The sequence below is a fragment of the Hemiscyllium ocellatum genome, chromosome 31, assembly GCF_020745735.1.
Source record: "Hemiscyllium ocellatum isolate sHemOce1 chromosome 31, sHemOce1.pat.X.cur, whole genome shotgun sequence".
Classification (NCBI taxonomy): domain Eukaryota; kingdom Metazoa; phylum Chordata; class Chondrichthyes; order Orectolobiformes; family Hemiscylliidae; genus Hemiscyllium; species Hemiscyllium ocellatum.
Window position 1 is genome coordinate 34,004,790 of NC_083431.1, and position 253,438 is coordinate 34,258,227.

A 253,438-nucleotide genomic window follows, 5' to 3' on the forward strand; every position below is an offset into this window, starting at 1 on the left:
TGTTCCTCTGGAAGTAAGCCTGAAACCAAAAAAAATGCAAAGAATAGTTCATAACTGGCTCTGGTAAATATGTGTTTATGCTGGCAGTAAATTCATACGTTGCAGCGCTGTAAAACTAACTATATGGCTGCTGCTTAAATTTGCATATTAACAAGGCTCAAAGGATCTAACTCTGTTAAATCTTCCTATCTATAAATGCTCAGTATTTCAAATTCTCTTTAAATTCATATTCCTAGTATTTGCAATAGCCCTTTCTGACACTTGCAGATAACACAAGTAAATAGCCATTGTATTACAATGCATACAAAGAATACCAAGTTCAAACATTTCTAAAAATGTTATACTTTGTGCTAAATGTTATGAAAATGGAATTTTGTTTTCTCCAATGCGGGTACCATTCTGGGACTATTTTGTGAAAAAGCTATTGCCTGGTGAAATTGGATCCAAAACAAAAAAACCCCATAAGTACCTGTCAGATGATCATTGAATGTCTTCAATGGTCTCAGCGACAATGCTTATAAGTATTTTAAGGGAGGCAGACACAAATTTACAGACTGTTATGCACTGCTTGGCAATTAACTGAGGATGAACTACAATAAGGCAATTGAACATACATGTAACGAGGAAATAATTGCAGGAGAAAGAGCAAGAGAATGAGATTAACTGGATAGCCCTTAGGAAGTGCCAGCAGACAATGCATAACTGTCTGATTATAATTTCATCAATAAATTACCACCATCACCAATATGAAAAAAATAGAAATTAAAACAGAATTTATTATCACATTCTGTATCCAAGTTATTACAACCATAAAGTTTAAAAATTAACTAGAAAAAGAAACAGGTCATTTCAGACAATAGTAACAACTCAAATTCTTACTGAAGCTAACTGTGAAGAGAAAATTCCCGACAGTAAAGGTGAATGTTATAAGGGGCACAATTAAAAATCAGATTTAAGCGTTGGGAATACTTTTCAGAACGTCAGTTTGTTCTGGTCTGGGCCGTGACCTTCACACGGTGGAGACACACTGGCCATGAAAAATATTGTGGGTCAGACTTGGCCATTTGGCTGGCTGAGATAGGGAAAGGCAGGAAGTCAAACAACATACTGCACAAGAAGAAGATAAATATTCCACAGACTCGGATTTCAGCACTGCCTGACATACAAACATATTACCATCAAATGAGTGAAATGCGAGGCTGGACTCAGCTCTGCATCACATCAATATCGAGGAAAGTCAAATACTCTTGTTTCAATCCTGACCCCTACCAACACTCAAGTTAGGTTCACTAGCTGCGTTGGAGGTGAATATTACAAAAAGAAAATGGCACAGGCAACTAATTCAGATGAAGGTAGGTTTGTGGGGATCTGTCAACAAATGGGAAAACTGAATATAACAATAAAATGAAAACAATGACAGTGACATATACAGGCTTTAGACAGTTATACAGATTATGCTGCCATTTACGTTTGTCAGTTGACAGCTTGTGGGGCATGGACACAATATACCATTTTCCTGGGATGCATGTCAGTACCTATTCTGCACATGTATCTTTGGTAAATTTTTCAATTTACATGAGTTAAATCACTAATAAACAGCTATTCTAAGGAACAATACAAATGATGCATAATATTCAAATAGTCTTAACAACCAGAGATGTCCTTCTTTCTTTTCCTTAAGAAACGAGTATCAACAGGATCAAACCCCCTCTGCTTAGCTCCAAAGAGTGCCCAAGCTGGTGTCTTTGCAATGTAATCTTCTGCACAGAACATCTTGTTGCCATTGTTCTCCTGATATTCTTTGACAAGGTGATGAAAGTGGTCATAGTCTATCCAAGTCCACCATTCTCCATTTACTTTAAACTAAAATAAGGAACAGAAACTTCTATTAATATAACTTCTCAAGTAAAAAAGAGACTGTATGAATTTTCAGTGAATCTCCAGTTCAGTGTTGAAGAATGAGTTAATGGATGCAGATGTGTTATTGGAATCAACTGTGTGTCATCAGGTCAAAAAATGACAATTGTCTAAAACTTTCAACTTAAATAAGGAAACTAATGAGAATTGACCAGCATTATTAAAGGAAATTTTTCAACTTAGCAACAATAATTTAAATAATACGTGAGTAAACATGATAAATGAATCAATCAGACTGTGCATATCTATAAAGTTTAATAATTCTGACCAATCTGTATGTTTTGAGAAAACAAAAACTCTGTTAAAATCAGGGAGAGCCCAATGAATGTTGTTTATTTTGATTGTATCAAACAAATTACTGAAATCTGTAGTAAACTAATCCACAAGGTTGATTAGTAGGCACAGAATATGCATTCTGATTCTGGAATATAACATATTGAATAAAGGAGCACTTCAGGGTTACTGCTGTTTGTCAAGTACATTTCCTCCATTTAAGTAATGTGAAACCATTGGTTTGGTCTCCATTTCAAACTCCATTCCCTAGTTACTAACTTCTTCATTTTCCGTGGGAACAATGTCAGATTAAGCCCATTTCAAATTTACGTTGCAATTGATCCCAAGGCAATTCCCTGATCCCTGTTTGTGCCATTACTAAGACTGCCTGTTGGCCAACTTCACTCTGTCTCAGCTTATTTACTATTTAAATCTGTTGCAAGTACATGTCTTTGTTACTGTTGGATTCAACCATTCCAGTGCAATCCTGGCTGGTCTCCAACATGACAAATGAATCCAAGATGGATGGTGAAGCAAGCAAGACACAGATATTAATATATCCTTATTAACAGGTTTGTTGACAGGATGTGAGCTTTGTTCCCTGACTATAAACCCGCTGGCACAGCTGACTTGTTATATATGTTTCTTCAGTCCATAAATCAGTGGTGACTTGTGTTTCTTCAGCAACATAATTAGGCAACCACTAACACCATATTCTATCCTTCATAAACTTGAGATAATTTAAAACCGACTCCTTTGTCTTGTAGCAAATCCTCTTCCACTTTAATCTCTGTGCACATTGACATATATTTATTTCAGTCAGGCAACATCTTGATTTTAAAATGCTTATCCTTGCTTTTAAATTCATTAAAGCCACACCTCCTGCGTGTCTTTGGATTCACCCCCAATTTAACAACCCTTTGACAATCTGGTAAACCTGGCCTTTTGTGCACTGCCCAATTTTAATTAGTCTATTATTGGCGTCCATTCCATCAACTGCCCAAGCCCTAAGCCCTGGAAATTTCTTCCCCGACCTTTCAATGTATCATTTGAAACAAGTAGATGATTTAATCATCAAGTACTTATCCACAGCGTAAGCAGATAGAGGTGAGTTTATGCAAATGTGAACAAGTGAGAACAGACATGAAAAATTGCCACACTTAGTAACGTGTGGAACAGGCTCCCACTAAATCCACTGATTAACTTCTCGAAAAAAAATGACATTTTAAAAAAATATTAGAGTTGGGTTAAAACTCAAGGCCATATAAAGCAAGTACTTAATGAATGGCAGGAGTGTAGGAAGCTCAGAGGAACAGAGGGATTTTGGAGTGATTGTCCACAAATCTCTGAAGGTGACAGGACAGATTAATATAGCAGCTAAAGTGGCATACGGGGCACTAGCTTTTTTTTTATTTGCAGCACAGATTGAAAGAGCAGGGAGGTATCCAAAACTTTGAGTAGGCCACAGCTGGAGTACTGTGTGCAGTTCTAGCTACCACATTAAGAGAAGGATATGACTGCATTGAAGGGAATGCACAAACGATTCACCAGAATGTTGCCCGAGTTGGGGCATTTAAGCTATGAAGAGACTGAGTAAGCTTGGGTTATGTTCTTTACAGCAGAGGAAGTTGAAGGGGACCTGATTGAGGTGGATATGACTATGAGGATCATGGATGAAGTGGATGGGAAGCAACTATTTCCCTTAGTTGGAGGGTCAATAAGAAGGGGGCATGGTTTCATGGCAATGGACAGGAGGGTTAGAGGGGATTTATGGAAATCATTTTTCACCCAAAGGATGATAGAAATCTGGAATGCACTGCCTGGGAGGGCAGTAAAGGTGGGAAACCTCAACTTTTTCAAAAATATTTGTATGAGTACTTGAAATGTCACAACATTTACGGCTATGAGCCAAGTGGTAGGAAGTGCGATGTGTCAGTAGGTTCATGCAGACTTGGTGGACCAAAGGACCTCTTCTGTGCCGTACGTCTATGGTTCTATAGAGGACAGCAGAACGAATGCTGTACAACTGGAAATGGAAGAATAATAATGATTTCAAATGGTTGGGCTGAGGAGAGAGAAACAACTTGATGACGATTCTACAATAAATGCACTTCCTTTAATTATTAATCAGATAATCAAAATGTCTTTGTTCAACAATAAATTTGCATTCAATAAGTTTCATAACATTGGTACTCAGTGACTGTTTTGCTGTCAACACATTTTAAAAATGAATCTTTTACAAATGACCAATAAAGACAGAGCTACCAAGTGACAAATCACTTCCATTTTTGGAAAATTATCCTTGGATTTTCTGTCTTCAAACTTACACAGCAGACATATTTATTTAATTTTGATCCAACCTAAATAAAGATCAACTAGAAACAGAGACAGTAATTTAGGAAGACCATGCTGCACTTCAATTTATTTTCATTTAATTTGCTCCTCTGAATTATTCTCAGGGAGCGAGTCAACTTTTCACAATTACAAAAATATGGATCTCATTTGTTTTGTATGCGTTAACCCATTATGAATTCTGTATCCAACTACCTTTCCATCTAGCAGTATCATCTCAAGATAACAATTATCAATGCTGCACTGCCAAGCCTGATCAGAATGAGATCCAATGGTTCATGACATCAACTAGTCTTTTTTGCAGTTTGCCACACTTGCCAATAAACATGAACATTCTTTCAAGTAGGTCACTGCTATTTATATTTTATCTTGCAGCATTGTATATTCCACAGATCATAAGCTCTATGGCTTATAATAGACATTTCTCATGTTTTTTCTTCACTTCAATAAATGTCATCCGTCAGCATTTATCATGAGAGCAACTCATTAAATGAGGATTTCAATTTTATTGTCTTTGAAAAATGGCAATCTGATGAGAAGTAGTCAGCATAATTAAATCTTTTTGACTATCAAAAATTATCAACATCATTACATCTATCCATAAAGGAATTTGTTAACTACATTAAACATTGCCACCTCCAAGCCTCCACGCAGAGAGCTGTGAAATGACTACCTCAAACATGTCATGATTTCAAAATCACTTCAGTTCTTTGATTGCAGCACAATCTGATGGATCAAACTACTTCAAACATATGATTTCAAAATTACTTCATTTCTTTGATTGCAGCAGGACTTTAGATACCAAGTGTGTTTTTTAAAAATTAGTTGATGACCTCCAGTCCTGCAAATATAACACAAGGGGTTTTCTGACTTTAGGCAATGGTGTAAAAAGGACAATATTGAATATTGTTGCGAATCAAAATCTAGAGAGCTATAAAACCAGCAGCTGACCTATCTTACATTATTGTCCAAGATTAAAACTACTTCTAATAAACCAAGTGGAGCATGGTTCTCCAGGTAAATAAGCTTAAGAGGAGGAAAAGTTGGACTAGACTGCACAAGTATGTTCCAATCCCAATTTTAACAGTTAGATACTGCCTCTATTTTCAGCAATAAACACAATTTGGCTCTTTTTATTAAAAATGTCTACCCACATGTGTAAGAGTTTTTATTAAAAATGTCTACTCACGTGTGTAAGAGAAACTGCAGATAAAGTTTACACATTGTAATCGCAATATTAGTGATGCAAAGTTTAAAATCACACAGGGCACCTCACACCTTCAATGCATTATCTGGGCCGACATGGCACCTATTGTTAAAGTTTACTTGAGAATATAACTTTAAAAATGTTCTGGGATTTACATATGAATGAACTGAAACCAACATGGTCATTCTAAAAGATGAGAAACTTAAACAATCCAGGTCTTTTTCAATATATGATTTCAGTTACATCATACTGTAAACTTCTGTTATAAATTCTGTGTCTTACGATCTTATACTCCACAGCCATCTGCTGAAGGAGCAGCACTCTGAAAGCTAGTGCTTCTAAATAAACCTGTACGTCTATAACCTGGTGTTGTGTGATTTGGAGATGCCAGTGTTGGACTGGGGCGTACAAAGTTAAAAATCACACAACCACATGATGAAGGAGTGGCGTTCCGAAAGCTAGTGCTTCCAATTAAACCTGTTGCACTATAACCTGGTGTTGTGTGATTTTTAACTTTGTACACCCCAGTCCAACACCGGTACCTCCAAATCATGACTAGTAGTGATGCAAAATTGAGATGATGTTATTAAAAGAATAGGAATAGATACCTGCTGTTATAAATGTTAACACAGGAATCTATAATGGAACTATTCATCTAAAGCCATTATTGCAGCACTGTCAACAGATTGACTTCAGCAGTTAAGGAAGAATACCCTGTTATTGCAAGGACAACTAAGAATGGCGAACAGCTTTGCTAGTTATGACAATACTCTGAAAAATGACTAAAAAAAAACTCACCCAAGATGAGGTGGGTTTATTAAGGACAGCCGGCTGGATTTATTAGAATAAATAGTTCTTGGTTAAAAAGTCAGAGTATCCTGACAAAGTAAACACAATGGATGTACTGTTTTTAAACTTTCCAAAGCATTTCAAAACGGTTCTGAACGGGACACTTAGGTGTCATACACTCACACGGCTCGAATCTGGAATTGGAGAATTGATGACCCAAATACTTTCAGGTCCTAACCCAACATCACAACTCTAAAATGCAAAGTGCCTGAACGGGCGAGACACAGCCTAAATATGGGATCTAAAAATACTGAGGTGTTTGAAAAGGCAAGAGCAGCTGCAGCTGCTTGCTGAGGAGATTGAACCTGAGGAGGTTCAGAAAAGGCCAGTACTGGCACAAATGGGTGCTGATGGTTGCCTCTTTTGAGGAATTAACTGAGGAAGTTGCTGAAAGGAGGGGAAAGACTTTTTTTTTCCCCCAGGGCCAGTGAAAATTCTGCCCAGAAGTACTCGGGCACACCACCAGTAGACCAGAATGACATGAGTCCAGTGCCAAAAATATTGGTGAAAAAGTGCATGGTAATCAACAGCAGGTAACAGGCCTCAAAATCTGCGTGCAGCAGAATCAAGCTGAGCAGATTGAAAGCATACACAGCACTCCCCGTTGTTAAAGCAAGTAGCCAGTTATATCACTAAACCATGATGGACCCAACTGAGAAGGAGATCCACAATAGGTCTCAATGGGTTAGGGAGGTAAGGCTGTCACATAACGTGCTTCTCATACTTCAGGAAAGGCGTGTGCAGAACAACGGGAAAATATTCTGTGGTGTGCTTGCACAAATCTGACACCAACTGAGGCAGTGATGCTGGACAATGTGACAGTATTATGAGACTGTGAGAAATAGCAGGATGGCAAAGCAGGGACATTTGATCATTCTATCCTTCACTGATGACCATGGAGGATATGCCGGTTCAGTGGCAGATGTAGATCTTCAACTGCCATCGTTGATGGGGCTGGCTGTAATGATGCACTTGCGAATAGCTCGAATTCTCATCATCACAATTTTGTGCTTCCTGTACACAGCAGGAAGGGAACTGAATGACCCTGCACAGACATAACAAGTCCCCTCCACAGGGAAGTTGGCAGGATACGGTAGCAATGTCAGAGATTGTATTATCACATCATACCTCCACACTATCCACCAGTGCAAGTACACTCACCTCAGTCAGGGGAACACTGGGTGATCAGGCAGAAGAGACTGAGGCAGAGTTAGGTGTTTACACAAATATGCTTCACTGAGCGAAGGTTCTGGGCGTTTGGTATCAGAAAAAAGGGCAGTCTTTCTGGAACATGGTCCGAGTTTTTGAATATTGGAAATTCTAGAAGCACTGCACTCAGAGAGGGATTCCAATTCAGCGAGTGGTCAACCTCTTGGAAAACCATATACAGTGCCACTCAGTGCTGAAATGCACAGGAATACGACAACTTTGTAGCATGGACTACTCAGTGTCGCTAATGGTAGAGAAATGCTTGGAGTGGACGTCAGATGTGTCCCAACTAGTGGCTCCTTCTGTACACAGTAGAACCATGAAAAGACTGAAGCAATCAAACAGGCTGATGGGGAACAACCCCTCAAGGCACACTGAGGACATCTTTCATCTATCTGACCCCTCATCCATGTTTAAGTACTTATGACAGAGGATGTTCCTGCAACATCTAGGTCAGCAGCCAATAGAGAAATTTGACAGCTTAGCTACAAGTACAGACAGTGAAGCTGTCTCCACCTCTTCCTCAGGCATTGGGGATCACCTTGGAGAAGTGAGCACAAACACAAGGCACCATGCATCAAGGTAACCTGCTTAATGGCACTATATCAGCACAAGCATCCACTTCCTGCATCATCTATGCTCAGTAGCAGCAGTGTGTGCTATTTAAAAGGTGCACTGCAGAAATTTACCAAAGATCCTCAGACAGCACCTTCCAAACCCACAAACTTGGATCTAGAAGGACAAGGGCAGCTGATATATTGGAACAGCACCACCTTCAAGTTCCTCTCCAAGCCACTCACCATCCTGACTTGGAAATTTATTGTCATTCCTTCACTGTCGCTGGGTGAAAATGATGGAATTTCATCCCTAATGCCATTGTGGGCCACCCATACCAGGTGGACTACAGCAGTTGAAGGTGGCAGCTCACCACCACCTTCTCAAGGACAACTAGGGATGGGCAATAAATGCTGGCCAGCTAGTGATACCCATATCTCACACAGATAAATAAATAATTACAATTTTTAATGCTGACTGAAATTTTCTCAAATTATTTTGTCATTTACTTTTCCTTTAATATAGACTCAAAATAGACACAGCAGGGAAACATTCAGGAATCAATGAACTATCTAACACATGACACAAGATGTAAAAGTGAGAATAGAACTGAATATGCAACTTCAACTTTGAAACAATTTCAGAGACAGATGCAACAGACTCATACAAATGGCACTTGATTGCTAAACTCATGATTTCTCATTTTGCTTGTTGCATGCTCAACTCCAAATCTGAAAATATAAATCAATCTGATCCCAACATGAAGGACAATTACTCACAGAAAATGCACAAGGTCATCAATATAGTGATCTGATATTGCTGCCTTGACGTCATTGCTGTACACTACACTGGAATCCAAAGTAACCATCATTAATATTTTTCATAAACATTTAACTTTACAACCTATGCTGGCTTTGCAGGGTATTTCTCTTATCTGCTTTCAATTTACACAATTTATCATTGCTGTTTTGTGTCAGGTAAAATAGAAGATTGATTTCTGCACTACAGTACACTCTGATAATATAATTTTAGTGCAGAAACCAGTCATAACAATTATTCATGAACTTTAAATATAGCATTAAAGTAATTAGTAAATGAGCTACTGTGAAGGGATGTACTTAGATTCATAGAATCTAAATTGTAGATCCTAAATTGTAGACAGCGTCATTCAATGCATGCCATGAATCGACAAGTGCATACTAATGTTTCATCACATATCCAAGCTCAAATTTAGGGGCTAAGTATGTAGAAAAAATTGTCAGTTTGAGTTTGAGGAACATCAAAAAAACTCAACTGAGAATATAAAATATTTGTTTGTTTTTAAGCCAAGTACAATATTCAGTGTTTCTCATAATTTTGTATGTAGGAATTATACAGAATAATAGCTCTTCATGAGCTAAGGGGTAAGGTACCTGACTGACATATAGGGAAGGCATTTTACTATGAGTTTGGCTAATGTCAGATGCCAAAATTGAGTCCCAATTCCTAAAGTTACTAACAATATTCTGTAATTTCTTTCGGGCTGACTTTAAAATTATGCTCTGTGGTTGCTGACGCATTGATTAGTGGAAATAGCTTTCCCAAATGTGCAGATATTAAATTTCTTCACAACTTTGAATGCAGCTTTCACATCTTGTAACCTTCTCAGATCTAGTTTCCTCAGTCCCTTCTCATACTGAAGTGTCTCATCCCTAATATCCCCTCAGCAAATTTTCTGTGAACCCTCTTTTAAGCCTCTGTAGAATATGGTACATTACATTAGATAATTCCAGGGAGGCTAATCTAAATAAATAACAAGAAACACACAGCTAACCTCATACCCCCTGCCATTTTCCACAAGGCTTTCTTTTATGCAGAAAGTGCACCTATGAAGAACAGGAATAAGTATTTAATGGAATTTTAAAAACTAACATATAATTAGTACCTTAATGCCATTTTGGTGCAGTTAACTGCGTCACCTGATGAGTGCTACATCTGTTCGTAACAGACTGTCGCTCCCTAATAACAATCACTGTAAATAGTTCTGAAAATAACTGAAACAATAAACTTCAAAGTACTGTTGTCAACAGGATGAGCACTCATGTTCCCACTGCATCCTGAAGTTAATCTTTACCCTATCACTATTACTAGCTGAATTCTGTCTTCTCACCCATTTACTGTAGCTCTACTGTACAAGATACCAGGAATGCAATACCTCTCCACCACTGCCACTATCTAAATTGTAATCTGATCAGCGTTCAGAATATGCCCTTCTCATAACATTTGGAATTCAATTTTCTCAGATGGGTTTAAAAAGCTAATCAGATTTAAATGCAATCAATTGCAAAAGTTTAAATTATACCTTCCACCTGATCATTTGTAACAAACCACCTGCTGAGTATTGTTGAATGGCTTAGATTCAGAGTCACACAGCCCAGTAACAGACCCTTCAGTCCAACTCATTCATGTTGATCAGGTTTCCTAAAATAAACTAGTTCTACTTGTAGGCATTTGGCTCATTTCTTTTTTTAGATTACTTACAGTGGGGAAACAGGCCCTTTAGCCCAACAAGTCCACACCAACCCTCCGAAGAACAAAACACCCAGACACATTCCCCTATACCTAACACAACAGACAATTTAGCATGGCCAATTCACCTAACCTGCACATCTTTTGGACTGTGGGAGGAAACCACAGCACCCAGAGGAAACCCACATAGACACTGGGAGAATGTGCAAACACCACACAAGCAGTCACCCAAGGTGGAAATTGAACCCAGGTCTCTGGCGCTGCGAGGCAGCAGTGCTAACCACTGTGCCATCATGTATTCATGTACTGGTCCAAATGTTTTAATCGTACTGCATCTATCACTTTCTCTGGTAATTCATTCCACATTGGAACAATCCTCTTTGTGAAAACTTTGCCCCTCAAGTCCCTTTTAAATCTTTCCCCTCTCAACTTAAAATTATGTCCTCTAGTTTTGAACTCCACTACCCTGGGAAGAGACTATTTGCTACTTGCCTTATCTATGTCAGAGTCATGATTTTATAAACCTCAATAAGGTCACCCCTCAACCTTTGATGATCGAGGGAAAGTAGCCCCAATGTCTCTGCATAACTCAAACCCTCCAGTCCCAGCATATCCTTGCAAATCTTTTCCATACCCTTTTCAGTTTAATAATATCCTTACTGTGGCAGGATGACCAGAACTGTAGACAGTACTCCAAATGTGGGCTCACCAATATGCTGTACAACTGTAACATAATGTCCCAAAACTCCTCTACTCAATGGACTGTGCAATGAAGGAATGTGTGCCAAATGCCTTTGTCACCACCCTGTCTATCTTCTGAATCTTTATTGAGACCAACTGCATTGACTTTTTCTATTCAATCAATAAGTTCTTCAAAACACACTGTGCATGTTGATAAGCATGACTCCTTTTAAATAACCTTACGTTAGTTGTTTTTGAAGGCCATATTTGGAGGCATAATCACTTCCAGGTAAAGTGGTTTACAGCTTACGTGCACTTCAGGACTTCATTTCCTTTCATTTTTCAGTCTCCTTCTGCCTTCACTTTCAGCTAAGGATTTACATCCCATTAAGCCTGTCCAAAAACTTTAAGATATTTTGAGTTCTGAAACTCCCGCCCCCTTCAATTGCCCTTGCCCTTTTAACTTCACATATGGACAATTCTCAATTCCCACCCTCCAGCGAACATCCAAATATGCACCTGAGTTACGACATAAATTAGTTACAAGCTAACCTCTGAAAACTGCATACAAAACCTCTATTGGCATCTGAACAGAAGCTGTTGCTGTAAACTGTTGGAAATCTTGACTATTTCATTCATCCTTTTTTTTTGTTGAGTATGAAAAGCCTAACCATCCCTTGTGCTGCAAATCCTTTGATTTTCTTACGAAGAATGAGAACACTTCTTTTGTAGTGTTGTGGATTTGTTGGATCACATTGCTGCAGCATATGTTGCAGACAGGTGTACCAGTGTTGAAAGCCTTTAGGAGAAGGAACAGAAAATGTACAACAATAACGCCGGTCTGAATTATAAATAGAACACTTTGGAGTTTTCAATATATTATGTATCCTGAATATGTTAAGAGTTCTAGATAAAGTTCACAGAATCCCCAAAGTGAGGGAGCATGCCATTCGGCCCATCAGGTCCACGCCAACACTCCAAAGAGCATCCCACTCAGACCCACCCTGTAATCCTATTCCTGTAACCCTGCATTTCCCATGGCTAATCAAGGTAGCCTACACATCCCTGGAGACTATGGCAATTTAGGGTGGCCAATCCACCTAACCTGTGCATCTTTGGACCGTGGGAGAAAACCAAAACACCCAGAGCAAACCCACGCAGACACAGGAGAATGTGCAAACTCCACACAGACAGGTATCCGAGGGTGGAATCGAACCCGGGTTCTTGGCACTGTGATGCAGCAGTACTAGGCACTGAGCCACCGTGCAGGAAATAAAATATTCTATTACATTTACAAGCAGCAAGAGGTAATGTTAAACATACACCAATCATTGGGTAGGCCGCAGTTGACGTATTGGGTTTGATTTTAAAGGCATATGGAAAAAAAGTCTGAGGGAGGGTTAAATTAAGTGGGTAGCTCGACTGAATCATGATCTGCATTGTATTATCCTATGACTTTATTATTCAATTAATCCCCACAAATCTGTTTACGGGGGTGGCACACCCTTTTCTGTAATTAAAAAATGTACTAATCCAGAATCCAAATGCTGAGTGAATAAGTAAACACATTAGTTATTGGGACAGGAAGCCTTCAGGCAGATCGTTCTGAAATTCAGGGAGGCTGGTGATTCACACAATCAGATCCACATGCAAACAAAGGCAGGAATAAAATCAAAAATTTTAAAATAGGAAATAAGTCAAGAAAATAACTGGGCACATCAAGAGATTTTCCTGCAAATGTAAGATGACAAAAGGTTTAGAAAAACACAAGCAAATATGTGATGTCAATTCATAAATTTCAAATTAAGCAATAGTTCAGTGGCCATGTCAAAAAACTTAAAAGAAAATCATTTTCTGCTCCATTTCCTGCCCAATTATATCTGATTTTCCCCTCCAGAATTCAGAAATAGAAATTCAAATGGATAATAAGTCAAGCACAGATAAGCGCATTTCTTGATATCTGGGATACAAATTATTTAAATTAACATATGAGAATTCTTAAATGTGTTTGAAAATAAAGAAACAGATACTAAGAAACATAAGCTGGACTAGGCCGTCCTATCACTGCAGTCTATTCCACCATTCCAAACAGTTGATAGAGGATCTGAGTTTAATGCACTTAGTGTTTTATATTAGTTCATTTTCAAAATTACCTTACCACTATGAAACATTTGAATTCATGATAAGTTGTACTTAAAATATAACTGATACCATAATGATATTGTACTAAGTAGGGATGATTATAGGCTTTATCTATATGCCTAAAAGAAAATCTGACAGATAGCGGCAGGAACATGCTGCATGGTACTTTTTAATTATCTCTGATACTTGTTACAAATGTTTACTTTTGGTGATTATTCCATTCTTAACTGTATTAAAATATTCGTGAAAGTGTACCAGGTAACCACTCTTAAATATATGAAGCCAGTTTTTTTTTGTGAAGTAAGCAAAAATAAAATATTGCACTCACTTCTATTGATTATTTTTGCATTTTTATTTGTTATGGACCAGACCAAACCCCCTCAAAATATATTAAGATAGCCTAGATTCTAACTTTTTCTTATTTTAAAGGTAAGTGTAAGGTGTTATGCTCCAGATGTAATCCGATTGGTCAAACTACTCAACTTGAAGCATAATACACTTTATTTTTACAACACATTTAAATATATAAAGTAAAATTAAAAGAATTGGCTTTACTGCAACTCTATTGAAATGCTTACTAAAATAATTCTTATATTAACTACTCCTACTTAACTGTTCCAATATAGTAGCATTGCATAAACATACTCTTGGCAAAGGAAATTTAATAAAATAGAATGTCTCACATACAATTCTAGTAGAAGGACGAGAACTCCAGCTTTTAGTTACAATAGAGAGATGAATAAGAGCTTCCTCATCCAGCTTCAAGACCCCAGCCACTGCAGAAAACTACAACTAAAATTGGGTTCTGTGGGAGTTTGACCCCACTTATTCAAGCTGCTTGTATTGTTCCAACTATTCAAAATAAACCCAAGGCTTCACAAGCTGTTTACTTTATTGGCTTTGAACAGACTGCTTTTTACCTCTGTCTCAACCTTCCTTCAAAAAAAAGAAAAACACCTCTTAAAGCCATAGTATCATCATAGATTATTCAAATACATTTTAATTGCAATCTAAATTGTACTCTAATTTGTACAATTTTGAGCTTACTGCAACATCAATTCCTTATTATATTCAATGCAGCTGAGCTGTTTCGCCTTGTCCAAAGTTAACCTGACAGAGTTTGTGAAAGGAATAGGTCCAGTCAAGGATAGTAGTGGGAAGTTGTGCGTGGAGGCTGAAGAGATTGGAGAGACACTAAATGAATACTTTTCGTCAGTATTCACTCAGGAACAGGACATTGTTACCGATGTGAATATTGAGTCACAATTAATTAGAATGGATGGCTTTGAGGTATGTAGGGAAGAGGTGTTGGAAATTCTGGAAAGGGTGAAAATAGATAAGCCCCCTGAGCCTGATGGCATTTATCCTAGGATTCTCTGGGAAGCAAGGGAGGAGATTGCAGAGCCATTGGCCTTGATTTTTATGTCCTCGTTGTCTACAGGAATAGTGCCCGAAGACTGGAGGATAGCAAATGTGGTTCCCTTGCTCAAAAAGGAAAGTAGGGATAATCCTAGTAACTATAGGCCAATGAGTCTCACTTCTGTTGTGGGCAAAGTCTTAGAGAGAATTGTAAGGGATAGGATTTATGAACATTTGGATAGGAATAATATGATCAAGGATAGTCAGCATGGTTTTGTGAAGGGCAGATCGTGCCTCACAAACCTTATTGAGTTCTTTGAGAAGGTGACTAAGGAGGTGGACGAGGGTAAAGCGGTAGATGTGGTGTATATGGATTTTAGTAAGGCGTTTGATAAGGTTCCCCGTGGTAGGCTACTGCAAAAATTATGGAGGTATGGCATTGAGGGTGTGTTAGAGGTTTGGATTAGGAATTGGCTGGCTGGAAGAAGACAGAGGGTAGTAGTTGATGGTAAAGGTTCATCTTGGAGTGCAGTTACTAGCGGTGTTCCGCAAGGATTTGTTTTGGGACCATTGCTGTTTGTCATTTTTATAAATGACCTGGAGGAGGGGCTAGAAGGTTGGGTGAGCAAGTTTGCGGATGATACGAAAGTCGGTGGAGTTGTTGACAGTGAGGAAGAATGTGGCAGGTTACAGCGGGATATAGATAAGCTGCAGAGCTGGGCAGAAAGGTGGCAAATGGAGTTCAATGTAGCTAAGTGTAAAGTGATTCACTTTGGTAAGAGTAACAAGAAGATGGAGTACTGGGCTAATGGTCGGATACTTGGTAGTGTGGATGAGCAGAGGGATCTTGGTGTCCATGTACACAGATCTCTGAAAGTTGCCACCCAGGTAAATAGTGCTGTGAAGAAGGCATATGGCGTACTGGCTTTTATTGGTAGAGGAATTGAGTTCTGAGGTCATGTTGCAGTTGTATAAGACTCTGGTGCGGCTGCATCTGGAGTATTGTGTGCAGTTTTAGTCACCATACTATAGGAAGGATGTGGAGGCACTGGAACGGGTGCAGAGGAGTTTACCAGGATGTTGCCTGGTATGGTAGAAAGATCGTATGAGGAAAGGCTGAGGCACCTGAGGCTGTTTTCATTGGAGAAAAGAAGGTTTAGGGGTGACTTGATAGAGGTGTACAAGATGATTAGGGGTTTAGATAGGGTTGACAATGAGAACATTTTTCCACGTATGGAGTCAGCTATTACGAGGGGGCATAGCTTTAAGTTAAGGGGAGGTAGGTATAGGACAGATGTTAGGGATAGATTCTTTACTCAGCGAGTCGTGAGTTTATGGAATGCCCTGCCAGTAGCAGTGGTGGACTCTCCCTCTTTATGGGCATTTAAACCGGCATTGGATAGACATATGGAGGATAGTGGGCTAGTATAGGTTAGGTGGGCTTGGGTCGGCGCAACATCGAGGACCAAAGGGCCTGTACTGCGCTGTATTTTTCTATGTTCTATGACACTAGAAGTGTTCTATTTAGGTGCGATTTGTGCAAAATTCAATAAAAAGCTACACTGGATTAATTTCTTACAAAAATTACAAGCCAAAAAATTCAAACACAAACCTGATTAGCTGTTGAACTGATCATAATGTCACACCAGTGCATTATCAATTTAAGGTAAATAGCAGAAGAACCAAAAAAGTGAATGGAGAAGCAGCTTGCCTGAGAATGTGATGGAAGCAGATTTAATTTCACCTTTTATAAGGGAATTGAATAAGCTTCTGAAGCAATGAAAAATAACAGATAATGAGTGAAAGGTTGGGCAGCAGATTAATTGAGGCGCCCTTGCAGAGATTCAACCTGTTTATGGCAAGTCAAGTGGCTTCTTTTTTCTAATATTGGGTGTTTTATGATTCAGTGGGTCTCTTTTTCTCCCAAACTTTGCTATATCTTTAGCACATTATCAGTGAAAAATTAATTTAAATCAGTACATTATTATAACAGCAAATACTTACATATTACTGAATATTTTAATTTTCATTCCAACCAACATCGCACAATAAGTTGGCTCAAGAAGTGTACATTAGCAAACTACGTTGTATATCAAGGCTCAAGACAAATTGAAAAAGCTCCCAGAAAATGCTGGACATTAGAATGTAATAGTCATATAAAATCACTCAATTTATTAGTTTTTGCATAATTTTGTATTATACAAGTATTTAAAATAGATTTACAGCTACACTCAAAACTTTAGATTTAAGGTAACCAAATGATGCACAGTTCCAGGTTATATACTGGAACTTAAATGTCACTCACCTTTTTGTGTGCTATAAGAAGGCAGTTCGAATGCTCATGTTCACAAGCAATTTCATAATCTATGAGAAGATCAGCCAGCTGCTGGACAAAATATACAACCTCATCGTGCCATGGAACATTAGCCATAGTCAGATTACTTGCTGAGCTTTCACCACAATATGTCACTCCCTAAAAATTGAAAATATTATCAATACAATATTCTTCTTAGTGAACTTGATACTGCACATCAGAGACATCAAGTTAAACCAATGTGTAATTTAAACTTCAATATTATCCCACAGTTCTCCAAGGGATGGGAGGGGAGACAAGAAAACACCAAGAATGTCCCTGCAGGACAGAGGGGCGGAGTTGAAAGAACAAAATTCAATGATTCTTTGGTAAATCTTCTGAGTAGTTACAACACATTTGCTGTCAAGTTTCAAACTGTCTTTTGCCCAGAGTTTTGGTTAATAACCCAATGTACAATGTATTTCAAGGAAGGAAAGGATCAGAGATATCAAAGATGAACTTGAAACAAACCACAGGAAGGTCTTTGTGGGAATGCTGTAGGCAAAATTTAATCACAGAAACTACAAGGTGTAGAGTAATCAAGAGACGAATATGCCTCAAAATGATTAAGTAGATGCGAAGTATCCAGTCTTCTTTATTCATTTTTCTCCTAGCCTTAAATAATAACTTTGAAATCAAAAGTTGAGCCAAAAGGGATGCATGTCCAGGAGCCTTCCTGATCAGGATATGAACAAGCATCAAGGGTCAACACTTTATCATCACTGCATCCTGGCATTAAAGAAGATTTCTCACGATAAGAATTTAGGTTCCTCAAATTCAGGGATTCTAGGTCAGTTACTGTTTGAGCTCCAGAGGGACTTCAAATCGAGTTGGAAGTCTGCTTGGGACCTTCCATCTGTCTCCTAAAGAAGGCTATACTTTACCCACACAAAGGAAAACCTATAAAACTCAGTTAATTGTGGAAAATATTATTGGACACTAACCTCCATGAACTCATCAGTCATGTCAACAGATTTTTTAATACCTCTGGATTTACCAAACCTATCATTTGTAATGAAAACCGTCTTCTGTCCTGCCTGTTTTATTTTCAGGCATATGTACTCATGTGCGAGTGTGTGTGAATGGACAGGAAAACTGGTGAAGCAATTCCTCTTAGTTTTGACTCTTCTGATAACAAACCTGATCTTTGACTTCACATTGAAGGTTTCTTTGAAAAGGTTCAGTTCAAAGACTGGAATCCAAAAACCAGCACCTGGGGTTATCCTTAAGCCGATTTCAGTAAGGGATGGGTGTGGGATGGGAAATGATTAAGTCAAACAAACAATCAACCTCACTACCTTGGGCTAAAGACAAGAAAAGTGACCATAACATAATTTAAACCCGTTTCACTCTTTGTGACAGAGAACACATGGAAATGCCATACTGTGATCTGATTTTCAGCTCAATCCAAGTACATTACAAGTGTTTAACAAACCTGTGTCACATGTCTTTATTACTTCTCTGTGGACATTACTTATTTTCAGTTGGCTACAACTTGTATCAAAGTAAATCACAAAGGACCTATCAGCCTCGAGCATCTGGAGGTAGACATTATCAAGGCAAGTTTATATTCTGATATACATCTAAATTTTCAAATTATTCAACAGAAACATGTAAAATTTGATTTATTTGGTACTGAAAGCAGCACATTAAGTCACTAAGAATTCAAAACCTGCATCAGTGAAGGAAATATAGTTATACAAGAAATTTTCATAGTGACAAACTTGCCAAGATAACATCATGGACAGCCTGAATGAGAACTGCTCACAGCAATTTTAAGAAACATAATAAACAACATATGAATAAATCCAGTAATGAAAAAAGAAATGCCTTCACTGAATAGTTAGAATGTGGAACTCGCTACCACAGGAAATAAATTAGGTGACTGGTTTAGATGCTTTGAAAGGAAGCTTGATGAGTACATGACTAAAAAGGGAATAGAAAGATATACTGAAAGACTAAGATTTGACAGAGGAAATGGGAGAACCTCTTGGTGGAACGTGAACATCAAAAAAGACTAGTTTATTTCTAAGCTCTCTGTTCTACAAAATTCTACACAATGTACACAAATAATTTGTCAGGACTGTTCTTCAAATTGCAGGTAACAATGCTTAATCAGAATATTTTATCATTGGAACTTTTTATTCATTCATGGGACTTGGGCATCGCTGGCATTTGTTTCCCATCGCTAGTTGCCCTTGAGAAGGTGGGGGTGAGCTGCCTTCTTGAATCCCTGTAGTCTATTTGATGTAGGTAGACTCACAATTCCCTTAAGGAAAGAATTCCAGGATTGTGACTCAGAGACACAAGTCCAGACAGTGAGTGGCTCGGAGGGTAACTTGCAGGTGGTGGTGTCTCCCTCAATCAATGATGCCCAAGTCGCATGAATGAATAAACAAAATCTTCATTGAGAGGTATTGACTTGGAAGCCTTCAAATTTTTCTATTATCCTACATTTAATGAATTTACATACCATGACAAGTAAAATGAAAATGACAAATTGGCTAGCATGCAGAGGGACAATGTCTAGACAATATTAACTGCAAGCTCTGTAAACACGTATTTTAAATAAATCACAAAGAATTAATTCATTTCCCAGAGCATTACTAATGCAAAGGCAGAGACACATGGCTTTATAACAAAAGAACTGTTGTCAGCACAATATGAGATAAGAATTGAATTAAGAAAACATTTGCTGATCTCTGAACATTTGTAGCATTTGCTATTTGTGAATCATATTCCTATTTTGTGCTTTTTTTTGTCTTTTAAATATTGTGGCTTTTTAAACATGTATTTGAGTTAAAATAAGAAAACTTATGCTTGGTAGCATTTCTTTCCGAACTGGAAATGAACCCTTAAATAGAAGCTGGAGCAGTGAGAAGACATTCCTCTGTACTTGGATGGAACATATTACTAAAACCACTATATTAAACCTAATGCTGATAAAGGATTGGGGAAGAAGCTAACTATTTTTTCCAAGAGCATAAATATGCCTTTCCAATTTTGTAATTTAAATATATGACATACAAGGAACAACAGCATATGATAGCACTTTTCTACAACATACTAATACTCTGGCTTACTTTAACTTCAATGAAGTCAGGCTTCCCAATCTCAATCAGGTCAGCATAAGATCGAAGTTCATCCACATTCCAGGCTTTTACCAGAGTTAGTCTATATACAGTGCGTTGTTTCTGCAAACATAAGAAGAGAAGCATAATTTAAGGTATAATTTATCTACCAGCTTCTTTTGACAAAAATATCTTTACTCTATATTTCAAGAAAGAAAATCGGTTATTGTCATGCTCCACAACATCAACTGAATCTGCGCCTCAGCTTTTATGCAGATCTTGGTAAAAGATTCATCAGTGGATGCATTGAACTGATGCAGTGTAATAACCAATTTGTTCCGACACCAATTTTCTAAGACAGAACTCTTCACCTTATAAGATATATCATCTGGCAAACCAACCAACATACAAGCTTTACTGGAGGAAGCTTACATCTGTGTAGACAATTCAAACAAAATATTAGTATTGCCTTAAGAGTTGATCACACTCATCCAACAGCTAATACTTATAAATTAACAACTGCAAAAACAGCAATAATCACAGGCAACTATATGAATTACCTTTGTCACATGAGTACAGTTAAAAATTTACAAATTATCATTTATGCCGCCATCTTATGTACAAAGTTACCTGGTACAGATTCCGAAGTACAAGTTCATAGGAAAAAATAATTGGAAAATAAAGAAATTACAAGTCCAGCATTACACATCTTCAAAAGTATCAAAACAGCAATAAATTAGAAAATTAAAGATACACAAAGTTCAGACTAACAGTCCTTCAGACAATAAAGGAAAAAAATAAAAATTGGAATATTAAAATAATTGATATTTAAAGAACTTTTCAAATGGCAAGTGTTGCTGAAAAATGACAAAAGAGATAGATGAAGGTAAGAAGATGGTAGAGTTTGGTGCAACAGCTCATATTAAGTAAATAAAGGCTTTTGCTACCATTTACCAGAAACTAAACCAGTCTAGCCACTTAACAACTGCGGCTGCAAGAGCAGATAAGAGATTAGGAACTTTGCTGTGAGTTACTCACCCCCTGACCCCCCACAAAGTATGTCCACCATCTACAAGGCACATAATGGGGTCTGATAGAATACTACTGAAAATGTGTTGCTGGAAAAGCGCAGCAGGTCAGGCAGCATCCAAGGAGCAAGAGAATCAATGCTTCGGGCATGAGCCATTCCTGAAGAAGGGCTCAAGCCCGAAACGTCGATTCTCCTGCTCCTTGGATGCTGCCTGACCTGCTATGCATTTCCAGCAACACATTTTCAGCTCTGATCTCCAGCATCTGCAGTCCTCACTTTCTGATAGAATACTCCTCACTTACCTGGACGAATCCAACTCTGACATTACTTAAGACAAGAAGGGTAGCTTAGTTTTGTCACAGTCACTTAGGATGTAACTGTGTTTTTGATAAGAGCCATTTCAGTACTGTGACAGTGGTAGAAAGCTGATTGAAGAGATTCCAAGACAACATTAAGGAAAAGATAGACACAAATTGGGGAGGCAACATTACATTCAAGGACTCTGAAGAGAAAAGAAAATTGGAAGAATTGTTGTTTTGCAAGAACGTTGCGATGAATTGTTAATTTTATTGAGAATTGGGCTGAAGATGGCAGATTTAAAGGCCAGAAAGAACAAGACCTAAAGCCAGGGAGTTGTTTCCTTTGTTTTCTGACAGGGGACCAGGAGGGGATGTTGGGTGGCCAGCAGTTTAGTAGGAAGACGTTTGAGGGAACGCAAGCTGAGTCTCAAGTACAAGAATGAGTTCAGGAGGGTATGAGAGGAGATCGGACAATATACAGAAATTTCAGTTAAGGCAGTGGAGAACTTCAAGGAACTTCAACTTGACAGGATAGTGGAAGGAAGGGATGCAGTGTGGTAGGCAGCTATCTGATCACATCTTTCATTATTTTGTGTTTTTAATTTTGAACAGTCTTAAAGGCTCTTTTAAAAACTAAGGATTGTGGAAAGAAAGGCTTTTTAAAATTTTAAAATTAAAAAAAACTTTTTAAAATCAAGTTATCCCCCCACTCACTGTAATTCTATGTACACTGTTGTTTGTTCGAGCAGCTGCCAAGGTTTAGATGCAGACAAGCTGGGTTTCATACTAAATGAAATTTGGCCAGTGGCAAATAGCAGGATATCTGTGAAATGGTGACCAGTTGTCGATGGCAAAGACCTTCTAACTTCCAAATGTGCAACTGGCTCCCAGATGGCTGAACAGCTTGTAGTGAGAGTGCTTAGTTAGTTTCTCTGCAACAAACCTCACCCCAAGCCTGAAAAAAAGTCAGTTTTATTTTCTCTCACCAGTTGCTGTAAGTTGTTGCGTTCAATCAATAAGTCAGTAACTTTAGAAGTGTGAAACTGTCATTCTGTTCCTCCTGCAAGCAAGTGAAAGTACCCGAAAGAGGGGAGATCAGCAAGTATCATCACATGGACCTTTAAATTGCCAGTTTTTTCCCCTCCAAACATACCACCCACGTTCTTTATGTGTTTGCCTGTATTGAAAGGGGAAATTAATTAGAGAGTTACATGTCAATGGTTTACCTGTAGTTGGAATCTATTTATTTGTAATAAATAGTCATTCTAGTTAAGTGCAGAAATCTGACCATGCTGTCTGTCAACATGGATTTAAAATATATGTACATTAGGAAATTTTATATACTTCTGCAAAATCTTGTAACACTTCATTTCCAATGCACTATTCCAGTGAGACAAAAGTTAGGGTTGCAAAGTACCTTGGTGACAAAGAAGTTCCTCAGATATTGTTAGAGGTGAAAATAAAGGAAATATAGAAAAGAGATTTAACAAGGCAGAAAAGAGAAGATAATGGGATCCCTTTTGCATTTCTAGGACAGCAAGCAGTTCTAGTAGACGAGAACCAGCTTCAAGAATGCTTTGTAGCCCAAGCAGATTTGGCAGTGGATAGCTAAACGAGTTTTCTGCCAGATCCTTGTAAGTTTGTACCCCTTGGACCTGAGGAACTAGAGATGACAAAGACATCAGAAAATGATCTGGTCAGAGAGAGCAAGCTGTGCAGTTTGGGTCTCCAAAAGGAAGGACGTATTTATGTTGGAGGCAGTACTGGATAGGGGATTCACAGAATCCCTACACTGTGGAAGGTTCACCACTTGAGTCCCTCGAACCACACTGGTGTTCTAAGGTGAGAAGTGGAGTAAACCGAACCCATATTCTCCAGGATTTAGAAGAATGAGGTGCAATCTCAAAAACATACAGGATTCTGAAGAGCTTGACACAAAGACTACTTCTGCTGGTGAGGGAACCTAGAAAAGAGGACACAGTCTCAGGATTAAGAGTTTTATCAGACAGCATCTTCCAAACCCACAAATTTCCATCTAAAAAGACAAGGACAGCGGATAATTGGGAACCCTTCAAATCGCCCTACAAGCCACTCATCATCCTGACTTGGAAATATATCGCTGTTCCTTCACTGCTACTGGGTCAAACTCTTGGAATTCCCTCCCTAATGATATTATGCAGCAGTTCAACAAAGCAGCTCACCACCACCACCTCAAAGGCAACAAGGGAGGTGCAATAAATGCTGGTCCAGAGAAGAGCAGAATTTTGTTTTGAAAGATTGTGATCTTTAGAATTTCCTACCCCAGAGGATTGTGAATTTCCAATTGTTGATTATATTTAACGCAATGATTAACTTTTTTTTAGCTTCTCAGGCAGAATGTGAATGTGAGAGCAGCCTTGAAAGTGGAGTTGAAGCCCAAGATGAATGATAGTCATACTGAATGATGCAGCAGGCTGTTGGGTCATATAGTTGCCTCATGTCCCTATCTCTTCATCTTATGTACTCCCTTATTGGGAACTAGGGCATCAAAGTAGAGGTGAAGGTGCAGTTGAGCAAAACAGCAAATGTGTCAAATGAATGACCAAAGGTGACATTGTGAAAGTGTTTTTGTAAATGAAGTGTTTAGAGATTGTCACTCATAATTTTGTCAGTCAATGGGATTTTTAAGATTTATTTGTGGGATGTGGGTGTCGCTGGCTGGGCCAGCATTTATTGCATGTCCCTTGTTGCCCTTGAGGTGTGGTGGTGAGCTGCTTTCTCGAACTGCTGCAGTCTACCTGTTGTGGGTTGACACACAACATCATTAGGGAGGGAATTCCAAGAGTTTGACCCAGTGGCAGTGAAGGAACAGCGATATACTTCCATGTCAGGATGATGAGTGGCTTGTAGAGGGATTTGAAGGTGATGGTGTTCCCAATTATCCGCTGTCCTTGTCCTTTTAGATGGAAGTTTTTGGGTTTGGAAGGTGCTGTCTTTGGCGAATTTGTGCAGTATATCTTGTACATAGTACACACTGCTGCTATTGAGCATTGGTATTGGAGGGTGTGGATGCTTGTGGATGTGGATGCTTGTGGATGTGGTGCCAATCAAGCGGGCTGCTTTGTTCTGGATGGTGTCAGGCTTTCAGGCTTTTTGGGGCTGCATTCATCCAGGCAATGAGGACTATTCCATCACACACCTGACTTGTGCCTTGTAGATGATGGACTGGCTTTGGGGATTCATGAGATGTGCTACTCGCCGCAGTATTCCTAGTGTCTGACCTGCACTTATAGCCACTGTGTTTATGTGGTGAGTCCAGTTGAATTTCTGGGCAATAATAACCACTAGGATGTTGCTTGTGAAGGATTGGCTGATAGTAACACCACTCAATGTTATGGGGCTGTGGTTAGATTGTCTCTTATTGGTGATGGTGATAGCTTGGCATGTGCGGGGCGCAAATGTTATTTGCTACTCGTCAGACCAAGCCTGGATGTTGTCCAGATCTTGTTGCATTTGAACCTGGACTGCTTCAGTATCTGACAAGTCACAAATGGTGAACATGTGCAATTGTTGGCAAACTTCCCCACTTCTGACCTTATGCTAAAGTAGCTGAAGATAGCTGGACCAGGACACTACCGTGAGGAACTCCTGTAGAGATGTCCTGGAGCTGAGCTGACTGACCTCCAATAACCATGAGTGTCTTCCTGTGTGTCAGGTATAACTCCAACCACCATATAGTTTTCCCCTGATACCAAACAATTTGAGTTTTGCAGTTTTAATTTGGGATAAAATATGGACAGAGCTTTGAATGTGTTTTGTGTCTGGGAATTGCTTAAGAGGACAGTTGGATGAACATTGGAAAATAAAAATTACACTTTGGCAATAAAAATATGGATGAAGGTTTTTACAGGTGATGATATTAAGTATAAAAAAAGGGATGCTGCAGTAGTACAAACAGATGTTCTAGATGGCAGATAGGACATAAACTCAAAGAATTAGCACTTTCTTTAGATTTATAGCCGTCAGTGAGTGAGATTGAATCAGGAACTAAAGCACAGAGCTACTGGCAACAACCAGATGGGATGGCTTCTGCCTTACTGATATTGTGTTGAAAAAGGATCTGATTTATCCATAATTTAATGTTGGACAAGCTGTTAGACAGCTTGTCAAAGGTTGTGCTGAAAAGATAGAGCTCAGTACTGTCAGAACAAAAATGGAAACATTCCCATTCTTACAGATAATGTTACAGAAGCAACAAGCAGAAAAGGAAAAGAAAAGAAAGAGACAAGTCTAAAATTTTGGTATATTCTCAAAGTCAGTTGGTAGGGGAAAGATGAATTTTGGGGGAATTATAATAGAGGAGGGAATGTAAGAACTAACAGCTCATGTTAGAATTGCACACAAAAAAAAGAGGTACCTGACATCTGGGAAAAGAACTCCAAATTGGAGATGATGGGAGTTTTGAATTAGACCTAGTTGTAGGATCTACATGCAGTAAAACTTGAGGTAAAGATCAGAGGTGGGTATTGGATCCTACAATGAAACAAGGGGCTGAAGCTCATATTAGAATTGGAGCCATCCAGTGGTTTCAAAAATTACTTCAGTGTGGGTGTGCTAGTAAAGCCAAGGTTGGAACTGGTAATGAGCAAGAAGGAGATCAGATCCCACAATGGTGGAAGAGAGCTGAAACTCTCAGTGGCGGGCAAGGGAAATGGGGTGCAACTGTATTTCATCTCAATAGAGGGGAAAACGAGGTGAGTTGGTGGACCTCATTGTGGATAAGGCAGGCACACTTCGTCAGGGAAGACTTGAATGTCATGAACTCTGTGTGGTAGCTTGAATCTGACATTGTTGGGTCAGGAGAGGAGGGAGACAGTCCAATGAAGGGACTCTGTTTATACCCAGGTACACTTGTTGGTTCTGCGGAAAATGTTCATGCTTACTTTGGCCCATAAGGTGGGATTTAACCTCTTTATCAATTGCTTACCCAAAATGTAAATACAACTAAAAGGGGTGTTTGTTATCCCAGCTTGTTGTAATACAGAACAATTCAGATCCCAGACTGAAGCCTGTCTCAATAGATTATCTGTTTTACTTTTGCAAATTGGTTACGATAGTACATCAGTCACTGAATCTCACCTCATGAAACAGCCAACGTACTTTTAACAAAAACATAAATGTATTACACAAAAGTAAAATGACTAAGCTATGTAGTGGTTCTGTTCACCGAGCTGGAAGTTTTTGTAGCAAACGTTTCGTCCCCTGGCTAGGAGACATCATCAGTGCTCTGGAGCCTCCTGCGAAGCGCTTCTTTGATGTTTCTTCCGGTATTTATAGTGGTCTGTCCTTGCCGCTTCCGGGTGTCAGTTTCAGCTGTCCGCTGTAGTGGTTGGTATATTGGGTCCAGGTCGATGTGTTTGTTGATGGAGTTTGTGGATGAATGCCATGCCTCTAGGAATTCCCTGGCTGTTCTCTGTCTGGCTTGCCCTATGATAGTAGCAACATGAATTCAACTGGGAAAACACTACTACATAGGGCAAGCACCCGAGCTACAAATCTTCGCACAACCTTTGAATAATTAAGCTATATTGGACAATTTCAAAAGATCTTAACATAAACAGTAAAAATAAATACCCTGTTTTCGGTAACAACCCTTACTCCACTTATTAGATATTACTCATATCTTTACTTTAAAATTTCTTTTTTGTTACGATACAGGGATAGCAAGCTAAACCAACCCCACTCTCACTGCATTCACAATGTAACAAAATTAAAACATTTAATGGGCCAATTGTTCCTAACCAGTCTTTATGAATAACAGACCTTGACATCAAGTTTATAATTTACACCAAAATTAACAATTTGTTATTTAGTAGAACACAGTTAAATACAAGGAACATAATTATTTTCTACAATCTAAAGCCCAATCTTTTGATTCATAATCCCCACTCTCTCAGACAGACAAGCAGAATTAAGGGAAAAATTAAACCAAGGAAATAACAACTGTAATTTGCCAGTTCAATAAGCCACTTCAAAGGCAATTATGGAACCCTTGAACAATGATTTGTTCACAGGCAAGTAGAATACATATTTTGTTGAATTCCAAAGTCACCAGTCGATGCAAACAGCTTCAGCAGACTTTGAGAAATATTCACTTATTTCTCACAGACTGGACAAAACTAAATGCTACCACTCTGTGGGCTTGACTTCTCTTCTAAACTCAGCTTATTAGTGGCCTTTGACTATTTCATCAAACTTAAATCTGTAAACATTCAGCAACTCAGGTTGTTGATCAAGAAATTAGTTTAAATCTTCATGGAAAGACTGCCTTTAGTTCATGCTTCCAAATAACACTGACATTTTCTTAAAAAGTAATATTTACAGGGCTAAAAACTAGAGTCCATTTTTCATCCACTTTAGAATTCAATTTCCAAAATATAAACCTTCATGATGATGGAGAGGATCTAAAATTTAATAGAATGACTTTCACAATTAGAGATCCACATTTCCAATAAAATGTGTTAAAAAGCATTGGCAGAGGAGATTAGAGTCTCCTGGGAACTGAAGTTAAAGTGGGACTTCAGGATGTTCAAAATGTTAAAAGAATAAACAAGGTAAAACTAAATAAATAATTACTTGACAGTTCAAAACACAATGTCAAAAAGAAAAAAAGTAACGTTTTTCAAGTTGCGCACATTAGGACTAGAACATAAGGCAGACTTGAAAAACAGACAGCATCTAATACAACATGAGAACATGATGTTGATTGGCATTTTGCTGACTACACAAATGATTAATATACAAAGAGTTTTAGTGACAGTGTGATGCAACTTACGCAGATTGTATGTCCTAATGTCTGGCAGAGCAGATCAAAGAACATGCTGCTTTGACCATTTACAGCAGGCAACATCCTGATCATGTTTGTAGGGCATCGGAACGCATCAGATGTTACTTTGCTGTTATGTAACATTTATTAAATAATCCAAATGAGCTCAGATTGTATCAATTTAATAACATCAGGTTCACAGAAAAATGGTAGAACCTACATATATTTATATCTAGGACTTTGTTTTATATAGACAAATAGAATTTGTACATACGTTTCAATTTTTTCATTGGGAAAATGCCAATCTCTTATGCATTGCCTTCTCAACCTCCTGACCTAGCAGAGTTAACATGCCAGCACAGTTAATGTGCCTGGTCTGAGAACTAAGAGTGACAGTTAACTAAAAGCAAAAAAATCTTGGATGCTTGAAACTTGTAATAAAAACAAAAAGCTCTTGTGAAATTCAGCATCTGCGGAGATAGTACCAGAGCTAACATCTTGAGTCTGATATGCCTCCTCTTCAGGTCTGCAACATAGTTCTCAACAAGTCATGTCAAACTTGAAACTTTATATGTTTGTGCAAGGTTTGTAGCTCAGGTTGAGGTTTAAGGTGTAGGTTTGCTCGCTGAGCTGTAGGTTTGATATCCAGATGTTTCATTACCTGGCTAGGTAACATCATCAGTGGCGACCTTTAAGTGAAGCGAAGCTGTTGTCTCCTGCTTTCTATTTATATGTCTGTCCTGGATGGAGTTCCTGGGGTTTGTGGCAATGTCATTTCCTGTTCGTTTTCGGAGGGATTGATTGATGGTATCTCGATCTGTGTGCTTGTTTATGGCATTGTGGTTGGATTGCTAGGCCTCTAGGAATTCTCTGGCATGTCTTTGCTTAGCCTGTCCCAAGATAGATGTGTTATCTCAGTTGAATTGTGGCACTCCAACCACAATGCCATAAACAAACACATAGATCCAGATACCATCGATCAACCCCTCAGAAAACAAACAGGAAATGACATCACCACAAACCCCAGGAACCCCAGACACTTTGGACCTGCTTAAAACAACAAGCAAAGTTAGGGTGTGGGATACCTTCTTGAAATGTTTTGAGGGGGTCTGGTTTGGTTCATAACAGAGAATGTCTAAATTCAGTGAAAGCAAGAGTTAAACAATCTCCTCCTACAGTGAAATCTGTTTCTAAGTTACATACATTCAGTACATGTCTTAAGTTTAAAATGGAACAATCAATACTTGGTTATGATGACTACATCACTCATTCAAAAGACTGAAAATCTTGGCAAGAGCTGAGATGGGCTTTTATTTTTCCTTGCAGCTAATCAAATTAGCTAAACAAAAAGCATTTTTACATATGGGCTTTTCAGTTATGTTATAACTCACACCTGAAATTTCTATATTAAGCGGTTGTAAATTTCTCAGTGGCCAGAATATTCCATGAGACATTCCATTGATAACTTTAGGTCCAACTTTCTCAATTTTCTATATGAACTCCCCACCCACCCCTCCACTCCAAATATGTCATATCCATAGTACTTGATCTATTCTATTCCACATTAAGTGACCTTCATATAGTTAATGTACCTTTGTACCCTGTTCTCCATCACATTGCATTCAAAATTCTACTCATTTTCAAGCCTGTCTTCAACCTTATGGCATCCTCCTCTGCAATACTTTACAGCCATACAGTTGACAGTATTAAAGGAACTGTGGCAGCAAGAGTAGGTTGGTTGAATATGGACTAGAATACTGGACTTAGACTTGCAGGACAATGGGTTGGGAGGTTCTGCCACTCGCCTTAGGTAGTCACAATTTGTTTTGCTTCCAAGTGGTATGCCAATCTTGTTGTTCTTCCTTAATTGTACTTTGCTGGATCCTCTTTGGCTTCCCCCATCATCTTCTCCAGGCTGATGGTAAATCCTCTCCTACCATTTTTGCAGGGCATCAAGCCAGGCTTGAACAATCTGCCCTCCAGTATCAGTTGTCTGTCTTAAAATTCTATAGGCAACCTTTGACAAATCGTCTGTAGTTAATTAGCTCATCAGTAATGCTACTACTCCATGTGAAGCCCAGGATCTGATGTAGGCAGTACTGGTAAACACATCCAAGTTACACCTGACACCACCAGAAAAATAGTTTCTCACAAAATGAATGAAATACAAATGAAATTACAGAGGATATAAGGAAGAGATATAAGGATATATTAATCCAATCAGTCTATGATGACATTTATGTCCTTGTCTTTCTTTAACAAAATCTACCACTGTAGCCCTCCTGTCACCACTCCCCCATATGCTTATCGTTTTTTCTTCTTCATCTATACTAACCCCTTCAACCAGTCCCTGTAGCAGCAAGCTTCACATACTCAAGACTCTGACTAAAACAAAATTTCTTCTGAATCCTCTAATGGATTTCTTGGTGACTTACCACAAACTGATGGCTTCCTTTTCTGCTCTTCCCCAAGTGTGCAAACATTTCTGGGCGGCATGGTGGCACAGTGGTTAGCACTGCTGCCTCACAGAGCCAGAGACCGGGGTTCAATTCCCGCCTCAGGCGATCGAATGTGTGGAGTTTGCACGTTCTCCCCGTGTCTGCGTGGGTTTCCTCCGGGTGCTCCGGTTTCCTCCCACAATCCAAAGATGTGCGGGTCAGGTGAATTGGCCATGCTAAATTGCCCGTAGTGTTAGGTAAGGGTTAAATGTAGGGGTACGGGTGGGTTGCGTTTCGGCGGGTCGGTGTGGACTTGTTGGGCCGAAGGGCCTGTTTCCACACTGTAAGTAATCTAATCTAATTTCCTCTTAATTCTCTCAATCAAAGTTTTGTAATTTTTAATATTCTATTAGGTCAACTCTCAATCGTCTTATTTCTTAAAGGGAAAAAGAGACCCAGCCTGTACATTCTTTCCTAATATACACACTCATCTCTGGTATTATCTTTATAAGTCTTGATGGAATGATTGACAAAAGGTTTTGGCTTACTACCCAAACAACAACTTGTGGTAGGGTAAACAGATTATCTAGCCAGAAAAAAAATGATCCAAATGACTTTGCTTAAGGAGTATCTTCCAACCACCAACCAACAGAAACGGGACTATAAATGCCATGATACTCAGGAGGAATTTGTTAATTGTTCCAACATGTTAAGATTTTCAAAGTTTCAAAACAGGTTCAAATTCACTGATTTCATGAATAATAATTTCATCCAAAGCCATGTTGCATAGAAATTAAGTATTTGTGGAGAAGATAAAACACAAGCACATAAATTCAATTAAGTCAATCTTATAGCAAATTGGACAAAGTTCTGTTGCTGAAGGTGGTTCTAGAAAGCAGTTCCATAGCTTCCTTGGAGAAAGCATATTGCATTTATGCCATCTGAATAACTTTGTATCTAAAATTCCTCTACATACCATACAAAGTTTCCTAATTTGTGCACATTAAAAACATGGTGTACAAAAATACATATTTTTCAAAAAAATTATACATAGGCAGAACTGAAATCACATTTTGTTCCTGTGGTTTGCCCATACATTTAAAAGGAGAAAGTCACTACAAAGACTGAAAAGCAGCTAAGATTCAGCTTCAAAGCAAAACCAAAACTGTGATCTTCTTTGTTTCAATGCAGTACTTAGTTCTATTTTCATTTAATTACCGTGCTGCTTCCTACGTTGCATTAACCAAGCTCAGGTCTCTATATACTTAAACTGTCATTCTTTTTAACCTTGCTTAGAATTATGCACACTCAATGCAACAAGACAGATCCACTTTATGTGGCATTCTGCAGACACCTTTTCCAGGTATAGCTTTACTACTTAAGCAGAAATGATGAGCAAAGACACAAAATGAAAAACTTAAGCACTCGAGCAAAATGTATTCTTGGCCAAAACTTTAATCGGGTAATTGAATTTGTCAAACAAATGATAAGAGTGCAAATGAAACTTATCAACTTTAAAACTAAGTAGACCCTGTAATGTATTTTATTTTAAAAAAGGTTACCCCTCAATAACATCAATGCTCAAATAAGAAGAACCAGTCAGGAGCATTTACTGGTGAATGTGAAATACTTTTCCTACATCTTGTCATCCAATTGACTATTTCAATAAATAGTTCGACTCCAATCCTGCTGAAGTAGCACGATTTCTTTCAATAGCCCTTTCCTTTCACCATATGATCCAGTGCACTGCATGGAAACAGACATTTTCCAATACAATAATCCCTTTCAATCAATTACTGCTCACAGGTGTAGGTATCTTTACAGCCAGCAATTATCTCAATCAATATTTGATTTTTGAATTGAATGATTTTTCATTAAGTAGGCAATTTTAATCAAGAATTTGATCATGGTATAAATACCTCGCTGCTCAGTCAGACTGCAAAAAAACACTCCTGGACATTAAGTGCATCAATACGGTTCTTAACTTTGTTTACGATCAAGCTAGTAAATTGCTGGGGTCAAACAGGTAGACTCATCAAGTATAATGGACATAAAACATGCCAAATTTTCAGTAAAATAATATTCAATCATAGCATTGCCCTCTAAGAATGATGTGGCTCATCTCTTAATTCACAGTAATATTCTCTTGTTCTAATTCATGGAAGAGTGCGAGAAAATGTTGGCCAGTATTAAATGTAGGAAAGCAGGAGATGGGCTAATGATCTTTATATCTCAAATTCAGACCAGACAAATTAACAACTGACATCAACATTTGAAGTGGTACAGCCCCTCACAATAATTATGAATTGTAAAATGTTGAAAGAGTATTGTTCAGAATAATGTATAACCAAGTTAAATTTCAATTTTGTATTTAGTGTTCAAAAGAGGAAGATATGGATAGTCATTTCTAGAGTTTCATTTGTGAGTTTAAAGCTGTGACAGGAAGTCGGTTTAATTCTTGCATTTTAGTGAATGTGTTTTCACTCAGAACGTGGTAGAGATTTAGAAATGACTGTCTAAAAGGGTGGTAGGGGCAGAAGGTTTCAATGCATTTAAAAGATAGTTGGACATGCATCTGGAATAACCCAACCTAAAAGGCTATGAACTTCTCCAAGGATGACAGAGATTCTGGATTGTTCTCTCTTGGCTGGCACAGGCACAATGTGCTTCGATTTTCTGTTCCTTACTCCTGTTACAATGTCTTGAGGCCGAAGATGATTCGCATCAAACAACCACAACCACTTTTCTTTGTGCTAGGAAAGACCCCAGAGTTTTCCCCACTTCCTACCAACTTCAATTTTAGTCAAAAGAGAAAATGCTGGAAAATGTCAGCAGGTCTGGCAGCATCTGTAAGGAGAGAAAAGAGCTGACGTTTCGAGTCTAACTGACCAGCTTTGACAAAGGGTCAGTTAGACTCGAAACATCAGCTCTTTTCTCTCCTTACAGATGCTGCCAGACCTGCTGACATTTTCCAGCATTTTCTCTTTTGGTTTCAGATTCCAGCATCCGCAGTAATTTGCTTTTATTCAATTTTAGTCAAACTTCTTGTTGCCACTCATTTAAGTCTACCTTGAATATAACAGGCAATCTCTCATGCCTTACTTTGCCTTCAGAATCTAGCTACATTTTCCCCCATGCTTGGACCAAAGCTGTAATCAGGTGTGATGCTGAGTGGCACCTGTTTCTACCATCCTACGGTACCAGGAGACCAAGATTATATCCAATTGGCATTTCTGGCTGAAAATGGCTTCTCCAGTTAGCAATAATGCGGATATTCGTTGATCCTCTTCCTCCTGTTACTTACTTATCTGGCTGCCATTATTTGTGACTTGATGTAGCAGAATTGCAGAGCTTAAATTTGATCGATTGTTCATTTCTCTCGAAAGTATGAAACTTCTGTTGTTTAGTACACCAGCACTGCTGTTTAGTGGCTTCACCTGACCAGAATATTTTTGTCGCAATCCACAGTATCACAGTCCCCAATATTAATATCAGCCTCTTATTAGGTTTATTTAGCTTGCATAGACTTACTTAGCAAATATAATTTAAATTCCTCAATTTAAATGTTGGGATTCAAACTCGTGTACTAGCCCACTAACATTACCAGTATATTATTGTACCTTACAGTCTTGTTTACAGGATAACACCTGGAGCGATTAATTCTGTTTTATTCAATCATAGTGTGACCATCACTGGCAGGAATCAAACCCAGGTCTCTAGAACATCTCCTGAGTCTCTGGATTAATAGTCCAGCAATAACACCACACAGTTATCATCTACCTATCGATTTTATCTAAATCAGAGTGTTTTACTTCCCAAGACCTGCAGATTTTCAGAAATCCATCATATTTGAATAATGCTACAAAGGTTTAGGACTGCCTCAAGTAAAATGATAGAATGAAGGATGTCAAAATACCGACTCCGAATTCTGCCCAACAGCAAACCTGGGTGGCTTGGTTGTTCAAGATGAACTGGAGGCCCAGATTGTCTCGCTGCAATGGTGTTGACAGATTATTGTGCCTGTGGACTATACAAGGGCATTGCTGATAACTGTAAGAAGTAGTAGTTTGCAGATGACACCAAAACTGGAGGTGTAGTGGACAGCGAAGAAGGTCACCTCAGATTACAACGGGATCTTGATCAGATGGGCCAATGGACTGAGACGTGGCAGATGGAGTTTAATTTAGATAAATGTAAGGTGCTGCATTTTGGGAAAGCAAATCTTTGTAGGACTTATATATATAATGGTATGGGGAGTGTTGTTGAACAAAAAGACCTTGGAGTGGAGGTTCATAGCTCGTTGAAAATGGAGTCACAGGTAGATAGGATAGTGAAGAAGGCATTTAGTATGCTTTCCTTTATTGGTCAGAGTATTGAGTACAGGAGTTGGGACGTCATGTTACGCCCATACAGGATATTGGTTAGGCCACTGTTGGAATATTGCGTGCAATAGTGGTCTCCTTCCTATTGGAAAGATGTGAAAGTTGAAAGGGTTCAGAAAAGATTTACAAGGATGTTGTCAGGGTTGGAGGATGAGCTATAGGGAGAGGTTGAATAGGCTGGGGCTGTTTTCCCTGGAGTGGAGGCTGAGGGGTGACCTTAAAGAGATCTATAAAATCATGAGGGGCATAAATAGGATAAATAGACAAAGTCTTTTCCCTGGGGTCAGGGAGTCCAGAACTAGAGGGCATAGGTTTAGGGTGAGTGGGGAAAGATATAAAAGAGACCTAAGGGGCAACTTTTCCACACAGAGGGTGGTACGTGTATGGAATGAGCTGCCAGAGGAAGTGGTGGAGGCTGGTACAATTACAACATTTAAAAGGCATCAGGATGGGTATATGAATAGGAAGGGTTTGGAGAGATACGGGTCGGGTGCTGACAGGTGGGACTAGATTGGGTTGGGATATCTGGTCAGCATGGATGAATTGGACAGACGTGTCCGCTTCCGTGCTATACAGTGCTATGACTCAGACTGCTCATCTTCAAGTCTCTTAGGGAACTGTTAGGAATGTCAAGCATTGTAAACATTAATACTTTGAATTGTCTGACGAGAATGCAATTGGAAGTGATGCAGAATAGCAAATGAGCATTCTGTCTAGACACAAGGCCCACACAGAATCATAGAGATGTACAGCACGGAAACAGACCTTTCGGTCCAACTCATCCATGTCAACCAAATATCCAAACCCAATCTAGTCCCATTTTCCTGCCCTTGGCCCATGTCCCTCTAAACCCTTCCTATTCATATACACATCCAGATGCCTTTTAAATGCTGTAATTGTACTAGCCTCCAGCACTTCCTCTGGCAGCGCATTCAAACATGCACCACCCCAATGTGAAAGAGTTGCCCCTTGGGTCCTTTTATATCTTTCCTGTCTCACCCTAAACCTATGCCCTCTAGTTCTGAACTTCTCCACCCCAGCGAAAATACCTTGTCTATTTACCCTAACCATGCCCTTCATTATTTTATAAACCTCTATAAGATCTCCCCTCAGGCCTCCGACACTCCAGGGAAAACAGCTCTAGCCTATTCAGCCTCTCCCTGTAGCACAAATCCTTTAACCCTGGCAACTTCCTTGTAAATCTTTTCTGAACCCTTTCAACTTTCACAAAGTCCATCCTTGGTCTGACCAATAAAAGCAAGCATACCAAACACCTCCTTCATTAGCCTATCAACATCCGAATCTACTTTCAAGAAACTATGAACCTGAACTCCAAGGTCTCTTTGCTCAGCAACACCACTCAGGACCTTACCATTAAGTGTATAAGTCCTGCTAAGATTTGCTTTTCCAAAATGCAGCACCTCACATTTATCTAAATTAAACTCCATCAGCCACTCCTCAGCCCATTGGCACATCTGGTAAAGATCCCGTTGTCATCTGAGATAACCTTCTTTGCTGTCCACTACACAGTCAATTTTGGCGCCATCTGCAAACTTACTAACTATACCTCCTATGTTCACATCCAAATCATTTATGTAAATGATGAAAAGCAGTGGACCCAGCACCGATCCTTTTGGCACACCACTGTTCACAGGCCTCCAGTCTGAAAAGCAATCCTCCACCACCACCCTCCATCTTCTCCCTTCGAGCCAATTCTGTACCCAAATGGCTAGTTCTCACTGTATTCCATGAGATCTAACCTGGCTAACCAGTCTCCCATGAGGAACCTTGACAAATGCCTTCTCAAGTCCATACAGATCATGTTCACCGTTCTGCCCTCATCATTTCTCTTTGTTAACTCTTCAAAGAACTCAATAAAGTTTATGAGACATGATTTCCCAAGCACAAAGCTGTGTTGACTATCCGTAATCAGTCCTTGCCTTTCCAAATACATGTAAATCCTGTCCCTCAGGATTCCCTCCGACAACTTGCCCACCACCGATGTCAGGCTCACTGGTCTATATGATTCATCTTTCTTTGGAGATAGGCTTTGGAAAATGAAGAGTCCAAAATTAAGTGCCTGTAGTTTAGTAGTCAGGGTTTCTATGAATTCTCAGACACACAAGGCAGCTTTTTACACTAATCTGAGAGATAGAAAAGCAGCGAATAGAGGAAGCCAATCCTGAAACTGAAACCAGTTAAATATGGACTCTGTTGGTCACTGCATAAGATGTAAGTGGAAACTCTTACTCAAATTTATGAGGTTTTGCTCATATTTGAAGATGGCTGGAAGGTTTATTTAACTTTGGTTAGAGGGTGGGAGGGTAGGAGGTAAAAGTCAAGATTAGAATGGTGCTGGAAAAGCACAGCAGGTCAGACAGCATCTGAAGGAGGAAAGGAAAATGAAAGCTAGTCGTCAGGAAATCAGAATAATCTTGGACTGGCTCCTGGGAGACTAAAATGTGCACTGAAAGGACAGTATAAAATCTAATCTTGGTGGGCAATTTAGAGGACAAATTGCGTGAGAAATAGCATTTAGTCAATGTCATTTTTAGTTTTATAGAAAAAAATCTTAAAACTTTAAATTTTGTTATGCAATCATTTTAGACCACAAGATATGGGAGCAAACTAGGCATTCGGCCAATTGAGTCTGCTCAACCCCATTCTCCCACTTTCTCTCCATAACCCTTTATCCTCTTGACAATCAAGTATCAAATATACTCAATCGTCTGGCCTCCACAGCCTTCTGAGGCAATGAATTCCATAGATTCGCCACTCCCTTGCTAATGAAGTTTCTTCTGATCTCCATTCTTGTGGAAGGAAATTTAACACAAGACTTGACACAAAATTGTGTGGAAGCCATTTTCTCACAAAGCAATCCTTGTTTTGCAATGATTTGGAGACGTCGGTGTTGGACTGGGGTGTACAAAGTTAAAAATCACACAACACCAGGTTATAGTCCAACATGTTTAATTGGAAGCACTAGCTTTCGGAGCGACGCTCCTTCATCAGGTGATAGTGGGGGGCTCAATCATAACACACAGAATTTGTAGCAAAAATTTACAGTGTGATGTAACTGAAATTATACATTGAAAAATTGATTGTCTGTTAAGCCTTTCATCTGTAGAGCACCGTGATAGTTTCACTTCTTTCATGTGTAAATCACAAAACCTTTTTATAAAAAAGTTGCATTCTCGGGTTAGCTGTTAACAATCATGACTACTATCGACACTACTAACCGTCAGCCTAAAGTGGAGAGGATCTCCAAGAAGAACCCACATATCGACACGGACGTCAAGTTTCTACAGGAATGCAGGCAAGCAGGAAAGATCCCGAAAGGATTACGGATCACGAACCCACTTAAGTTGACCTACAACACAGACTACGCAGAGAGACTTTGAGTAGTTTACGAGTGGTGTGGTGGCAATCATCTCGTGCACCAACTCTACAGCAGGCACCATTCAGATGGAGTCCACACTCTCAGCCTGCACTCAGGATACATCAGTACAATTACACGACATTGCCAAACAGACAAGGCGACAAAACTACACCACTACATGCACACCAAGAACAAAAAACTGGAGAAATTTGGCATTTTCACCAGTAATAGCAAAGCCCACCCTGGAACCACAGTAGACAAATTATCACTGTGGGGAAGTCTATTATCAACTTATCGGACCACACCCTTCAACCGGAAGAGATTGAAGGCCTGAGTAGGGGTCTTAACTTCTGCCCCACCACCAAAATGGACCAGTTGGTTCTGGCAGCAGACACGGAGGAGTTCATCAGACAAATGAGACTCCAGGAATTCTTTCAAGGTGCCAGCAGTGATCCCAATGAACCCACTGATGAACTAGAACAGTCATCACAGGGATCTATAGAGGAGCGACCAAAGAAGGTGTCAACTTTGACCCCACCGGAGGGCCGCTGCCCTGGTCTTGACATGAATGCTCAAACCGTCAGGAAATATATAAATGCCAGATTCATCAGCCATACCTTCAAGGTTGAGCAAAACATCATCTGTTCACAATGCAATGCCATCCAGGCTCTCAAAGCCAATCATAAGATTGTCATTAAACCAGCAGATAAAGGAGGAGCCATTGTCATTCAGAATAGAAAAGATTACAGCAAGGAAGTGTACTGACAACTAAACAACCAGAAACACTACAGGCAACTACCAGCTGATCCAACCAAAGAACACACCCTTGAATTAAACACACTGATCAGAACTTGGATCCAGTCCTTCAGAGTTCCCTACATGCCCTCATCCCATGTACTTCTCGTGTAGCTGACTTCTATTACCTTCCAAAGGTACACAAAACCAACACACCAGGACGTCCCATCGTGTCGGGCAATGGGACCCTATGTGGGAATCTCTCCGACTATGTGGAAGGCAACTTGAAACCTATTGTACAGGGGATCCAGCTTCTGTCGCCACACTATGGATTTCTTACAGAAACTCAGCACCGACGGACCAGTCAAACAGGGAACATTCCTTGTCACAATGGACGTTTCCGCACTCTACACCAGCATCCCCCACAATGATGGCATCGCAGCAACAGCCTCAGTACTCAACATCAACAACTGCCAGTCTCCAAACACCATCCTACAACTCATCCACTTTATCTTTGATCACAACTTCTTAAGCTTTGACAACCAGTTCTTCATTCAGACACAGCCATGGGGACCAAATTTGCACCCCAATATGCCAACATTTTTATGCACAGGTTCAAACAAGACTTCTTCTCTATGCAGGATCTCCAACCAACATTATACGCCAGGTCCACTGACGACATATTGTTTCTCTGGACCCATGGCGAGGAGTCACTGATAAAACTACGCAGTGACATCAACAAGTTTCATCCCACCATCAAACTCACCATGGACTACTCTCTACTATCTGTCTCACTCTTGGACACATGCATCTCCATCAAGGATAGACACCTCAGCACCACATTCTACCGCAAACCCACAGACAACCTCACAATGCTACACTTCTCTAGCTTCCACCCAAAACATATTAAAACAGCCATCCCCTATGGACAAGAGCTGAAAATGTGTTGCTGGTTAAAGCACAGCAGGTCAGGCAGCATCCAATGAACAGGAAATTCGATGTTTCAGGCCAGAGCCCTTCATCAGGAATGGCTCTAGCCCGAAACGTCGAATTTCCTGTTCCTTGGATGCTGCCTGACCTGCTATGCTTTAACCAGCAACACATTTTCAGCTCTGATCTCCAGCATCTGCAGACCTCATTTTTTACTTATCCCCTATGGACAAGCCCTACACGTACACCGGATCTGCTCAGATGAGGAGGAACGTGACGGACACCTGGAAGTACTCAGGGATGCCCTCACAAGAACGGGGTACAATACCCAACTGATCGACCGCCAGTTCCGACATGTCATAGCAAGGAACCATAATGACCTCCTCAGGAGACAGACACGTGCTGCAACCGATAGGAAATCCTTCGTTGTTCAGTATTTCCCAGGAGCTGAAACATTACGCCATGTTCTTCATGACCTGCAACACATTATCAATGAGGATGAGCACCTCACCAAGACCTTCCCCACACGTCCACTACTTGCCTTTAAACAATCTCAAACAGATTGTTGTTCGTAGCAAGCTGCCTGGCTCTCAGGACAACTCCAAACAACCCTGTCACGGTAGACGCTGCAAGACGTGTCAGAGTGTGGACATCGATACCACCATTATGCGTGGGGACACCTCCCACCTTGTATATGGCAGGTACTCATGTGACTCAGCCAACATTGTCTATCTTATACGTTGCAGGCAAGGATGCCCGGAAGCATGGTACATTGGGGAAACCGAGCAAAGGCTACGACAACAGATGAATGGGCACCTCACAACAATCAACAGACAGGAGTGTTCCCTCCAGTTGGGGAACACTTCAGCAGTCCAGAACATTCAGCCTCGGACCTTCGGGTGACCATCCTCCAAGGCAGACTTAGGGACTGGCAGCAGAGAAAAGTGGCCGAGCAGAGGCTGATAGCTAAGGCTGATAGGGAGGGACCTTGGGGTCATGTCACATTACAGGTGACCACCATTGCATTACACACACACACAGGCACTCCTATACATTTACACACGGACACACATATATACAGTCGTGCACACAGACACCCATACATACCCACTCCCACACTCTCACATGCAACCCCTCACAGACTTAAGACACTCTGCACTCACTACACACACACACACACACACACACACACACACACACACATTCTCACACTCACAACCCCCAACCCAGACAGACAGACACACACACACACAGACAACGACCCACATACATTTTATGGGGTGAATTTGTACTTGCAGGGTTACATTTTACTTTGCTCAAAAACTGCATGCATTCATGTAAAACTCCGTTATCTCACTTTTTAGATTAGAATCAATCTAAACATCATGGCATAGACAGAGAACACAGGGGGCCAATACCTTCAACATATTGTCTAGCTATCACCATTGTTAACAGCTAACCCGAGAATGCAATTTTTTTTAAAAAAAGTTTTGCGATTTACATATGAAAGAAGTGAAACTATCACGGTATTCTAACAGATGAAAAGCTTAACAGACAATCAATTTTTCAATGTATAATTTCAGTTACATCACACTGTAAATTTTTGCTATAAATTCTGTGTGTTAGGATCGAGCCCTCCACTATCACCTGATGAAGGAGCGACGCTCCGAAAACTAGTGTGCTTCCAATTAAACATGTTGAACTATAATCTGGTGTTGTGTGATTTTTAACCTTGTTTTGCAAGAAATGACTTTGCAGCTTATTCTAAAAGCTTTGTGTCAACAGTCTAAGCTGTGCTGTGAGGATTGCTTTGTGACAAAATGGCTTCCACACAATTTTGTGGCAAGTCTTGTGTCAAATTTTCTTCCACAATTCTGAAAGGTCTTTCAATTATTCTAAGACTCTGCCCTCAGGTCTTTTTCTCTCCTACCAAAGCAAACATATTCTCAACAGCCACTTTGTCCAAGCCATTCAGTATCCTGTAAGTTTCAATTAGATTCTCCCCTCATTCTTCTAAACTCGGAGTATAGACCGAGTCCTCAAATGTTCCTCCTCTGTTAAGCCTTTTATTCCTGGAATCATTCTAGTGAACCTCCTCTGGACACACTCCAGAGCTTTATAAAGTCTCAAAGTTCATCACCACTTTTACATTCTCGTCTTCTCGAAATAAAAGGCAACATTGTATTTGCCTTCCTAACTACCAACTCAAACTGCAAATTTACTTCATGAGAAACCTGAACTAAAATACCCAAGTCACTTTGCACTTCAGATTTCTGAATTTTCTCCACAGTTGGAAAATAGTCTTTCTACCAAAGTGCCCTCACACTTTTCCACGTTGTATTCCATCTGCCACTTCCTTGCCCAATCTCCTAACCTAAGTCCTTCTGCAGCCTCCCAGCCTCCTCAATGCTACCTAACCCTCTATTTATCTTTGTATCATCTGCAATCTTAGCCAGAATGCCCACAGTTCCTTCATCAAGATCATTAATGCATAGATTGAAAACTTGTGGTCCCAAAACTGCCTCTTGTGAAAAACCATTATTCACTGGCTACCATCCTGAGAAGGACCCTTTCATCCCCACTCCCTGCTTTCTGCCAGATAGTTAAGCTTCGATCCATCCTTGGCTCTAACACCAAGGCCTTATTCAGTAGCCTCCTGTGTGGCACCTTGTCAAAGGCCTTCTGGAAGTCCAGATGGATAATATCCATTGGCTTTCTTTAATCTAGCCTGCTCATTACTTCCTCAAAAGAATTCTAACAGATTAGTCAAGAATAGCCTCCCCTTGATGAAACCATGCTGACTTCGCCCTACTTTACCATACACTTCTAAGTATTCAGAAATCTCTTCTTCACAATGGATTCCAAAAACTTAGCAATGACTGAGGTCAGGCTAATCAGCCTGTAATTTCCCATCTTTTGCCTTACTTCTTCCTTAAACAGGGAGGTTACATGAGCAATTTTCCAGTCCTCTGGAACCCTCCCAGACTCCAGTGATTCCTGAAAGATCACCATTAACGCTTCCACTTTCTCTTCAGCTATCTCCTTCAGAACTCTGGGGCGTAGTCCATCTGGTACAGGTGATTTATCCACCTTCAGACCTTTCAGTTTTTCAAGCACCTTCTTCTTGGTCACCATTCTCCCCTCAGACTCTTAAATTTTTGGGATATTCATTCATGTCTTCCACCGTGAAGAGTGTCACAAAGTACTTATTGAGTTCATCAGCCATTTTTGTTCCCTAATACTACCTCTCCAGCATCATTTTCCAGCGGTACAAAGTCCACTTTTGCCACTCTTTTGTCTTTTATATATTTAAAGAAATTCCTGCAATCTTCTTTTACATTACTGGCTAGCTTATCCTCACATTTAATCTTCTCCCTCCTTATTACTTTTCGTGGTGTCCTCAGTTGGTCTTCATAGGCTTCCCAATTTTATTTAGTCATTGGAAATGTAAATAACTTGTTAAAAATGAATGGTTGCCATGCAGATCATGAGGTTAAGAAACACTAACAAGGATGCGACTTATGACAATTAAAAAAAGATCTCATTAAGCTATGCACTCAATTTTTCTCCCAAATGACTACAGACAAAAATTTAACTATAGTGGCACACTCATCTAATTGACAGTTACCACGGTAACACAATGATACAGGGTATGTTCAAACTCCTAAAGCCAAACTAAACTGTGGAGCCCGGATTACTTCCAACCTCAAAGGGTCAAATTCATTTATTCCTTTTCTGTATTTGTATGTGGCTACATTTTCAATGCTTGCACAAAGTTACCATAAATATAAAATGAAACAATGTTCGATCATATGCAAGTGAAGAATTTGGTGTCTGCATAAATGGACCAAAACTCCACTGCTACAACATACAACAGACTTTCCAATCAACTCCAATTTGGACTGTCACTGATTTGGAGATTCTGAAATTGGCCCAGCATGCTGAATCTTAGCTTAGATTTAACCTCAAAAATAGACTTCGTAAGAGTCAATGACCTAACAAAATGACTAAGATGTTTGACAGAAACAGTAATGCTCAATACAACTGTAAGGGTCGACATTTGGCCCAGCCATTGGAGCTAAAAGTGGTAGTATTAGGTTATTTGCCCGTTATATGTAGCATTGATATTCAGATCCACTGCCTAAAACAACCTCCCATCCCCAATGTTTACTGTGATTCAAATTCATGAATAAGATGAGATCATTTGTTTTTAACTAATAATTATGAGATCAAAACAGAAAATGCTGGAGTAATTCTGCAGGTCTGGCAGCAACTATGGAGACCAAAACAAAGTTAACATTTCAACTTCAGACATTTTGAGATAGCACCAGTTCTAAACAAGTCACAGATTCAAAAGATTAACTCTGTTTCTCTCTCAGATGCAGCCAGACCCGAGATTCTTAAGGATTTTCTGTTTTTATTTCAGATCTCCAGCATTTGCAATATTTTGTTTTCACTTCTGTTGCATGATGAAGTTGTTGGAGCCCTTTGATCACTTCATGAAGCAAATAAAATTCATAATTTCCAAATCAAAAGGAGAGACTTCAGTTTCTAAATCTGGTTGACGTTTGCAGAGGAACAGGGAGGTGCAACCTTTAACCTGCTCATTGGATCCCTAATCATTTACTTATATCTGGTGGAGGAGTCGGGAGGAGAGCTTTTGCCAATTTTGGCACCTGCCACACTCCATGTTAAGGGGGTGAGCACAGAGTTGGATGGGAAGATGGTAGCCTGGGCACCCACCCTATCTTACATGTGCCCTAACCTAAAACACATTTGGTATGGACATGTTATATTTAGCCCCCTCCTTCTGTGTCCTTTGGGCCTTTACCTCAATAGCTTCTTTGAAGATACATCAGAAAGAGATTTCCAAGTTTTGCAATGATGACCTTGCTAGAGAACAAACTTATGTAATGCTATACTTTCAGTATTGTAATATTTATTACATTTATCAATAATCTATTTAAAGTTATACACAACATTTATTTGCATGAATGACTCTTGCTTTTCAAGTCATGAATATAAAATATTGCTTTTATCAATAATTATGATAAAGAGAAAGACAGATAGACACAATTGAAAACAAAAAAGGTTAGATATTTTTAATCAGCCTGTTCAGGTATGTCACAACACACATCTGAAGCAGGTGGGACTTAAAGCCAGGCCTTCTGACGCAGACATGCATGGCACGTGGCAGTGTCTGTAAGAACCCTAAATACTTGCGACTGCTGAAGGTTAGTCATTCAGCTCCAGGACATCTTTACAGGAATTCTTTCATATAAGTATGTTGTGATCTTGTAATGCTGCACCTTAGATTTCTGAAATCTCTCTACATTTAAATCATACTTCTCTACGCTCGCTTTCAAAGGCGGCAAGCTCACATTTTCCCATATTATATTTCATAGAAACATAGAAGATAGGAGCAGGTGGTGGCCATTCAGCTCTTTGAGCCTGCTCCTCCATTTATCACGATCATGGCTGATCATTCAACTCAATACTCTAATCCTGCTCATAACCTTTGATCCCATTCGCCCCAAGTGCTATATCCAACTTCCTGTTGAATACATTCAAGGTTTTGACATCAACTACTTCACCATAATGAATTCCACAGGCCCACCACTTTTTGGGTGACGAAATGTCTCCTCATCTCCGTTCTAAATACTCCAACTCGAATCCTCAGATTGTGACACCAATTCTTGAATGCACCCACCATCGGACACATCCTGTCTAGTCCTGTTAGTACTGAATAAATCTCTATGAGATTTCCCCCCCCCGACTCACCTAAACCCCAGCGAAAACAATCCTAACCTAGACAATCTCTCCTCATACTCCAGTCTTGCCAACCCCAGAATCAGTCTGGTAAACCTTCGCTGCACTGAGAGAGCAAGAGCATCCCTTCTCAGAAAGAGACCAAAACTGCACACAATATTCTAGGTGCAACATCACTAAGGCTCTGTATAACTGCAACAACACATCCCTACTCCTCTAGCTCTCGCAATGAAGGCAAACCTACCATTTGCCTGTTTCACTGCCAGCTGCACCAATATTCTTACCTTCAGTGACTAATGCACAAGGACTCCCACACTCACTTCTCCCAATTTATAGCCATTTAGGTAGTAATCTGTCATTTGTTTGCCTATTCACTTAACACATTTATAGCTCTTCGCAGATCCTGTATTCTCTTCATAACTTTTTTTCCTACTTTTATCACATCAAATTTAACAACCACACATTCAGTCCCTTCATCCAAGTCATTAATATGGATTGCACATAATTGAAGTTCCAATACTAATCACTGTGGCATTGTGTTAATGTAAAATTGGCCTATCTATGCCTATCACCTGCTTCCACTAACCGATCCATGCTACATTACCCGATGTACCATGGGCTCTTAATTTGTACTAACCTTTGGTGTGGCACTTTGTCAAATGCCTTTGGAAATCTAAGTACAATAGATACACCAGTTCTCCTTTATTTACATACTAATTCCTTAAAGGATTCTCAAATTGGACAAACATTATTCCCTTTTCACAAAATCATGCTGACTCCACCTGATCGCATCAAGACTTTCTAAGTTCCTTGCCATAACTTACATCAATATGAACCTGCACTTTGAAGTCCACCTAGTTTTGTGAGGATCTGGAAGTGTTTGACTGGGGTGTACAAAGTTAAAAATCACACAACACCCCAGGTTATAGTCCAACAGGTTTACTTGGAAGCACACTAGCTTTCGGAGCGACGCTCCTTCATCAGGTGATGTTAGGATTGAGCCCTCCACTATCATCTGATGAAGGAGCGTCGCTCCGAAAGCTAGTGTGCTTCTAATTAAACCTGTTGTGAGATTTTTAACTTTGTTTTGTGAGGATGTGGATCTTGTTAGAGTGGGTGCTAATGTAAGTATAAGTTAGTTCACTGAGCTGATAGGTTTGTTTTCAGACATTTCATCACCATGACTAGGTAATATCATAAGTGAGAGTCTCAGGTGAAGTACTGGTGCTATGTCCCGCCTCTCTATTTATAGGTGTTGGTTTCTTAAGGTGGGTGATGCCATTTCTGGTTCTTTTTTGCCAAGGGAAAGTAGATAGGATCTAAATTAATGTGCTTATTGATGGAGCTCTGGTTAGAATGCCATGCCTCTAAGAATTGATGTGTGTGATGTTAAAGTCAAAGTGGTGTCCTTCTTTGTCTGTATGTATGGAAACGAGAGATAGTTTTGATTTAGATCCCATCTAAATCTAGATGTTACTTAGTCATGGTGACAAAACATTTGAAAACAAACCTTCCAGCTCAACAAGCTAACTGACATATTTATCATCAACCTGAGCAACAAATCTTCTCAAAAAAAATCGCTGGATGCTAATGTGTTACAACCAACTAATATTGGTTATTTTACCTTGGAGGGAGTTTTGGTTTATATTCGTTTCTGATATGACCCCAGAATAAAGATTTCTAAATGTTAAGCTCAGAGGTTCAGTTTGTCATCTTAAAAGGGATGTGTCTGTGATACATGGGCAGTGGTGCATTCATAACTTACCTAGGAATTAAAAGTAAAACATGGAAGTGCTATCTATTACAATCTAGAACTGTAGACCTTTCATTACTTTGATATGACAGAGGAAACTAATGTAGATGTACTCAGATACCACGCATGCAAGAAAAAAAAACTAGAGAATGGAAGCAATATCTAAAGTGCAAAAGCAACAGAAGTGCCTCAAGGTCATACCTTGGATCAGGATGGAGATGCAGTGGGGTTGATTGTGGATAAAACATGAAAAATATTTTAATCTAAGTTGTGTGGGGGAGACAAGGAAGGAACAACAGATTCTCAATTCATCAGCAGCCTAATAATAACACTACTGCAATCAAGTTTTGTTTGAATTGTTTTTTAACCAAATGAAAATATCACATAAGCAGTAACTTTGTTACAGTTAAACACAGGCACAATAAAAAGAGCTAAATGTAATTAAGAACATCTGCTGTCCCCCATATGATGTGCTGATTACGGTACTACTGAATAAGCTACTATAATAAGGCCTCAATACTCATTGCACTAACTGTGTTCTAGAAATATTAAATTTATTTTAACTAATTAGTTTTTAAATTATCCTCTTATAAAAAAAGAGTTCTAACTTGCTTCCAAATTACCACAGCCCTCCTGGTGATTAAGCTATGCAAGACAACATTCCACAACTGAATTTTTTGTAAAATATCTGCTTAATGCAATACATTACATCCCTTTTGAGTGCTTAATATGTCGCTGCATATTTGAAGATGGTGGACAGGTTGCCAGAAGGTGAGTTACTCACCATCGTATTCCTAGGCACTGAACTGTACTTGCAGCCACTTTTTGCAGAGATCTACATTGCCTGGCATTTGTCTGGCTGAATGTTACTTGCTACTTGTCAAAACAACCTGGAAATTTTCCAGAACTTGTTGGATTTGACCCTGGACTGCTTCAGTACCTGAGGAATAATGAATGGTGCTGAAGATGGTGCAACTGTACTCCACTATAAAGGTGGGCGGCACGGTGGCTCAGTGGTTAGCACTGCTGCCTCACAGCGCCAGGGACCTGGGTTCAATTCCCGCCTCAGGCGACTGACTGTGTGGAGTTTGCACGTTCTCCCTGTGTCTGCGTGGGTTTCCTCCGGGTGCTCCGGTTTCCTCCCACAGTCCAAAGATGTGCGGATCAGGTGAATTGGCCATGCTAAATTGCCCGTAGTGTTAGGTAAGGGGTATATGTAGGGGTATGGGTGGGTTGCGCTTCAGCGGGTCGGTGTGGACTTGTTGGGCCGAAGGGCCTGTTTCCACACTGTAAGTAATCTAATCTAATCTAAAAACATCTAAAAATCAGACACAAAAGAAAACAAAAAAAATTGTAACAGCACTGTTAATGATGCAAAGTTTAGGGAGAAAGAGAGATTGAAACAGTTATAGAACAAAAGATTACACTGGTTCATACAAATTCAACGGTAAAGTATTCAACAGGATAGCAAAGTTTTAGATCAGTTTTAATCAGAGGTTAAGAGTATTCAAAATTTCCAGCATGCTCCCCTTCAGTACTTTTCAAGCAAACTTAAATCATAATAGCTCATTACTAAAATAAAGCAAAGAACCACGGATGCTGAAAATCTGAAACTAAAACAGAAGTTGCTGCAGAAAATCAGGAAGTCTGGCAGAACGTGTGGACAGAAATGTTTCAATTCCAGTGACCCTTCTTCATAAGTTTCATAAATACTTCAGATCATTTTGTTTCACTTCTGATGTCAAGAGTGTTGCCCTCAGCCTAACCATATTCAGCTGTAGGTGTTCAAAGTTTGGGAGAAGATTTGTAGCTCGGGTGCTTGTTGTTGTGGTTCTGTTCGCCGAGCTGGGAGTTTGTGTTGCAAACGTTTCGTCCCCTGTCTAGGTGACATCCTCAGTGCTTGGGAGCCTCCTCTGAAGCGCTTCTGTGATGTTCCCTCCGGCATTTATAGTGGCTTGTCTCTGCCGCTTCCGGTTGTCAGTTCTTGCTGTCCGCTGCAGAGCCGGTATATTGAGTCCAGGTCAATGTGTTTGTTGATAGAATCTGTGGATGAGTGCCATGCCAAACAGAGAACAGCCAGGGAATTCCTAGAGGCATGGCACTCATCCACAGATTCTATCAACAAACACATTGACCTGGACTCAATATACCTGCCACTGCAGCGGACAGCAAGAACTGACAACCGGAAGCGGCAGAGACAAGCCACTATAAATGCCGGAGGAAACATCACAGAAGTGCTTCAAAGGAGGCTCCCAAGCACTGAGGATGTCACCTAGACAGGCGACAAAACGTTTGCAACACAAACTCCCAGCTCGGCGAACAGAACCACAACAATATTCAGCTGTCTCATCAATGACCTTCTTCCATCATAAGGTCAGAACTGGGGAGGCTTCTTGATGACTGCACCATGTTCAGCACCATTCATGACTCTCTCAGGTACTGAAGCAGTCCATACCCTCAAATCCAACAAGTTCTGAAAAATAATCAGGCTTGAGTTGACGAGTAGCAAGCAACATTTGACCAGACAATGTAGATCTCTGCATAAAGTGGCTACAAATGCAATTCAGAGCCGAGGAATACTGTGGTGAATAACTCAGCTCCTGACTTTCCAACGCTTGTTCACTATCAACAAGGCACAAGCCAGGAAGTATGATAGAATAGTCCCCACTTACTTGAGTAGGTGCAACTTCAACAACATTTAAGCAGCTTGACACCATCTAGCACAAAGCAGCCCTTTTGACTAGTACTACATCCACAAGCATCCAGTTCCTCCAGCACCAATGCTTGAAACCTGCAGTGCACTATTTACAAGATGTACTGTAGAAATTCACTAAAGATCCTCAAACAGCCACCTTCCAAATTAATGATCACTTCCACCTGAAAGGACAAGGGCAGCAGATACATGGAAAAACCATCACCTGCAAATCCTCTCCAAGTCACTCACTGTCCTAACTTGGAAATATATTGTTCTTTCTTCACTGTTGTTGGATCAAAATCCTGGAATTCCTTGCTGAAGGGCATTGTGGGTCAACTTACAGCACAGGGACTGCAGCAGTCCAAGTAGTCAGCTCACCACCACCTTCCCAAGGGCAACTAGGGACAGGCAATAAATGCTTACCAGCCAGCGATGACCACAGATGGGGAAATCCAGAACTAGAGGGCATAGGGTTAGGGTGAGAGGGGTAAGATTTAAAAGGCTCCTAAGGAGCAACTTTTTCACGCACAGGGTGGTGCATGTATGGAATGCACTGCCAGAGGAAGTGGTGGAGGCTGGTACAATTATAGCATTTAAAAGGCATCTGGATGAGTATATGAATAGGAAGGGTTTAGAGGAATATGGACCAGGTGCTGGCAAATGGGACTAGATTAATTTAGGAAAGTTGGTCTACATGGACTAGTTGGTCCAAAGGCTCTGTTTCCGTGCTGTACATCTCTATGACTATGAACGAATGAAAAAAACATACATTTTGGGCAACACACTAAACTCAAGGAAGCAAAACACTATAGATAAAACCAGAAAATTCTGAAAATATTCAGTAGGTCAAGTTGCATGTGAGGTGCAAGAAAGATTGATGACCTACCATCAGGACCTGACCTTATCAACTGTGTATGTATGTTCAGAGGAACCTCAATTATCCGAATATCGATTCTCCAAATTTTGGATTATTTGAAGATGATTTCAAGATCCTGCCAAAACGTTATGTCAACAAGATAAGTGTATTTGACTTAACTGTACTGAAGAACAAGCGAAAATGCTGGCAAAAAACATAGGAACACAAGCAGCTCAAGCATCAGCGACTGGATTTTTTTTATAGTAAGGGTTGTTACACAGCCCTTTGCAAAAGTAAGTGTTTTACATTACTGCACAGATATTCCCGTCACTTTACTAGGCCGTTCATTTAAAAAAAAGGCCAAGAACATAAATGCATGTGTAAGGCAGTCCTTCCATCATTCTATCGCAAGACTGTGTTCCGGTAAACTGACAAATGCAGTTGCAATCGTAGAAGCTGGTCGGGACCTTATTTAATGATGTCTTCACCACTCCTTGCCAAATGGTAGCTACCACTGCCTTTTTCTCATGTTATCATTGCTTTGTTTTGTTCATCACGCAAAATGTGTCCTCTTGCGCTCAATATATTAAAATTATAGATTTAAATAAATCTGCCAGCACAGCACAGCATTAGATCAGCATGGGCTCCCTTAAGGTAAAATCAATTATTAGAATAATAAATTATCCAAACAAAACAGTGCCTGCCCATCTTGTTCAGATAATTGAGGTTCCTCTGTACATATTTAGATATGTATATTGAAAACAGGATTGAATAAAATATAATTTATTTCTGCCCTTTTAGGATATGAAAACAAGAACCTAGTCCATGTTCACATTTCATATCTTTTCAGTTTTAAGTTATATGCACAAATAGACCAAGTGGCCCCTGGAAGAAAATGAGAAGGCATTAGATAGGGTGCAATCTGCCAACATATCCATCAAAAACCAAAGGTTTGAAACTTTTTAACTGATGACAAACATTAGTCAGACAGCTCTGTATCCACTAGATTTGTCATTCAAATTTGGAGAACTAAAAAGCTGTTATCTGACCTTTTCTGCAATTGCAAAACTGAATTTTTCAAAATGACATTTTGTCCCTCTACATTTTGGCAAACGTGATGAGCACCTTGTGAGCAACACATCAATATTGAGGGGAAAATAATGTTTGAACTACTGAAGACTTCTATTTCATTTTTAAAAAACCTGACATTTTTCACCATTTAAGACTGAAGTACATTTCTTTAATGCTGTGCTCAACATTTTTTTTAAAGAAGTCTATTGAATTGAAAATCCAAGATAAATTATCCACAAGTTATGAGTACAGTACAATGTTAACATTTTTCATTCGGCTCAGTATTGAACATAAAACCTGACTGACCACATTAACATCAGCAGAATTTGGAAGCAGGTGGTGGAAAGAGGTCTTAAATAATGACTTTGGAATCTGCAGTGGTGCTATCTATTTGCATTGGCAGATATGCAGAATTTATCCTCAATATTAACATAGGATATGAATTTATCAATGGAAGATATGATATCCTAAGAAAATGGTTTAGATTCTGTACATTTTTCAAGAAAAAATGACTCCATTTTCTCAACATTACTGCCATACCTATGCTTCCAAAACTGAAACAGATTACTGAACTACAAGGGAGTCAAGGGTTCTGATAAACAGACTGGAAAGTGCAGTCGAGGTCAAGATTAGATTTATCATGATCTCACTGAGTGGTGGCGAAGATTCAAGGGGCTATTTGCCCTACACTTCCACGGGATTTCTTAAAATCCTTTATTTTCTGTCCTCCAAATTGTCTGCCTTACTTTCCTGAAGGACTTGTTCATCCTGGTATCATATATAATCGGTTAATGTCATTCCTACCCCCAGACACCAAAAATCCAAGCTGATAGTCCAATGCAGCTCTGAGGGAGTGTTTCACTGGCAGAAGTGCTCTCTTTAAGATGAAACTGCATTTACCCTGTAAGCGGATGCAAGATTCGATGGCATCAAATCAAACAGCTGAGCAGTTAGCTCTGTTTCCTGATTAAAATTTATTTCTCAACATCTTTAAAATCGGCTATTTGATCATTTTTGTCAGAATAACGATAATGATCTAATAATTAATTTATAGGGATGGTCTAACTGTAAGTTAGTTAATTTAAAATAGTAAAATATTTTGGGCCAGATATGCTGGGAAGTCATTACCACTCCAGCCTTTTTGTTTAATGAAAGAAGGGAGTTTTACATTTCTCAGAGGACACTGCACCCAAGGATCCTCAGAAATGTGGACTCTTACTCCAATTCTGACAGTTCTTTCGCAGCACGGAATGATTGGAGGAAAGCAAACTATGGTCCTTTTTAACCCCAGTCAATTGCTGGATTCTGAAACTTAAAGGTCTTGACCAACACTGCAGCATTGACTGTCAAAGGCAAGGTTAGGTAAATGTGATGTTAGGGCACTGGGAAAGTCAGGTACCAGATGAGTAAGAGTGCCACCTGGATAGGGTTCAGATAAATGCAGTTCTGGTTGGGAAGCGAATATGGGCATGTTGGCAGAGGATAGGCATTCGGGTGCAAAGTTGAACTCCTGTTAGGGTGGGAAAGAGTGACAGCTTGGTATATGGAGGAAGGGAATAGAGTGGCAAGAGGGCAGGAAAATGATACAGTATTTAGGTTAGGCTGGAATAGAAGGAATCAGGTCCAGCAGAAAGTGGGGAGGAGTGGATATTGATCACAGGGGGTGGGGTGGCAGCCTGGCAGAAGACAGGACATGGATTGAGTCAGGTCAGGTAGGGAGAGAATGACTGCTCAGATACAGTAGATGAGGGTTTCATCAGTCAGGTCAGACCTGGGAGGTGGTAATGGTTTGTGAGCATTGGGAAGAGGAGGGCTGCATTTATTTCTAAAAGAAATGTCTTGGGTGATTTGCATCTCCTTGTCATGTGCACTGTGCAGCCCCACTTCTTTTTGCAGCAGCACTGCATGGAGTTCAAAATGACGTTTCTGAAGCTACTAAGTTCAGCTTGATGTGTTTTACATGCGAGATGTTGCTCCATATCTTCCTGTAATCCAGCAATCTTTTCAGCATCCCTCCACTTTATTTCTTGATTAATCTTTGAAAGCTAAGGAGAGATATCCCCTAAAGATTTCATCATCTGAGAGATGGTATTCTTGAGTAACCTCCTTGTTCAACCTTTCCTATGGAATTTCATTTTTCTTTCGACAGCAGAATGCAGCATTTAGCACTACCAATTGATTATGGGGGAATGAGGACTCAGTGGTTACAACATGTGGCACGGTGGCTCAGCAGTTAGCACTGTTGCCTCACTGCTTCAGGGACCTGGATTTAATTCCAATCTTAAGTGACTGTGAAACTCCACACAGACATTCGCCCCGTGTCTGCACGAGTTTCCTCTGGGCGCTCAATTTTCCTCCCACAGTCCAAAGACATGCAGGTTAGATGGATTGGTCATGCAAAATTGCGCAGTGTCCAGAGATGTGCAGGGTAGGTGGATTAGCCATGGGGAATGCAGGGTTACAGGGATAAAGGAGAGGGTTAGTACAGACTCAACAGGTTGAATGGCCTGCTTCCACACTGTAGGATTGCGAAGATTCTATGAATTCAGAAAACAGTGAAGCGTTCCAGTCTTCTTTCACATGTAGCTCAAGTGTTTCTTGAATGGTCTGTAATTTTTGTTGTTCTGACAGCTGACTGATTCCATGATTATGACTGGTGTAACGACATGGCATGCTGGTACACTTGCAATTGTTGGTCTAACAGTCTCTGCAATGTACAACATATGTGGCGTTCTGGCAGATTGACTGTGCTTGCACTCCAGCAATGTTGATTCTGCACATGAGATTGCTGAGCTGCTGTACGCTACAAGTTTTACATTTGCACATTTTGTCTTGGATTCCAAAGTCTGCACATGTTCGTTTGCAATTCATTGGGGTGGTAATTGGCATTTACCCCTCTATTTTAGCCAATAATGAACTCATCGATTTTGAGGACAGATAGTTTAACTTGTTGCAAACATTTTGGACAGTATCATGACAGAGGTTTATCTTGAGATTGACTGTGTGAAACACATATTCACCAGTCTGTCTCAACCTATACATCAGATTCTGATTTGTGGATTACTTCATTTATAAGCCTCTGGCAGGACTGCAGATGGAGTTACTGTCATTTGAAGGTATTTCTCCTGTGTGCTCTGTTTGTGTTGGAGCTCAGCTCTTTGTAGCCGCATCAGCCTTTGATCTACTGCCCTGTCAAAAGCTTTTTTTCTGCACATCCCCTGAAAAATGACTGAAAGCTGAATATTTTCTTGGTGCAGAAGACCACACCTTCCACATGTCTTGTCATGCCAGGATGGTCTCATAATTGCATCATCTGCTGAGTTTGTACGTAGGACTTGTAAGTTTCATCAGCCTGAGAGGATGGCTTCATAATTAGCCCCATAATTTAAAAGCTCTTCGATGCCATAGATTTGTCCAGCAAATCTTTCTGGAAAGTGTCCATGGGGGTGGATGTGATCGCAACTCTCCAAGTGAAATGTTACATAATAAACTTTTTCTCTACATCTACTCAAAGTGTTCTATGGATTCTATAGGCTTCTATCAAAATGACATGAATTCTTGTCATGAACATGGAAGTTTAATCAAACTGCAATTTGGTCATATCTTTTGGGAATACTTTATGTCTTCAGTTGTTAATACTGGCACAAAGTCTGTAATAGACCTTTGTGCCAAGTGTTAAGCAAATATTAATGGTTTGTTTTCCTGTATCTGGAAACTATAGGTCTGAACACTGTTTAAATACATTAAATTCTATTAAGAGATCTGCAGTGTCCCAATTTAGGATATCTGTGGACATTCTGACAACATGCCTTTGACTTTCCCTCCCTTGCTCTCGATCTGGCACAAATCTTGATCACGTGTCTTTCTCAAGTGAGTTGATCTAACCTCTTGATAGAGATTTCCCAGCAAGCTGTAGTTTCAACACACTCAGATGCTGAAATAAAGACAAAAATGTTTGTCTCATAGACTTTAGCATGATTTAAGACTGTTAATCACTGTTGCAGCTGTGGAATAACTTGCTTACTGACTGTTCAAGCATGATGAGTCTCCTCAGCATGAAGATTTCTACTGCAGTTCACCATGTTAATAATCTAATAATAAATTGCTCATCAGGATTTAAATTCCAATAGTTTATTTAAAACCAGAAAAGTTATTAATAAAGTTGTTAAGCATATATTAGAGCAAACTGACTGACGTTGTGTGTAGTTTGCAGACATATGCCAGGTTGTGCCATAACATTATACACACAGCACACCAACTCCCTAAAGACAATATTTCTTAAACACAAATGTAATTCTTAGGTATGTACCTTGAGTTTGCTGTATGCAATTTGGTTTCTACTTTTTTTGCATTATAGTGAATTAAGTAGCTTTGAAAATACATTGGGATGCCCTTAGGTTGTGAGCAGCATTATAAACTTCCAGAGTGTCTTTCCTTTTGTAGAATTTCATGTGTGTTTGTGGCAATCTCCATCCTAACATGGCTTATATTGCAATCCAATCCCAATGACATGTGGCAGCCCTCAGACGTGTCAGAAGAGAGTCACTGGATAGTAAACTTAAACAATCTTGGTTTATTTTTTGTTAAAATCCATCCACTCAAATTGACAATGAAGCCATGCTACTCCAGTTGACATGAGCTAACAATTCAAATGATGATCAAACTAAACCCTTCTGCCCTGAATTCTTGTTGCTATATAGAAATACTTCAAGATGTTGTTAATGCAATGAATGCTATTCATAAACTTATTTTACTAACATTTCCTTGACTTTGAAGTTATTTGATACTTAGGCAGGGTAAACAGAAGAAACGACTGATATAAGCAAATGTGAAACTAAATATACAGTTTCACATCCATTTCTTTAGGGATAAACATTCAGTTTCACTTAACAGAGGGTAAAGCAATAGATAGAAACTTCCAGGTGTGTAGATCATTGATCACTGTTCTCATACTTATAAAACAGTCTGAAATACCAGGGCAAAAATAAATCTTGTGACAGAGAGATTTCTGTATTTTGTCTGATACACCTCTAAAATAGCTCAGATCAAAAAATAAATTGTTTTGCTTATCCAGCTTCAAAATTAGCCTGGAGAGTATGGGATTCAGTCAAATTGATTGATTTGGACATTTTCTCAGGACAAAGGAGCTTTGTCTAACTGTGAATCGTATTATGTATGGTTACAGTATTAGCAGGCATGCAGCAGCAACATGATGTGTGAGCATCTGCTCATTAGTCCCTACCATTGTGCCATTAATCATGGATGACCGGCATGTTTAACTTTAGAGACTATCCAACACAAGTTTAGAGAACATATTCATCATTTTTCCTGCAGATATAAACTACATAACATCAAGTCATGAAATCTTCTTAAACAGTTAAAGTCTATGTGCTGTAAATATCCCCATAACATGAGATCAACCCTGAGTTTCCAAACAATAGGAATTATGTTATGTAATTCAATGAGGGCTGATCTTATTTTTATTGTACAGTATTTAAATCTTGAACTCTTATTATGGTTTACTATTGCTCTGTTAGCCTACTCATTTAGTCAATATGTTGATGCCATGCTTATTTCCACCTCTTGAAAGTGGTGGGAAAAAGTGCTGAACATCCCACACAATACAGCACTCAAAAGAGTAATTGCTAATCCTAGGCTTGCTGTCTCACTTGAGATTTGCTAGAAACTTGTGACTGCTGGGGAATTGCATTTTTAGAAAGAGCACAAGACCAAGGTGTTTAGTAACACATGTTGACAAAAACATGCTGAATTTTACCAACCCAAGATCACACTCCCAAACAAAAGGAGGAAAGGAATAGAAGAAAGTCACGTGAAAGTTTTTCTTTATAAATAGTTATAATAACTTGTGCTTATAACACTTTATCAGAATGCCTCGAAGCATCTTCGCAACAAAATATGATTATCATACCTTATTCTTAACCAGTAACCAGGCAAAATTTTCAAAATGAGAAGATTATGAAAGTGGTTACTTCCCAGTTTATTCTTTTTTCAATGACTACATTAATTCTCCAAAAATAATTGATAAAGGGGCATCATGAAAAAAAGCATCTACGCATGCATTGCACCAAGAACATCTCATGCATGACGGTCAAAAATATATATATTTAAAATATTAATGCAAGAAATGATACAATTGACTCAGAGACATGATGAAGCTGAGAAGTTGTAGCGATTAGGACCAGGTTGATCTCATTGACTAGAAGCTCATTGCCCTAGATTAACAATCCCAATCAATCAGGAAAGCCCTGGCTGACTAACATAACCAAGAGATGAGAATCTCCTCAGTTCTGTGTAGGACTCCAAGCTGGCTACTGTGCACAAGTAAATAAAGGGTGATTTAGAGACAGGGTACCAGTCTGTGTGCAGTTATTTCAGAAGTTTATAACAAAAATGGAGGAAATAAATGTGTGCAACTAAGTGGCACAGAAATATCTACAGATTTTCACAACAAGGTGTCAGCCTTGAGTTAATTGTGGCATTTGCCTTGCAGTCAGATGTTTGTGGATTTAAGTTCTACACAGTAAAGTAATTATTACTGGATGGCTTCATTTTAGTAAGAAGCGAGTGTTGCATTCGGAGATGTGGCCTTTCAGATGATACTTTAAGCATGATTCCATTTACTTTCTCACTTCGACATAATGAATCTCAAGACACTATTTAAGTTAAGAGATGTTTTGCTGTGTAAAAGCCAACACTTATCTGTTAAGCTTCACCACTAAAACACCATCTGGTCATTTCGTTCATTTCAATATTGCAATTCCATTCAGCACCATGCAATTCAAGACCATAATGTTAGAAGAAAATCTTCTTCAAACATCTTTGCTCTAATTTGAAGAAAAGCTCAACTACTCAAGTTTCCACTTTTCCATTATCCTCATCTGTGATAACATCCTAGTGAATTTTCTCAATTTTTCTGCTTTGTTTCCTCTTGTAAGTAAGAGCTTAAAATTGCAATTCATATCCAATTCTAATTTAACTATTGTCTTATACAATTTAAAAAAAACATTTGAAGCTAGCACTATGGCTCTTTAATATTCAGGTATGGTACTGAGAGTTGAACCTGAATGAAATGTTTCAGTGATAGGGGTTGGGTATTACTACTGAAGCTGTAAAAGAAAAGTGTTAAGTGGCAACTAGGAGATCAATTGACTAAACCCAGAAGTCAATAAGGAACAAGTTTCTTTCAGCAATGCCACGCCTTATTTCAAGAATGCTGTGATAGAGCTGAAAATTAGTACATCACAAAAATTGTGGAATCATAGTTAGCTGGGCAAGATGATCAAGGTTAAGGTGGTAGAATTACAGATGACTTGGAAGGAAGAAGAATCACTATTTGCTGGAAGACCATATTAATAGTAAATGATATTTTTGCTGGCACTGATAACAAGCAATTAAAGGTTAAATGGGTAATGGCATATTAATTGGTATCGAGGTACACAAAGGAGGAAACGTTGGACTTGGACAAGTGACTAATATAGTCAAAAAAATTGCTGCACAAGAAGAGTCTGGTCCTTCTGGTTTCTGTTTGACCAGCCTGGTTTGAATCTACAGCATTAACAACTTGGATGTATCTCTGACGCAGATTATAAATTTCTGAGGACCAAACACTGAAGTTTGTGTCACTTCAATGACAATCTGCCAACCTGAAAATGACCCATATATTACTTTGCTCAGTTTTCTGAATATTTTGAATAATAAACATCATTAATAACAGTCTTCATTATTCACAGCTTGGCAACAGGTGATATACTGCATGAAAACTAAATCAGTGTGAAGAATCAATTGCTTTAAACTGTTTTATAATCCTCTTTAAATACCACTCATTAAACCATGAAGATTTGTTCTATCTAATGCAGTAATAAAATGCACTAACACACAATGAAAAATAGGATTAACCATAAAACAGAATTCTGAATTTCAACTTGTGAATTTACAATGAAATATTACCAGGTTTAAACTCGACAATACAGATCAGCATGAAGTTCTTCCAAAGTCTGCTGTTTAGATTTGCTCACAGCAAGGCTAGGTTAAGCATGAAATTCTTCATCTCTTTACCATTTTCATAACTGCACTATCAATCATTAGTCATGCAAAATTCTTTAAAAGCAATTTGCCATGGTTCTTTTGCTTGGATAATCAACTATATAGCTGATTAACTGAATACTGAAGCATTAACATTATTGATCATATACAATTTCAAACAGTGCTAATATAAATGGCTTAGATAAAGAATTTATTGCCATTTTTGGTTAAAATATACCTTGATCCAGGTTGTCTAAGGTATACCATTGACTTTATACCCACATTGCAGACTGTGAAAACTGCAGAACAAGGTTAATTTCCTAGTATGATTTGTGTTCAAGACTCATTGTACAACCCTCAAGTTGAATTGAATTATTTTATGGGGTAGCTTAAGGTATTAGAGTCAAACATCAATCACAAGTTACAAACTGCAGTTAGTATGACAAAAGTTCAGAAGATTTCAAAAAGAGTTCATGTATTAATAGTAAAAAGTGAGATCTGCAGATGCTGGAGATCAGAGCTGAAAATGTGTTGCTGGTTAAAGCACAGCATGTTAGGCAGCATCCAAGGAACAGGAAATTCGACGTTTCGGGCCAGAGCCCTTCATCAGGAATCAGGATGAATTTCCTGTTCCTTGGATGCTGCCTAACCTGCTGTGCTTTAACCAGCAACACATTTTCAGCTCACTTCATGTATTAATAGTTCAGTTTCTAAAGGGACTTACAATAACAGTTTATATTTAATAACAGGAAAAGTACAGCATGGCAATTAACATAAAACCTGTGCAAAAATCAGTAAAACTTGAGGAGAACTGATGACAGCATCACACCAACAATATAACATGGACTACCCAGTGGAAGGGTGGCTGTACAAGCTCTTATTTTATCATGAGATTGCTATGAACGTTTCCACTTCAGCTGCACTCTTCAATCCTGCCTGTCGCTCATTCTTTGTTCTTGCCTCTGATCCCCACGCTATTGATTTCTCACTGTATATCCTTTAAAATATCCAATCAGCCCTTGAATTACTAGCTTCCACTTGCTTCACTGTCACTTATCACATTCTTAACTTCCATCCACTTGACCCTTATTTTCCTGAAGAGATAACCAGTCTCTCCTTCCTCAACCTTTATTTCTGATTTCTCTCTTCTCTCCACCTCCATTTTCTTCAAAGCTCAAAAATATCTAGTTTAGTAGAGAGTTGTCCCTCTGTTTCACTGGTTTCAGCGATTAAAATATTGACATTTGCTTTCAGAAAAAGTCACAACTAGTGCCTTTCTACATCTTAGTTCTAATAGGAAGATACAAGGTCATAAGAAATAGGTGCCAAGTAGGCCACGCAGCCCCTCAATATTCTGGAGTTTATGTTCATCTTTATTGTATATTGGACAGGCAGTGAAGAGCAACGGGAATAGCTGCCCAATATTGTCAGCAAAAGATGTAAATCATTCTCCTGTGGGTTTCATTTGAACGGAGCTAGAAAACTGTTCTCACAGTGACAATGCCAAAGAAGATTTACATTTGATTAAACATTCATTTGTAGGGAATTAGACCAAAGGTTTACCCTTTATTAGCACATTTCAAATTCCTGTTATCAATAAACTTGTATATTTATACCTTAAGCCTCTTAGGAAAGTTAGACCCTCTTAACCCACCAATTAGAAGTAATGGAGATGACCCTAGAATGGAAGTATATGATTCAGGATATAACGTTTGTGCTGTTTGAACAGACAACAGGTGTAACTCAAACATGTTTGTCTATATAGCACACAGGAAAATGTTTGCCCTCAACTTATTAAAAATAATGAAACTTAACTTTATGTTGAAAATAGTACAAGGATCCATGCTGTGAACGATGAATGAAGGATCATGAAGCCAAAATGTAGTAAGATTGTGCAAAACATTCAAGGGCATCTCTCATTTGTAAATTTGTAATTTCTCATATTAAAAGATATATTCACTGGGAAATTTATTTTTGGAGGACTGCAAAAGGGCAGGATTTTATTTTAAAATATTTGCCAACACCCTAATTTATGTGGCCGCAACAGATTCTCAACTAAAGTACAAGTTGTGATTTTTTTCCGAATGTTAATAAACAGATGGTAGGGATAAATTAGATGTGTCCAGGGGTTTGAATGGTTTTGATAAAAATTCAACGAGGGACTCCATACACATCCACATCCATAATTGATCCTGTACCACCTGTGCTATGTCCCTTTCTGTAAACAATTACTCTTCTTCAGGACGAAATTAATATTTATCAAGCCCATTATTTTTCATTCACTTTTTGTCAGATCTCAGTGCCTAAGCACCAACTTGATAATCTTTTAGTATGCTACTGCCACCACATTGTATTTCCAGAAAACCCCAATCAAAACAGAGTAAGCTAATTTATTGCTCATCTTTAGTTGAGAAGAGTATGATCTTGAACCTCCTCCTTTACACTGAAATCTGTGTTTATGATGCTCATGGAACGTTGATAAATAAGGAATTGCAGAATATGGAGATAACAGTGGCAGTGAGATACAGCAAAGTCAGTACATATTGCCTGAATGCCCAAACAGCCTGCCTCCACAATGTAGGGATTCTATGATGAATGAATCAGGCTCCCATGCCATTGCTGCTTGTATTACTAAAAGGCATGCATCACAGGTGGGGCAAAAATCATAAAATCACGATAGTACCCAAGAACTGAAGGGCTGCTTTCTCAGTAGTGATAAAGACATGATTGGTGTTGCGTTTCATCACAGAGTCATCACAGCTCAGGTGAGAGGCAATGTTGAGAAGGCAGCCACCTACAGTTCTCAATTGATACAGGAATTGAACCTGTGCTGTTGGCATCCTCTGCATCACAAACCAACTGCCCAGTCAACTGAGCTAACCAACACCCAGTGTTTCCTGCACATATGGCAGGGCCACCAATTAAACAAAGCCTGGATGATATGGGGCTTCTTGTATTTTATTACAGTTACATCCATCCACAAGGGGCGAGCATTCCATTCCATTCTTACTGGTACCTCGTGAATGTAGAACTGGTTCAAAGGTAGAAGACAGAGGATGGTGGTGGAGGGTTGTTTTTTCAGACTGGAGACCTGTGACCAGTGGAGTGCCACAAGGATCGGTGCTGGGTCCACTACTTTTTGTCATTTACATAAATGATTTGCATGTGAGCAAAAGAGGTACAGTTAGTCGGTTTGCAGATGACACCAAAGTTGGAGGTGTAGTGGACAGTGAAGAAGGTTACCTCCAATTACAGCAGGATCTTGACCAGATAGGCCAATGGGCTGAGAAGTTGCAGATGGAGTTTAATTCAGATAAATGAGAGGTGCTGTATTTTGGGAAAGCAAATCTTAGCAGGACTTATATACTTAATGGTAAGGTCCTAGGGAGTGTTGCTGAACAAAGAGACCTTGGAGTGCAGGTTCATAGCTCCTTGAAAGTGGAGTTGCAGGTAGATAGGATAGTGAAGGCGGCGTTTGGTATGCTTTCTTTTATTGGCCAGAGTATTGAGTACAGGAGTTGGGAAGTCATGTTGCGGCTGTACAGGAAATTGGTTAGGCCACTGCTGGAATATTGCATGCAATTCTGATCTTCTTCCGATGTGAAACTTGAAAGAAAACATTTACATGGATGTTGCCAGAGTTGGAGGATTTGAGCTTTAGGGAGAGGCTGAACAAGCTGGGGCTGTTTTCCCTAGAGCGCCAGAGGTTGAGGGGTGACCTTATAGATATTTACAAAATCATGAGGGGCATGGATAAGATAAATAGGCAAAGTCTTTTCCCTGGGGTCGGGGAGTCCAGAACTAGAGGGCATAGGTTTACGGTGAGAGGAGAAAGATATAAAAGAGACCTAAGGGGCAACGTTTTCACACAGAGGGTGGTACATATATGGAATGAACTGGCAGAGGAAATGGTGGAGGCTGGTACAATTGCAACATTTAAGAGGCTTTTGGATGGGTACATGAATAGGAAGGGTTTGGGCTTGGTGCTGGCAGGTGGGACTGGATTGGGTTGGGATATCTGGTTGGCATGGACGGGTTGGACCGAAGAGTCTGTTCCATGCTGTACTCTATGACTCTATGCTGGATAATCTTTGTGGCGTTAAAAAGAGAAATGACAGAGCAGACAGCATCTGCCCTGGTTTTGTAATTGTGGTACTGATTTAATTGATCCAGCTCAATCTCTGATCAATAGTGATCCTAAGACACTGATGGTGAAGGCTTCTCAATGTTGTTATGGGAAGACAATTGGCTTTCTGCTGTTCAACAAGACTATTACCTGGCACATGTCACTTATCCACATTGCACAGATTCCACACTGGAGAACACACAAGCATCAGATTCCAATTTTAATTTCTTGGTGAATTCTCTATTCTGGATAAACAATTTATACCATGTCATCCCCAAATAAAATGTTTCTTTTAAGCAACCAACTTTCACAAAACTGAAAGAAATTCAAAATCGCCAATTTCTCTCAGGACGCAAGGGCACAGGAGAACTAGTTTCAAATGAAGTGGAGCACAAAACATTTGTGTATCCAAACTTTGTTTAGCTAGTTGGTTTCCTAATGGTCAAAATAATGAGAATTATTGCAGGGGAAAGTATCAAGATTGAAATAGCTTGGTGGATATGATCAACTGCAAGCATATCTAGAGAATAATATTGTAGAAAAGAGGAATCCTGTGAAAGTGCTCAAAACGAATAGTCAAGAACATTTGGGAATCGATCTGCTCAGAACATCCCACAAACTGGACGCTAGTAAACAACAGACTAGCTATACGTTGAAAGTAAGATGAAATGGTGAGGTCACTAGACTAGTAATCCAGAGGTTCTGACTAATATGCTGTGCTAGGGACAGGGGTTCAACTGTCACAATGGTAGCAATGACACTTAAAGCCAATTAATAAATTTGGAATTTAAAGCTAGTCTTAATAATGGTGATCTCGAGGATTATCATTAAAAATCCATCTTGTAAACGGAAATCCTTACCCATGTGACTGCGGAAATCACATGGGTAACTGAAGTCCTTTCCCAGCCTACATGTAAATCCAGATCCACAAAATTGTGATTGACTCTTAACTGCTCTTTGCAAATGGCCTAACAAACCGCTCAGTTCAAAGGCTATTAGGAATGAGCAACAAATGCTGATCTTGCCAGAAACAAAAAGGAAAAACATCTGTACAGACTATTTGGACAATCCTAAAAACCAAGATTTCTCATCAATGAACTCTGAAATTTCAATTTCACAGCATACAAGGACACCAACCAGCTCATCATAAGTCCCAGTCACAAAATACGAAAAACATTTGTCAAATCTCAGCTCAGCTTTCCATAAAAATTCCACATTCCCTCTTACGCAATTTCTAGCTGTTCCTCAAATGATTCCAAGACTGAAGGAGGATATTCCTGGGAATACATCTAAGGAAGTTACTTGGGTGGAACTGAGGAATAGGAAAGAGATGTTCACTTTAATGGGATTGTATTATCAACCCCCTAATAGTCAGAGGGAGATTGAGAAACAAATTTGTAAGGAGATCTCAGTTAACTGCAAAAATAATACGGTTATTATGGTAGGGGATTTAAAGTTTTCCAAACATAGACTGGGCCTGTCATAATATTAAATGCTTAGATAGAGAGGAATTTGTCAAGTGTGTACAAGAAGATTTTCTGATTCAGCACGTGGATGTACCTACTAGAGAAGGTGCAAAACTTGACCTACTCTTGGGAAATAAGGCAAGGCAGGTGACTGAGGTGTCAGTGGGGGAGCACTTTGAGGCCAACGACCATAATTCTATTTACTTTAAAATAGTGATGGAAATGGATAGACCGGATCTAAAAGTTGAAATTGCAAATTGGAGAAGGCCAATTTTGACAGTATTAGGCAAGAACTTTTAAAAGCTGATCGAGGGTGGATGTTTGCAGGTAAATGGACGGCTGGAAAATGGGAAGCCTTCAAAAATGAGGTAACAAGAATCCAGAGACAATATGTTCCTGTTAGGGTGAAGGGCAAGGCTGGTAGGTGTAGGGAATGCTGGATGACTAGAGAAACTGAGGTTTCGGCTAAGAAAAAGAAGGAAGCATATGTTAGGTACAGACAGCAGAGATCAAGTGAATCCTTTGAAAAGTATACACGCAGTAGGATTATGCCTAAGAGGGAAATCAAGAGGGCAAAAAGGGGACATGAGAGAGCTTTGGCATATAGGGTTAAAGAGGAATCCAAAGGGTTTTTAAAAATACATTAAAGACAAAGGGTAACTAGGGAGAGAGTAGGGCCTCTCAAAGATCAGCAAGGCAGCCTATGTGTTGAACTGCAGGAGATGGGGGAAGATACTAAATAATATTTTGCATCAGTGTTTACTGTGGTGGAGGACAAGGAAGATATAGAATGTGGGGAAATTTATGGTGTCATCTTGAAAAATGTCCATGTTACAGAGAAAGTGCTGGATGACTTAAAAGGTATAAAAGTGGGCATATCTCCAGGACCTTCGGACTCTGTGGGAAGCTGGAGAAGAGTTGCTGGGCCCCTTGCTGAGATATCTGTATCATCAATAGTCACAGCTGAGGTGCTGGAAGACTGGAGGTTAGCTAACGTGGTGCTACTATTTAAAAAACATGGTAAGGAAAAGTCAGGGAACTATACACTGCTGAGCCTGACCTCAGTGGTGAGCAAGTTGTTGGAGGGAATTCTGAGGGACAGGATTTACATGTATTTGGAAAGGCAAGGATTGATTAGGGATAGTCAACATGGCTTTGCGCATGGGAAATCAGGTCTCACGAACTTGAGATTTTTGAAGAAGTCATAAAGAGGATGGATGAGGGCAGAGCGGTGGATGTGATCAATATGGATTTCAGTAAGGCGTTTATATTAGATTCCTTACAGTGTGGAAACAGGCCCTTCGGCCCAAACGGTTCACACTGACCCTCCGAAGAGTAACCCACCCAGAACCATTTCCCTCAGACTAATACACCTTAACACCAGGGGCAATTTAACATGGCCAATTCATCTAACCTGCACATCTTTGGAGCATGGGAGGAACCGGAGCACCTGGAGGAAACCCATGCAGACACGGGGAGAATGTGCAAACTCCACAGAGTCAGTCACCTAGGCTGGAACCGAACCTGGGACCCTTGTGCTGTCAGGCAGCAGTGCTAACCGCTGAGTCACCACGCCACCCACATTTGACAAGGTTCCTCATAGTAGACTGGTAAACAAGGTTAAATCTCAGAATACAGGGAAAATTGGCCATTTGGACACAGAACTGGCTCAAAAGTAGAAGAGAGGGTGGAGGTGGAGAGTTGCTTTTCAGACTGGAGGCCTGTGACCAGTAGTGTACCAGAGTCAAAAAGTGTGGTGCTGGAAAAGCACAGCCTGTCAGGCAGCATCCGAGAAGCAGGAGAATAGTTGTTTTGAGCGTAAGCTCTTCATCAGGAATGTGCCACACATGTGGTGGAGGGTTGTTTTTCAGACTGGAGGCCTGTGACCAGTGATGTGCCATGAGGATCAGTGCTGAGTCCACTGCTTTTTGTCATTTTGGTGCTGCATTTTGGAAAAACAAATCACGGCTGGACTTACATACTTGATGCTAAGGTCCTGGGGAGTGTTGCTGACCAAGGAGACCTTGGAGTGCATTCCTTGAAAGAGGAGTCACAGAGATAGGATAGTGAAGGTGGTGTTTGGTACGATTTCCTTTATTGGACTGAGCACTGAGTACAGCAGTTGGGAGGTTATGTTGCGACTGTACAGAACATCGGTTAAGCCACTTTTGGAATACTGCATTCAGTTCTGGTCTCCCTGCAATAGGAAAGATGTTGTGAAACTTGAAAAGGTTCAGAAAAGATTTAAGGGTTGGAGGATTTGAGCTACAGGACAGGCTGAGAGGTGACTTTATGGAGGTTTATAACATCATGAGAGGCACGGATAGGGTAAATAGACATGGCCTTTTCCCTGGGGTGGGGAAGTCCAGAACTGGAGGGCACAGGTTTAGGGCGAGGGGGGGGAAGATTTAAAAAAGGACTTAAGGGGCAACTTTTTCATGTAGAGGGTGGTGCTTGTATGAAATGAGCCATCAGAGTAAGTGGTTGAAGCTGGTACAATTACAACATTTAAAAGGCATCTAGATGAGGTATATGAATAGGAAGGGTTGAGAGAGATATAGGCTAAGTGCTGGCAAATGGGACCAGGTTAATTTAGGATATCTGGTTGGCTGAATGAGTTGGACCGAAGGGTCTGTTTCCATGCAGTACATCTAAATGACTATTTGCCTTTTAACTAGTGCACAAATATCTTCAAATCACAAGTGGGTATTATTCTTGCATCTCTAACATATGGCAATTATATAGCAGGACAATTAGAAAGTATGGCAGGTCAGGCAGTATCCAAGGAACAGGAAATTCGATGTTTCGGGCATAAGCCCTTCATCAGGAATGAGGAAAGTGTGATTCCTGATGAAGGGCTTATGCCCGAAACGTCGAATTTCCTGTTCCTTGGATGCTGCCTGACCTGCTGCGCTTTTCCAGCAACACATTTTCAGCTCTGATCTCCAGCATCTGCAGTCCTCACTTTCTCCCCAATTAAAAAGTATGGTCTCAGTTAAAATTGAGATTGGATTTCTAATAAAGTTTTTTTTTAAGAAAGGTTTGTGATTAAGTCAAGTATTAATTCTCAGAGTAATCAATCATAGAATCCTTCCAGTGTGGAAACAGGCCATTTGGCTCAACAAGTCTACACCAACTCTCCGAAGAGTATCCCACCCTGACCCACTTCCTCTACCCTACTACTCTACATTTCCTTGACTAATGCATCTAACCGACACAACCCTGATGGCTATGGTCAATTGACAATATTCAATTCACAAACCTGCACATGTAAGAGGTTGTGGGGGAAAACCGGAGCACCGGGAGGAAAGCCACACAAACACTGGGAGAACGTGCAAACTCCACACAGACAGTTGTCTGAGGCTGGAATCAAACCCAGGTGCCTGGTGCTGTGAGGTAGCAATGCTAACCACTGAGTCACCGTCCCACCCTGATAAAACTCAGAAAGAAATGGCATCTTCAAATCATGACTACTATCGACACCACTAACCGCTGGCTTCAAGTGGAGAGGATCTCCAAGAAGATCGCACATATCGACACAGACATCAAGTTTCTCCATCCACAATCACCTGATGAAGGAGCATCGCTCCGAAAGCTAGTGTGCTTCCAATTAAACCTGTTGGACTATAACCTGGTGTTGTGTGATTTTTAACTGTGTACACCACAGTCCAACAACGGCATCTCCAAATCAGAAAAAAAATGAAACTCTATAGCTGCATCTCCAAGTTAAAATTTAATATGAATTATACTTTGAAATGGTTAATTTCATACATTGGTATGTTAAATAATTTTATGTTGTTAATTTAAACTCTAAATGAAATGTTATGCAAAGCACATACGTTGACCACCCCCATCTAGTGACAGAAATCAGTCAGTGCAGCTGGATGCCCAGGACTACCTGCAGTGATTGACCTTTGCCACTAGGTGGAATTCAGGATCCAAGATCAAATTTAAGGAGGATGAAAGCAACCAGAAATGAAGCCAGAAGTGAAGGGAAGACCAACCTAGAGTCTAAAAGATAAGAATTATTGGGATTGGGTAGAATTAGGCTGTAGAGAGACGAGGCCCATGATAAATGAGGCAAGGATGGAGCAAGCTGGCCGATAGACTGGGGAGCAGATAAAGTTAGAAAGCAAAGCAAAGGACAGAGCCAAGCAATTCGCTGAGAGACGAAGTCAGAAAGCAAGGCAAATACGGAAATAAAATTCTTGCCTGTAAGTCAAAAGAGTGAAAGTGTCTGGTAGGCATACAATACAGTACTGGATTCTGATTTTGAGTAGAAGGCATCCACAACACTCAAATCGCTAACAAAAGGGTGACGCAAAACCAAAGAGCTCCTAAGAATAAATTACATAAAAACAAAATAAGCTGAAGTGGGGCAATGTTGCAAAGTGAAATGAGGACTACTTGGACTTTTAAATGTAACATGATAAGATTGGATCAGATCAGATTGGAGTGACCAATACCATTATTCTCAAGTGAATAGTTTATGCAATACTCAAAATGTGTAATAGCATGCATTCAGTGCATTTCTGAAAGCTGTATTCAGTAGTATAAGACCATAAGACATAGGAGCGGAAGTAAGGCCATTCGGCCCATCGAGTCCACTCCGCCATTCAATCATGGCTGATGGGCATTTCAACTCCACTTACCCACATTCTCCCCGTAGCCCTTAATTCCTCGAGACATCAATCTTTACCTTGAAGACATTTAGCGCCCCGGCCTCCACTGCACTCTGCAGCAATGAATTCCACAGGCCCACCACTCTCTGGCTGAAGAAATGTCTCCGCATTTCTGTTCTGAATTGACCCCCTCTAATTTTAAGGCCGTGTTCACGGGTCCTAGTCTCCTCGCCTAACGGAAAAAATTTCCTAGCGTCCACCCTTTCCAAGCCATATCAATGTTTTTACATCGGGGTAGAGCATTCAACAATCCTATATTTACAGAAGTGAAATCCTTTTTCCAATTTTTTCCCAAGCAATTCCAATAGGGATTTACTTGGCGTCAACCTGAATCACAATTAGCATGAACCCAATATTGCAATGTAAATTAACTCAAAATGCTGAAAATTTAATCCTACATCTTTTCTTCACATATTAGAAAATGAGTAGTGCTGGTTGAGCAGCATTAATTACTCATCCCAATTTGCCCTTAAAAGTGGTGGAGAGTTGCACTCAAACCACAGCAGTCCATGGTGTGCAGATACATTACAATGCTGTTAGGGAGGGAGTTTCAGGAATCGAACCTGCCGATAATGAACAAACAACAATATATATCCAAATCAGTATAGTGTATAGTTTAGAAGGGAATAGGCAGGTGGTGGTGTCACTGTGTATCTGGTGCCATTGTCCTTCTAGATGTTAAAGGTCCCGGGTTGGAAGGTAGTATCAAAGGAGCCTGGATGAGTTACTGCAGTACATCCTGCAGAAAGTTCACACTGCTGCCAAGTGTATAGAGTGCTACTTTATCCTGGATGGTGTAGGTAATCTTGAGGTGTTCTTGGAGCTGCACACATCAAGCTAAGTGGAGAGTATTCCTCAACTAATAAGCCTTGTGCTTTGTGGATGACGAATTCTCTGAAAACTGACATGTGTGCATCTGGGGACCTCAGGAAGAGGAAAACAGGGATCATCCATTCAGCATTTATGGCTAAGGATGGATGCAAATGCTTCAATCTTATTATCTCTGTCCCGATGTGCTGGACTTGCCCGATCATGGAGGATAAAAGATTTGTGGAGCCTCCTCTTCCAGTGAGCTGTTTAATTGTCCATCACCATTTACAACTGAATGTGGCAGGACTGCAAAGCTTACATCGGGTCTGTTGACTATGGGATCACTTAACCCCGTCTACCACATGCTGCTTACATTTTTGGAATGCAAGCAATCCTATTTTATAGTTTCACCAGGCTGGTACCCCATTTTTAGGTATGCCTGGTGCTGCTCGTGGCATACCCTCCTAAACTTTTAACTGAGCTAGTGTTGGTCTCCCAGCTTGATGCTTATGGTACAGTGGGAGATATATTGGGCCAGGAGGTTAGAATTTGAAATCTAAGGCAATTCTGCAACTATTGATGGCCCACACTGCCAAATGGTGCCCAGTTGGGTGTTACTGGAGCTGCTTGAAATCTCTCCTATTTAGCACCATGCTAACATCACACAAGGAGGATATCTTCAATATAAAGGAGGAGAAAGTGAGGTCTGCAGATGCTGGAGATCAGAGCTGAAAATGTGTTGCTGGAAAAGCGCAGCAGGTCAGGCAGCATCCAAGGAACAGGAGATTCAACGTTTCGGGCATAATATAAATACCAGGCTTGGTCCCTAAGGACTGTGCAGTGGTCACTCCAACTAATATTGTGTACAAATGCATCTGCAACGGGTGGATTGGTGGAAATGAGGTAAAGTAGGACTTTCCTTCTTGTTTCTCTCATCATTTACAACAGATCCAATCTAGTATCTATATCCTTTAGGACCCAGCCAGCACAATCAGTAGACCTGCTGCTGAGCCACTCTTGCTAATGAACCCTGAAGTTGACACCCAGAATACATCCTGGACCCATGCTGCCCTCAGCATTTCTTCTGAATGTTGTTTGACATGGAGAAGTCAATTCATCAACTGAGTAAAGTCTGAGCAATATGGAATAATCAAAAGGTTTCCTCACCCACAATTCACCTGATGCCATGAGATTGCCTCATGTCGAGAATCAATTTTGAAGACTCCCAGGGTTAGTCCCTCCTGGCTGTATATCACTGTTTTGCCACCTCTGGTGATACTGCCCTTTCAGCAGTATTCAGATGTTCATGGTGGAGTCTGAGAAATGGGCTGTAAAGTATGAGTTGGTAAGTGGGATATGTCAACCTGTTGCTTGACCAATCTGGAGGGAAGGCCTTGCAGTATATGCACAGCACAGAAATATTAGTACAGAGGATGCTGAAGGGTCAATCATTTGTCATTGTTGTTTCAGTGCCAATGCTGCTGATAGTTAGTTGGTCCAGTTTCATTCCTATTCTTAGACTTCATGAAGGTTTGATTGGTTCTCTATATCATTTCATGGGGCATTTAAGAATTACATCTATGAGCCTAGAAACACACATGGACTAAGGATGACAGATTTTTCACCCGAAAGAACGTTAGTTAACTTTTTGGGTTTTTATGACAATCAACAGTGGTTTCACTGCTGCCATTAGACCAGCTTTTTTTTTTAAACAAACCTAAATTTATTTACTGAATTAAATTTCACAATCTGCCGTGGTGGGATTCAAATCCCTATCTCCAGAGCATTAGCTGGGACTCTGGAATACTACTTCAGTGACATTATCACTGCTCCACTGGTACCCTGGTGGCCAATGTATTTTATTACATTATATCTAGTCTCAAATTTACAATCATTTAGGTTGAATGTTTCAACAGATACTCTTCAAGCCACACTCACCCATCAGTTTAGTTCTGAATTCTCACAAAATAATCAATTTATTTCTGAAGCTTAAAGGATAATCATTTTTACTTGGCTCATCAATTGCATCTAATTACAAAGTAATCAACTGCTGAAATACATTTTCGTTTAAATAATGTTGAAAATGTATTCCTCTCCCATCTTCAGCTGAATGATGGCATTCCTAATTACCTAACCAATAACTTCACAGCGTTTTGGATTGCACCCACTTATTTTGTAGATTAATATGGCAACCAACTTTGTGTATTGTTTGAACCAAATAATTGATGAGGAGCCATGTAACATAACCAATTGCCTTCTGAATGGAGACTTTGACGACTTTGTCTTGACTTCGCAGATGTTCATTAATGAAGCATATTCAGCCTTTCAGAGTGTTAAGCTCTGGATTCTCTATTTATAACATTTCTTTTTCCTTGTTCTGAGATTTAATACTGACATTATGTAAAAATGCACAAAAGGTCAACTTTACATTCGATTAGCATAACTTAACTTAAGCAGTGCCCTTTTTATTAATATTAAATCTCTTTCAAAATAACCTTCACCAATGTATTCTTCAGCTTTGTGACAAAATTCTTTTAGTACTTCCGAGCTTCCTAAAAGAGCGATTTCACAAACTACGGATAAGCAAGTTTGTGCTTGTATGGCACTTCCATTCAGACAACAGATAATCAGGAGAAGGGAATGAGCACCAAGCCAATGGAGCAACTTTAAGTTGAAAGTATGCACCCTCATGTGTTAGGAGGCATGGGAGAAATGCAGATCCATAAGGACAGTATATATACTGTCCTGTTGCACAGGCCACGGTGGCACAGTGGTTAGCACTGCTGCCTCACAGCGCCAGGGACCTGGGTTCGATTCCCGCCTCAGGCGACTGACTGTGTGGAGTTTGCACGTTCTCCCCGTGTCTGCGTGGGTTTCCTCCGGGTGCTCCGGTTTCCTCCCACGGTCCAAAGATGTGCGGGTCAGGTGAATTGGCCATGCTAAATTGCCCGTAGTGTTAGGTAAGGGGTATATGTAGGGGTATAGGTGGGTTGCGCTTCGGCGGGTCGGTGTGGACTTGTTGGGCCGAAGGGCCTGTTTCCACACTGTAAGTAATCTAGTAATCTAATATAATATAATACTGTTTTTCTGGGGGAACTTAAATTAGATTAGATTACTTACAGTGTGGAAACAGGCCCTTCAGTCCAACAAGTCCACACCGCCTCCGAAGAGCAACCCACTCAGACCCATTCATGTACACTTACCCCTTCACCTAACACTACGGGCAATTCAGCACGACCAATTCACCTAACCTGCACATCTTTGAGCTGTGGGAGGAAACTGGAGCACCCAGAGGAAACCCATGCAGACACGGGAGAATATACAATCTCCACAGACAGGTGTTCGATGTAGGAATTGAACCTGGGTCTCTGGCACTGTGAGGCAGAGGCTAACCACTGTGCCACCGTGCCACCCTTACTTTATGTAGGATAGACAAAGCAGCGGTATTTTATACATCTTGGAATATAGTGATGGATTTTTATTGACAAGAACTTTGGCATATTTTAGCATGGAGAAAGTGAGAACTGCAGATACTGGAGATCAAAGTTGAGAGTGTAATTCTGGTTCCTGATGAAGGCCTTATGCCCAAAACGTTGATTTTCCTTCTCCTCTGATTCTGCCTGACCTGCTGTGTTTTTCCAGCACCACCCTCTCGATATTTGAGTATGGCTAACAGTCTCAGTAATGGAGGAGTTAAGGTAGAAACAGAGATGAAAATCAGTAAAACAAAGTCAAGCAGTGCCTTATTAATGCAGAGAAACTAACTGGATTTTGAATAACTTCTCAGGTTTGAACATTTCAAAATCATCCACAATCTCTTTTGAAAGTGACTATATCCAAAGAGAGTTGAGAGTTTTTAAACGCCAGAGTTAGTGATAACCAACAAAAGTTCATAGCTTTTTGGATTTCACCTACTTATTTTGTAGACTAATATGGCAACTAACTTTGTGCTTCAAATTTCTCATCTTAACTTAAAAGGAGGATGTGATGCACTAAAATGGCTGTGCTAAGTACCAGAGTGGTTATCCACATTCACCTAAGATCCCATCTGCAGATAGGTGGGTGGAATATAAATAGGAGTGAAGAAGTAGTCACATGTATGAAATACTCAGCAGATCAAGCAGCACCTATAGAGAGAAACACAGTTAATGGTGCAGATGCATGATCTTTCGTCAGAATGCTGGAGCTCAAGTGTGGAACAAACAGCAAGGATCTTGAGAAAAGAGGAGACCCAGAGAACAGGATGAGGTGCACAGAGGACCAGGAGATGTTGCCAAAGTGTGATCTGAACAATTGACCATACTCCAGCCACTGAAATATAGACAGTGCTAATAATGGAAAATAATATCAGATGGGAAAGCTTCCACAGGGAGAAAAAGATCGACATTGTCAGTCATTAGTTAGTGCTCAGCTGCTGATCTAAACAGTTAGCAAAAATTCTAAGAGAGCACTGAAGTATAATTGTGAAATTAAGTACGTACAATGGTAAGATTATAAGATCTATCATTAAGAATTGAGCATGGATGTCAGAGTGAGGCAGTGGGGTATGTAAAGTATGCAATAGATGGCATCACAGAAAGATCCAAGATCAATAATGACCTTGCTCATGAGAAATTCAAACCTAGAAATCAGGGAAGAGACATTTGTCACCATTCCTCAGTCAAACAAGACAGTACATCAAAGGCTAGGTTAGAGTGGTGCTGGAAAAGCACAGCAGGTCAGGCAGCATCCGAGGAGCAGGAAAACCAACGTTTCAGGCAAAAGCCCTTCATCATGCCTAACCTGCTGTGCTTTTCCAGCACCACACTAATCTAGACTCTGGTTTCCAGCATCTGCAGTCCTTGTTTTTACCTAGTAAATCAAACGCGGCATGATAATGTACCAATGGAGAAGAACATGGCTAGAAGTGGAAAACTAAGGGCCAGATAAATTTGAAAAATAAAAAAAAGAGAGATAAGGACTCTGATCCAAACAACAGTCACAGTATGAAATTGAGATAACATGACAAAAACTAAGCGATTATATCCTTTCAGTTGTATCTCGACTCAGTTTTAGACTTCAAATGTGTTTTACTAGGTGCTTCCTGCCAGCTTAATAGCTGCCCATTTTATTCTTCCGCAACATACAGGGCAACCTCAATTATCCGAACAACGGGCGGGGATAATTGAACGTTTCAGACAAATCGAACGTTTCAGATAACAGTTTACCCAAGTATTGGGACCTTGAGATCTTGTTCAAATAGTCCAAAATTCAGATAATTTATGTTTGGATAACTGAGATTGTTCTGTATATAGTACAGTAAGTTGCCCACTAGGCGCTCTCTTTGATCAGTGGAAGCCAATACGGACAGTTAAAACAGTTCAAGCTACAAGTACATATTCACACATGGATTAAGCAACATTATACAATAGAGCATTCTTGGGTATTAGGACATTGGAGATAGCATTTTTGCTTTATATTAAACTGGTACCCTGTATGCAAATTTAGGACAAAATTATCGAAGAATTCTGTATTATTTGATTTTATAGCTGTATCTAAAAGATGATTTTACTACTGCTACAGAAGGGAAGTTATGTAAATAATTACTGGAGCTCTAAATATTTGAAGAGCTTAAGTGTGCAGTTTTCATATTACAAAGTTTTTTCAAAACTTTTATGTAATACAAAAAAATGGAAGGTAGAGGTAATGATTCAATCATAGTATTTAATTTCTGAATTGGCAGATTAAAACTATTCCTTTCGGGATACTTGAAAGAAAATTAATAAAAGCCATGGAACAAAATGAATGCAAGTTATAATATAAAACTATTTAAATTTCAGCACCACTTTCATTCGAACTGTCATCAGAACTCAAATTATTTAGATCAAAGTACTCATGAAGTAAGATGAAAACATAAACATGGGAGAATAAATAGAATTATTCGAAGAAATAATAACATTGTTTCAAATATCTATGCCCTAGACATTTTTTCATTATTTTACACTGGATTTATGGAAACATTAAACAACTTCCGCACACTGCTTTTTAATTATTTGACTAAAGATCAATTTTGCAGGAGTACTTGAAGTCAATAAAATCCAAACTCATTTATAAATCATTCACTATGAATTTGCAAAACTGCCATCTTCTGTTTTCCCTTAAGCATTGTAATCATACTGAGAAGAAACCACCATGAAGAGTTCAGATCACATATATAAATATTACTATTTACTCTGATTAATTATTTTATAGTTCTCCCTTAAAGATGACAGAACAATGAAGCTAGGTAATCGCTTCAGTGCACAACTACCAGAAGCCCCTCCAAAGACGTGTCAACTGATGAGGGGAGACCTTGCAGTCAGGAAAGGAATTCAATCTCACCAACAAACTGTCTAAACAGCATTCTTCAAATAATCCAGTCAGTAATGTTCTTACTGCCATATACGTAATGTGACAATGATCTCATAACGTAATCAGATTACTTTTAAAGGTTCACATTAGCCTGATGTCAAACAACTGCAGTGTCACCTGCCCTTAGAGTTGGAACCTCACTCATTCTTACAGTCAAAACCAAACACGTTAGAAGTACATTTACCCCCAATTGTGGTGGCAGAAGTTGTTAGAGCTGTTTGCACCCAAGAATGAAAGATTAGCTGGGAAAAATTTCATGTCAATTGCATTCCCAAAGGAATTACACACCGTTTTCGCCAGATTTCAGATAAGTAACAGGGAAGTTACCACGGTTAATAAAGGGCTAGACTTTATACATGTTGGTGGATGGTGTTGGAGGAGGGTCTTGCAAAATACCATGGGCACAATGTCTACGTTGAAAATGTGTTGCTGGTTAAAGCACAGCAGGTTAGGCAGCATCCAAGGAATAGGAAATTCGACGTTTCGGGCATAAGCCCTTCATCAGGAACGAGGAGAGTGTGCCAAGCAGGCTAAGATAAAAGGTAGGGAGGAGGGACTTGGGGGAGGGGCGATGGAGATGTGATAGGTGGAAGGAGGTCAAGGTGAGGGTGATAGGCCGGAGTGGGGTGGGGGCGGAGAGGTCAGGAAGAAGATTGCAGGTTAGGAGGGCGGTGCTGAGTTGAGGGAACCGACTGAGACAAGGTGGGGGGAGGGGAAATGAGGAAACTGGAGAAATCTGAGTTCATTCCTTGTGGTTGGAGGGTTCCCAGGCGGAAGATGAGGCACTCCTCCTCCAGCCATTGTGTTGTTATGTTCTGCCGGTGGAGGAGTCCAAGGACCTGCATGTCCTCGGTGGAGTGGGAGGGAGAGTTAAAGTGTTGAGCCACAGGGTGGTTCGGTTGGTTGGTCCGGGCGTCCCTGAGGTGTTCTCTGAAGCGTTCCGCAAGTAAGCAGCCCGTCTCCCCAATATAGAGGAGGCCACATCGGGTGCAGCGGATGCAATAGATGATGTGTGTGGAGGTACAGGTGAACTTGTGGCAGATATGGAAGGATCCCTTGGGGCCTTGGAGGGAAGTAAGGGAGGTGGTGTGGGCGCAAGTTTTACATTTCCTGCGGTTGCAGAGGAAGGTGCCGGGAGTGGATGTTGGGTTGGTGGGGGGTGTGGACGTGACGAGGGAGTCACAAAGGGAGTGGTCTTTGAGGAACGCTGATAGGGGAGGGAAGGGAAATATATCCCTGGTGGTGGGGTCCTTTTGGAGGTGGCGGAAATGACGGCGGATGATACGTTGTATACGGAGGTTGGTGGGGTGGTAGGTGAGAACCAGTGGGGTTCTGTCTTGGTGGCGGTTGGAGGAGCGGGTCCTACCCAGTCCCACCATAATTTTCCCAGAAGTAGGGGAGGTTTTGAGTTGTCCAACTAGCCCTGGGCCAACTGAAGTTTTTAAGTGGCTATTAATGACCACCTAGGGACCTCTCCCCAACACCATTGGGATTTAACCAGTAACAGGAAAAGCCAATCCTGACAATTTTCACTCTGTGGGCCAGTGGCAGATTTGGCATAGGGAAGATGCCACTTAGTGGATCCTCCTCCATATGTCATTCACTTTCTAACAGCTCCTCTCCTCCCTAAATTCTCCATCTTTGCAAAATTCAAGGTAAGTTCTCCCTCGTCAGGACTCTCTAGTCTTGCCCCAGCAATACTCAATCAGATCATCAAATACTGGACACCTTCCGTCTTTTCCAATGGGCTTACATCAACTGATTTGGAGCTGTGTATAATTAAAGTTTGCAGGTGGTCAGGGGTGGGCATTGGTAGTCTTTTGGAAAATGTAGTGGTTTGGATATTGGACACAATACACAGCAAACTACCAATAAAAAGCTAATACATCAAACTACGAAAACTGCAATTTAGCTCTAGGTAAGTCAGTTATGATCTTTATGAATATCTAAGTCAGAAATATTTTCTGAATTCTGCATTATTTATCAACATGGCACATTGAAGTAGCCATGAGTTGCAGTATGCAGGAAACAGGGTTATCTGGCACTGCATCATTAACAGCGTTCTAATAATCAGGATTTCTGATGTACAGCATGGAAGTAGACCCTTCAGTCCAACTAAACTGGTCCAATTTGCCTGCATATGGCCCAAATCCCTCTAGATATTTCCTACTCATGCACCTATCCAAATGTATTTTAAAATGTTTTAATTGTACCTGCATCTACCATTTCCTCAGGCAGTTCATTCTACACATGAATCAATTTGTCTTCTTATTTGTTGGCACTACCATCATGTTAACTTTCCGATATTTGTGTATAAGATCACTCTAACCCTGTGAACAAAAATATTCAAAAGTCTCTCACCATTTTTAAAACCAAACATTCTGTTCTTTGCTCTCTTTGACCTAAAAATGTGAATCACATTTCACATTATATTCCATTTGCCACTGTTTTAAATATAATTCACACAATACAGACAGCAAAGTAAATGATGTGATAGGATATAGCAAACTCTGTTACACTCAGTACCTTAATATTGCAATGTTATAAAATCCAGTCAGAAAACACCCTTCCTCAGGGACAAAACCTCACTGGATCTGCAAGAGCAGACTGGGCAGGCAAAGGGAATTTTAATGTCACTAAGTCAGTCTCTAAATCTCTGCCACAAATAGATATTTCTCCACATTATATTCCATCCGCCACTCGCTTTGCTCACTCAAGTGATGCTGTCCATATCAGTTTATAGCCTCTTTCATCACCCCCCACAGCCTTCTCTCCCACTCAACATGGTTTTGTTAGTGAATGTGGAGATATTACATAGAAACATAGTGGATAGGACCATGGCTGATCATCGTGCATCATTTCCTAGTCCCAGCCTCCTAAATATCCCTCCTTTATCTACAAGAGCAAAATCTAAATCATGCATGAGAAAGAGACAGGGTGAGACTGCACATGATGGGATGGCCACAGATTGCGCACGGGAGGTTGAGACTGCGCATGGGTGGGGGGAATAAGACTGTGCACAAGGGGGACTCCTCTCACTCTGACACGGAGAGGCTGGTGTATCACACACCATATTGAAACCAGATGCTATGTTTGGGAGCAGGACATGGCATATGGAATTAGGACGTTTGTTCACGTGGATGTTAAGAACCTGACCCTCAATTCACTCAATTCATTTTATTTTTAAAAAACACCAGCTGGAAACCAAGGATATCTAAAAGCAAGAAGCTGATTTTTTCATGCAAACCAACTGTCAGCTCACTTTATTAAACAGAAAAGCTGGTCTGTGTTTGGAAACAAACTGTTAAATGGCAGATTTCCGAACCTCAAAATGTCACTCAAAATGAAACTCAATGTCAGAAATCCACCCTTTGAAGGAAATTTCCCATCAGTGGGCACATGGCCATCAGAATGGATTTGTTCACAATGCTCTGAAATGTCAATTCATTGGGAAGGAGGATGAACACATTACACTCAGAGCTGTTTATCTAAACCAGTGAGTCTCTGTTCAGCTTGGTCTTCAGTTGTGATTATCTGCTGGGTTCTGGTTTTACTGTGATGCCATGCTGTACTGAGGCCTTTAACTGACCAGCTACTTCTCCTTAAAGACAGAGCAGCACCTTGTGCTAGGAGTAACACAACTCCTTGTTAAACAGCACCATCCATTCCCAGAACATGTAGTGCAACAAAAGCCTTACTGTACCTTCGTCAAGTTACATAAATAATCTCATTACCTTGTCTGCCAAGGCCTTCAGGGATTCAAGAAACCGTGGCCAAAAGTCCTTAAAAAGAGGGCGATCAATTTTCTTCAGACTATCCTTAGTACTTGCATCCACGCTGACATAAAGCTGAGTAACTGGTTCAAGTTTTCTGAAGGAAAGAATACAATTTTTGAGGAAATGTTTTAATTTATAACTTTCATTTATTCTGAACGAGAATTTTTCCACCTTAACTAAATTCCTAAAATCAATTACATAATTATCTTCCCTTTCTATACTTCCATTCTTACCAATAAAAAGTTGGTCATGATGACTAGACTTCAAGTCTATCAATAAACCAAAGTGAAATAGCTGGCAGCACTTGTTAAATACCACCATTCAATGTGATCATGGCCCAACCTCTAACTCATTTACCATTTTCTGGATTCCTCTCTTTACTCTTTAATATCTTTAATATGAAAACATGTATCAACTTCTTTCTTGACTATACTCAGTGACCTGGCCTCCACATGCTTCCATGGCAGTGAGTTCCACAGGTGAGTGAAGTAGTGTATCCCCATTTCAATTCCAAATGGCCTATTCCTTATCCTGGCACCGTGACCCCTGGTTCTAGATTCCCCACTGGTGGGGCATCTTCCCTGCAACTAGCCTGTCTAAGCCTGTTAGGATTTGATACATTTCAATCCTATTTCATCTCATTCTTCTAAGCACTCTTAAATAGAGACCCAGTCAAACCAATCACACCTCATACAACAGTGATGCCATCCCTGGTATCCATCTGAAAGATCACTTTAAGTCTCTAAGTCAAGGTCAATCCCTCCAACGACTGGAGACTCGTCGGCTATGTAGTTGGGTTTGCTGGGTGGATGCTAATCACCGCGATCTCGGGACCTTATTAGAAAGTTTGTCAAGGAAAACGCTCAAGGTAACCATTATTAATTATTTTTATTTAATGATTATCTGTCAAGAAATCTGGAGTGTGAATGTTGCCTGAAAATTGCAGTATTCAGCCACACTCTCAACCTGCAGGTGCTGGACAGTGCCTAGGTGTGGGCCAACAAGCATCAAGTAACATTCATCCCGTGCAAAGTCCCAAACAATGAGCATTTTGAACCGGATCAACTATACAACTTTAATGGTTACAAAAACGATTCCTGTTCCTCATCTCTCAGGAGCACTGGCTCATGCTTCACATTCCATTAGAATAGGAAAATAATCAGAAAGGTGCACGTCTGTCTGTCACTTAACCACAGCCTTTACCATTAACTTTATAACTGTCTCCAAAGCTGGTTACTAGCCATGATTATTTCACATTCACTCCTCTCAGAAAGTAGTCAGCTATTCTGAACTGATTTGAAAGTTAGTCCTCGGACACCAAATGGCTGGATTCTATTTCAGTATTCACTCTGCGACATGTTAATGACCCCCCAAAAAATTTTATTCTATTTTAACCTTGAAAAAAAGTGAAGAACAGTATGGTATTTGAACAGTTTTGAGTGAATGTTTATAATAAAAATTAAACAGCTCCCTTTGATGAAAATGTATTTCTTTTCCAGAATGCTGTTCTAAGTTGCATAAAATGCTAATCTGACATGAAAATCAATCTGCATGACTATCCTGCATACAGTAGAAAATTTACCTTTCACTTCCTGTATTTATATCAATGACCTTCCAGCCACTATTCAAAATATAAAACTTGGAGATCAATTTAACAACCTTTCGAGAGATCCAAGATGGCGGCGACTCAGCAAGTCTGAGTCTACAGAGCCCTTCCCAAAACCTGGGTAAAGTGGGTTTCCTGTCCCCACCACACTTGCCAAACCACCCAAAAAATTTCTTTAATCTTAATTAGCTGCTGAATATTATATTTAAATAGTCTAATACTGAGTGGATAATGAGTAAATCAAAGGGACCCCGCAGCTCTCAGAAAACAAAGACCCCTCCCCCACCCTCCTCTCCTCTGGCTGCAGCTGATGTAAAAACAGGCCTTATAGAGATGATTGCTAGACTGGAATCGACACTCGTCAATTTCATCGCAGAATCCAGACAGCGATGGAATGCATTCGAAGAAAAGCTGCAGAAACAGAATCAAACCATGGAAGAGCTGCAGGGCCGAGTGGAGGGGGTGGAACTAAAGGCCACGACCTCCGAGGCTGCAGCTCAAACAGCTGCAGAACAGGTGAGAGCTCTGGAGCAGAGAGTCAGGGCCTTTGAAATTTACATCGATGATATTGACAACAGAAATCGGAGAAAGAATATTCGGCTGCTGGGCCTTCAAGAGCAAGAAGGGAAAGAACAGTTAGTAGCATTTCTGGAGCGATGGCTGCCGCAGATTTTAAACCTGGGGGCTGAAACTGACCGGGTAAGGGTGGAGTGGGCCTACCGGGTCGCAGTACGCGGATCTGGCCCAAACCAGCGCCCACGCCCGGTCCTGTTCCGGCTGCAGAGTTATAGGGAGAGGCAGATACTCCTGGATGCCTCCAGAAAGCTTGGAAAGGATCCTAAAGCTATGATTCATGAAGGATCCAAGATTATGTTATTTCAGGACTTCTCCCCGGCTTTGGCACGAAGAAGGAAGGCGTTTGATGAGGTGAAGAAATGTTTAAGGGACTTAGATATTCAATACACCTTACGCTACCCAGCGACGTTATGCTTTACCCACGAAGGATCCGAGTATAATTTTAGATCATCGGAAGAGGCCAAGAAACTTTTAGACTCGGTTAAATAAATCGTAAGAGACAATTTATGTTGGCTTGCCTCTCCCACACTCCGTGGGGAGAAATGGTTACTTTATTCTACTTTACTTTTGCCTCTGGGAGCGGGGTTGTCTTCCTTGCTATGTTATTATACTTAACTGTAATCTGTTGGAGTTGTAATTTTATAGTTATGTGTGTTTGTACGTGGTATTGATGCTATTAGATATACTCAGGTATGGGTGGGGTGGGGTGGGGGTGCGGCGCTCACTGTTAACTCTAGCTCGGTATTATATCTAAATCCTATTAAGGAGCGCCCGGGTCGAGGGTGGGACACTGTTTGGGAGAGGATATGGTGGAACGTTGGAAAGGTAGTAAGGCCCCCTGAGAACAAGGGGGAAGATCTCCATTCAAACATGTTTAATTTTTTTTTGTTTGTTCTTATTGTTTGGAAATAGCTTCCTTTTAATCATACTGTTATGAGTGTATTAGAGAACATTTTCTCTTATTTGAAGGATGTAAGCGACTCAACTATACACTCTGGATGATTGTGGATTAGTTGAATTTTGATGATTATATATTTAAGATCTATTTTTATATTAATGTTTGTGCTTGAAAATTCTGCTTATTTTTGTAAATTTGTCAAAATGTTAAATTCCCAATAAAAATATCTATAATAACAACCTTTCATGTTTCTGATATATTGTTAGATTCTGCAAGTTCATAATTCTGCATCAGTTTAATTAACAGTAAAATTAGAAACAGCATTTCATCAGTGATGCAAATTAAAACACTAAAATATCGATCTATTAGTTCAGAGCTACTTCACAAGGTAACTTTCATGACATGCAAATAAAAACGTGTAAATCATCAATACTATAAATTAGATCTAAAATCACCTTAACCATCAATATCCAGCTGAAATCAAAAATCAAAATATATCTTACAATTATGCACAATATAAACTGTAAATTGCATCTGCATTTAAATTTTTTTTATCCCTTATTTTCAAATTCTTTCAAGGACTCACTCCTCCCATCTCAGTGCTATTCTGCATTCTCTTAACCTTTTGAGATATCAGCATTCATTTAATTCTGGCCCCTCAAGCAACCCAGTTTTAAACATGCCATATTGGCAGCCATGCTTCCAGCTGTCTCGGCCGTAAGCTCAAAATTTCCCTCCCACTCCTATCCATCAAACAAATCTTCCTTTCCTCCTGTAAGATATTACATAAATCTTTTGACCGTGCTTTTGGCCATCTGACTTTATATCTCCTTATATTCATGCCATATCTCATTTCATTACCTTTGAATGAAGAATATTTTATTACAGTCAAGTTCTGCTGTCCAACTTTTGTGAATTTACTTAATTGTGTAAAACATACTGCACACCCTTTTGCCTGCTGCACCTCCAATCTTGAACTCACAGGATTTTGAGGAAAACAAGATTGAAAGGAAAAAAAACTTTGTTCCTTAAGTAGAAAGTGTGTATTGCATATGCACAGCGTTTTTGTGATTTTTGAAAATCATTGAGGTTTACAACGAATGCAACCCCAACAAATGGTGGGACTCTACAGTACATTAAAGGTATAGTGAAAACCTAAGTTGCTGTTGAAAGTGGTGTTAGGTTATTTAAACATTCTAATTTACTGAATTAAAAACCAGTAGTTAAATATTTCTTTACCGAACACAGTGTTTAAGAGATAGTTTAACCAACAATCTTTTTCCATAAAACTCCTTAATTAATAATACACAATTTGATTTAAAGTTAATTTTCAAGAATGTATGACAACTTCTTCTATTAGTGGTTGCCTATTTAATTGATAATTCTCACCTGATTTCCTTTGGGAACTGTGCATTTGTTACAAGGAAGGTGGAGATTTCATTATGGTGTAACAGTTTCACTAATTCATTGATTTTGGGGTACATGATTGGTTCTCCTACCAATGACAATGCACAGTGTTTCACCTTCATTCCCGCTGCAAAACGGTCAGCCTTTACTCCAGGTACACCTGCAAAAATGACACATACATATGAAAGACTTTAATTTATAATATTTGTCATGTATTTGGACAGGTGGACCAGAATCCATTCACCCAAGATAACTTTCTTGACATTTAAACAAGTACAGGTCATCAGTATAAAAAATTACACTTTAGTCAATATTTTTTTAATATCTGGTGTCAAAATGTCTGAAGCCTGTTATACAGAATAAAATAATGTGAGAACTAGGTCTACACTTCAGAGGAAAGCAAAGTTGCAGTAAATCTAGCAAGATAAAACATTAAGTGCATGTGCGCAATGAGTTAAAAATGAGCTACCAGTAAAATGAAAAAGTTACTTATCAATTTTCCATTTGTTCTTATAGCAATTATTGAATTCTAATTTGTGTACCATAAACATGGAATTGGTTCATAATTTGCATGTCACATGTACTGTTTTGGACTAGAAATATGCATGACAGTATCACTTTCATTGCATCAAAATGCAAGGACACAAAGAAAAGGAATAAATTCTTGTACTTTGGATCCTACTATCATGTGGCCAAAGATCTGTGGATTCAGAAATGTCCTGCTCAGTCCAAGACAGACCTATGGCAGATCCACAGATCATTTATTTAATATAGCATATGAAAATTAACAGTATTTACATTTTCAATGCAGATACAACTTACAAACCTTATTGCCATTCATGATTTGCTTCCCTGAGATTGTCTTTTCATACAAGTTATCTATAAAATGTTTGGCCACTTTCTTCCACCAAATCAGAATATTCTGACTATGATCCATTTTCAAGCCTAAGATGATGGCATTCTCAAATCAAAGGGACAGCAAATATCAATAGACAGATAGTATAACTTATCATCCAAAATGACAAAATATGATTATTCCTATAATTCATCAACAGCACCGTATAAAAAGCATTGTGTAGATTTTGAGGTCTAAACCTCCAGATCTTAGAAGTACAAGGAAAGCAGGTGCATAACAACACTATCACCCATTTACGTCCAAATCAGACACCACCCTGGCATGAACATGCACTGCCTTATTTATATTGCTCCTGTAACAGAGTCCTTGAACACCAGTCTTAATAGCATACAAGAATCATATCATGAAGTTTATCATTCTGGTTCATGATCATTTCAGGACAGTAATCACCAGTCTTGCCCGGTGACACTTATTCCCCTTGAATGAGTTAAAGAAAATCAACAGGATGGATTTTGAAGTGACAAATTTACTAGAATCATGCCAAATAGGAGGCAAGACAAATTTGAAGTAAGACTTGAAAAACTGGGGCCATTTTTGCTGGAATAGAAAATACATTATTAAAATTATAAAAGGGGTGGGAGATAGCAGACCTTTTTTCCCAAAAATGGCCATTCCACTGGAGGAGGAAACGTAGATTTAAAACTAAATGCAGCACCTAGAGGACAGATGGTAGAAGAAACCTGTATATTTAAAGAGGACCATTGAGGTTCAATGCTGTAAAGTACAACCCAAATTTGTGACAGAACTATGTCAGTTAAAATGCACGAAATAAAAGAGAATGATGCACATGATAAACATTTGCCAAGCCCCTCCCCCAAGATCAAGATTATTGTTCTTAAGGAAAATAAATACTGATCGCCTGCTTGGGTTGGGTATTCTATGAAGCAAATCAAATGATGAATAGAAAGAGAGCACAAGGTGGGAATTGGAGGAGAAAGTTTCTATTTCTTTGCCAGCCTAACTTGCCAAGCAATGACACTGCCATTTGTGCAGTGAACAAAAACTCTTGCCTATAATTTGCAAACTTCTTTTGAAAAAGTTGATTGACAACTTTTTACCTTTGAACTGTTTTATCAGGTTCTGATGGTTCTCAATTGCTTCTTTTAAGATCATATCTGCTTCATCCATTTTCCAGCGCCATTCAGTTCCAACTGGATTCGTATGATGTCTACACAAAAAAAAACAATGTCAGTCATAGTTACTTATTTATAACATCTGTATTTTTACTTGTTGTTTAAAGTAGTGTGCTCTAGTTCAGTGACATTAACTTCACTACCTACATTAGTAGTCTCCCTACAATACAGAGTGTAATGTACTTATAGAAAACCTCATTAATGATACGCAGATCAATGTAAAAATGAACCAGTGTCAATACACATCACCAACCTTGAAACACTATCTGATTCTTTGCCTATTACAGTTGGACATATCACACAATCAATAATATGGCTGAGACCATAAATCCACAGATCATTTATTTAATATAGCGTATGAAAATTAACAGTATTTACATTTTCAATGCAGATACAACTTACAAACCTTATTGCCATTCATGATTTGCTTCCCTAAGATTGTCTTTTCATATAAGTTATCTATAAAATGTTTGGCCACTTTCTTCCACCAAATCATAATATTCTGACTATGAAGTTGGACATCAAATGGACAATTGTTGATCCCTCTCACAGGCCTTATACACAACGTCTTTTGCCAATGTCAGAGCTTCCCACAACATGTTTTGAGATACTGTGAGGCAATGTTACAGGAAACACTACTGTATTTTTAATTACACAGTCTGTTTTCAACTGTATTTACAGTCTGCCATTTCTCAATGGTCAATGCTTGTAGCAGTGTTTGATGAACTTCAATACCTTCCTTTTCCTCCGTGGTTTAGCCAAATAGTTAATTTATTCACCTCTCTACAATTGACAGGATCCATAATTTGTGTATATATTAGTTAATCTTTGTCTTGTCTGGCAACAGTGACAGTTCCAAAAATAAGCAGCTGAAAGCAAAATTCATTTCATGTACATTGTGGCCAACAATAAAGAAAACACATAATTTAACAGACAGAAAACAAGTCATTTCTGTTACACATCCTGTCCCTTATAATTCAATAGATGTTATAACAATGAACTGAACTGCAATCAAATAGTAGGGGCTCAGTTTGCTCAAATGGCTGGATGGCAGTATTGCAATGTAGAGTAACACCAACAGCATGGGTTCAATTTCTGCAGCAACTGAGGTTACCATGAAGAACTCTCCGACTCAACCTCGCCTGAAGTGTGGTGACCCTCAGGTTAAAACAATATGGAATATCGCTCTCTAATAAGAGAGCAACCCTATGGTCTGGAGGAGTATGGCGACTTTACCTTTACCTTCAAAAATAGAAACTAAGAGTAAAACTGAACAACTCATAACAATATAACATCTTAAAAACGTCTCAAAAAGTGTGTTACATACAATATATTACTCAAAAGAGCACTGAGAGTTGTCAAAGATGCAAATATGGTAAAAATTTACCTACAGCGTGATTACTAAAAGTATTTTTTTCAAAATGCTGGCAAAATATGAAAACGGATGATTCTGCTGAGCAACCCTTTCAAAAACAAAATTCCACTCCAACAAAATAATTCTTTAATCTATTTTAGGTCATTAATGCTATCATTGAATGGCTAAAGTTCTCCAATAAAATAACCTTTAGCTTGGATTTATAAGCTACTTCCTTATGTTTAGAAAATATAAAAATAATCAATTACAATATGTTCTAACCATATGATCTAATTATCTTTATTTTCTGAAATATTAGCTATTACTGATAGCTGCATCCAGTTTTGACCTAAACATACACATTTGCCTGTAAAACTAACGAAAGTAGGCCCATTGTTGTAAAGATGCTGACAATGCAATATTGTTTTGGATGAGTGAAATAAGTTGCTAAAAGAGCTCTGTAACTTAGGTGTAACATTTAACTTTTGCAGAACTAAGAATTTTAACAAACCATGTTCAGCTTTTAGAACCTTTGCAATGCAAAGCAGTTAGTTCTTCAAAGACCATCAAGGCCTACCAAATGAACTTCATGGCATAAATACAAGTACTGAACACAACAATGCAATGGAAAATCAGACTACTTAAAAGACATCCTAACAATTATATATTTCTGTGCCTCAAACACTAGATAAGATTACTTCTCATTTAGTTGGCAATCACTTGGTTTAATCCATGAAATCCATAAGCAAATAAAACCGAAAGAAATCAACAAAACTAATCATGTGCAACTTCAGTCGCTTACCGCCAGCAAAAGACACATTTATTGGCACAGGCTAGACTAGGAGTGGCCTCCATACAGCGATGGCTTTCAATGCCATAGAAAGTGTGTTTGTAACAACCGCCTCTGCCTCGGAGCATGGACTGTGGAAATAAGGAAAAAGATGCAACAAATCTCACACATCAATCAATATTATATACACACATTTAGAAATCAAGAGGAGCAAATACTAGATATCAATATGATCTAAATAGAAAAGATATAGAAGGCAAATAAAATGTCACACTACTAATGAAATGTGGACCACCAATTTTTTTTTATATCTTCCATCATCTGATTTCATTCGCAGTACTTTCATGGACTGAAAAGGTTTTTAAAACAAAAGACACTGACATAAAATGGCTGCAGTGATTATCTGACCACAGGTTGAGCAAAGATCGAAGAAAGCAATGTGGAATCAATGAAAATTTATTATATGCAGTAATAACTGAAATTTACACTTTCATTAGAAGATAATGAAAGTAGTCAGGTGAACAGAAACTTACAACTCTTACTTCATTAATTTCTAACCATGTGCTAAGTTTCACATCATAGAGATCTAAATTTGTATGGAACAATCCAACTTGAAAACACAAAAATGAGTAGCAGGGAAGTAAATTCAACCCACATTAACTGTTTGTAACAAAGTGAAGATAGTAAAATAGCAATTTAGGTGTGTGAAATATAAGGACAGGACCTGATGTGGAAATAACGAAATAAACAAACACAACAGGGAGTGAGCCCGAAGTTTTGAGGAATACCTCAAAATTCATACAAAATGGGAAGTCAGAAGGTGTATGCATAACAGGGAGGTACTAATAATCTTTTTTTTAAAAAAAGTCAAAATATCACAAATTAGGTAACCTACTGAACACCTTATACAAACGAAACCACAAACTAAGTAGTGTAGATTAGATTAGACTTACAGTGTGGAAACAGGCCCTTCGGCCCAACAAGTCCACACCGACCCACCGAAGCGCAACCCACCCATACCCCTACATTTACCCCTACCTAACACTACGGCCAATTTAGCATGGCCAATTCACCTAACCCGCACATCTTTGGACTGTGGGAGGAAACCGGAGCACCCGGAGGAAACCCACGCAGACACGGGGAGAACGTGCAAACTCCACACAGTCAGTCGCCTGAGTCGGGAATTGAACCCGGGTCTCAGGCGCTCTGAGGCAGCAGTGCTAACCACTGTGCCACCGTGCCGCCCAGAAGGGCTTTAATAAAGCTTGATTGCAATGCAAAAGGGTCTGTGTTATTAACACAGAAAGCTGGTGGGTCACAATGTCACCATGAGGAGATTAATACCATAAACTACAAACTTAGGGAGGAAATGGTCCAACAACCTTATAGTGAAATAGAAGGAAAAATAAAAGAACAAATTTTTGTGATCCACAAATCTAAGATTTATCACACTCCTCATCCACTAGTGCACATTCTTCTGCACTTGATATTTTAAAATGCATGCTATTAAACTATTTGCATACCATTTAATACATGAACTGAGATGTTCAATATCGAGTCAGTCAACATTTCCCCCATTTAAACATTTGTATTTACAGCTCCCACAATTAATGGTGTTCCCTCAACACCTTGATGATTATAACTGGAGAAATCTATTTCAGCCCATTCTGAGTTTCCGACCCCCAATCTCTTCATCAAAACTATTTACTTCGACCACCACAACATTGCCAGTCTTCACTCCATCTGTTGTTCACACTGTCTTCTCCATTCATCATCTCAAATTGCAATGTTCTAATGGCCAGACTCTCATCTTCCATTATTGCAAAGGTTACTCTTTTAAACACTTGGTGGTCCATGATTCATTCCAAAATCACTCACCATCCCATTGCTAGTTGACCTCTACTTGCTCTCAGCTCCTGATTCAGAAACGTTCTGAACTTAAATTTCTCATCCTTATTTTTAAACGTCTCAATTTTTTTTACGGTTGCTGTAAAATCCTCCACATCATCACAACCCTATGACAGCTCTCCAATTGTGGCTTCTTATGCATCAGCAATATTGTTCCATCAATCATACTTCAGCTTTTTACTTCCAAAGCACTCACTCCTTCAATCACAGCCACTTCTGTAAATGGCTCCTTAAAATTTGTCTTAATATATCCTGATGTAACTTGGCATCAAACTTTGACTGAAAACAGTCGGGGATGCTTTGGTAATTTACTACGTTTCAATACTCAGTGGCAATATTAGAAGAGGAGGCTTGATGTAATATGAAATGTAAGATGTCCAATTACTGTACATGCAATGCATGATACAAATATTAAATGATTTTTACTTTTAAATACAGTCATCTTGAGATTATCAAAGGTTTAGCTCCAATATTCATGAAACAATATACAAAAAAATTGCAGATCCTTTTGAATCATTAATTGTATCAAACTTTGTGGACTGTTCAAAGAACCTGGATATTTAATACAGTCAATGATCTGCTGCATTTACTTCTACACTTTTGATAAAAAAAAATCCCATGATTGAATGCAGTGTCTCAGGGTCATAAAAGTTATCCCTGTTGACCCATTTTAATAAAAATTTTAAAGAGGAGGAGATCAGATGAATATAAATTCTGAGATTCATAATTCATAAAATCAGTTACCTTGGTCCATCTGCACAGTTTCACACCTGAGTGACTTCCGATCAGACGGTATCCTGAAAAATAAACATAGTTCATACTCATTACTTTTTATTAACTGCTCCTGGCTCCAATAAACTATCCACAGATTCAATTTATTTTCTTGGCACTTTTAATTTTTTCACAGTTCAATTTAATCTCTAACATCATTTAAGGATGTGAGAGATTGATAATTTACTTGTGGAACCTTCTCATCACATGTACCTTCTCCATCCACAATAATTCCAGAAGTAACAATTTATGGAAATCATTCAATCATACGTCATTAAAAAAAAAGTAAAATCACGGACATTTTATAATTAGAGTAGTTTGCATTTCACTTGCAACACACTGTACAAGCAAATACTAACAAGGTATGTCAGCTACCTCATTCATCGTTATTTTTAAAACTGCATTAGGATAGTTAAGCATTGAATACTTTACAACTATATTGAAAAAAAACACACATCTCCAAATAACTTTAATTTAACACATGAAGAGTGGCAATTTTTGCCATTTTCACAGCTGACTCCTGGATTCAGCATGACCTTCAGCATTGCTGCAAATAAAGGCATATTTTGTCTAAACTTTGCATTTTGCACTCAACTCCAATTGGAAAGAAATAGCAAAGGATAAAGGAACACTTGAACTATATGAAATTATTTGGCACATTGACTGATTGGTAGAGACATCGTCATAGAGAATGTACCAGTTGATGATAATAGACAGCTAAGTACTAAGCTTTACTTAAACTTCAAACTCGGCAGTCTGAGTCTGGTTGGTCACGGTATTTGACTTGAGAATTGAATTATAAAATGATTATCATCTATTTGTTGACTTGAAACAGGCATAGTATGTACATGGTCTTCCAATCTGCAAACATGACCCTGTGCATAAACACATGTAGATTTCAGTACATGCAGGTGCACACATTGCAAGCCTGGCTGATAACCCTAAATTGGAATCAGCAATATTTTTAACACGCTCAGGGTTATTTACCACATGCTATCCAATCATGGAGTCACATCGAATGCTGGACCCTGCATTGAGAGTTTGGGCAATTGGTTATTACAGTAATTATTAATATAATTACAGTTGGTTATTGCAGCATCCTGTTTGTTGTGAACAGCCAAAGAGATAGACTGGTTAGATTGATCTGCCAGTCTTGATCTAGACATATTGCTTACAACCTAGCATCACACAGACATTTGTGTGACAAGCAAATCATCTTTTTGATTGATAGCAGCATCCTGTTAATGGTGAATACTAGTCTTCTGAGCTATCTTAGCCTTTTACAGTAATAAGAGGTAGACAGAGCACTTTTCAGGATCAGAAGAGACAGCCTTAGGCCTGTTCATGAGTTTTAAAGTAAGAACTGGGAGCAGGAATAGGCAAAATCAGTCCCTTGAACTTGCTATGCCATTCAATACAATCATGACTGATCTAATCTCTGTCTCAACTTCACTTTCCCACCTGCTCTCCATAATCACACAACTGCCAATGCTAATTAAAAATTCGTCTATCTCCTTAAATTAATTTCATGTCCCAGCACCCAATGTATTCTGGGATAGTGAATTTCACAGATTTATGACCCTTTAAAAGAAACAACTTCTCCTCAATTCTTTAAATCAGATATCTCTAATCATAAAACTAACGACCTCTCATTCTAGATTGTCCCAAAAGACTGGTAGACAGGGTACATGCAGGTGCACATGGGACCAAATGTCTGGTAAAGCCTTTGATAAGGCTCCACATGGGACCAAAAGTCCCATGTGGAACGTTATCAAAGGCTTTACCGTAGTAGTGTACTTTGTCAATCTCCATTAGCATCTAAAATATCTCAATTAGATCCCCTCTCATTCTTCTAAACTCCACGGAGCGCAGGCCTAAACTACTCAACCTCTCTTCAGAAGATAACCCCTTATCTCTGAAATCAATCTAGTGAACCTCTTCTGAATTAAATCCAATGCAACTATATTACTTAGAGTCATTGAGCTGTAAAGCACAGAAACAGACCCTTCAGTCCAACTCGTCCATGCCGACCAGATATCCTAAACTAATCTAGTCCTATTTGCCAGCACTTACCCCATACCCCTCTTCCTATGCATACACCCATCCAGATGCCTTTTAAATGTTGTAGTTGTGCCAGCCTCCACCACTCATTGTATGCACGCACCATCCTTTGTGAAGAAGTTGTTCTTTAGGTCCCTTATAAATTTTCCCACACCCCCCACCCCCACCTTAAACCTATCCCTACTAATTGTGGATTCCCCCATCCTGGGGAAAAGACCTTGGCTATTCACCTTAACTATGTCCATCATGATTTTACAAACCTCTGTAAGGTCACCCCTCCGCCTCCGCATTCTAGAAAAAAAAGCCCCAACCTATTCGGCCTCTTCTTTTGGCTCAAGTCCTCCAACCTTGGCAACATCCTTGTAAATCTTTTCTGAACTCTTTCAACTTTCACAACATTCTCCCTGCAACAGGGAGACCAGAAGTGAATGCAATATTCCAAAATGGGCTTCATCAATGTCCTGTACAGCTGCAACATCACCTCCCAAATTCTATACTCAATGCACTGACTAATAAAGATAAGCATACCAAAGACCGTCTTCAATATCCTGTCATCTGCAACTCAACTTTCAAGGAACTATGAATCTGCACTCTTTGTTCAGCAACACTCCCCAGGACCTTACCATTAAGTGTGTAAGTCCTGCCCTGATTGCCTTTCCAAAATGCAGCACTTCTCATTGATCAAAATTAAATTCCATCTGCCACTCCTCAGCCCACTGGCCCATCTGGTCAGGATCCTGTTGTAGTCTCAGGTAACCTTCTTCGCTATCCACTACATCTCCAATTTTGCTGTCATCTGCAAACTTTCTAACTATACCTCCTATATTCACATCCAAGTCATTAATATAACTGACAAAAAGCAGTGGACCCAGCATTGATCCGTGTGTCACACTACTGGTCACAGGCCTCCAGTCTGAAAAGCAACCTTCCATCACCATCCTCTATCTTCTACTTCCGAGCCAGTTCTGTATTCCAAATGGCAGGTTCTCCATGGATTCCATGGAATCTAACTTTGTTGAATGCCTCACTGAAGTCCATATAGATCATGTCCACTGCTCTGCCTTCTCAATCGGTCTTCATTACTTCTTCAAAGCCTCAAATTAAGTTTGTGAGACATGAGCAATTGCATAGGGCCTTTGAGAATCCATACCTGGCGCACTGTGCACAGTTTTGGATGTTCTGGCAATGGAGGGAGAGCAATGAAGGTTTACCAGGCTGATTCCTGGAATGGCAGGACTAAATGGATAAAAGAGTGTCTAGATTGGTTAAGACTATGTAAACTGGAGTTTGGAAGAATGAGAGGAATCTCACACAGTGTAAAATCTGACTAAGGTTAAACAAAGTAAATACCAGATGGATGTTCCCGATAAACAGGAAATCCATAATTAGGTAACTCATTCGAAGGACTCGGGATCGGATACTAAAGACTGAGAGGAGGAGAAATTTGTTCAACTAAGAGATGAGCCTACATAATTCTCTGTTACATAAAGTAGTTGAGGCCAATCCAGCTAATGTTTTCAAGAAGGAGTTAGATGTAGTTCTTTGGGCTAAAGGAATCAAACAGAATGAGGAGATCATGGAAACTGGGTACTAAGTTAGATGATCGGCCATGATCATATTGAATAGTGGATCAGGCTCAAAGGGTTGAATGGCCTATGCCTGCTCCTGGTTTCTATGAGTCTATTGACAGTCGGAATCACTTGCAATTCCATTGGTACTTCTGAAGTCAGTTTTAAAAGAGTTTTGTTTCTAAGTCACTGTCACCATCTTTTATAATTAGTACATGGTTTTAAATAAAATCAATGTTAGAAAAATGCATTACCATGGCAACCTTGGTAATGATAACATGGCTCCGAGCGTACATATTTATGCTTTAGGGTTAGCATCAGTGCTTTACAAAAAAAAAGACCTAATTTGAAATATTCCATCAAAATCAAATTAACACTAACCATGCTACTGACTACACCAAATTAATACATTTTTCATCATTAGGTTCTGAGCCCTCAACCATACATACAAACAGCATTTTGTATTTCTATTTCATTACAGCAGCAAAGGTAGATGACAGTAATGCATTATCTATAGCTTCTTACACGGATGGAGGAAATAGGCATGAAAGATTTATGACGGAGGATAAGGAGGATAGAGAGCATGAAATGTATAACATCTAGAAAGTAAGTTTGTCTTTAAGAGGAGGACATTACTGACAAAAATTGTTTCAAACATTGCAAAATAGAACAAAGAAGTTCAACAGATGAAAAGATCATTACTGAAACATCATCATTTGCTTCTCTTTACAAAATTGTTATGTAAACTTACCCAAGTTAGAGGGAAATGTGCAGTACTAAATTTGGTCATCATTTCCACTGTGCTCATTGTGTGGGTCTTGTTTAGATTTCAGTAGCACAAATAAGTTTTGAAAGGAAACAATACGGCCACTTAAGAGAAGATAACATTTTAGTTATTTAACCAGACATTTCTGCGACAACTGAAGGTTATCATTTGGGTTGTTTCTTTACAGAATTATTTATTCTGTATGAGATTTGGTGATTAATTTCTCTTTATAGCTAGTGATTTCTGATTAGAAGTTGTAAATCAATTATCATGGTTCATTTGGTAAAGACTGGCTTTTGACTGGCGGATCTTTAGTCAACATGACAATTCAGTTAATTGTCATGTTTGGCACACCCCAGACATTTCCCATGTCCTACAGCTATCTGGCACATGTAAAACTTTTAATTAGATAGATAAATGAGTGAATTTATTTTATAAACGGAAGGAAATCAGGAGCAAGCAGTGATGAAGGTTAGTGTTGGATAAAATCATGACAATTGCCTACATTTAGCAGCTTCTGATAGGTCGCTTTAGTAACAATGATTTGGAGATGCCAGTTTTGGACTGGAGTGTACAAAGTTAAAAATCACACAACACCAGGTTATAGTCCAACAGGTTTAATTAGAAGCACTAGCTTTTGGAGTGCTGCTCCTTCATCAGGTGGTAAACCTTTGCTATAAATTCTGTGTCTTACAATTATGTACTCCACAACTACCTGATGGAGGAGCAGTTGGACTATAACCTGGTGTTGTGTGATTTTTAGCTTTAGTAAAAAGGATGAGGTAGAAGGTGAAGAAACAAAGGAGGAAGGGAAAACCAGCACTCGGGTCAAAGAGAAACGGTGTGTTTTAAGTAGTAATAGTAATACTGGAAAGCACAGCAGCACCAAAGATCCTGTTTGGCCAGTTACAAAATGCCTTTTACCTACACACTGTTTTAAATATCTATCCATTTTCTCTTTGAACATTTCCACAAGAAGATTCAGCTCATGGGTGATGGCAATCAACATCAAAAACTGCTACATGATGTCCAACAGCAGAACCAACAGCTATGGAAAAATACACAAGGTAGCCATCCACACAAACTGCAAAGATAATTTGTTTCCAACAATCTTTCTTTCCAACAATATCACAATTGCATAAACTGCCACAGGAAACATTCACCATCCTATCACTTGAAATGTTCAACAGTCGTCTTTAGATAATTTTCAGAAAGATGTTTTTAATTACAAAGAATACCGTATCAACATGGTATGTCTCGTTCCACTGTGCTAATCATGTAAACATTGGCAGTATACATATGTTAGCCTGTAGCGCCATCACAACAAAAGCAGAAACAGAAACTTCTGCTACTTCCCGGAGTAGTCCACTTCACAGATTCACTATCTGCTGTATCAAGCAGTAAAGGTTATGCAGCTTAGATGCACAATTATTGTAGACATCTCCACACTTGTTCAAAGTAGATTGCACTAGACCATGAACGTTTTGGTTGACAATTACAACAGAAAATAACTTTTGATTTATATATTGGATCAATTACTTCTGTATTAGTCTATTCAAATTTCAGTGACATCAACCAAATATTTAGCCAGATCCTTTCCAAATATGTTGAATGGCAAGACTTCAGGAAAAAAAACTGATCCCAATCACCAATTGCTTTTACTATAAAATATCAATGTAAGGCTGTGAACTCAAATTCTACATTTACATCCCATCATACAGCTTGCACAGTTACACGTTTTCTACCTTTCAAATATCTCTCCTTAAACAAATTCATCTCTGCAAACCTCTCCTTATACCATGGAGTTCCATAACTCGACACCTTCCGGCTGTCCTTCTCCAAACCGCCTAAAAACAAATCAATAATTTTTTAAAGGCAAAGGCCTCAAAACAGTTTCAGTAATAACTTACCAAGATTCAAATAGTCTTGTCTTTTTTGATTATAGTCAAATGTTCTTGAAATCCAACCCAGTATTTGGTCAAATTTGTTCCTAACAGTTTCATATTAAATAGGAACACTTAGTGAAGGATGAAGGATAAATTAAGTGATTAGTGAACCGTAAGTCTTTAGAAGTTGGGAGCCTAAATGATCCTAACATAAAAAATACAAACAAAAATTAATCACTGCACCAGGCAAAAGACGAAAACAAAATCTTCTATTCTAAAGCCAGAATTGTCAGGTTTGAAAGGGATACATTGGATAACAACACTTAACAGCTGTTAGCTGTTTGCAGTATTTGAGTTGTTACAAAAACATACAAAACAGCAGCAAAAAAGAATTTCTCATCAGTAATCACAAGCTCCAGGTGCACTTTCAATCATGCAAATGACCATCAAAGCTCATTTGTTCTCTAATCAATCTCAGCTTATTCTAATTCATAGTTAGGGAAATAAACATCCCGCAAATGCTGCAATACTTATCACATTTGCAAGTGTCTAATGTTTTTCTTTAATTAAGGCGGCTAAGAGGTCAATATAAATACTTTCACCACAATGTACACTTTTCGTGATTTTTTGCTCTCAGCAGGAGGATTGTCAGTGTTAGAAAGTGGATACATTAATCACTATTTCAGATACAGCTTGTGTGCAGATAAAAAAAAATCTTTGCCCTACTGTTCCACAACCTCAATAATATCAATTTGATACCTACTGGTTAAGAATTGTTGATTATTTTAAAATCATTGAGAACATGATTAGAAGTGAAAATGAGCAATTTATCTAATAGCTGGTGAAAATTTCATTACTGTCGTGATGACAAGAGATGTTCACAATTCACTGTCTCAGGCTGCAACTGTTCTCTCAAGCAGTTCATCACCTTTGGACTCTCTGCATAAAGGCAGGTACAGCGGGATCTTACAACAAGCCCTGGAGTAGCATCGGATGGGGACAAAGTACCTCGAGGTTTTTCAAAATATATTTTCTGGCATCTCAGATGGTGCTCTTCCCCAACACAATTTGCAATCTATTTGGAATACCTAGTGGAGCTCCTCAGATGATGATTGATTCATGACAGTATTGATACATTTTGTATGATTTTCCTTAGTTAAATGTATCATTGAGAGATTATATTGTTTCAATTAAATAGGAACACTGTGCACCTTGTGGGAAGCAAAAAGGCAAGTGAGAATCAGAAGAATTTGTTTTCAGTAAAGGAGGGAGGAGCCACAAAAGACAGTAGAGACTATGTTCAATCCCCACTTGTTCTTGTGCAAGTTATTACTTATGCCTTCGATTATAACATTGCCTCTTTTCCATTATATAAAATGAAAACCTTTGATAACAACGCACACAAACTGCAAATCATGCATATGCAAGGTGTGATGGATGCTGTGTACATTATATATCTATATATTTTAGTATCATTTGGCTTATAGCTTGGAGCTTGATTAGTGACATATGGGTTTTGGTCTGTCTGTAAGAGGAAGTTCAACGATTAACACGTCAGAATGTCTGAAGCCGTGATTTTCTTTCTTAAATGAACAGTATGAAGGAGCTCCTGGAGTAGCATCATAATCCAGTAGGGATCATGTTAGCCCTGGGAGAGTTTAATCAGCACACAATAGTATTACTGAAAAGCATTAGCCTGTTTTCAGTTTGAAAGATCAGAGATGGGTTTAGCTCAAGAAGCTTTTGGTTTCAGTTTGCAGAAGTCTCAACTGAAGATGGATGTGTGAAAACATTTCTCCTAGTTATAAAATAATTATTCCAAGTTAAGGATTTAAGTTTGAAAGTTTCAGATCAAAAGAGTATTTGGTTAGAACCACGAAGGGGCTATTTGAAACCCCGAAAGACTAAGCTCAGTTGTGTAAAAAGTCAAGGAAGAAGTTCCCACACTCTCAAGACTGGGAATCGAAAACAACAGTCAAGTCACATTTACAAAAATGTGATAAAGAAGGAAATTCTCCCTGGTGTTGCAAAAGTACTACAAAATAACACTGTTCGGATTGCTGGATACTACAACAAACATCCAGAACCGGCAACCAGAAGCAGTAGGGACGGAACCAAATAAATTCCAGAAGACAGAGTACAGCAGTACTTCACAGGAAGTACTCCAAAGCACTGAAGAGTCACTTAGACACGGAACAAAATGTCTGCAAATCAACTTCCCAGCTCAGCGAACATACCTACAATCAGCAACTGGCACCCAAGCTATAAATCTTTACGCAAACCTGGAAGGTGGAATTTTTATTTGAAACCTTCCAAACTGTCATAAATAAATCGCTTGATTTGGCCAAATCTGCAGCATGTATGCTTGTGTTTCAGTGAAAGACCACCTCATTAACCTAAAATAACAAAGTATGATCTAGCAAGCCAAACGCCAGTGTGACTTGTCCCGTAATAATAGCAGCTGAAATCATAATCAATGGGTCAATTGACAATACTCTCCTTTATTCCACAAGTGTGCATGGGTCTTAGTATTTATAATGAATGGGCTAATTTGTTAGGAAAAACTGCCCCTGTCACAACAACTTACAATTACATCAGGCATAATAACTGTTTAAAATGGTAGACAGAAAGATAAGTGAAAATGAGTCAAATCATAGAGATGTACAGCACGGAAACAGACCCTTCATTTCAGCTCATCCTTGCTGACCAGATATCCTAACCTAATCTAGTCCCATTTTCCAGCACTTTGCCCATATCCCTCTAAACCTTTCTATCCATATACCCATCCAGGTGCCTTTTAAATGTTGTAATTATATCAGCCTCCAACACTTCCTCTGTCAGCTTATTCCATACACACACCACCCTCTGCGTGAAAACGTTGCCCCTTAGGTGCCTTTTAAATCTTGCCGCCCTCATCCTAAACCTATGCCCTCTAGTTCTGAACTCCTCTATTCCAGGGAAAAGACCTTGTCTATTTATCCTATCCATGCCCCTCATCATTTTATAAACCTCTATAAAGGTCACCCCTCAGCGTCTGACACTCCAGGGAAAACAGCCCTAGCCAATCAGCCTCTCCAATAGCTTCAATCCTCCAACCCTGGCAAAATCCTCGTAAATCTTTCCTGAACCCTTTCAAGTTTCACAACATCCTTCGATAGGCCTGGTGACCCTTCTTCAGAACTGAGACAAATCTGTGGTGCCACAGCTGGTTGAGCCGTATGGAGTGGCACAAAGATAACATGAAGGCCAATTGTAACAGGAGGAGATTAGATGGAACAGATAGCTATTTCTGCTGCTGCAGCTCGGAATCCATAATTATTCTGTTGTCCTGAGAATGCTTTCTTTCAAAAAAGAAAAGTGAAGTGGACTAATAGTAAGGATTCGGGAGGAAGACCCAAGCAGCAGAAAGGTCTGTCACCAACAGGTAAAGGAAGATGTAGAAAAAGCCGTCGTAAGAGCAACTTCAGGGTAATGTGGTAGAGAGTAGGGGATTAAAGGGCAGGAGGAAATTGCAGCAATGGGATGTGCACGAGACATGAAGAAGCAGGAGGGCTCAGTGTACTGTGAATGGAAGGGAAGATGATGTATATCAGTAAGAACAAGGTTGATAGGTGAATAACATGTGATGCAGAATAATTGCAATACTGTAAACAATGTGGATTTGAATCTTCCTTCTTCCTCATCTCCATCAAAACCTTCGCTGAGATCAGCAGAAACAGGAGTGAGATCTGAAGAAATATCCCTGTGTCTGCTTAGTCCACGAGGCAGTTGCCACAGCAGAACTTAGAGGTGACTTGAGAAATTTTAAGCAATTCAGAAGATGCACAACTTAAAGTAACACAAGCCCAATGTCAATTCTATTTCAAGAATTTGATAAGTGTGTAAGGAGGTTTATTTGAAAATAATGTTTTAAATTTCTGGGCACAGTAATTGAATTAATTTTGATTAATCCAGTAGTGTTGTCCTTCAAAAGATAATATTACTTGCTAAAACTCTACGTAACAAAACCAGAGACTGTATCATTTAACACTCTATCCCAATGATAGAGGAAAAGTAGTGCAACAAATAAATTTCAATTAGGAAGACAATGCATGTTGATCTGGCCAGGCTCAGTATCTAATATTCTATGTCAGCAATGATGTATTAAACATTCCAAGTCCATTTTCATTTCTACAAAGGGACAATCTATTTTATCCTGCCTTGTCATTTATTTCTGAAAGTTAGTAGAAAATGGACACAATCTCTCCTAGAAACTAAAATGTTGGCAGAGTATTCATTCCTGAAGAAGGGCTTAGGCCCGAAACATCAATTCTCCTGCTCTTCGGATGCTGCCTGGCCCGCTGTGTTTTTCCAGCATCACATTTTTCAACTCTGGCCTCCAGCATCTGCAGTCCTCACTTTCTCCTAGAGTATTCAATTATCAAGATTGTTGCATACTTGAAAGAGGTCATTTGAAAGCACCTTGGATCATTTTTTTTCCCTCTTCTTAGCTTAACAGGAGTTGGCAAATGCAAAACAGAAACCACCAAGGCAGAACAGGATTCAATCCTGCGAATTAGAAATACAGAGAAATGCAGGCACATTCAGAAAATTTAACCTGTCTGTAATCTGGTAGCAGAATTCAGTCAGTATTCGCTTACTTCATCTGGGGATGACAGACTCATCAGCTGAAGGAACCTGTAATTATCAGTTCAATGCATGCAAAGGCATTCATTCAGCTAGAGTTGCCAGAACCCATGATTACATGACACACAGTTAATTATCAATCTCTAAGCAACAAGAATTTTTAAAACCAATTTTCTGTCCATTTTCTCCGCTTCCTCTTCCACGGTGACTGTTGACTAGGTTATACAGTAAAGGAGGATAGGAACTATCAACAGGATATTCAACATTTCAGCCAAACCAAAACCTCACTCAGATGTCCAGATATGCAGACATCCAGCATCAGCTAGTAGCCATTTGAAGCCAGAACCCTGGCCACTTTCTTTCCATCTTACACCAAGGGCAACAAGATGAATTGTAACACCACATCACTACTCTATTTCAGATGAGCAACTTTATCGAAAGGAGAAAATCAAACCGAGGACTTTTCAGATTTTAATGATTTAGTAACTGATTGGGTCATTGTGCTCTGCAAACAGCAGCCTACAAATATTTCAACTTACAAATCCAATCCTACATACTCCAAAGGTAACTCAACCCACTCATACAAACACACATATCTACAAAGAACCACAAGTAGCCATAATGACGTAAGCACGATGCTGTAAACGAGATATCAAATTTAGACACTAAGAATTAACATGTTGTCCATGCACACATTTATTGTTCTTATTTTTCTTATTGTTAAGTATCACACAGCTTGCATCTGTGCATACACCACTTACTCTGAAGTAATTTGTTTGCAGCTCACAGTTCTGATAAGGAACTAAATGTTTAGCTCAAATAATTTTAATAAGTGTGCAGTTTCAAACTTGCGCTGGTTTGATCTTTGTAACATTAATGTGTACAGATGTTCCTCTGTAGACTCACTGTGTACAAATGATCTAGACTTATGAATTGGGTTCAAGAGATTTACCAAAATGTTGCCAGGTATGGAAGGTTTGAGTTATGAAGGAAGGCGGGATAGGCTGGGACATTTTCCACTGGAGCATAGGAGGCTGACTGTCGATCTGATAGAAATTTATAAAATAATGAGAAGTATAGATAGAGTTAATGCTCGTTGTCTTTTCCCTAGGATGTGGAATTTCAAGACTAGGGGGCACATTTTTAAAAGTGAGAGGAGAGAGATTTGAAAAAAACAATTTTTTTTTCAGAGGATAGTTCGTGGACTCAACTTCCTGAGAAAGCGGTGGATGCGGGCTTAATGACAAAGTTTAAAAGACCTTTGGATGGATATATGAACAAGAAAGGATTGGAGGTACATGGTCCAGGAGCAGGTAGGTGGGACCAGTTTAGTTTGGGATTATGTTTGGCATGTAATGTTTGGACTGAAGGGTCGGTTTAAATGCTGTATGATTCTACGAAGAGCTAATACTGATGACATCAAATGCTGACAAGAATTTTGGGAGTAAGGAGGAAGGAAGGTGCTGAAGTGTGAATAAACAGGGAGACCCAAGGTTGCCGATACATAATTCCTCAAAATATTATTACACAACAAAAGCTAACATCATGTTAAATTTTATAAAAAGCTATATATTAAAAGAGAACATAATGAGTTTAAAATATCAAACCTCAGATAGAGCACTGGAGAAACGCTAAAAAAAAATTGAGAAAGCTTTCTTTCTTACACTCATCAGGGCAGATGCAAGAACTTCAAAATATAAAGAGAGCGATAATTTATACTCCATGAGAAAAAGTGTGTTGACTGGTTGGCAAATGGACATTTAAACGTCAAGACATTGTTAAGAAGTATGTGCCAGGGAACTATTGTCTCCCATGCATTTGTCAAATTTTAAAAAGGTGCAATGTCTCAACTTGTCTTTTTCATTTTCATAGGGCAACTCTATTTTTATGAATAAATGTAGATACTCAAATTCTTTACCATCAAGTGACCAAATAAGTATTGAGAAGTTATTATAGAAAGGGCATTAAAGAGACAGAGTGAATTATCAGTACACAAAATTATACAGGGATGAGAAACTAAGGGAAGAAAAGCAGAGCAGGGGATATATGGACAATCAGAAATGTTCAGGAATGACAGGGAAAAACAATTAAAATATTTAATTTGAGTAAGAGAGTTGAAGGAGGAGAGGAATTTATACTGTGTCCCCTGATGTCTTCCAAATTAGCAAGCTTTTGATCTAACACTAAGACAGGTCGTTTGGTTCGAGGAAATTAAACAAGACAGTAAGTAATGTTAAGTGCAAGTAATGCTTACAGATACAGTAAGCATCTCGAAAACAGCAACCACAACACAATTAATTTTGATTTCAAAATTGAAAAGGAAAGTAGTCAATATAAAAGCATTTTACTCCAAAAAAGTCTAATTAGATAAAATGAAAATTAGTCCAAATAAATTGAAAAGATAGAACTTGGTTCATCCACCAGATGCTTACAGTTCTCACATAAGGAAAAGTAGTGCAGCTAAACCTAACGTTACTGAATAGCTAGAGATGTTAAAAGGAAATTTAGGAAGAGGCATACATAGAATCTATGCTCAATACAGCAACATGAAATAAAGCTTACAAAATTCAGAAATATATTTTAGAAGATAAGAGTGCATCAAAAAAACCGTAGTTAACAAATGGCAACATTCAAGGAATGTAACAACTTATAAAAAGTAGGATAGTTAAAGAAGAAGCATGGCCAATGATAGATATAGAATTACATGGAGGAGAAAGGAATGGTAGGTATACTAAAGACACACTTTCACCTCTGTTGTCACAGAATAGTGGTGCTTGGAATGAAAGAACAATAAAAGATCTGCAACAATTTAGTTAGGATAAGCAGACATTAGAACATTAGGGATTCAATGTGGAAAAAAAACTGTGCCCTGATGGAATGCTTTCACAAGCTAATCTCCCAATGCTGGAAGAGACTTGAAGCCAATTTTAATCAGGTTTAGATTTACTCACTAAATGAAAGATTAAAAATTTTACAATCTAACATCAGTGCTGTATGAAAAATATTTTTAAATCAACACATTATGAAACACCTCCAGTAGGATTTAAACCCAGAGTTTCTGGTTTAGAGACCAGGTAAACTACTACTGTGCCACAGGACCAGAGACAAAAGAAGCAGGATTCAAACCCATTTGTGGAGACCTCAATGGATTTCTAAATATTTTAAGTCAACTAGTTCAACGATGTTTTAAACACACCACTGGAGCAGGTGGGACTTGAATCCGGGCTTCCTAGCTCAGAGATACAGAAGCTACTACTATGCCACAAAAGTCTCTTCCAGTGGATTTCTAATCTATTACTTTAAGTGCTCATCTGTGACTTACACAGATGTACATAATGTACTTAACCTTAATGTGTATTAACATCAGCTGCAAGACCTAAGGAATCAGAATCTTATAAACACTTCTGGAGAAAGAATCCATGTCAGAGGCCAAAGCATTATCGATATATCTCTGATAAAATAGGAGATACATAAACCCAGGTAACGACTGATCATTAAAATAGCATTAGGTAGTACCACACACTTAAATACAAGCAGAATACAAATTAATGCAAGCTCAGATGCTAGAAACACCTACATTCAAATGAGATTTGTAATACTTAAAATCAACCACTGAATCATGAAGACCAAGTGTTCAAATTCTTATTAGCGCTGTGTAGTTTTTTTCTAATTACGTCCTTCGTTATAGATAGTTCTTGACAATTCCCCATGTGAGGGAACACTAACCTAAGAAATATACAATGAATAGTCTGTGACTACAATTTAGAGAGAGAAAAGAAAAAAGAAAGAAAAAAATAAAAAAAAGGAAAAAAGAAAGAGACACAGAGAGAGACAAAGACAGAGCGCAAGCGCGAGAGCACAATTGAGCACATGCGTGGGAGACAGCGTGTGTGGGTGGAAGCAGAGTGTGCACATAGGATTGAGTGACATCAGAGAATGCACAAGGGAGAAAACAAGAGAGAGAGCATGAACAACTGAGCGTACGAGAGAGAGGAACAGCAACAAAATGAGAGAGTCAGAATTGATGAGAACCCCTGTGGGTGATTTACTTTTTTTGTATAAAATGGTATTTCCTTTTGGGCTTTGAACAAAGAGGCTGCTGAAGCATTTCCAATGTGGAAAATCACATTGAGTTTCTGATCAAGCAATAAACATACCTTGCTTTGTAAGTGCGTTCTTTAGTGCTGGAGTAATCATTTCTCTTGGTTCTGCTCCTACATTTTTTCCAATGGCACGCTTTGATGTTTTTTGTTTTACTTTTTTGGCAGCTTCCCTCGCCTGCTGTAATTACACAGGAAATAGAAGTAAGGATCATTACAGCACAATGGTGCTAGCAAACAAACAAAGATAATGTGTCCTTTTTTCAAAGTTTTTTCATCTTGCATTCAACAGAACAAATGCAAGAACATCAAAACTTTACAATAACTCATAGCCACAGAAGGAAAGGTTGTTAGTTGATTGGCTGATGCATTGTCCTGAGGAAGCAAGGGACTATAGGTTCTGCAGGTTCACGAATTTTTAAAGTCAAAACTTTAATACCAAAGAACCAAGTAAGAATCTAACATACATGATAGCACAGAGCTGATAGAAAGCAGTTTTAATATACAAATTAAACAGAAATGCAACATTATTGTCATCTTTTCTAAAACTGGTAGATTTTCTGTGGCACTGATCACTAAGTAGCTGACATGCTCTGTTATGCAGAACTACAAAACAACAGAATAGTATCTGCTATATTAAAGAGAAACTCTCTCTCTTTTTGGACATAAAGTTCAGCTGTTATTAAACACTAAGTGATGTCAGAGTGCAGCACCTCGTCGGGTGACAGGTCTGAACCTCAGTTTTCATCCTCATCTTGCCGCACCAGGTGAAACTTAAGATCAGTGAAAGTAAAGACTTTCTGGATCTAGTGTCAATAAAAGGAAGACTCAATTGTTCAGGAACAAAGTACATTCCAAATACCTACGGTCCAGAGATACTGCTCTTCCAAATTGCAGATTTTAGTAACAAGCTATTAATCACCTTTGTTGCTGTCTCCTCAGACAACAAGTGTTTTATAAATGGGAGGAAAACCTATGGAAAGTTATCATCCAGTTTGTTTCTAAAATATTTTCAAAAGACACACTGACATACAAAAGAAAACTGTTCCACAGTAAATAAAATCAATGCATTGTCCTATCAAAGCTAAGTAAAGCTGACAGAGTATTGATAAGCAGTCATGTTAGAAGTGATGTTCCTGCTAGCATCAGAGATAACCTAGTTTTTTTTTAAAAAGCATACAATTTATCAAATAATGTGTGTCCTCTAACTTTTCTTAAAATAAGTAGCAATGAAAAGCTTGAAGATAATCATTTTTCTCATGGAGCTGACAAAACGCTGTTCATCTTCCATAGAAAATTGTGTATATCACACATGCTCAAAAACAAAATCCTATCTCGCACAAACACAGTCCAGACTTTTTCATACAGCATGGAACCCTCAAAAGAAAAGACTGATAATGTTAACTTCATTGCAAAATATACGTTTGTTACAAACTTTAAACACCTAAACACAGATGGAAAAATAGAGTAAAATTTCATCTGAAGTCTTCTGTGTGATCTGATTGATCAGATGTTATTTTTGAAAATTATTTGAATTGTCTCACTGGTATTTTTCTCAGCTTATTTGCAATGCTTTGTTCCTTTTTTCTCTAACTTCATTCTGATTTATTAAATGCAAATCAGTCATGAGCATGTCATAAGGAGAAAGTGAGGACTGCAGATGCTGGAGATCAGAGCTGAAAATGTGTTGCTGGAAAGGTGCAACAGGTCAGGCAGCATCCAAACAGCAGGAGAATCGACGTTTCGGGCATGAGCCCTTCTTCAGGAATGGGGAGCATGTCATAAGACAACATTAGTCATTCCAACTATCAATCTTGTTATCCTCTGCTAAAACTACCTCCAGTTTATTTACATCTTTCCTTAAATAAGGAGACCAGAGGTGCAGACAGCATTCAAGATGTGGTATCACCAATGAATTATAACATCTAGCTTTTATGTTCTGTTCCTCTTTCAAAATAAAATAGAATTCCATTAGCTTCAATTACTTCCTGTACTTGCATACTACCATTTTGTGACGAAGGGACCAAAATACCTAGATCTCTCTGCACCTCAGAATGTAGCAGTCATATCTCACTGTAAGTAACACTCCGAATTCTCATTCTATCAAAGTGAACAGCTTCATATTTTCCCACATTAAAATTCATCTGCCAGTTTTTTTGCCCAGTTACTCAATTGTGAATATCTGCATTCTCCTTATGTTCTCTTCATGACATTCTTTCCTACATATGTTGGTGTCATGCATGAGCAAAACTTTAGTCAAGGAGGCAGGTTTATGTGCACCTTGTCGAATACCTTCAAGAAATCCAAACATAAATTGAAGCTATTACAGTGCCGAGGGAGACCACCTGGCCCGGTGCCATTTGTCCACTGGCTCACTGCCTTTTTCCACAGGAAAATATTCCTTCTAAAACTGACACAAAAACCAACAACTAAAAACTCAAGATGTAGCAAGCATCCCCAGGAATTTTGTCCCTAATAGAGTATATATCCAATTTGCTAAGGTGTATAGTTGCTTTTTGTTTTGCAAGTTCTGACATGCAGAGTGCTTTCAGAGGAAGCAATGATGCAAGGTACAACAAATAGAAGGAGGGAAAACAATTAACACCAGAAACAAAGTAGTGCAGGGCCAAAAGAAGCAGTTGAGGTAAGAGCAGGGATGGGATAAGCATGAAATAAAAAAATTGCAAAACTTTTATCTCTTCCTCAATTTCTGTTTTAAAACTTCTAAAGGCTGCAAGATCAGAGAAAGGAGCAGCAGTGCCACCTAGTGTCAAGGGAAACTGAAGTGGAACACAGGACTTTTCAAGGGTAACATCACCTCTTAGTGTCTTGAGAGAGTATTGCTTTCACATTACGGTCTGTAAAAATACCTAAATCTCAACTGGTAATCCTTTCATCAGAACTGCATGGAAAACTTCACCGGTATTTAATACACTTGCAATTTATAACTGTAGAACCATTGAAGCACAGGCAAAAAAAATTAATTACAGCCCCCAGGCATTCAAAGTTCATAATGCAGTTTGATATGAACAGAAACCTAAAAATTGTTGAAAACAACATTAGATGAGTATTTTCTATCCTACATTCTTAATGAGTTCATCAGGAAGCAACTCAACAGTCACAGATTCACTACTGAACAATTCAAGTTTAGTTCCAAAAAAGACACTGCTGAGTAAGCTGACTACTGTTCATATTTGACATGAGGAGAAAGTGAGGTCTGCAGATGCTGGAGATCAGAGCTGAAAATCAGGATGTAGGGCTTATGCCCGAAATGTCGAATTTCCTGTTCCTTGGATGCCGCCTGACCTGTTGCGCTTTTCCAGCAACACATTTTCAGCTCATATTTGACATGAGACATTCTACCTCAGTGGCACAAATTCGGTTCTCTTACAATCTTTCGGTCAACACTGAATTAGATTTGATGCAGAGTTTTTCTGGTTGTCAAGTAATTCCACTCCTTTGCTTTACACATCTGCTATAAAATGTTCACAGAACTTTTTTAAAAACCCTCAAACGTTTACTCACTCAAACCAAAAACAAACCAGTGATTTAGTTCAATTCCTTGTTTTAACAACAGCATTAATCTTTATTCATTCACAGCATGTGACCATCTCTGACGAGGTCAGCATTTATAGCCCATCCCTATTGCCCTCAAAGGCAGTAGTGGTGAGCCATGGTTTTGACTCACAGAACCACATGTGCACATTATCCACGAGCAGTTAGGAAAGAAGTTCAAGGATTTTGACTCAGCAACAGTGACAGAACAGCTACATAACAGCTACATAGCTTTCAGTCAGGCTGAAAGCAGCTAGTGGAACTTTCAGATGCTCCATTCATAAAGGTGGTAAAGGTTGTGGATTCAGAAGATGCAGTTGAAGGATTGTTCTTGAGTTGCTGCAATACATCTTGTAGATGGTACACATTGCAGCTATTACACACATGTGGTGGAGAGGGACTGAATGTTGAAGGTGATGGATGTGATGCCAATCAAGCAGGCTGCTTTTGTCCTGGATTACATAAAGCTTGAGTGCTATAAACACTGCACTCATCCAGGCAAGTATTCCAACAAATCAATTTTTGTACAAGAATTTCAAGACATTTAGATTTTGTTTGGTTTCTGGAAAGATGTGAGGAGAAAAAAACTTATTCAAGACCTCAAAGTTTCCTTCAAGCCTAAAATGTTCAAGTATTTCTGTTGTCTTCAAAGCACTGATCAAATACGAATATTTTTCAGGTCAACACCAGCAGGCTTATTTTAACTTCTTTTCTAATGTACTTGGAAATACACAGTAAGGTTCTCTAAAAATAAAACAAAATGTAAGGAATAACCACCAGACGATATTAATAGGAGAAAAATCTAACATGAGAAGACAAATTGGATGAAGATATTATATAACAGGCAGATACAAAGTAGTCAAATAAATTATTCACACCAATTTTCACAAAGGACAACTATAGACACATTCCAGACATAGCAAATGAGGCTAGTGACCCATAACCTATGGAAGTGGATACAAATGATCACGCAAAACCTGAAAGGATTAAATATTCATAACATTCTTGTAGAGGATGACGTACATTCTGAAATCCTCAGGTAATTAAAGAATACTTTCTCCAGATTTCTACAAATCCTGGACAAATATCTGACATTTGAAAGATGGCAAACGTAGTATCAACATTTAAGCCTACATTTGATCCTAACAATCACAAGTCAGCCAATTTAAGAACCTGAACAAAAATGCTTAACTGTCTGCTATGAACCTGTAAAAGTGAATATTTGAACAGCATAGCTACCAAGAGCAATAGATCATTCGTGACAGATCTATAGGAACTCCTTAAGAGAATTACTAGGGAAATGGAGAATAATAACATAGTAAATCTAATTTATCTGGAATTTCTGACAAAAATATTTAAGATTTATAGAATGATCGATGAATTGTTTTGACAGATTTAGTGTAAACAGTACTAAGTATTCTGACTTGACGCAAGTGCTGCTTTACTAGTTCTGGGACTGCAAGTGCAATCTCATGGACTTTTCAGTAAAACTAATGGCTATCAGGGCTCAATACAATAATGGCTAAATTGGATACATTAGCAACATATGTTTCCAACAACACATTTTTCAGCTCTGATCTCCAGCATCTGCAGTCCTCACTTTCTCCTACATTAGCAACTGCCAATTACTGCAAATGCGAAAAAGAAAATTACAGTCCGAATTCCCTGCTCTTCAGAAGCTTCACTCAATTCCACAATCTAACACATGGAGTGGCTTATCATTGCAGTGATTACATGAAAGAAAGCCACAAAACATGCTTGTAAAGTCTGGGACTTATCTATTTGTGTAAGCAAATTGTTAATTACAAGACAAGCTTCAACTTCTGCAAACAGCTTCAATGACAATGAAAATTAACTTGCATAACCTCTCATTCCTTCAGAGTTTAGTTATTGTTGAAGGCTTTCAGAATTAAAAGAGACAATTTTTTTAAAAAAATTTTCTTTCTGTTCATTTTACCTTTCCCTGAATCCATGTTGTCCTTATTATTCAGCTTTCCAGACATATTTTGACATTAATTACCTATTTAACTTAAAGGTATTAGTTTAGATCTTGCATGTCTCAGCAAGAATTCGTAATTCTAATTTTGTTAAGATGATACAGTTATATGGTCTGATAACAAATTCCAAGTCCCCTTTAGAAGGAGCCAGGTCTTATTATTGTAAGTTCCAATGCAAAATTCGAAAGAAAATATCATGATGCCATTCAATTACTATTTACAACATATGGTAAATATGACTCTTTTAAATCAACTTTGCTTGCACTCTAACATGTCAAACTACCTTCATGTTTCAATTCCAAATTCCACATATTTCAGAATGTCCATTTTTATCCTGAGATAGAGTATTGCTTCAGTAATGTGCTCATGTATACAGCAAAGTATTTTATAATTGCTATAAAAACTGAACTACATTAAGCCTTGATAATTTCTTACTCTTTGGAACATCACATAAAATTTTTCAGCATAACAAGTATATTATTTGTTAAGTAGCAGCTGAAAAATAAAAGAAGACTGCTCCACATCAGCTGTTGGCCAGAGTTAGCAACAATACACAACAGTCTCCAAGCAGCTTTTCACGGTTTCTCTGCAAGAGATTCAGTATTATAATAAAATTTTAAAATAACACTGGGGAAATGTTCTTAAAGTGGTTGTGTCAAAAGCCAAGGTCACATGGAAGTTGAATAAGTAGCCACGCTGATATTTAAAATGAAAAGTACATAGTAGGATTTTTCTTTGGACTTTGAGTTACAAATCTCAAGTATGAAGTTATTGCAAAGCTCATCTTTCAAAATTTCCTTAACAGGGTTAAAATGTTTTTTTCTGGGCAACAATTTTGTCACTTAACTTATCCATTAACTAATCATACAGATCTCTGAACTTCAAAGAAGTATGAAAAGTTATGCCAGGGCACCTTTCTCCACTTGTGGAGAAAATAACTTCAAAATAAAAGCAGCCTCCAATTTCTGTTGGAAGTAATTCATTAAATCAAGTCTTCTTGAACCTTAGTTCAGCTTGGTGCAAGAACTCTGATTACGTGAGGACATCTTTGGTTAATTGCATTAGTACTTATCACAATAATAAATTGACCTATACCTTTGCTTCTTTCATATTGCTCATAACATTGCCCAGATCCTCTACATCAAGGACAGATGATTCAGTTTCATCTTCCACTCCAGATTCTTCTTCACTTGTTGTTTCAAACAGTTCTTCCTGGAGGAAAGAATAGGAATCAAAACAGATGAATCAGAAACAACTAAGGTTAACTGCAAATCATATATATATCACCAAATAAATCAGTAAATGACTGACATATATCCACATGTCACACCTTATCTTTAGTAACTTCTGGTAAAGTCTCACTTCAATCATTTCAGGCTATTCATCTATGATCCTGCGGATTTCTGTGTTAAAATTGGATTTCATTATACAATTTGCCAGTTACAACATTGATGTTAATTAAATAGACAAGTGTTTACTTATGAATACTATATCAGTTGAAGAACTAAATCTGCCCAATGGAGGGACCCAATGAAACATTATTCACAATGTCATAGACCTATTAGCATCTTCAAGGTTTGAAGATACATGTTCTCTTTATGAAATGGCAAAGGATTCTCAGTCTGTGGAGCAACCTGGGTAAACTCTAAAACTGGTACTTCTGTTGATTTCCAATCCTATTCAAATCGATTTCAACAGCACATACTCTGATTCACCAACATAGGAAGGTTGTTTCAAATTAAAGGCAAGATAATGGTGACTGCTATTGTCTAAGCATTACACATGCAGCACTTTCAGGCAAAGTGCAAATTAACTCATAACAATCCAAATTTACTATTCATATTGCACTGCTTTATCATTAGCTTTAAAATAAGAGCATTTGTTATCTGACTCCCTAGTGAATGGTGCAAGATTACAAAATTTGCAATGTTATGTACAAACTAAACTTGTGAAAAGAATGTTGCCTTGTCCATTCTGGTTCAATATTAATTTCATGACTGTTGTTAATCACAGCTATTTGACACTTCTGGCACTGAAAATTAATACAAATATTGATTTTTATTCCTTCCTATTTGAATTTACAAAATTGTTTAAATGTTTAAAATTAAAAAGGTTTCTCCTTTCATTTCTGTATTTGCATTTTTCCACGTTTTCAATCCAGCCATTCTTTCTTCATGTCTGATTTGACACGGAATTCCCTCTCCTCCCCCTCGTTCCCTTTAATTCACACTTTGTGCTCCTTGTCCTGGTCACTCTGATTCCAGATGCTCCATTTCCATTGCTGTGATGTTATCAACTTCAACTTTCAGAAAACTAACACACATAAAAATAATTAAAAACCTAAAAATACTGCAAACCTAACTATCAAAAGATTCCTTTTAAATGTCATGCCACTGCAAAGTTTGGCCCAGTGACTGTATACTTCAGTTGAAAAATGTCTGTTCGTTCTGCTGACTACGATTTTAAACATGATGGAAGTATTTTACAGAAATGTATTATTTATTCAATTTTTGTTTAAAGTTTAAGCGCACAATGTTTAAGGTGATACCTAAATGTTGGGAGAGCAACTCTTTTTTTGGGATAAACAGTACACCTGAAGCAAACAACTGCACAAAAAAAATCCAATGTGGGGTAAATCAAGCCAACGCACAAAGCCAGTGAGCTGCAAAATAACAAGGAGTTGAGTGGCAGAGACCAGTTAGATTGGCAGCACGATACAAGGTAACTTTGACAGGAGTCATTGGTGTGCATTGAAAGAAACAGATTTAATTTGGGTTAGCTAAAACTGACAATACTATATAAGCGCAAGAGTTATCACGTCATGCCTTAATGCGCACTACAAAATTAACACAGGCAACTTTAAATCTGATTGTATCCAACCAGAGCAATATGAGAAAAAAGGTTTAACAAACGCTCATCCTTAAATAAATTTGCATTCACATGAAACTGCTAGAGTGAGAAATCAAAATTATTTTTAAAAAATTAATTCTGTGTTGATAATGCTGACTAATGCCACATTCTTATCACATTATCAAAGGGAAAGTTTGAAAATGCTCACTAAATAGATCATTGTGGCGGCAACAGTCCTCAGAAGAACAAAATGCAACAACTCCGATATCTAAACAACTGCAAAATATCGTAAGCACAGCAGCCTTAGAAACAAATCACTTAGCAAAAGATAATGGTGATGAGAGAATTCGAAATGGATGAACTCTGCTTTGGAAATTGCACTTAATTAAGAGACTTCCTCAAAATGAGTTTCAATTTGAAATAAAGTAAGAACAATTTTTGCTGCATCTTACCCCCGGTGGACTGTTGCACTTCGCTCTGATCACAAATGTCAGTATCACATGGGGAGGCAAGTGGTGTAATGGTTGTGTCACTAGATTAGTAATTTAAGCCTCAAATTTATTGCTCTGTGAAAATGGCTTTGAATCCTACTGCAGTAAATGAAATTTGAATTAATAATGAAAAAAAAAGCTAGTATATTAGCAAATCATGTAACCACTATTGTTTGTCATAAAAACTCATCTGACCAAAACTTGAGCAAAGTCTGCATCTGGTCAATAGTTCATAACAGGGTCTGAGTATTTGATGACTAAGGCAACAAAGATTAAGAGTTACTTGGTACTGTTGATGGCTTGCAGGTGGTCTCAGTAATCTAATACTCTATTGGACAGAGGGCTGAGATCCAGGGACTGTCCTTAACTATAGTATCTATACTTTTTATCCAAGTGTCAACATCAAAAGAGGTCAGTATCTCAGGGTCATGGGTATGGGAAACAGAACTTTTGCAGTCCGTAGAGTTTCTCCGTCTCCAATGTTTTTCAAGGCCCATTTCCCACCTTAATTGTTGCAATCAGGCACTCTGTTAGGTAGGAAATAAGCATTTACTGACAAAACAGCTAACTTTAGAAGTATTTCCATTGACAGCTACTGCCAAGAAGAACCAAACGTGGTGAACAAGAAAGAAGAATGATAGAACAGCTCAGGTAACTGGATAGTACTGAAGATTAGATTAGATTACTTACAGTGTGGAAACAGGCCATTCGGCCCAACAAGTCCACACCGACCCGCCAAAGCGCAACCCACCCATACCCCTACATATACCCCTTATCTAAAACTACAGGCAATTTAGCATGGCCAATTTACCTGACCCGCACATCTTTGGACCGTAGGAGGAAACCGGAGCACCCGGAGGAAACCCACGCAGACACGGGGAGAACGTGCAAACTCCACACAGTCAGTCGCCTGAGGCGGGAATTGAACCCAGGTCCCTGGCGCTGTGAGGCAGCAGTGCTAACCACTGTGCCACCATGCCGCCCAACTTAACATCCAGATCAGACTCCCACTACCTTCTATCCACAAAACTATTTTAATAAAAGAATTTAACTGACAAATTAGGACTGGTAATGGGTTCAACAATTCTACATAAAATAGCTGTTAGAAAATGTATTTATATTCCTTTTTCCCAGTCTATACATATTAGAGTGAAAATCTAACTGCATGTGACCTATGCGACATTAAACACGCTACAGAGGTGGACTGAAGTGCGTGTGTTTGCATGGATATACTTGTGCACGCATTTGACTCTTGAAGAAAAGGTCTTAACCATTCTAAAGGTGCATTAAGGTAAGCTGGGTTTTAGAAGTCTAGTGACCAAAACTTGTGTTACCACTTATTAGTGAACAAAAGGAAGGGAAAGTCACTCTGAATACAGATGTAAGCTGAATCCCTCATGAATATGTTGCTGAGGGCAGAGTAGTGGTGGGGGGAGACGGGGGGACATTTGTTACACTGAGTCAGTTACCTTTGATGTGATTTAGTTTACCTCTTCACTACTGTGATCTTTCATTTTTTCTGGCACTTCTTCATTCTGACTGGATTCTTTGTTATGCTTCTGGTCGTGGGTCTTGCATTTCCCCTTTTGGCAGCTACCACTACACTCCTTGTTTTCCTCTTTGCAGAGTACTTGTACTCTGCTCAAGAACATGGCTTGCCAGTCATCAAAGTCAGCTTCAATACTGCCACGTTTGCTCTTCACTACATTGCAGTCACCTTCTCCTCGAGTCATAATACGACTGGCACTCAACATCCACAGCCACATGTCAATATTCTTGCCGACCTGAAACAGTATGTGCACTGCACAGTTAGTTACAATGGTTGATTTCACTGCTGACAGTAAATTATGAAGATGAAATGGGTATACAGAAAACTATCAGTAAAAAGAATTTCCAATCTTTGTATTAAGAACAAAAATCAATGATTAGCTGCACAGATAATCATGAAATAGACAAGCAGTTTAGGAAAACTATATGATTCTAAAGCAGTGTGCAAATATATTGGGCTTTTTAATCAATCCGACAACTTCACATTTATTTTTACAGGTCAAGATATACATTACCAGCTATGTTTTTAAAACCAGATTCAAATTCTCATTTTCATGGTGAGATTTCAACTCATTCCCACCAAAAAACATGAAATACATCACAACGGAATGTACACAAAAGCTATGAACAATACATAATGATAGAGCAAAAACATATTCAGGATGGCTGCAATCTTACTACTACATTGCTAACACCTTCAACCACACTTTGGAGGCAATAGCAATCTATCCTGTCCTGACGTGTTTTCACAAAGTTGAAATAACATTAAAAAGAAAACCCACACAGACAAAAGAATGAAAACTTGACCAGGCCTATGCAGCACAGAGCTATGTAGAATCTACAGCAAAGACATGGAATGATTTGCTCAACTGGTCTCTGCTTCCCACAATGCTTTATAGAGTCTCTTCCCACCCTCTACTGGTCACTGGCATTGGTCAAACTCTAATAAAATTACATAAGGCAGTTAATTCTTATCATATTCTAAATTGAAAATTCTGTAATGTATTTTTAAAGACTGCAGCCATATGGTAGAACGCTGAACAGGTGCAGAAGTCAATATACTGTACTTACAGTGTTGTAGTGATTCTCATAAAGAGAGTTGCCCAAGCCAAATACTGCATATCTCAAACCTTTCAGATAGGTTTTGCCATATCTGAAGTCATGTGTTGCATCTTCCAACCACTTACAAAACCAGGCAGCACTTTCATTTGGTTTTCCATCAGTATATGTAGAAATCATGAATACACAGATAGTTTTACTGTAGACCTGCACAAACAAAGCAGTTTTTTTTCTAAAATAAGCTAATTAATGCAGTAAATATATCTCTGTAATATCTCAGCCCATCTATCATCTTCCCAAATGATCATTTTGGGTCAAATGACAGTTTACATAAATTAAGATTTTTTAAATTCTCTCAGAATCAGAGTCTGAAAAGCATTTTTCTTAAACAATTCATGAAATGTGGGCATCACTGGCTAGGCCAGCGTTTATTGCCCATCCTTAAATGCCCTTTAGGTGGTAAGCTGACTTCAGGAACTGCTGCAGTCCATTTAGTATCAGTATAAACACAATGCCATTAGGGAGGGTGTTCCAAGAGTTTGACCTCGTGATACTAAGAAATTGTGAAGATCAGATTGTAGGATACTTTGCAAAATCATTTGTTTTTGGGACTTCTATTTCAAAACATCTCAAAATTAGAATTTTTAAAAAGTCATAAATTTTAGTCATTGATGGTTAAAGATTGCAATATTCTGTGTTATTGGAACAATACATTAAAGTATTAAAAGTGACCAATTTATTTCTGTCTGACAGGGTTATAAAGTTAGTTCAGCAGATCTTGAACTTAGATGTGATGTTAGTGAATAATAATCACCATAAACATTGTAAATATTATGAAGCTGAGATAATGAGTGGGGACAATCTCATTAAAATTCTTGCCGAGACACTAATTACCCATTCCCACTCAGGATAGCCAGAATTGGGAATGAAAAGATACAAATGGAAAATGGAATAGGCAACTTTTTAATGCTGAAACTTGCTGCTGAAACCCAGTCTGAAACTACATTTAGAAACTGATGACAATGACGACAAACACTCATCTGCATAAAATAGTAAATCATTCAACTTGTCCCTGCAACGTGGCAAGGTGCTAGTTACCCAATTTCATTTCATCAGGACTTTGATTAACAGCATACAAATTAACCAATGTTAAGTAACCAACCTCTTCCACCAGGTTTTCATCTGGATCGTATTCCTTCAGATCAATAACTTCTACAGGTAATCCAAGTTTTTGTACAGACTCTGCAAGAGTTGCGGCAAACCTCTGAAATACAAGATCTTTATTGAGGAAAAATCCTCAGGAAGTCAACATTTAGAAATTGTATGCTGCAAAAATTCTGTCTGGAACTAATTCTGGATTGTAGCAATAGCAGCCTCAGTTCAAATCCATGTCACAGCTTTGGGAAAAAGCAGTGTCTTCTAATATCTGGCCCATGCACCTTGAATAAGGATATCTAAACCAAAATTATTTACAAATCCATTTCTGTTTGCCAAACATGAAGTGAAATTCCTTCTCAATATTTCACCACACTGCAACAAAAGTACACAGCACATTTAACATACATGGCACTTCATCATGGGATGAAAAATTTGGAAGAGACTGAACAGAAAAATTTCAACAGACAAAGTTTCTGAAGATAGAGAGACTAAGAGAAAAGAAAATTTCATACAAGGTAAAATGAGTGATTGTTTTGCCAAAGATGACGGAGCAAAACAGGAGAGGGACATACAATAATCCGTTTTCACAAAAAGCAGGGTGGAAGCTGGGATATCTTTCCAAAATGTTGCAAAGGTCATTTACAGCCATACATTCAGAGATGGACAGCACGGACACAGACCTTTTGGTTCAACTTGTCCATGCCGACCAGATATCCCAACCCAATCTATTCCCACTTGCCAGCACCCAGCCCATATCCCTCCAAACCCTTCCAATGCATATGCACATCCAGATACCTTTTAAATGCTGCAATTGTACCAGCCTCCACCAATTCCTCTGGCAGCTCATTCCACACATGTACCACCCTCCATGTGAAAAGGTTGCCCCTTAGGTCTCTTTTATAATCTTTCCCCTCTCACCCTAAACCTATGCCGTCTAGTTCTGGACTCTTCCACCCCCCCCAGGGAAAAAACTTTGTCTACTGACCCTATCCCTGCCCCTCATGATTTTATAAACCTCTTTAAGGTCACCCCTCAGCCTCTGACACTCCAGGGAAAATAGCCCCAGCCTATTCAGCCTCTCCCTATAGCTCAAATCCTCCAACCCTGGTAACATCCTTGTAAATCTTTTCTGAACCTTTTCACGTTTCACATCATCCTTCAGATAGTCCAAAAGTGGCCTGACCAATGTCTCTTCAGCCACAACTCCTCCCAACTCCTGTACTCAATACTCTGATCAGTAAAGAAAAGCATACCAAATGCCTTCTTCACTATCCTATCTACGGGCGACTCAGATTTAGAACAAGACAACAAGCTTTAGCTGCAGATTTGCAATACACAAATCCCAGAAACCACCCCCCACCCAGGGTCTCCACGTTGCTCTCCTGCTGATGTCTCAGTCCTCCATCTTCTGTAGCGTTCCAATGATTCTCAATGCAAACTTTCAAAACAGCACCCTCATCCTTTGGCACTCTGCAACCTTCCAAACTCAACATTATGCTCAAAACTTTTAGACTGTAATCTGTGCCTCCTTTTTGCCTCCTTTGTTTTTGCAAGTTTTGGCCTTGTTCATTTTCTCTTTTCTTTGATTTCAGACAGCAGTCAGTTATCATTCAACCATTCACAATTTCTCTCAACACTTATTTTGTTTCTTAACTTGTCCCATCACCAACCTTGGTCTTGCACCACCAACAACAGATCATTTAACCTATCCTGCTTCCCATCCATTCACAGAACTATCCTTTTCCTTGCTTCCCTCTTTGACTTACTTGAAACCTTTCCAACTTTTATCCAGTTTTAATGAAAGCTCATTGATCTGAGCATTAACTGCTTTTCCCTCCACTGTGACTTCCACACCTGTGGTGTATTTCTTGTTTTCTTCCGTTTTTACTTCATTGTTTCAAATTTTTTACCAAGAGAGATCCCAGTTTTAAGCTTGAAAATTGTTCCCTGTTTGAGTAGGGATACAGCCATTTCAACTCTGTCAAAGTCCCATGGCAGCCATTGCTGACTCAGAGCTTGCAAATCCAAAGCTTCAGTTCATGATGCTATTCAAGATTCTAACCCCTACTTTGGGAATTCCTGTTTTATTTATTCGTAATATCTCAGACTTTCTTCATTCTAGCATATCTTATGTGTATATGCTGCTGGAATATAAACCAGCCAAAAACCATTCAGGTTACAAACTCATTCTAAACATCCTGATTTAGTTCAAGGGGATCTAGCCTTTCACCAAAGGCCTGACAATTCACTCTGTCAGATAAAATCAGCAAGTCCAATTTTTACTTGTAGCTCCTGTCTGAATTTTGGAAATTTGAAATAGATTACTTTTAGCATAGATTCCTCAGTGGAGCAAAAATGCAGAATAATCAAAGCTTGGACTTAAACAACTTTGAAATTTCATAATATAGATCTTTGAAGGTGACAAAAACATGACTAATTCTCTACAAAATGCCCTGCAAAGCAAAATTTCTACTTTCTGGAGGTGAGCAGAGGCAAGCTAACAGTCCAAAGACTTGCCTATCCTTGTAAATTACTCAATGAGCCAGAAAGGTTGAGTAATCAATAATAATTCCTTGGGAGAGCTATGGACTAGCTCAGACATCTGATAAACCACAAAATCAGATTCTGGAAATCTGAAATAAAAACAGAAAATTCTGGAAATGGTCAACAACCCAGCAACAGGTAAAAAGAAAAACTAAGCTAATGTTTCAGGTTGATGTTAACATATCAGAAAAAAGAAACATAGGATCTTGAATAAGATTCTGCCATTTTGTCCTTTGAGCCTCTTCTGCCATTCAGTTAGATCATAGGTGAGCTGTTGTGATCTCAGCCCCGCTTCCTGTCTGTCTCTCTTGAGTATTAAAAATCTAATTTTACTTGAAATAAATTCAATGACATAGCCTCCACCAGTTTCTGGGGAAGGGAATTCCACAGGCTAACAACATTCAAGAAATTCTTTTCTTTATTTTTGTACCAAAAGGGACACTTCATATTTCCAGACCATCCATTAGTTCTAGTTCCATTCCAGGCCCCCGAAAGCATTATGTGATTCAATAAAAGTGCCTCTCATTCTTCAAAACAAGAAGGTGTGAATCTTCAATTTGGATCAGAATCTTCAATCCAAATTGATTAAAAACCATCCTCTTGCCGATGATGCAGCCTTTTCAGCTGAATATATGGGAGGATTGCTAAGACAGATACCAAACGGTTGATGGTAAGAGTGGCAGGTGGGTGAGAAGGTCCAGTCAAGTCTTCCCAGTGTCAGATTGGGAGGTGATTGCAGTGCATCAATTCAGGTTAGGAAGTTGAAGGGAGGGTGGAAATCAGGTTTCAAAATCAGGGTTTGTGGTGAGTTTGGGGTGGAGAATTGGGGTTAGGATAGTCAGCTCCAGGGGTGTCAGGATAGGAGGATGATCCATTTAATTCTTAACTAGTCTTTACAGCACATTTTAGTTCTCTAATCTTTCCTGGGTAACAATAAAACTCAATGCAGTTGGAATCCTCTGCAGGGTCTGGGTGCGAGGTAATTACCTATAAGAAGTTTAAGCTTCTCTGCCAAATCCTGCTGAGTCAACTATGACAGGATCTCTGCATGCTCAACTCCTGTCTACACTGCTGCAACAACTGCCAAGATATGGGCCTATAGCTGATTACTGGTTGGATCAACCTAGGTCCAATCTCAGTATTCAGGTGTGTCACTTTGGAACAGGCTAGCAACCACATTAAAACAGAAATTTGATGAATGTTTCAACAATTCCTAATGTATATGCACGATAAACAGTAAAAAGCTAGAATACTAAATGTTATTTTCATGTTATGAGGGAATTCAAGCCTATGTAATTCATCACTACATCCAACTTTATGTGAAAAACTGTAATTTGAGTGTATTTTCAACATGTGAAGCGTTGTTAAAACTTTAAGATGGAGTGAGATCAAAGCTAAAAAGTGAGAAGGTGAACACTTGCTTACTAAAATTTGAAATGTGTATGTATTTTAAAAATCTTACCTCAGCAGTACCAGTCTGAGAGCCAAAGAAAATCTTCACCCCAGCAATGTGAACTTCCTTTACTTCTTGGACTAAGTGTCCATTTTGAATAACTTCATCAGCCTCGTTTGGTGCGATGTTGTCCTTATTTTTCTGCTGTTCAAATTTATGCAAATAGTCAACTTCTTTGGATTTTTTAAAAAAAACACCTTCAATGTTAAAACAGGCCCTTCGGCCCAACAAGTCCACACCTACTCTCTGAAGAGTAACCCATTCAAACCCATTTCCCTACCCAATTATTCTACATTTACCCCTGACGAATGCACCTAAGCTAAACATCCCTGAACACATTTGGACAACTTAGCAAGGCCAAATCACCTAACCTGCACATCTTTGGATTGTGGGAGGAAACCAGAGCACCCGGAGGAAACCCACGCACACCTGGGGAGAATATGCAAACTCCACATGGATAGTCGCCTAAGGCTGGAATCGAACTCTGCACTTTGGTGCTGTGAGGCAGCAGTGCTAACCACTGAGCCACCATGTCGCCCCTCATTAACAAAGTCTTTTCACAAGAAGCAGTATGCTTTCCATTATATAGTGTGTTCATAATATACAGGCAACCAAATACATTTATACAATCAAACTATTTTCACATTCTTGAGAAAATGGAAAACAGAAATAGCTGTACAAAGTATCAATTTTCAAACTAAAAAATTTAATCTTCAAAAAAGTTTTAAAGACTAAGCCAGGTAACAATAAAACATTTATATACTGATTGTCTTTTCTGTCCATTATTTGAGTCTCATAAATAAGTATCTAAGAAATGATCGTTACCGATATTCTTTTGACTCACACTGCTATTCACCACCTCATCAATGAGGAAATTTTAAATGCTCAAATCACAGACAGAAACTTACATTTCAATACCTTATTACCTCTGTCACAAATTATGTAGATTCAGAGTTTTGTAAATGTATTACCTTGTTGTGGCTTTTACTCAAATATTCAACAGTTGCCCAAACTCCTATGGCAACAATAATTGTCGAATAGATGTAATGTCTAACATGCCACAATGACAACGCACAGGTTTTCAAGGAGTTCCAGGTATCAAAGATGTAAACTAGAAAAGGGAATCAAAAAAGCCTCAGTAAACATCATGTGACTATAACACTATGGTGCTGGATCTGTTCTCCTCTACGATGCTCAATTATATTTTTAAATTCTGCCTTAGTCTCTCATCTATTTACTCTTATAATCCTCTCTCTGTTCACTGATGACAGTGCTGCATTGCTGAAGGTGCTGTCTTTCAGATTAAGACCATGTCTCTGCTGTCAAGGTAAAAACATCATTCTGTTACTCAATTATCAAAGACCACTCTAATGATCTATCCAACGTTGATCACTTCATCCGATTCCTGTGTTGTGAATGGCTGCAATTCAACATGTATTTCAAGAACCTGCAGACTGATCTACTGTACAAAAGCAACTTAATTCTTTATATATAATTCAGTCTGAACCCTCCAGTCCTCTGGCCTCATTTCTTGCATCATGTCCAAGCTGTCCCTTCAAAGTCTCTAAAAATCTCAATGAGTTGAGAAGATTTGTAGCTCTGGATGTAGGTTTGCTCACTGAGCTGGAAGGTCCATTTCCAGACGTTTCGTCATCCTACTACGTAACATCTTGAGTGGGCCTCTGGGCGAAGCACTGTTGATAATTCCTGCTTTGCATATATATGTTTAGGATTTTTTGGGTTGGTGATGTCATTTCCTGTTCTTTTTCTCAGGAGGGTGGTAGATGGGGTCTAACTCGATGTGTTTGTTAATAGGGTTCCGGTTGCAATGCCATGCTTCTAGGAATTCTCAAGCGTGTCTCTGTTTGGCTTGTCGTACAATGGATGTGTTGTCCCACTCGAAGTGGTGTCCTTCCTCATGTGTATGTAAGGATACAAATGAGAGAGGGTCACATCGTTTTGTGGCTAGTTGATGTTAGCGTATCCTGGCAGCTAGTTTTCTGCCCGTCTGTCCGATGTAGTGTTTGTTACAGTCCTTGCACAGTATTTTGCACAAAAATGACATTAGTTTTGCATGTTGTCTGTATAGAGTCTTCCAAGTTCATTAGCTGCTGTTTTAGTGTGTTGGTGGGTTTGTGGGCTACCATGATGCCAATGGGTCTGAGTTGTCTGGCAGTCATTTCCGAGATGTCTTTGATGTAGGGGAGAATGGCTAGGGTTTCTGGATGTCAACTAGCCACAAAACAACATGACCCTCTCTCATTAGTATCCTTACATACAGATGGGAAAGGACACCACTTCGACTGGGACAACACATCTATTCTAGGACAAGCCAAACAGAGACAAGCATTAGAATTCCTAGAAGCACGGCAATCCAACCAGAACTCTATTAACAAACACATCGAGTTAGATCCCATCTACCACCCTGAGAAAAGGAACAGGAAATGACATCACCAACCCAAAGATCCCAAATATATAAATACAAAGCAGGAACAATCAACAGTGCTTTGCCCGGAGGCCACTGAAGATGTTACCTCTTAGGGTGCTGAAATGTCTGGAAATGAACCTTCCAGCTCAGCAAACAAACTTACATCCAAATCTCTTTCTTTTAACCCTCAGTTTCTCTATTTGTCTCTCCTCTTTGAAGATTCTTATTAAAATCCATTGCTCAAACTATAGACTTGGACATTATTCCTAATCTTTCCTTTGGTCTGTCATCTATGGTCAGGTACTGAAGTGACTTAGGAAATGACAGAGACCAAGTAAACACCTCAACCTAAAGGATAAAAGCCAGCCAAAAGGATTTCATTTCATAGTAGTGCTGATGGGCCAGGCCTTATTTGGAGGAATAAAAATGTGGTTGCTGGACTTCTGAAACAAAAATAGAACCTGGAGGAACTCAACAGCTATTGCAGCATCTGTGGGGAGCAAACTAGAGTTAACGTCTCTGAAGGAGGGTCACTGGACTGAGCTGAATGTCTCCAGCAATTTCTGTTTGTGTTCCTAATTCAGAGGGATTTCTTTATCAAAATCGTAATCAACAATTGTAGTTTCAACTAGGTAGAGGGAGGAAAATCATGAACGATTGAATAATGAGATGGGGGATTATTTTGAACAGTTTAATCGAGAGAAAGTGAATTACATTGATGAAAACTTCTCTCCCTCCAGCAATATGTTAAACAGACAAGTTCAACAACAAAACTGACGGGCGAGATATTCAGGAACGAGGTGGAAGATTACCAAAGAAAGTGAAGAGTCTGACAGAAGACCCCTACTATATCGGGAATAGGGTGATGTTTTATGAATAATTGTAAACTTCAGGTTGTTTTTCCAGTGATCAGGGAAACTCCGTCAGTGGGAAGGGGCGGCAGTGGCCTTACTCACCATCATCCCGCTGCTCGCCACAGCCCGGCCGGCAAAGGCACAGCAAAACCAGGCTGAGGAGGTGGTGCATGGCCGCTATTCCGGCCAAGGAGCCGCTCCTCTCCGCTCGCCACTAACCCAGGAACATGGGAGAAAGCTGCAGGCTCCACACCGAGCTCCTCATCCCCACAGACTGAGCGCCGCCATTAACCCCGCCGAGCATGCCGGGAGAACTCCAATACAACAACAACTTACAGCAACCCAACTCTGAACCACATGGTCAAAGAAAATAATATTGTACTCTCAAACACTCAACTCCAACCACAGTGACACCTGTAGCACTCCCGCTTGACTCCAACCACATTGTCATCTAGAATACTCCTAAACATTACTTCAAAAATTACATCACCTATAATACTGGAATTGTAAACACTCAACTCCAACCACACTCCACCAAAATACTCCAATCACATTGGAATTTATAACATTCCCAGATACTCAAGTCCAACCACATTGTCATCTACAATACTCCTAAACACTTAACTTCAAACATTTCATCATCTAAAACACCCCCAGTCAACTTCAAAAGTTTCAACTGAAATACTCCCATCCCTTCAGCTCCAACTATTTCATCATCTCTAACACTGCCGAGTCCTCAACTTCAAAAAAGTGTAACCAAAATGAGCTCAAAAGAACATAGAAAGGTGAATGCATTGGACAGACAAATGGCAGATGTTGCATGGACTATTGCCAGGTCAGTCCTTTGTATGAACTTCTGCTCATGCTGAAGGTTGCTGCCACCACACTGATTAAGTGTAGAAAACCTCAAGACTTCTTGGTCTTGTGTGGGTGAGGAAAATCGCTTCCTTGTCATCAATAAGATACCATTTCATCACATGTCAACAGCCAGCTCTAATATTGATGTGATAGGCATTGTTAGAGATTTTTGAGGAAGATGTGATAAGAACTCAGCCCACTGAGATCCTCAACTATTCTCCCACAAGACTAAATCACAATATTATACTGAGAATGTCCTCAACATTAATCTTTTCAGACCCATGTACAACAGCAGGTGATACTTAAGACAGGGAAGTGGAAGTGATTCGTTCTAATGGATGAATACAAAGATACAATATAAAAATCGCAATTCTAAACAAGGTGCAGCAGAGGGACCGGGACATGCATTTACAAAAATAATTGAAATAACAGGACAAGTTGAAAGAGTGGCTAGGAAGTATATTGCACATCATTCATTATATTACAACATAAAGTATGATCATAATTACCTGATGAAGAAGCAGCGCTTCAAAGCTAGTGCCTCCAAATAAAGCTGTTGGACTATAACCTGTTGTTGTGCAATTTTTTAAACTTCGTCCACCCGAGTCAAATATTGGCTCCTCCAAATCAATCACAATTAAAGATATATTAAACTTGTGAAGAACATTGGTTCGGTCTCAACCAGGATATTGCATCTGTTTTGGGTACCAGATTAAGGAAGGATATGAAGGCATTGGAGAAATAGAACATTTTCAGCTTCAAACTCATCATCATGCCTGGAAGAACAAGACAGCAGATATAGGAGACACCATCACCTGTAAGGAAATCTGACGTGGAAATATATGACCATATATTTGTCATAGGGTTAAACATCTGGAACACCCTCCCTAATAGTATTGTGGGTCTCTCTACAACAAATGGATTACAACTGTTCAAGAAAGTAGCTAACTACCACCTTTTCAAGGGCAAGAAGGTATGGGTAATAAATGCAGGCCTAACCATCGTTGCACACAATGTTTAATTATTTTTTAAAATTGAAGAGGTTGGGACTGTTTTCATTAGAGAAGTAATAGATTAGTGCCATTTAAAATGAACAGGGGTCTGTATCAGTAAATGTGGAAAGTACTTCGTATTCGTGATTTGGAGATGCCAGTGTTAGAATGGACAAAGTTAAAAATCACAATGCCAGGTTCTAGTCCAAATAGTTTATTTAGAAGCAAGCGCTTCCAAATAAACCTGTTGGACCATAAACTGGTGTTGTGTGATTTTTAAGTTCTTGTTCATGCAGAGTTATTGAGTCATAGAGAGGTGCAGTATGGAAACAGACCCTTTAGCCCAACTTGTCTATGCCGACTAGATATCCCAACCTAATCTTAGTCCCATTTATCAGCACTTGGCCCATATCCCTCTAAATCCTTCCTATTCGTATACCCATTCAGATGCCTTTTAAATACTGCAATTTTACCAGCCTTCACCACTTCCTCTGGCAGCTCATTCCATTCAGTAACCACCCTCTGCACGAAAAATCTGCCCTTTAGGTCCCTTTTATATCTTTCCCCTCTCACCCTTGAGTCTGGACTCCCCCACCCCAGGGAAAAGATCTTGTCTATTTATGCTTTCCATGCCTCTCATGATTTTATGAACCTCTATGGAGGTCATCCCTCAGCCTCCGATGGTCCAGGAAAACAGCCCCAGCCTATTCATCCTCTCCTTATAGCTTGAATCTTCCAAGCCTGGCAACATCCTTGTAAATCTTTTCTGAATCCTTTCAAGTTTCACAACATCCTTCCAACAGAAAGGAGACCGAAATTGCACACAATATTTCATAAGTGGCTTAACCAATGTCCTGCACAGCCACAACATGACCTCCCAACTCCTATACTCAATGCTCTAACCAATAAAGGAAACATACCAAATGCCATCTTCATCATCCTATCTACCTGCAATTCTACTTTTAAGGAACTATGAACCTATACTCCAAGATCTCTTTGTTCAGCAACACTCCCATGACCTTACCATTGAGTGTATAAGTCCTGCTCTGATTTGTCTTTTCCAAAATGCAGCACCTCGCATTTATCGGAATTAAACTCCATCTGCTACTCCTCAGCCTGTTAGCCCATCTGATCAAGATCCTATTGCAGTCTCAGGTAATCTTCTTCACTGTCCACTATACCTCCAAACTTTGTGTCGTCTTACTAAGTGTACCTCCTATGTTCACATCCAAATCATTTATAAAAATGGTGAAAAGTAGTAGACCCAGCACCAACTCATGTGGCACACCACTGGTCACTAGCCTCCAGTCTGAAAAGCAGCCCTCCACCACCACCCTCTGTCTTCTACCTTCAAGCCAGTTCTGTATCCAAATGGCTAATAATAATTGAGAACAAGACAGCATAGTTTCAAGATAATTGGCAAAAGAAATGGCAATGCAAGGAAAAAACTTTTTTCATGTAGCAAATTCTGCCGGTAGTGTCCTAGCCCAGGACAGCTGCTTCATAAATGACCTCCCTTCCATCAGAGATGGGAGTATCCACTGATGTTTGCACAACTTTCAGCAACACTCTGACTCCTCAGATACTGAAGCTGTCCACAAATACTCAAGATGCTCAGCACCATCCAAGACAAGACATCTCACTTGATTGACACTTCATCCACTACCGCCTCCTGCATACACTAGATGGTGTCAGCAGAATAGACTCGTCCACTCAGTTCGCTTTTCCTTTTTCTTTTCTTGTTTTTAAAATGTTTTAGTTTTTTTCCTTACCTTCTGGAAAGAGCTCAGTTGTGGAGGCAGTAATGGCAACTGCATTGCATCTTCATCGGGTCTGGAGCATGGCAGTAGCTGAGTGTCTAGAGACGGGGCCGATGGCACTCAGCAGCATTGGGGCTCATTGCAGTCAGGTGTGCGACAGCAATTGGGGCCTAGATCAGGTCTTCAGTGGTCAGCTAGAGGTCTGGTGTGTGGCAGCAGCTCAGAAATCCAGATTGGGATTTTGATGGTGAGAGATTGAGCCCAATGCAGGAAGAGTGTGCCCAATGCGGCAATGAGAGAGGTTTCCCGGCATCTGTGGCAGTGTTGAGACCAGGTAGCCTGAGGTCTCCGAGGGAACAGAGCGGAGGAGTTCAAGATCTTGCAGGGAATGTGAGCCTAGTATGGCTAATCACCTAAGAAAGTCGACTGAAATTTTAGCTTCATTTCTTCATTTTTCAACTTAATACTAAGAAGGACATTAATGTTTAACTTCTAACAATTTCACTTTATTTTTCTACTTTGTACCCAAGATGGCACCGGGAATGGTGAAATTATACACTTTTCACTGTACTCATGTACTTCTGACAGTGTGTACCATACACAAGATGTGTTGCAGTAACTCATCAAGACTCCTTTGAAAGTGTTATCATCCTAGCTGATATTATTATTGGATAAGTCAGATCCTAGACTAAAATCTACTTCAATAGATCAAATTTTGTTTTTCTTCAGTTTTAACAAGGTGGTCTTTCAGTGAAACACAAACATGCATTGATGCAGTATTGGGTTTAACACTGAAACAGAAATTTATTATGCAAAAGAAATGAAGATAAAATACAAACCCAAACAATTTACATACAGCACATGTTTAAAGATTTCAACATACACGGTAAAGATACAATCACAGAACACAGACTGCAGAAAATGCCCTTTTGTAGCAACAAATGGTTTGACTTACCCGTTATTTCAATACCCAGTCATTACAATCTGAAAACCTTTTCCTCGATTCATCATATAATTGAGCATTACCTTCTCAGCCTCAAATGACCTCTCTGGGGTTCTAAGCAAACACTTCTGGTCTGGAACTTTTAAATAAATCTTTTATACTTATGTAAACAATTTTAACATCTCAAAACTATTTTTTCTCTTTCTTAGGAGCAATTACTGTATATATCCAGCCTCAGCTAAGAACTGTGCACAATTGGCCAAACTGAAGCTAAAGAAGAATTTTTTTCAAGCTGTGCACATTTCTCCTAAGCCCAAAACTTCCTAGAATATTTTATCTGAAAGCTTAATGCACTACTTTGTTTACATTGTTCATTTGTAAACCCTCCAAAATGTAAATAAATTCAGATTAGCCTCCGGAACTCTCTAAAACTGTTTAAAAAAAAAATCACCATTGCCACAAAAATACTTACAAGTTTATCATTAAGCCTTTCAGAAACATTTCAAAAATCCAAACTAAACAATAAATATAAATCAAATACCTGATATCACTGCAATATCTTCCAATCCACTCAAAAGGATAAGTGTGGCAGATGAATGGGTATCCCACCACTTGCAGCACTATGACTCTTCACTCAGTAGGTCCCTTTCTCACTGCCACAGCGCCGTGACCTCTTCAGCCCTCCAGCTCTTTGCACGTGCACTCAGTTCTCCTCCAAGCCACACACTGCTGTGGCTTGGAACTATCTAGCTGTTTTCTCACTGTCACAGGGTCAAAGTTCTGGAACTCCCTCACTAACAGCACCGTGGGTGTATCTAACCACCACTTTCTCCAGGGCAATTAGAGATGGACTACAGATGCTGATTTAGCCAGCAACACTTTCATCCCATATGAAAAGTTAGGACCTGTAATGCACTACTGAGAGAGTGGTAGAGACAGGAACAAGCAAGGCATTTACATGTGAAGTATTATCTGAAAAGGAAGAAAGATAGAGCAATGAGAAGGTGGGGGATTGGTACAAATTGCATTGTTCCACCAGAGAGTCAGCACAGATATGCAAAGCCTCTTTTGTTCTTCAACCACACTGAAATTCTGTGAACTCAAGAAATTCAAACAGTTAAAACAAATCATACTCCCCAACTTCAGTTTGCTCCAGCAACTTTAATAGTTCACAAATCTCACATGATTAAGTGAATTCAGATTAAAATTATACACAAAGAGTTCAGTGTTATACAATTCAAAAGTAAATGTGAATACAATATATCTGCATTTCAATAGCATCTTTGATGTAATAATTTTTTCTATCATGGTTATTATATGGAAAATATTCAAAGTTTGTGAGAAGATTTGTAGCTCGGATGCTCGTTGTTGTGGTTCTGTTCGCCGAGCTGGGAGTTTTTCTTGCAAATGTTTCGTCCCCTTTCTAGGTGACATCTTCAGTGCTTGGGAGCCTCCTGTGAAGCGCTACTGTGCTGATTCCTCCGGCATTTAGCTGAAAATGTGTTGCTGGTCAAAGCACAGCAGGCCAGGCAACATCTCAGGAATAGAGAATTCGACGTTTCGAGCATAAGCCCTTCATCATCAAGGGCTTATGCTCGAAACGTCGAATTCTCTATTCCTGAGATGCTGCCTGGCCTGCTGTGCTTTGACCAGCAACACATTTTCAGCTGTGATCTCCAGCATCTGCAGACCTCATTTTTTACTCCTCCGGCATTTATACTGGTTTGAATCTGCCGCTTCCGGTTGTCAGTACCTGTCTGCTGCAGTGGCCGGTATATAGGGTCTAGGTCGATGTGTGTGTTAATCGAATTCGTGGATGAGTGCCATGCTTCTAGGAATTTTCTGGCTGTTCTCTGTTTGGTCTGTCCTATAATAGTGGTGTTGTCCCAATTGAATTCATGTTGTTTGTCATCTGAGTGTACGGCTACTAGGAATAGCTGGTCATGTCGTTTCGTGGCCAGTTGGTGTTCATGGATGCGGGTTGTTAGCTGTCTTCCTGTTTGTCCTATGTAGTGCTTTGTGCAGTCCTTGCATGGGATTTTGTAAACTACGTTGGTTTTGCTGCTGCTGGGTATTGGGTCCTTTGTCCTGGTGAGTTGTTGTCTGAGAGTGGCTGTTGGTTTGTGTGCTGTTATGAGTACTCATGGTCGCAGCAGTCTGGCTGTCAGTTCAGAAATGCTCCTGATGTATGGGAGTGTGGCCAGTCCTTTGGGTTGTGGCATGTCCTCATTTCGTTGTCTTTCCCTGAGGCATCTGTCAATGAAATTGCGGGGGTATCCGTTTTTGTTGAATATAGGTGTTCTTCTTCCTCTTTTTGTAGTTCAGGTGTGCTGCAGTGTGTTGTGGCCCTTTTAAATAATGTCCTGATGCAACTTCGTTTGTGTGTGTCGGGGTGGTTGCTTTCATAGTTCAGGACTTGGTCTGTGTGCGTGGCTTTTCTGTATACCTTCATGGTGAATTCTCCATTCGGTGTTCTTTGTACCATCACGTCCAGGAATGGGAGCTGGTTGTCCTTTTCTTCCTCTCTCGTGAATCGGATTCCCATAGTATCACTACCAGGAACACCAACACACAAACTGGTTAAAGAGCAAACTGAAACACTCGTCACCCCCACCCAACACTAACATCCCACCTACCCACTACCCCCACCCAACACTAACCCCACCCAATACTAACTCCACCTACCCGTGGCCCCCACTCAATACTAACCCCACCCACCTGTCACCCCCAGCCAAAACTAACCCCACCCAATACTAACCCCACCCACCCAACACTAACCCCACCCACCCAGCTCCCCCACCCAAAACTAACTCCACCCAACACTAACCCCACCCAACATGAACCCCAACCACCCATCTCCCCCTCCCAACACGAACCCCACCCACCAGTCACACCCCACCCAACACCCTCGCCACCCTCCCAACACTAACCCCACCCACCCATCGCCCCACTCCCGACACTAACCCCACCCACCCATCTCCCTCCTCCCAACACTAACCCCACTCACCCCTCTCCCCTTCCCAACACTAACCCCACCCGCCCCTCTCCCCTTCCCAACACTAACCCCACCCACCCCCCTCCCCATCCCAACACTAACCCCACCCACCCCTCGCCCCACTCCCAACACTAACCCCACCCACGCCTCTCCCCCCCACCTCCCACTCTCAACACTAACCCCACCCACCAATCTGCCCCCTCCCAACACTAACCCCACCCACCCCTCGCCCCTTCCCAACACTAACCCCACCCAACCCTCTCCCCCTCCCAACACTAACCCCACCCACCCCTCTCCCCTCCCAACACTAACCCCACCCACCCCTCGCCCCACTCCCTGCACTAACCCCACCCAATCCTCTCCCACCTCCCATCTCCCCCCTCAACACTGACCCCACCCACCCGTCAGCTCCACGCAACACTAACCCCACCCCCATCCCTCTCCCAACACTAACCCCACCCACCCCTCACCCCACTCCCAACACTAACCCCACCCCCACATTCCCCCTCCCAACACTCACCCCACCCAACCGTCACCCCCCACCTAACACTCACCCCACCCACTTGTCTCCCCCACCCATGCTAACCCCACTCGCCCGTCACCCCCACCCAACACTAACCCCACCCACCCCCCTCTCCCTCCCAACACTAACCCCACCCACCCACCTACCAACACTAACCCACCTACCCCTCACCCCCCTCCCAAAAGTAACCCACCCACCCCTCACCCCCCTCCCAAAAGTAACCCACCCACCCCTCACCCCCCTCCCAAAAGTAACCCACCCACCCCTCACCCCCCTCCCAACACTAACCCCCCCACCCCTCACCCCCTCCCAACACTAACCCCACCACCCATCTCCCCCGTCCCAACACTAACCCCACCACCCATCTCCCCCGTCCCAACACTAACCCCACCACCCATCTCCCCCGTCCCAACACTAACCCCACCACCCATCTCGCCTGTCCCAACACTAACCCCACCCTCCCATCTCCCCCGTCCCAACACTAACCCCACCCACCCATCTCCCCGTCCCAACACTCACCCCACCCACCCATCTCCCCGTCCCAACACTCACCCCACCCTCCCATCTCCCCCTCGCAACACTAACCCCACCCTCCCATCTCCCCCTCCCAACACTAACCCCACCCTCCCATCTCCCCCTCCCAACACTAACTCCACCCAACTCCCCCTCCCAACATTAACCCCACCCACCCATCTCCCCCTCCCAACACTAACCCCACCCACCCATCTCCCCCGCCCAACACTAACCCCACCCACCCATCACCACACCCAAAACTAACCCCAACCACCCATCTCCCCCACCCAAAACTAAACCCACTCAAAACTAACCCCACCCTACACTAACCCCACCCACCATTCTCCACCCTCGCAACACTAACCCCACCCACCCCTCACCCCACTCCCAACACTAACCCATCCACCCCTCACCCCACTCACAATACGAACCCCACCCCTCGCCCCACTCACAATACGAACCCCACCCACCCCTCGCCCCCTCCCATCTCCCCCCTCCCAACACTAACCCTACCCACCAATCTCCCCCTCCCAACACTAACCCTACCCACCAATCTCCCCCTCCCAACACTGAGCAAACCCACCCAACACTGACCCCACCCATCTCCCCTCACCCAACACTAAGCCCACCCAACACCAACCATACCCACCCATTACCCCCACTCAAAACTAACCGCACCCAGGCATCACCCACCCATCTCCCCCCTCCTAATGCTAATCCCACCCACCCCAACACTAACCCCACCCACCCCTCACCCCCCACCGAACACTAACACCACCCCCCTTCCCAATGCTAACCCCACCCACTCACCCATCTCCCCCTCCCACTCACCCCACCCACCAATCTCCCCTCTCTCAACAATCTCCACCCTCCCAACACTAACCCCTCCTACCCGTCACCCCTACCCAAAACTAACCCCACCCACCTCACCCCCTCCCAACACTAACCCCCCCCACAACGCAACGCATCCTGGGCAGACAATGACGCAACAATGCGTGCCCCTCCCCCATACTCCCCGCCGGAGCTGGGACCGGGACCGGATACGGATTAGTTTCGGGCGGAGCCTGTTGTTTCTGAAGTGATCGTTAACTTCACTGAGAACGGGAAGCTCCAATCGAGAAACTACGGCCGTTGGAGCTCCCCGGAGGGGCTGAGAAGGCCGGAGCGCGGGTAGCCGAGGCCTGAGGCGGGGACCCGGGACCGCGGCCTGCACCGCGCGGAAAGGCGCCTGTTTGCCGCGGGTTGATCCTGGCTGCCCGCCGGCCACGATGTCCATCTTCACTCCCACCAACCAGATCCGCCTGACCAATGTGGCGATTGTGCGGATGAAGAAAGCGGGGAAACGCTTCGAAATCGCCTGCTACAAGAACAAGGTGATGAGCTGGAGGAGTGGAGCGTGAGTATCCTGATGGTCATGGTGTTTGATCGGGGAATTCAGATCTCACCTCGGAGATTTAATTAAAAATCACACAACACCAGGTTATAGTCCAACAGGTTTGATTGGAAGCACTAGCTTTGGGAGCGCTGCTCCTTCAGGTGGTTGTCGAGGTTAAGATTGTAAGACAGAATTTATAGCAGCAAGACTTGCAATGTCATCGAATGTAATATTAAACAAATTTTAGCTAAAGTGTGTTAGTTTTGGTCCTTTCATATGTAAATGCCAGAACTTCTTTAAAGTTATATTCTCATAGCTTTTAACAATCATCCCAACTCGGTTCATACATTGAAGGCGTGAATTTAAAGTCTGTCTGTCCCAATGTTAGGTCAGACTGATTTCGATTAAGTGGGATTTACAGCATCTTACATGGATTTATGTGGATTTTGAGCCAAATAAAATGTAATTCAGCAAGTACAAATTCACTCCACAAACGTGTGAGCAGGGGAGACCGAGTGAGTGTGTGCCTGTGATGTGTGGGGATGTGAGTGTTTGTGAGAGTTTCTGAGTGTAGTGGGTGAGTGTGTGGGGGTGTATGTGTGAACATGAGTCTGCATGAGTGTGTGTGTGTGTGTGTGTGTGTGTGAGAGAGAGAAAGGGAGTGTATAGTGTAGTGGAGTCACCTGTAGTTTGACATGAACCCAACATCCCAGATGAGGCCCTCATGGGTACCAAACTAGGCTCTCATCCTCTGCTCAGCCACTTTGCATTGTTGCCTGTCCCAAAGTCCACCTTGGAGGATGGTCTCCCGAAAATCTGAGGCAGAATGCCCCCTGACTGGGAGGGAACACTCCTGGCTGGTGATTGTTGCACGGTGTCCATTCATCTGTTGCCGTAGCCTCTGCTTGGTCTCGCCAATATACCATGCCTCAGGGCATCCTTGCCTGCAGCATATGAGATAGACAGTCAACATTGGCTGAATCACATGAGTACCTGCTGCTTATGTGGTGGGTGGTGTCCCCACATATAATGGTGATATCCATGTCTACACTCTTGACACATCCTGCAGTGTCTGCCGTGACAGGATTGTATGGTTTTAATTATTATGCAGTTTTATATCAAATCATGAATCTCTTAAGTAATTGTGTTTTTGTGGTCGAGACATTCTCTTTTTTTGATCAACTATTTACCCTTGCTAGTGCATACTTCTGTAAAATGTGAATTCAAAACAGAATTTTATATATGATTTTGTTTGCCAGAGGTTTGACTTCCAATGGAGTTGTTGTGACACAGACAGTCAAACCCAGTCAGCCTTTTTAACCTTTGTACAGATGGGTAAAACAGTAAAATTAAAACAATGAAGTGCCCTCAAAATTGACCCCAATAATTCCTAATCAGACTTTTGAATAACTAATCCCAAATCTACAAATAAATAACAAGGTAATCATCTTTGTTCTGAAGAAGGGTCACTGGACCTGAAACATTTAGTCTGATTAAGACCACATATGCTAGATGTGCTGTGTTTTTCCAGCAATTTCTGGGTATCTGCACATCTTACTTTTTTTGAAACAAGGTAAAGTAATTTGCCTATGCTTTACACCCCAAAAGCTTTGTTTCCAGCCCCATTCACATAAAAGACATACAAACAGTTAAGGGATAACTTAACTACTCAAGTAATTGGCCCAGTTTTTATTCATGATGCATTGTTTCATTGACATAGATGATGGTTACTCTGCTGATTTTCTGAAGATGTTATTCAGAGTCACCTTTGCAGCTCACTCAGATAAATGCAGGAATGTTTATAGTTTAGTTTTCTAATCTCTGAGCCTCCAAGAGCTGCTCATGAGAGGTTAGGCAAGACACTTTCAAATGTTTGTGCTGTTGCAACAACAGCCAGACTCTCTCTCTCAGGAAAACACAGTCCAATTCAAACTCTGGCTGCCTCTGCCATATGGTTCCAGTTACCATTCAACATCTACCATCTGTTAGAATATAAGGTCTTTTCCAGGCTTGCTCAACTAATTCCCAGGGTCTGATCTTGTTAATTGTCAACTTCTTCGAGATGTTTAAACACAATTCTCTTAATTGGCGACAGAGTCTGCAGAACCTTTTGACCAAGAACCAACCTGGAATTCATCTACAGGCTTTGCCTCATGAATAAACAAGAGCTTGCTTGGTCATCATTCTTTTAAGACAAGTTGTTGCCCACAGTCCTAAAGTCATCTTGAGATCACAATTCCCAGTTCACGGCTCCAAACCAAAGTCGATAAAAGAATAAAATAAAATAATGAAAAATCAATGTGAGCTTTAACAGAATCTAGTATTATACGTTTGACTTACATCTCGGGGAAAGAAATGGGTATATGGTGATAGAAATAATTAGTAATGTTACATTCATACTGTATGATAGTTTTATGTTATTTAGAAAGGGAAGGATCTTTGGGTTTAATTCTATATGTATGAGTAAACATAGTTCCCCATCTTAACATTATTATTATGCATTTTTAGTGAAAAGGATCTTGATGAAGTTCTCCAGACTCACACTGTATTTACAAATGTATCAAAAGGACAGGTGGCGAAGAAAGATGATTGTATTGCGGCATTTCAGACAGATGATCTGACTGAAATATGTAAACAGGTTAGTTTTGATCAACAGCATAAATCTCCATTAAAACACAATGTTTTAATGCATTTCTTAATAGATTTATTTAAATTCACAATGTTTTTCAATTTATTTTAATGATTGTGACATTGCTTGCAACAAAATTTAAAAAAAAAGGTTTTTTTCATTCTTTAATGGGATGGAAGCTTCATTGGTATTGCAGCAGCATCTGTAATTGCCCTCAAGGTGTTCATTTCTACTTGAACCACTGGAGTCTATTTGTGTAGGTAGGCTCAAATCACTGTTAGGATTGGACTTTCAAAATTTGACCTGGCAAACTGTGAAAGAACAGAGATGTAGTTCCAAGAATATGATACCAAACAAGCAGACTGAATAGTACTGAGCTTTTTGCATTGTTGGTGCTGAACTCATCTCGTCAACTGAAGAATCACAGTCCTGATTTGTGTCTTGTAGATGGTGGACCAGGCTTTTGGAGACTCAGGAGGTGAGGTGCTCCAATTTGACAAACTTCCATTAACTGTTAGTCTATTTCCAATCACTATGTCCCTTTATTCCATGAGCTATAACTTTACTCAGTTTGATTCACAAGACAGACTTGTATCAGATGCCTTTTTCAAGTTCATGAACGCAACACACAAACGGAATTTACTTCTTCAAAGAACTTCAGGTTAATACTTTCACTGTCCTTAGATGCAACTCATTTGAGCTCTGCCTCTTTTAATGCATTCAAGGGATGTGCTTGTTGTCAACTGGGCCAACATTTATTGCTTATCCCTGAATTCCCTTGAGAAAGAAGTGGTGAATTATATTCTTGAGCCTTTGCAATCCATTTGGTGCAGGTAACCTCTCAATGTTATTTGGTAAGAGTTTGGGATTTTGAACCAGAAGCACTGAAAGAATAGCAATATGTTTCCAAGTCAGGATGTTGGAGTGGATCTTGGAAGTGGCAGTGTTCCAATGTATCTGCTGCCCTTGTCCTTCTAGATGGTAGTGGTAGTGAGTTTGGAAGATGCTGTTTACATCTTGGAGATAGTATTCCAACTTTGTGTCTGTTGTGGAGTAGGTGAATGTTTGAATATTTGGTGCCAGTCAAGCAGGCTGTTTTGTCCTGGATGTTGTCATGCTTCTGGAGTGTTTGAGCTTCGTTCATCCAGACATGTGGGGACAGTTCCACCACACTTCTGACTTGTACCTTGCAGGTGGTGGACAAGCTTTCAGGAGTCACTTCTTGACTTTATTTGCTGCAGGATTCCTAGCCTCTAATCTGCTCCTGTAAGCACTATTTGTGTGGCTAGTCCCGTTCAGTTTCTGGTTGAGTTTAACACCCAGGATGTTGATAGGGGATTTAGTAATGGTAATGCCATTGAATGTCAAGGGATGATTATTAGATTCTATCCTGTTGGAGATGTTGACTTGTATCACTCATGCAGCTTGACTGACGCTTGCCACTTGTTAGTCCAAAGCTGAATATTTTCCAGGTCTTTCTCCATTTGGATATGGACCTCTTCAGTATCTCAGGAGACACGGATGGTGTTAAACGATGTGAAGTCATCAACAGACATCCCTACCTCAGACCTGCCCTCTATCAGAAGGTAACGATGAAGCAACTGAAGATGGGTGAATTTGGAGACTATCCAGAGGAATACCCAGGGATTATCCGGACCACCAAAACCATAACCATGGTTCCCATTGACTCTTTGATGCCATGATGGGTCAAATGCGACCTTGATGTAAAGGACAATCACTCTCACCTCACCTCTGGAATTCAACTCTTTTTGTCCATGTTTGAACCAAGGCTACAATGAGCTCAGGACCTGAGTGGCCATAGGAACCCAAATGGAGGATTAGTGATCAGGTTACTTATAAGCAAGTTTTGCTTGATAGCATTACCATCATTTTACTGATGATTGAGAGTAAGACTGATAGAGCAGTAATTGGCTAGGTTGGATTTGTCCTGGTTTTTACATACAGTTTCTGGCTGTTTCCCACTTTGGGTAGATATCAGCTGTATTAGAACAGCTTGGCTAGGATGCTGCAAGTTTTGGAGGACAAGCTTTCAGTTCGATAGCCAGAAGATTTAGACCCTATTGTCTTGGTAGTATCCTGTGACTTCACCCATAGGGCCCATAGTATTTGCAGTATCCCATGCTTTCAACTGTTTCTTGATATCATGTAAAGTGAGGCAAATTGGCTAAAGACTGACATCTGTGATGCTGGGGACACCCAGAGGATCCCAAGATGCATCATCCACTTCCCAGTCTGGCTGAAGATGGTTGCGAATGCTTAAACTTTATATTTTACAATAGTGTTGGTCTTGCCCATCTTTGAGGATGTGGAAGTTTGTGGAGCTTCGTCCTCCAGTGAGTTGCAGGACCACAGAACTCCAATCTGATCTATTGTTTGTGGAATCTCGTAGTCTTATCTATTGCTCACTTGATCTGTGTTCTAACTTAACCAGTTTAACAGCTCATTTCACGTTTGCCTGTTGTTGCTCCCTACATGTCTCCATAGTCAATGGTTGTAAAACCATCTTGTTCACTAATGCCCTTTATGGAAGGAAATCGGCTATTTTTACTAGTCTGGCCTACATGACTCTACTCTCAGCAATGTGGTTGGCTTTTAACTAGATGATGAGGAATTGACAATAAATTATGTCCTTGCTAGGGATGCATATCCTGGGAACCAAAAGAAATCTTGTTTGGTGCATTTGTCATTTGTTCCTCCTTCCTTGTAGGAGTGATGTTGTAAATTTTTGATTGGCATGTTGACTGAAGAATGAATGAAAATGATCCCATTTAATTTAGTTTGTGACACTGGAATTACATTTACACACTGGCTGTAATCCGAAATAGCAGATATTGATGTGGTTCTATTTGGTTGTGATTTGGCATGTGATTCTATTGTAGTAACTACATAACTACATTCAGTAAGGAATATTGGACAACCACTTTATTTGCAAGTGGCCTCTAATAAATATAAAAATGCAATTAGCAGTAATGATCAGAAAAGCTGCTAAAAATAAAACTTCTGTTTTTTTCATAACATTTCAGGACTAGTTCCTTTTTAAGTAAACTAAACTCAAATCTTTTGTATACCTAAATGTTTTCTTTGACAGATTCTGGTGAAGGGTGAACTACAAGTATCCGATAAGGAACGACATGCCCAGCTCGAACAGATGTTCAGAGACATAGCAACTATAGTAGTAGAGAAGTGTGTCAACCCTGAAACTAAGAGACCTTACACTGTAAACCTGATTGAGAGAGCCATGAAGGATATCCACTATTCTGTGAAAGTCAACAGGAGTACAAAACAGCAGGTAAATTTAACATGAAACATTAACAGGGATGAAATGGTTTTTTTGATTTTACAGAATGTATTTTGATGGTCGTGGTCCTGAATAATAAGTGAGACTTCTACAAGTTATTGAAGCAGTTTGTTCAGAATGAAGAACTACTTCAAATAAATATAATCTGAAATAATTAAAATTAGGATTTTTATTTTACGTTATCTGAGGAGTAGTTTCTTTGTCTTAAAAACCATATTTGCTGTCTTGAACAGCTCCTTGAAGAGCTTCGAAATGCAAATTTGAGAATTCAATAATTGAAGAAGTTCTTCAAAGTTTCTCACGTTTTGAGTTAAATTTTGGAATGATCCATTTGCCTCAGTTGGTCACACTCTTGTTTCTCAAAGTTCAAATTCTATTACAGGCTTCTTTTAGTCATTCTTAGGATGCGGTAGTCACTGGCAAGACTGGCATTTATTGCTCATTCCTGTTTGCTAAATGGTTGTAGTCATCAGCTGCATTTTTCAGCACATATTGGTTTATGGTTTAGAAGGTACTAGTATTGAAGGACCCTCAGGCAAACAAATAAATTGAAGTTGGAGATCTAATAGAAATCAAACCTGTGCAACTGCTATCAAATATCAATACCATACTGTAATTAAAATAAATCAAAATCGTTTTGAATTAGTTTCATTATAACTTCCTCTTAAATGGAATGATATTGTCATAAATTCTACCCAATAATAAATGACCTAATGTTTGAGATTGAAGTAATGTTTTTTCATTTCTTTTACAAAGGCACTTGAAGTAATAAGATTGCTAAAGGACAGTATGAAGATTGAACGTGCTCAAATGAGACTCCGACTCAGGCTCCCAGTAAAGGATGGAAAGCGTCTTAAGGAAAAGCTGAAGCCATTGATTAAAGTGATGGAAAGTGAAGAGTTTGCTGAGGATTTAGATATTGTAAGTTTTACTTCAATTCCTAGGTTATTCATTTCCACTGATTTGAGATGAAAAGTGGACAGTTTTATTCCAAACATTGGTCAAATTATTATCATGTACTTGAAATAAAATGATTTATTCAGCATTATAGATAAGTGAGCCTTTACGTAAATAGATTAAGTTGCAGAAAGCAAGTAGCAAAACACTGATCACGGCCTCTAAATGCTGTTAAATTTTTAAAAAATTATCGCCATAAAATAATAGCACCGATGATTTCAGGAAGTGAAAGCCTACACAGATGAGCAGGAAAAAAGAAATTATTTCCAGTGTAAACTGCTCAACTGTCTCTGTTTCATGCTGTGTCAGCACTGGATTCACAGATCTCAGACTGCACAGCAGCTTGAGTCCTCAGCTGGTCTAGTCTGGAATGGCAAGAAGATAATCCGATGGATTCCAATTCCTGATGGCTCATTCTTAGCCCTAGCTAGGAAACATAGCTGTGCAAATGTTAAGTTGTTACACATTGGGCTAGCTGTGGGTTCTGTCTTTTCCTGGCTTGTCATTATTCATGGTTTAGATTTGTACATAGCCCCTTGAGCAGAAGCAAACTCCATAAGACTTAACATCTTGCATGGAAGATAGCACGGAAGGACTGAGCAACTTATTTTTCCACAACAAACAGGGAAGATGTGAGACCATCAGAATTTAATTTCTGAAGATGAAACATATCTGAGAGTTTTCTTTTCTGGGGCAGGAAAAATCCACAATTCCAAACAAAAGGCAGAGTGTGATAATATTCATGACGTCTTTTTTAAAAAAAAGTGAAGGGTAACAAAAATAGGAAGGTCAAACGGAATATGAAAGGAAACATTTTCTTAAAGAACAAAAGAAGAATTGGGGTGGAACCATTTTTAGGGATGAAGGTAGGTTACCTCATAGTTGAGAGGTAATCGGGAGTTATACAGAGAAAACCAGACAAAGGCATCCTGTGTCAGCAGGGGGAAATGGAAGAAAGAAATTTAAATAGCTAGCATTTCAGGAATGGCGATATCCAATTGAATATTGATTGAGATAGATGTGCCATAAAAATGAGCAGTTCTGAAAATTAACATCTTTCCTGTCTTGAATACATATATAAAGGGTTCAGCAGACAGAGTGGAAATGAGGTTAGGATGTTTATCTATATTAAACCATGAGGGGCATGAATAGGATAAATCCAGAACTAGAGGGCATAGATTTGGGGTGAAAGGGGAAAGATGTAAAAGGGACCGAAGGGGCAGCGTTTTCAGGCAGAGGATATGGGACTAGATTGGGTTAAGATATCTGATCTGCATGGATTTGTTGGACCAAAGGGTCTGTTCCTATGCTGTACTTCTCTATGACTCTAATACTTTTTAAAGTTATTATAATGTGAAGATCTTTTTCACAAAGAGTTACTGAGGAAAATTAAGCATGATTTACAATCTATAATTTATTATTGAAAACCAATTGGATTAATGGTAATAGAATTGGCAGATGTGAAAGGCGCTTTTTGCTACGTTTCTATCAGCTGGTTTACATCACTTCTGGTTTTACTTTTAGGTGTGTTTGATTGATCCTGGTTGCTTCAGAGAAATTGATGAACTAATCCGAGGTGAAACAAAGGGAAAGGCCTCGCTGGAAGTTCTTAGCTTAAAAGAGGTGGAAGAAGGGGATGAGAAACTTGAATAAATATGAAAGCTATAGTCATCCAAAGTCAATAAACTACATAAGTCACACAGCTGTGTTAAGTTTTCTTAAACTATACTTGTTCATGTGACCATATTTCTTCAGTAGAAACTCAGAATTAATGATTGAAGTGGCAAATATAATTTTTATCCTTAACCACTTATTTAACATTTTTCTGGTGTTCAGAATGATTTTTTCTTTTCTTACAAATTAATTATTTAATTAAAATATATTAAATATGGAGTGTTATTTTTTAATCATTCATTTAAATGCTAATGGAGGAGATATGTAAAAGCAGATTTCTTTGTCCTGGATGGGGATGTTCTTGAATGTAGTTGGAGCTGCTTTTCTCCAGGGGAAAACATTGCATCTTGACTTGTCCCTGATCAGTGATAGAAAAGCTCTGCAGAGTTAGATAAGTCACTCACTGCAGATATTGTTCTTCTTTTACTCGCTGTTGCAGGTATAATTCAAACCAAGTTGGTCCAGTGTACGTACTTGTCAAATTTGATCTTTGAGCACTGGGTATTTAACAAATGTGATTTCAAGGAAAGATAATTTTACACTTAAATGACATAATTGTTACGTGCTACTTAGAGCCATAGAGATGTACAGCATGGAAACAGATCCTTCAGTCCAACCCGTCCAGGCTGATCAGATATCCCAACCCAATCTAGTCCTACCTGCCAGCACCCGGCCCATATCTCTCCAAACCCTCCTTATTCATATACTCATCCAAATGCCTCTTAAATGCTGCAATTGTACCAGTCTCCACCACATCCTCTGGCAGCTCATTCCATACACGTACAACCCTCTGTGTGAAAAAGTTGCCCCTTAGGTTTCATATCTTTCCCCTCTCACTCTCTCAACCTATGCCCTCTAGTTCTGGACTCCCTGATCCCAGCGAAAAGGACTTTGTCTATTTATCCTTTCCATGCCCCTCATAATTTTGTAAACCTCTATAAGATCATCCTTCAGCCTCCGCTCCAGGGAAAATAGCCCCAGGCTGTTAAGCCTCTCCCTGTAGCTCAGATCCTCCAACCGTGGCAACATCCTTGTAAATCTTTTCTGAATCCTTTCAAGTTTCACAACATCTTTCCAACAGGAAGGAGACCAGAATTGCATGCAATATTACAAGAGTGGCCTAAACAATGTCCTTTACAGCCATAACATGACCTCCCAACTCCTGTACTCCAATGCTTGGACCAATAAAGGAGCTGCCTTCACTATCCTATCTACCTGCGACTCCACTTTCAAGGAGCTATGATCCTGCACTCCAATGTCTCTTTGTTCAGCAACACTCCCTAGGACCTTACCATTAAGTGTGTAAGTCCTGCTAAGATTTGCTTTCCCAAAATGCAGTACCTCACATTTTTCTGAATTAAACTCCATCTGCCACTTCTCAGCCCATCTGGTCCAGATCCTGTTGTAATCTGAGGTAACCCTCTTTGTTGTCCATTACACCTCCAATTTTGGTGTCATCTGCAAACTTACTAACTGTACCTCTTATGCTCAAAATCCAAATCATTTATGTAAATAGACAAAACGTAGAGGACCCAGCACCGATCTTTGTGGCACTCCACTGGTCACAGGCCTCCAGTCTGAAAAACAACCCTACACCACCACCCTCTGTCTTCTACCTTTGAGCCAGTTCTGTATCCAAATGCTCAGTCCTCCCTCTATTCCATGAGATCTAACCTTGCTAATCGGTCTCCCATGGGGAACCTTGTCGAATGCCTTACTGAAGTCCATAAAGATCACATCTACTGCTCTGCACTCATCAATCTTCTTTGTTACTTCAAAAAACAATCAAGTTTGTGAGACATGATTTTCCATGCACAAAGTCATGTTGACTGTCCCAAATCAGTCCCTGCCTTTCCAAATACATGTACATCCTGTCCCTCAGGACTCCCTTCAACAACTTGCCCACCACTGATGTCAGGCTCACTGGTCTATAGTTCCCGGGCTTGTCTTTACCACCCTTCTTAAACAGTGGCACCACGTTTGCCAACCTCCAGTCTTCCAGCACCTCACCTGTGACTATCGATGATACAAATATCTCAGCAAGAGGCCCCGCAATCACCTCTCTAGCTTCCCACAGATTCTCGGGTACCCCTGAACAGGTCCTGGGGATTTATCCACCTTTTTAACTGTTTCAAGACACCCAGCACTTCCTCTTCTAATCTGGACATTTTGCAAGATATCATCATCTATTTCCCTACAATCCATATCTTCCATATCCTTTTCCACAGTAAATACGGATGCAAAATATTCATTTAATATCTCCCCCATTTTCTGTGGCTCCACACAAAGGCCGCCTTGCTGATCTTTGAGGGGCCCTAATCTCTCCCTAGTTACCTTTTTGTCCTTAATGTATTTGTAAAAACCCTTTGGATTCTCCTTATTTCTATTTGCCAAAGCTATCTCATGTCCCCGTTTTGCCCTCCTGATTTCCCTCTTAAGTATACTCCTACTTTCTTTATACTGTTCTAAGGATTCACTCGATCTATCCTGTCTATACCTTACATATGCTTCCTTCTTTTTCTTGACCAAACCCTCAATTTCTTTAGTAATCCAGCATTCCCTATACCTACCAGACTTCCCTTTCACCCTGACAGGAATATACTTTCTCTGGATTCTCGTTATCTCATTTCTGAAGGCTTCCCAACTTCCAGCCGTCCCTTTACCTGTGAATATCTGCCTCCAATCAGCTTTCAAAAGTTCTTGCCTAATACTGTCAAAATTGGCCTTTCTCCATTTTTGAACTTCAACTTTTAGATTTGGTCTATCCTTTTACATCACTATTTTAAAACAACTAGAATTATGGTCGCTAGCTCCAAAGTGCTTCCCCACTGACACCTCAGTCACCAGCCCTGCCTTATTTCCCAAGAGTAGGTCAAGTTTTGCACCTTCTCTAGTAGGTACATGCACATAGTGAATCAGAAAATTGTCTTGTACACACTTAAGAAATTCCTCTCCATCTACACCATTAACACTACGGCAGTCCCTGTCAATGTTTGGAAAGTTAAAATCCCCTACCATAACTACCCTATTATTCTTACAGACAGCTGAGATCTCCTTACAAGTTTGTTTCTAAATTTCTCTCTGACTATTGGGAGTCTATAATACAATCCCAATAAGGTGATCATTTCCTTTCTCATTTCTCAGTTCCACCCAAATAACTTCCCTGGATGTATTTCCTCCCTCAGCACAGCTGCAGTGCTATCACTTATCAAAAATCCCACTCCCCCTCCTCTCCTGCCTCCCTTTCTATCCTTCCTGTAGCATTTGTATCCTGGAACATTAAGCTGCCAATCATGCCCATCCTTGAGCCATGTTTCTGTAATTGCTATGATATCCTAGTCCCATGTTCCTAACCATGCCCTGAGTTCATCTGCCTTCCCTGTTAGGCCCCTTGCATTGAAATAAATGTAGTTCAATTCATTAGTCCTACCTTGTCCCTGCCTGCCCTGACTGTTTGACTCACCTCTGTTCTCAGATGTACCCGTCTCAGATCGATCTTTTTCCTCACTATCTCCATGGGTCCCACCACCACCACCACCACCACCTTACTAGTTTAAATCCTCCCAAGCAGTTGTAGCATATTTCCCTGCCAGTATATTAGTCTCCTTACAATTTAGGTGCAATCCATCCTTTTTGTACAGGTCACTTCTACCCCAAAAGAGATACCAATGATCCAAAAATGTGAATCCTTCTCCCATATACCAGCTCCTCAGCCATGCATTCATCTGCTCTATCCTCCTATTCCTGCCCTCACTAGCTCGTAGCACTGGAAGTAATCCAGATATTACTACCCTTGAGGACCTTTTTAAATTTCTGCCCAACTCTCTGTAATCTCCTTTCAGAGTCTCAACCTTTTCCCTTCCAATGTCATTGGTTCCAATGTAGACAATGACCTCCTGCTGGCCCTCTCCCTTTTGAGAACATTCTGCACCCTCTCTGAGACACCCTTGATCCTGGCACCAGGGAAACAACACACCATTCTCTTTTTCTCTGCTGGCCACAGAAATGTCTGTCTGTACCTCTGACTACAGAATCCCCTAACACAATTGATTTCTTGGAAGTTGACATACCCCTCGTTGCGTTAGAGCCAGTCTCAATACCAGAAACTTGGCTGTTCGTGCTACGTTCCCCTGAGAATCCATCACCCCCTACATTTTCCAAAACAGCATACCTGTTTGAACTGAGTATATCCACAAAAGACTCCTGCACTAGCTGCCTCCCTCTCTTACCCTTCCTGGAGTTAACCCATCTATGTGACTGTATCTGAGACTTTTCCCTTCCTCATATCTGCCATCCATCACATATCGTTGCTGTTGCAAATTCCTCATAGCTTCTATCTGTCTCTCTAACTGATCCACCCGATCTGATAAGATTTGCATCCAACAGCATTTATGGCAGATATAATCTGCAGTAACCCTTAAACTCTCTTTAAACTCCCACATCTGACAAGAAGTACATATCACTGCAAAGGCCATTTTTACTCCTTCACAATCTACAGACACAGAAAATAACACCGTCTTATTCCTCTACAAACACTGCCCCAGGTTAAATTAATAGCTATGGCTTATATTTTAAGTTTAATTAAGAGACTTATCTCCAAAAACGTATAATCAAGAAAGAATCCACTATACTCACTACTGTAGCCTTTCTCTTGGACAGACTTAAAACAACAATTAACTTATCTGATTCTGTGCTGTGAACTTCGCCCAACAGTTCCTCCAAGATCAGTTGTGAATTTCACTGTTTGTTAATTTTCCCAGATGCACTCCGATACTTATTATCCGCCAAAGTTGAATGTTATCCAGGTCACCTGTTTAGGTATAACAGCTTCACTAGCTTAAGAATTGCAAATTGAACTGAATTTTACAACTGACCTTATGATGAAAAGGAGGTGAATGATAAAATGAGTGAAAATGGCTGGGTCCAAGATACTGCCCTGGCAAAACCATGCAATATTGGCCACTGGCCTAGTGGTACGTTCAGTTTGTTAAACGTCTCTGTGGAGGCTTGATACAAGGGAGTGGCTTACCCAGCCTTGCTGCAGATATAGAGTTAAATAGTCAGTAATAGTAATACTGAGCTGCTCTTGGTGGTGGCCTTTTGAAGTGCCTCATCCAGAGAGTATTCTGCACCATTGTTATCCTCAGTGTTTTTTTTCCCAATGCTCTTCAACATGGGGTACTGTTTCATTGAGTGGGGGATCATAGTAATCAGCAGGTTTTTTTTCCCCATATTTGAGGTCATAACATGAGACTTCATGTGGTCTGGAGCCAATGTTGAAGATTCCTTCTGATTTGTATACTGTTCTGCTGCCTTCTGTCCTGTGTCTGTCCTCCTGGTGGGATAGGTTATACTCAGGTATGGTCCTCATGTTGTCTAGGCTACTGTACCGCAATATGATTCTATGATAATGACCGTATTAGGATACTGGGAGAAAGTAAGGACTGCAGATGCTGGGGAAATCAGAGTCGAAAAGTGTGGCACTAGAAAAGTACAGCAGGTCAGGCAGCTTCTGAGGAGCAGGAGAGTTAACGTTTCGGGCATAAGCCCTTCAGGAATGTGGAGGGTGAATGGGGCTGAGAGATCAATGAAAGGGTGGGGTGGGGGGAAAGGTAGCTGGGAAGGCGATAAATGCAGTTGGGAGGGTTGATGGTGATAGGTCGGAGAGGGGAAGAGTGAGGAATTTGTGGGAAGGAAGATGGACAGGTAGGACACTTCAAGAGGGCAGTGCTGGGTGGGAGGGGAGATGAGGAAACTAGTGAACTCAACATTGATGCCACGTGGTCTAAGGGTCCCAAGGTAGAAGATGATGAGTTCTTCCTCCAGTTGTCAGGTGGTTTAGATTTGGTAGTGAGGAGGCCAAAGACTTGCATGTCCTTGGAAGAATGGGAGGGGGAGTTGAAATGGTGGGGTTGTTTGCTGCATGTGTCCCAGAGATGTTCCCTGAAATGTTCTGTGAGTTGGCATCCTGCCTCTCCAATGTAGAGGATGTAATGTCTATGTAGTGTCCAATGTAGATAAGTTGTGTGGATGTGCAGAAAAATCTCTGGATGTGGAAGGATCCTTTAGGGCCTTGGACAGAGGTGAGAGAGGAGGTGTGGGCGCAGTTTTACACCTTTTTGCAGTGGCAAGGGAAGGTGCCAAGAGTGGAGGGTGAGTTGGTGGAGGATGTATACCTAATGAGGCAGTCACAAAGGAAATGGTCTCTGTGGAACACAGATCTGGGTGGGGAGGGAAATAGATCTCCGGTGGTGGAATCTGATTGTAAGTGGTGCAAACGGCAGATGATCGTCTACTCTGTCTGTTGCTCTCGATGTGGTAAAGATGACAGTTTCATTGTCATCATTAGAGTTTTAATGAACATTTTATTGAATTCAAATTGCACTCTGCCATGGTGGGACTTAAAATGGGGCCCTGGAACATTACCTGAGTCTTTGGTTTCCTCGTCCAGTGACAATAACATTAGATTGTTGCCTGCTCAAACTTGCCACTAGCCAAGCAGTTCCAGTATAGCCACAACAATGGTACCTACCTGACAAGGTGGAAAATTGCCCAGGTATGACCTGTATGCAAAAAAGCTGGACAAATGCAACTCTGCCCCATCAGTCTACTGTCACTCATCAGTAATGTTCTGGAAGGTGTAATCAATGATGTTACCAAGTAGCATCTGCCCAGTAGTAACCTGCTCATGAGTGCTCATTTTTGGTTCTGCCAGGGCCATTCAGCCCCTGAATAAAAACCAAAAGAACTGTGAACGTTGTAAATCAGGAACAAAAACAGAAGTTGTTCCACTCAGCCTTATTTCATACATCGGCAGAAGTGTTGAATTCCAGAGTTGAGGTGACAGTGTCTACCCTTAACATCAAGGATGCATTTGACAGGATGGCATTAAGGATCCCAAGCAAAACAGGAGTCAAAAGGAATCAGGGGAACCCTTTGCTTGAAGGAAAATTGTTATTGTTGGTGGTTGGTCATCTCAACACCAGGACACCTCTGCAGGAGTTCCTCAGGATCGATATAATCTCATCAGCTTGTTCAGATGTGTTTAGACAAACCTCTGGAGCAGGTGGAACTTGAACTGGGACCTCCTGAATCACAGGTAGGACATTAGAACTACTCATGGTGCAGTGGTATCAATTGGTCAGGCAAGACTAGTCTTCAGCCAATTTGATTAGTTCCTCAGGGTAGAGACCTTCATCTAATCATTTCAATGCTTCATCAAGGATCTTCCATCCATCATAAAGTTAGCGTGCAATCAAACATTCCCAATGTTCAGTACTATTCATGGCTCCTTGGATAATAAAGTAGTCAGTGTCCAAATCCAGCAAAGTAATTACCATCTCCAATGAGATAATCGAATTGCTTCATGACTGTTATAAGCATTACCATCACTGAATCCCTCACTATTAACATTCTTAGGGGTTATTGTTGACTAGAATCTGAATTGGACATAGTGCATGTATGTTGTGGTCAGAAAAGGAGATCAGAGGCTAGGAACTCTGCAGGAAATTGACAGCAGCAGTTTCAGAAGGCACCGCACCACCACCTTTTCAAAGTTCGTCAGAGATGGGCAATAAATGCTGACCCAGCCAGCAAATCTGTTTGCTGAATAAATTATATAATTAGATAAATTAAACACAGATCCATAATATGTTTGTCGCACAATGAATGTCAGCCCTGGTTGAAAATATGACATGAAAACAAGAGACAGGGTTCGCAAAGAAGGAAAAAACAAAACAGATGACAGATTTTACTTATTGACCCCAATGTTGAATCCAGAAATTTGAGAAGTGCTTAAGTGGAAAAGTAGGTACTGTTCCTCCAGTTTATACTTGGCTTCACTGGAATACTGGCAAAGTACTATGAACATGGAAGCAAGACAGTGTTTGAAATGTCAAGCAACCAGAAGGTTGGAGTCATGTTTGCATAGTAAGGAGAGGCTTGCGTCAGTATAAACCCAGTCTGTGTTTGTGCTCACCAAGGAAGAGGAGATAATATTGTGAGCAGATAATGTAGCAGACTAGATGGAAAGTACAAATTAATCACTGCTTCACCTGATAGGTGTGCTTGAGCTTGAACAGTGAGATTAGTTGGGGTAAAAGTAAAGTGTTGCAGCTCTAGCTGAGAAGATGCTCTGGGAGGGGACAATGTGTAGACTGAGATGTCACGGAGCGTGGTGTTACCATGAAAGGCTCTCTTTCTCAACCTCTTCCCCTCACCTGAGGCATCGTAACCCTGAAGTTAACCATTACTGATGAGAGAGCAGCCCTGTGGTCCAGTAGGACTATGTTGACTTTGTATTTGGACATGGACTGCTGAACATTGCCAATCACCATAAGACATAGGAGCAGAATTAGGTCATTCAACCCATTGAGTCTGCTCTGGCATCAATCACAGCTGATATGTTTCTCTGTCTCACACTCCTGCCCTCCCTCATAACCCTTGATCACCTTACTAATCAAGAACCTGTCTATCTTAAATGCATTCAATGGTTTGGCCTCCATAGCTTTTGGCAGCAGTGAGTTTCACAGATTAACCACCCTCTGGCTGAAGAAATTCATTCTCATCTCAGTTCTAAAGTCCCAACCCTTTTCTCTGAGGCTATGCCCTTGGGTCCTAGTCTCTTCTACTAGTGGAAACATCTCCATGTTCACTCTATCCAGGCCTGTATTCTGTAAGTTTCAATGAAATTCCTCCCTCATCCTTCTCAACTCCATCAAGTATAGACCCAGAGTCATCAACCACTCCTCATGTGACAAGCCCTTCAACCTGGGATCATTCTTGTAAACTTTCTCTGGACTTCCTTCAAGGAAAGCATATCCTTCTTTAGAAATGGGGCCCAAAACTGCTCATTATTCCAAATATGGTCTGACCAGAGCCTTATAATGCCTCAGGAATACATCCCTGCTGTTGTGTCATAGGTCTTTCGAAATGAATGTTCACATTGCACTGCCTTCCGAGCTATCAACTGAACCTGTACATTAACCTTAAGAGAATCCTGAACTAGGACTTCTAAGCCCCTTTGTGCTTCAGATATCAGAAGTCTTGTGCCATTTAGAAAATAGTAAACATCTCCATTTTACTAAATTGCATCACTTCGTACTTACCCATGTTGTATTCCATCTACCACTTCTTTGCTCCTTCTCCTAGCCTGCTCAAATCCTGCAACCTCCCTGCATCCTCAACACCAGCTTTTCTTCACCTATCTTTTATGTCAGCTGCAAACTTAGCAACAATGCCCTAATTTCCCTTGTCCAGATCATGAATGTAGTAATGGTCCCATCACTGACCCTGAGGAACTCCACTGGTCACCAGCTGCCATCTTGAAAAAGACCCCTTTATCCCCACTGCCTGCCTCTGTCAGTCAGCCAATCTTCTATCCAAGCCATCTTGCCTCGAACATCATGGGCTCTTACCTTATTTAGCAGGCCCTTGTGCAGCACTTTGTCAAAGGTCTTCTGGAAATAGGTAACATCCACTGGCGCTCTGTCAAACTTGCTTGATACCTCCTTAAAGAATTCTAACAGGTGTGTCAGGTATGAGCTTCCCTTGATGAAGTTGTGCTGACTCAGCCCTATTGTACCATGCATTTCCATATTCTGCAATCTCATCCTTAATAATGGACTCTAAAATCTTACCAGTGACTGAGATTAGGCTAACCAACCTATAGTTTCCTGTCTTCTGCCTCCCTCCCTTCTTCACCAGGCACATTATATTAACCATTTCCAGTCCTTTGATACACTCCCTAACTCAGGTGACCTCTGAAAGGTCACCACTAATACCTCCACAATCTTCTCAGCTATCTCCTTTGGCACCCTGGAACGTATTCCATCTGGTCCAGGTGATTTATCCACCTTCAGACCTTTCTGCTTCCCCAGCATTTTATCCTTAGTGATGGCCACTTCATTCACATCTACCCCCTGATTCTCTTGAAAGTTCTGGTAAGGCTGCTGGTGTCTTCCATGGTGAAGACAGTTGGAAAGTACGTATTCAATTCCTCTGCCATTTGTTCCCCATAACAATTTCTCTTGTCTCTCTTGTCTTTTACATATCTAAAAAAACCTTCTGCAATCTTCTTTTAAAATACTAGCTAACTTCATCTTCTCCCCCCTTATTTTTTTTATTGTCTGTTTCTAAAGACATAATTCTTTGAATTTTGCATCACCTATAGACAGGGTGACGAAGAAGGCGTTTGGCATGCTTGTCTTCGTTGCTCAGTCATTTTGAGTATAGAATACGGGAAGTCATGTTGAGGTTGTACAGGATGTTCGTGATGCCTCCACTTGAGTACTGTGTGCAGTTCTGATTGCCCAGATATAGGAAGGATATTACTAAGCTGGAGAAGATTCAGAAGAGATTTTTTTACCAGGATGTTGCCAGGTATGGAAGGTTTGGGTTATGAAGGAATGCTGGATAGGCTGGGTCTTTCTTCCTTGGAATGTAGGAGGTTGAGAGGTTACCTTACAGAAGTTTATAAAATCATGAGGGGTATAAATGGAGTTAATAGTGATTGTCTTTTCCTAGGATGGTGGATTTCAAGCTGGGGGGCACATTTTAAAGTGAGAGGAAAAAGCTTTTAAAACACATGAGGGGCAATTTTATTTACACAGAGGGTGGTTTGTGTGTGGAATGAACTTCCTGAGGAAGTGGTGGATGTGGGCATATTTGCAATGTTTAAAAGATAATGATATATATGATTAGGAAAGGTTTGAAGGGATATGGGGCAGGAGCAGGTAGGTTTAGTTTGGAATTATGTTTGGCATGGACTAGTTGGACCGAAGAGTCTGTTTCCATGCCTTATGACTCTGACCATGACTTCCTAATCTTCTGGTTGCTCACAAATCTTCAGAACCTCATGTGCTTTTGTTTTTGCTTTTATTCCCTCCCTGATTTTCCTTTGTCAGCTATGGTCACCTCATCCTCCCCTAATCATGTTCCTTCTTCCATGGATGATTGTCTGCTCGGCCTCCTGAACTATTCCCAGGAATTCCTGCCATTCCTGCTCGGCCGTTTTCCCTGTGAGGCTCCCTTTGCAAATAAGTATTAAGAGTGTATTGCTGGAAAAGCACAGCAGGTCAGGCAGCATCTGAGGCGCTGGGACATAGATATTTTAGGCCAGAGACCTTCATCTGGAATGAGGCTGGGAGCCTCCACCCTCGAACAACCACCCTCTCCTAGTCCTTACCTTCCACCCCACCAACCTGCACATAAATTGCATCATCTGCCAACATTTTCGCCACCTACAAATGGATTCCACCACCAAGGATATATTTCCCTCCCACCCCTTTTTGCAAAGGCTGTTCCCTCTGCGACTACCTCATCAGGTCCATGCCCCAAACAACTCACCCTCCACTCCTGGCACCTTCCCCTGCCACTGCAGGAATTGCAAAACCTGCGCCACACCTCCTCCCTCACCTCCATCCAAGGCCCTAAAGGAGCCTTCCACATCCATCAAAGTTTCACCTGCACTTCCACACGTCATAGAGTCATAGAGACGTACAGCATGAAAACAGACCCTTAGGTCCAACCCGTCCATGCCGACCAGATATTCATATACCCATCCAAATGCCTCTTAAATTTTGCAATTGTACCAGCCTCCACCACTTCCTCTGGCAGCTCATTCCATACCCGTAATGCCCTCTGTGTGAAAAAGTTACCCCATAGGTCTCTTTTATATCTTTCCTCTCTCACCCTACACCTATGCCGTCTAGTTCTGGACTCCCCGACCCCAGGGAAAAGACTTTGCCTATTTACCCTATCCATCCCCCTCATAATTTTGTAAACCTCTATAAGGTCACCCTCCAGGCCTCCAATGCTCCAGGGAAATCAACCCCAGCCTATTCAGCCTCTCCCTGTAGCTCAAATCCTCCAACCCTGGCAACATCCTTGTGAATTTTTTCTGAACTCTTTCAAGTTTCACAACATCTTTCCGATAGGAAGGAGACCAGAATTGCATGCAATATTCCAATAGTGGCCTAACCAATGTCCTGTACAGCAGCACCATGATCTCCCGACTCCTGTACTCAATATCTGCCCAATATCTGGAAAGCATACCAAACGCCTTCTTCACTATCCTATCTAGCTGCGACTCCAAGGTCTCTTTGTTCAGCAACACTCCTTAGGACCTTACCATGAAGTGTATAAGTCCTGCTAAGATTTGCTTTCCCAAAAGGCAGCACCTCACATTTATCTGAATTAAACTTCATCTGCCACTTCTCAGCCCATGGGCCCATCTGGTCAAGATCCTGTTTTATTTTATGTTAACCCTCTTCACTGTCCACTACACCTCCAATCTTGGTGTCATCTGCAAACGTACTAACTGTACCTCTCATGCTCACATCCAAATCATTTATGTAAATGACAAAAAGTAGAGGGACCAGCACCGATCCTTGTGGCACTCCATTGGTCACAGGCCTCCAGTCTGAAAAACAACCCTCCACCACCACCCCTGGTCTTCAACCTTTGAGCCAGTTCTGTATCCAAATGGCTAATTCTCCCTGTATTCCGTGAGATCTAACCTTGCTAATCAGTCTTCCATGGGGAATTTTGTTGAACACATTACATTTAGATCACATCTACCGCACTGCCCTCATCAATCATCTTTGTTACTTCTTCAAAAAACTTAATCAAGTTTGTGAGGCATGATTTCCCTCGCACAAAGCCATGCTGACTCTCCCTAATTAGTCCTTGCCTTTCCAAATACATGTACATCCTGTCCCTCAGGATTCCCTCCAACAACTTGCCCACCACCGAGGTCAGGCTCACTGGTCTATAGTTCCCTTGCTTGTCCTTATTACCCTTCTTAAAAGAGTGGCACCACGTTAGCCATCTTCCAGTATTTCAGCACCTCACCTGTGACTATCGATGATACAAATAACTCAGCAAGGGGCCCAGTAATCACTTCTCTGACTTTCCACAGAGTTCTCGGGTACACCTGATCAGGTCCTGGGGATTTATCCATCTTCATGCGTTTCAAGACATCCAGCACTTCCTCCTCTGTAATATGGACATTTTGCAAGGTGTCACCATTTATTTCCTTACAGTTTATATCTTCCATATCCTTTTCCACAGTAAATACTGATGCAATATATTCATTTAGTATCTCCCCCATTTTCTGTGGCTCCACACAAAGGCCGCCTTGCTGCTCTTTGAGGGGCCCTATTCTCTCTCTAGTTACCCTTTTGTCCTCAATGTATTTGTAAAAACCCTTTGGATTTTCCTTAATTCTATTTGCCAAAGCTATCTCATGTCCCCTTTTTGTCCTCATGATTTCCCTCTTAAGTATACTCCTACTGCCTTTATACTCTTCGAAGGATTCACTCTATCTATCCTGCCTAAACATTGCATATGCCTACTTCTTTTTCTTAACCAAACCTCAATTTCTTTAGTCATCCAGCATTCCCTATACTTAGCAGCCTTTCCTTTCACCCTGACAGGAATATACTTTTTCTGGATTCTCATTATCTCATTTCTGAAGGCTTCCCATTTTCCAGCCGTCCCTTTACCTGCGAACATCTGGCTTAATCAGCTTTCATAAGGTCTTGCCTAATACCGTCAAAATTGGCCTTTCTCCAATTTAGAACTTCAACTTTTAGATCTGGTCTATCCTTTTCCATCACTATTTTAAATCTAATAGAATTATGGTTGCTGGCTCCAAAGTGCTCACCTACTGACACTTCAGTCACCTGCCCTGCCTTATTTCCCAAGAATAGGTCAAGTTTTGCACCTTCCACAAACTGAATCCATTCACATACTGAGTCAGAAAATTGTCTTGTACGCACTTAAGAAATTCCTCTCCATCTAAACCTTTAACACTAAGGCAGTCCCAATCTATGCTTGGAAAGTTAAAATACCCCACCGTAACCATCCTATTATTCTTACAGATAGCTGAGATCTCCTTACAAGTTTGTTTCTCAATTTCCCTCTGACTATTGGGGGGTCTATAATACAATCCCAATAAGGTGGTCATCCCTTTCTTATTTCTCAGTTCCACCCAAATAACTTCCCTGGATGGATTTCCAGGAATATCTTCCCTCAGCACAGCTGCAATGCTATCCCTTATCAAAAATGCCACTCCCTCTCCTCTCTTGCCTCCCTTTCTATCCTTCCTGTAGCATTTGTATCCTGGAACATTAAGCTGCCAGTCCTGCCCATCCTTGAGCCATGTTTCCGTAATTGCTAAGATATTCCAGTCCCATGTTCCCGACCATGCCCTGAGTTCATCTGCCTTCCCTGTTAGGCCCCTTGCATTGAAATAAATGCAGTTTAATTTATTAGTCCTATCTTGTCCCTGCCTGCCAGGACTGTTTGACTAACCTCTGTTCTCAACTGTACCAGTCTCATATTGATCTCTTTCCTCACTATCTCCCTGGGTTCCACACCCCCTCCCCCACCCCACCCCACCACCCCACCTTACTAGTTTAAATCCTCCCGAGCAGCTCTAGCAAATCTCCCTGCCAGTATATTAGCCCCCTTCCAGTTTAGGTGCAAGCAGTCCTTCTTGTACAGATCACTTCTACCCCAAAAGAGATTCCAATGATCCAAAAATGTGAATCCTTCTCCCATACACCAGCTTGTCAGCCATGCATTCATCTGCTCTATCCTCCTATTCCTGCCCTCACTAGCTCGTAGCACTGGCAGTAATCCAGATATTACTACTCTCGAGGACCTCCTTTTTAGATTTCTACCTAACTCTCTGTAATCTCCCTTCAGAATCTTAACCATTTTCCTTCCTATGTCATTGGTTCCAATGTGGACAATGACCTCTTGCTGACCCCTCTCCCCTTTGAGAACATTCTGCACCCTCTCTAAGACATCCTTGATCCTGGCACCAGGGAAACAACACACCATTCTGCTTTTTCTCTGCTGGCCACAGAAACGTCTGTCTGTACCTCGGACTACAGAATGCCTGAACGCAATTGATCTCTTGGAAACCGACATACCCCTTGTTGCATTAGATTAGAGCCAGTCTCAATACCAGAAACTTGGCTGTTCGTGCTACGTTCCCCTGAGAATTCATCACCCCCTACATTTTCCAAAACAGCATACCTGTTTGAAACAGGTATATCCATAAAAGACTCCAGCACTAGCTGCCTACCTCTCTTACCTTTCCTGGAGTTAACCCATCTACATGACTGTATCTGAGACTTTCCCCCCTTCCTATAACTGCCATCCATCACATACTGATGCTGTTAAAAATTCCTCATCGCTTCTATCTGTCTCTCCAACGGATCCATTCGATCTGATAAGATTCACATCCAACAGCATTTATGGCAGATATAGTCCGCAGTAACCCTTAAACTCTCTTTAAACTCCCAAATCTAACAAGAAGTACATATCACTCTACTAAAGGCCATTTTTGCTCCTTCACAATCTATAGACTCAGAAATTAACACCGTCTTATTTCTCTAAAAAACACTGCCCCAGGTTAAATTAATAGTTATGGCTTATATTTTAAGTTTAATTAAGAGACATATCTCCAAAAACATATAATCTAGAAAGAACCCACTCTATTCCCTACTGCAGCATTTCTATTGGACACACTTGAAACAATGATTAACGTATCTGATTCTGTGCTGTGAACTTCGCCCAAACTGGTTCCTCCAAGATTAGTTGTGAATTTCACTGTTTGTTAATTTTCCCAGAAGCATCCCGATGTCCAGCAATACGTTAATTCAAATCAGCAAAGGCAGTACCTGGGGTAAAAAAATGAGGTCTGCAGATGCTGGAGATCACAGTTGAAAATGTGTTGCTGGTTAAAGCACAGCAGGTCAGGCAGCATCTAAGGAATAGGAAATTCGACGTTTCGGGCATAAGCCCTTCATCAGGAATGAGGAGAGGGTGCCAGGCAGGCTAAGATAAAAGGTAGGGAGGAGGGACTTGGGGGAGGGGCGATGGAGATGTGATAGGTGGAAGGAGGTCAAGGTGAGGGTGATAGGCCGGAGTGGGGTGGGGGCGGAGAGGTTAGGAAGAAGATTGCAGGTTAGGAGGGCGGTGCTGAGTTGAGGGAACCGACTGAGACAAGGTCGGGGGAGGGGAAATGAGGAAACTGGAGAAATCTGAGTTTATCCCTTGTGGTTGGAGGGTTCCCAGGCGGAAGATGAGGCGCTCTTCCTCCAACCGTTGTGTTGTTATGTTTTGCCGGTGGAGGAGTCCAAGGACCTGCATGTCCTCGGTGGAGTGGGAGGGAGAGTTAAAGTGTTGAGCCACGGGGTGGTTGGGTTGGTTGGTCCGGGCGTCCCTGAGGTGTTCTCTGAAGCGTTCCGCAAGTAGGCGGCCCGTCTCCCCAATGTAGAGGAGGCCACATCGGGTACCTGTGCAGGTTATTCTCTCTCCTGCACTGACCTCACCATGTGCTTCCTTTGTCTGTTCTTCTCCCTTTTAAAACTGCTGTTGTTTTGACTTTTTTTCCTCAAAGTTCTGAAACAGTAATTGCTGCTCCTGGAATTCGAGGAAATCACCTCCAGCACCTAAAATACCTCAAAAAGGAGTAGCCGTTACAGCCAGAAATTTTTCCTGTTCTACATCTTTGATTACCCAGAATCCTGTCATTTATTGTATCTGTTGCTCCCGATGCAGTCTTCTCTACACTGGGGAGACCAGACACCTTCTCACAAGACACTTCAGGGAACATCTCTGGGGCACCCGCACTAATCAAGCCCACCATCCCGTGGCCGAACGTTTCAACTCCCCCTCTGCCGAGGACATGCAGGTCCTGGGCCTCCTCCATCGCCACTCCCTCACCACCTGATGCCTGGAGGAAGAACGCTTCATCTTCCACCTCAGGACCTTCAATCCCTTGGCATCAATGTGGACTTCACCAGTTTCCTCATTTCCCTTCCCCCCCCCCAATCTTCTGACCTTCCAGCTCAGCACTGCCCTCATGACCTGTCCCACCTGTCAATCTTCCTTCCCACCTATCTGCTCCACCATCCTCTCCGACCTATCACCTTTACTCCCCCTCCATCCACCTATTGCTACCTTCCCCCCACCCCCCTCCCACATTTATCTCTCCAGCCCCAAGTTTCCCAGCCTCATTTCTGATGAAGGGCTCTGGCCTGAAACATTGATTATCCCGGTCCTCGGATGCTCCCTGACCCGCTGTGCTTTTCCAGCAAAATACTCTCAACTCTGATCTCCAGCATTTGCAGACCTCACTGTCTCTTTGCAAATAACTCTGGCCAGTTCCTCCCTCCTGTCTTTGTCGTTACCTTTTACTCAATTACAATGCCGCTAGATCTGATTCAAGCTTTTCCATCTCAAACTGCAGAATGAATTTTATCATATTATGGTCATTGCCCCCTTGGGTTTCTTCATCTTAAGCTCCTAATCAAATCTTACCAATCAAATCATTACACACATCATCAAATCCAGAACTGCCTGTTCCCTACTGGGCTCTCCCCAAGCTGTTCCAAAAACAATCTCAGGCAGTCCACAAACTCCTTTTCTTGGGATCCACTACTAAATTGATTTACCCAGTCCACCTGCATATTAAAGTTCGCCATGATTACTGTAATAGTGTTTTTTCTATCTTGATTTATTTTCTTCCCCACACCTTGACTACTGTTCGAAGGCCTGTACGTGAATCCCATCAGTCTTTTTTACTTTTGTGATTCCTCATTTCTATCTACACAGATTCTACACCCTCTACACCTATATCATGTCTTACTGTTGATTTAATTCCATTTCTTACTAACAAGGAAACCTAGCCTCCGCTGCTCATGTGTATCCTTTCAAAAGGACACATACCCCTGGATATTTAGTTCCCATCCCTGATCCCCTTGCAGCCACATCTCCAATGATACTCTTGTCTGACCCCCAATTTCAATTTGCACTACAAGCTCATTTACCTTGTTTCATATCCTTTGTGCATTTAAGTACAACACCCTCAGTCCTGCGCTGACCACTCCCTTCTCATAGTTGTCCCCTCATCTCCTGTGCTTGAAGTTAAGATTCCTGAGCCTTTACATACTCTGTCCATTACTTGGTCTGGAAATTTAAATAAACCGTCCTGAGCCCTCTCCAGCTTTCAACTTGATTCATAATTTTCCATGCAATTGAACCCCACTCTCCATCAACTAGTTTAAAGCCCTGGTCATGCAATGCACCAGGACTCTGGTCCCAGCATGATTCTTTCCCCAGTACTGTCCCAATGTCCCATGATTTCAAACTCTCAAACAATCTCTGAGCCACACATTTACCATTTTAATCTTGCACCAATTAGCTCATGGCTTATTATCTTTTTGTTTCTGTTTTTTTCTTTTAGCCCATAACTGTTCATACTTCCTCATATTCCTCTTTAGATCTATATTGTTAATACCTACTTGGACCACGACAACTGGATTGTACCCCTCCCACTCCAAGTTCCTCTGTAGCCTGGATGGGATATCCTGAACTCCTGGCACGAGGCATGCCACACAGCTTTCAGGACTCCTGATCCTGGCTACTTAGACAAATGGCTATTCTCCTGACTATACTATCCCTGATTACAACTCTTCCCCCTACCCCTTGAAGAGTTGGCTCCCTCCACCATGGTCAGTTTACTCAGCCTCCTTAACAGCCCTATTCTGATCCACATAGTGAGCAAGAATCTCAAATCTGTTAGACAATGTCAAGGGCTTAGGCTCCTTCAGTACTACCTCTTGCATCCCTCTACCTGCCTCACTCATAGTCACACCATCCTGGCCCTGACTGAATTTATAGTTAGTTAATCGAAGGGGTATGACTGCCTCCTGAAACACAGCATCCAGTGAACTCTCCCCGTCCCTTGTGTGTTCAAAGCTCAGGCTCCAGCTCATCAATCTGAGATGTTGTTTCTCAATCAACATTTGTTGCAGATGTAGATACTACAAACTACAATGAGGTTCACCAACTCCCATATTATTGAATTGAATTGAATTTATTGTCATATGTATCGAGGCACAGTGAAAAGCTTTGTCTTGTGAGTAATACAGGCAGATCACAGTTAAGAAGCATAGATAGAAATAATAGGTAAACAGCGGCAAAAACAAAACACAGGTATAGGCAAAGATTAAGGGTTTGAGAGTTCATTCAGTATTCTAACAACAGTAGAGTAGAAACTGTTGTGAAACCAGCTGTTGAGTGTTTAGACTTCTGTACGTATAATAGGCAAATTAGCAGCAATTACCAACCAATGAACTTATGGTTTCTGTGTGATGTAACTTTCTTTGGTGCTGGGCTCCTGATCCTGGACTTCAACTTATCTTGTTAAAGGGTCTTACCAACCATTAATGAAAAAGCCAAGCAAAATGCCCTTCTTCCCCTTTGCACCAAATTCCAAAGTCCCAGAACTATTCTCACACAGGTGATGTCTCACTGCAGATGCGATCTCTCCTTTCCTGACTGTGTGTGCAACTTACTCATCAGTAAACATTACTTCTAACCTGATGTTCAAGGGGATACTGTACTGATGAAGCAGCTAAAGATAGTTGGGCCCAGGCCCCTGCCACTTGAGTATGCATCTTTTCAAATGCCTTTCATTTCCACACAGGTTAACATCCAACACAATTTCCTGCCACTTCTGTAATTCAATCTTTCTCTAAATGGAGACAATATGTTACATTCTCTTTCACTTTAAATTGTTTCGAATGACAAGAACAAGAGAATAATAACCATGTTCCACTTTCTGCTTTGGGCATTGTTTTGGATTCTTTCGAAGTCAGTTGAAAAAAGCTCAGCTCTTGTTTACAGAGAAAAAACAACCCTCGTTGGTTAACTGTTGCTCTTGCTTGAGAACCTCTGGGGTTGTACATATTCTGTAAATGACTATATTTTCAAAAGTGACAATTGCATTTGTTCATTTACATATTTGTGTACCCGAACTGCAAATCAATAGCCATTTAAGTATTTAAAAACTTTTGGCTTCCAAGAACTACGATTTATTGGCCAAATTCTTCCCTTGGTGTTTGTTTGTGCATGTTAACCAGTTTTGCGCCTTCATGCAATCAAGTTTGTTTTATAATTCATCACAATGTTTCAGTTTATTAAAGAAACCTGGGTAGTAGATCCTTTTATTCTAATAGAGAAAGCATAAACTAATCATATTGTGAACTGGATAAAGCAAAATGACTTCCTTCCTATCACACTGATGAATTATACAGTACATTTATTTCAGTGCCAGTGTAGTACCAGGCATGGAGGCTAAATGTCCCAAAGGTTAGGGAATTGAATCAAACAGCATGTAGCTTGAGCTGTTCACAACAAGCAAAGTACTGAATTTACCCAACTAGCTTGCACTTACAAAATGCAAAACAAATTCTCAACATTAGGTGCCATTTTGCAATCATTTGCTGAATATCCTCAGTGTACACAGAATTATGCTGACAGCCAATTTAGGATGGTTAAGCAAGCTTGCAGAGTGACACATGTATGTATTGGAAGTTACATCTATTAACACACTAGATCCTGTTGTTTGCAGACTGAAAGGAAATATACACACACTGAATCTGTTTCAACTTAAAACAGGTGACAGCCATTCAACACTCTTTTCTCAGTGCATTATGTTAACCAATCAGTCAACATGCCTGGTTTGAAACTTTAACAAAACTTGGTGGTTAATTATCAATTATCACTAACGTGTATTGGTGCTGTTTTCTCCCAGTGTATAAACATAGGTTTTCCCCTTAAATTGGTTTTCTCCAAAATTCTTCTGGAGTGCAAGATAAAAATGGCTTTGACAAAATGTCTTTTTTTTCAACAATACTCAAATTTGTGTTGTGGCTACAGAATAGTAAGATGAGAGGAAGACAGTTCACTCCTTCCACCTCCTAACAATATGACATTAGGGAAGTTTTATCTTCACTGCACTTGTGGCACATTTACAACTGTCTCTCAGAGGACAAAAAGGCTAACTGTGTGAACTCTCAGTAATGCAGACATTTTGAATCTATAGAGGATGGACTGGTATCAGTGCTGGGGCAGAATTTCATAAGAAAACATTTAAAATATCCCATACATTCTACATTTCCTGGAAGTGTCATTTTGCTGATTTGATACAAAATCTTACTTATTTCGTGAATCAATGGTTCTAACGATCATGTGATATACAAAGTATATTTTAAAATGCTGACATAATACTTTGTTTTTATGAGAGAAGCAAAGCAGTGGGAAAAGGTATAGTCAAATGAAAGGATACACAGTGAAGGAGAAAGGACAATAGATTATCACAGGGTCATAGGACAACTAAAAACCTTAACACAAACAAAAATAATAAATAGTATGACAGAAGTGCTTTCATCTGCTATTCTAAGTGAAAAAAAGGGGCCTTTCAAAAATATCCAGTGAATATACAGAAAAGAACTCAGAGGTAGGAAATGCAGTAGTTGGGATGGCATGTAATTCAAGGGATGCCACTCAATAGTGTTAGCCTCAGATGGTGTCTCCATTTGTACAGATTTTGGCTAAAGCATACTGATGGGGCAGGGCAGCAATAAACCAATCGGTCTGTGCATGAGAGAGCAACACATGCAGGTCTTTTGGTGTACAGCACAAATGAAAAACCTGAAGAAGTCTGGAACTCTGTCAAGGAAGTAAAATGCTGAGTCTTTACCCAGGGATCAGCATTGGAAGCTAATGCTAGATAAAGTTGAAGGGAGGTATGTGACTTAAACCTTATTTTGCTGGTGATTGATTACGTGCATGAACTTTTATGTCCTTTTTTTTCACTTTTATTTTTTAGTATCATCTGACATGATGTGTCTTTCCTACCCATGCTCCCTTGAAACCCTGTCAAACCAATGAATTACTAGCCTATGCACCATTGGGAATGAGAATTGTGTCCGGTGCCATATTTATGAAGTATACATATCTTTAAAAAGGTGCTAAATGTAGAAAGAATTATCGACTTGGGAAGATAATTAAAAGCTATCTCAACATCTTTTGCATGGAGGAACAAGGGAATCTTGGCCAAAGTAGTGAGACCCAATCATAACATTTAAATTGCAAGTAAAACAACAATATTTACTTAATTGCCTTACTTATTTCATTTTTGCCACAAAGGGGTTGTGGATATTCTGAGTAACAGAAGAAGTTGGATCTTCTGTTTTACGCTTCATAAATGCCCTGATCTGGAATCTACAATAGTTTCATGGACAATAGTTCTCACCAACCTATCTGTTATGACTCTAGTAGGAATTCCTAAACTAATAATAGAGAAAATGTAAAAGGCAGAAAAATGTTAAGAACTCACTATTTATCATTCCAGAAGATGAGGAATATACTGTAACAATGTTTAATATGCAATCTAATAACTGAGATAAGTTTATTCAGAGCAATAATTGTTCAGGAATATACAAATGAAAAATTTACAGCATAGCCTCTTATCTCCTGATACAGGTGTTAGGAAGTTTGCATATATTCTCACACTAATACAATGCATTAAAATATCAATGCTACTCTTCCTAAAAAATGAAATGCAAATTAAATAAATGTATATGCAACCCAATACTTCAAAACTACAATGCAAATTAATCAAAAAATAAACTTGATTTTTAAGGATAAAGCAAGTGTAAATCTGACTACAAAGTAAAAACCAACTGTCAAACAAATGTATTAATGTTAAAATGTCACAAAATGCAAGGATAAAAGTAATTTACTTATAGGTGTGGCATCATGACCAATAACATACACCTGATAAATAATCACATGTCAATTCAATGGCTTTCAACAGTTTCTTCAAGTAATCTCAAATGCAGGGACCATCCAATAATGTAAATATTAGTGTGATGATAATTAAAGCAGTATCAGAAAAGGATGATAAGATGATATAAGTTAATTAATACTTAAGAAAAGGTTTTGAAGACATCACTGGTTCATATATAAAAAGACTCAAAAATAAGAAATTAGTGTTTGATTTTATATTTGATGAGTTCAGTTCTTCTCCCCTTTCTAATATCATCACATTTCCCACTATGTTTTATCAAGCTACTTGCTTGTACAAGTAGCCAGAACAGATTCGACAGGGCACATAACCTCCCTTTGTGCTGTAACCAATGATTCCAAGTACAAATATGATATCCAAAGCGCAGAAAGAACTGCCTAGTTGCATAAATAGAGTGCAATTAATAATTATTTGATATATAGTAAAGATGCTGTAATCCACAGAAAATATCAATGTGCTTTATAATTTTATGACACACTCAGTGGCATTGAGAATGCCTTTCTGGAATCCTTGGTGTGTTCAAGAATAGCAAACCATTAGCTTCCAATTACTAGCATGCTGGTAAAACTAGACAACTTCATTACCGTTATAATTTCATTTTCTCACGACCTGCTAATCTTGCAATTTCCCAAGACAGCAGTCTTCCAGTACCTCATGTATTGTATGAATGGCAGTGACAGTTTTGAGAAAGCCAAAATTGCTTGAAACAACAGAAGGTATCCTGGTGCAGACATTTTAATTCACTTCACCTTGTTAGTCATCAAAAATGAGCAACATTGAAGAGAATGCATGGAAATCCTGAACAGAACTTCTCATTTTGTTAAAACAAATCCAGCAGGGACCAGCAAGCCTGTTTTTGCTAAGACCAAACGTGACTGAAACAATCTACTTGAAACCTTTGGGGACTGTTAAAATTTTAGTTTGAAAATGTCTTTTTCTGTACAGCAGTAATCAATGATAAAACTTTAGCTCTGAATAGGCTGTGGTATTCCAACTGAAAAAAATGTCATTGAAAACAGCAGTTGTCTATCGGTTAGCTCCATAATTATATTAAATATATAAAAAGTTAACAGGGGAAATGGATTCAGTTTTTATAAACTGTGTACTCTTGGAAGTTAAATTGTAGGTAACAACAATTCTGTAGTCATCAGTCCAGAAGTCTCAAATTGTCTTAAATCTAAGAAGTTTGGTCTATTGTACTCATATTTTACTGCAGCATATAAAGAATTAAATTTAATCAAAATGGCTTGGGTATACCTTTTCTATATTTATATATTTGCATAATTGTTATTTTTTCGTGGGATTTGAGGTGACTGGGAAGGCCAGCATTTGTTGCCCACCCTGAACAGAGTGGCTTGCTCAGCTATTGCAAAGGACATTTAAGAATCACTATTCTCAAGACTAATTTTATATTCCAGATTAATTGACTAAGTTTAAATTTCACCAGATTCCATGGTGCGATTTAAACCCATGTCCTCAGAACATTAGCCTGGGTCTATGTATTATTAGACAAGTGATATTACAACAATGCCATAATGTCCTCCATATCACAATCACTGAAATTCAACAGCTAATAGTCATTGACTTGAACACAGCTAATAAAACTGTTGTCATTATATATTTGCAACAATTGTATAAAACATATTCATCCAGAAGAATATCTAAACATTATTGATAATAAAGAACAACCAAAAGCATTGTGAAATAACCATAATTGTGTGTAAACTGATGGACATCTTTGAAGTAAAGAGCCAGGCACCAAAAATTCAAATGCACAATATTATTTCATGCACTAACAAAAATAAAGATATGAAGAGCTGTGAAAGTAGTGATGATAAGGTAATGTCATGTTTCAGCTGAGTGAACTGTTTAATTGGTGAATAGATCCATGAATGTTTGACACTTTTTTGACAGCATATAGTTGCTGTTTGTAAAATAAACAGCAAATGGGACTAATGTTTAGTGTCATAACAGGGAATCATAAACACAATTCCCATGTAGTTTACTGACAAAAACATATGTCTGACTTCATGTTCAAGTGGGTTATATTTGCATATTCTGAAGCAGTATCAATGGACCTTATAAAAGTAGCAGCTGAAATTCATTAAGAATATATTGCTAAATCCAGCCTTTTTACTGTGTGATGGCTCCGGAATGCAGGAAGATAGTCATCAAATTCCATTTCCCAGGCTGGGTAGTCAAATGTCAATGATATTATAGTTCTTCTAGAAAGGCCACTTGTGTCTTGGCTGTTACACTTTGTAGATTAAGCTGCAGAATAAAAGCAAATAAAAGATGTAATTTTAAATTGTTCAATACTTTCCAAGTATGCAGATAAATCCAAGTTTTATTCTAGCATTTATATGTGCTATTTAGCTATTTGCTAGGCTGTAGCTACAGCAAGCAACAAACTACAAGATGCCAGCACTGGTTTAAATGAAAGAGCTTGCGCTCATACACCATTTCCAACATTCTCATTATTTTCCATGATCCTGCACAACTAATGCATCACTTGTTGAACTGCAATCACTATTATTTTGCAGGCAAACCTACAGTCAATTTTTCACACAACATTCCCTCAAAAATATGCATATTTTCAGCTATACTCATGTTTTCATGGTGTTTATTAAAGGAAGAATGTTGGGATACTGGAAGAAAATTCTAGGTTCTCATTCTAATAGTTCCATAGATTTTCTCTATCCACATGATGAATGGTCAGATTAATTTGTCATCCCAAAGACAGCACTTTTGACAAAGCAGCATCTTGTCATGATGACCCTTGCAGAATGAAACTTGAAACCACAACTTTTTCATAAGATGATAAGAAATAAAACCAGTAGACAATACAGCTAATTAAGCCTTTTCGTTCTGATCGGGTTTGATCTTGGGCTTCAATACCACTTGTATGCCTGTTCCCAATATCCTTCATTTCCGAGAGAGCAAACTTCTGTCAATCTGAGAATTAGATGCATTCACTCAGTGGCACGAATATTACTAGTGAACCAAATTAGAACTTAAAAACCTGCAAGCTCACAAATGTTCTTAACGCAAGCTTTCTAACTTATAACCACAAGGGGGCCACATTTTACCTTCGGTATATACCTGTGGGTAGTAGCATAGAAATATTTTTTCCACCCAAATGAAACATACTTCTTGTATGCAATCACAAGATGTACAAAGCTCAAGTACAAATAAGAATTTGAAGTGATAGGTCTGAATAATATTTGGAAAAATGAAACAAAATATACAAACACAACATACCAACCTTAGTGCGAACACAATATAAAAATTGTTCTCATTTACAAGGGCAGATAAATGTACATCAAATCTGTGTAGTGGCAAGACAAAATGTTAATAACTTCAAATACTCATTATATGTATGTTCTGATTGCTACTTCCCACCTCTAGTTCACTTCTTCCAGCTTGCTGATAATCCCATTTGCTACTTCCCTATCTAACCTTCCGTCATCACTTTGACATTCCACTCCTGCCTTCCCTCTCACATCCTCATTTCTGAAGTCTCATCAGTGAGCTCAGGACAGAGGTACTGAGAGACAGGAAACAAGTTTTTTTTTGGGGGGGAGGGGGAGGGGAGAGTGACAAACAGGAAGATCAGAGGGAAAGGCAGACATCGATGGAGGCTGAGAGGGGAGGCAGTGAGCATGAGGGCTGAAAGGGAAACGAGGTGAGGGCCAAGGGGCAGAAGAGTCAAGGGGGAGGTGGTGAGCAGGAGTGCTGTTTGCTGGGTGAATGGTCAGCAGGAGGTTAGGGTGGGAGATGGCGAGAAGTGGTAGCTTGTTTTTTAAAATGACCGTTGTGGAGTAACTAGTAAAACGAAAGCAGCGCTATTGAGGAAACATCCCTAATATACAAACCACTCAAACAAAAGCATACTATGATTAAAAAAAGACCTGAAACAATTGCAAATTCTGGATTCTAAAACAAAAACAGAAATTGCTGGAAAATCTCAGCAGGTCTGGCACCATCTGTAGAGAGAAACCAAAGTTAACGTTTCAGGTCCAGTGACTCTCCACAAATGCTGCTAGCTCTGCTGAGATTTTCCAACAATTTCTGTTTTTGTTTCATACTATAAGCATCTGCTTTGAACTGGAGGTATCTGTATCCATTTATGAATCTCTCAGAGCAAAAAAACACCCTTCAACAGGTTTTCATTTGAGCTGTTCTGATTCAATTACTTGAGTGGTACACATCTGTCCATCCTACTCTGGTATTGCATCATTTACTCCTTAAATTCTCCTCAGTATTTTTGCTATTTCCAAACCTGACCATTCCAATGTACTCCGCTCATCTTTCACCTTCGATGCACATAAATTCATCCCAAACTTTGTAGCCTGCATCCTAACTTCATCACCCCTGTGCCCTCTGATTTACACTAGCTCCTGGTTGGTCAAAGTCTTGATTTAAAAATCTCATCCTTTTTTTCAAATCACTTTTCAAATCCCTCCATGGCGCTGCCACTCCATGACTGATTAAACTGAATTATCTGCTTCCTGCAATTCTTGATCATCCTAACTTTAATTGCTTTGCCATTGGTGGCTATGTTTGGTTGCCAAGCGTCTGAACTCTCCAAATCTACCTCAACCTCTCTTTTTCACTACTTGGACACCCCTTAAAACCTATTTCTTTGACTATTTGTTTGTATATGAACCAGCGCCAAATTTTGTGATCCCGTGCAGCAGTCTTAGGATATTTCACAAAGTTAAAAATACTATATACAGTAAATGCACATTTTTGTTACACTTTCCCCTTTCTTCCTGTTTGCACCACAAGGTGGCAGTGCAGCATGTACTACTTACAAATACAATCTCTTAATGTAACTGTCAGTCTTGGGTGTGAAGGCAATCAAATAATTTGACAGCCCAGTGAGAAGCAGTCATATTTCCTCGCTTTTAGATAATTCTTTCTCAAGTATTTCATATATGAGCTATTTTAATATGTGATTGTAAGTTAAAATTTGTCCACAAGCCAGCAATCCTGTAAGCAGTGATATCTCCTGCTGGCTACTGCTGTCATCAATTCGTAGCGGACACAGTCTCATATTGCAAAATAGCCCTCTGACACCTGCTGCTACTACATATTTACTTCTGCATCCTACACAAAGGTTCCCTTTGCAGGCCATAAATTTGTAATATTGAAAAATCATGCCTTTGTACACAACTTCTGATTCTGTCCAAACTCCTCTAGAAAGAACAGATAACAAAGGGCTGTCAACAGATCCCATGTAGCCAAACTCAATAACCAATTATCTCAGTAAACAAATGGCCAATGGATGCAGCACAGATATTTGAATACCTTCTGTCAGAAACTTGAGGACAAACAATGAAGTTTCTGGGTTAAAGTGAAAACTATACAGGGTCCTCTTTAAGGAACAGAAACAAACATGATTGAATAGGCAACCACTCTGTTTTACACAGTCCACACATTGAGAAAAGATATCTACATTTATCCTGAGGCTTCAACAAACATGTTGCAAGCTTTCCCCTACATTATACTGGACATATAGAACACAGACAAAAGAATGTCATGTGAAAACGACAAATGTTGAGAAAATTTGTTTTCATAGTCAACATTGCATCTTTTTATGTTGCGTCAATACTCAAGTGCTCACCATCACAATCTCAAGGGCAATTAAGGATGGGCACTAAATGCTAGCAGTTACTGATGTTCACAGACTGTGTATACTCCATTCCTATCTCCTGAGCTTTGTCATATCACAGAAATTAATGAGGATAAAGCCATGTAAGTTTCTCCAAATAGACCAATAAAGAAACCCAAATGGATTGTGCACGTAGCAGCCACTAATTGTTGCCTATCCACGAGGAGAATTACAACACAGGTTTGGGTATTCCAACTTTGTGAAACAATATTTCCTCTGGCTATTCCACAAAGAACAAAACAGTGGGACTAATTGACAGCTCTTTCACAGAGCCAGCAGTGCGTGTGATGGGCTGAATGGTCTCCTTCTGTGCTGTAAAAATCGATGATTCTTAGACCCTAATCATTCTAACAACCTTTCAAAAGCTTTCTCAATTCTAAAGACAACTGCACACATTAGAATCAAGAATGGGAAATATGAGCACATTATCACATCAAAAGTCACATTTCAGACAAAATTAGAATGCAATAAACCGATTAATATCTTAATAATCTACAAGAACAGGCATATGTCCTCGTTATGGAGCCAGACCACTAGGAGATGAACTAAACACAAAGGCGAATTGAGAAGGAATCAGTAAAATCTAAGATAATGAGGTACAAACTGTCAAAATAACAATGGACAAAGAACGGAAATTTTGCACAGAAGCACAAAAGAAAATTACAATTTACAAAATGACGTCATGGGCTAACATGTTGCAGCTTAATTAAAAATAACTAGAACCAGCTGACAGGTTATCATAAACTTAGCAAGATGTTAAGACTATTGAGGCTAGTCTACCAAAGCACAGCAGAGTTGACAAAGTCTCGCTTTTGAATTCCGTAAACAGATTCAAACAATACACTTATGACTCAACTCAAATGAGTTCTTGTGCAATTGTTAACACCAGTAATCTCTCAGTCACAGTACATAATAGATAATCAGAATAAAAATCATTAGTCACACTTCTCAATGTTTTGCAATTCTCTGGCTGGTTTCTTAAGATTAGATTAGATTACTTACAGTGTGGAAACAGGCCCTTTGGCCCAACAAGTCCACACCGACCCGCCGAAGCGCAACCCACCCATACCCCTTCACGTAACACGTCGGGCAATTTAGCATGGCCAATTAATCTGCCTTCCCTGCACATCTTTGGACTGTGGGAGGAAACCGGAGCACCCAGAGGAAACCCACGCAGACAGAGGGAGAATGTGCAAACTTCACACAGTCAGTCGCCTGAGGCGGGAATTGAATCTGGATTTTTGGCGCTGTGAGGCAGCAGTGCTAACCACTGTGCCACCCTAGGGGTCTGGATACAGGTCATCCTGAACAGGCATGGTGTAACTGTTAGGGAATACAAACACATTAGATTTTGGGTTTCTCTTTAATTGTCTGCACCAGACAAATATCAGGGTTGACTGGCATGTCCATAGTTCCAAAATTATCTTTGTTATATGGTAACTGCAACATTCAGCACCTGAATAGCATATGCATCATTAACTACCTTTAATTTCCTGGAGGCTTTAGGCTTATATTTCATATACTGATATAGTTGAAATATAGTCTCTGACATACTTCACAAGTTATTAACCATGGTCAATGACTTTCATATCAGTGTAAAATGCAGAGAACAGATTTTTTTTACAAAAAGAGGCAGTTGAGGGAGAAAGGTAAGACAAAGTACATTCAAAGTGAATCCAAATTAATTTAGGATAGCATCCGTACCTCTCATTGACTCCATCTCAGTTCTTAATTGAAACCTAGACTAAACCAGTGAAGTGAAGTGAAGCTTTTAACACAGTAAAACGTCACAAAATACATTCTGAGAACATTAATCAGACAACACTTAGCCACATTAAGAGATAACAGAATAAAAGAGCAAAAGCTTGGTCAAAGATGTGGGTTTTAAGAAGTGATGAAAAGGAGTAAAAAGAAAGAGAGGCAAGTTTAGGGAGGGAATTCCAGAGTTTTAAGCCAAATCTGCGAAAGACACAGCTGCTAACAGCAGAGGAAAACAAATCAGGCATGCACAATAAGGCTAATTGGAGAAGTGCACAGATTTGAGGGTTGCAGGACCGCAGCAAGTTAGACAGTTAAAGGTATGAGACCTGAATGGAGAGATCTGAATATAAAGATGAGATTTTCAATATTGAGAAGTTACAAATCTATTTTATATCTATAATTTAAATGCTTGATGTATACAAGCAGTGCCCAGGTTGCAAATGGGTTCCATTCTGGCATGTATTCACAAGTCAATTTGTACACTTTGTCAATTTGCCATTCCTGATGAAAAACATATGCTCAAAATGTCAACTCTCCTGCTCCTCGGATGCTGCCTGACCTGCTGTGCTTTCCCAGTGCCATACTTCATGAATTTGTACATGTTAGAACACAATACAGGACAATGTACAGCAGCTATTCCGAAGTATAGGAAATGTTCGTTTGCTAGGTGTATAAAGCTATACCCCTGTATGCAATCATGTTCGTAAGTAAGTGCGTTCGTAAGTCAGGGACCCCCCGTATATGTCGAAAGTCATGCAGGACTTTGGGTGAGTTGGAACTGGTGCAAATTCAGGTTGTAGTTTTATCCTAATTGAGTGTCATTATACTGCCATACTAGAACATTTATCAGTTTTTTTTGTATGCTACAGTTTTAAAAAAGTTAAACGTACTTTAGAAAATGGAATGTGCAACAGAGTTCACCAATCCTTACAAACTAATTTCTACCAAATTTATTACTATATTCCCACATCTTGTAAATTCTCGAGTCAAGTAAATCAATTAGCTACAATGACAGAATGGTTTGCACCTTACCAAAAGAGTTTGAAGTGGCTAAACACCGTCTCAAATCCTGGCAAAGTTACAAGATAAAGATTTAAAACGCCAGTGTTAAATTTAAAATTTATCCAAGATTTCCCTTGTTTGCTTTACAATATTGGATTTCTCCAATTTTGAAATTAATGACAGCTGCAGAGCAAACCTGTTTAATGAATGGTATGTTTGTTATGCACACTAGTATTTAAGTAGAATAACCTTAGCATAAACACTGCATTCATTTCCCAAAATTTTATGGAGTTTTTTCTGTTTCTCAAAGAAACACAGATTTTCATGGAAGAGATGCCTCATAGTACAGTAATATAGTAATCGGAATAATTCAAGACCTATAACCCTCACAGCCTTCACAATACCCGTGCTCATTCAATTGGATTGGTGCCTTTCCAAAGCATTGTACAAAATACTATTTTCATTCTTTTTTGCATCTTCTGGAAATAAAATACAAATATGTCTGATATGGTGGCTGACATTTTCCATTGTTCACTTACTGCTAATGCCAGAAATTATTTTTTTCATTACTGAATGCAATTTTTATAGAGATGAATGCTTATAATATGATAACCTTACTTTATGAATTTGAGCACACATCCAATTGGTGTAGACTTGTAGCATTTATTTATTTATTTTAATGCAAATAAATAATACTGGCAGGCATCTTTCAAACTGCTGATGTTGGCAAATTACCACTGTAATTCCATCTGCTGCGGTTAGATTTATTACTTTTTTTTAATGATTGTAAGTACAAGCGCACTCATCCTCCATGCAAAAATTAAAACAGCAAGAGCAAAGCTTCACACATTATCCCACAAAAATCCACAGCCTTCGAATAAATTATGGTTTACCCATGGGAAGAAATTATTTTCTTCTACTGAAATTGCCAAGTGAGGCTGGTCTAATGAGCTTCAGGCCTACAGCAATGCTGCTGTAAAACAACCAACTTCAAAGAGGAATACAGCAAGTCTGAAGTAGGTTGGCCTGCTTGCCACTCAGTGATACAAACAAATAAATTCTTCTTAAAAGGAGCTGGAAATGATTTGAACTTTTGTCAAATAAAAATGACACTTTTTTATAGGTATTTTTATTGAAAAAAGAAAATTTTAAAGATATTTTACAAAATTACAGAAGCAGTACAAACAAGTATAAACATCAATATAAAATTAAATAAGAGAAAAAAACAAAAAAAAGAGAAAAACCCAACTAGCTACTAATCTATCATACGAACAACCAAAACATAAAATAGGATATCATACATTACTAGCAATAAACAACGAAATAACTAAATAACTAGACACATGCTCAAAATAAATTTACATCAAGTCATTATAAAACCTGTATTTATAAGGATTCCTCCTCCCGGAGCTCCCCGAATCAGCCAGAACCATTACCAGCTGCTAGACAAAAGCCTTGGACAGTATGGCCGAAATATCTGTGTCGAACTAGTTCAAAAAGGGTTATCATGTTTTATAGAATAATTCCATTTTTTGGTGCACCACACATTTGTGAGGAAGTCAAGGGAGATATATTCCATGACTAACCTGTACCAGTTTGAAAGTCGTGGAGGGCTTTCAGCTACCCAATTCACTAAAATATTTTTCCTTGCACAGAAAGAAAGAAAGGTAAATAATTTCCTCCTGTACACATCCAGGGAGGGAAAATCTGAAGAACCCAAAAGCAGGGACACTGGATCCAATCTAATCTCCGTACCCAAGATCTCTGTCAAGGCATTCACTACTCTGTCCCAATACATACAGATCTTATGGCATTCCCATACACAATGCGTGAGAGTGCCAACTTCTATTTTACATTTAGGACACATTGGGGATGCTCCTGCCTTGAATTTTGTGAATCGTTCAGGTGCCATATGAGCCCTATGGAGTATCTTTAATTGAATAGCCTGAGTTCTATTACAAATAGAGATCTTTCTGGCATTTTCCCAGGTGTCCTCCCATATTTCTAATGAGACTTCCAACCCTAATTCTTGATCCCAGGTTTTAAATAATCGTTCCATGTCCTTAGATACGTTATTATGTAATGAGTAATAAAGAGTACTAATCCAGGAGGTCCCATTGGCTGTAGCACTCTCCTTTCCCTATCCAATTTGTAGGGATTAATTATCCGTGCGGTCTTTTTTTTTGTATATAATCTCGTATTTGGAAATACCGAAATACCTGTTAGGCAGTCTGGTGCAACTCCTCAAAGAACATCATAACCTCCCCATCGAACAGGTCTCCCAAGCAGGAGATACCTCTGGACTTCCAAGTTTTAAATGTAGTGCCTGTCAGCCCTGGCTGAAATCCCGATGTTCCCACTATAGGGGTATAAGGGAAGTCTTTTTGCAAGTTACCCTCATCTTGTCGCATTATCCTCCAGGCTTTAATTGCATTTAATACAATAGGGATTTTACAGTAGTCAATGATAGCTCTCATCTTGTCCATAAATAAAAGGTTGATGAGGGGACATTTTGCTTGGAATGTCTCAAGATCTAACCAGATTGATTGTGGGTCACAAGGGACCCAATCAGCTACATAAGATAATAAGGAGCTCAACTGATACCTCCTAAAATCTGGAAAATCCCGACCTCCCCTTGCTTGTGGGAGCTACAGCTTTTCTAATTTGATAACGGCCGTTTATGATTCCAAATAAAGGAGCCAAGCCAGCCGTAAAGCTTAAGTAACGCCTGTCTCGGCAGCATCAGGGGGAGCATTCTCAAGGTAGAATATTCATCTTAACTAGGGCTACTCTGCCTAACCAGGATATTGGGAGATCTCCCCAGCACTGAGGGTCCTGTCTCATTTTCTCCATTAAGTGCACGAAATTAGCTTTATACAGCTGACCAAATACTGGGGTGATAAAAATACCTAGGTACCTTTTAGTGATCACCGAAAGGGGAAGCAAGATCCGTCCCGTAAATCGGATACACTGGCATGGTCTCAGATTTCATAAAATTGATTTTACAGCTTGAGGACATACCAAATAAATTGATCACTTGGATTAGGCGGGGCATGGATATCAAAGGATCATTTAAGAAGAGGAGGACATCACCCGCATGTAGAATGATTTAGATTTAGATTACTTTAGATTACTTACAGTGTGGAAACAGGCCCTTCGGCCCAACAAGTCCACACTGACCCGCCAAAGCGCAACCCACCCATACCCCTACATTTACCCCTTACCTAACACTATGGGCAATTTAGAATGGCCAATTCACCTGACCCGCACATCTTTGGACTGTGAGGAAACCGGAGCACCCGGAGGAAACCCACGCAGACACGGGGAGAATGTGCAAACTCCACACAGTCAGTCGCCTGAGGTGGGAATTGAACCCGGGTCTCTGGCGCTGTGAGGCAGCAGTGCTAACCACTGTGCCACCGTGCCGCCCGGTGATTTTATGTTTGCCCGATCCAACCCTCAAAGCTGTTATGTTAGGGTCAGTTCATATAGCTTTCGCCAGTGGTTCAATCACTAGCATGAATAATAATGGTGAAAGAGGACATCCCTGACGACAACCCCTGCTAACACTAAAGCTATCCGAACTTAAATCATTGGTGGTCACCGCTGCTTTCGGATCATTATAAAATACTGAAACCCATTTAGTAAATACCTGTCCGACATCGAACCTTTCCAGTGTACAAAAAAGATATGGTCATTCTACCTGATCAAATGCCTTCTCTGCATCCAAGGAGACCGCAAAACCCGGTATTGTTCCCTGTTGACAGGCTTGTATCATATTTAAGACCCTTCTAATATTATTAGTTGAGCTGTGGCCCTTTATAAACCCATCTAGTCCTCTTTTATGATGTATGGTATGACCCTCTCCAATCTTAATGCTAACATTTGAGAAAGAATTTTGAGATCCACATTTAGTAAGGATATGGATCTATATGATGAGCAATCTTCTGGGGTCTTTCCCTTTTTAAGAATAAGAGAGATATTTGCTTCTCTCAACGAAGGCGGGAGGCAGCCCTGACTATGTGAGTAATCATCAATATTTATGAGTGGCCCGGCCAGTTCCCCTACAAATTCTTTATAGAACTCAACCTGGAATCCGTCTGGTCCAGGCGCTTTTCCACTCTGAAGTAGCTTAACCACATCGAGTACTTCCTGGGTTGTCAGGGGGGCATTCAAGATCGACACCTACTCCAAGGTTAAGCCAGAAGGGCCAAATTTTTAAAGAAGGATTCCATCTTCTCAGTTCTATCTTCACAGTCCTGCAATTTATACAGTTCAAACTAGAACTTCCTAAATGCTGTATTGATCTTTTTACGATCACTAGTCAGGGTACCAGCACTTTCTCTAATGGACGTCATGGCTTGAGGAGCTTTTTTCTTTCTAGTAAGGTATGCTAGGTATCTGCCAGGCTTGTTGCCATATTCAAATAATGTTTCCCTCTTTGCTATTTGGGTAAGTGCAGTATTCAAGGCTGCCCTAAGGGCTGTGATCCTTTGTAGCTTAGTAATGGAAGGCCTGTCAACATACACCGTCTCAGCTGTCTTCAAGCAAGCTTCGAGCAGGTGCTATTGCTCTCCCTTTTGACTTTTCTGGGTCGCAGAATATGAGATGACCAAGTCTCGCACATATACCTGTGTGGTCTCCCTCATCATCAACGGGTTACTGGCTGTACCTGAATTAATTTCCCCAGAAGGTTTTGAATTCCTGCGAAAAATACTTTATAAATTTGCTTTCCTTCAATAAGAAGGGATCTATAAGCCAATGTCAGGGGCCTATCCAATCATCCCTAATCTCGACTTCCATGTATACTGCAGCATGATCAGAAATAGCTATATTACCTATTTTACAGTATGGAATTCAAAAGGGTCGAGGGGGCAAAAAACATATCAATTCTGGTATGGCACTTGCATGGGTTAGAGTAGAAAATATCTACCCTGGGGTTGAAGGCACCTCCATATATCTACTAGCCCGAGCTCCTCATTCAGATCCGCCAGTTATCTAGATCTCAGAGATATACCTGTAGTGCTCTTCGGTATCCTATCTGTCTCTGGGTCCATAATACAGTTAAAATCTCCTTCTATACTTGCATGGCGGACTCCAAAAGCCATCAACTTTGAGAACGCTTCCATTACGAATTTAAAGGGATGCACCGGGGGGCAATAGAGATTCAAAATTCCATATTCCCCCCCATGTATTAGGGCTTTGATCAATACATATCATCCAGACTCATCTTTTATCTGACTTAACATTTGGAAAGGAAGATTCTTCCGAATAAGAATGGCTACTCCCCAACTTTTTGAACTGAAAGATGAGAAAAAAGCCTGATCAAATCTGCCTGTTGTAGCTTTAAATGTTCTTTGTCAAGTAGATGTGTCTCCTGTAAGAGAGCTACATCAATCCCTTCCAATATTGAGACTTGATAATATCTTGTTCCTTTTGATTGGTGAATACCTCCCCTTGACATTCCAGGTGCACCACCTAAGCAAATGGCTAGCCATGATCGTCCAGGCAAGCCAGAGACCCCCCAGGAGGAAGAACCTCACTCAGAAAAACTTGAATAAAGACCATAGTAAATTCACAAATACAAAAATTCTTTAAAACATTTAAACTACGACAATTAAAAGCTATTCCTAAGTTTAAAAAAACGCAAAACATATTTAAAAGGAGACTTTCCCCCTTGCTCCCAGGGGACATAGCCACCTATCGATAACCCCACCATAACCTCTTCTAGCTAGGGTTCTGCTCTCAGCCCAGGCATTATAATGTGGAGTAGACAAATTCAAGCATTTTATAAAACCAAAGTTAAAAGTGAGTAACTGTGGTCCGACCCGGGCCTGCATATAGCAACCTGGGGGGCTCACTCCGCCCACACCCGGCCCAGTCCTGACTCCAACTTCAACTTCAATAATTGTGGAAGCCATCGCTCCCAAAAGTCTACAAGCTGGCCTTCCTCTTCCCTTTCGGGAAGGCCCAGCAACCGAAAAATTTTCCGATAGCCCCGATTATCAAGGTCGTCGATGCGCTCTTCTAGGGTCCGGATTTGCTGCTCAAGAGCCCGGACCTGACCTATGGATGACTTGGCAGCTGCCTCCAAGGCTGTAGTCTGTTGCTCCGCTGCTCAAATTTTTCAATTTCTCGGTCGGTCATGCTTTTGCAGCATGACTGAGATTGACTCCCACCTGGTCCGGGACTCCTCAATGAAGGCGTCGATCTTCTCTTGAAGTTTGTTGATCCGGAGATCAGGCTTGCCTCTGCAGGCAAGTCCCCTGAGGTGGCCGCAAACGTCTCTGCTGCTGGGGGAGGAGGTGGGGGAGGGGTCCCTGCCTGTTGCGAGCTGCGCGAATTTTTGCCCTTGGTCATTTTACAAACAACACCAAGCTATCGAAGTTTGACGTAAAATGACTGATTATGCGAGGCAAAAGCTATCTTAAATGATTTAAAAGGTGAGGTGCAGGCAGTTACCCCACTTTGCCTGAGTCTTATGCAGAGCACTACAGACTCAGACTTATTGGGTCACTACCATCTTGAATCTCCAATGACACCATTTTTAAAGCTTTGAAAAAACATATGTAGGCATACTCTGGCCAAAAGTTGACTTCCTTTTTCTGCTAGGAAATGCTAGACTTCCATTTGTTGCTGAGAAATCAGCGGATTGTATTCATTGGGTGCCCGTTCTTTTTGAATACTCTATGTAGGTGATTTTCCTCTGTTTTGTGTAGTTCCTCTGTGCTGCAGTATGTGGTGGGGGCTCATTGAAGTAATGTTCTAATGCAGCTTTGTTTTTGGGTGTTTGGATGATTGCCTCTGTAGCTCAGTATTTGGTCAGTATGTGTTGTTTTCCTACAGAGGCTGGTTTGAAGTTCCCCACTGGCTGTTCATCTACTACGACATCTCGGAATAGCAATTTGTTGTTGTTTTCCTCCTCTTTAGTGAATTTTAAGCCAGTAAGGGTATCATAGATGGTCTTGAAGGTTTCCTCTAATTTGTTTCGTTTAGTGATGACAAAGTTGTCATCCACATAGCGGACCCAAAGTTTGGGTTGGATGGTTGATAGAGCTGTTTGTTCGAGTCTCTGCATTACTGCCTCTGCTAAGAACCCAGATATTGGAGATCCCATGGGTGTTCTGTTGGCTTGTCTTTAGGTTTTGTTGTTGAAGGTGGTGGGTGGTAAGGCATAGGTCCACTAGCTTGACGATATTGTCTTTGCTGGTGAAGTTGGTGGTGTTTGGTGTATGTGTCTTTGGTTCTTCTAATAATGTAGTCAGTGTTTCCTTGGCCAGGTTGATGTTAATCGATGTGAACAGGGCTGGTACGTTAGAGGAAACCACTATTTCATCCTCTTCTATCTTGATGTCTTTGATGGTCTTCAGGAATTCTTGGGTGGAGTGGATGGAATGGCGTGAGTCTTCCACTAAGTGTTTTAGTCATTGGTGTAGCTCCTTGGCCAATCTGTAAGTTGGTGTTCCAGGTAGCAAGACTATGGGTCTGAGGGGAGGCTTCTGGTTTGTGAATTTTGGGTAATCTGTAGAAGTGTGGCATGTTGGATCCATCTGGTTTCATTTTTTGGAAGTTGGCCTTATTTATTTGTCCAGATTTCTCAAGTTTGGTAGCCCACATGGTAGTCCACAACCCCACCAACACACTAAAACAGCAGCTAATGAACCTGAAGGACTTTCTACTGACAACCAAGCAAAACTAATGTCATTTACAAAATACCTTGCAAGAACGGTGACAAATACTACATTGGACAAATAGGCAGAAAACTAGCCACCAGGATACATAAACATCAATTAGCCACAAAAGGATATGATCCTCTCTCACTAGTAACCTTACATACGGATGAGGAAGGCCACCACTTCGACTGGGACAACACATCCATCCTAGGGTAAGCCAAACAGAGACACGCACAAGAATTCCTAAAAGCATGGCATTCCAACTGTAACTCTATCAACATAGACATTGACTTGGATCCCATTTACTACCCCCTGAGAAAAAGAAGAGGAAATGATGTCACAATGAGGACCTAAAATTTGAATTTAGGCTGTTGTCAGAAGCAACCAGTGTATGTTCACTGAGAGTCAAGAACTCTCCACGTGTAAATCAAGGGTAACCTGGTGATGGGATACCGGTCTCTGTATCATTTTCCAATTTTAATTTTCATGACTCAGTGCTCAGTCTCTTCTTCATGTACCTGCTTCTGTTCAATGGAAAGCAGTGAGTTACACAAGAGGGCAAGAATAGGCAAAACACCAAGTTGACATGTTTTGGGTTCAGAGTCAATTAAGTAGACCAAGGAGGTAGCAACGCACAAGAAGGTGGTTTCTGAGCGATTAAATTTTTTATATAAAAGTAAAATTAAAGATTAATTTTTTTCCCTACAAGAATCAAAATGATGAAATCTTTAACGTTACTGGTGCAAGTTTTACTTTATCAAATAGTTCAGTGTTATTCTGCTTTAACATTTTTAAATCAAAGAATTGTCAAGTTCATTACACAGATACATATCATTTGCCAATCAATTCAATTATAGTGTCATTCCATTTGACACGATGTTCAATCCTAAGATTTGAAACAAAGTAAACAGCCAAGAGTTGAGATCACATGGCTAATCTAAAGGAATGGTGGGCTGAAAACTACATATTGTAATCAAATTTCAACCCAACCAACGATGTGAGAGATAAAAACATCATAATGCCTGTTATGCTCAAAATATTACGGCAGTAAAATGAAAGCATATCAGAGAGAGGTGCCGAGTGTTAGATAATGTAACTATAAATAAGGAAATAATGGTGAAATAATGGTTAAATGATGGAGCTCAAATTCATGTATTCTATAATGCTGATGGAAAGCAGAGTGTATAACTACAATGTTTCAAACATCTTCAGAAATCTGAGGATGCAATTAGAAAAGTGCAGTAAAGAAAATGCAGTGAATGTTTTGTGCATAAGATTTTCAGATGTTTGATAACAGCCACATAGGATGATAAAGTATTGGGGAATCAATGGTTAAAAGTCTCTATGTGCAATAATGATTTGCCTTATAAGTTTGAAAAGGCAAATGATTTGCCTTACAAGTTTGCAATCACAGTAGCCGTGGGAACATGAATTAAAAGAATGCAGGCGCCTCTACATAATCTTGGAGATTTACCTGTATACACTTCTCCCCATGACTAGAATGAGGCTGTTGTAATTTTAATCAACAGAATGTTGTTAACCGCCTTGCTTTATCTATTTTTCACTTATAAAAACAGTACCAGATGTAATAATACTTAAGTCAGTAGCTTTGTTTTGACTTATGTGAACAACACCAGATGTACAGTAGTCCCCCCATACTCGCATGGGGATACATTCCAAGATCTACCATGAAAGCTTGAAACTGCAGATAGGGTGTGAACGCATTCATTTAAATGGGTAATGTACCTTCCCAGCAGCCTCCTGGTCCCTGGTTCTGGAACATTCTCTATAATATGTTTGGGCCGCGGTAAACCGCGGGTAACAAACCATGGAAACCAGACTTGTGGATTCCGGGGTCGTCCTGTAGTTAAATTTAAATCAGCTGCTTTGTTTATCTATCTTTGACTTAAGAGAACTCTACTAGAGGTAGTAACATTATGAGAAAAAGTGAATTAGTCACACACAAAGACTACAATATATACTGCTTTCATGCTAGAGATCAGAGATCTGTTAATGGTCTTCTAAGAGATAGCTTGACTGCTACTCTGGGGTATCGATCGCCAATCTCTCGCCGACTTAACTGAAATAAAGTGCACATTGAAATTGAAAGCTCTGTGCGGTCTGAAAATGTTTGAGTCAACAAGATGCTAATTGATAAGATTTGGGCTTATGGTGGGAGTGGTGCAGCATTTATAGAGATTGGTTGAGGGACAGAAAACAGAAAACAGAAAACAAATGTAGTAGTGTTTAAAGACGATTTTTCTGACTGGGACGCTGTAAACAAAGCATAACAGCACAATGCAATAAAGTGCATAATTTACAAACCCAGCTGAAATAATTAATTTTAATTCATTAAGTTTATTCATGATTAAACTGAATACTAAGAATGTTCGGTGCTCCAGCTTGGAGAGAATTGGAGCACAGAACAGACAGGACATACACACTAATTAATAATTTCCTATTTCCAAGACATAAAGGGGTGCACTTCAGACTTTACTGATTCCACCAAGTTATGTTGGTGAACTACTATGAAGAATACAGATGATTAGAATAATAGGTTAATTCAAGTGGCAGATGCAGCTACAAATATATGAATAGCACAAACTAAAATAAGGTGTGTGTGCAGGAGTATGTATACAGTACACACTGGACATTTATCTATATTCACCTATATGAACAGATCTCGCATGGTCTAGCTCAGGGTTAGTTAAAGGGTACTCAAATTTCAAGGTGAATATACAAGTTCATAACAAACATGAAGATCTTTAGTGGCATTGCTAATGATTTAAATAACATCTGTTTCATAATTATGCACCTGAAGATGCTGTTGCAAGAATAACATCAATTGAGTACAATGTCTTTGGGTTGAACAGTACAAGAATAAACAGTCACCAGCTCTTCCACCCATCTACACCAAATACACGTTTTATGCTGAGCCAAATTAGCAACTAAATAATGGTTCAACTCTGATCCATGTACACATCACAAAGCTAAATCTACCCCACGCAGGTTACCCTTGTCTTGTTTTCATTTCCCCTTTTCAATAAGGTACTATTTCCTATCCATGACACCTACTGCCTATAGCTGTTCTTCCCATGTCTGGCTATGCTATGCCTTAGTTCGCTACTCCCAGCAAGCTGACCATAGAAGCTATGTACATGTAAAAAAACACATAAAAATGAACATACTCATGAAAGAAAACTCACATTACTGAGTGGTGTGTAAGTATTTTCATCAAATTCCATAGTTTCGTTGGTAGGGATGCCCATGTTAGCATGTCGTTCTTCTAGTTTCAGAGCTTCGATTTCAGTCTTTAGCTCCTTCAGCTGTTCTTGCAAATGTTTGCTTTTCTCCATGTATTCCACACTAAGGAATTCACACACAATGAACGTTAAGAACATTGTAAAGGCAATTTTATCTCAAAAGACTGCCTGGTATATTGAGAAAAATATCCCTGTTGTCTTGAAAAGAAAAGCAATTTCGTAGCTACAATCCACTGGTAACTACTCATATCCCGATTACCATCGAACTAGCTTCTCTTCTTCCCTGGTAGACTATCAACAATATAAAAGAAAGAACTGAGATACTAGAGATCTGAAACAAAAACCAATTGTTGGCAAAACTCAGTAGGTCTGGCAGCATCTGTCAGAAGAAAGCAAAGTTAACATTTCAAGCCCTGTGATTCTTCGTCATAACGATTCTGAAGACGACTCACCGGACTTGGAACAATAACACTTTTTTATTCATCTGTGGGATGTAGGCGTTGCTGGCTGGCCGGCCAGCATTTATTGCTTGTCCCTAATTGCCCAAAGATGGTGGTGAGCTGCCTTCTTGAAACTCTGCAGTTTACCTGCTGTGGATTGACCCACAATGCCATGAGGGATGGAATTCTAGGATTAGACCCAATGACAATGAAGGAACAATGATATATTTCCAAGTCAAGATGGTGAGTGACTCTAGTCACTCACCAGCTTGCATGTGGTGATGTACCCAAGTATTTGCTGCCCTTCTGGATGGACTAGGTCGTGGGTTTGGAAGGTGCTGCCTATGGATCTTTGGTGAATTTCTGCAGTGCATCTTGTACGTAGTACACACTGCTGCTACTGAGTGTTGGTGGTGAAGGGTGTGGATGAGCCAATCAACTGGGTCACATAGATGGTGACAAGCTTCTTCAGTATTGTTGGAGCTGCACTCATCCTGGCAAGTGGGGAGTATTCCATCACAATCCTACCTTGTGCCTTGTTGATGGTGAACTGGCTTTGGGGAGTCGGGAGGTGAATTTCTTGCTGTAATATCCCTAGCCTCTGACCTGCTCTTGTAACCGCTGTGTTCAGTTGAGTTTCTGGTCAATGGTAACCCCTAGGATGTTGACAGTGGGGGTTTCAGTGATGGTAACACTACTGAATGTCATGGGGCAGTGGTTAGATTGTCTCTTATTGGAGATGATCATACCCTGGCATTTGCATGGCACAAATGTTACTTGGCACTTGTCAGTCCAAGCTGGATATTGTCCAGATCTTATTGGATGTGAACATGGACTACTTCAGTATCTGAGGAGTTGCAAATAATACTGAATATTGTGCATTCATCAGCGAACATCCCGGTTTCTGACCTTATGCTGGAGGGAACGTCATGAAGCAGTTGAAGGTGGTTGGGCCTAAGACACTACCCTGAGGATGTCCTGGAGCTGAGATGACTGCTGTCCAACAACCATGACCATCATTCGATGCGCCAGGTATGACTCCAACCAGCTGAGAGTTGGAGTCTCTGCCAACTCTGCTTTCTTCCCAGATGCTGTCAGACCTGTTGAGCTTTGCCAGAATATGTTTTGTTACTACCAATAATCCCTTTGTATACCTCCCCTTTTTTATCTGCCTATCTCTCTCTCATCCCCCCCCCCCACCTTGCTCCATCCCCACCTATCCACTCACTCATTCCCTCCTCCTCCACACCCATCCACCTTCCCAAACCAACATAAATACCTTTTCCTAGCTGTTTCCAGTTCTCAAGAAGGGTCAATGGTCTCAAAACATTAACTGTGTTATATCTACATAGATGCTGCCAGATCTGCTAAGTTTCTCTAGTAATTTCTGTTTTTATTTGTTTTGCATTAGTAACCCCGTCAATCCACATGGACAACAACAGAAATACTTAAGCAAAGCTAAATATGGTACAGCTGAACACTAAAATTACAGAGTTAAACTCACTGCAACAAATCATCCATTTTCAACGCACAGCAAAATCACAGTACAGATGCCACAATGCTGTGAAGTTGCAGCATCATTTCACTTCTTTCAATGCCAACATAACTGTTCAAGAATTCCCAAAGTTACTATAAGCCTACTAGGTCCCTGAAACCTTGAACTTTCCTTCAAGCAGGGAGAAGTTTGCGAAGTGGAATAAATCACTGAATTTGTCAGTCTTGCAACATTTGAGGAGGTGTGTGATGCAGTTGAACTTGGCCCATTATGTCAGTCTTTCCCCTAAATTCAAAAAGGAACTCTCACTGACTTCTTTATCACTATCCAAGAACTGGCTTTTAAATACTACATTGAATTATTCAATTTTGCACCATTTGGTAACTGTATATCAATAGAATGGATAAAACCATAGTGTCAGCTTCGAGCAATCTAAAACTGCCCCCTGTCTACAAAATCATCAAGAGGATCAGCATCTTGTTAAGTGGAGTAAGCAACTTGGAGTTGGTACTGGAGGCTGAGTGCCTCTGATCAAGTGCTTATGCCAAAATGTCGATTCTCCTGCTCCTCGGATGCTGCCTGACCTGCTGTGCTTTTCCAGTACCGCACTCTGAACTAGAGGCTGAGGCTAAGGCAAGTCCTTTCCAGCATCACACTAACCTTGACTCTAGTCTATCTGATATCAAGTTACATAACTCTAATATTAACCAGTTGCCTGGACTATTTTGACAACAGAATGCATTGGTCAAGCTGTGTTTACACAAGGTCGTCAAGCAGGATAGCTTTATGGTAGAAAGTATCAGGAATTGGTAATACTGTAGTGTGTTCCATTGGGTGGTGCGGAGAAGGGATGGAACCAACATCTGAAAGCAAATATCATTAACTTGGTTGTATAATTATCTGTGACAGCCAGGGGACAACACACCAGTACTGTGTTTGGTAACTATAACCAACCTTGAATGGCAACAATGCAAGAAACAAGTATAAAAACATACCGTTCTCGTTCTATTTCCATAGAGAGTCGCTTCATGTCTGTGTCTTTAAAGTCAAATTTAAAAGATCCAGTTTCCAGGTTCAGATCACCAACATCGGCAGGTGGATGAGCAGAATATGAAGTCGTCGTCTAAATTAAACAGATTGAAATATTGAGCTATCAGAAAGGGCATTCATTTACTAAAGGATCTTTTTTCATGCTGTATGATTTGGATCTTTGTATTGCCATTCATAATCTCAGCCTATCAAAGCCAAATCACTACTTCTGAAGACATTTTAGATTTATGGATAAACGGTAAACTGTCACATTAGTTTTGCGAAGATATTTGGTTAAAGGCTGCAAAGCATGGACATATTAAACTTCTCATTTCAAGGTATTTGTGGGGACTCCAAAGTAAAAATGCTTTTAAACTGTGCTTCAAGAAACTAATGAAAGAATATTAGTTAAAACTTCTGTTTTATTTTTGTTCATGAGCGATTTGTTCTTGATGGAAAACAGTGCAGAGTTAAAGTGAGAGAAATTGTTTTAGACAATGGAATAGAAATAAATGCAGTACCAAAATCATGAGATTAGATAAAATGAGTGAAGATAAACAATGCATTCAGAAAAAAAAGGTAATTAGAACACTATGGAGAAAGTGAGGACTGCATCCTTGTTCTGGAGGGATGGTGAAAACACGGCAGGGCTGGGAGCTAGGACCTGGTGTGGGGCTGGAGCTGGGAGTGGGGGCGGGGATGGAGATCGGGGCGGGGGTGAAGAAGAGCTCATGCCCAAAACGTCGATTCTCCTCCTCCTTGGATGCTGCCTGACCTGCTGCGCTTTTCCAGCAACACATTTCCGAATTAGAACACAATATTAGTTTAATTAGGTTAAAAATCTCACAACACCAGGTTATAGTCCAACAGGTTTATTTGGAAGCACTAGCTTTCGGAGCGCTGCTCCTTCGTCAGGTGGCTGTGGAGAATAAGATTCTAAGACACAGAGTTTATAGCAAAGGTTTATAGTGTGATGTAACTGAAATTATATATTGAATAAAACCTGGATTGTTTGTTAAGTCTCTCATCTTTTAGAATGACCATGTTGGTTTCAGTTTTTTCATATGTAAATTGCAAAACCTTTTTGACAAGTAACATTCTCAGGTGAACTTTAACAATTGGTGTCATGTCAGCCCAGATAATGTATTCCATACCTTCAATACAGCACTCCGAAAGCTAGTGCTTCCAGATAAACCTGTTGGACTATAACCTGGTGTTGTGTGATTTTTAACTTTGTATATCCCAGTCCAACGCTGGCACCTCCAAAACATTAGTTTAACTAGTATTTTCTTCATCTGGTACATTTTAATTCCTCTGCTACAGCAACAAGGGATGACAAAAGTATGTTTAATAGTACAATACTGCATCTATCAGTGACAATTTCTGGGTACTCAGAAAGTGGCACCTGAAGCAAGTAAATCTCAGTTGAATGTTTGTATAATTCAGGTGACTATTTCAATACACACCGGATAACTAGGTTTTGTAATCTCCAACAATCTGTGCTTGGCTCTTCTCTCTGCCTCTCTGGCTTCATTTAAATCCTGCTTTAGTTGTTCTGCTTCCTTGGATCTAAAATAAAGACATTTAAAATAATGTGACAAATTTTTCAAGAGAACAAACTTAATTTCATGAGCAGGGCAGCACCTCACCAATACATTGCTTCAAGGAATAGTAGAAGTAGACATTGTACCTTAAGTCTCCTCTCAGTCTAGTGAGAAGGCATTATAAAGGCCTTGGGACAAATCCACAGAAGAGGAAAAAAAAACAAAGAAACTTCAAGTCATTTTGAATTATTCTCAAGTACCTCCAGCAAAAACACAGAAGCCTGTTCCACCATTCAACTAAATTCATGGCCAAGTGAGCCTTAACTCCACTTATATACTTTGCTTGCATATTCTTTAAATCCTTGGCTCAAACAAAAGAGGTTCCTGACCTCAATCCTGAATGGCTGCGATTTGGTTCATATATTCCTTTTTTGGATTTCAGTACCAGATGAAATTGTTTCTCTCCATTTATTCTACCAAGTACATGACTCATCTTAAAAACAATAAGTAAATCATTTCTTAATCTTCTATTTCTCATGAACTACAAATTGTCCTCATAATTCAATCATGTTAACCCAGGAAGATGTGCAGTGTGTTGACTTCCTGTCTTTTGTGAGTGAATAGCATGTGACATAGGACACCCATACAGGGAGAAGTGCTGTATGGAAAAACAGATGTAAAATAACAAGTCTTTCAAAAGTATAATGAATGACTATGTTCCAACAAGGCGTACCTAAAATCCCAAATCTAAAGTCCTGAAGCAGAAATGAAACAGGTTCAGACACCACTGAATGTTTACACCAGAGTTCTCTAGTTTTCTAGCAAAGGTGGTTAAAATTACAGAACAGTTCAGTAACTGTTTGTTCTCTACCTTGAAGTATTCTGGTATTTCAAACGTGAAGGTTAAAGAATATTTTAAAGGCAGGGGTGGATAGATCCTTATTAAACAAGGAAGGGGGAGATGGTTACCAGGACTAGGTGGGAATGTGAAGTTCAGTTTATATCAAATCACTATAATCTTATTAAATGGTGGAACAGGCCCAAAGGGCCCATATGGCCTACTCCTACTTCTAACTAGTATATTCATATATTTCACCTATTCTGTTTCCTGGTACAAGACCTGGAAAATTGCTGCTCAGCTGTGGGAATATGCCTACATAATAATGATCTGATCTATCAATATTTAAGTGCCTGAAGGCCTACAGAGGTGCATTTGTAAAGATCATAGAATAAAAGGGTATGGGCCCAGCAATTAAAGCTCCCATAAAAACACCTTCTGATTTTCAGGTTCACAGGACAGAAGGAAGCTATTCAAATTCAGTGAGATAATATAACTATCACAAGTTCCTCCTGGTGCAACTTTGTTTTCCAGATAGGCGAATCAAGCTGTATTCCATCAATGACATTCATAGCACCAATGTCCCAAAATTATCCCTCTGTCCAAAGCTATCTGGAGTGTTTAACAAATACAGTGAACCTAGAAGAACACTGCACCTTGTAGGTCCTCGAGCACCTAATATGGACAGACCAGATCATCAATATGTTGCAGGCATATTCCCACACCTAAGCCCCAATTTTCCAGCTCTTGAACCAGGAAACAGAGTCAGCACAAAAAAAAAGGTGAAACATATGAACATACTAGTTAGAAGCAGGAGTAGGCCATATGGACCCTATAGGTCTTGTTCCACCATTTAATAAGATTACAATGATTTGATTGTAAACCCAACTTCACATTCCCATCTACTCCTGATAACCTCCTCCCCATCCTTGTTTCACAGGGATCTATCCAGCTCTGCCTTAAAAATATTCCAAGGCTTGACCTGCTTTTTGATGAGGGAAGTCCAAAGACTCTCAACTATTGATTTGTTTATGGTACAAGACCTGGCAAGATGGCAGACACTCAACGTTCCATTCCTTCCGCTGCTATCCACACAATGAACTGCTGCATGAGTAACTACACATACTGCTGTCTGTGAAATGAGGTGAGGCTGGGAGACAAGGTGGTAATAACTTATAGTGCGCATTATCGTCTTCCTGTTTGTAAGTAATTTAACTCCTTTTTATCCCTTCCCTCGGCTGTTAAACAAATCATTTACATCTTGGGATCTAAATGTTACTTGGGAGACATACCTCAGTTAAAAGCCTTTCTCTACTTCTTTCAAACTTATTTCAGGTGAAACGTGCAGAGATTGAAAAGCATTGGCCATATCTGAAATCCCAGTCAAGGTGAAAACGATTCTGGAGGTGCCCATAGGAAAGACCAATATTAATTGGATTGGGTTTGCAATCAACATAATCACCATGCTTCTAGCAACTGATCCTTCAGGACTTATGGTTTTCATAAACCCTTTTCAGTTGCTCATTTTGTAGTATTTTTAGCCTATTTCTTCACATTTGCCAACTTCCTTATTCTAATTGATCTTACACTGAGCTACTCAGCAAATGGGAAGCAATGGTAAAAATGGAAAGAAAGCCTGATAACTAAGATTTAATGCTAACATTCAATTTTAGATTTTTTTCTTCCTTCTGATGGTTTTAAATAAAATCTACATGACGTTTGTTGTTTATCTCCTGCGCAAAATTACTGACTTGCAAATGCAATTTAACCAACCTCCGCTCTGAGTCCTCCACTAACTTGACAGCTATCAGCTCAGCTTCTCGCATCTTCTGTTCAATTAGACGTTTTTCCTCCTTCGTCTTCAGGGCTGTGACCTCCAGCCTATGCCTCTCCTGCTCAGCTTCTGCAGCTTTCTGAGCAAGCAGCTTGGCTTCCTCCTCTGCAATCTGTGCCTTCTCAGCAAGTAAATCAGCTGTCTCCTCCGATCGGATCTGACAAATACCATCAATTTTTTTAATGAGTAACAATACTTCTGACAAAACCTAAGACGTTCAGTCCATGGTCAATTACACTTCTTTATTTTGGTCATGCCAACTGAATAATTAAAACTGGTACTTCTGGCTGGAAGGTAGAATGCTTGCATTAGATCAATATTAACATTGTGCTTGAACAGGAAAACATCACACAGCTCATGTTCGAAACTGATTAATGGGCCTTGCTGTTCAATTTAATTAAAACATCATGTGACTAACACTGAGAATTTTAAGATGATATTAAAAATGACAAGTGAGTCAAAGTTCTAAGGGCCAGGGTCAAAGGTTTGCAGTTACTGCTTACACAATGCTTTCTCTCATCTGTTCCAAAATATTCTGAGGATGCTAGTTGCCCCTCAACCCTCCACTCTCCCAAAATACCTCCACAGCCTGCTGACCTATGCTCCATTCAACTCCCTCCCAACTCCTGTAGCAGTACCAGCAGTGGCCACTTCTCCTGGTGTCACTGAATTTTCTTTGGCCATGACTATTAGCTCCTTAATAAATATCTGCACAATAATTAACTAAGCTCTTTCCCATCTTTCTCAGGCTCTTAGAGACTTTTATCCAATCTCCTACAGTATACTACATTCAACAACAATGTAATCAATACATTAGATTAATTCAATTTAGATTTTACACATGGCTTCCTTAATTTCATGCATAACAGTCACTGAATTTTGAATCACATCAATAGCTGATGGTTATCAGTTTATCCTGTCTGCACTGCACACTATTGCCAGATTAATATCACCTTAGTTCTCAATACATGTGTATTTTAAGATTAGATTAGATTCCCTACAGTGCGGAAACAGACCCTTCGGCCCAACCAGTCCACATCAACCCTCCAAACAGTAACCCACTCCGACCCATTTCCCTCTGACTAATGCACCTAACACCAAGGGCGATTTACCTATCCTGCACATCTTTGGACTGTGGGAGGAAACCGAAGCACCCAGAGGAAACCCACGCAGACACGGGAAAAAGTGCAAACTCCACACAGACAGTTGTCTGGGGCTGGAATTGAACCTGGGACCCTGGTGCTGTGAGGCAGCAATGCTAACAGTTGAGCCACCTTGCCACCCCAATTGACAAATATAGACAATATTGTAGAGTACCAAACACTAAGAGAGTGAACCCACCAAGGCTTCATTGGCTAGCCTTGACTCATCCTGTAACTGGTAAAGGCGTCTCTCTAGATCTTCTTTTGCTCGTTCAGCCTCCTCCCTCAATTTTTTTTCTCTGGCTAATCTTTGACGTTCCATCTGAAATAGTAAAAACAAATCCACATTTTAAAAGAAAATAGTTTGCATTGCACTGATGGGCCAATATTACATAACATAATTTGTGCATAGTTTATACACGTGAAGGTAGAACAGATTTCACCTTTTTTCTGGCTTTCTCTTCTCGAGCTTGAGCTTTCATTTGTTGGACTTCAATTGAATCCACTTTTCTTCTTCTCATGAACAGATCATGATTTCCAATACACAACTGTAATATCTGAAAAGAGACTTCACGTTAATCTAGTAGAATGAAAGCACTTCACATCTTTGCACCACAGAACACACATAGATGACTATTTTTGCACTGACTAATTTCCTTTCCCTTTATATTCTCTTTCTCTTTGGGCGGCACGGTGGCGCAGTGGTTAGCACTGCTGCCTCACAGCGCCAGAGACCCGGGTTCAATTCCTGACTCAGGTGACTGACTGTGTGGAGTTTGCACATTCTCCCCGCGTCTGCGTGGGTTTCCTCCGGGTGCTCCGGTTTCCTCCCACAGTCCAAAGATGTGCGGGTCAGGTGAATTGGCCATGCTAAATTGCCCGTAGTGTTCGGTAAAGGGGTAAATGTAGGGGTATGGGTGGGTTGCGCTTCGGCGTGGACTTGTTGGGCCGAAAGGCCAGTAGAAATTTAAGAATTCTCATGGCAGCTTTGGTGAACAACCCGATTAGCATTTTAAACACATGGAACTAGCCCCTCCTTAATCAAGCGTTTGATTTACTTTGGGAATCTGCAGACTCTGTGAAAATTCAGATGAAACCATGTTTAGTTGCCACCTTGACTTCCATCACACTCTGGGTGTCAGGAAAGGAACCAATACAAGGTTTCTAAGCTCTGATGAAGAGTCATCTGGACTCAAAGTGTTAGCTTGCTTTCTCTCCATGGATGCTGTCTGACCTGCTATGATCTCTAGCAATTTTTTTCATAAGGTTTATAATGATTTAGAAGCATTCTAGGTTTCAAATGTACATTTAATTAAAGTGCATCTCTTAAACAAAGCCATTTTGTCTCCATTAAGATTAAAATAAATGAAAACTTATTATTTAGTCCAAATATTTTAAAAAGACTGTTCTTACAGGGACAGTAACAGAGGCAAACCAGATTAGCTCTAGTCTTGAGCTATAATTACACCACAGGTTAAAGGCAAATAAAGTTAAAATGTCAGTCGCTGTTAAGAGTACCACATGTGGGGAATACATAGACTTTTAGATTGAGATCTAAGGCACAACAGGATCTGGAATGCCAATTTATTTTCCCAAAGCTGACTGTCATGTAAATAAAAACAGATACCAGAGACTGTAGCTGGCAAAAAAAATCTTAGACTTAGAGTCTTTGGCTGCACCTCATGATTCCATGACCTTGTGTTTTGATTCCATGAAAGAAACCACACAACCATTTGAAATAACTGCCATCTATATTTACCTTAAAGTTACAATACCATAATAAACTGTGGAACAACAGGAATGTGACTGAGAACACCAAACTCTGATCTACAAAGCCTGCATCTTTTGTTCATTTCTCTACAGTGGTGCGATTTGGACAACATATGCTGGGCAAGAGAGAAAGCTGACTAATTTATACCTTTACTGTATCTATACACCCTCAGATGTATCCTTGGCATCTCTTGGCAGGACAAGGTCACTAACTCACACATCCTGAAGCATGTTGATTCCATTGGCATACATTCATTTCTAAGCCAATTACATCTTTGCTTGCTCAACCACTTTGATCTGATGGAGGATGGCTGCATACACAAGTGAAGTGATGGCCCCCTGGTATTATCACTAGATTATTTATCCAAAACCTCAGCTAGTGTGCTGGGGACCCAGGTTTAAATCCCACCATTGCAAATGGTGTAATTTAAATTTAATAGTTTGGTCTTATAGTTACGGGGTAAAAAACCTTTTGGCCATGATTGACCTGACGGGCCAAATGGCCTAATTTCTGCTCCTATATCTTTTGGTCTTATGGATTGTGCAGGAAATAGGACAGAGGGTCAATAGCTCCTGAGCATCCAAACTCCCTTTACCAAGAACACTTGCAGGCAAGAACAGTTACCAGCATGGTGGCTTAGTGGTTAGCCCTGCAGCTTCACAGCGCCAGGGTCCCAGGTTCGATTCCAGCCTTGAGTGACTGTCCTTGTGGAGTTAGCACATTCTCCCCGTGTCTGCATGGGTTTCCTCTGGGTGCTCGGTTTCCTCGGGCACTTTTTCAGCCCATCAATTTCCTCTGTAGCAAATGCAGCAGAAACTGCCATATCAGAGAGGGGCTCCTGAACTACATGGGCAATGCTAGGTAATGCAGAGTTGACCATTGTGCTGCAAACCATCATTTCATGAGATGGAAGACATCATTATTATAACAAACAAGTTAAATTAATAAGATTATGAAATTCAAATTTCCAAAAGTACAGTGGTTACATGTTTACAGTGGCAGGGGACACGTGTGCTCCAAGGTGTTGTGCAACAGTACCAAGCAGCAGAAACAAGAAAAACAAGTGCGGTAAAAGCTGTACACTTAACCTGTCACAAAGAAAGAAAGGAACAAATAAACTCACCAACTTGTTCACTCGGAGTTGTGAAGAGTAGAATTTGAAAACCTCTGCCTTTTTATCTAAAGGTTTGATAGTAAACTGTAAAAGCAAAAACAAAGTTTGCATTAAATTTGATTTAAAATTGATTATTTTCAAAATATATCATTATTCTGGGGGAAACATAGGAAGTTTTGTTCTGATCTCTGGGTCATGCAAAAATATTCTATGTAGTGGATTAGAAAGTGCTTAAGTGTTTAAAACTCCTGTTTTGGGTTAGTAGTGTCCTTGTCTGAAGCCACTACCGTGCTAATGTTGCATTTCAAAACTTGAAATAAATCATGATGCAAAACACTTTTTGAATGTTGCAGCATTTTACACAGTTCTAACCTAATTTCAAGGAATGTACCAGAAGTTGAGTCACAGAGATGTACAACATGGAAACAGACCTTTCAGTCCAACCCGTCCATGCCGACCAGATATCCCAACCAATCTAATCCCACTTGCCAGCGCCCGGTCCAAGCCATTCCTATTCATATACCCATCCAAATGCCTTTAAAAATGTTGCAATTGTACCAGCCTCCCCCACTTCCTCTGACAGCTCATTCCACACATGTACCATCCTCTGTGTGAAAAGGTCTCCTTCATATCTTTCCTTTCTCACCCTAAACCTATGCCCTCTACTTCTGGACTCCCCCACACCAGGAAAAGACTTTATCTATGTATCCTATCCATGCCCCTCATGATTTTGTAAACCTCTATAAGGTCACCTCTCAGCCTCCGATGCTCCAGGGAAAACAGCCCCAGCCTATGCAGCCTCTCCCCACAGCTCAAATCCTCCAACCCTGGCAACATCCTTGTAAATCCTTTCTGAATCCTTTCAAGTTTCACATCAACTTTCCGATAGGAAGGGGACCAAAATTGCACGCAATATTCCAACAGTTGGCCTAACCAATGCCTTGTACAGCCGCAACATGACCTCCCAACTCCTGTACTCAATACTCAGACCAATAAAAGAAAGCATACCAAATGCTGCCTTCACTATCCTATCTATCTGCGACTCCACTTTCAAGGAGCTATGAACCTGCACTCCAAGGTCTCTTTGTTCAGCAACACTCCCTAGGACCTTACCATTAAGTGTGTAAGTCCTGCTAAGATTTGCTTTCCTAAAATGCAGCACCTCGCATTTATCTGAATTAAACTGCATCTGCCACTTCTCGACCCATTGGCCCATCTGGTCAAGATCCGGTTGTAATCTGAGGTAACCTTCTTTGTTGTCCACTACACCTCCAAGTTTGGTGTCATCTGCAAACTTACTAACTGTACCTCTTACGCTCGCATCCAAATCTTTTAGGTAAATGATAAAAAGTAGAGGACCTTGCACCGGTCCTTGTGGCACTCCATTGGTCACAGGCCTCCAGTCTGAAAAACAACTCTCTACCATCACCCTCAGTCTTCTACCTTTCAGCCAGTTCTGTATCCAAATGGCAATTTCTCCCTTTATTCCGTGAGATCTAACCTTGCTAACCAGTCTCCCATGGGGAACCTTGTTGAACGCCTTATTGAAGTCCATATAGATGACATCATCAATCCTCTTTGTTATTTTTCAAAACAACTCAATCAAGTTTTTTTAGATTAGATTAGTTACAGTGTGGAAACAGGACCTTCGGCCCAACAAGTCCACACCGACCCGCCGAAGCGCGACCCACCCATTCCCCTACATTTACCCCTTTACCTAACACTATGGGCAATTTAGCATGGCCAATTCACCTGACCTGCACATCTTTGGACTGTGGGAGGAAACTGGAGCAGCCGGAGGAAACCCACGCAGACACGGGGAGAATGTGCAAACTCCACACAGTCAGTCGCCTGAGTCTGGAATTGAACCCGGGTCCCTGGCGCTGTGAGGCAGCAGTGCTAACCACTGTGCCACCGTGCCGCCCTTGTTTGTGAGATATGAATTCCCATGCAAATACAGGTACATCCTGTCCCTCAGGATTCCCTCCAACAACTTGCCCACCACCAATGTCAGGCTCACTGGTCTATAGTTCCCTGGCTTATCCTTACCACCCTTCTTAAACAGCGGCACCACATTAGCCAAACTCCTGTCTTCCAGCACCTCACCTGTGACTATTGATGATACAAATATCTCAGCCAGAGGCTCAGCAATCACTCCTCTAGCTTACCAGAGGTCTAGGGTACACCTGATCAGGTCCTGGGGATTTATCCACTTTTATGCATTTCAAGACATCCACCACTTCCTCCTCTGTATTATGGACATTTTGCAAGGTGTCACCATCTGTTTCCCTACAGTCTATATCTTCCATATCCTTTTCTACAGTAAATACTGATGCAAAATACTCATTTAGTATCTCCCCCATTTTCTGCGGCGTCACACAAAGACCACCTTGCTGATCTTTGAGGGACCCTATTCTCTCCCTAGTTACCCTTTTGTCCTTAATGTATTTGTAAAAACCCTTTGGATTCTCCTGAACTCTCTTTGGCAAAGCTGTCTCATGTCCCCTTTATGCCCTCCTGATTATACTCCTACTGCTTTTATACTCTTCGAAGGATTCACTTGATCTATCCTGTCGATACCTTACATATGCTTCCTTCTCTTTCTTAACCAAACCCTCAATTTCCTTAGTCATCGAGCATTCCCTATACCTAGCAGCCTTCACTTTCACCCTAACAGGAATATACTTTCTCTGGATTCTTGTTATCTCATTTCTGAAGGCTTCCCATTGTCCAGCTGTTCCATTAATTGCGAACATCTGCCCCCAATCAGCTTTTGAAAGTTCTTTCCTAATACCATCAAAACTGGCCTTTCTCCAATTTAGAACTTCAACTTTTAGATCTAGTCTATCCTTTTCCATCACTATTTTAAATCTAATAGAATTATGGTCGCTGGCCCCAAAGTGCTCCCCACTGACACCTCAATCACCTGCCCTGCCTTATTTCCCAACAGTAGGTCAAGTTTTGCACCTTCTCTAGTAGGTACATGGACATACTGAATCAGAACGTTTTCCTGTACACACTTAACAAATTCCTTTCCATCTAAACGCATAACACTATGGCAGTCCCAGTCAATGTTCGGAAAGTTAAAATCCCCCACCATAACCACCCTATTATTCTTACAGATAGCTGAGATCTCCTTACAAGTTTGTTTCTCAATTTCCCTGACTATTCAGGGGTCTATAATATAATCCCAATAAGGTGATCATCCCTTTCTTATTTCTCAGTTTAACCCAAATACTTTCCCTGGATGTATTTCCAGGAATATCCTCCCTCAGCACAGCTGTAATGCTATCCTTTATCAAGAACGCCATTCCCCCTCCTGTCTTGCCTCCCTTTCTATCCTTCCTGTAGCATTTGTATCCTGGAACATTAAGCTGCCAGTCCTGCCCATCCCTGAGCCATGTTTCCGTAATTGCTATGATATCCCAGTCCCATGTTCCTAACCATGCCCTGAGTTCATCTGCCTTCCCTGTTTGGCCCCTTGCATTGAAATAAATGCGGTTTAATTTGTTAGTCCTACCTTGTCCCTGCCTGCCCTGACTGTCTGACTCACTTCTGTTCTCAACAGTACAAGTCTCGGGTTATCTCTTTCCTCACTATCTCCCTGGGTCCCACCCCGCCACCCACCTTACTGGTTTAAATCCTCCCGAGCAGCTCTAGCAAATCTCCCTGCCAGTATGTTAGTCTCCTTTCAATTTCGGTGCACACCCTCCTTCTTGTACAGGCCACTTTTACCCCAAAAGAGATTCCAATGGTCCAAAAATGTGAATCCTTCTCCCATACATCAGCTCCTCAGCCATGCATTCATCTGCTCTATCTTCCTATTCCTGCCCTCACTAGCTCGTAGCACTGGGAGCAATCCAGATATTAGTACTCTCGAGGACCTCCTTTTTAAATTCCTACCTAACTCTCTGTAATCTCCCTTCAGAATCTCAACCTTTTCCCTTCCTATGTCGTTGGTTCTAATGACCTCATGCTGGCCCCTCTCCCCCATGAGAACATTCTACACCCTGAGACATCCTTGTTCCTGGCACCAGGGAAACAACACACCATTCTGATTTTTCTCTGCTGGCCACAGATACGTCTGTCTGTACCTCGGACTACAGAATCCCCTAACACAACTGATTTTTTGGAAGGTGACGTACCCCTCGTTGCGTTAGAGCCAGTCTCAATACTAGAAACTTGGCTGTTCGTGCTACGTTCCCCTGAGAATCCATCACCCCCTACATTTTCCAAAAGAGCATACTGGTTTGAAATGGGTACAGCCACAGAAGGCTTCTGCACTAGATGCCTACCTCTCCTACCTTTCCTGGTGTTAACCCATCGATGTGATTGTATCTGAGACTTTCTCCCCTTCCTATAACTGCCATCCATCACATACTGTTGCTGTTGCAAATTCCTCATTGCTTCTAACTGTGTCTCCAACCGATCCATTCGTTCTGATAAGGTTCACAACCAATAGCATTTATTGCACATATAATCTGCAGTAACCCTTAAACTCTCTTTAAACTCCCACATCTGACAAAAAGTACATATCACTCTACTAAAGACCATTTTTGCTCCTTCACAATCTACAGACCCAGAAAATAACATTGTCTTATTCCTCTGCAAAACACTGCCACAGGTTAAATTAATAGTTATGGCTGATATTTTAAGCTTAATCAAGAGACATGTCTCAAAAAACATATAACCAAGAAAGAACCCACTCTACTCACTACTGCAGACATTCTGTAGGTTCTACTTAAAAACAATACACTTATCTGCTTCCTGTTACTTACGCTGTTTCACAGTTTTCTTGGAAATTAGGTTTCATATTTAACTACATTCAAAACAGGGCTTAGGGCTTCCTAGTTAGGCTGCAAGAACAAATTTTAAATGCCATTGTTAAGTAAAACACATTGCAGGCCAAATCACCTAATTCGTCATGGAGAGTAGAAGAGAGGTATAAGAGAGGACCAAATGACAGTTGACAGGAAGTTCCATTATTCTGTACTTGTTTCCCTTCTCAATCTTTACAAATTTACCTATGTCTACGCTGAACAGTGGCCCACGTCTTTTGTTCCATACCTCAAAGAAATTGTCTGAAACAAACAGGTCATCAATAGCTAAATACCACAAATGTTGCTCCATTTTTCCTACAAGCAATAATCATAATAATGCACAACTCAACCAAAATCTGACACAATCACATAATGAAGATATAATCCTTGGCCTATGTAGAATTAAGAGCAAATCCCAATGTGCTGGTGAAAAGTACTCAGAATTTTCAAAAAAAATTCCTGAAAACGTGACTAAAATGTAACAGTTAAAGTAATGATTTATTCAATATGACTTGAATGCGAAATGAGCAGGAACTTCATAACACAAATAAGGATTGCATATTAAATAGAATTTTAATATGCAGGTTTTTGATAAAGCACAGAAAGTCTCGAATGTGTACCTACCTCTTTTTCACTGTAGGAAATGTTTCGGATCCCACTCCATGCAAATGACTTCTTAGATGAGAGTTTGTTGTCAGGGATGTAGATATGAAGGCCAAGTGCATCAACTCCAAGCAGTAAGTCTGTATCCTTTTTGTTTTGCTTTTAAAATGTTCAGCAACATGTTTATAACTGGAACATTTACTTTCATGTTGGAATTTAATATTTAAACACAAACAGTTCAAGAGATAATTTTCAATTGGGAAATTAACTCCGATATCAATATTTACCCAAGCCAGATGAAAAGACATAATTCATAAGACATAAGAGATATTGTTAATACTGTTTTTCACTCCTGACCTGTCAAATGTAAAACATTTTTTGTTTTAACTTCAGACTTCCAGAACCCACAATATTATATAGCTTCCAACTGAATAGTCAGTTTTAAAATTCTTTCATCAGACGTAGACATTGCTGTCGAGACCAATGTACATTATCCACCTCTAAATGCCCTCGAAAAGTTGATGGTGGTGAGTTTCTCTCTTGCAATACTGAAATTGTTGGGATACAGACATATTGTTAGAAAGGGAGTTTGAAGGCATTGACTAACAAATGGTGAAGGAACAGCAATAAATGTCCAGTGTGAGCCTTGAAAGTAGTCTTTAGAGATTAATGGTTGAGAATTGGAAGGTGCTGTTGAAGTTGCTTTGGTGAGTTTCTTAAGCGCATCTTGTAGATAGTACACATTACTGCCACTGTGCATTGGCAATGGAGTAAATGAGTGCTAAAGGTTATTAGATTAGAGATCACTTAGTGTGAAAACAGGCCCTTCGGCCCAACGAGTCCACACCGACCCTCTGAAGAGCAACCTACGCAGACCCATTCCCCTACACCTAACACTACGGGTAATTTAGCATGGCCAATTCACCTAACCTGCACATTTTTGGACTGTGGGGGGGAAACCGGAGCACCCAAAGGAAACCCACGCTGACACGGGGAGAATGTGCAAACTCCACACAGACAGTTGCCTGAGGCAGGAATTGAACCCAGGCCTCTGGTGCTGTGAGGCAGCAGTGCTAACCACTGTGCCACCGTGGTTGTGGATGGACTATCAAAAAGTCTGCTTCATCTTAAATATTGTTGAATTTCTAGACTGTTGATGGAGGTGCACTCACACAGGCAAGCAAAGAACCTGTTCTACTGCATCTCTGACATGTGCTTTGTAGTGAACAGTGGGTAGGCTTGGGGAATCAGGAGGTGATTCCACAGGATTCCCAACCTCTCACCTGCTCTTGAAGTCAGAGTGTATATATGGCTAACCCAGTTCAGTTTCTGATCAATGGTGCCCCCCAGAATGCTGATGGTGGGGGATTCTGCATGGTTAGTGCCCAATGGATGACTCTCCCTGCAATTCTGATGGACATGGAGCTTCAGAACTCTATTTACATTAGTTATGGAGGTATTTCTCCTTCTCAACCAAATTGAAAGGTCATCCATTAGTGATATGGAAAAATTAAATTACACACAAATCACAACTTCACTTTGCTACAAAACAGGACATTGTGCTAACCAATGACGACACTCACCCATCAATCATCTTACTACAGAGTATTCTGCATACCAAGATGAGAAGTGGTGAACAGTAAACTGAATGATATATCTTTTCTCAATTTAATTTTCAAATCAAATACAAATGTAACATTTCTCTTATTAAAACTAGCCTGAACCATTCTGGTAGTCTATAACACAGAATACATGTCTGAAAACAGGGTTGTAATTTTGTTATAACTTTACAATGTTATTTCCATGTTTTTATTCCATTTATACCTTACCTTGTATTTTCATTTAGTGTTTAAGATCTCACTTAATACTGTGTGTCATTTTATCTTGAACAATTTATTTTATTTCTTGTGTTTAGCTTTATTCTCATTAAATCTTTTTACCTTGGCAAACACCATACTCCCTTATCTAAATTAACTGAAAATATGAATTAATTCAGTGATTGATCGAAGCAAATCTGTTTTAACCTGAAAAATGCTCTTCAATAAGCTTTTAGCTTTCTTAATGTAAATTCCAATGCAGCAGTTCAAGTTCTAAAGTTCTGAAGAAAAGTCCCTTTGGACTCAAAATGTTAACCCTGTTTCCACCTCTACAGATGCTCCCAGTACTGCTGAGTTACTACAGTACCTTATTATTATTGCTAGCACATTAATGTGACCTGAAGAAATTAATTATACACATTCGGATAACCAAATGTTATGTGCTGCAAGGTGCCTCAGTGGTTAGCACTGCTACCTCACAACGCCAGGGACCCGGGTTCGATTCCGGCCTCAGGCGACTCTCTGTTTGGAGTTTGCACATTCTCCCTGTGTCTGTGTGGGTTTCCTCCAGTTTCCAAAGATGTAGAGGTTAGATGGATTGATCATGCTAAATTGCCCATAGTGTCCAGGGATGCCTAGGTTAGGTGCATTAGTTAGGGGTAAATGTAGAGTAATAGGTTCAGGGAATGGGTTTGGTTGGGTTATTATTCCGAGGTCAGTGTGGACTTGTTGGGCCGAAGGGCCTGTTTCCACACCGTAAGGATTCTAATTCTAAAAACCCTAAAAGTCAATTCTGTTATTGTATATCACATATAGCTTTTTTTCTGATATGTTGCTTCAAACTGCCTGCTAAATACAAGAGAAATCTATTATTATCCCCTGGCTTTCCCTGTATGTGAACAGGGAATGGAGCACTCAATCCCTATAGGCAGTATATCATCTCATCCTATCGTAAACTCATAAGATTATGGACGTATCCCTGATTAACTTCTAAAGTTAACACGAGTGATGCACTTTATTGTCACACAATCATTAATGGATTGATGTTTCTCCGATGTGTTTTGAGGAAATGAAAGGATCCAGAGATGTTGTGCAAGAAGATTGTGTCCTGGATCCAGGGAAAAGAGCTTTGTTTGTATAAGGTGAAACTCAGGATGGCTGTGGTAGGAGAAACAGATGAGCACATGAAAAAGTTGCTATCCTTTGTTCCATAGATATCAATTTGAAGTTTTTGCTGGGAGAAGTTTCAAACAGTATTATCCAGTGCTTTTGTGACTCTTGACAAAATGCTGGCCAAACTTGAAAATTGGTGCTGTATGCCTTACCCACCCCACTCCCACTATAGAATGATACAGCGTCAGAGTATATTTGATTCATTATCTTTGTATCCTCTATGAGAATGAGCTGAGTTCAGACTAGGAAGGCAAAAGTTCCAGCCAGAAAGGACTTCAGCTCCTCTGGATGCATTCACCACAGCCATAATCTTATTGAATAGTAGAGCAGGTTTGAGGCGCTCTTTGGCCTACTCCTCCTGTTCCTTGATTGCATTAGGATTGTCCTTAAATTAGTTTTGCCCAAGTTCATCCATGTGTTATAATTCAGGTTTGAGAACCAATACTTACTGTGATTGGAAAATAGTTTACTCCATACATTTCTAGGTCTTGTGCAATCTTTAAGTATTCCATTTCAGCTTCATCTCTGTCAAAAATAATGACAGCAAAACAGTAAAGGTACACAAAAGGAATACAGCAATTAGTGTCAACTATATATCCATCAAATGCTCATTGTATTCAAGAAGTGGCTCAGAATTGGACATACACCAATGCCAGTATCAAAGTGATTGTTTTTTGTTGATGGTTATAGTTTGCAAATGTATCACTGTAAATATAAGTGAACAGAGGCTCAGCTCCAATATTTAATATCAGTTGCTATTGGCTATCCAAACTTTGAAAATTGCTTTAGCATGTTCGTCCCAGAATTATCGTATTTTTCATTCAACCTGTTCAGACTTGTTACGATGCACCTTCAAGGGAAGGTGGGATTTGAAGCTGTACCTTCTACCCCAGAAATAGGGGCACAACAAGTGAACCACAACCTCTAAATACTATAGCACTTGTTATCCCTTCCAAGTTCAAACAGGCCTGAGTCTAATTAGCTTCCCAGATCAGATTAGATTACTTACAGTGTAGAAACAGGCCCTTCAGCCCAACAAGTCCACACCGACCCTCCGAACAGCAACCCCTCAGACCCATTCACCTACATTTACCCCTTCACCTAACACTAGGGGCAATTTAGCATGGCCAATTCACCTAATCTGCACATCTTTGGACTGTGGGAGGAAACCGGAGCACCCGGAGGAAACCCACGCAGACACAGGGAGAACGTACAAACTCCACACAGACAGTTGCCTGAGGCGGGAATTGAACCCAGATCTCTGGTGCTGTGAGACAGCAGTGCTAACCGCTGTGCCGCCCAATAGATGTTTTCAGACTAACCTGGTTGTAAGCACGAATAGAACAATTTGAGTTTATATTATGTTCACCTTGATCAACTATTGTGAGAATAACACTTACTAAATTATCTAAATGGGACTTGTAGCAAAGACTTTTTAATGCCAATTATTTGAATACTCAATAAATGCTTCTGATTCAGTATGTGGATGTACCTACCACAGAAGATGCAAAGCGTGATCTACTCTTGGGGAATGAGACAGGGCAAGTGACTGAGGTGTCAGTGGGAGAGCACTTTGGGGCCAGCAACCATAATTCTATTAGTTTTAAAATAGTGATGGAAAAGGATAGATGGAATCTAAAAGTTAAAGTTCTAAATTGGAGGAAAGCCAATTTTGATTGCACTCGACAAGAACTTTTTAAAGTTGATTGAGAGCGGAGGTCCACAGGTAAGGGCTAGAAAATGGGATGCCTTCAAATATGAGATAACAAGAGTTCAAAGACATAATGTTCCTATGAGGGTGCAAGGTAGGGCATGCTAGATGACTAGAGAAATTGATATTTTGGTCAAGAAAAATGAGGAAGCCTATGTCAGGTATAGACAGCAGAAATCGAGTGAATTCATATAAGATTATAAAGGCAGGAGAATTAAGAGAAATCAGGAGGGCAAAAAAGGGACATGAGAATCCAAAGGGATTTCATAAATACATTAAGAACAAAAGAGTAACTGGGGAGAGAACAGGGCCCCTCAAGATCAGCAAGGGAGCCTAGATGTGGAACCACAGGAGACAGGGGAAGATACTAAACAGATATTTTGCATCAGTGCTGACTGTGGAGACGGATATTGAAGATACAGAATGTGAGGAAATAGATGGTGACACCTTGAAAAATGTCTATAATACAGAGGTGGTGGGGCTGGATGTCTTATAACACATAAAGCCCCAGGACCTGATCAGGTGTACCCTAGAACTCTGTGGGAAGCTGGAGAAGTGATTGCTGGGCTCTTTGCAGAGATATTTGTATCAGTGGCCGTCACTGGTGAGGTGCCTGAAGACTGAAGGTTGGCTAACGTGGTGCCATTATTTAAGAAAGATGGTAAGGAAAAGCCAGGTGATGGTGACCGGTGAGCCTGACATCGGTGATGGACACACTGTTGCAGGGAATCTGGAGGGACAGGATTTACATGTACGTGGAAAGACAATGACTAATTAGGGATAGTCAACATAACTTTGCACGTGGGAAATCATGTCTCACTAACTTGATTCAGTTTACTGAAGAAGTAACAAAGAGAGCTGATGAGGGCAGAGTGGTGGACATGATCTGTATTGACAGCAGTAAGGCGTTTGACAAGGTTCCTCAAGGTTAGCAAAGTTAGATCACATGGAATACAGGGAGAACTAGCCATTTGGATACAAAACTGGCTCAAAGGTAGAAGACAGAGAGTGGTAGTGGAGGGTTGCCTTTAGACTGGAGACCTATGACCACAAGGATTGTGCTGGGGCCACTGCTTTTCATTATTTATATAAATGTGAATGCGAACATAGGAGGTATGGTTAGTAAATTTGCAGATGATACCAAAATTGAAGGTGTAGTGGACAACGAAAGAGGTTACCTCAAAGTACAACAGGATCTTGATCAGATGGTCAATGGGCTGAGGAGTGGCAGATGGAGTTTAATTTAGATAAACTTGAAGTGCTACACTTTGGAAACACCAAGACTTATACACTTAATGGTAAGTTCCTAGGGAGCGTTGCTGAACGAAGAGACATTGGAGTGCAAATTCGTAATTCTTTGAAAGTGGAGTTGCAAGTAGATAGGATAGTGAAGAAGTAATTTGATATGCTTTCCTTTATGGATCAGAGCATTGAGTATAGGAATTAGGAGGTCACGTTGCAGCTGCACAGAACATTGGCTAGGCCACTTTCGGAATATTGTGTACAATTCTGGTCTCCCTCCTATAGGAAGGATGTTGTGAAACTTGAAAGTGTTCAGAAAAGATTTACAAGGATGTTGCCAGGGTTGGAGGGTGTAAGCTATGGGGAGAGGCTGCTTAGGGTGGGGCTGTTTTCCTTGGCGTGTCAGAAGCTGAGGGGTGACCTTTATTAAGGTTTATAAAATTATGAGAGGCATGAATAGGGTAAATAGACAAGATAATTCCCCTGGATTGAGAGTGTCCAGAGCTAGAGGGCATAGGCTTAGGGTGAGAAGGAAAATATTTAAAAGGGACAACTTTTTCATGTAGTGTGTGGTGCCTGTATGAATTGAGCTGCCAGAGGAAGTGGTGGAGGCTAGTACAATTACAACATTTAAAAGGCATCTGAATGGGACCGTTTCGAGGGATATGGGCCAAATACTGAAAAATGGGACTAGACTGGTTTCGGATATCTGGTCGGTATGGACGAGTTGGATTGAAGGGTCTGTTTCCATGCTGAACATCTCTATGACTCAAAGTGAAAATAAACATACAGTATACATAAAAATACATCCAAAACCTTTTCTGTGAAGCAATGCTTACCTGGTGATTCCCCTGTGCTCAGCATACCAAGCTGTTATTTTTTCTTCCCACATATCTGCTGTCATTTGATACTGTTTAAGAACCTAAAGAGTGGAAAATAGAAGTAAATCTTTATTCAGCATCAACCAATTAAAGATTAGGTTTATTGCATAGTGTATAAATGCCCCAATTATGTGCTTATGGAAAAAACGTCAAATTGTAAACATGTCAGCAGTGGTAGCTCGGGAGAAGAGACCATGTGAATATCTGTCCTCAAGCTCCTCTTCCTCCTAATTAAAGCTAATGGCACAGAATAATTTTGTAGAGTGTTTCTTTTTACATTGTCAATCAGAAATTGCATGGCCCTAGATCCAATTTCCCCTTCACTGATGCACTCTACTCATTAAATCTCCACAGTCTAACATAACACCGACTACTATTGTCACGGTTCACTGGGGTCATACCCTGCACACCAAACTGCAACATTCCTGGAGTAATCATAAATGTGAAAAGATTCAATCAAACTACCCCAGGTCCTCAAATTGCCTCGAATGATGAACTCAGTTAAAAGAAAATGTTCACCAGCTTTCTGTACTTCACAAGAAAACTGATTATAAGGAATTGTCTTTAACTAAATGCAATTGGGAAATACGAATTGTTAACTCCTAACTTTCTGTAACTTAAGTGTTACCCCTTCTTATATTTTCATCTCACACAGAGTCAGAAAAAGACAACCTAGACATGGACATTAAAGATGGGAAATGAAAAATCAGGAAAGCACAATACAACAGGATCAGCATGGACCACATGAATTGATATGTTATTTTGTTTGGTTTCATCTAACTTCTGGTTCTTCGGTGTTCACGCAACGTCGCCTGCATAGAGATGCTCATGTTCATTAACTGATTGACAGTTCATTCTTTTATGGCCTTAAAGCATTTAGTTCCTTCTTCAACAGGGAATTTACTAAGAAGAGTGAGTGTGGAAACAGCTAGCCATTACTGAAGATTTTTTGGTACCTCCACATAAGAGAGGCTTTTTTGGTGCTTTCTCTTTGCAGGCTGGATGGTTCTTTGCTGCGTCACCTGGTCAGAAGCCAAGCAAAATATTGCTGTTAAGCAGTTAGTCCTTAGTTCAGAACTCATCTGCTCTGTCTGCTTCTGCTCTCCAGGAAAAACATAACATTGCGTGCAAATCGCAATGTGGTCTAGTAAGTGTGACTCTTTGGTTTAAAGCAGTATCTTCCTTTTTTAGTCCACAGTTCAAAGCAAAATGTCATGGTCATTACAATATGCGTTTCTTCCTCTCTTCCAGCCAATTCCTGACATACCTCCCAGATTTGCACTGATATTTGCTGTCTCAACTTTCTGTAACAGCCATTTAGGTGGTAGTTTATCAAATAATAAACTGTTGCAAAAAATATTATCACAAGAGTGGAGATGACAGAAGGAAGCACTGCTATGAGATAGAATGTGCTATCTGAAAAGGTGCAGAAGCAGACTCATCATTCAATATTTAAAACTGAATTGGATAAATACTTGAAGGGAAAATATCTACCGTGGAGTGGGAAAAGAGTAGGGGATTTGGTTTAAATGACTATCATTACTGATACACAGGAACCGGCATCCGTCCTTGCTATTTCATTGTAATACTCTAAATTTTCCTTGTGATATGAAACCTTTTGAGACAATTTAAGACAATAAACAATAGGTGCAGGAGTAGGCCATTCTGCCCTTCGAGCCTGCACCAACATTCAATATGATCATAGCTGATCATCCTTAATCAGTATCCTGTTCCTGCCTTATCTCCATGACCTTTGATTCCACTATCCTCGAGAGCTCTATCCAACTCTTTCTTAAATGAATCCAGAGACTGGGCCTCCACTGCCCTCTGGGGCAGAGCATTCCACACAGCCACCACTTTCTGGGTGAAGAAGTTTCTCCTCATCACTGTCCTAAATGGTCTACCCCGTATTTTTAAGCTGTGTCCTCTGGTTCGGTACTCACACATCAGCGGAAACATGTTTCCTGCCTCCAGAGTGTCCAATCCTTTAGTAATCTTATATTCTCAATCAGATCCCCTCTCAGTCTTCTAAACTCAAGGGTATACAAGCCCAGTTGCTCCAGTCTTTCAGTGTAAGGTAATCCCTCCATTCCAGGAATTGACCTTGTGAACCTACGCTACACTCCCTCAATAGCCAGAATGTCTTTCCTCAAATGTGGAGATCAGGATTGCACACAGTACTCCAGGTGTGGTCTCACCAGGGCTCTGTACAACTGCAGAAGCACCTCTTTGCTTCTATACTCAATCCCTCTTGTTATGAAGGCCAGCATGCGATTAGCCTTATTCACTACCTGCTGTACCTGCATGCTTACCTTCATTGACTGATGTACAGGAACACCCAAATCTCTCTGTACTGCCCCTTTACCTAAACTGATTCCATTTAGGTAGTAATCTGCCTTCCTATGCATTTATCCACATTAAACTGCCATCTGCCATGCATCTGACCACTCACCTAACTTGTCCAGGTCACCCTTAATCTCCTAACATCCTCATCACATTTCACCCTGTCACCCAGCTTAGTATCATCAGCAAATTTGATAATGTTATGACTAATACCATCTTCTATATCATTAACATATATTATAAAAAGCTGCGGTCCCAGTACTGATCCCTGCGGTACCCCACTGGTCACTGCCTGCCATTCTGAAATGGAGCTGTTTATCACTACTCTTTGTTTCCTATCAACCAACCAACTTTCAATCCAAGTTAGTATTTTGCCCCCAATACCATGCGCCCTAATTTTGCTCACTAACCTCCTATGTGGGACTTTGTTAAAAGCTTTCTGAAAGTCCAGGTTGACTACATCTACTGGATCTCTCTCATCCATCTTCAGAGTTACATCCTCAAGAAATTCCAGAAGATCAGTCAAGCATGATTTCTCCTTCATAAATAATTTGTTAAGCCGAAGTTAATAATTTTAAGATTTATATTCCTGCCTTCATATTCAAGAGAATTTCTGTTGGATCGTCCATCTCTTACTGAAAGTCAATTTTCATGGAATTTTTACAATAGATAAAATAAATTATAAATGCCCTACGTTTAATTTATAATAATGCTGTTTGTGTAGCATTCCACAACAAAAATAAAAAGCTGCAATTAAATTTACATGTTGTGTACTTGTAAGTGTGGTGAACTGTAATTTTTAAAGTCTGACAGCGTGACATAATGATGGCGTTATCAGCCACCTTGGCAGAAACATCTTAAGCTAACGCTGGTGCCTGTACCGTAAACATGCCTTCAATAAAGCTCTTGCTGTTTAACACTTCAATTTCTTGGTCCTTCTTGGAAGTTAACACAAGATTACAGAACTTACTCTTTTAGGCAGTAGTTCATCCTGAGCCAGGAAACCAGGTTTATGAAAATTAGGATCATAATCTCCATACTGTCAAAGCGAAAATACAAATATAAGTATTACCAATTCTGTTGAAATAAATAAACGTCACATGTTCAATATTTGTACACAAATAGCACATTATAAACCTTAAAGTATTCTTACATTCAACTAGATTTTGACAGAGACTAAATGGGACTATTAAGATGAATATTGAAAGATTTTTGAGCAATATGGAGAGTATGCAGGAAAGTAGAGTTAAAGTAGAATGATCTTGATGGCAGATCTCATATGGCCAATGCCTTATGATATTTCTTATGCTCAGAGCATGAGGTTTGTCAGAATATTTTTATATACTTTCTACTTAGAGATGTTATTATACATTTCTGGAACATTTCAGGTCCAGTGCTCCTTCTTCAAGACACTGGATTGAAGTTTCTATCCTGACATGTTCTGGGACTTGAACTGGTTCAGAGGTAGAGACACTACTACACACAAGAGGCCCCAAGCCTACTGTACCTGGCAGTCACCTTCCCCTGCAACCGCAGCAACCCAACCTCCACCCCCGGCACCTTCCCCTGCAACCGCAGGAAATGTAAAACTTGCGCCCACACCTCCACACTCGCTTCCCTCCAAGGCCCCAAGGGATCCTTCCATATCCGCCACAAGTTCACCTGTACCTCCACACACATCATCTATTGCATCCGCTGCACCCGATGTGGCCTCCTCTATATTGGTGAGACAGGCCGCTTACTTGCGGAACGCTTCAGAGAACACCTCTGGGCCGCCCGAACCAACCAACCCAATCACCCCGTGGCTCAACACTTTAACTCCCCCTCCCACTCCACCGAGGACATGCAGGTCCTTGGACTCCTCCACCGGCAGAACACAACTACACGACGGCTGGAGGAGGAGCGCCTCATCTTCCGCCTGGGAACCCTCCAACCACAAGGTATGAATTCAGATTTCTCCAGCTTCCTCATTTCCCCTCCCCCCACCTTGTCTCAGTCGGTTCCCTCAACTCAGCACCGCCCTCCTAACCTGCAATCCTCTTCCTGACCTCTCCGCCCCCACCCCACTCCGGCCTATCACCCTCACCTTGACCTCCTTCCACCTATCCCACCTCCATCGCCCCTCCCCCTAGTCCCTCCTCCCTACCTTTTATCTCAGCCTGCTTGGCTCTCTCTCTCTTATTCCTGATGAAGGGCTTATGCTCGAAACGTCGAATTCTCTATTCCTGAGATGCTGCCTAACCTGCTGTGCTTTGACCAGCAACACATTTGCAGCTTTTTACTTTATTCCCAAGTGGTCTCCCATCCTATGCTAACCAGGCCAGAGTATGTTTAACTTCTGAGATTGGGTGTTTACAGACTCCTAATTGCGCCTTCACTTGATGTTCACACCTTCCACCATATGTAACTGAATCAAAGCCAGCAATGAAAGCCCATGTTATAGCCATTTAATTAGTGTCAAACTGCCTGACTAATTTAAACAGCTCGACTGGCATCCCAGTGAATACAACATGCGCCAAGAATTCAAACTGGGCTTACTGCTCTATTTAGCTCAGCAATGCTCAACTGAGTAACTGAATCATCAAGGTGAATGATTGATTGTGCAATCCTTTATCAGAACGAATATAACTGCTCCAGTGACTTCATTTCAGTTATTAATGTGACTATATGCTCACATTTTTAATCAAGATTTTACAACAGGTTACTGTACTCATGGGGAGAAAAAGACAAGTCTAATAGCATGCGCCTGTGCTATAGTACGAGAATATTACTGGTATTTTCATAATCTACACCAACTCTAAATAAAATCCAACAAATTCCATTTCACTTACATGAATTAACAAGTCCATCATGTGAAGAAAATGCATAACAAAGGCTCAAAAGGGAGAATCAAAATTAGAAATTGAGGCTCTGTCCCATATTATCCTCCTGCTGTGATAGTCAGGGTAGAAACTTCAATCCAGTGTCCTGAAGAAGGATCACTAGACCTGAAATGTTAACTCTGCTTTCTCTCCACAGATTATGCTAGACATTCAGAGTTTTTCCAGCAATTTGTGTTCCTCATTTCCAGCATCCACATTTCTCTGGGTTTTTGGAAACTTAGGTGCTGCATCAGACTAAGATCAAGACAAGAAAATACTGTCCTCACATCCATTCAAGATTTCTAAGCGAAGAAAAACCATCTTGCGTAAAATCCAGCAAGCAGAAGGGTGTCTTAGCTCAGCTAATTCTTTTAACTGAAATGCCAAGAATGAACACAAACTATCAGTTTCTGCGTGGTACAAGTAACACACTTCATGACTAACAACTTATCTATTTCCAAACACAATCCACTGTTTCCTGCAGAAAGAATTATGACCTGTCTCCTTAACTTGGCCAAAGCGATCACAGCAGAAGCTTTCTTTTCACTGTATACTCAGGCTGTTGTCTTACCACCTGTGCACATCAAACACTCCCATCTCTCTCTCTCTCTCCCTTTGCAAGCCTATTTCCTCTAAATGAAGCTACCCAGATTAGGAAAGCACCAACCATAAGCTTAAATTTTCAAGTGATGTCCCATCAAATACAAACAACTGAACACAACAAAATAAAATAAGAGGTAGATGCACTGGAACCTAGGTCAGCTGACTGATATGCTGTAGCTACAGAACATTTAAAAGTCCTAAAACCACTTTGGTATATCCGTGCAAGTCTGCCCATTATGAAAAGTAAACTATGTGCTCATAATATTCACATTATAGCTTGTGAAAAAATAGGTTTCAACTAAATCTTTGAAATGTTAGCATACAAGAATATAGAGTCATAGAGATGTACAGCATGGAAACAGACCCTTCGGTCCAGCTTGTCCATGCCGACCAGATATCCCAACCCAATCTAGTCCCATCTGCCAGCACCCAGCCCATATCCCTCCAAGCCCTTCCAATTCATATATCTGTCCAAATGCCTCTTAAATGTTGCAATTGTACCAGCCTCCACCACTTCCTCTGGCAGCTCATTCCATACACGTACCACCCTCTGCATGAAACAGTTGCCCCTTAGGTCTCTTTTATATCTTTCCCCTCTCACCCTAAACCTATGTCGTCCACTTCTGGACTCCCCCACCCCAGGGAAAAGACTTTGCCTATTTACCCTATCCATGCCCCTCGTGATTTTGTAAACCTCTGTAAGGTCACCCCTCAGCCTCCGGTGCTCCAGGGAAAACAGCCCCAGCCTGTTCAGCCTCTCCCTATAGCTCAAATCCTCCAACCCTGGCAATATCGTTGTAAATCTTTTCTGAATCCTTTCAAGTTTCACAACATCTTTCCAATAGGAAGGAGACCAGAATTGCATGCAATATTCCAACAGTGGCCTAACCAATGTCCTGTACAGCCGCAACATGACCTCCCAACTCTTGTACTCAATATTGTAAACTATGTGCTGACAATCATGCAATCAAATTGCAAATCTTCTCACTTCTCCAAAATTGCAAGCAATGGCAGAGACATGATCTCAACCAGGGCTGGTGATGTTCCTCTGGTAGATCACAATACCCCACCAGACCACCAGTCACTCAAACTCTACTGCTTTTGGACATGGCCTACATCTGTAAAAACTAGTTGGCTAAAATACCAACTTGCACTAGTGTGCTTTAAATGTAGTTTTTAAGACATGCATTGTGCGCGTTACTGATAAGGTCAACATTTATTACATCATTAATTACACTTGAACTGAGTGCCTTGCTCTACTATATTAGATTAGATTACATTAGATTACTTACAGTGTGGAAACAGGCCCTTCGGCCCGACAAGTCCGCACGGACCCGCCGAAGCGCAACCCACCCATACCCCTACATTTACCCCTTACCTAACACTACGGGCAATTTAGCATAGCCAATTCACCTGACCGGCACATCTTTGGACTGTGGGAGGAAACCGGAGCACCCGGAGGAAACCCACGCAGACATGGGGAGAACGTGCAAACTCCACAGTCAGTCGCCTGGGTCGGGAATTGAACCCGGGTCTCAGGCGCTGTGAGGCAGCAGTGCTAACCACTGTGCCACCGTGTCGCCCACAAACTACTTTATCTACATTTTGAGCCTGGAAGCACAAACAGGATAGACCAGGTGAAAATGGCAAATTTGCTTTCTGAAAGGACATTAGAGAACCACATCAGCTTTTTTTAATGACAGTCAACAGTAATTTCATGGTTAATATTATGACAACATAACCTTCAAAACTTTCAAAGAGAGACACTGTTGGCAAATCTGGCCAGATTCCATCATTAATTGGGTACAGCACTGAAAGATTACTTGAGAGATCTTAATTTGGTTGCTACTTGTAATAAGGTTTAAATCACTGTTTTCAGTACTTGATTGTCTGTGAGAGGTCTTAATAGGTAGCCAAATTAAAGGTGCGTGTGGTAATTCACCCACAATACTATTACTGGGAATAGCTTTCAAACCAGATATATCCATTAGGATTCAATTCTAGACTCGGGCGACTGTCTGTGTGGAGTTTTCACATATTCTCCGTGTCTGCGTGGGTTTCCTCTGGGTGCTCCGGTTTCCTCCCATAGTGCAAAGATATGCAGGCCAGGTGAATTGGCCATGCTAAAGTGCCCACAGTGCTAGGTGCATTCATAGGGAGTCGGGGAATGGGTCTGGGTGGGTTACTCTTCAGAGGGTCAGTGTAGACTTGTTGGGCTGAAGGGTCTGTTTCCACACTGTAGGGAATCTAATCTAATCGAATTTAAATTCCACCATTCTCGGATCCCCTCCTTAACAGCATATTTATAAACATCCACATGGACTGCAGCCGTTCAAAAGAACACTTCACCACCAGCTTTTAAAAGGCAATTAGGGATGGCCAATAAACACTCGTGTAGGCAAAGATAGTCAGATCCTGTGAATAAATAAAACAAAAGCTGCCATGGTGAGATTTGAATGTCTGTCTCCAGGACCTGAGCATTAAGCAGTAAGCAAAATAAATCAGACAGAAGCAAAAGAACAAACTGCTTCTTGTTGATTCCTTACAGACAATGCTCTAGATTAGACAGACAATCTAGAAGGTGGTCTTAAGTCAGAGGGAAATAACCTACGCATCAGAAAGATCTGGGCAAAGGGAGATGGGATAGGACTTGATCGTATTCAAGGGGTCAGTAAACATCTATTGTGCATTTCCAACAGATTCGTGGAAAGATGAAGCTTAGAAAGGAGTGACAGCAGCACAGAAACAAATTTAATCTTTAAGTTTCAGGTTGCAACCAAGCACAAAGGCAGTACTTTCCTTTATCTCTCAATACACAAAGAGAAATTATCAGGTTTTATTCTAGGTATATGGCACCTAAAACTTCACTCGACTCTATGGACCTCTGCCAAATTAGGTCATGGCGATAAGTCAAAATATCTCTTCTACAACCATAATTAAAATAGTCTCCCACACACAGGGATGCTTAATCGCCCAATTAAAAGGGAGAAATACTAATTTAAGACTGTAAAGACATGGCCTTTCTGTTAGGAAACTTCAGCACCTAATGTAATTAGCACTTTAACACAGAAAAATGTCACTTCAATCCTTTGAGAAAAAGCAAAAGCAGTAAGATAGCTGGTGTAAATCTTGCATTTTCAAATTCAGAAGTGGAGTCCTTCAAATTTATTATCTTGCACAAACCTTAGCTTGAACTGCATAAGATGCCAACAGCACCGAAGCCTCAGGGGAACAGTAAATCTCCTCATCCAAAATCTGCTTCTTAACCTACAGAAGTGAAAACAGTAATTAGTTCCAAATTAAGAATCTATAATTTGACTATCACATGAATGATTTTAATTATATGAGTCAGCTAAATGTATTGGAACAAAATGGTTCATAATTTACACTGGAAGAAAGAAAAACAGTGAGGTGTCACTTAAACCCAATATATAATTCTGTGTAATAACCTCACTCTGCAAAAGTAATTGGAAAACCCATGGCACACATCAACATCCAAATCTGAAACATTATTCTTAATTTGCTTTGATATCATTTTAATCCAGTCAGAAGTACATAAATTAAGCAAGCTTTACTTGTTGCAGATATTAATTTGCAACTTTAATGTGTGACTTTTCAGATTTCTTTGAAGTCATATTGCTTGCTATTTTAGCTGAAAAATTAATTTCTTCTCTGCGGCACTGCATGATTCCCAGAATGCAATCAACAGATGGAGATATAATCTGCTCGCTGCCACCAACAGTAGCACTGCATCCTACCAGCTGTGACTCTGCTTTTATTTTCTTTACCCAAGGCGATACCCATCTCACAATAAAATCCAAGCACAACTTTTATGGCTGAATTAATAGAACACATATTCCATGAAATTATAGAAGTCTTCGATGTGAAGGATTTGGGTATCATCGTGCATAAGTTGTAGCGAGCTAGTATGCAACTGCAGAAGGTCATATGGAATGCAAATGGAATTTTCGCATTCATTACTAAAGGAGTGGATTACAAAAGCAGGGAAACTCCGAACAACCTCGATTAGCCGAACGACATGGCTGGGGAGTATTTTGTTCGGATAACCGATTGTTTGGATAACTGATCTGATCGTAAACAAATGAAGCCATACTGAACATTCAAACTGAACTTTGTCCACTCAGGAGCATGCTGTGTTCATGCCAACTCCTGAGCAATGATTGACATCAGATGTCTTTCACCCCCTCAACATTTTGGATTGGGACAAAAGTGAACTAAAGGTTCATTAACTCATTCATGCAGGTGTGGTTCAACTCGTGAGGATAAAGCAACTCCTGTTTAGTTGCAATAAGTGAATTTCAGTCCCAGCCCCACTCTCCTGGGGAAAGTAACCAGCAGACAGAGAGGAGGGGAGGGGGGGTAAAATAATCCAACATTAGTCTGTGTGGCAATGCAGATTGGAACAGGTACTTAAGATTCTGGAAGAACTGGAAATTCAGGTTGCAGATCAGTTTTTTTTTGCACTGTTGTCATTAATGTACCATTACAAAAGAACTGTTTTCATTCTGGTAGATGTCCTGAGTGAGAGTGTGGGTAAGCGCCCCTTCTCATAGCGTGTTTTTTTTATATAGAGTTCATAACAATTAATGGGACCTTGAGATCTTGTTTGGTTAACCCGAAATTTGGATAATTGATGTTCGGATAACCGAGGTTGTTCTGTCCTGTTGCAATGTCATTTCGGAGACTGCATCTGGAGCACTGCGTACACTTTCTGTCCCCTTACTTGATGCTAGATGTAACTGCACTAGAAGCAGTACTGAAAAGGTTCACTAGATTAATTACAGAGATGAAAGGCTTGTTTCAGGAGGACAGATTAAGAATAGGATCTGTACTTGCCAGGGTTTAGAAGGACAGGAGGAAATCGAATTGAAATATATAGGATGCTAAAGGGGATTGGCAAAATAGACCTGGTGGGGCAATCTAGAATAAGAGGTCATAATATTCGGCTAAGGAGTGGCGGATTCAAAATAGAGATGAATAGGAGTTATTTATCTCAAAGTGTTATGAATTGTTGAAATTCACTGCACCAAATTAAAGTGGCCAACGGGACACCAAATAAATTTCAGGAGGACATCAACAGATTTTTAATCACTGGTGAGGTAAAGGAGAATTGGGAGCAGGCAAAGTGGAGTTGAGGCCATGATGGGATCAGCCATTATTGAATTATATAATGAAGCAGGGTCGAGGGGCTGAATTGACTACTCCTGGTCCTATCTCTTTTGATCTACAGATTGGATTCTTTTGTGGTTCTCTCTCCATCCACAACTATATCTTTGCAGTAAGCACAGGCTAACTTCATGTTTTTTTATTATCCTGGCCCACAAAAATGTATTAATTGTATTCACTACTTCTTTGCCTATTCTGCCAACTTAAATCTACTTGAAGTCTTTTGTTGTCTTCCTCACCATTTGCCAAAACTCTGCTTGTGTCATCTGCATCTTTGAGATGGTATGTTCAAGCAAGAACTTGACCTCAAAGGGATCAAAAGTAGACTCAGTACCAAATGATGTACATCACAAACAATCCTATTTTGAGTCTAAGCAACAGTCATTAACTCTAACTTTATTTCTTGTCAACCCACTAACTTTGTATCTATGTTGGTAGATTTCATCTTCAAATATTTCCTTTATGCAACAAATATCCCATGACAAAACTTCTCAAATCTTTTCTGAAAATCCAATGAGATTATATCACCTATTGCCCATCAAATCAACTATTTCTTTTAAAATGTGCAATTTTATGATACTTAGATAATTAGTATCACAACCCTCCTGCATTTTGTTTCTTTCATATACGTCCCAAAAGCTTTATATTCCAGATCTGAGAGTCATAGAGATGTACAACACGGAAACAGACCCTTCAATCCAACTCATCCATGCTGACCAGATATCCTAACCTCATCTAGTTCCATTTGCCAGCACTTGGCCCATGTCCCTCTAAGCCCTTCCCATGCATATACCCATCCAGATGCCTTTTAAATGTTGTAATTGTACCAGCCTCCACCACATCCTCTGGCAGCTCATTCCATACACACCACCACTTACATGAAAAAGTTACTCCTTAGGTCGCTTTTAAATCATTCCCTTCGCACCTTAAACTTATGCCCTCTAATTCCTGACTCCCTCACCCGAGGGAAAATACCTTGTCTACCTGTCCATGCCCTTCATGATTTATAAATCTCTATAACAGTCACCCCTCAGCCTCGGACATTCCAGGGAAAACAGACACAGCCTATTCAGCCTCTCCCAACAGCTTAAACCCGACAACCCTGGCAACATCCTTGTAAATCTTTTCTGAACCCTTTCAAGTTTCACAACATCCTACTCATAAGAGGGAGCCAGAATTGCACCAATATTCCAAAAGTGGCCCAACCAATGTCCTGTACAGCCTGTGATGCTGCATTAATTGCCTAATACTATTCAAATATTTTTTGCCATTTTACTAAGTTATTATCTATTTTTAAAACTTCTTCTGTCTTTCAAGTTGACAGTTTAGTCTTCTCCTTTACCTACAACTCATTAGTTAAACCCTTCCCCACAAATCTAGTTAACCAGTTTGCAAAGAAATAGGCCCCAACTCTGTTCCACTCAAAGCCACTCCATTAACACAAAGTAAGATAATAAACCTAAGAAATCTGAACACATTCTTCTTACGTCAGACTCACAGCCATCCATTTGCTGTCTTAATCATATTCATTCTGGCAGTAAACCCAAGATTCACTTTGAGGTCCTGCTATTTTATCCACCTTCTTACAAACAGAATTATTTTGCAAAACTGAATTGTTTTAAAATATCGCTTTCAATATGAACAAGGCGGCAAAGTGGCTTAGTGGTTAGCACTGCTGTCTCGCAGGACCAGAGTCTCAGGTACGATCCCAGTCTTGGGCGACTGTCTGTGTGGAGTTTGCACATTCTCTGTGTCTGCACGGGTTTCCTCTGGGTGCTCCGGTTTCCTCTCTCAGTCTAAAAATGTGCAGGTCAGGTGAATTGACCATGCTAAATTGCCCCATAGTGTTAGGTGCATTAGTAGAGGGAAATGGGTCTGGGTGGATTACTCTTCAGAGGGTCATTGTGAACTTGGTGGGCCGAAGGGCCTATTTCCACACTGCAGAGAATCTAATCTAATCTAATTTTCAATTAAATCTTTGTCTTCTCCAAATACTTCTCACTCACTCTACATTGTTTAACCGAATTACTAAGGACATAAAGTTTAATTCTAAAATTACTCATCTATTCCTCCAACTACTGAGTTTTCCAGTACCTTGCTTTGGATAGTCACTGAGGAGAAAGTGAGGACTGCAGATGCTGGAGATCAGAGCTGAAAATGTGTTGCTGGAAAAGCGCAGCAGGTCAGGCAGCATCCGAGGAACAGGAGATTCGACGTTTCGGGCATAAGCTCTTCTTCAGGACCTGAAGAAGGACTTATGCCTGAAACGTCGAATCTCCTGTTCCTTGGATGCTGCCTGACCTGCTGCGCTTTTCCAGCAACACATTTTCAGCTTTGGATAGTCACTTCCTACTATGGAACAGTGCATTTTACCTCCAACTGCACCTCAAGCTTAATACGTTTGAACTCAAATCAGCCCAGCTAATAACTCTTATATGTGACTTCTCTTCAGACTTTGTTTCAGAAAGTCCTCAATCATGAAAAGTTTTGTAAAACATAGAATGCCACACTCCCTGCAATTTAAACAAAATTGCAGTTTCTCATCAACTCAACTTCAATGTCAATATCCTGCAGTATCTCAGCTGCCTTCCCACTCTACTGGTCTCTCACAGTTTGATTGTTCTTCAATAGTTTGATAGTCTATTTAAATTTTACCAAAGAAGCACAGTCACATGCACATTCATGATCTTGATTTGTCCTTCCCTGACTGAGTGGAAAAACTGAATACATTTCACGAGTATATATACTGAACCTCTTGTTCCCAAGGACCTAAAAACATGCTTGATTCCAAAATCGGATGTAAAATCCAAACAGAATTTAGAAAAGTTTCAGTTCTCAGAAACACTATCAATGGATTTAGCCTCCAAATCATTGATAAGAACTGAGCATTATGATTGCAGGTAACCAAATCATTTCTGGTAAACTTCTTTGCAAAACAAACTTCCAAGAGAAAAGCATTCATGTGATTTTGCACACACTGACCTGCAGAAAGAAAAGGTGCTGCGTGATTTCCTGGACGAGTTCTTCTTCTACTTTTTCAGGGTAAAACTTGGCCAAGAAGTGAAATGTGATTGGGTCCTCCTTGGGAACCTCTTGATCCAACACCTGTGTACAAAAATCCATCAATAAATAAATGCCCCTTATTTACTTAAAGCTGGACTCAAAATCCACCTCCAAACCTCCACTCAAAAAAGGGTCCGCTACAGATTTTCTCAAGGGCTACTGTATGGCATTCATGGAGCATTTTTTCATTCTCTCTTATTTATTAGGTGATACAGTCATATATTAACAACATCTCCTGTATTCGTGTTGACATATTGGGTATTGGATTCATATAGAAGCAAAATTAGAATAATTCATCAATATCTTCAAAAATTATCAGCACTCAATGAAATTTAAAGCCATAACACACAAGGAAAGCATTCATTTCAACAATGTCTAAGTTGGTAAAAAATCACAACCATTGGTTAACAAGAAACAATTTTTACAGCATCCACAGTTCTTTTGGTTTTTATAAGTTAAGAACAGTTAAGGAAAATGACTGACACACTTTTACAAACAAAACCACCACCAATTTCCACAGAATGGTATGATCACAACTAATGTATTTCCACATATACTTAAACCTAGAACATTTTAGCCTGGTAATTATTATACATTTTACTGCCACTCAAAATTCAATTTAACAATTGAGTATTCATTACAAGAGTACATGCAACATTTTGCCCCATATAGTAGAGCCTAAACCTATGCAGCTTTAAGCTAGGGTTCCTACCTTCATTTGCGAGGAATTAATTACATTAGTAATTTCAAATTTTCCTGGCTCCCAGTTAGCTACATATTTCTTAGTTGACAGTTTTAAAATTGTTATTTCTCATTTGTAGCCTCCCTCTCCTCCACAGACTCCACCGATTTCTCCCCCTCCAAAAATTTAGCAGTTTACACCAATATTCCCTTTTAAAGTGTTCCAGCACCCTAAAAACTGCAGCTGTTTAAGAAGATATCTCACCACCACTTTCTCCATGGCAATTAGAGATAGGCAAGAAATTCTGGCCCAAACAGTGATACCAAAAATCTGTGAACAAATTTAAAAATTTAAATTGTTGATAGTGAAGTGGTGACAGTGGAATATGTACCGGAGCAGGTTCTTCCCTTGGGTCTGGAACTGATATTGAATTTGGCAGCATTTCCATTTCAAACAAAGAAACCTTTTGTTTTGGACAAGTAGTTATTGTAACTAAAGTATTTATTTAACCAGTTTTTAAAGGCAACTTAAAAGTATAACCAGGCAGAAGAGCAGCTTGCAAGTAGGTCTGTCAAGAGATGATTGCCCTGAAACATTAACACTAGCTTCCTCTTCTCATAGATGTTTCTTTTTCTGATGAGTACTTGTAACTACTTTTCTTACAGATACACAAGACTCCCAACCGGGTTTTATTATTTACGTTAATAATTTGCAATGCTTTTACCAACTGCACCTAACTAAAGTCATTAAGGACACTAATAGGCAGGCACACAGCTTATTGGCATAATGTTACAACATAAGTTATTATGCAGATTGCAATGAAAAAAACAGAGGAATGCATTCAAGTCCAACAAACTTACTACTTATTTATTAACCACCCCTCTGTTACATTTTCTGGCATTGTCCAAAGTTGTCAACTATTCTGAGGTTTATAAAATATTAAGCTACTATTTTATTCTCTTCATTAAACATTTTAGGATTGAATGATGGCTTTCAGTATATTCTATTTAAATGGTAATTTGGTAGTCAGAACTGGAGCATTGCTGAAAAAACACTTTTTCAAATCCTTCTGTCTTGCACTCATCAGAATGTATCACAACTATACAAATTCAAGGGAAACTAATATTTCAATTGCATGAGAAAACAGTGCTCATCAATAGACAAGTAAGCTCTGTTTAGCAGAGGTGTTGTCAAGGAGAATACAAAAAAAAGCTAATGACAGTTAACTGACAGGAGTTAATAAAGTTTAAATCAGGCAGATTAACTCTAATTGGATAGGTCACTGCCCTAAGAAATTAAACTGTGAATGGCTATCACCTATTTTGTTGAGGCACAGTGCATGTATGAGTTTCTGTCTGAAAGATCAGGACCCCATGTATTAGTAAACGTAGTTTCCAGTACATGCAAGTAAGTCAGAGTGCTTGCCCATTGGACAATCCTAAACAGATTGTCAGTGTAATTCCTCACACTTTCAGGAATACCTAGCTAATGTTGTCAAACTACAGAATCACATCTAACGTGAGTGACTGCACTATTCGTTTTGCAAGTATGAGCTGATTAAACATAGTTTGTACTTTGCTTGATGTAACTGAAGAATCATGCTGTTTGATACAATCCGCCAGTTTTTGCGAAGTGCAGCCTACATCACACCTGCTCTCATTTCATATACCACATTACTCATTTATATGACGGATAGAATTTCTTTTTGGCTTGATGGCAGCATCCTTATTAGTGGCCAGTATACCTCAGATTACCTTGGAAGATGCTATCTCAAAAGGTTAAGCAACAGGTGAAACTAGCCATCTCATGCTGTTAATATGCAGTAGCAATACAAGTAATGATCTCTAGTAACAGGAAGCTGTTATCAAGTAAAAAGACATGAGTGTTGGTTTTCCTCTTGAATTTGTATTCTTGCAAAATATCTGAAGGGAAAAGCTTCTACAAAGTGTCTTTTTTGAACAGTATCCGATTCATCTGCACAAAATCACTATTCACACTGAACTCAACACATTGTCAAACAAGAAAATAATTTTTTTTCTTAAAATCAACATTAAACATTTTTTAAAACTCTATGGATTTCATTGAAACATCATTCACTAACAACTTGAAACAGTTTCAAATTTGGTAAATAGCTTTGTGATTTATGTAAATAATACTTCTTAAAAGCGCTTTTAAATACCCTTTTCTCCATTTTTAGCCATGCGTATGTATCTTTTACAATATATCGCAGGCCGAAGAACCAGGTTTCACGCAATCCAATTGTTCGACACACCAAATCAAATAAATCCTTTCCTTTCCATTTCACCTAAAAAACATAAAATAAAACATTCATTTCTTAGTCTGAACAACTAGTTTTGGATGTCACTGAAATTGCTCAGTAGTAGAGAGTACTGACCACTGTGGATCAGGACTTTAACTGGGAAGGTTCCTTATTCAATCCTTGTTGAGAATTAACATTGTTGATTTCACACAAACATGAAAATGTCTCAAATAGCCTCAGTGCCCCTAAGTGCAAAAGATCATGTGAGAGCAGGAGAAGCTAACCATACCACCCAATAACTGAACAGATGCCCCATTCATTACAAATCGAGATATTCACTTTAGAGCAAACAACAGTGATTAACAGCAATCAATTTCTCTCCCAGAAAGAATAATTTTGATAAGTTTGATAAAGATAAAATCAGTTGTGACCACACTGCTTGAAGGCCCTAATCATTAACAAAGCTGTCAGCAGTTTTACAACATGAATCACATTGTTCCCAGAAATGACCGGGATAATGTAGCTTGGGAGATGGTAATAACTAACAATTTAGTACCTTGTTAAATCTTTGTTAGACACACTCATTTACTATTGCAAAAGGTTTTTTTTAAAAATATGACAGCTCTGGTGAAATTCAAAACTGGAGACTGCAGTTCAGATCATGATACCGGGCTTCTGTTGACACAGATATGCAAAAACGCTGGTTCAAACTGATGCATCACAATACTGTAAACAGTCAGGAAGTTGCAACACAGCATTGCTTGAAGGAAAACTCAAAAATAACTAGGAGGAAAAGAACATAGATTGAGAAAATCATATTAATACTTTATATTTGAAGGATATTCAATAATTCAGCTATAAAGAGGGTTGCCTTTCTTGGAGCACACAAGGCTGTGGGGAACGCATACTGAAATCTAGAAAATTACGAAGGATATAAATAAGTTGGATTGGAAAAAGGTTTCCCCCTTGATCGCAGATATCAACAACCAGATGAATAGATCTAAGGGGTAAGGGGGTTTTTGGAGAATTTAAGAAAAATGTTTTCTCCTGGGTATGGTGGGTATCTGAAACTCACTGCCTGAAAGGGTGGTACAGGCAGGAACCATTACCACATTTAAGAAGTATTTAGTTAAACATTGTTGCATAAAAGACAGTGGGTCAACTGGTGAGAAACTGGACAAAACTAGATTGATGCATGATGAGTGGTACAGATACAACAGACTCTAGAATCATTGCCCTGTACTGCAACTACTGTTTAAACAGAACCATTACAGTCCAGAGACTGTCCAAAACACTGAAAAGATTCAAATGAATTTTATTGTGTGAAGTTGTTCCTTCATGTCCACCACAGAAAATGTCAAAATGGAAACTGTTCATTCCTACTACTAGGTAAGGAGCACCTGCAAGATCTGTATTTAATTTTATGCTTACATTATATTTCTACATCCATCTTTATAACAAAATCTGCCTTAATAAACTTGTCATCTTGTAAAAAGGGCCTGCATTGAAAGGAGGCCTTTTGCCTAGATCCACAATTTCAGCCTGTTCCTTCCCCACCCAAAGTTTTTTTTTCCCTATCGTGATTCTATTTTTTCCCTCTTTACACCTATATTTGTGATACTTCTGAAGCTGTGCACCAGTCCACAATTTCCAGTTTCCTGGCCCTGGCTACCTTCTCTTTATCATACATGTGCAATCCGTCTACATCTACACCCAACGTCAGGATGATACGAGGCTCCATGTTACTTCCTTGGAAGAAGAATTGAATAGTCCCTACCCTCATTGCTCTCTTTTCCTTGATTGAATTTGTTCTGACTTGAAACAAATTTTTCCTTTAACTTTCTCCAAGACCAAGATGTGATTATGTGTACCCACATGTCCGTCAGCTATATCTGTCTTTGTGTGGGGTGTGTGGGATGTTTCTTGTTCCAATCTTACTTGCACACTCCAACAACAACTCTCTCTCTGGTGCAATGATGAAGTCATTGTTGCTACTTCCTATCTTGCCTCGAATTGGAAGTCAATAATATTTCTCCAGCACTTCCTTCACTCTTGCCCTCATCCTTTCCCCTCTTTCCCTGAAAAGGATCCCCTTGTCCTCATTTCCCACTTCACCAGTCTCTACATTCAGAAGATCATCCTTTGCCATTTCCATCACCTCCAGCAGGATGCCTCAACCAAACACATCTTCGCCTCCCCGACAGCATTACACAGTCCCTACATGATATCCTGGTCAACTCACAACATCTGTTTAGCTCCGGTTCACTTCGATAGGATCTTCACATACCTGTACAAAAACTGACGATTAGATTTGCCCGTGTAGCACTTCAAAGAATTTAGACAAACCACGGACACCACAAAACTTGACAGAAATTCAAGTTTCTTTCTTTCTACAAGACAAAAACAAACTTTCTCTCCTACCTCACAGCTAAATTCCATCTCTGCATCCATGGTGATAACCTTAACTTTGAAAGTTTTGGGTTGTTTCTTCTTTAAGCCCATGATCGACATTTTGCTTCCAATTCCTTTCAATGTTTTCCACGACTAAATCTGGTAATTGAAAGCACAGCATTAATGTCACAATTATAATACATAACTGAACAAATCATACAAACATAAAAAGTGTAATGCACTGTGCCTTTCTCGAACCTTGGTTAGAGATAAAAATAATTGCAGATGCTGGAATCCAACGTAGATCAAGCAGGAGGCTAGAAGAACACAGCAAGCCAAGCAGCATCAGATGTTGAAGAAGTCAACATTTCAGGTGTAACCCTTCTTCAAAACCCCAAAGTAACTCTGAAGAAGGGTTACACCCAAAATGTTGACTTCTTCAACATCTGATGCTGCTTGGCTTGCTGTGTTCTTCCAGCCTTGTGCTTGTCTTTCTTGAACCCTGACATTTCTGACAAGATGATCTTTCTTCCTAATGCACATTTCCATAGTGGTCTCCTTTCACAAGACTTTTCCTAACCAAATGGAGGTACACGAGTATCCACCTTTTTGTTTCAATTCACATTTCCCCAGTATCTCTCCATCAAATCTTGCAAGGTTAAAGGACCCTACAACAGGAAATCTACACCTATAGACTCTCCATTTACTTGATCTGGAGTAGATGTTTTCTTCTCATAGAGAAATGCCCAGTTATTCGGGAGCTGAGGTACTGGTAGGAATTATTGAGACTTGGAGACCAGTAAATGTGAACAGTGACAACTACATACACAAAATGACCAAACGGGAGGGCATTGCAAGAGTGAACATGCAGCATGTCAACTATTATTGCTGTATTGTGTTGTCTGTTTCCAATAAGAGATCTGCAGTAACAATAAGTAACAGTTTTACAACACACTCTACACTCCATTATAACTGAACTTCCTAGTTTCAAGCTACAACAGACGAGCAATTAGAAAATAAAGTTTCTTTTCAAATTAGGCAGATAGTATTTGGTGAAGTGCAGTGAGGGAAGTCTTAGGTTGAGCACAGATCCATTAAGCCAAATGGGTTGTTCTGCTGCTGTTAATTAGAACACATCACTGGGCTGACTAAGTTTAAGGAGAAGCTCAAGAAGAGTTAGTAATTCACTGAATGACTTAACAAGTAGATTCTTGTTGTTATTTCTGCAAAATCACTGTTTCTGATAATCTTCTGCTGAAGAGATTGAATAAACCCTGCAGAAAATTCAGATAATTTGACAAATGTATACTTAGAGTTTAAAATTTAGAGTTGATAAGCTCAGTAAACTAGATTGGGCAATAAAGAAAAATAGACCATGCTTAAAAATACTGCGGTGACACTGATCAATCTTAAAACCAGGGCATTGAGTTTACCTTAGATATGTTAGTCAGACTAATGTGTTCAGAATAAAAAAAATTCAATGATAAGAAAAGAACTTACATTTATAGGACACTTACATCATCCTGCATCTGGAAGCAGTTCAAAGCTAATTAGCGCTTTCAGGCATAGTCAAAATTGTAATATAAGATTGCAGTCAATCTACACACTAAATATTTTTCCATGTCTCACACTAGAAGTTGTTAAAAGTTTTAACATCACATCAAAAAGACAGTACCTGTAACAGCATATGACTCCCACAGTATAGCAAAAGCAGATGCAATGATGAGGAGCTTAGGTTCAGGAGTGGAACTTGAATCTTGAGTCTTTTAATGCCAAGAGGAAACAGATATCATGAAGCAAAGGTTAACATCCTACAAGAAGAAATACAAAAATAATAAAATAAAAATGTAAGGGGAAGTCTTGATGTAGGAAAGTAGCAGGCTGTTGCATCAGTGGTTGGTGATTGCTTTTAATGTTCATCTGGTGTAGAAAGACTACTGACTAATGTATATCTATTCTGCATATTTCAATTCAGATCTTTCTGGAAGTTAGGAATGCTTGTAATAATTGAAAAATGATTTTTTTTAAATTGATGGGTTACTATTTTAAAGCAAAGAATACAAGAAGTGCATCAGACCCACAGAGATTTACAATCCATCTGAGTAGACTGCATGAGATGGGTCAAAAAGAAAGGATGCATTTTATTAGTTATAATATTAGTTCCACTTAAACAAATTACAAATCATGTCAGCTTTATGAACATTAAAACAAAAATCTTGTTGCTAGCCTTAAATCTTGAGGCAGTTTTGAAATCTAACATTCCAAGAGTTCAACTTGACAGTTCTTGGATGAACAAATCAAGAATTAAAAGAAGATTCATGACAGACATCTCTTCCACAATCTCCTGAAAAATATTAAGCAACAGCCATCTGAATCATGCTAAAGGCTTAACATTACTCAATGCCCTGAATCCCAGAAAGCAACCTAAATGTCAGCTCAGTTCAATGTGCTGTGGATTCAAAGCCATTAGTGCAACATAATTGGATATAAGGAAGCAGGATTATTAGAAATGTCTTTTGGCTGAGGTCCCAAACATTTGCGTAGTGAATATAAAATTTAGAGTACAAGAACTTTTCCTGATGCCCAAGACAACATTTATCCCTGAATCTCCATAAAAAAACTATTTTTCCTTACATTTTCTGTCTGCTGGATAATGCTGAATATGAATTAGCTGCTTTATTTGCCTCTATAATGGGTTCTGCACAAAAAAGTTATCTATTAAACATGAACTTCAATTGGATATCCTAGTGAGTTATATAAGTGGTACAAAAAAGTTCTTTAATCTGTCTTGATGAGAAGCAATGGCATATTTGTTACCATGTGAACTATCAATGCAATGTGAATGCCAGAAAAATATTATTTTCCTAAATGGACTAACAAAATTTTTGTACAACAATAATTAGCATGTGCATCTCCAGAGTTTCATCAATTAACTCATCAGTAGAAAGCATTACTTATAAAATGTTTCAATGCATACATCACTGCAAGTTTAGTTTGGCATATAGAAAGGATGTTTGAGGCAGGCAACAAGGAGGTTCATTGTATACAATTCCAATTTTTTCAGGGTACTGGTACAAAATGTTCAACAGGAAGAGGAGTGCAATGCTTGACTGTGCATGGTGTTGACCTGTTCAAATCAACAGCATGAAATGAAACTAGACGAGCCATATAAATACAGTGGCTACCACGGCAGGTCAGAGGCCAAGTAAGTTACTTGAAAAGATTCGAGGGAAAAGATATACACGCATTTGGACAGACAGAGTTTGATTAGGAGTAGTCAGCATGGCTTTGTGCGAGGGAGATCATGCCTCACAAATTTGTTAGAGTTCTTTGATGAAGTGACGAGGAAGGTTAATGAGGACAGGGTGGTAGACATAGACTAGGTGAATTCAGAAAGTCTTTGGATAAGTTCATAGAATCCCTACAGTGTGGAAACAGGCCACTCGGCCCAACAAGTCCACACCAACCCTCCGAAGAGTAACCCACCCAGACCCATTTACCTATCCTATTACCCTACATTTACCCCTGACTAATACATTTCTACATCCCTGAACACTATGGGGAATTTAGCTTGGCCAATTCACCTAACCTGGACATTTTTGGATTGTGAAAGGAAACCGGAGCACCTGGAGGAAACCCACACAGGCACAGGAAGAATGTGCAAGCCCACATAGACAGTCGTTCGAGGCAGGAATCCAACCTGGGTCCCTGCTGCAGTGAGGTAGCAGTGCTAACCACTGAGTCACCGTGCCAGGTTCCATATGGTAAGCTGCTCTGAAAAGTTAAATCACATGGAATCCAGGGGGAGCTGGCAAATTGGATACACAATTGGCTTGATGGTAGGAAACAGAAGTTAATAGTGGAAGGATGCTTGTCAGACTGGAGGCCTATGAATAGTGATGCACCTCAGGGGTCAGTGCTGGGTCCATTGCTGTTTGTTACCTATATCAATGATTTGGATGAGAACGTACAAGGCATGATTAGTAAGTTTGCAGATGACACTCAAATACATGGTATCACGGACAGTGAGGAAGGTTATCAGAAACTGCAGCAGGACCTTGATCAGCTGGGGAAGTGGGTCAAGAAATGGCAAATAGAGGTTAATTTAGTGAAGTGTGAGGTCTTGCATTTTGGGAAGTCAAATCAAGGTCGGAGTTTCATAGTGAATGGTAGGGCCTCAAGGAGTGTAGTGGAACACAGGGATCTTGAAGTTCTGGTGCACGGTACTCTGAAAGTGGAGTCATAGGCAGACAGAGCAGTGAAGATGACTTTTAGCACAGTGGCCTTCATCAGACAGGACATTGAGTATAGAAGTTGGAAAGTTATGTTGCAGTTGTACAGAATGGTGGTGAGGCGCACTTGGAGTACTGTGTTCAGTCTGGTCACATTGCTATAGAAGGATGTTACTGGAAAGAGTGCAGAAGGAATTTACAAGAATGTTGCCTGGACTCAACGGTCTGAGTTATAGGAACAGTTGGACAAGCTAAGACTGTTTTCTTTCGGGCTTGAGGCTGAGCAGGGATCTTATACAGTGTATTAGATAATGAGATGCATGAATAGGATGAATACACTCAGTCTTTTTCCCAGGGTTGGGGAATCAAGAACTATTGTGTGCAGTTCTGGTCTCCAAATTTGAGGAAAAACATTCTGGCTATTGAGGGAGTGCAGCGTAGGTTCATGAGGTCAATTCCTGGAATGGCAGGACTACCTTACACTGAAAGACTGGAGCGACTGGGCTTGAGTTTAGAAGACTGAGAGGGGATCAGAGTGAGACATATAAGATTATGAAAGGATTGACACACTGGAGGCAGGAAACATGTTTCCGCTGATGGGTGAGTGCCGAACCATAGGACACAGCTTAAAAATACGGGGTAGACCATTTAGGACAGAGATGAGGAGAAACTTCTTCACCCAGAGGTGGCTGTGTGGAATGCTCTGCCCCAGAGGGCAGTGGAGGCCCAGTCTTTGGATTCATCGAAGAAAGAATTGGATAGATCTCTCAAGGATAGTGGAATCGAGGGTTATGGAGATAAGGCAGGAACAGGATAGTGATTAAGGATGATCAGCCATGATCATATTGAATAGTGGTGCAGGCTCGAAGGGCAGAATGGCCTAATCCTCCACCTATTGTCTATTGTCTACAGAGTATCAGTTTAAGGTTAGAGGGGAAAGAATAAAAGGGACTGAGAAGGGCAACTTTTTTACAAGGATGGTACACATACGGATTGAGCTGCCAGCAGAAGTGGTCAAAGCAAGTACATTACCAACATTTAAAAAGGCATTTGGACAAATACATGGATAGGAAAGATTTAGAAGTATATGGACCAAGTGCAGGGAAATGGGGTTAGCATGGATAGACATTTTGATCGTCATGCCCCATTTTGGGCTGAAGGGATGGGCTCCTTGCTATAGAACTCTATGACTCTCGGAATATTGCAGTGAGTAGCTCATCTCACTCCATCTCAGCCCAAAACTTGTCCTCATGACACAAATCAGGAAAGTGATGGAAGATTCGCCACTTGCCTGAATGAGTGCAATTTCAACCACACTCAAGAAGCTTAATGCGCACAACATCCACAAACATTCAGCCACTTCATCACCAACGCTCAGGCACAACACTGTCTAAAAGATGCATACAGAAATTCACCCAAAATCCTTAGACAGCACCTTCCAAACCCATGACCACTTCCATCTGGAAGGGCAGCGGGTTTATTGGAAAAACACCACCTGCAAGTTCTTTTTTAATTCACTCACCATCCTGACTTGGAAATATATCATTCTTCATGTTCATGGGATCAAATTGTGGGATTCCCTTCCTAACGGCATTATGGGTATACCTATAGGACATGGACTGCAACAATTCAACAAGGCACCTTGTCACAGTCTTCTCAAGGGCAAATAAGGACAGGCAATAAATGCTGGCTCTACCTGTGATACCCATGTCCCACAAGTGGGGGAAAAAGGGGGCAGCAAGTGGTTACTCAACATTAAGGTCATGATTCTGACATGAGTTATTAATCCTCTAAATAAATGGCAGTTCCTTGACCAAATGGAAACTCTTAGTGACGAACAGCTTGGTTAGTGCAAGCTTTTAATCTCATCACCTTAATTTTGAGGCCCACATAAAATGGGTTGTAGGGAGCATAAGGCAGATGATGTACTTGTAACAAAGGTCAATTGATTTTTCAAGTTTAATGGCATTCTGATATCAGTTGAGTTAATCAGAAGGCTACAATAAGCAAAAGGATGGGGATTACAGAGTCAGTATTTTTTCAGTTATGAGAGATCATAATTTTTTGGGACAATAAACAGAAGTGGGGTTTGGAGCGCTTTAATAATTTTTAGAAAAGAGAAGATTTGCAACTTGAAAATCAAGTATTCCATGAAGAAGTTAATCATAATCCCCACAGTGCTGAAACATACCATTTGGCCCCAGTCCACACTGACCCTCTGAAGAGTAACCCACCCAGATCCATTTCCTTAACCTATTACTCTACATTTACTCCTAACATACCTACACATCCCTGAACACTATGGGCAATTCAGCATGGCCAATTCACTTAACCTTCACATCTTTGAGTTGTAGGGGGAAACCAAAGCACCCAGAGGAAACCCACGCTGACATGGGAAGAATGTGCAAACTCCACACAGACAGTCGCCTAAGGGTGGAATCAAACACGGTTTTCTGGCGCTCTAAGGTAGCAGTGCTAACCACTGAGCCAAAGAATCAAGAATCTTTCAATTTAAAGAAATTCTACCTGGTAACAGCTTATTGGTTGAGTTGAAGAGCGTTAAAAAAGCTGTAAGTGTCAAGAGCAGCAGAGAGTGAAACATCAAGAGCCTGCAGACAGCATTCCTCTCTCCAAAAAAGATAGAAAATGTCAAAGATGAAAAGGAATAATTTTGCAAGATGAGATCTAAGTTCAGCTGATCAATCATGGAATCCCAGGGATACTGTCACCATACCAACAACTGCAGCTCACCACCGCAAAAATCAAAAGGACTGAAAAAGGACTTTACAGCTTTGTGGTTAGACTTTTGAACTTTGAAATTTGTTTACCCCGCAAGATTCTTTCCCACCCATGGACTACATCATAAACCATTTGCCTTTTGTCTGTCTTAAGCATGGCTATGTGTGTTCTGAAGAAAAGTCATTATGGATTTGAAATGTAATGATGTTTCTCTCCTCCTAGATGCTAGCAGACTTGCTGAGTTTTTCCAACATTTTCAGTTTTTGTTTGGGAATTAGAAGGTGTATATTTTTTCTTACTATTCATACTAAATTCAAGTGAGATACGATGAAAATAGTTTTTTTTAATGCCACTGACGGAGCCTAGAGTAGTTTACTTTCATCTCGAGTGACAGTCATTCAGACAAATTGTGTTTTGGTGGTCTCGTCTACTACTCAGCGGCTCTGACATCCATCATTATGAAATACTTCAAGAGGTTGGAATGACACACATCAATCCAACTTCCCAGATTGCCTTGATCGGCTCTAATTCATCTATTGTCACAACAGGTTCACAGCACATCCTATCCCCTCGGCCCTACACTCTTCCCTGGAACATCTGGATAACAAGGACATCTATGTCTGACTCCTGTTTATTGACCTCAGCTTCGCTTTCAACATTATAATTCCATCAAATCTCATCTCCTAACTCCAAGACCTGGGACTCTGTTCCCCTCTCTGCAACTGTATCCTCAATTTCCCGACTCGCAGGCTGCAATCAGTAAGGAACTCCTCCACAGTAAACCACAAAACTGGTGATCCACAAGCATATTCAGCGCTTTTCCATACTCCTTGTACATTTAGGTCTGTGTGGCCAAATTCAGCTCTGACGAAATTTCTGATGACACCAACCAAGCTGTTCGTCACTAAGAGTTTCCATTTGGTCAAGGAACTGCCATTTATTTAGAGGATTACAACAAGGAGACAGACTACAGGAAGTATATAGATAGCTTAGCAGCATGGTATAAAGACAACAATCTCTTCCTCAATGTCAGCAAAACAAGGGAGCTGGTCATCAACTTCAGTAGGAGAGTGGAGGATATGCCCCTGTCTATATCAATGGTGCTGAGGTAGAGGTGGTTGAGTGCTTCAAGCTCCTAGGAGTAAATATCACCAACTATCTAACTTTGTCCATCCATGTTGACATTAGTCAAGAAGCACGTCAATGTCTCTGTATCCTCAGAAGGCTAAGGAAATTCAGCATGCCCTCAATGACTTTTTATAGATGCACCATAGGAATTATCCTATCTGGATGCATCACAGCTTGGTGTAGCAACTGCTCTGCCCAAGACAGCAAGAAATTACAGTTTTGTGAATAAAGCTCAGTCCATCAAGGAAAGCAGCCTTCCTTCCAATGGCTCCATTCATACTTCCTGCTGCCTCGGGAAACCAGTTATACTCTTTTCATACTATACATCAGGCAGAAGATACAAAAGTTTGAAAACATGTACCAACAGATTTGTGAACAGCTTCTTCCATGCTGTTATCAGACCTAAGAATGGATCTCTCATATATTACAGTCGTTCTTTCTCTGCACCTTCTCTGTAACTGTCATACTGATTTCTGCATTCTGTTCTATTACCGTGATGTAATATATGATTAATTTGGTTAGCATTCTATACATTACGTTTCACTGTTTCTCAGTGCATGTGACAATAATAAATCATTGGGATTTTTATATGTTTTGTAATGATTATGGTACAGTGGGGTATAATTATTGGAACACTATTCCCAATCAAGTCATAACACTATATTCAAGGATTGTAAGAATATGCATCTTACTGTGAAAAACAACAGTATGAATGAGTTTCTCCATCTATGAATGTAATAGTATTTATTAGTTAGAAGCTAATGTATGACTTCAGTTGAGTGCTTTCCCTATTTTATCAATAAAGAGAACTCACATGATCTGAATACTGAATGAGTGGCTGGGGAGAAACAAGTCTAACAGATGCTGCGAATTGATCTTATAAAAGTACATAAATTAATGGAGCAGAAAAGTTAAATTTAAATATTATTTCAAATAAGTTGGATAAGTTAGATGAGGGACACTAGTTCAAGGGGACTAAGTAAAACATGTAGAATTTGTATCAGGAAAAAAATGCATTCACAAATTGTCAAGATAAGGAACGGACTTACATATAGCGTAACAAAGGCAAAGATCCTGAAATTAGCAAAGAACTGATCATCACAACTAATTAGGCTTGGACATACCAGATAGAAAATAATGTGAATAAAGGTATAATGGCAGAATATTTCTAAAATGGTGAGAGGTTGGGAAGTACGTATCTGGGTATCAGTATTCCCTCTAATTTTCTTACTGTCTGCACAGGTCTCCGAGCTCCTCACACAGCAAGGATGTCTAGAACGGGAAGTCAATGCTGCAATCAGTACGTATAGCCACACAGTTTAGCAAGAAATTGCTGGGTATCCTTGTTCAGGAGTTACTAAATGCTACCGTGCTGGTTGAGCAAGCCATTAGGAAGGCAAATGTAGCTTCATCACAAGGAACTTGATTACTACAATAAACATGTCTTGCTGGAGTTGTATAAAGCTTACAAAGACCTCATCTGGATTACTTTGTGTAGTTTTGGTTCCCTTATCCAAAGAGGAATATACTTCCCAGATTAATCCTTAGATTGACAGAATTTTCCAATGAGTGACTAAGGAGACTATTTCTGCATTCCCTTGCATTTAAAAGAATAAGAGGTGTGTGATCTTACTGAAATGCACAGAATTTCTATAAGTACGGACAGGGTGCACATAGATAAGATGCTTCTCTTGAATGGCGAGTCTAAAACCACAGATTATAACCTGAAGACAACAAATTGGCCATTTAAGATCAAGAAGAGTAAAAATTTAACATAGAGGATAGTGAATCTTACCAATTCTCTGCCCGAGTGCTGTGGAAGCTTAATTATTAAACACACATGACAGAAATCAATAGGTTTCTGGATTCTAATGACATTAATGGATATGAAGATAATCCTGAGGTAATGATCAACCATGATCTAATTGAATGATGAAGCAGGCTTTCGATGGACTGAATAGCATACTCCTGATCCTCTGTTCCTAACTGGCAGATAGGTTTTGAGAATTTTTGGATGGATAAATTCACAAACTATATCGTACTTTTAAAATAATTAAACTTACTTAGGCACTTCACAGGAGTATTATACTGTGAAGAAAAATGACACTAAACCTCACATGGCAATACTCAAGATGATGTCAAAACATGGTCAAAGAGGAGTATGTTAAGGAATAGAGAGATGGGAGAAAATGTTGAAGACATTTTGCGTAGGAGAGCGGGAGGATATAGGACTTCTAATTTTAAGAGCATTGGTAGCTGATCACACATGAACATCAGAACAGTTAAAATCAGGATTGCTCAAGAGACTAGAATTAAGAAGGGGTAATTATCTCAAAAGTTTGTGCAAGTGAAAGAAATTAGAGACAGGGAGAGGCAAAATTATTGGGGCTGTGGAATTTAAAATCAAGGATAAGTTTTATCATCAAGGCATTAGGTCAATCTATATCATTGAGCAAAGTGGTCATTGGTGACCAGGACTTGGTGCAAATAAGGAGATGGCCAGCAGAGTTTTGGATTACCTATTGGAAGGGAAGAACATTGAGGTTGGGTAACAGTGCATTAGATTAGATAAAATCAAATCTCAAGCACCAAAGACATGGTATGGGATTTACAGATGTGCTGAGGCAGAATAAAAGTAGAAATAGGCAGGCTTAATGATCTTGCAGATATGCGATCAGAAGCGTGCCTCAGAAATAAATATGATATCAAGATTGAGAATTAACAGATCAATCATGATCTTATTGAATGGGGTAGACCTGATGGACCAAGTGGCGTACTTCTGCTCCTAAAATTATGGTGGCTCAGTCTGTTAGAGGCAAAAAAAAACGGCAGATGCTGGAATCCAAAAATTGCAGGTTAGGTGAATTGGGCATGCTAAATTGCCCATAGTGTCTAGGAATGTGGAGGTTAGGTCCATTAGTTAGGAGTAAATGTAGAGTAATGGAGTAGGGGAATGGATTTGGGTGGGATACTCTTCAGTGGGTCGGTGTGGACTTGTTGGGCCAAAGGGCCTGCTTCCACACTGCAGGGATTCTATGCATCCAAAGTAGACAGGTAGGAGGCTGGAAGAACACAGCAAGCCAGACAGCATCAGGAGGTGGAGAAGTCGACATTTCAGATGTAAATCCTGAGAAGGGTACGCCCGAAACATCGACTTTTCCACCTCCTAATGCTGCCAGGCTTGCTGTATTCTTGCAAACTCCTGCCTGGCTGAGTCTGTTAGCCAATCTCCTTAATGGCACCCCTATGGCAGTAATGAAATGCTTGATACTTTTTGTTAAGAACTTGGGAATTTTTTTCTGACAATGACCTTTCAAACATATGTAGATGCGCCTGTTACTTTAGACTTGAAAGTAAAAAAGGAAAAATCTATTTCAATGTGTACATCATTTATTGTGTGTGTGTGTATTTGGTGAAAACTTTGCTCCCCAATAAGTTTAAGACAAGTTCAAAGACAGTTCGAGATGGCTAAAATAATTAAGATTATTTCCCAATTCGCATCATTGACCATTCTGGTTATTATATATCTTGAATGGAGAGATATCCACAAATATCAACGTCAGAAATTACAGATGATGATTCAGATTTCACAAACCGGCACAAACTAAACTAGGATCAAATAATTCTGAAGGCCTAAACAGTAGAGTTACCCTGTAACTGAAAATGTTGCCGCAATATCCCCCAATAAATGATTATCTCCTTTGAATAAGTTCATTTTTCTTTGATCTGGCTCCATCCAGGATTCTGTCAATACTCACCCACAAAGAGCAAGCCCCGGCCTGGAGTTACAGCCACTGCCGTCTGAAGCTGATGGTCAGCCCGGACTATCTAATAGCGGCCTCACGGTAACCGCGCGGCCGTAATCGGGACACCGACATGGCCCAGCCACCGGCACTGACCAACGGCGCCGACTTGGTGCCACCAGTGACAACCAGGATCCGCTTACTCCGGCCTGACCTGCGCCGCGGCGCCACAGAGCGGAGCGGCCAACAGCGGCGGAGCGCACCCTCGCGGCGGGAGGTCAGAACAGCAGCCCAGGCAACACGACACACTCGCTTCTGAAAACAAAAGAACTGCGGATGCTGGAAATCCCAAACAGAAAGTGCTGGGGTTAGCCAGCAGGTCGAGCAGCATCAGCAGATAGAAATTCATTTGACTCCGCTTTCTCTCCACATACTGCCAGACTTGTTGAGTTTTTCTAGCATGTGGTTTTCGTTACATCACCCCTTCTCCCAGCAATGTCGCTCTCTCCTCATTCCTCCCTTCTCTCAACAATGCTGCTCTCTCCCATTGCACCGACAACTCCCTTCCTTCCTTCTCCCAGCGACGCTGCTCTCTCCTCATTCCTCCAACAATTCCCTTCCTTCCTTCTCCAAGCAATGCTGCTCTCTCCTCGTTGCTCCAACAACTCCCGTCCTGTCTTCTCCCAATGATGCTACTCTCTCCTCTTTCCTCCGACAACTCCCTTCCTTTTCCCAGCATTGATGCTCTCTCCCCATTGTTCCGACATCTCCCTTCTTTCCTTCTCCCAGCAATGCTGCTCCATGCTCATTGCTACAACTCCCTTCCTTTTCCGAGCCATGCAGCTCTCCCCTCATTGCTCCAAAAACGCCCTTCCTTCTTTCTCCCAGCAATGCTGCTCTCTCCTCATTGCTCCAACAACTCCATTCCTTCTTTCTTCCAACAATGCTGCTCCCTCATTGCTCCAACAACTCCCTTCCTTCCTTCTCCCAGAAATGTTCCTCTCTCCTCTACTCCAACAACTCCCTTCCTTCCTTCTCCCAGAAATGTTCCTCTCTCCTCTGCTCCAACAACTCCCTTCCTTCCGTCAGCAATGCTGCTCTCTACACATTCCTCTGACAACTCTCTTCCTTCCTTCTCCCAGCAAAGCTCTCTCCTCATTCATCCGACAACTTCCCTCCTGCCTTCTCCCATTGATGCTGCTCTCTCCTCATTCATCCGACAACTCCCTTTTCCCAGCGATGCTGCTCTCTCATTCCTCTGACAGCCACCTTCATTCTCCCAGCAATGGTCTCTCTCCTCATTCCTCCAACAATTCCCTTCCTTCTCCCAGCCATGCTGCTCTCTCCTCATTCCTCTCCGACAAATCCATTCCTTCCTACTGCCAGCAATGCTGCTGTACCATCATACCTCCGACAACTCCCTTCCTTCTCCCAGCCATGCTGCTCTCTCTTCATTGCTCCAATTCCCTTACTTCCTTCCCCCAGCAATACAGTTCCATTCCTTCCTTCCTTTTCACAACAGTGCAGCTCTCCTAATTCTTCTAGTAACACAACTTTCCTCCTTTTGTTATTATGCACTTCTGGGATGTTGCCGTCATTTTACACACCACTGACGTGATTAATATCTTCTCACTGAATATGTATACCAGGCAGTGTTAACCTTATCTGTGATAGTCACATTTTTTTTGTGAAAGTCCAGTTAGGATGAGATGTCCCCAGCACTTTAAACTGATAAAATAATTTTGAATGGAATGGCGATGTTCGAATCTAACAAAGACAAGAGCGAATTTACTAACAGCAAACACTCAGAAACAGCAAAATGAGTCACTGGAGTCTGAATATGTCAACTAGCTTCCCAGCTTGGCAAACATAGTCACAACCATGACAACCAGCAGCCGAGCTACAAAATCTATATGCAAACCTTGAAAAATGTTTTCTTCCCGTATATGCTGCCAGAACTGCTGAGTTTTTTTTCCAGCATTGCAAGTCTGTTTTATTGCAACAATAAGAATGATGAGATAATCTGGTTTTCTCACGTTGATTGGTCTGTAGGGGGGATGGATGCAATGGATATTGGTCAGCACACTGGGGTAACTCTGTGTTGTGGTTCTGTTCGCCGAGTTGGGAATTTGTGTTGCAGACGTTTCATCCCCTGTCTAGGTGACATCCTCAGTGCTTGGGAGCCTCCTGTGAAGCATTTCTGTGATCTTTCCTCCGCCATTTGTAGTGGTTTGAATCTGCCGCTTCCGGTTGTCAGTTCCAGCTGTTCGTTGCAGTGGTCGGTATATTGGGTCCAGGTTGATGTGCTTATTGATTGAATCTGTGGATGAGTGCCATGCCTCTAGGAATTCCCTGGCTGTTCTTTGTTTGGCTTGTCTTTTAATAGTAGTGTTGTCCCAGTCGAATTCATGTTGCTTGTCATCTGCGTGTGTGGCTACTAAGGACAGCTGGTCGTGTCGTTTCGTGGCTAGTTGGTGTTCATGGATGCGGATCGTTAGCTGTCTTCCTGTTTGTCCTATGTAGTGTTTTGTGCAGTCCTTGCATGGGATTTTGTACACTACATTGGTTTTGCTTATGCTGGGTATCGGGTCCTTCGTTCTGGTGACTTGGTGTCTGAGAGTGGCTGTTGGTTTGTGTGCTGTTATGAGTCCTAGTGGTCGCAGTAGTCTGGCTGTCAGTTCGGAAATGCTCTTGATGTATGGTAGTGTGGCTAGTCCTTTGGGTTTAACAACGGAACGAGGACATGCCGCAACCCAAAGGACTAGCCACAATATCATACATCAAGAGCATTTCCGAACTGACAGCCAGACTGCTGCGACCACTAGGACTCATAACAGCACACAAACCAACTGCCACTCTCAGACAACAACTCACCAGGATGAAGGACCCGATACCCAGCATGAGCAAAACCACTGTAGTGTACAAAATCCCATGCAAGGACTGCACAAAACACTACATAGGACAAACAGGAAGACAGCTAAAGATTCGCATCCATGAACACCAACTAGCCACGAAACGACATGACCAGCTATCCTTAGTAGCCACACACGCAGATGACAAGCAACATGAATTTGACTGGGACAACACTACTATTAAAAGACAAGCCAAACAAAGAACAGCCAGGGAATTTCTAGAAGCATGGCACTCATCCACAGATTCAATCAGTAAGCACATCGACCTGGACCCAATATGTAGACCATTGCAACGGACAGCTGGAACTGACAACCGGATGTGGCAGATTCAAACCACTACAAATGCCGGAGGAAAGATCACAGAAACGCTTCACAGGAGGCTCCCAAACACTGAGGATGTCACCTAGACAGGGGACGAAATGTCTGCAACACAAATTCCCAGCTCGGCGAACAGAACCAACAACAACGAGCACCTGAGCTACAAATCTTCTCACAAACTTTGAACTGGGGTAACTCCCCTGGCTCATTAAAATTTGATTATGAAGGGGCAAATTTATCCTAAAACCTGCTAAAGGTTTCTAGCAATTTCGTTTTGCAACAAATTTAACATTTCATCAAAAAGAAGGCACCGCTGACACGAGCACTTCATCAAATCCAGAACCTCTGATTCAGACCAGAAACGTTATCACTCGAGCGACGGCTGTAACTGACACGTTTGAAATGAAAAGGTAAAAATCAAAGGAATTGGGATGGAATTGAATATAAATTTGTCTGTATAATCTTACTGATGAGATCATAAAACCAACTGCAAGTACATTTTAGCTCCGAATGCCAAGTTACCCTCTGCACAGGTCATGGGCGGGATCGTGGTGCGCATGTGCATTCCCCGGCCGAGATACTGCGCATGCGCCGCTACCAGCGGAAGTGTCCGTCCCTTCCAAATTCTCCATCCGGTCAGAGCGGAGCCGGTCAGGTATGTTCATGGTACATCAAGGTGCTTCTCCTCTTTGACTGGGAGGCAGTAACTGTCGAGAAAGGAAAAGGAGTTTCGGGGGAAAAAATTCTCTTTTGTTTTAAGACCCCAACTAATAATTATTGTCAGGTGTTATGCATTCGAATTCTCTGTTTTCTCAATTTATCTGAGCGCTGCAATGACCGAAGTTCTTTAAAACCTTTTAAACTCCTTTGTAGATGCAAACGAGAATTTTAAGTGAAGAGGATATAACCAATGTTGGTGGTGTTGAAAGGGATCCATCATTAAGGATGAGGTTTCTAAATTATTGGAAGAGCAGGGTCAAATTAGAACAAGTCAACATGGATTTAGTAAGGGGAGGTCATGCCTGACAAACCTTTTGGAATTCTTTGAAGAGGTGACAAGTAGGTTAGACCAGGGAAACTCAGTGGATGTGGTCTATCTAGACTTTCAAAAGGCCTTTGATAAGGTGCCTCACGGGGGCTGCTGAGCAAGGTGAGGGCCCATGGTGTTCGAGGTTGAGCTACTGGTATGGATTGAGGATTGGCTGTTTGACAGAAGGCAGAGAGTTGGGATAAGAGGTTCTTTTTTGGAATGGCAGCTGGTGACGAGCAGTGTCCCACAGGGTTCAGTGTTGGGGCCGCAGCTGTTCACGTTATATATTAATGATCTGGATGAAGGGTCTGGGGGCATTCTCGCGAAGTTTGCCGATGATACAAAGTTAGGTGGACAGGCAAGTAATACTGAGGAAGTGAGGAGGCTGCAGAAGGATCTAGACAGTTTGGGAGAGTGGTCCAGGAAATGGCTGGTGGAATTCATTGTGAGCAAATGCGAGGTCTTGCACTTTGGAAAAAGGATACAAGCATGGACTACTTTCTAAACGGTGAGAAAATTTATAAAGCCAAAGTACAAAGGGATCTGGGAGTGCTAGTCGAGGATTCTCTAAAGGTAAACATGCAGGTTGAGGCCATGATTAAGAAAGCGAATGCAATGTTGTCATTTGTCTCAAAAGGGTTGGAATATAAAAGCACCGTTGTGCTACTGAGACTTGATAAAGCTCTGGTTAGTCCTCATTTTGGAGTGCTGTGTCCAGTTTTGGTCCCCACACCTCAGGAAGGACATACTGGCACTGGAGCATGTCCAGCAGAGATTCACACAGATGATCCCTGGAATGGTAGGTCTAACATAAGAGGAACGGCTGAGGATCCTGGGATTGTATTCATTGGACTTTAGAAGATTAAGGGGAGATCTAATAGAAACTTACAAGATAATACATGGCTTGGAAAAGGTGGACGCTAGGAAATTGTTTCCATTAGGCGAGGAGACTAGGACCCGTGGACACAGCCTTAGAATTAGAGGGGGTCAATTCAGAACAGAAGTGCGGAGACGTTTCTTCAGTCAGAGAGTGGTGGGCCTGTGAAATTCATTGCCGCAGGGTGCAGTGGAGGCCGGGACGCTAAATGTCTTCAAGGCAGAGATTGATAAATTCTTGATGTCACAAGGAATTAAGGGCTATTGGGAGAATGCAGGAAGTGGAGTTGAAAGGCCCATCAGTCATGATTGAATGGCGGAGTGGACTCGATGGGTCGAATGGCCTTACTTCTATTTCTATGTCTTATGGTTTTATGGATGATAAGATTTATTTTAAATTTAATCATGAAAGAATACTAGGTTTAATATTAGGTTTTCCGCCACCCTATTTTCAAGTGTGTTTGAAATCATGATAGAAACAAATACTGATTTGTTTGAAGGAGAAATTAGTGTCGACAGTGTATCCCAAAGATTGGCAAATCTTATCAAACTGTAAGTCTCTTTAGCAGTTTGCAACATGCAAGGAGCTGACTATGCAACCAATCTGTTCTTGCAAAGCTCCAAACAATGTCCAACATAAAATATGTGATTGGACAGCATTTCCTAAATAGAATCATCGAGATGTAAAGAATGGAAATAGACCCTTTGGTCCAACCTGTCCATGCTGACCAGATATCTCAACCCAATCTAGTCCCATCTGCCAGCACCTGGCCCATATCCCTCCAAACCCTTCCTATTCATATACCCTTCCAAATGCCTTTTAAATATTGCAATTGTACCAGCCTCCACCACTTCCTGTGGCAGTTTTTTCCCTACACCTACCACCCTCTGCGTGAAAACGTTGCCCTTTAGGTCTCTTTTATATCTTTCCCCTCTCTCTCTAAACCTATGCTGTCTAGTTCTGGATTCCCCGACCCCAGGGAAAAGACTTTATTTATTCTATCCATGCCCCTCATAATTTTGTAAACCTCTATAAAGTCACCCCTCAGCCTTCGACGCTCCAGGGAAAACAGCCCCAGCATTTTCAGCCTCTCCCTACAGCTCAAATCCTCCAACCCTGGCAATATCCTTGTAAATCTTTTCTGAACCCTTTCAAGTTTCACAACATCTTTCCGATAGGAAGGAGACAAGAATTGCACACAATATTCCAAAGGTGGCCAGCAGCACATGACATCCCAACTCCTGTACTCAATACTCTGACCAATAAAAGAAAGTATACCAAATGGCGTCTTCACTATCCTGTCTACCTGCGACTCCACTTTCAAGGAGCTATGAAGCTGCACTCCAAGGTCTCTTTGTTCAGCAACACTTCCTAGGACCTTAACATTAAGTGTATAGGTCCTGCTAGGATTTGCTTTCCCAAAATGCAGCACCTCGCATTTATCTGAATTAAACTCCATCTGCCACTTCTCGGCCCATTGGCCTCATCTGGTCAAGATCCTGTTGTAATCTGAGGTAACCTTCTTTGCTGTCCACTGCACCTCCAATTTTGGTGTCATCTGCAAACTTACTAACTGTACCTCTTATGCTCACATCCAAATCATTTATGTAAATGACAAAAAGTAGAGGACCCAGCACCGATCCTTGTGGCACTCCACTGGTCACAGGCCTCCAGCCTGAAAAACAACCCTCCACCACCACCTTCTGTCTTCTACCTTTGAACCAGTTCTGTATCCACATGGCTAGTTCTCCCTGTATTCCGTGAAATCTAACCCTGCTAACCAATCTCCCATGATCCTGAGTTTGAGAAGAAATACATTTCCAACTGATTTAAGATTGTCATTTAGGGATGAGGCGTAGCATGTGAATGGACAGATAACTAATTCTTGCAAATAGATCAGTATATACATTATTTCAAATTAAGACAGGCAGCAACCATTCTCTGGTTCATTCCTCGGAATCAAGCTGCCAAGTTTAAATCTACAAGAGGTAGTCATTAACTTTTAGTCATCATCTAACTGGTGCAGATGTGTTAAAGAAGTTAGAAAAAGGAAATAACCGGAAGTAATATTGTGAATATGAGAGTGTATTAGTAACACAAAAAACTCAAGCTCGTAACAAGGAAATGAATCATAAACTGCAATTCATTTTCCTGTATTCCTAGAAACCTGAAAAATAAGAGGAAAATAGAGGCCTTTAAATGTGATAACTAAGATATAGCCAAAATTCCATAAACAGAATAAGACACAAGAAGACGTACTTGAAATTACATGCAAAAAGAATGCCAAGTGGGATCAATCTAGGTGTGCATGTCATGTCATAGTGGTCACAGCTCAACTGTGATGGCCCAAAAGATATCTGCCTCAAGTATGACAAACATAAACAGCAAATTTCCTGGCAGGAGTAGTTACAAGCAGCAGTAGCACAACCTCAACCTCCTCTCCCACAGAGTACTTTAGAAGTGTTATGCATGTTGGGTTTTAATATGTGGAAACTGTCAACTAATTACAGAGCAAGATCATACAAAAGATGGTTAGATAAAGCATTAAAGAGCTAAATATTGGGTGATTGTTTCTGCTGTTGTAAAAACACTAAATAAAAGTTGTTTCAGCAATTATTTTTGAGCTATTTTGTGTGATATTACAAAATATCTTTCAATTTAATGCAAGCAATTTCCAAAAATGTCAGCAAGAACTGCCTCTGTCCATGCCAAATGGATTATAGGAAAAGTGATTGGGACAAAAATGAAGAAGACTGCCAAAGTCAGAATAACTAGACTTGTGCTGAATCCATATCTGTTAAAGGTAAGATGAATTGTTTTGAGATATATAAAATGTTTTGCAGATGAGAGAAAGGTGAGTAAAATTTATTCATTCTGAAGTCTTTTTTTATTGATTCATAATCTTGAACTCAGCTTTACCAACAAGATTGTGCTATGATTTAGGCATTATTTTTCCAAGTTAATTATTTCCAACACTTAGTGGTTCTAAAATCTGTGTATGAAGATTTTTTTAGTTTGTAATCTGAACTTTATCACACACTGTTTGGATAAAAGTTTGAGAATTATATTAAATACTCCAGGCAGTGTTTACCAATATTTAACAATTGGAATTTTATATATTTTGCACATACTCTTCACGTCACTAAATATTTCATTTTTGCTTTGTATCTTCTCATTATTTTGACTTTCCTAAACAGTACAAATGGTCTTATTTGTTAATTTTTTTTTAAATAGAAAAAATGTTTTGAATGTTTTCAATTCAACTTTGTGTTTACAGCCACTGTCTACATGCAAAGTCTTGTAGACATCAAGCTTTTACTAACTGTCCATAATTTTACAGAATAAAAGGCTACAAATTTCCCATCCACCATTTTCCATTTGGCAAATCTTGGACCATTCAATAGTAATAAAATAAAGTTACTATCAGTAACAATATGAATGTCAAGCTTTCAGATAGCTGTTAAAAACCCAAATGGTTCATCAATGGCCCTTTAGGAAGAAACCAAGAATGGTCTAGTAAATGTCAGCCTTGCCACTGGCAGCCCTGTGAAATTTTTTAAAATGTCCAGCACCTTTGCTAGTAAATACACCAGCCAGCAGATAGATCAACAGTTCTGAATACCACAGTCAACTTTTTTCTTAGAACTCTGACAACATCCCTGTGTAAAGCTGAAAGTAAACTTTAGGGCAGCATGGTAGCTCAGTGGTCAGCACTGCTGCTTTACAGAGCCAGGAATCAAGGTTGGATTACACCCTTGTGCAACTGCCTGTGTGGAGTTTGCACGTTCTCCCTGTGTCTGCGTGGATTTCCTCTAAATGCTCTGCTTTCCTCCCACAGTCCAAAGATGTGCAGTTTAGTTGGATTGGCCATGCTAAATTGTTAGTAGTGTCCAAGGATGTGCAGACTAGGTGTATTTAGCCATGGGAAATGCAGGGTTACAGGGGTAGGGTGGGTCTGGGTGGGTGTGGACTCGATAGGCTGAATGGCCTGCTTCCACACTGTAGGGATTCAGTGATAACCTCTTTAAAAGTAGGAAGTGTACTGTGTGTTTTTAATTGCATTTTTAATGTTCATTCTTCTACAGTTTTACAATAAAAGGAAGACCTATTTTGCTCATGATCCAAAAGAAGAGTGCACAGTGGGTGATATCGTGCTTCTAAAGGCTTTGCCTGAACAAAGGACCAAGCATGTTAAACATGAACTGGCAGAAATTGTGTTCAAAGTTGGAAATATCATTGATCCAATCACACAGAAACGCTGTAGTGGAAGCAGAATACTTGAGACCATTAAAGACTCTGATTTAGATATGGGATCCCTCAGTGATCATATGAATAATTTAGAGATCAGTGGTGTGCAGAATAATTCAGAACATAAAACCTCTGCAAGTTGAATCATAATAAAATATTTGTAAATTTGAACGTATAATTAATAAATATTCATTCTGCAAATGTTATTCAGAAACAAAAAAAGGTATGTTTTTTACGCAAAAGAGGTGCACGATGATTTTCCCATCTTGCATTCATGTTTTCCTGCACTTTGGAAGTGATTGATTTCATAAAATCCAAAGTAAAATAAATTCAAATGATTTCATATACTCAACATTCAAGTTTTGATTTTATTTCTGTTTTACACTCAATCATCAGATACCATTGCAAGGTTACAGGGATAGGGTAGGATGTTGGGTCTGGGTGGGAGGCTGTTCGGAGAATCGGTGTAGACTTGATAGGCTGAAAGGCCTGATTCTATGCTGTAAGGATTCTATTATCAGGCTGCTTTATAAATAGAATTCTGGGTGATTTTTCATTAAA

The 253,438-nt window shown here is 40.1% G+C and overlaps 4 protein-coding genes across 5 annotated transcripts; 2 read left to right on the forward strand and 2 right to left on the reverse strand.

Annotated features, from left to right (window-relative positions):
• Nucleotides 1-756: 756 nt before the first annotated feature.
• Nucleotides 757-128,515, reverse strand: tyw1 (tRNA-yW synthesizing protein 1 homolog (S. cerevisiae)). 2 transcript variants are annotated; one of them, XM_060848241.1, is made up of 16 exons: nucleotides 128,317-128,515; nucleotides 125,904-126,043; nucleotides 124,942-125,073; nucleotides 120,940-121,041; nucleotides 119,790-119,984; nucleotides 118,661-118,954; nucleotides 114,925-115,041; nucleotides 108,335-108,458; nucleotides 93,244-93,296; nucleotides 90,604-90,722; nucleotides 88,373-88,482; nucleotides 86,381-86,558; nucleotides 81,870-82,005; nucleotides 20,489-20,599; nucleotides 17,358-17,525; nucleotides 757-1,863 (listed from the first exon to the last, which is right to left on the reverse strand). In XM_060848241.1, exons 1-16 carry the CDS (start codon nucleotides 128,384-128,386, stop codon nucleotides 1,645-1,647), a joined length of 2,268 nt encoding a protein of 755 aa, XP_060704224.1. In that variant the 5' UTR covers nucleotides 128,387-128,515; the 3' UTR covers nucleotides 757-1,644. The 2 variants fall into 2 exon arrangements, with proteins under 2 accessions (XP_060704224.1, XP_060704223.1); XM_060848240.1 differs by having other exon boundaries at nucleotides 124,942-125,076.
• A 9,276-nt stretch (nucleotides 128,516-137,791) lies between these two features.
• sbds (SBDS ribosome maturation factor) lies at nucleotides 137,792-146,969 on the forward strand. The gene is made up of 5 exons (XM_060848024.1): nucleotides 137,792-138,194; nucleotides 140,682-140,811; nucleotides 143,912-144,112; nucleotides 144,878-145,042; nucleotides 146,603-146,969. The coding sequence occupies exons 1-5, from the start codon at nucleotides 138,067-138,069 to the stop codon at nucleotides 146,729-146,731; spliced, it is 753 nt and encodes a 250-aa protein (XP_060704007.1). The 5' UTR covers nucleotides 137,792-138,066; the 3' UTR covers nucleotides 146,732-146,969.
• An 18,662-nt stretch (nucleotides 146,970-165,631) lies between these two features.
• nf2b (NF2, moesin-ezrin-radixin like (MERLIN) tumor suppressor b) lies at nucleotides 165,632-243,724 on the reverse strand. The gene is made up of 18 exons (XM_060848404.1): nucleotides 243,508-243,724; nucleotides 233,326-233,461; nucleotides 231,681-231,809; nucleotides 229,179-229,304; nucleotides 226,237-226,359; nucleotides 221,251-221,334; nucleotides 215,574-215,642; nucleotides 212,219-212,301; nucleotides 208,876-208,951; nucleotides 205,458-205,595; nucleotides 200,023-200,097; nucleotides 197,572-197,685; nucleotides 197,328-197,450; nucleotides 195,926-196,143; nucleotides 193,237-193,339; nucleotides 191,737-191,864; nucleotides 188,750-188,909; nucleotides 165,632-171,701 (listed from the first exon to the last, which is right to left on the reverse strand). Exons 3-18 carry the CDS (start codon nucleotides 231,768-231,770, stop codon nucleotides 171,645-171,647), a joined length of 1,767 nt encoding a protein of 588 aa, XP_060704387.1. The 5' UTR covers nucleotides 231,771-231,809; nucleotides 233,326-233,461; nucleotides 243,508-243,724; the 3' UTR covers nucleotides 165,632-171,644.
• Nucleotides 243,725-247,317: 3,593 nt separating this feature from the next.
• On the forward strand, nucleotides 247,318-253,229 carry mrps17 (mitochondrial ribosomal protein S17). Its single transcript, XM_060848239.1, has 3 exons — nucleotides 247,318-247,377; nucleotides 251,298-251,432; nucleotides 252,715-253,229. Exons 2-3 carry the CDS (start codon nucleotides 251,310-251,312, stop codon nucleotides 253,018-253,020), a joined length of 429 nt encoding a protein of 142 aa, XP_060704222.1. The 5' UTR covers nucleotides 247,318-247,377; nucleotides 251,298-251,309; the 3' UTR covers nucleotides 253,021-253,229.
• Nucleotides 253,230-253,438: the final 209 nt, after the last annotated feature.

What these genes read in the sequence shown, in the direction of transcription:
- tyw1 (XM_060848240.1), bottom strand. Translation starts at nt 128,386, where the DNA reads ATGCACCACCTCCTCAGCCTGGTTTTGCTGTGCCTTTGCCGGCCGGGC. An exon ending in TGGCGAGCAGCGGGATGATG is followed by an intron (nt 126,044 to 128,316) that starts GTGAGTAAGGCC and finishes TCCCTTTTCTAG; the next exon opens with TTTACATCTTTGATACCTGG. An exon ending in CAGTTCCCAAAGGAAATCAG is followed by an intron (nt 82,006 to 86,380) that starts GTGAGAATTATC and finishes TCTTTCCTTCAG; the next exon opens with AAAACTTGAACCAGTTACTC.
- sbds (XM_060848024.1), top strand. Translation starts at nt 138,067, where the DNA reads ATGTCCATCTTCACTCCCACCAACCAGATCCGCCTGACCAATGTGGCG. An exon ending in ATGAGCTGGAGGAGTGGAGC is followed by an intron (nt 138,195 to 140,681) that starts GTGAGTATCCTG and finishes ATGCATTTTTAG; the next exon opens with TGAAAAGGATCTTGATGAAG. An exon ending in TTGCTGAGGATTTAGATATT is followed by an intron (nt 145,043 to 146,602) that starts GTAAGTTTTACT and finishes TTTTACTTTTAG; the next exon opens with GTGTGTTTGATTGATCCTGG.
- nf2b (XM_060848404.1), bottom strand. Translation starts at nt 231,770, where the DNA reads ATGTCGATCATGGGCTTAAAGAAGAAACAACCCAAAACTTTCAAAGTT. An exon ending in ATGAACTACTGCCTAAAAGA is followed by an intron (nt 212,302 to 215,573) that starts GTAAGTTCTGTA and finishes TCCACTCTTTAG; the next exon opens with GTTCTTAAACAGTATCAAAT. An exon ending in GTGGAGGACTCAGAGCGGAG is followed by an intron (nt 193,340 to 195,925) that starts GTTGGTTAAATT and finishes TCTTTATTTTAG; the next exon opens with ATCCAAGGAAGCAGAACAAC.
- mrps17 (XM_060848239.1), top strand. Translation starts at nt 251,310, where the DNA reads ATGTCAGCAAGAACTGCCTCTGTCCATGCCAAATGGATTATAGGAAAA. An exon ending in TGAATCCATATCTGTTAAAG is followed by an intron (nt 251,433 to 252,714) that starts GTAAGATGAATT and finishes ATTCTTCTACAG; the next exon opens with TTTTACAATAAAAGGAAGAC.